Source organism: Phascolarctos cinereus, unplaced genomic scaffold (genome assembly GCF_003287225.1).
Source record: "Phascolarctos cinereus isolate Bilbo 61053 unplaced genomic scaffold, phaCin_HiC Scaffold_1;HRSCAF=81, whole genome shotgun sequence".
NCBI lineage: Eukaryota > Metazoa > Chordata > Mammalia > Diprotodontia > Phascolarctidae > Phascolarctos > Phascolarctos cinereus.
In genome coordinates, this window is record NW_027555514.1 from 42,999,300 (window position 1) to 43,287,657 (window position 288,358).

At 41.3% G+C, this 288,358-nt stretch overlaps 4 protein-coding genes and 1 pseudogene across 7 annotated transcripts; 2 read left to right on the forward strand and 3 right to left on the reverse strand.

Moving 5' to 3' along the window:
• Nucleotides 1-33,897: 33,897 nt before the first annotated feature.
• Nucleotides 33,898-35,274, reverse strand: LOC110208994 (kelch-like protein 20). Its single transcript, XM_078149574.1, is given in 1 exon segment — nucleotides 33,898-35,274. A coding segment is annotated over 1 exon segment (1,371 nt). The 5' UTR covers nucleotides 35,269-35,274.
• A 5,116-nt stretch (nucleotides 35,275-40,390) lies between these two features.
• Nucleotides 40,391-60,574, reverse strand: TMEM42 (transmembrane protein 42). Of its 4 annotated transcripts, none has more exons than XM_020987347.2 (3): nucleotides 60,207-60,574; nucleotides 44,235-44,381; nucleotides 40,391-42,582 (listed from the first exon to the last, which is right to left on the reverse strand). In XM_020987347.2, exons 1-3 carry the CDS (start codon nucleotides 60,549-60,551, stop codon nucleotides 42,442-42,444), a joined length of 633 nt encoding a protein of 210 aa, XP_020843006.1. In that variant the 5' UTR covers nucleotides 60,552-60,574; the 3' UTR covers nucleotides 40,391-42,441. The 4 variants fall into 4 exon arrangements, with proteins under 4 accessions (XP_020843006.1, XP_020843007.1, XP_020843008.1 ...); XM_020987348.2 differs by lacking the exon at nucleotides 60,207-60,574 and adding an exon at nucleotides 55,172-55,524; XM_020987349.2 differs by lacking the exon at nucleotides 60,207-60,574 and adding an exon at nucleotides 50,649-50,999.
• A 4,275-nt stretch (nucleotides 60,575-64,849) lies between these two features.
• Nucleotides 64,850-120,633, reverse strand: KIF15 (kinesin family member 15). The gene is given in 36 exon segments (XM_020987345.2): nucleotides 64,850-65,562; nucleotides 65,911-66,042; nucleotides 66,325-66,490; nucleotides 68,393-68,430; nucleotides 70,218-70,293; nucleotides 70,904-71,013; nucleotides 76,164-76,196; nucleotides 76,198-76,329; nucleotides 77,018-77,119; nucleotides 77,638-77,784; nucleotides 78,166-78,288; nucleotides 79,032-79,136; nucleotides 81,006-81,092; nucleotides 81,475-81,544; nucleotides 82,041-82,126; nucleotides 84,249-84,399; nucleotides 87,434-87,599; nucleotides 91,078-91,183; nucleotides 91,560-91,667; nucleotides 93,118-93,315; nucleotides 94,316-94,457; nucleotides 95,045-95,186; nucleotides 96,800-96,977; nucleotides 98,488-98,697; nucleotides 98,945-99,021; nucleotides 101,688-101,796; nucleotides 105,477-105,599; nucleotides 105,761-105,886; nucleotides 107,142-107,351; nucleotides 110,579-110,758; nucleotides 111,653-111,750; nucleotides 113,251-113,288; nucleotides 114,494-114,570; nucleotides 117,388-117,574; nucleotides 118,207-118,249; nucleotides 120,422-120,633. Coding segments are annotated over 36 exon segments (4,182 nt in total). The 5' UTR covers nucleotides 120,441-120,633; the 3' UTR covers nucleotides 64,850-65,475.
• A 42-nt stretch (nucleotides 120,634-120,675) lies between these two features.
• KIAA1143 (KIAA1143 ortholog) lies at nucleotides 120,676-157,435 on the forward strand. The gene is made up of 3 exons (XM_020987351.2): nucleotides 120,676-120,879; nucleotides 128,582-128,723; nucleotides 156,180-157,435. Exons 1-3 carry the CDS (start codon nucleotides 120,772-120,774, stop codon nucleotides 156,392-156,394), a joined length of 465 nt encoding a protein of 154 aa, XP_020843010.1. The 5' UTR covers nucleotides 120,676-120,771; the 3' UTR covers nucleotides 156,395-157,435.
• A 115,818-nt stretch (nucleotides 157,436-273,253) lies between these two features.
• On the forward strand, nucleotides 273,254-273,752 carry LOC110209213 (ubiquitin-like protein FUBI pseudogene; annotated as a pseudogene).
• Nucleotides 273,753-288,358: the final 14,606 nt, after the last annotated feature.

Genomic DNA, 288,358 nt, shown 5'->3' on the forward strand with positions numbered 1-288,358 from the left:
CTTTCTAGTCTTTAATGGATCACAGAATATTTGGCATTTAAAAATCCCATCAGGCAAGACATCCCAGAAAAATGCAAAGACAGACATGAATTCATTCATACATGTTAGTATCGTTTATGTTTCGTTTGCAAAGAGGACCAGCGACTTCCTGGAGTGATGTCTTGACTCGTGAGTGAACTGGATTTAAGTGAGGCAAACTTGCGCAAAATCATCAGCCTCACTCAAGACATAATTCAAGACAGCTAGTGATGGTCCAGGATGCAGTGGAGGCCCTTGGCATCTTCAATGTCTGCCTAAGCTCCAAGCACTCCACAGCACCTGCCTCAGCCACCTTCATGGCTTTTGGAGCAAATTGTTCTCAGTGTATTTTTTTTTTTGTGAAGCAATCAGGGTTAAGTGACTCGCCCAGGGTCACACACCTAGTAAGTGTCAAGTGTCTGAGGCCAGATTTGAACTCAGGTCCTCCTGACTCCAAGGCCAGAGCTCTATTCACTGTGTCACCTGGCTGCCCCAACAAAATTGTTCTCGTTTGCCCATTCCACCAGGGGAAAGTCTTCACATGCTTGGGATTGATATCTCCTTAACTCACCAATGGATTTAAGGTTACCCTCAACCTGGTTCAGCCCATCTGCCCAAATGGTTTACCAGGGTATGGCTGTTGCACATGCTAGAGCTTCTTGGAACCACAGGTGAGAGCTGAGTGCCAGGTAGACACCAAAGGTGAATGAGCAGCCCTGAAAAGGGCTTGGCAGCCCTCACTCCAGAGGTGCTAGTGCTCCTGGAACACTCCATACACCCCTCATATATATTAAGCACCTCCTGCCTGTCACCGTGCAAGGCACAAGTGGAGATACAAAGTTTAGAGAAGGCACGATCCCTACTTTAATGGCTCTAAGAAAATATAGCACATACACCAATAACTCCTTTCACTCAGTCAACACTTATCGGTCATTATGAGTCAAGCATTGTCCAAGATGCTGGGAACACAACAGCAAAAATGAAACAGTTCCTGCCTTCAAGGAGTCTAACTTCTAATTATATCAATTATTCTCCAATTAGCACCAGATCAAAGGAGGTAAGGGGCTGACCTCCCTTTGAGTCAGTTCTGTTGAACTCCTCTCTCCCTCAGCACCCGAGTGGTGGGCTTCCCGCTGACATCATCAGCACCTGGCTCTGAATCTTGGGATCATTGTCTTTCTATCTTTACCTCCTCTGGGTAGATATACACCTTGCCTGCCCTTATGGTAAATAAGGTCAGGGAGCGCCACTTCCACCATGTTTGCACTCGTTATCCTTGAGCCAGAAGGAGAAATTGCCTTGTGGCCAAGTTGTCTTCCTAGGCATGACCCAGGCTGAGGTCTTTGCAGCATTCCCCCTCCCTGCCTCCCTTCCCATCACAGACTGGGGGGAAGCATCTTCAGTCCTCGTCTTGAATGCAGGATATAACAACTCTGGGGAATGAAAGATCCCTACTCTGCAGTCCCTGCCCACCTCAGGATCTCATCCTGCTCTTTCCAAGGATTATTTCATCAATCTTATTTCACATGATTGCTCCCCTGATGGTTCATCTTGCATGTTTCCAAGAAGAATCTCATTTTGTTATTTCCTGTCTGCCTTTCTAGCTCCCTCTCAGCCCCAACTTAACTTTTTTTTTCAAAAAATAAGTTTTTCAAAGGTTAGTAGGCTACCATGCTTGTTTTCTCTTGGACAGGCATTAAGCGCTTAATTTTGAGGATTTCAGTCATCTCCAAGACAAGGACAGCCATAAATTGTTTTTTTTTAAACAGAAGGGTAAAAACACCGCATTTATAAGCAAATCTGTAAAGATTTTTCCTTGACCCAATGAATAAACTTAATTTCTAAACCTTTTTTTTTCAAAAATAAGTTTTTTATTGATGTCTTTTTTTTTAACATCACCATAGTTTTCCCTAATATCCCTCTGCCTTCACCTCCTTGAGAGCCATCTCATGTAACAGTATTTTTAAGACAAAAAACAAAGAGGAAAAAAATCAGTATAATCAATACATTGAAAAATTCTAAAAAAACATGCAACATGCAAAACTTGTAGACCTCTTGCCTCTGCAAAGGGGTGGGTTGGGAGTATCTCTCTCTCTTTCTTTTAAGCCAAGCTTGTTCTTTCTACTTTTGCCAACAGTTGCTTTTGATTTGTGTGAGTATGCAGTTCTATTTACATGGGATTATTGTTGTGCATGTTGTTTTCTTGGCTCTGCTTGCTTCATTCTGTATCAGTTCGCATAACTCTTTCCATGTTTGTCTGTATTCATCACATATATAATTTCTTACAGCACAGTAGTATTCTATTACATTCAGGCACCACAACTGGTTTGGCCATTCCCCAATCAATGTGCATCTACTTTGTTTCAAATTTTTTACTGTCACAAGAAATGTTGCTATTAATATTTTGGTGTTACATGAGGTCTTTCTTCTTATCAATGGCCTCCTTGAGGTAGTCCAGTAATGGAATCTCTGGGTCAAAGATTATGGAAATGTTAGTTATTTTATTTGCATAATTCCAAATTGCTTTCCAAAATGTGCCCATCTGTAGCACTACCAATAATGCCCCAGTGTACCTATGCCTCTCCAGCATTAACTATTGCCATCTTTTTTCATCTTTGCTAATTTACAGGGTGTAAGGGAAACCCTTAGGATAGTTTTAATTCACATTTATCATTATTATTAATGATCTGAAGTATCCTTTCATGCAGTTGTTAGTACTTTGTAATTCTACTTATGAGAACTGTTTGTTTATGTCCTGCAACTATCTATTAAAGAATGGCCATTGGCCTGAGAGAGAGGGAAAGACAAAGAGAGAGAGACAGAAGCAGAAAAACACAAAGAGAGAGAGAGATTGATTATTGTGGGGGGAGGGAGGAAGCATTTATTAAGCACCTACTATGTGCCAGGCACTATGCCAAGCACTTTAAAAACATTCCATTTGAGCCTCACAACAACCCTGTGAGCCAGGTGTTATTATTATCCTCATTTTGAAGTTGAGAAAATTGAGGCAAACAGAAGTTAAGTGACTTGCCGAAGTTCACAAAACTAGGAAATGTCTGAGGTCAAATTTCCTTTCCTGAGATTGAGTTATTTAAGATCTCTATTTGATTTTCTGCCTCTTAGGGCAATTTACATTTTTTGAGGTATTTCTTTATTCTTTTGTATCCTCAGTTTTGTTAGCATGTAATTGTGTATAATATTTCTGATTATTATTTTTATTTCTTCTGGTTTTGTTGTGATTCATCCTTGCTCATTTGCTATTTTGTTGACCTGATTTTCTCTCCACTTCTTTTTAATTGGATTAGCTAATCAATTTTATTTGTCTTTTCTTTTTTTAAATTTTTTTTATATTTGTCTTTTCAAAGAGCTAGCTTTTAGTTTTGTTTATCATTTCTATAATAATATATAAATAAATATCCAGTTTATCTGTTTCCCCACTAAATAGATCCTCTCATGAGTTTATTTTAGGTTCATTTTTTGTTGGCTTTCTAATTTTTTAAATGCTTATTCAGTTCAGTAATTCTTTCTTTTTCTATTTCACTAATGCATATTTATAGGAATGTGATTTTCTCTCTGAAGACTACTTTACCTGCATCCCAGAAATTTGGTGTGGTGTTAAATCATTATCATTTTCTTTTACATAATTATCAATTGTTTTTATTATTTACTCTGTGTCACTCATTATTTAGAATTTTATTGTTAAATCTCAATTTATATCTGTTGTCTTTTGTTTGTGGTCCCTGGACATATTACTATTTTTGTTGTGTTATGGTCTATAAAGGATACATTTACTATTACTGCCTTTTTATATTCATTTGCAATACCTCTGTGCCCTAATACATGGTCAGTTTTTGTAAAAGTTCCACATGATGCTGAGAAATATTTATATTCTTTTGCAGTCCCATTTAGAAAACACCATGAATCTTTCAGCCCTACTTGCTCCAGCATTTTGGTCAGTTACACATTTCTTCCTTTTGTTTATCGTCCCATTAGACTTGTTCAAAACTAAAAGAGGGATATTGAAATCTCCTGTCATTATTGTTTGTCTGTGTATTTCTATAGTTCACTTAATGTTTCCTTTAGGAATTTAGATGCTAAGCAATTAGAGAAATGCATTTAATTTTTTTTCTTTTTGCTCTATGAACATTTTAATTTACAAACAGCAATTTCCATATGTTTAATATTGATATTTGTTTCTTGTGTTTTAGCACAATGTAGTTTCTTGGTTTATCCCTCTTTATGTTTTGAATGTTTGTTTTTGCTTAGTCTGATAGCATGATTACAACTCCTGCTTTTGGGGATCACTTAATGCAGAATAATTTTTTTCCTTGTCCTTCATTTTTATTTTGTGTATATGTTTGTTTTTAAAGTATGTTTTATGTAAGCAATAGATTTTAGGGTTTTGTTTTCTTATCCAATTTGTCACTCTTTTTCATTGTATTGGATTGTTGAATCCATTCACATTTTAAATTATGAGTTAGGTTTGTATTTTTCTCTATTTATCTCTAGAATTGGTTGTTGTTTTTTTTTCCAAATTACAATCATCCCCCCTCCTCCTTCTGCTGTAACATAGTACTGGAATTTTTTGTAATTTTAGCTTGATCTGTTTTACAGTGACCCTATTCCTATGAGTTCTCTTCCACTTGCCCTTGAGCCCCTCCCTCCTATTTGTGTCCTTTTCCCTTGCTCTTAGAGTTTTTCTTATTAGTTCCTTTTTCTTCCTTTTATCTTGTTATTTAATTCTTCTCCTCTTTTTGCACCCTCTCCATTAAGTAGTTAAGTAGTATCTCCCTTCCTGTCTTCTTCAACTTGTTTTGTTTATTTTTTAAAATTTCATTTTCTGTGCCTTTTTCTAAAGAAATTTCCTTCCCTTTTCCCTCTTTATTATTTATCTTCCTTTTCTGTCTGTTGTAGATGTTATTCTTTGATTCATGGCCCTTATATTTATTTAGTCTTTATCTATTCTCCATACTCCTCATGAAATTAAAATTCTTGAGGTACTTATGTTGTTTCTTTTTAGGGAGAGGTAAGGCAATTAGGGTTAAGTGACTTGCTTAGGGTTACACAGCTAGTATCAAGTGTCTGAGGTCAGATTTGAACTCAGGTCCTCCTGACTCCAGGGTCGGTGTTCTATCCACTGCACCACCTAGATGCCCCTTGAGTTTGTTTTTTTGTATGTATGTCCCCTTGAGTTTGTTTTTTTGTGTGTATGGCTTGCTGAGAATTTGCAAGTGTATAGAAATCTTTAATGATTGGGTTTTTTTACACCAGGACAAATTTAAGTCTGAGATGTAAATCCTGGAAAAGTTTTTCCTAGGCTGTGATTAGTAAAACTTGCTGTTTGGGGTAAAAGCTCGTAGGATTTTATTTTGAGTTGTCTGATGGGTCATAATCCATCGATAATCAATAATCCACCATCTGAGAGAAAGGCCACAAGCTACTCAGAGAAGGTGGGAAGTCAGCATTGGAAAAAGCTGAGAGGACAATTTTAGCCTCAGTCTAAGATGGGATCCTCCTGGCTCAGTTTCCCCATTATGTTCCTTTGAAAGGGAATGTTAACTACCTGGCTATTACTGAGTCTGGCTATGAGGTGGATTTGATACTGCATGGTTGGAAAACTGAATTATCTGAATTCAAACAGAGCTAAGGATGTTTTATCCTCTCAAAGTTGGGCCCTAAATCTAGTTCCTGCTTTATATCTGGGCCGTGCAGTTTCTTTTCTGTCAGAATTATCTTCCAGACTATGGGCCATTCAGTTGGTAGCAAACAGTGAGTACCAGTCAATGTCCCCACATTGTTCCCTGGATGCAGCCTGTGCTCAGTTCCAGTCAACCTCCTCTTTGGGACCCACTCAAGGCAGGGACAGCTCTATGCCCCTGGCCAGCAGGAAGCAGTTTCAGAAGCTGAGACCTTCGCCCCTTACACCAAAAGAATTTGGGTCCCATTTGTTTGAGGGGGGAATGATGGGGTTGGGATCTGGGCCCCAGAAAGGAAAAACCCTGGACTTTCCCACATGGCCAAATCTCTGGCATTTGCCTGAGGCTGTAATCCCATCAACTGGCCTTTCATTGTGGCTACACCCAATATCCCCTCTATTGTCTTACCTCCCTATGGCACCTGGCCATTTCCCACACTTAATCCTAGCTAGGCTCCCTTGTCCAGGTCCCAGGAGTTCTGTTAACCCCCTCTTACTGGCCACTCCTAGGTCCCTCCCGCAGTCTTTCTGTATATAAGGTCCATCTTGTCTCCATTAAGATGCTCAGATTCCTCTGATTCTTATAATATAGCCGCTGCTTACCCATGTTCAGACTCCTTAAGAGCCTGCCCAATATGATGGATGTTCTAATAAACCTTGTCCTTGGCTGAAAGAAGGCGTGGGTTGAATTCTTTCGGACAGGACCTGCGTGTTTTGATTTTGGGGTCCCAGCACCCCTGAGCCCCTAAACCTCATCAGTATGGTGCACACTCATTAGCTGGATTACTTTCAGATTCATTTAGTAACCCATGTCCAAATCAGTCCCACCTGGTTCTTCCTGTGAGCTCACAGCCAATTACTCCCCTCTTAGAGAGCCAGATAATTTTTCTGGGATTCAGCTCACCCTTTTCTTATGCTATTGTCTACTCCCAGAGCCTGGTGCACAGCAGACTCAAATGATAATGAGATAAGATAATCATTAAAGTATTAGTTGGGAAATTTTCTTCTTACACTAAATTAAATTCCTGTAAGCTAAAGGAAAGAGTATGTATCCCAGCAGTGAGTCATCTTGGAAAGAGCTTTGACTCTGGGGTCAGAAGACATCAGGTAAGTTCAAATCCCATGTCTGTCATTTACTGCCTATGTGATCTGAGGCAATATAACTTAGCCTTTCTGGGCTTCACTTTCCTCCTCTGAAAAATGAGGGTGAAGAGGGGATCTTGATCTTTCTCTGTGTCATGGATGGGCAGCCTAGCAAAACCTATGGACCTTTTCTCGGAATAGTATTTTCAAATGTGTAAGTAGGTAAGAATACAAAGGAAACCAATTATAGTGGAAAATAGTTATCAAACTATTTTTAAAGAAACAAGTTCATTGGGGCAGCTAGGTGGCGCAGCGGATAGAGCACCAGCCCTGGAGTCAGAAGGACCTGAGTTCAAATCAGACTTCAGACGCTTGACACTTCCTAGCTGTATGACCCTGGACAAGTCACTTAACCCCATTGCCTAACCAACCCCCCCCCCAAAAAAAAGCTGCTTTCTTCCTTCCTATGGGCTGGCTTTCTTCTAGCTGAATTTTGGGGCTACCAAAACAGTATACACAATTCTTCCAACAACTTCTCCTTGGTCTTGGGGATTTCAAGAATAACATAAACTTGAATCTTCACTGATTCATTCCAGATGATGAATATAATTCTCAGGTGAGACATATGGAGGGATTTTAAGCACTATGTGTAGGGGAATGAGCCATCAAAAAAGAAACATTGACCTGCAACCCAGAAAATGGAATTTTTTATCATAAAGAATGGCGACGGGTGAGTATGGAACCCAAGGACCCAGAGATTACACTGGTTGCTCTAGAAGACTTTCTTAATATTCACGAATTCTTTGGGGAAAACTTGGCACTGGGTATAGTTACATGTGGGAAATGATTCCCTGGAGCAGCTCTCAGAGTAGGAACATTTTTGTCAGTCATGTCTCACCCCCATCAACCCTCCCTTCCTGATTTTCATTAGACTACAAACCCCTGGAGGTCAGGAGCTATGTTGCTTTTTCATCTTTGTGATACCAGTACCTGGCATATAATGGGGCAGTGAAAAGAATGAAAGAATCTCCCAGTTGGCAGAGTCTTAGAAGCCTGGATAGTCTAACCAGGATCTGAACAAGCCATCTCTACAACTTATCAGCAAGTGGTCATCCAGACTTCACTTGAAGACCTCCAGGGAGGACAGAACCCACTACTGCTCGTCTGCTTTGGGATAGCTCTCATGGTCAGGGAGTCTTTGCCAATGTCAAGCTTCAGTTTGCCTTTTTGTAACTCCCTCTCTTTATCTAGTTACTGCTGTCATGCCTTCCTTTCCTCACTTCCACTTCTTGAAATTCTGAGTAGCCTTCAAAACTCAGTTCAAATGCCTTAACCTACACGAAGCCTTTCCTGACACTCCTCAGCCATTAATACCTTCTCTTCCCCCCAAAAAAATTCCTTGTGCTTATTTTGTATATACTTATATATGTAACTGTGGTTGGCCTGACATGCATAGATCAGTAAATATCACTTTGTAAAAGCTAATTGAAGGGCTAGAGCACCAGCCCTGGAGTCAGGAGGACCTGAGTTCAAATCCAGACTCAGATGCTTACTAGCCATATGACCCTGGGCAAGTCACTTAGCCCTATTACCTAAAAAAAAAAAAAAGATAATTGATCTTAGACAAATGGAACTGGAGCACTAATCATTGGTGGTTAACAGTGGGCAGCATACACTGGAATGGGGGTTTGGATTGATAGCATAAAGAAAAATTACCTGACCCTTCAGAGGTATCCCAAGAACCCAGAGAAGGAGATGCAGTCAGCACCTTTCTGGAGGAGTAAGACTTGCTACCTATTTTTGGTGCCAGAAAATCGCATTTTCCATGGAATGTAGATAATTTCTGCTAAGTCACATCACATCTATTGTAATAAAAGCTCCTAGTCTCCGGTGGGTAGTTACTCAGAGAGCATTATTTTCCAGGCTTGCTTAAAAGAGGCACAAATACCTTGTCCCAGATCTAACCAACACCTTCTCTTCCCTCAGTTTAGTCTTTTTCTACATCCCTATTTCCCCAGTGTTTTCAGGAACGTGTCTGATCACCAGAGTGCCTTAAGATGTTTGAAATGCTTGAATGATTCCCAAAGTTAAACACCCTAGGAGAATTTGTTCTTTTCCTATGGAAAGTAAGACCACAAGAGTGAAAGCAACAAGCCAGGGATTGCAGCACCTGGTGAATGGCGTCTGAGGTAGAGATAAGCTTAGGGGACTCTGAGGAAAGTGAGGGCTGGACAGCCGGGTCATCGCTGCCACCACTGCCTTTGAAATCCCACTCAGTAGCTATTGCTTAGGTTAGTGGGCCAGCCTGAGAAGCCACATGGCTAAATACAACATAAAGCCCCTAGTCCTAGGATCAAAGACGGAGAGAAGAAAGGGATCTTCATCCCATCCAACCCCCTCAGTTTGAAGTTGAGGAAACCAAGGCCCAGAGAGGTTAAATAACTTGACAAAGGTCTTCCAGGGAGAAAGTGGTAGAGTCAGGATTTGAACCAAGAACCTAACTCTAAATATAGGACTCTTTCTCCCATAGATCTCCAAGTACAGGTAAAAACAACTCCTGAAGACCAGAGACAAAGTAACTTAAAGGTGACCTCATTGACTTTCTTACCCAATGGAGTTACAGGTCAAAAAGAAATTTGGATTCAGGTGTGGACAAAGTGAAAGCATACTACTTGCACACTTCTACTCAGTATTTCTCCCTTCCCAAGGTTATGTGCCATATAGCCACAAGTAATTACTACAAAAAATAACAATAGTTAGCATTCTATAGTACCTACCACATGTCAAGCACTGTGCTAAGCATTTTATACATATCTCATTGATCTTTATAACAATCCTGGGAGGTAGATGCTAGTATGATCCCCATTTTACAATTGAGGAAACTGAGGCAAACAGAAGTCACGCAGCTAGTAACTTGTCTAAGACTGGATTTGAATTCAAGTCTTCCTGACTCCAGCCCCAGCGATCTCCCCACCACACCACCAAGTTGCCAAGAAATGCCATGGATTCTAGCAAGAGAACTGTGCAGAAGCATATTGGCAGGATACAGGAAGCTCTCAGTTCTGGTCACCTTCTCTGAATTTGTATTGGTCTGTGATGTCCTCCCATGCAATAGCCATGATGCTGATGTCTGCCCCAAAGGACTGCGTCCTCTCCAGAATCTGCCAGGTTTCCAGGTCAGCATTCATTTTCTTCTTCACCTCCCAATAGACTATGTCACCATTCACTTCCATGAAAACAAACTGATAACATAAGGCAGGAAGATGTCACCTTGGCAGATGGCTCTGAGCAAGGCTGGCCCATGCTGGGAGATACTAAACAGCAGCACAGGGAACATTAGTATCTTCCCTGGATGTCACCACACCCTCATTCTCTGAGCCTCATGGAATGCCAGAGTTTAGAAACAACCCTCACCATCATCTAATCCAAGCCCCTCATTTTTCTGATGAAAAAATTGAGGTTAAATGCCTTGTCTCAGATCACACAGTTCATTCTGCCCCATTCCACCAGAAAGAGTAACTTCCCAATAGCCACATCAGCATCAAAACCTTGGCATTTCTGCTCCTGGGTTCCACTTTTCTCTTGGCCATAGAGATGAGATGAGAAAATATAATTTCTTTCTTTGATTGGAGAGGTGGCAGCCTATGAATGTGAAATGTTGCTTAAGTTTCCAGACCTGGCTGATGGATGAGTTGGTTTTGTTTTGACCTGGGTTTTTTTTCCACCTTCATTACAAGAGAAAGCTGTAATGTAAAAGCAAAAGAAATCCGAAAAGCTATTTAAAGTATGAAAAATGCTCAAATCCCACAAATGACACCTACTATCTATGTGTAGGTCATTTTACATCCCTGGGCTTTAGCTTACTCATCTGTAAAAATGAAGGGATTGTGTGGATAGAGCACCGGCCCTGGATTCAGGAAGACCTGAGTTCAAATCTGGCCTCAGACACTTGACACTTACTAGTTGTGTGACCCTGGGCAAGTCACTTCACCCCATCGCCTTGCAAAAAAAAAAATGAAGGGGTTGAAATAGATGAGGTCTCTTCTAGTTTGGGATCTTTGATCCTATAATTTTTCCACTTAACTCATCTCATTAGCTGTAACCAAGCCACTGCACAATCCTACAGACTGATCTTCCTAAAGTGCTCACCCTCCATCCAACTTCAATAAACATCAGGGGCTTCCTATTACCTCCAGGATCAACTATAAAATCTTTTGTTTGGTTTTTAAAGTTCTTTACAAACTGGCCCCTTCCTGCCTATCTAGTCCTTTTGAGTCTTACTCCCTTCACATACTCTGTGATGGGGGTACACTGACCTCTTTGTGCTCCAAGCACAATACACTCCCTCTGCTAACTGAGTGTTTTCACCCGGACCCCCCATGCTTGGAATGCTCCCCTTCCTCATCTCTTCCTAGCTGCTCTGGCTTCCTTCAAGTCTCAGTTCAAATCCAACCTTCTGCAAGAAGCTCTCCCCAGTCCTTAACCTTAGAGCCTTCCCTTTGAGACCATCCCCAATTTATCCTGCATATATCTTTTGTATAGAGTTGTTGACATATTTCCCCCCCTCCCCCTTTACATTGTGAGCATCTTGAGAGCAGGGACTGTCTTTAATTTCATTTGTTTGTTTGTTTTGCCTTCTCTTGTATCCCCAGTGCTTTAGCACGGTGTTTGGTATTCGGTATTCACTGTAGGCACTTAATAAATGCTGGTTGACTGATTTCCTTCCTTTATTTTTTACCCTAGAGAAATACCTTTAGTGCAAGTAAACAGGTTCATTCTTTCTGTTCTCTACTCCAACTATGCCCTTCTCCTTGGAGGCCCCACTGTCCAGCTTCTTCAGAAGTGTCTCAGCCTGGCCACAGAACTGCCCAGGCAGCCCAATGCACTGAATTCCCTCTTTCCTTTGTGGAGGGAAGCTGAGTCCCAGGCTGGCAGTGTCATCGAGGGGGCTCACTCAGGGTAGCCATGGTTGCCATTCCCTGTCTAGCTGATGCTATGGGGAATTTTCCTCTGACCTACTTGGGAGGCAGGAGGTGGCCCTGGCATTCTTCCTGAAGCCCCTCCCACAGAACCTCTGTTTTCTCCTCTCCCCCGCAGACGTTAATCTGCTTGGTCCCAGCCTCCTGGCCAAAATGCTCCCCATTCCAGGTCTGATTATATGTGTGTACTAAATGTCATGGTGCCAACGAAGGAGCGCATAGCCCCGAGGCCCTTTCCACCGAGAGTCTGACTGCTGTTCCCTTGAGAGGTCACATTTGGGTTTTGGAATTAGACTTGGAATCCATTGAAACACTGTATTAGCCTAAACAAGTCCCTGGGTCTCAGTTTCCTCATTTGTCAAATGAAGGGGAACCTTTCTATCTGGCAAGTCTTTAACACTTAGATCACTTAAACATAGTTTTTAGCTTACTTTTTAAAAAGTCAAGTCAATAAGCATTAATTAAGCACCTACTATATGCCAGGCACTGTGCCAAACACTGGCAATAAGAAGAAAGGCTAAAACAGTCCCTGCCCTCAAAAAGCTCACCATCTAAAGAAGGAAATAACATACAAACAATGAAATACATACAGAATAAATTATGATAAGCTCAGAGGGAAGACACTAGCATTGAGTGGAACCAGGAAAGGTTTGTTGCAGAAGGCAGGATTTTAGCTGAAACTTGAAGGAAGCCACCAAAAAAAAAATACTGACAAAGAAACATACAATTGGACAGAAATATAGACAAATATCAGCTACAGAAAATGAATTCTCTAGATCCTCTCTAGGTTTGTCGAGAAGGCAATAGAATGGATTCTGAAAGATACTCCAATCACATGACCTTAGAAGATCTCCACCCTCCCCATTTCCACTCAATTAATCTCTTGGGTGGTCAGTGAGCTAGTGGGTCTTAGAAATTCTGAGAGTGTGAAAACAGTGGAAAAGTCTTGTCCATGAGCACTTGAAGATAATCTCAGAGCTGGACAGGTCCTTAGAGACCATTGATCTGGTCTGATGCCCTATTCGGTGCATGAATCCTTTCTGCACTATCCCCTATAAACCATTGTCTAGCCTCCATTTGAATTCCTGCAGTGCCTGGGAGCCTGCTACATTCCATTTTCAGACAGCTGTAGCTGATCATTTTTTTATCCTTAGGATTTCCATTGTGAAATCCTTAGATATGACCCTGCTCTTGGGTGTGGCTGAAAGCTGAGAGAATTCTTTAAAAATGTAGAGGCCTGAGATAAATCACAGCAAAATCTGACAAGGCCAAAGCCTGAGATGGTCAGCTGCATTCTCATCCTTAAGTCAGGTCCCAGTTGACTTTAGTCATGCATTTGCTTCGACCTACATTTTCTTAAAACACTCCCTCTTTCATTCATTTGGTCCCATGCTGCCCTCTTCTGGGAGAAGCTTCACGGACAATGGGCCCCAGCAAGCATTTAACAATAGCTTTACTGCGGTAGTCACTAGAAACTCAGAGTTGGAGGGGATTTTGAAGTACACCCTCCCTCCCCCAACTCAGGATCCCCAACATGCGATCAATCAGCCTTCCTCTGAAGACCTCCCATGAAGTAGAATGTACTACCTCTGAAAGTCACCTATTCCACTCTGGGACACTTTTAATAATTAGAAAGCTTTTACAGGGTCTTAGATTTAGAGCTTAGAGGAACCTAACAGTCTAACCCTCTCACTATACAGATAAGGAAACTGAGACCTAGGTCACAAAGTTAAAGACATGAACTGGGATTCGAACCCATCTTTGAATTCCAAAGTCAGTGCTTAATCCACAGCATATCCCCTCTTTGAAAAAAGGAGTTTAAAGCTATACCTCTGCAACAGGGGAGTACAACTAAGCTGTTCTCCATCATTTTTGGCAGCCATGTGGTATAGGAGAAAGAATGCTGAAGTTGGAGTCAGAGATTTGTTGTTCAGTCGTTTTAGTCTTGTCCAGCTCTGCATGACCCCATCTGGGGTTTTCTTGACAAAGATACTAGAGTGGTTTGCCATTTCCTTCTCCAGTTCATTTTATAGATGAGGAAACTGAAGCAAACAGAGCTAAGTGACTTGCCCAGGGTCACACAGCTAGTAAGTGTCTGAGGCCAAATTTGAACTCAGATCTTCCTGGTTCCAGGCTTGGCACTCTATCCACTGCACCACTTAGCTGCCTCAAATTCTGGCTCCATTGATTACTATATCTGTGATGCTGGGCAAGTCTCTTAATCTCTCTAGCACTCTGTTTCTTCATCTGCAAAATGAGGGGGTTGGAGATAGAGATAATCTCTAAGGTCCCTTCTGGTGCTAGAGCTATGAGCCTCTGATCTTACCCAGTGGTTGGCACACCTGGGACCAGGCAGTTACTTTTCAGGATTTAGGGCAATAATAGTTTTGTAAAGTTCGTATCTCTAGGTCCATGCATTTAATGCAAACATGCCCAGTGTGTGCAGATACAAAACATACTATATCTGGAGCAGCAGCACCTACAGAGCCTCTTGCTTCTCTGTGTCTCTCACCTGTAAAGCTGCGTGGGTAGAGACTGGAGTCAGAAAGACCTGAGTTCATATCTAGCCTCAGATTCTTACTAGCTGTGTGACCCCAGGCAAGTCACTTCACTCTATTTACTTCAGTTTCCTCATCTGTGAAATAAGCTGGAGAGAGAAATGGCAAATCATTCCAGCATCTCTGCCAAGAAAACCCCAAAGGGGATCATGAAGAGCTGAACACAACTGAACAATAACAACAGAAAAGCATACCAGGCTACCTCACTCTAGGTAGGCAAATAAACACATGGACTTGATCTACAAACCTACAGAATATCGGTGCTAGAGGCAACCTCTCCCTTTGCAAATGAGGCAAGGGAAGCTCAGAGACATGATGTGACTTGCCCAAGAGTACACAGGGTGGGCTGGGACTCAAGCCCAGTTCTGATGGTAAATCCATCTCCCACTGTGACACACCATTAGGGTTTTGCCTTACAAGGTAAAAAGCATCTGAAATGGAATGTCGCAAATGGTTAAAGAATAAGGTTAGCCCCAAAGAAGAGCATACACCTTCCTGAAGCCCTCCCTGCAGGGGTCTGGTGTCATGGGTGTGGAACACTACAAACAATGTCCAATTTTTTTTTCTTCTTGTCTTATTCAGTTTTGCTGATTCCCCTCTCTTCACCTCCTCCCACCCCAACTTGCCTTCTTCTACTTTAAAAAACAATTCTTTGTTAAGATGTGACTCTTTGGTGGGGGAAGGACTCCCAGGGAAATCTAGGTGATTAAAAACAAACAATATAAACAAAAATCTATTTAAAAAAAAAAAGAATGAGGAAAGTTAGATAGGTCTGTGTCAATTGTGAAAGTCAATCAATACATGTGTATTGTTGAAAAAAGAAAAGACAAAGGGTTGAGGTTTAGAGGTGCTGGGACCCCAAAATCACAACATACACGTCCCGCTAGAATGAATTCAACCTATGCCTTCTTTCAGGCAAAGACAAGGTTAATTATTAGAACATCAGCCATATTGGCCAGACTCTTAAGGAATCTGAATATTACTGAGCTATTGGCTAGATTATAAGAATCTGAGCACCTTAATGGAGGCAAGATGGACCTTATATACAGAAAGACTGTGAGAGGGATCCAGGAGTGGCCAAGTAGTCTGGAAGAGGGGTCTAAGGAGGATCTGGATGGGAGTGGTCAGTAAGTTGGGGTGAACAGAACATCAGGGACTGGGACCACATGGCCAAGGGAGAATGGGAGTCTAGCTGGGATTAAGGGTGGGAAGTGGCCAGGGGCAATCAGGAGGTAACAGAATTGGGAGATTGGGCATAGCCACAATGAAAGGTCAATTGAGTGGATTACAGCCTCAGGCCAATGCCAGGGATCTGAGAAAGTCCAAGGATTTTCCTTTTTGGGGTCCAGATCCCAAAGACACGGTCTTTTCCTTTTAGGGGTTCAGATCCTGTCCTCATCAGAAGCAATAAATAATTGGTGCAGCTTTCCAGGAAACCATTTCAAGATTAAATAAATCTATCACACAATTGAAAAAAAAATCAATCCACTGTACAAGTCCTTATATTTGTGGGTGGAACAACATGGCTCTGGAGGAGAAACACTAAGCATATAAGAATAATAATAACTATCATTTATATAGCACTTTAAGGTTTGCAAAGCATTGTAAACAGGACATTTCATCCAGTTCTCACAATGACCTCACCTACTAGGCTGTTATCCTCTTTGTACAGATGGGAACATTGAGGCTGAAAGAGGTTAAAAGTAACTTGCCCATGGTCCCACAGCTGATATCTGGGGCAGGATTTAAACTAGTTCTTCTTGATTTTAAGTCCAACACTCTATCCACTGTGTTACTTAGCAGTCTTTTTTTTTTAATTTAAAGAAAAGAAGAAAGAAAAAAAGAAGAAAGAAATGAAGGAAGGAAGAGAGAAAAAAAGAGAAAGGGAGAAAAGGGAGAGAGAGAGAAAAAAAAGAGAAAATTCTGCAGTACGATTGCCAGGTTGGGCTAGATGACCTCTGAGGTCCTCATTCTAAATTTATGGTTGTAGCATCCTAAATTAATTAGGTCCTCTGAGCTTCAGTTTCCTGATTTGTTAGATGAGAATAATATTTGTAACACCTACTTTACTGTGCCGTTAGGAGAAAAGTAGCGCTTATCTCATAGACACCAAAAATGAAACAAAACAAAGTATGACCCGATGAGGATGGGATCTGGACCCCAGAAAAGGAAAAACCCTGGACTTTCCCACATGGCCAAATCTCTGGCATTCACCTGAGACTATAATCCCATCAACTGGCCTTTCATTATCCCTGTTCCCTCCATCTTCTATCACCTCCAGATGGTCCCTGGCCACTTGCCACCCTTAATTCTATCTAGATTCCATTCTCCCTTGGCCATGTTGTCCCAGGTGTTCTGTTCACTCCAGTTTACTGGCCACTCCCATCCATATCTTCTTGAGCCCCCTCAGACTACTTGGCCAAACCTAGATCCCTCCCACAGTCTTTCTGTATATAAGGTCCATCTTGTTTTCATTAGAGTGCTCAGATTCTTAAAATCTAGCCACTGCTCTGATTCTTAAGAGTTAGTAATAATAAACTGTGAATGACTTAGCTATTCTCAGCAATACAGTGATCCAAAACAATTCCAAAGACTCATGATGGAAAATGCTATCTGCCTCCAAAGGAAGAACTGATACAGTCTGAATACATACTGAAGTATACTTTTTTGAACTTTATTTTTCTTGTTGTGTTTTGTCTGTGTCTTCTTTTAGAATGTGGCTGATGTGGAAATATATTTTGCATGACTGTACATGTACAGCCTAGGCAGCTAGGTGGCACAGTGGCTAGAGTTCATGGAGTCAGGAAAACCTGAGTTCAAATTCAGCCTCAGCCACTTAGTAGCTGTATGACCCTAGGCAAGTCACTTAACCCTGTTTGCTTCCATTTCTTTATCTGTACAATGGGCTGCAGAAGGAAATGGCAAACCATTCCAGTATCTTTGCAAGAAAACCCAAATGGGGTAATGAAGAGTTGGACATGACTGAAACAACTGAATAGCATGCATAATTTATATAAGATTGCTTGCCTTGGGGGGGATGTGGGAGGGGAAAGAGAGAAGGAGAGAATTAGGAACTCAAAATATTTTTTAAAAAACAAATGTTAAAAATTGTTTTTATATGTAATTTGAAAAAAAAAATTAAATAAAAGTAAAAGAAGCCCCTTGCTAAAGAAAGGGGAATCCAGAAACAGACATTTCCACAGCTACTCTGCCCTGGGCACAGGCCTTGCTACCTATCACCAACACCACTTGAGGTGATGTTCACTAAAGATCCTCCCAATTCAGAACAAACATTTGCTTTCAGAGCTGATGGCTTCATTTGCTAAATGACTTCCCCATCGCCTGCTGATGCTCTGTGAAGGATGCAGTGAGGGAGTGTTGTGCATCTGTCCTTGATTCTAACAAGCATTTCCTTCCCCATAGTCGTGTCCTCTGTCTGACCTGTTCTTTCTTTTTCTGAGAAATTGGTGGCATCATCCATCGATTTCTGAATTCTTAATTTTCTCCCCAGAGCTCTTCTCCCTCACATGCTGCCATGGTAATCCATCATCTTCTCTTGCTTAGAGGTTTCTCTGATTTGTTTTAAGGTGAAAGGAGGACACTGGACTGTTAAAGAAGCACCACTGGGTTTTTCCAATGCTATCCCTTAACCTGAAACTTCAAGCAGGGTGTACGAGGCAAAGCAGCAAAGGGGCCCTGCCTGCCTGGCTCACACCCAGAAGCCAGTGTGGTGAAGCAGAGAAGCTCTGGCTGTGGAACCAGAGGACCTGAGTTCTAGTCCTGAGTCTGCTACCTGTGTGACTTTAGGCAAGTTGCTGAACCTTTCAGGGCCTCAGTTTTCTCAGCTGTAAAATGAGGAGGTTGGATTTAAACGACATCCAAGTTTCCCTCCTACTCTAGCTCAATCATCAGTGGATGAGGAAGCAAAGACCTGGTGTGAGTCCTGGCTTTCCCTGTAATTACTTGTGTGAGCTGGGGGTAAGACAGAAGGGACCCCAGAAATAATTTGTTCCAACCCCTTCCTGAACAAAATCTCCTTTACAGCCTGACTGCTGAGTGGTCATTCCCCCTCTGCTCAAAGGCCTCCCGGGATGGGGAATGCGCAGCTCACTCCACCCTAATTGTTCAGAAGTTCTCCCTTGTATCAAGCCTAAGTCAGCCTCTCTGCCTAGTTCACATTCTGTGGCTGAGCAGAATGGGTCAAAGCCCTCCCACTTCTATACCATTTCTCTGACTCTCCAGTTTTTTCATTTGTAGAATGAAGCGATTGCAACAATTGACTTCTAAGGTCCCTTCCAGCTCTGGTGTTCTGGGCCTCAAGGACAGGGTATGAGATATTCTGTGCATCATTATTAAATAGTCTTTGGTAAATGCTTGGCTGAGCCCTGAACCAGACAAGCTGCTGCTCCAGTCTAGCTCTGCACACAATAGGAATTTTGGTGTTAATGGGGACCCAGAAATAGCTATGACGCACACAAGAACGTCATATAAGTGCGGTGGGAGGAAGGAAGTGGAGGAAGATTTGTTGTGTCCTGGACATAGCCAAATGAGGCAATATCACTGAAGGCTCCAGTAGGATAAATATCCTGCTAATTGACGTCATCAATTAACATTTATTAAGAAACTGCAGTAGGTTAGGTTCTTTGCTCTGAGAACACAGAGCCATACCTAGGGCTGCTAGGGCAATCAGGGGGTGGGATGGGGTGGTTTAGGGAAAAAAGCAGAATGGATGAAGTCTTAGAGTAGCCCACCTAGGGTGTGACTATAAGGTGGGGGAGAAATCACCATCCAATAGAGTCCTATTTCTTTAAATAGTATTTTATTTTTTTCTTAGTTATATGTAAAGACAATTTTTAATATTCATTTTTTTAAAAAAGCTTCAAGTTCCAAATTTTCTCTTGCCCTCTGTCTTCTTCTTCCTCCCTGAGAGTGTAAGCAATTTGACATAGATTATACATGTTCAATTGTGCAAAACATATTACCATATTAGTCATGCTGTGAAAGAAGACAGACTGAAAGGAAAAAGAAACATGAAAAAAATACAGAAAATGAAAAATAGCTTGCTTTGAGCTGCATTCAGACTCCAACCAATTCTTTCTCTGGAGGTGGATAGCATTTTTCATCATGAGTCCTTTGGAATTGTCTTGGACCATTGTATTGTTGAGAAGAGCTAAGTCATTCACAGATGATCATTGCACAATATTGCTGTTAATATTTACAGTATTCTCCTGATTCTGCTCACTTCGTTTTGCAGTAGTTCATTTAAATCTTTCCATGTGTTTTTTTTCCTTCTGAAATCGTCCTGCTAATCATTTCTTATAGCACAGTAATATTCCATTACAATCATATACAGCAACTTGTTCAGCCATTCCTCTACTGATGGGCATCCCCTCAATTTCCAATTCTTTGCCACCACAAAAAAAGCTGCTACAAATATTTTTATACAAATAGGTCCTTCCCCTCCTCTTTGTTCTTTTGGGATACAAACCTAGTAGTGGTTTTGCTGGACCAGAGGGTATGCACAGGTTTTGTTTCTTTATTTGCTTTTTGGTGAGGCAGGGTCACAGAGCTAAAGTATGCACAGTTTTATAACCTTTTGGGCATAGTTCCAAATTGCTCTCCAGAATGGTTAGATCAGTTCACAACTCCACCAACAATGCATTAGTGTCCCAATTTTCCCACATCCCCTCCAATATTTTTATTTTCCTTTTCTGTTATATTAGCCAATCTGATAGGTATGAGGTGGTACTTCAGAGCTGTTTTAGTTTGCATTTCTCTAATCAATAGTGATTTAGAGCATTTTTCCATATGACTATAGATAACTTTGATTTCTTCATCTGAAAACTGCCTGTTCATATCCCTTGCCCATTTATCAATTGGGGAATTAGTAACGTCCTATTTTAACTAATTATTCTTGCTAACTGAATATAATGATGCACAATTATTTCTAGGCTGTCAAAGGAGTGTAGCTGCTACCAGCACCCTCTGAATTCTAAGGCCCTGGTCACCTTTACCCTCGTGATTTCTCTACTTCACTGGGGTTTACAGTCTTGTTGGGGAGATGGGACAAGTACAATAACAGATGACATGACATAGACTGTGTCAGTTCAGAGGAGCATGGTATAGGGGGCACAGTGCTGAGCTTGGAGTTCATGGGACAAGAGTTCAAACCCCAGTTTTGCCACTTGATACCTGTGTGACCTTGGTCAAGTTGACCTTTCTGAACCTGTTTCTTCATCAGTAAAATACGGGTAAGAGTGTCTTTCCCACATCACTATTGTGAGGCCCAGTTGAGATGATGTCTACAAAGCACTTGGCAAACTTTACAATTTAAAGCATGATATGTGTCAGTTATTATTGCTATTATTATAATAACCACTGAAAAGAGCAAAATAGGAGAAGTGAGGTTGGTGAGAAACCATTACTCACAGACACACCTAAACAGACATAGCTCTGGACCAAGCCACTGGGTTTTTCCTGTTTTTGTTTTTGGTTTGTATTTTGTTTTGTTTTGTTTTGTTTTGTTTTGTTTTTGTTGTTCAAGTGAACTTCTATTCAGTAGAAACATGCAGATTTCCAAGATGCTCATCTCCAGCTAAATTGAGAAGAAGCAAAAGGGCTGATCAATGAAGAGTTTGCCTAGGCTTCCCAGCAGCTGTTTACTCAAAACACATCAGGTTTTCCCAGTTTTAAGGGCAATTTACCCATCCATCAGCTCTTTTGGGGAGCTCCTATAAGAGCTGCCCCATGCAATCGTCTGCTCAGAGATGATGGGAAATATCTGATGCTGGAGAAGAGAGTCTGTTAAGAGAGTTTGTCAATTCCTTGTCAATTTTTCAGAGGAAAGTCTAGGAGATTTTTTAAAAAAATCATTTCTCATCTTATTAATACAAAAGTGAGGCTCTGAGAGATCGAGTAATTGGTTCTAATCCTTGCAGAGTAACTTGCAGAGCCACTCATGGGTCCCAGGTCTCTACTCTCAGTTCTGGGTTCTCTTCACCAGAATGGAAAAGAACCTTAAAGCCATTATCAAGTCAGATTCACTTATTTATATGAAAGACGAAGCAGAGGGAGCCTCGGAGTTGAAAATGAGGTTTCTGCATTTTCAGATAATTCCAGCATCCAGGTTTTCTCTGTCCTCTAAAGAACACAGATCATTAAGAACTAGGGACCATTGTGGTTTTGCTTTTGAAAAGAACTTTGAAGAATGAGTAAGATTAGATCGAGGGAATAAAGGATAGGAACAGATGATGGACTGATTACATGACAAAGGTGAGAATAATAACAGTGAGACAGATAGGGAGCTGCATCTGCTAACCTTGGGTTTATTATTCTAGGGTTTATTAATATTAATATTAGTAAACCTTGGGTTTATTTTTTAACCAACTCCACACCACTCCTCTCCCCAATCCATTTCACAATTGAAAATCTAGAGAAAGAGAATGAAAAACTCTTGTAACAAGCAAGCATAGTCAGGCAAAATGAATCTGTACAGCGAATACATCTAAAAATTTCTGCCCCTGTATCAATTGCTGCTCTGACAAGAGTTGGGTAACACACCTTCATCATAGGTTTTCTTTTTTTTTCCCTTTGGCTAGGCAATGGGGTAAAGTGACTTGCCCAGGGTCACACAGCTAGTAAGTGTTTTGTGTCTGAGGCCGGATTTGAACTCAGGTCCTCCTGAATCCAGGGCCGGTGCTCTATCCACTGCACCACCTAGCTGCCCGTTATCACAGGTTTTCAAAACACATTGCTGGTCAGTGTATCAAAGTTCTTAAATCTTTAGAAGATGTTGGTTGGTTGTGGTGTTTTTTTAAACAATGTTGTTGGCCCTTGTATTGCCCACAACCAAATAGTACACTGAACAGAAAGGCACAAAGTAAGACGTGAAGATGTGGGCCAGGTGGAGCAGCAAAACTGACTCAGTTTATTCATCTGAGGGTACAGGATATATATATAAAAAATCCATCCTAACTTCAAAGAGTCTTCCCCGTGAGACACTACCCAAAACATCTGCTAAGGATGTGATAACATACATTTTCTCCTTATCAGAGTTCCTAGATAGGGTTGTAAATTCCAAGGCTTTTTCCTGGCACCTGTGAATATGTAAATCTAAGGTTCAAAGAGTGAGAAGGAATGTCTCAGGAGCCTCCTAGCAGGGAGAGATTTGGAGAGCCCTGCTTCTTAATTATTGAGCCCTTTGGGTTAAAGCCTAGGCAAAGGTCAAACTCTGTCCTGGATCTTAAACCCATATCAGACTCTTAAGAGCGGCCCTCAACAAGCTCCTCCCTTTTTGAATTAGCAAGCAGCTTGAGGTGGTAAACATCCATTCCCAACACTGCGATCCTTGATTTAGTTAAGGTAACAATACAAGGGATAATGAAACATAATATGATAAATAACACTGCCCAAGAAAATGCATGAAGTAACAAGGCAGGTAAATTCTTAAATATATTGATCGCACTTAATTTCTCTAAGATCTCTACAGCCAGATTTTTTGGGTTAGCCCCCAGGGAATGACTGTCTGCAATCTCCTGGGTGGTATTTAGAATTGTGCCAGGCCCCCAGTAGGCAGGCACTTGTGTTGTCTCATGAAATATTAAGATCTGAAGCATCATAGGGTAGCAGGATAATGTAAATATATGAATATCTATAATCACATTGCAATAGCAACCTTGTTTTCAAGGGTTTTAACTTATCTGCTAAATATAATACTGACTATTCTAATAAACTGACTTTATACAATGTATCAATAGCTTCTTGTGCATTAAGTACTAAACATATTTTTTGCTAAGTCATATACAAATTATGCAGTTTAGATTTCAGATTGTAGCACAATAGATGAAACAGTAGTAGATACAATAAAAGAAGCAACAATGATTAAACCAATAATAAGGAGACAATAAATTGTTTTGATTGACTTAAGGAGGAAGTAATAATTTGAAGAACATGTTCACCAGAATTCTGAAACTATTCATGTAAAACGTTGGTAGGGAAAATAGCAAATGATGATTGTTCTACCAAAAATACAATATAGTCATTATTATCAATACATTGTTTGAGAGTACAACTGACAGAAATAACGTACTATCCAAAAGTGTATTAGATTGAATAAAAGTTACATATCCATAGACAAACTGGTATTAAAAACTGATGTAACAAGGAAAAAACAGGATTCAATATTGTTGCTAAATTTTGAAAAACATATAGGTGTCCTGGATGCTAGAGATCTGAGGGTAATTGTAATCTTGACTTTATCCTGGAGATAGGGATCTTCTTGTCTTCCAAATATACAGCTGCTATTAGTATATGCATAGTCCCAATTTATCCATATATGTGACAGGTTGCATCCAGGGTGGAAAAGGAAAAATAAGTCAAGTGCTGAGCACTCTGTACATTACACACTTGAGCAGAAAGTAAAGCTACTATTACTAAAAATACAAGTTCAGGAGTCTTTAACACTTGATGAGAGGGAGCTTTCACTGGACCCCATGTGGGAAGGTGGCTTGTCACTGTAGGTTGGCTCCTTCTGTGCTTTCCCCAAATTCTCATACTCTGTATTCAAGCTGTGAGTTGTTATACACGCTCTGATATCTTTTTCCGGTATCCGGACAGGTTTATCAAAGTTTTCTGAAAAAATATAAGCACACCCTCATCTGGTAATGGATCCGGGCTTCTGGATGTTTTTAGGCTCGAGTGAACTCATCTTTGTTAATATTTAGAAAATTAATAGCCAATTATAAAAATTAGTAGCCAATTGTCAAAAATTAATAACCAATCAGCAATGAGGTATAGTAGCCCAGGTTCCCCCTCCCCCCTTTTTTTTGAAAAGAATAATTTTAATATCTTTGTTTTTAATTATACAAAATGTTTGTGATCAGAGAAATGTTATAAAAAGCATAAAAGGAAGAAAATGTTTTGCTAATGAAAGCTCCTCAGGAGCATTATCTGTTTTAATTCATTAAAGTACACTCATAACTGTGAAGGCTTGTAAAAGATGATTGATCACATATGTAATTGTACCACTTGTTTGTAAAGTGGCAAAAATGAAAGAAGAAAAAGTGTCCATTATAACATGAATATAAGAAAGCTTTTCAAAAGACGGCATACAGGTCACATCCAATTGTCAAATATGTTTGGGAGACAAGCCTCTTGATACATTTGAAACAGGCTGTTAATTAAAAAATAATCATTATTCTTTATACTATGTTTCTAATACTGTAGGAGTTTATTTATTCAAAAATAGTCACAAAATGTTTTCTTCTCTACAGTTAAGGTTGTTGTATTGGCAGAATATAGTTAATAAAAGGCTCAATAAAAGCTTAATAAAAGTTAAGTGGCAGCATTGTAGTTAAAGAATCAATAATGGCATTGCTTTCAGTATATAATTGTGTATTAGTAATATATTTTAACTTTGCAGTCTCTATATTTTGAGAGACATAAACAGATTACTTGTTATCAGAAACAACATTAATAGGCTCATAATATCCTGCTATACCTGTACTTAACCCATCGATGAATGTCATGGGTGCTGAAGGAATGGGGTTAAATCTAACAATCTTTTTGAAATACCTATGAATAATTAGTAAAAAAAAAGGTTAATATCTTAAGAAATGGTAAGTAATTATCAATATCAATACGACCAGAAAAAATAGTAATAGCAATTTGCCAATTCTTTAAGAAGAAACAAGAGTGTCTATTTGCCTTTTATTATAAGGTTAATTAATAACAGAAAGTAAATTTCCTGTAAGTTAAAAATTGTAGGGGACACTGGAGTACTAAGAATAGCACCTGGTACCTCTTCATTTAAAAAAATATGGGTGAGTTGAGCTTCAGGAATTTTTTTGTTTGACTAAATAAAGCTCCTTTTTTGCTTCAGGAGTTAATGTCCTAGGGGAATTTAGATTAGGATCTCCTCTAAATGTAAAAAAGAAATTAGCCAGTTGTTCTGTAGTAATTTGGAATGATGGTCAAAACTAATTAGTATCCTCTAAAAGTTTTTGAAAATCATTAAGTGCTTCACTGTTGTTTCGTGACAATATGACCTAGGTAGGAAAATGGAGATTTTTCTTAAACTTTTTCTTGGGCTATAATAAGCCCATATTCTTGTAAAGCTAATTGAGGCTGAGGAAATAAATGTGTGAGTTTTCAGTGGAACAGCTACAAAGTATGTCACTATATAGTGTATTATTTTTGCATTGAGAAATTTTTTCCTAATTGGTTGTATAGCTTTATTAACAAAATTTTGACACATTGTAGGGCTGTTTTTCATGCCTTGAGGAAGGACTTTCTATTGAAACCTGGTTGCAGGGTGTTCTGCATTAACACTGGGTATTGTAAAAGCAAAACAACATTTGTCAGCTTCTTGCAGTGGAATAGTAAACAAGCAGTCTTTTAAATGAATAACTATCAAAGGCTAGGAAACAGAATTCATAATGGGTGAAGGGAGACTTCATTAATAGCTCAGAGGTCATGAAGCATCCTCTATTTCGCTGACTTCATTTTAATAACAAAAACAGGTGAATTCCAAGGGTTTGTAAAGAATTCTATATGTCCTTTTAAAAGTCTTGTTCAACTAATTGCTTTACTGTAAAAAGCTTCCTTTTTGTCAAAAGCCACTGTTTCACCCAAACTAAATAACAGCTCCCCTTAGATGTAAAATATCTTGCCCCCACAAATTAAAGGGAATTAATTGAGTTTCAGCTGTCTATTATTCTACTTAATTTATATTCATCTTAAAATAATTGATTAGTGGTGATAACTAAACCTCTTTCTTTCACTATTTTCTTTAGTAATCTTAGGGAATAATCTCTATCTCTTTTTCCACTTTGTACCTGACCCATACGTTTGATCTTAAGGGCACCTCTTAAGACCGAAAGTATGTATGTGGGGCTTTCCAAAGTGACACTATTTCTTATGCTCTAAGTACCAAGCCTTTTTTCTGATCAGTTTCTTGTAATTTATAATCTCCCACTTAAGCCTGGTGGTTTTCCCCCTCTTAGCCCTAAAATTGCTAAGGGGTAATCTGTAATGACCCTCGTTCCCTTTACCTTGATTCCGCAGCGTCCAGCCACTAAGGACCTCGTTTCCTGGGGTAGTAGCCAGCAAGGATTTTTTCTCCAGAGTGAACAAGGGAACCGCCATTTCTCGGACTTTCAATATCGTTGTCACTGTTCCACGCGCCAAAGGTTGCCCCCAACCAGATAGTACACCGAACTGAAAGGCGTGAAGTAAGACGTGAAGAAGTGGGACAGGTGGAGCAGCAAAACTGACTCAGTTTATTTTTCTGAGGGCACAGGATATATATAGAGAAAATCTATCCTAACTTCAAAGAGTCCTCCCCATGAGACACTCCCCAAAACATCTGCTAAGGATGTGATAACATACATTTCCTCCTTATCAGAGTTCCTAGATAGGGTTGTAAATTCCAAGGCTTTTTCCTGGCACCTATATAGAGGAGTGAATATGTAAATCTAAGGTTCAAAGAGTGAGAAGAAATGTCTCAGGAGCCTCCTAGCAGGGAGAGTTTTGGAGAGCCCTGCTTCTTAATTATTGAGCCCTTTGGGTTAAGGCCTGGGCAAAGGTCAAACTCTGTCCTGGATCTTAAACCCATATCAGACTCTTTTTTTTTTTTTTTGAGAGTCTAGACTTCTTTTATTGACTTAACATTCCTTTTCGACTTTTAATGTTTAAAAACAAGAGTTGGTTGGTTTTTTTTTTTAAAGACTTTCAAGTCATGTGGAACTTCATATAAGTAAGAAGGCTGACTACTTAACGTATTTTGGATAACTATCTTCTGCAATTGTGATTCTTTTTTTTTTCAATTTTTTTTTCCATATGCTTTTGAGTTGAAAATTTTTTCTCCCTTTTTCTCCCCCCCCACCCTCCCCAAGATGGCACACAATCTGACATAGGCTTTACATTTACATACCCATTAAACATATTTTCACATTAGTGAAGTTGTAAGTAAAAATTAAAACCAATAGGAGGAACTATCAGAAAGATGAAACAAAATTCAACTGAAGGTAAAAATAAGTGAGAGCGATTCGACTTCCATAGTTCTTTCTTTGGATGTGGACAGCATTTTCCATCCCAAGGCCTCCGGAGATGTCTTAGATCCTCGTAATGCTGAGAAGGGTTCAGTTTAACATTCTTAGTCATTGCATAACGTGGCTGCTATTGTATACAAAGTCCTCTGGGTTCTGCTCACTTCACTCAGCATCAGACCATATAAGTCTTCCCAGGTTTTTCTGAAGTCAGCCTGTTCATCATTTCTTATAGAACACTAGTATTCCATTACATTCATATACCACAACTTGCTCAGCCATTCCCCAATTGATGGGCATCCTCTCAATTTCCAATTCTTTGCCACCACAAAAAGAGCTGCTATGAATATTTTTGTACATGTGGGTCCTTTTCCCATTTGTTTGATCTCTTTGGGATATAGCCCTAGAAGTGCTATTGCTGGATCAAAGGGTATGCACATTTTTGTAGCCCTTTGGGCATAGTTCCAAATTGTTCTCCAAAATGGTTGGATCATTTCACAACTCCACCAACAATGTATTAGTGTTCCAATTTTCCCACATCCTCTCCAACATTTATCATTTTCCTGTTTTGTCATGTTGGCCAATCTGATAGGTGTGATGTGGTACCTCAGAGTTGTTTTGATTTGCATTTCTCTAATCAATAATGATTTAGAGCATTTTTTCATATGACTATAGATGGCTTTAATTTCTTCATCTGAGAACTGTCTGTTCATATCCTTTGACCATTTATCAATTGGGGAATGGCTTGTGTTCTTATAAATTTGTCTTAATTCTCTATATATTTTAGAAATGAGGCCTTTATCAGAGAGACTGGTTGTAAAAATTCTTTCCCAATTTTCTACCTTCCTTCTAATCTTAGTTGCATTGGCTTTGTTTGTGCAAAAACTTTTCAATTTAATGTAATCAAAATTATCCATTTTGCTTTTCATAATGTTCTCTATCTCCTGTTTGGTCATGAATTCTTCTGTTCTCCATAGATCTGATAGGTAAACTATTCCTTTCTCCCAGTTTACTTATGGTATCAGCCTTTATATCTAAGTCCTGAACCCATTTTGACTTTATTTTGGTATATGGTGTGAGATTTGGGTCTATGCCTAGTTTCTGCCATACTCTTTTCCAGTTTTCCCAGCAGTTTTTTTCAAAGAGTGGGTTCTTATCCCAGAAGCTGGGGTCTTTGGGTTTATCAAATAATAGATTACTATAGTCATTGACTACTGTGTCTTGCATATTTAACCTATTCCACTGATCCACCTCCCTATTTCTTAGCCAGTACCAAGCAGTTTTGATGATTGCTGCTTTATAATACAATTTAAGATCTGGAATTGCTAGGCCACCTTCCCCTGCATTTCTTTTCATTAGTTCCTTTGATATTCTGGACCTTTTGTTTTTCCAAATGAATCTTGTTATTATTTTTTCTAACTCTATAAAATAATTTTTTGGTAGTTTGATTGGTATGGCACTGAATAAGTAAATTAGCTTAGGTAGGATTGTCATTTTTATTATATTAGCTCGGCCTACCCATGAGCAACTGATGTTTTTCCAATTATTTAGATCTGATTTTATTTGTGTGAAAAGTGTTTTGTAATTGTGTTCATAGAGTTCCTGGGTTTGTTTGGAGGTAGACTCCTAAATATTTTATAATGTCTACAGTAAGTTTAAATGGGATTTCTCTTTCTATCTCTTGCTGTTGGGCTTTGTTGGTAATATATAGAAATGCTGATGATTTATGTGGGTTTATTTTATAGCCTGCAACTTTGCTAAAGTTGTTTATTATTTCAAGTAGTTTTTTACTTGATTCTCTAGGATTCTCTAAGTATATCATCATGTCATCTGCAAAGAGTGATAGCTTTCTTCTTGCTATTTTGTACTTCTTTGCCTATTCTAATGCCTTCAATTTTTTTTCTTCTCTTATTGCTAAAGCTAAGGTTTCCAGTACAATATTGAATAACAGTGGTGATAATGGACATCCTTGTTTCACCCCGATCTTATTGGAAATGCTTCTAGCCTGTCCCCATTACATATAATGCTTGCTGAAGGTTTTAGATAGATGCTATTTATTATTTTAAGGAAGACTCCATTTATACCTATGCTTTCTAGTGTTTTTAATAGGAATGGGTGTTGTATTTTATCAAAAGCTTTTTCTGCATCTATTGAGATGATCATGTGGTTTCTGTTGGTTTTGTTGTTGATATGCTCAATGATGCTGATAGTTTTCCTAATATTGAACCAACCCTGCATTCCTGGTATAAATCCTACCTGGTCATAGTGTATTATTCTTGTGATAAGTTGCTGTAATCTACTTGCTATATTTTGTTTAAAATTTTTGCATCTATATTCATTAGAGAAATTGGTCTATAATTTTCTTTCTCTATTTTGACTCTTCCTGGTTTAGGTATCAACACCATATTTGTATCATAAAAAGAATTTGGTAAGACTCCTTCTTCACCTATTTTCCCAAATAGTCTATATAGTATTGGAATTAATTGTTCTTTAAATGTTTGATAGAATTCGCATGTAAATCCATCTGGCCCTGGAGATTTTTTCCTAGGGAGTTCATCAATGGCTTGTTCAATTTCTTTTTCTGAGATGGGGTTATTTAAGTATTTTACTTCCTCTTCGGTTAATCTGGGCAATTTATATTTTTGTAAATATGTATCCATTTCACTAAGATTGTCAAATTTGTTGGCATATAGTTGGGCAAAATAATTCCTAATTATTGTTTTAATTTCCTCTTCCTTGGTGGTAGCTTCGCCCTTTTCATTCTTGATACTAGTAATTTGGTTTTCTTCTTTCTTTTTTTTAATTAAATTAACCAAAGGCTTATCTATTTTATTGTTTTTTCATAAAACCAGCTCTTAGTTTTATTTATTAGTTCAATAGTTTTCTTAATTTCAATTTTATTAATTTTTCCTTTGGTTTTCAATATTTCTAATTTGGTGTTTAGTTGAGGATTTTTAATTTGTTCTTTTTCTAGTTTTTTTAGTTGTATGCCCAATTCATTAATCTCCTCTTTTTCTATTTTATTTATGTAAGCATTTAGAGATATAAAACTTCCCCTAAGAACTGCTTTCGCTGCATCCCATAGGTTTTGGTATGTTGTCTCATTATTGTCATTCTCTTGAATGAAATTATTGATTGTTTCTATGATTTGTTGTTTGACCCAATCATTTTTTAGGATTAGATTATTTAGTTTCCAATTATTTTTTAGTCTATCTTTCCATGGCCCTTTATTACATATAATTTTTATTGCATCATGATCTGAAAAGGATGCATTTAATATTTCTGCCTTTCTGCATTGGATTGTGAGGTTTTTATGCCCTAGTACATGGTCAATTTTTGTGTATGTGCCATGTACTGATGAGAAAAAAGTATATTCCTTTCTATCCCCATTCAGTTTTCTCCAGAGGTCTATCATACCTAACTTTTCTAATGTTCTATTCACCTCCTTAACTTTCTTGTTTATTTTGTGGTTAGACTTATCTAGTGCCGAGAGGGGGAGGTTCAGGTCCCCCACTAGTATAGTTTTGCTGTCTATTTCTTCCTGTAACTCCCTGAACTTCTCCTGTAAGAATTTGGGTGCTATACCATTTGGTGCATAAATATTTAGTAATGATATTACTTCATTGTCTATGGTGCCTTTTAGCAGGATGTAGTTTCCTTCCTTATCTCTTTTGATTAGATCTATTTTTGCTTTTGCTTTGTCTGAGATCAGGATTGCTACCCCTGCTTTTTTTACTTCAGCTGACGCATAATATATTCTGCTCCAGCCTTTTACCTTTACCCTGTATGTGTCACTCTTTTTCAAATGTGTTTCCTGTAAACAACATATTGTAGGATTATGGTTTTTAATCCATTCTGCAATCCGTTTCCGTTTTATGGGAGAGTTCATCCCATTCACATTCACAGTTATGATTACTATCTGTGTCTTTTTCTCCATCCTTTCCCCCCATTTATGCTTTTCTTTCTCCTTTTTCCTTTCTCCCCTTCACTAGTGTTTTGCTTTTGACCACCGCCTCCTTCAGTCCCTTCCCCCTTTTATTATCCCTTTCCCTTTTCTTCCCCTTTAGTCTTACTGCTGCTTCCCTCCCTTCTTTCCCCCCTCTTTTCTTTCCCCTCCTTTCTTTCCCTTTTCCCTCCTACTGCCTATAGGGCAAGTTAGATTTCTATACCTAACTGATTATATTATGCCCTTCTTGAGCCTAATCTGATGAGAGTAAGGTTCAAACAATGCCCTCCCCCTTTCCCTCTGCTGTAATAGGATTTTGTGTCTTTTCCTGTAATGTAATTTACCCTTGTCTGCCTCCTCCTTTCTCAGTACATTTTCTAAGATCAGATTGATCCACTTATTTGGATCCATTTAACTTGATTAGATTTTTTTTTATCATTACATCAAAGTCAACTAATATCCACCCTCTTTATGTATACTCCTTTAACAAGGTGTAATAACAATACAGTTCTCAAGGGTTGCAAGTCTCATATTCCCTTGTAGGGGTTTAAACAGCCCCCCCCTTATTAACAACATATTGTATCCTTCTGTCCCATTTACCTTTTTAAGTCCTTCTTGAGTCCTGTACTTGAAGATCAAATTTTTTGTTGAGCTCTGGTCTTTTTATCAGGAAAGTTTGGAAGTCTCCTATTTTGTTGAATATCCACCTCCTCCCTTGAAAAATGATGCTCATTTTTGCTGGGTAATTGATCCTTGGCTGCATTCCAAGCTCCTTTGCCTTACAATATCATGTTCCATGCCCTGCGGTCTTTTAATGTAGAAGCTGCAAGGTCCTGTGTAATCCTGACTGTGGTTCCATGATATTTAAATTCTTTCTTTCTGGCTGCTTGCAGCACCTTCTCTTTCATCTGGTAATTTTGGAATTTTGCTATTATATTTTTGGTTGTCAATTTGGGATCTCTTTCAGGTGGTGATCGGTGGATTCTTTCTATGGTTATTTTCCCTTCTGGTTCTAGGACTTCTGGGCAGTTTTCCTTTATGATTTCCTGAAAGATACTGTCCAGGCTCTTTTTTTCATCATGATTTTCAGGTAGTCCAATAATTTTTAAATTGTCTCTCCTGAGTCGATTTTCCAGGTCGGTTGTTTTACTGATGAGGTATTTTACATTTTCATCTATTTTTTCATTTTTTTGTTTCTGTTTGACTGATTCTTGCTCTCTCATAGAGACATTAGTTTCCATTTGTCCAATTCTAGTTTTTAACAGATTGTTTTCTTCTGTTAGTTTTTGTACTTCCTTCTTCAACTGGCCAATTGTGTTTTTTAGGGACTTGTTTCCTTCAGCATACTCTTCTGTTAGATTTTGTACTTCCTTCTTCAACTGGCCAATTGTGTTTTTTAGGGACTTGTTTTCTTCAGTGTACTCTTCTGTTAGTTTTTGTCCTTCCTTCTTCAATTGGCCAATTGTGTTTTTTAGGGACTTGTTTTCTTCAGTGTATTTTTTTTCCAACTGGCCAATTGTATTTTTGAAGGACTCTTTTACCTCTCTCATTTGACTATTAAAATCCTTCTTGAGCTCTTCTAAGAAGGCTTTTTGGGCTTCAGACCAGTTCATATTCCCTTTTGTTGTTGCAGATGTGGGTTTGTTGACAATGTTGTCCTCTTCAGAATTTCTGTCTTGATCTTCACTCTTCTCATAATATGAATCTATGGTACGTTTCTTTTTACTCATGGTGTTTCTTTATTCCCTGGCCTTTAAAGAGATTGAGCTCTCCTGCTGGGGAACAGAGGGTACTGACCCAAGCTTCTTGTGTTGGGAGCCTAGGTCTTGGTCACTGGCTTTGCGTTCTGGGGCCTCTTATGCTGGGAATTGGAGCTGTAGGTTTCTGGCAGCTTACCTTGTGTTGGGCTGGAATCAGCAAGGCTGGAACTTTCAGGCAATTCTAGGTTGCCTGCTTTTCCTTTCCTTTAGCTTTCTTCAGCTCCTTTTAGATGGCTGCTGCAGGATGTTTATCTGCCTGGGGCCCCCTGCAGTGTTGTCTCCCTCGGTTCTGCTAATGCACTGGGAGATTCCTTTGCAGCGGAGTGCCGAGGCTCCTGGTGGTTTTCTGAGCTGGTTTCCACCGGTTCCCCCACCCTCACTGAGGCACTCGGAGGTCCAGGTGTTGGTGTTTGCCTGCTCTACCACCTGGGCTTCAGGATCTCTTCACAATTGGGGGCTTCAGGGCTCCTACAGCTCACCTGGTGTTGGGTTGGAATCAGCAAGAGCTGGGCTTTAGGAAGCCTTTAGGTTGTTTTCTTCACCTCCTTTCAGATGAATGCCGCAGGGTACTTATCCGCCTGGGGCCCCTTGTTTTTGCTGAGGCACTGAGAGATCCGTTTGCTGGGCTACTGCACTGCTGATCCTTGTCTTTTTTCTAGTTCAGGTGTTCCAGGGTTTTTTTTTTTCCTGGGCTGATATTTTCTGGGTTTGCAGAGGTTGATAGGGGAGAGTGAGAGCGTCTTCCTTTTCACTCCGCCATCTTGGCTCCCGGAAGCGGAAGTCCCCAATTGTGATTCTTAGGAGCTAATCCATCATACATATAAAAACCCTCCTAATGCAGCCACTGCCACTCCGAGCCTCCTGGTAGCTACTCGAGTCCACTTATTCTCCTTTGGGTCATATCTCTCAACAATATTGAGACAAGAGACACCATCTTGTCCACCCACAGCAAACAGATAACCTCCAAGAACTGCTACTCCAACACTAGTCCTTCAGGTGCTGGTAGGGGTCACATTGCTGCTCCACTGATTTGTTTTTTGGTCATACCTTTCCACACTGTTGAGATAAGAAGATCCATTGTGGCCTCCCACTGCATACAAAAGGTCATCAAGAACACTGACTCCAACCCCACAGCATCGTTTGCTCATGGATGCTACCATTCTCCACTCGTTGGTCTGTGGGTCATATCGTTCCACACTAGAAATGGCATCCACACTACACCAGCCACCCACTGAAAATAGTACCTCTCCACATCGAATAGGCTTTCGTGGACGTGTCCTTGGTCCTTGCATCAGTGGTCGTTCTTGTGGCAGTAAGAGGTAATTTTTAGCTTCATCCACCAGGTCTCTGCATTCTTCATCACTTTTGATGAGGGGGTCAGAGCCTACTGTCCCCACCAGGAGCTTGGGACTAAGCAAAGGCAGACGAACATGCTGCAGCACCTGTGGAAGTTGGGGCCGTCTTTCTTGAATACTGTATTTAACCCAGGCCATCACAGCATAGAACACCTGTTCTTCACTTCGAACATTTAGTTCATCACTGGATATAATATCAATGAGTTGATTGGCTGGAAGCAGCATAAACTCCTCACTTTCCATTACCTCTTGAAAGTTGTGTTGGGTGAACTTGTCTGCAATCCTCAAAAGCTCACGACATGAATGAGGGTCTGCAAAAGCTCTGATGCCTAGGCAATTGGATGGGTCTAGCTGTCTCTTTAAGAATTCACAGCAGGCTTCCTGGATTTCTGCCAGCTGAAGGAGGCAAGCAGCCGGTAGAAGGGTCTGAACATTGCCCTCTTCCACTGTGATCTGGGAGGTGTATGCAAAGTCAATCAGTAGCTCCATGGCCCTTTCATCAATGTCTCTGATCACTACCTCAGTTTGATGGCTTTCTGCTAATTCTCCTGTAAACATGGCTCGAAAATAAGGACTACAGGCTGACAAAATGACTCGATGTGCATAAATCTTCTTAGCACCCACAACTAGTACCACATCACACAGTTCCTGGTGCTTCCGCAAAAGGTTCACTACTTCTAGGGTTTGCCGGGGATGCTTGTCGGAGATGTAGGACATGCGAGCAGGCTGGGGAACCCCTTCTGGAAGCTTGTTGGGGTCTCCAAAGGTACAGCAGCTTGTTACATCCATTCCAGTCCCTCCTGGTCGAGTGCTGGTATACCTGTGCATTGGCTTTCCGTCCGTGCACCATGAAGAGAATCCTTCTCTCCAAATTTTAAAGCTTAATCCAGCCACGCACCTGCCCGGCAGCCACTACTGCAGCCGTTGCCGCCTCCTCAGCAGCAGCCATATCAGACTCTTAAGAGCGGCCCTCAACACCCTTGTATATCTTGCTCCCCTGATTGCCTCGTTCAAAGTCAGTTCAAACTACCCAGGATTCCCTGAGAACATCATCTTCATCGTTTCTTACAGTACAATAATATTCCCCTACATTCATATGCTGTAATTTGTTCATTCCATAATTGTCCAAGAGGCAATCTAAGGCAGACCCCCACCTTAGATTTTATCCCTCTGCTCCCCTCCCCTCTCCTTCCATCTCCTCCCCTCTCTTCTCCTCTACTCTCCTCTTTTCTCCTTTCTTTTCCCCTCCTCTCTGAAGAGATTATTATATGATATATATAAATATCATGTCATATATACAAGTTGTGGCACATGATTGTAATGGAATATTATTGTGCTATAGAAATGATGAGAGATTCAGAAAAACCTGGAAAGTCTTATATGAACTGATTCAAAGTGAAGTGAGCAGAACCAGGATAACATTATATAAAGTAACAGCAATATTGTATGATGATCTCTCTCTCTCTCTCTCTCTCTCTCTCTCTCTCTCTCTCTCTCTCGCTCTCGCTCTCGCTGTCTCTCTCTCTCTTTAACCTCTGTTTATGGGGATTAAAACACACACACAAATGCGTACATACACTTGGAAACTGCTTTCTTTAGGCCTTTCCTAGATGTCTTGGTGGCTATTTAAGCTGCCAAGTTGCTGGGTTCAAATCTAGACCATCATGTTTTCAGATCTGATCCCTTTATTATTTTGATTCTGTGGGGCTAGTAAATGTACCAGCCATGGGATTGACCCTCAAGAAGAATTTTCTCCAGTCTTGAAATCCTTTCCCTGACTAAAGCCCTCCTTCCTGATGACCTATAGTTGTCATTTCTGGAAACAACCTCCCTCCCCTTCCCAACCTCCACACTGAGCCCTATCTTGTAACAAAGAAAAACAATTAAGAAAAACCACCAGACAGTGAACTTATCTGAAATGGTAGATGGCATTCTGTCCTAGCAGTCTACCTTTCCTGGTAGAAAGGAAAGGCAGAGACCTTTCCTGGTTACTTAAGGGTGAGTAAGTACCCTCTCTTCCCCAACCACATGGGCAATGGTGTCCAAACTTTGATGATTGGGTAACTTATCAGTAATTTCCTCCCCTGCTGTATATGTTGGTAGGGGTGTAGTGGGGGAAAGGCAGAGAACATTTTCTAGGTGATGGTTGGGGTTAGGTTATAGCTGCCCCAGTGGGCTGACCTCAGGGTCAGAAGTAGAAGAGCTGGGAGCTTGTGAAGCAGTAAGATGAGGTAGATCTGAGGGATGAGGTGCTGAGCTATAATGGGTGAAGGGTAGATGTGGTCGTGTTGGGAACAAAACCCTTGAATGGCTAGCATTAGCAGGACAGGATATGATCCGCTTGCCCACTCTGACTGCTTAGTCACACATCTCTTGAGGTTAAACCCCATCTCCCTTGGGATCATGCCCTAGTTAGCCCCCATTTTGGAGACAACTCTACCAGAGCCCCTTTCTCACACTCTGTTACTAATTATTTAAATATGGATACAAGTGTCTTTTCCTGAGGCATTTAAAAAAATATCGAGCACCTACTATACCCACTTGCTGAGCACTGTGGGGCAGAAGAGAGGCCAGTGGACAGGCACACAGGTTCCTAGCCCATGGGCCATGGAGGTGGTGCAAGGAGTATGGAATCCATATGCAACTCTTAAATAAGCAAACATATCTTCTGTATAATGAATAAATGGCATTTTCATGTACAAATATGTTAATTTTTCAAATATATATAGATGGTATTATTTGTTTCCTCCTTACCTCACTCCTTTTTTTTTGTTTTTGTTTTTGCTAGGCAACAGGGTTAAGTGACTTGCCCAGGGTCACACAGCTAGTAAGTGTCATATGTCCGAGGCCAGATTTGAACTCAGGTCCTCCTGACTCCAGGATGGGTGCTCCATCCACTGGGCCATCTAGCTGCCCCCCACACTCCCTTGTAATCCTTAGCCTTCTTCTAAGCTCACCTTGAGCACTACCATCTACACGAAGCCTCTTTGGACTCCCCGGCTGCTCGTGCCTCCTCATCACTTTACCAGAATTGTACTTCTTTATGTAAGAAGCACAGAGCTTCTCAGACAACATCTCCTCATGCAGGAGAGCCCGGGGTCTGCCTCCAAGGGAGTTATGGAAAGACCTCGGAGGGACTTGAAAATATGGAGGCCTTTGGTAACTGGTTCTGGACCGCTAAATACATGACTAGGAGAAGCCTTTTTGATTAGTTAGGTAGTGAAAACTGGGATTGACTTCAAAAGCCATCGCGAGCAAAACCTCCGTTATTCGTTCCGTCTGGCTGTTCTGTCTTTGGTTTGACTCCTTGATGTCTGGTGAGATAGAGTGATGGATGGGAAGAGGCCATCCCCAGCGATGGAAGGGAAGTTGAGCCCTCCCCACTGATGCCAAAAGATGGTCCCATTAAATGAGCCTTGGTCCTTACCCTTTGTGTTTGTTCTGTTTTTTTTTAAATTTATTCATTCATTCATTTGTTTATTTATTTATTTACTTGTTTATTTAATTAATTAAATTTTTGGGGGGTTAGGCAATGGGGTTAAGTGACTTGCCCAGGGTCACACAGCAAATAATTATCTAAGTCTGGATTTGAACTCAGGTCTTCTTGACTCCAGGCCAACCGTTCTGTCCCCTGCACCAATTAGTTGCCCTTCTAAAACTATCAGACTATATCAATAGCACCTTTAAACTTTTAAAAACATATTCAGGATCTGTGGGTCTCCCAGATCCTAACAAAGTACATTATACACAATAGATGCTTAATAAATGTTGGATTACCCTGTGCTGATTGGGGGAGAGAAGCATAGTGCTTGCCTTGGCTTGGTAGCCAACTGTTACTTGAATTCATTTTCAAAATGCTTTTATTTAAATCACTTTCATTTGTGATTTATTTCATGTGCTTAGTGAGCATTCCCTTGAAACAAAAGAAAAAAGAAAAAAAAAGAAAAAAGCAGCTCAGTAAAATTAATTTATTAAGCAAAAATTATGTATATATATGAATATTTTGAAACCCATAGGCCCCTCACTTTGAAATGAAAGGAGGGAAGTCCATTTTCTCAACTCTTCTCCAATGCTAAATTTCTTAGTCTTTATAATTATAGTGTTGGGTTTTTTTTCTCCCTTTCCTTTCCTTTCTTTTTCTTTCTTTCATTCTCTCCCTCTTTTCTTTCCACTTAAGTTGCTGTAATCATTGTGTATATTGACTTCCTGGTTCTGCATCAGTTCATAGAAGTCTTTCCATGCTTCTCTGGATTCTTCACATTTGTTATTTCTTACACCATAGGTTCTTACACCATCAGGTTCACATGCAACAACTTGTTTAGCTATTCCCCAAACGATGGACATCTGCTTTTTTTCCATTTCTTTGCTATAACAAAAAGTGCTGCCATGAATATTTTGCTACATATGGGACCTTTCTATCTAAGGCCTCTGGAATGTCTCATAGATCCCACCAACTCCTGTTGCAGGCCCACAGGCCCTGCTTTCCTACTCTTGTGCTCAAGCAAGTCTTGCTGCCCTCCCCTGCAATGGGGCCTGGTTATCTCTTGGGGGTTCTTAAAGCATCTGCTATCAGCACCTTTCCCCTTCTCTTTCCCCAAGAAGATGTTCTCAGATATAAAGCTGGATAGGATCTTGGGTCCTACACCCTCATTTTACGGGTGAGGTGACCAAGGCTCACAGAGCTTCAACCACTTGCCATCCCTGGGTTACTTTTAAAGCAAGGGTCTTAGCTTCCCCAATTTTTCATGCTTTGGGAACAATTCTACCACAGCTCAGTTGTGGGGCCATTCACTTTGGTATATATGTCCTGACTTCAATAACCACCTAAGTACACAGATAATGTGTTTTAGGAATTTGTTTCTCAGGCCCCAAGATGGTTTCTCCCAAGACATGGGCCAGACTAGAACCATGTTTGTGCTTTTTGAGGAAAGAGGAAGTTCAAGTTTTGCCCTCACTCCCACCTTCCGTGTCTCTTATTCCCTGCCATTTTCCTAAATAGAGTGCCTTAAGTTTTTAGTGTATTAATATTTAGTCAAGGCTCCAACAGAGCCAAGAAATAATCTTTGTAAAGCACTTAGACCTACTATGTGCCAGGCATTGTGCTATCTAAATGCTTATCCCCCCTCCCTTCCTCCCTCTCTCCCTCCTCTTCAAACGAGCCTCCCTGGGTTGACTAGGATTCCCAAAGACATGGCTGACCAGCCTGTACTCAGGCGTTGCACAGCGTATGGTTAGATGTCAGAATCCCATTGTTGGAAGGTGGATCAGAGGTCATCTAGTTCAATCCACACCTGTCCTCTACAATAAATAGCCCCAAGGGGTCATCTAGATATCACTAGAAGACTTGTGGTGCTTCCAGTTTCAGTGTTTTAGTGTGTGCCATTTCCCTGTGGTGGGAGTAGCCCCCACTTCCCTCTCCCCACACCAACGTTCACCATTTTGGTCCTTCGAAGTTCAGCTCATAAGGCTGTATCTTCCTTGAAGCTGCAAACCAGATGGAATCCCTCTTTCCTTCTAATGTTGTGACTGTTATGAGCTTGTATGTTCCAGACTATTATATTCTTCATTCCTTGTGACATCCTTGAGGGAGGCAGGGCCTACCTAAAATGAAGAAGTTCTTTTCATTTTGGAGTTGAGGAAATTCAGAGAAGTTAATTGACTTCTCAGTGTTAAGAATGTATCAGAGGCAGGACTGAAACTCTTGGCATTAACATCATGACTTGACAAGTTTTAACACTATAATAAATTATTCTAATCTCATACAAGGGGCATTCTTATATGTTTGTGTCATATGTTATATGAATGGGAATCATTTTTTTTGAAGTTTAGGCACAATATAATATAGCATTGAGACATATGAAATAATTTCTAAAAGTCTTTTGCTTTTGTTATAAACTTCCTTTTCCCAATGTGAACATTTTAGTTCTTGCTTTAAAAAAACCATGACAACTCTCTTTGCTTGCTAGATTTATTGAACTCTTACATGCTAGACACTATACTATACAAATACAAGCAAACGATTCAGTTCCTCCTCTCAAGGAGCTTACATCCTAATGCAGGAATACAACACATAAAGGGGGGCTGGGGGGGATTTGGGCAATCAAGCTGGGGTGAGGCTGCTAAGCAGGTGGGGCAGGTGGGAGAGAGAGCTGAACATGAAGCAAGCACAAGCCTGGTTGGGGCTCTTCAGGAAATGGGGATCCTGGCCAGGAACTCACCAGTGAGCTGCAAAGGCCCCATAGTGCTGTCAACTGTATGCTTATCAACTGCAGTTTTTTTCTAAAGAACTAAGTTTTACTGAACGTTTCAATTATTCTTTGAATATCCATTACAGTCACATGCCATCGTTCTCTGAACCATCTCCCTGCTTTTGTTTTCTTTCTTGGGATGACTTTGTTCTTTCAGAGCTGAAGACGAAGATGGCAGCCAGACTATGTAGACCTCCCTAGTATACTTCGGGGGTATTCAAATCAATCTCAGAACTGCAAGTGCTACAGAAGAATTAAGAGTAAATTTTGATTCTCCTGCGGAGGCTGTCGACCCTGGAAGTGGAGGAGTGATAGGGAGCCAAATCCCTAACTACTTTGTATAGATTTGTACTGAAGCACTTTATACAGTCTACAGTCATATCTATCTTTGTCTAACAAGTTGGGATGATTCATTTTTTGTCTTGGTATCGTCAATACTTAGCACTGTGCTTGGCACATAGTAGGAGCTTGATAAATAAATACTTGTGGCATTTTAGGGTCCTTGACAGGCTGGCTTCCACCTCTCTGTCTAGCCTTCATACCACCTTCTCCCATGAAGTCTACCCCCACATAAACTAGACAACCAGCTGCCCCTCACTCTCCTCTTCCATTTGCCAAGGCTCTTTTCTCTACCTACAACTCATTTCCTCCACATTTCTTCTTTCTGAAATCCTCTCTATGACCCAGCTCAGTAACCCCCTCCTTTGTGAAGGCTTCCCTGATCCTTCCCCAGCTGAGACTTCTTCCTTCTCAAATTTCTTATGGCACATTGTCTTAGACCAGGGGATCTTAACCTGGGCACCCTCCTTAAATTTCTTATGGCACATTGTCTTACATTAAGGGTTCTTAAACTGGGCATCCATGTATTTGTTTGTTTTTGATAACTGTATTCCAATTGGGTTTCCTTGGTAATCCTATGTATTTTGTTTTATTATTTTAAAAATCTTATTCTGAGAAGGGGTCCATTTCACCAGCCTGCCAAAGGGGCCCATGTCCCCAAAAAGGATAAGAGACCCTGGTCTTAGGTTTTCCCTTGGCTTTTATCCCTTCCTTCCTTTTTATCACTTTCTAACCAGTATCATTCTTCTTTGTCCCTTCTCAAACACACTGAGTATCCCTTGAGGGCAGGGAATGACATTGTCTCACTAGTTTGGTTTCCTGGGCCTTGTCTAGCCTAGGTGCTTAGTAATTGTTAATGGCACATATCAATACCAACTGACCGTAAATCCTCATTAAATTAAGATTTATGGTTTGTGATAAACATACTACTGGTGTCACTGGAGCTCCAGTGAGAGAGCAAGAAAGACTCAGGCCTAAGGTCAATCCCAAGGTCAGCCTTCTCTATTCTGTCTAGGATACCCCAAGGAGAAATGCTCACCAGAGGCAAAGCCTCTTCCTGGCATCTGTCCCCTGAGCCCAAGGAACAGATCGATCTGAACATCAGCTCCAGCAAGAACACTGCTTTCTTTCTCCCTGGGATTTCTAGACATCTAGCAGAGTGTCTCAGCTGAGTCAGAAGCACAAATCCACTTGCCAGGGGCCTAGTGACATGAGCATGCCCTGCCTGAAGAGATCTTTAAAGCATGAATCAATCAGATGGTGTCTAGCATTGGTTTCTTTCCTAGATAGGAATTTAAAAAAAAATAACAACAACAGGACAAAACTGCTCCCCCAGAACTCAGTGGCCTTTTCGAGGCCTGGGATTCCGAAGGGCTGACAACAGCACGAGGAACATTCGCTTTCGGGTCTGCCCCTACTGGTTCTTCTTTTCCTCGAGCTCCTCGTCGGCCGACGAGCTTATGTGCATCAGCGCCAGTCCATAGAGGATCAGGACGACCCCGGCCCACCACATCACCGCACAGTATTCTCCATACAACAGGTAACCCAGGAAGGCCTGAAGGGGCAGAGGACACAGAGGAGGGAAAATGTGAATGGAAAACACTTTGATTACTGGGCAGCCCAAATTGGTCTCAGTGCAGATGATTCCTTGTGAATCATGGAAATGGGCTTTGTTAACCCAAGGTGATTTCATATCCCGGGAGCCCTGAGGCTCCATCTTCCATCCCCAGTCTTTTCTGTTCTAACTCACCAGAAGACTCTTTGGGCAAACAGTACGCCCTCTCCTCGCTACTCACCACAGGCTGAGGCCTAGGAAACAGAAGATGCATGTTGCTTTATATGCAGCCCATAGTTGGCAAAGGTTTGCTTAGGTATTGGGTGTGATGCCAGGTAGCACTGGGAAATGGGGACACAGGATCACGGATCTAGAGCCCAAAGGGACTTCAGGTATTACTTAGTCTCACTGTTTCATTTTACAGATTAAGAGACTGAGGTCCAAGAAAAACTAAGTGACTCGCCCACAGTCACACAAGTAGTTAGTGGCGGAGCTGAGATTCAAACCCAGGTGCCGGGCCCTTTGTACTGCATGTGTGATTAAAGTTACTACCATAACTGCCTCAGTTTCCTCCTCTGCACCTTCAGTTTCATTCTGTCCCACTGAGAAGGAGCGATGGGTCAAACATGTGGTCAGTACTAGCACTTTCATACATGCTCCCAAGTCTCAGAAGCAGAATTCCCAATGATGCAGCTGTGTTCTCTGCCAGACCGTGCAATCAATGAAATGATTTAGCCACAATTTCATTCTATTTTTCAGGCCCCCTTGTGGGCAGCTGTGCTAACTGCTCCATCAGACCCTCTGGGCTCTCAAAGACCTGCTGGTTCTCCCAAGCTGGAAAGGAAGGTCACGTGAGCTCCCATCCAAGGACCAGCCTCACTAGGTCTGCAGAGCCTCTGCTCTGCTCTCATGTTAGTCACACAAACACCTCATCATGTGAGTAAGGCCTAAATGTAGCTGGCCACAAGACCAGGGTTTGTTTTCATAACAGTTCAAGCCAAGTCAAGAGGCATTTCTTGAGCACCTACTCCATGGTGCTAAGCACTTGGGATCCAAAGAAAGGCAAAACAAAACAAATGACCCCAAAACACCATTAGTCCCTGTTCTCAAGGAGCTCATGGAACAGCCTGCTAAAGGGAATAGGACTTAAGATATGCCTCAGTGGGCAGTATGCCCGCATTGATGGGTAGAAATCAGCAATCCTCAGGAAGTTGTAAAACCTTGTAAGTCTGATTGGATCTCAACAACCACGTATCATTTCTTTTTTTTCTTAATCCAAATCTGTGATTCCATTGGTATGGGAAAGTCTCAGTCTAGAAACTTCCTCTCCTGATGCTGAAACTGAGGTTAAATGATTTGCCCATGGTCACACAGCTAGTCCTACGACAAAGGGCAGGACCCGAATTTGCGATCTCCTACCAGCCCCTTCCCTTCCTTTCTCTTCTCTAGGTCTCCCTTGCTTCATAAAATGAGGAGGCTGGACTAAATGACCCTTACCATTCCTTCCACGTCTAAATACTTCCTGGCTCCAGGACTGGCCCTCTCGTTACCCCACGCCACCTCCTTGTTTTATATTTTATAGACCAAGAAATGGAGCTCAAGGAAATTAAGGGCATTGTACAGGCCCCACTCCATAGGTTCTGGTCACTTACTGAGGCAATGATGTTAGAAGCGGTCATTGTCAGCGACGCCGTGGCAGAAGATGAAGAAATACTTAGCGCTTTGGAAAAGAAGGCCCACATAAGGGAGTTGCTGACAATCATCAAGGAAAAGGCCATCAGCCGGAACATCAGGGTCAACTGCAGAGGAATGAAAGACAAAAGATGCCCAAAAGGTTCACTTCAAGGGGCAGAACGTGACAGGTGTTTTTAGAACATTTTCACCAATGAGACACTGATGTAAAATAAGGGGGTCTCTGAAGTCCCTCGTTCTGAGTGCCAGGGCCCTAAGAATGGGCACTTCTATTCAGACACTTACACGAGGTCCAGAGAACTCTTAGGTATCCAGCAGGACAGGATAGGCAAGATACACCACTGGGAAGCAAGGTATTAGTGCCCAGCCTCAGGGAGCTGAAGGCCTCGTGGGAGAATATGGCACAGACACAATACTATCACACAAATCAGAACTGCAAATGAGACAGTATAAGTATGTTGTTTCGAAAACCTTAAATGGCTATGTAAATATCCATAGTTATTATTCTACTGGTGGCAGGGACTACATCCCTTCCAAGTTTTCCTCAAGTCAGCCTGTTCATCATTTCTTAGAGCACAATAGTATTCCATTCCATTCATATACCACAACTTGTTCGGCCATTCCCCAATGGATGGGCATCCTCTCAATTGCCAATTCTTTTCCATGACAAAAAGAGCTGCTATATAAATATTTTTGTACATGTGGGTCCTTTTCCCATTTGTATGATCTTTTTGGGATATAGCCCTAGAAGTGCTATTGCTGGGTCAATACCATGATTCTACTGCAGAATCTTTGATCTTGGGAGGGAATGTAGTAAGGAGGAGCTGACATTCTATCTCAGACACAAGATTCTGCAGTAATTTGCATGGAGAAAGTCACCTTTCCTTCCGCAAACCTCTCCCCCACAAAAGTCCAGTTTTTCTGCTAGGAAGGGTTCAGAGTGATATGACTCCCACTCTCAACCATACTCCAAGGGGGAAATACGGAGGGATCGCCCCTCTACCCAGTCAGTTCTCCGAGGAAGCACTAGAGGGGCGTCAGCTCGGCTTCCTCCCCAGAAGCAATTCTGCTGGGAGGCTGGGTGGGGGGTGGTAGGGGTGGTGGTGGGGGCGGGCGGTTCCGTAGAGGGATCCGCCCAACCCCCATACAATTCTGCTAGGGCTTCAGACGTAGTCCCAGTTCTACTTGGATGCGGGCATGTACTGCAGAGGGCTCAGTCCCCGCCCCCTCCCCATCCAGCAATTCCATTCCGAAGGAGTGACGCAAAAGGGTTCGCCCCCGCCTCTTTTTCAGCGCAAAGAGTGATGCAAAAGGGTTCGCCCCCGCCTCTTCCTCAGCCGCAGACTCTGGGTCCGCTCCTATAGAGGGGTCCGATCCAGCCCCCTCTCCACCTTACAATCCCACTCCAACTGGGAGCTACAAAAGGGTTCGCCCCCGCCTCTTCCGCAGCCGCAGACTCTGGGTCCGCTCCTATAGAGGGGTCCGATCCAGCCCCCTCTCCACCTCACAATCCCACTGCAACTGGGAGCTACAAAAGGGTTCGCCCCCGCCTCTTCTTCAGCCGCAGAGGGTCCGCTCCTACAGAAGGGTCTGAGATCCAGCCCCCTCTCCACTTCACAAACCTGCTCCAATTTGGAACTACAAAAGGGTTAGCCCCTTCGCTCTAAAGGGGTTCGCCCCTGCCTCTTTTTCAGCCGCGGACCCCTCTTGTCTGACAACCTTGCGCCATAAGCCATCTGCTCTCCTCCCCCCTTCCCCCTCCCCTCCTGGGCAGCACCCTGGACAGCGGGAGCCCTTGCTCCCCACAGCCCAGCACTTCTAGGCGCCCACCCACCTCCCCGCCCTGCCTGCCTGCTGGCCCGGCTCTGGCTCTTACCCAGGCCTGCATGGCGGGCGGATAAGGGAGCCCCTGCTCCTCTTCCTCCGGGCCCCGGGACGTCGTCGGCTTCAGGGCCAGCTTGGCAAAGGCGGCCGCGAAGGCGCCCAAGCCTCCGGCCGCGATGGAGCAGAAGGCCGAGCCCCAGCGGAGCCGAGCCAGGGCACTGGGCCCCAGAATCGCCGCCATCGCCGCCGGCACGGGCACCGGGAGCGGGAGCGGGAGCGGGAGCGCCAGGGGGCCCGTTCCAGAGCCGGAGCTGGGAGCCGAGGCCAAGCCAGAGCCTTTGCCAGGGTCCCTCCAGGTGCTCCGCCTTCTGCGGCAAGCACGCCCCCGCGCCGCCATAGGCTGCCTGCTTCACGCGACTCCTGCTGCACAGTGAGGAGATCTGGTGAGCTCACCCTAACTAGGAGCCGGGGCTCCTCCTCCTTCCCTGCTCCGCCTACGCCCCGCCCCTGCGGCTCTGGGCCTGGGTGGAGGAGGAGGAGGAGCGAGGCTGCTCTTGTGGGCATCTCTGAGCATCTTGGGGATGCAGGAGGCGAGGCAGCCTAAGGGCTGGACCCAGGACCACTGACCTAGGGCTGGGGGGCTTAGGGTTCGTCTGGTCCAGTTCTCCTTCTGCCCAATGGGTTCCACTGACACTTTTTCTTTTGTCACAATTATTTTCTAAACCCCCCCTTTCTCCCTCTCCTCCATAACCAGGAAAGCTTTGCTGCTGACGCAGATTAAAAACAATCGCCATTTCTAGAAAAGCAACACTTCCTTGGCTCCTGGCCTAGAAGAAAGCAGGGAAGTACATCTTTCTTTTCCCCTCGGCCAAACATCACCATTATAATTACAAGGCTTTCAGGTTCCTTTCCTAACTTGGATTTTACATGGCTGTAATTATTCTATTCCCCCCCCCCCAGTTTTGCTTAATTCATTCCTCATCGATCACATATCTGCCTTTGTTTCTTTAACACTTCATCTTCTTTATTTCGTATAGCACAGTAATGTAGGTGTACAATACGATTAGCCCTTTTCTCATTAGTGCAATCTCCTTCATCCCTAAGCAAGAAACCTAAACTCAGACTAGGGAAGTGACTCATCAAAGGTTGTTCACTTAGCAAATTAGCCACTTTCCAATGGTGCAATGCAGGACTTCCTTCAGGTGTTAATTCTACCACAAAGGCTTTTCTGTTCAACATGGCTAAAAGTGAAGGTCATTAAAAAGGGTCATTAAACATTATATTCTCTCTCTCTCTCTCTTTCTCTCTCTCTCTCTCTCTCTCTCTCTCTCTCTCTCTCTCTCTCTCTCTCTCATACACACACACACACACATACACACACACACACACAGAGGCTGTGCTCCAGCCTACTTCCTATTCCCCACAAATGAGTTTGCATGCATTTCCACAGGCTAATGCCAATGACTGAATGTATTCCCTATTTGCATCTTAGAATGCATTTCTCCCTTAAAAGCTTAATTCAAGCACCAGCTCTTCCACAAGGCCTTTCTGGATTTCCCACAAGCTTTTAATCCTTCTGACACCTTACTTTGGCTCAGAGTAGGGTATTAATAAATTTTTGTTGCGTATATGAATGAATACTTTCGAGTGAATAAATGAAGAATTGGCCTGCCACTTTTGACAACTTGCCGACCCTTGTTGTGGAATATTGTGAAAATACGAAAGAGAAAACAGGATTAGAACAAAATCTACATCAGTGACTAGATAAACATTTATTAAGTGCTCACTATGTGACAAACTTTGGGTATCCCAAGACACAGATAGAAGTCTCTGACCTTAAGGGACCTCCCATTCCAAAGGGGAAGGTCACACATATGAAGTATCGTTATAGATTTAGAGCTAGAAAGGACTTTGGAGGAAACTGAATTCAATTTCCCCACTGTATAGAGGAGGAAATTGAGGCATAGAGTAGTTAAGACTCACATAGAGTCACATAGTGGTTGAGGTAGGATTGAAACTCAGGACTTTTTGATCCCAAATCTAGCCCTCAACAAACTCTGCAACTTCATAGCAACAACAACAAAAAGAAATGTGCTGTCCTCTGAAATCATATCTCTACCTCTCCCACACCAATTTAAGGATTTGGGTTTCCAAAGTATGAAAACAGCCACCCAAACCTATAGCCCTATGAAAAACAAACAACTCGGGTCACAGGAAAATCAGAAACTGGCAAAAGCCTCAATTAGAGGCTGCTGCCCTTCTATTCTAGGATTTAAATGATTCGGCATCAACAGTTACCTCCTGCTGCCCTGTGGAGAAGGGGCAGGACAGGTTTGGGAGAGGGCCAGTGGTAGGCAAAGGATCTTTGATTGCCAGTTACCACAAAACAGGGAAGAACACTACATGAGCACCTTTTTTGCTTTTTCTTCATCCTTCCTCTGACTCTTCATTCCCATTCTTCTTAATCCCAATCACTTCCCTACTCAGCAAACGCTAGTGGCTCCCAATCATCTAAAGGACCTAATAGAAAATCCTATTTGGCAGTCCAAGCTCTTCATTAGCTACCCTTTCCCTACTTTTCCAGTCTTCTCACACTTTACCTGCTCCCACATATTTTATGCAATGACATTGGCCTCATTGCTTTTCCGTACCACAGGCTATTCCACATCTAGACATTTTCACTGACTTGTCCCCATTTCTTTCTTTCTTTCTTTCTTTCTTTCTTTCTTTCTTTCTTTCTTTCTTTTTTCTTTCTTTCTTTCTTTCTTTCTTTCTTTCTTTCTTTCTTTCTTCTTTCTTTCTTTCTTTCTTTTCTCTCTCTCTCTCTCTCCCTCCCCCCTCTCTCTCTCCTCTCTCTCTCTCTCTCTCTCTCTCTCTCTCTCTCTCTCTCTCTCCCTCCCTCTCTCTCTCTCTCTCTCTCTCTCCCCCCTCTTTCTGTGTTTCTGTTTCCTCTCCTCCCCTTTCTTTGTCACCTAGCTTCCCTAAAATCCCAGCTAAAGTCCTACCTTATATAGGAAGGTTTTGCCAATCATCTTTAATTCTAGAGCCTTCCCACAGTTTATTATATCCAATTTGTCCTGTACATATCTTTTTGTTTTGTTTTGTTTTAGCTAGGCAATGGGCTTAAGTGACTTGCCCAGGTTCACACAGCTAGTAAGTATTACGTGTCTGAGGCCGCATTTGAACTCAGCTCCTCCTGAATCCACTGCGCCACCTAGCTGCCTCCTGTACTCATCTTTTTTGCATTGTTGTTTGCATGTTATCTCCCCCATTAAGAGCAAAGACTGTCTTTTAACTTATTCATTAACCGCCTACTAATGTGCCAGGCATTGTACTGAGTGCTGGGGATACAAAAGATGTTTGACTGACAGTTTCAGTAGATCCATGGAAACAAAGAAGAAGCAATAAAACCTGGGAACCCAGTATGAAATCCTGCTGGAGTAGAACTCTCCATTGGGAAGAAATCCTTCAGGATGTTCCTTGGCTCAAACAGACCCCCTTCCTGTTCCCCATCTCTATATCTTCAAGTTCATGCAACTGGTGTCTAAGTTAGAAAAGTCTGCAGACAGCATCCAATTTAACACAACTTAATAATGATTGTCTAACAGAACAAAGAACTCCTTGACAAGAAATCTTTCAGCCTTTTTTTTTTTTTGGAAAAGTTATAGAGATGAAGAATTACATAACGTCTGGGGTAATCTGCTCTACCTTGGGAAAGATCTGTTTGAAAATTTTTCCTTTTATCCAGATAAAATCTTTTTTTTTTAACCATCTATCCAGTGAGTCCAGAGAGTTCTGCTCTCTGAGGACAAATACAAATAAAAGCAGTCTAATCTCTCCTCTACTTGACATCCCCTCAGATGTTCCAAGCTAAATATTTCCCTTTCCTTAATCAGATTCTCATCTGATTGCTAGTGCCCCCATCCTGGTTGAGCCTTGGATTCCCTCCAGACTGTCGATGGTTTTTCCTAAAATATGGCCACCACTATAGTGCAGAGGCGTCTAAGATCCCTTCCTTCAGGACCTAACCGAGGATGGCAGGCACTACACCAAGCTGTCCTTATTCCCTTCTGTCATTTCCGTGGTTCTCCCCACCCCCAGTGCTGCTCCTACTGCGGCTTTTGCAGAGGGTGACATCCTCGCCACCGCTGCTCCCACCCCATCCCAGTGAGTTCTGCTCTGAGGGGGCGCTGCCGAGTCTCCTTTACTCCAGTTCCACTCCAAGGGGAAGCAGCAGAGGGGTCCACTCTCCTACCCGCTCAGTCCTCCGAGGGAGCACTGAAGAGGGTTCCTCCCCCCACACCCATCCCACTCTTGCAGTTCTGCTTGGAGGGCTTCCTCCCTGCTCACTCCCTGCAGTCCCACTCTGAGGTGGCGCTGTAGAGGGCTCTCCCTCCCTAGACTCCTTATACCATAAGCCATCTGCTCTGCAGGGGGAACCTCCGCCTTCCCCTCCCAGGCAGCACCCTGGACAGCGGGTGCCCGCGCTCCCCGCACAGCCCAGCACTTCCAGGCGCTCACCCGCCCGCTGGCTCGGCTCCGGCTCTTACCCAGGCCTGCATGGCGGGCGGGTAAGGGAGCCCCTGCTCCTCCTCCTCCGGGCCCCGGGACGTCGTCGGCTTCAGGGCCAGCTTGGCAAAGGCGGCCGCGAAGGCGCCCAAGCCTCCGGCTGCGATGGAGCAGAAGGCCGAGCCCCAGCGGAGCCGAGCCAGGGCGCTGGGCCCCAGAATCGCCGCCATTGCCGCTGGCACGGGCACCGGGAGCGGGAGCGCCAGGGGGCCTGTGCCAGAGCCGGAGCTGGGAGCCGAGGCCAAGCCAGAGCCTTTGCCCGGGTCCCTGCCGGTGCTCTGCCTTCTGCGGCAAGCACACCCCCGCGCCGCCATAGGCTGCCTGCTTCACGTGACTCCTGCTGCACAGTGAGGCGCTCTGGTGAGCTCACTCTCCTAGGAGCCGGGGCTCCTCCTCCTTCCCCGCCCCGTCTCGCCCCACCCCTTAATGGGAAGCTTTCCTCTGGTGAGGAGCTTGGCCCAATACAAGGCTCCTCCCACAAACCCTGAAGCACCGCATCCATCCATGGGAAAGTGATCTCCTGCCTTGGGGCACTGGGAAAAGCAAGGGTTTTGGCACCCCAGGCTGGGTAACCTTGGGATAAACCCTTACTCTCGGCCTCTCAGTATTCCCACATTTGAGGAGTGAGACCCGATAATTTCCAAGGTTCTTTGCAGCTCTAGTTTCTATGATTCTCAAAATGCCTTATAAGAGTTTGTCTGGACCTCTCCTTTGCCCCGTTATGTTGTCATCTCCAGGATTTGGGAGTTCCAAAGAAGAGAGTTGCAATTTTGTTCCTGCCCTCATCATGCTTGTAATCATTAGTGAAGGTAAGGGGATGCAAGATGTAAACACGTAGGCAACTCTCATACAGGCAGAATGTGGGAAGATAAAAGAGAGGTCATTACTGACATGGAGATGATACAATGAAACTCCAAAGGAGCTTTTCAGGACACCAGGGAAGTGAGGAGGCAGAGGGCTCATATTCTAGGTAGGGGGTACATCCAGCACACAGGCATTGGGTCTGGAGATGGCCTGCATGTGTGTGGGAAGAACATCAATACATCCAGTGTAGATGAACTGTATCATGTGTATGTGTGGATGTGAAGACACTGAAAAAAGACTGGAAAGGCGTTAGAGCCCTAAGATGGGAAGGAGTTTAAATGCTGACACGACGACTTCATAGCTAATCTTGAAGGTTAATAGATGTTACTGAGTAAGGAGTGGGGTGACACGGTCAGATGAAAGCTTTAGGAAAACCAGATTGTCAGCTAAGTGGAGTGTAGATGGGAGCTGGGAAAGACTTTCCCCAGTGAAATCAACGGGAAGCCTATTGAAATGGGCAAGATGAGAAGCTGTTTTATCTGAACTAGAGTGACAGTTGTGTGAGTAGGTGAAAAGGGATATAAACAAGAGATGTAATGAAGATCAAAAAGATAAGATTTCACAGCAGTTCAGACATATGGGGTAAGTGCTGTGAGGAGTTGTGGATGAGTTTGGGAGCCACTAAATGCCTTGCCCAGAGGCACCCAGGCAACACGGGGGAGAAGCAGGACTTGAACCCAGCTTCTCCTGCTTCCCAAACCAGCTCCCACACCTGTCTCAGTGAGTTACTTACCTTATTTATTTTTTATTGTTATTTATATCAGAGATTTCACTTGAAACTTCTCTAACTTATGTTAAGCAGCATGGAACTTGTTATGGCACTGAGAGGCAAATATGTTGCCCAGAGCCCCAGAGCTATCATGTGTCAAAAGCAGGACTTGAACCCAAATCTTCCTGACCTTGTAGCCTTCTCTCCACATACTAAATAATACAGTCTCCTAGCAGGATCACATAGATAGTCAACCTTGACTCTCCACTCTTCCTTATCCTGCAGGTCCAATCACCCAGTCTCATAAGTCCTACTTCCACAACCCCTCCTGTATCCATCCCATCTCTTCATTCACACAGCCACTGCCCTAGTCCATATCCTTATTGCTGCTCGCCCAGCAACAGTCTCCTAACTGGCCTGTAGTCCCTCCTCTCTCCAATTCATCCCCCACATGGCTGCCAAAGCAATATTCCTAAAAGACAGGTTGGATCAAGGAACTCCTATGCTGTAAAAGCTTCAGTGCCTCCCTATTGGTTCTAGGACAAAATACAAATTACTATTTGGCATTTAAAGTCCTTTACAATCTAACTCCAGTCTACCTTTCCAGGGTTATTACACATTGCATTCACACTCTACGTCCCAGGCTACTTTCTGTTCCCTGTACATGACAGTCCACCTCCTGTCTCCATGCATTTGAACTGCCTCTTATGCCATGCCTGGAAGGTATTCGTTCCTCAGCCTCTTTGAATTCTTCCTTACTTCCCAAGCTCAGTTCAACTGCTCCTTCAGACTTAAGGTTTTTCTGGATCCTACCAATTACTAGTGCTCTTATAAAAGTACTTTGGCCAGAGTAGGTGCTTAATTAATGCTTGTTGAATGAATACTCTTGGAATACAAAACTATACTGTGAATAAACGAATAACTGGCCTGCCCCTTCTGAGATGTTGCTAGGCATTGCTGTAGAATTCTATGAATCAAAAGAAGGGAATGGTGATTAGGATAAAATCCATATTAATCAGTCAATAAGCATTTATTAAGTTCCTATTATCTGACAGGCATTGAGTAGAGACAAAAAAACCAAAACAAAACCCAAAACAGTTCCTTTCTTCAAGGGCTTTACGTTCTAAAGTGAGAGGCAATATATACCAAAGATCATCATAGAGTTAGGGCTAGAAAAGGATTTGGATCTATTTTTATAAATCAGGATATTGAGGCATAAAGTAGTTAAGTGACTAGCTCAGCATTAAGAAAAGGGTAATTGAGGCAGGATTCCAGTTCAGATCTTCCTGTCTCAGATCCAGCATTCTAATTATTCTGCCACCTAGTAGCATCTTAAGAAAATGTTGTGCCCTTTGCTAATCATTATCTCGGCTACTGCATCATCAATTTGGGTTCCCAGGTTTCCAAATGTTATGTAGGAAAATAAACACGCAGAAATGGGGCTATAGCCCCATAAAAAACCAAGCAACTCTGATCATAGTAGCACCAGAACTTGGCACAAGCTCCTCCCAGAAGTTGTTGCCTTTTTATTCTAAGCTCCAAAATGATTCGTCATCCAGGCAGGAACCTCCTGCTCCAAAATCCAGGGTAGAAGGGAAGGACAGATCTGGGTATGGTTAAAGGGTCACTGGGTGTCAGTCAGGTCTAAGCAGGGGAGAACCTCAGCAAATCGTCTTTTGGCTTTACTAGTAACTGACTGTCCATCCTATTCCTGACACCTTTTAGCACAACCTTAAAAAACAAGAGGCAGCTACAAAGCCCAGGATGATCTCAATGTGAAAATCGGCCCAGGAGAAATCTTAACTGAGAACAGAGACTTTAGCATTCTCCAAGGCTCAAATAAATAGACCCTGGCCAGCTTCCCTACCTCCTTAGGTTCAAATAGCTTAAGGAACTGGAGTCAGAGCTACAAGGGTCTACTTACATCATCCCGTCTAACCTACAACTGAACAGCGTCCCCTCCAAAATGTCCTTGACAAAAGATCTTTCAGACTCTTTTTGAAAGACTCCAAAGAGGAGAGACACTTTATTTTAGAAGGCAACCAGTTCTACCTTGTTTGAAACATTTCCCATATCGCGATGAAATATTTTTTTTTCACCTTCTCCACAATGTCTTCCTACTCTTGCTCTCTGAGACCAAGCAAAAGTACTGAAACATCTTTCCCCCATCTGATAGCCCTTTAAATGCGTAGACACAGCGATTATGCCTCAGGTGCCCTTCCTTCCCTTTCCTAGTCTTTTCTCTAGGTTAAACATCCCCCTTCTTTAATCAGATTCTCATTTGGTTGCCAGTGCCCCCCTCTCGTTTAGCCTTGGATGTCCTCTAGGCTGGGGATGGTTCTTCTTAAACTAAGGCCACGATAATAGAGCGGAGGCATCTAATCTTCCTTCTTTCATGACCTCATTCTTAACGGCAGGGACTACAGCAAGTCCCTCTTCCCTTCTGCCATTTCTCAGGCTCCCCTTCCCGCCTCTCCCGCTCCTGCTTAGAAGCCGGGGGCGGGGGGGGGGGCGGAATGTGACTTTAGAGGGGTCCATTCTCTCCTCATCTGTCCTGCTCCGAAGACTACAGAGAGATCTGGCCCATTCCCCCTCATGCTCCCAGAAGGGTCTGCAGAAGGATCTGCCGCTCTCCCTGCGCTCCCCCGCCCCGCCCCCGTCAGTTTCTGCGCTGAAGTTACACTGCAGAGGGGTCCGCCCTTCCTCAATCCCTTCCCAGTCGCAGTCCTGCTCCGAAGGGGCGCTTGTAGAGGGCTCCCCCTCCCTAGACACCTTGAACCATAAGCCATCTGCTCTGCAGGGGGGCACTCCCCCTCCCCTCCCAGGCAGCACCCTGGACAGCGGGCGCCCCTGCTCCCCGCAGCCCAGCACTTCTAGGCGCCCACCCACCTCCCCGCCCTGCCTGCCTGCTGGCCCGGCTCCGGCTCTTACCCAGGCCTGCATGGCGGGCGGGTAAGGGAGCTCCTGCTCCTCTTCCTCCGGGCCCCGGGACATCGTCGGCTTCAGGGCCAGCTTGGCAAAGGCGGCCGCGAAGGCGCCCAAGCCTCCGGCCGCGATGGAGCAGAAGGCCGAGCCCCAGCGGAGCCGAGCCAGGGCACTGGGCCCCAGAATCGCCGCCATCGCCGCTGGCACGGGCACCGGGAGCGGGAGCGCCAGGGGGCCCGTTCCAGAGCCGGAGCTGGGAGCCGAGGCCAAGCCAGAGCCTTTGCCTGGGTCCCTGCCGGTGCTCCGCCTTCTGCGGCAAGCACGCCCCCGCGCCGCCATAGGCTGCCTGCTTCACGTGACTCCTGCTGCACAGTGAGGAGCTCTGGTGAGTTCACCCTCCTAGGAGCCGGGGTTCCTCCTCCTTCCCTGCTCCGCCCACACCCCGCCCCTGCGGCTCTGGGCCTGGGTGGGTGGGTGGAGGGAGCTGCTCTTGTGGGCATCTCTGAGCATCCTGGAGACGCAGGAGGCGAGGCAGCCTCAGAGCTGGACCCAGGACTACTGACCTAGGGCTGGGGGGCTTAGGTCTGGTCCAGTTCTGCTCTCTGGGTTCCACTGATTCTTTTTCTTTTGTCTCCATTCTTTTCTGAATCCTCTCTTCCCCTCTGTCCCCCCACCCCGAAACTCAGGGAAGCTTCAGTGTTCCCACAGATTTAACAACAACAAAGCCAGTCCAAGAAAAATGACGCATCATGGGCTCCTGGCTGCGCATCTACCTTTTCCACTCACAATCCTCCCCTTCTCTAAGGAAAGGTCTTTCTGTTTTCCTGAGGCCAAATGAAGGCCAGATGTGGGAGGTCACTGGTTCAAGGTTTTTGCTTTGAGAATTAGACCTTGTCCAATGGTGCAGGACTTCCATCACCCTTCCATCATAATGCCTCACCTAATCAACACAACTGAAAGTACACTTCCCCTTTCACGGGTGGAAAGGGCACGTTTTGGAAGAAGCCAGGAACTCAGACCCCAAATTTGCCATTTAATTGTTCTCTGTCCTTGGGTAAGTCATTTCCTCTCTCTTTCAATGTTCCCATATGGGAGATGATAGATCAGAGGACTTCTAATATCCATTCCAATTGTAAAATGTAGGATTCCCTAATTTCTATGTAGGACTTTCTGTGAACCTCTGGTTTTTCCCCTAGTAGACTGACATTCCAGGCCCTGGACTTACAAAGGATATGGCACAGGTGCTGTCTCTGAAGTTAACCAGCTTAATGCCACTAACAGCAAGTATGAAACATGGACACAGGTAGTTGTGAAACAGGCAGAATGCGGCAGGGTGAAGGGAGTCCTCTACTGGGGGGTAGCAGGTCAGGTAGGTCATTCACCGAGTCTTGAAAGAAATCCTTCGGGAGGCACAGACGAAGAGGGAGGACATTCTAGATATGGGGACCGTATGGCTAAATGTAGAGAATGTGTGAGAAACATCAAGTAGGCCAGTAAAGATGGCGAAAATGTAAGATGAATGGAAAAGTGCCCAAATTGTGAAGGACTTTAAATTTGATCCAGAAGTAACAGGGAGCCACTGAGATGTACAGAATGAGGGCAGAGTTGACATGCATAGATTTGACCTTCAGGGAAATCTCACTGGAAAATGGATTGGATACAGGAGACTTGAGCCAGGGAGAGCAATTAGAAGAATACTGAAATAGTCCATATGAGAGATGGTGAGGGTTTTAATTAGGGTTGTGGTTGTATGAATGGAGAAAAGGGGGTACAGAGAAGAGATGTGGCAAAAGTCAAAATGGCCTGATTTGACAGAGGCTGGATATGTGAGCTGAGTGCTCTTGAGGATGGCAGTGAAACAGTGAGCTATTAAGTTACTTACCCAGAAGCCCATTGAGCTCATGTCTTCCTGCCTCCATGACCAGTTCTGACTGCTGTATCAGTGTGTTACTTACCTTGCAATTTTTTTTGTTTAGACCTCAGATTTCATTTGTAACTCCTATGTAACTCATATAGTCTAAGAGTGTTTGTACTCTCTGTGGCACTGGAGGCCCACAGCTTGCCTAGAACCAAACAACTGGCATGTGTCGAAAGCAGGACGTGAGCCCAGATGTTCCTGGCCTCCACACACTAGGTAATACCACTTCTAGCGCTCATCCAGGTTCACAAGCCTCCACGGACTCTCCACTTTCCCCTCACTCTCAATGTCTAATTCCTTTCCAAGTCTTGTCAATCCTGCTTCCACAACCTCTCTTACATCCATGCCATCTCTCCATTACCACAGCCACTCCCCTAGTTCATATCCTTATTGCTGCTCACCCAGCAACAGCCTCCTAACCGATCTGGCCTCCAGTCCCTCCTCTCTCTAATTCATCCCCCACTTGGCTGCCAAAGCAATATTCCTGAGACAGGTTGGACCATGTAATTCTCTTGATGTTAAGACTTCAGTGCCTCCCTGTTGGCTCTAGGACAAAATATACATTACTATCTGGAATTTAAAAGCCCTTCACAGTCTAGCTACAGTCTACCTTTCCAGGGTTATTACACATTACATTCATACACTACATCCCAGGCTACTTTCTGTTCCCTATACATGACAGTCCACCTCCTGTCTCCATGCATTTGAACTGCCTCTTATGCCATGCCTGGAATGTATTTATTCCTCAGCCTCTTTGAATTCCTCCTCACCTACCAAGCTCAGTTCAACTACCCCCTCTGACTTCAGGGTTTTCTGGATCCTGCCAGCTACTAGTGCTTATAAAAGTACTTTGGCCAGAGTAGTTGCTTAATTAATGCTTGTTGAATGAATACTCTTGGAACACAAAACCCTACTGTGAATAAATGAATAACTGGAGGCATCGGCAATTGGAAAAAAATACATAACAATCAGTCAGTAAGCATTTATTAAGTTTCTATTATCTGACAGGCACTGAGTAGAGACAAAAAAGAAACAGTATCTTTCTTTAAGGGCCTCATATTCTAAAGGTGGTGGGGCAATATATACCAAGGATGGTTACAGATTTAGGGTAGAATGAGGCTTTAGATACCACGGAATCCAATCTACCTAAAAAAAAACAATCAAAGAAACTGAGGAATACAGAGGTTAGATGACTTGTCCAAGGTCACAAAGGTAATAGTGTTGGAGATGGGATTAAATTTCAGGTCTTCCTGACTATAAAGGAAGCATAATAAACACTATTCTGTCTAGTGGTGCCTCAAAAAAATCATACTGTCCAAAAAGACTCCTGTTCCACTCACACCAATTTAGGGTCTCAAATTTCCAAAGCCAAAATATGAAAAAAGGTCAACAATTCTATAGCTTCATGAAAAACAAACAACTCAGGGTACTGGCACAGACCCCTCTCAGAGGCGGTTGCCTTTCTAGTTAGTCAAGGATACAAAATGATTCGTCATCCAAATAGCCAACTTCTGCTGCAGAGCCCAGAGGTCTAGGGGAGGACCAATGGATGATAGAGAGTCATTGGGTGTCAATCAGCTCTAATTGGGGGAGAACCTTGGCAATACTGCATGGGCTTCCTCTTGCTCAAATGACTGAGTCTCCTCCCTAGCTCTGACTCGCCATTGTGGGAATTTCAGCAGAAGCTTAGAAAATGAAAGCCAGCAATGAAACCCAAGATATCAGTGCAAACCTTGATAAGACAAATCTCAACTGGGAATAAAAACCTTAGGATTCTCTGAGGCTCAAACTGATTTATTCTCCTCTATCTCTGTATCTTCAAGAAATTCAGGTAGCTGGGGTCTAAGTTAGAAAGGTCCTCAGAAATCACCCAGTTCAATCCACAATCTGAACACTACTGCCTTCTGAAACATCCCTCACAAGAGGTCATCTTATTGAAGGACTCTGGAGATGGGAAACTGTACTTAACAAGGCAACCAGTTCTACCTTAGGAAAGGTCTAATTGTTTGAAAACGTTCCCTTTTATTAGGATGAAATCGTTCTTTTTCGCCATCCCCACAGTGAGTCCTCCTATTTCTGTTCTCTCCAAGAAAAAAGGGTCTAATCGCTTCTCCACTGATATCCCTTCAAATGCTTCCCTGTGCCATTTGCACTCCTAGCCTTTTCTCTAGGCTAAACATTTTCCTTTTCTTAATCAGGTCCTCATTTGGTTGCCAGTGCCACCCCAGTTGAACCCTGGATGTCCACCAGGCTGTCGATGGCTCTTCCCTATGTATGGCCCCCACAATAGAGCAGAAACATCTAAGCGTCTTTATTTTACAATCTCACTCAGGATGGCTGGCACTGCACCACGACATCCGTCTTCCCTCTTGCCATTCCTCAGGCTCCACCCCTCTTAGCTCTGCAGAAAGGCCTGCGCCCCTCTCCACTCCAGTCCTGCTCCCTCGAGGGTGCTCTAGAGTGGCCCGTCCCCGCTCTGCCCCCACCCCAATCCCGCTCTGAGGGGGCTCTGCAGAGGGGCCGGCCTCGCCCCCGCATCCCCAGCCCTCAGTCCTACTCAGAGGGGAATACCGCAGAGGGCTCCTCCTTGCCCCAGCCCCCTCCCAAAGTCTCCCTCCAAGGAGGCTGCAGATGGGTCAGCCCCCCGCCCCTTCCCCACCCTGCAGTCACACTCTGCTCCCTCCAAGGGGGCCTGCAGAGGGGTCCTCCCTGGCCGCAGTCCTACTTGGAAGGCCCTGTAGAGGGCAGACCTATTCAGAGGCGGCTCTGTAGAGGGCCCCGCCCCCCGCCCCCTCTCCACCCCGTAGTCCCGCTCTGAGGGGCCCCCGCCCCCTCCCCACCCTGCAGTCCCACTCTGCTCCGAGGGGGCGCTGCAGATGGGCCCTCCCCAGTCCCTTCCCCATTCCGCAGTCCTACTGAGAAGGGGTGCTGCAGAGGGCTCCCGCTTCCCAGACACCTTGCAGCATTAGCCATCTGCTCTGCAGGGGCACCTCCTCCCTCCCCTCCCAGGCAGCACCCTGGACAGCGGGCGCCCCTGCTCCCCACAGCCCAGCACTTCTAGGCGCCCACCCACCCACCCGCTCTGCCTGCCTGCCTGCCCGCTGGCCCGGCTCCAGCTCTTACCCAGGCCTGCATGGCGGGCGGATAAGGGAGCTCCTGCTCCTCTTCCTCCGGGCCCCGGGACGTCGTCGGCTTCAGGGCCAGCTTGGCAAAGGCGGCCGCGAAGGCGCCCAAGCCTCCGCCGCGATGGAGCAGAAGGGCCGAGCCCCAGCGGAGCCGAGCCAGGGCACTGGGCCCCAGAATCGCCGCCATCGCCGCTGGCACGGGCACCGGGAGCGGGAGCGGGAGCGGGAGCGCCAGGGGGCCCGTTCCAGAGCCGGAGCTGGGAGCCGAGGCCAAGCCAGAGCCTTTGCCTGGGTCCCTGCCGGTGCTCCGCCTTCTGCGGCAAGCACGCCCCCGCGCCGCCATAGGCTGCCTACTTCACGTGACTCCTGCCGCGCAGTGAGGCGCTCTGGTGAGCTCACCCTCCTAGGAGCCGGGGCTCCGCCTCCTTCCACGCCCCGCCTACGCCCCGCCCCTGCGGCTCTGGGCCTGGGTGGGGGAGGAGGAGCGAGGCTGCTCTTGTGGGCATCTCTGAGCATCCTGGGGATGCAGGAAGCGAGGCAGCCTCGGGGCTGGACCCAGGACCACTGACCTAGGGCTGGGGGAAGCCTTAATCAAAAAACACTCCTGGCACTACGGCAGCAGGCTTCTATTTGGTTGTGAGTCTTAGTCCGACTAGACAGTCTTTTCCTCCTCATTCATCCTCTTTAGCTGCCCAAACCATATTGCTAAGACAGGTCTGAGCACTTAATTACCTGCAAATGCTTCACGGGCTCCTTGTTGCTCCTACAGCAAACTGGATGTTCTCCTTTAGTCCGGAATGTCCTTCACAACCTGACCTCTCCATGGTGCCTTTCTTGATCCCACCATCTACTACAGCGACTAATATACTGAATCGGCACATAGGTGATTACTTCATATGTGAATTAATAAATGTACAATTGCCATTTTAGAAACGTTGCCAACCCCTTTTGTGGACGTTAAGGGACTTGCTAAAAATCTGTTTCTGAGGAAGAATTTGAACCCTGAACTTTCTGTCTCTATGTGCAACATAATTTTGGGAAGGGTGGTAGTAGCAGTTGGCAGGGGAAGGGTGCAGAAAATCAGTAAGTGCTTCATTCAGGTGTTGCTTGGACAAAATCTTGACAGAAATCAGGGATTCTATGATGTGCAGGTGAAGCATTAAGATATTCTAGGCCTGTAGGACTTCCAATCCGAAGGCAAGGGTGGACATGGGGGCGTTGTCATATGTGAGGAAGTCAGTTCTGCCACACTTGTTTTGAAAAGACAAACACAGGCAATACATCAGAGTGCAATTTAAAAAATTTTTCATCTTAGTCATGTTGTAAAGAAGAATTAGAACCAATAGGAGGAACCATAGGAAAGAAGAAACAAAAGGGAAACAAAAGAGCAAACAGTATGCTCCAATCTGTATTCAAACTCCATAGTTCCTCCTCTGGGTGTGGATAGCATTTTCATCATGAGACTTTTGGAGATGTCTTAGATCCTTGCATTGCTGAGAAGAGCTAAGTCTATCAAAGTGATTCATCAAATAACGTGGCTTGTTACTGTGTACAACCTTCTCTTGGTTCTGCTCCCTTCACTCAGCATCAGTCCATACGAGTCTTTCCATGTTTTTCTGAAGTCAGCTTGCTCATCGTTTCTTATAGCACAATAGTATTCCGTTACATTCATGTACCACAACTTGCTCAGCCATTCCCCAATTGATGGGCAGCCCCTCAATTTCTAATTCTTGGCCCCCACAGAAAGAGCTGCTATCAATATTTTTGTACATGTGGGTCCTTTTTCCATTTGTATGATCTCTTTGGGGTACAGCCCTAGAAGTGCTATTGCTGGGTCAAAGGGCATGCACATTTCTGCAGCCCTTTGGGCATAGTTCCAAATTGCTCTCCGGAGTGGTTGGATCAGATCAGCCAACTCCACCAACAATGCATTCATGTTCCAACTTTCCCACATCTTCTCCAACGTTTATCATTTTCCTGTTTGGTCATGTTAGCCAATGTGATAGTGTGACATGGTTCCTCAGAGTTGTTTTGATTTGCATTTCTGTAATCAATAGTGATTTAGAGTATTTTTTCATATGACTATAAATAGCTTTAATATTTTCATCTGAAAATTGCCTGTTCATATCCTCTGACCATTTCTCAATTGGGGAATGACTTGTATTCTTATAAATTTGACATAGTTCTCTATATATTTTAGAAAGATCCCTTGCCTGCACTGAGGCACTTTGGGGTCCTCGTGTGCTGGCCTGCTCCACCACCCTGGGATTCAGGATCTCTCCTTGGTATGCTGAGGTGGGGCTTTATGCTAGCTTGCTGGGATGCCTCCCATTCTGTGCTGCTCCCCCTCCCCCACAGTGAGAGGCCTTTCCCTTGTTAATCCCCCAAGCTTCCTGGGCTACAAAACTGCTGCACCCCATCTTTCTGCTGGCTCAGCTTTTCTGGGGGTTTTCTTGGGATATTTTCTGGGCTTTTAGAGATCAATAAGGGAGGGTGAGAGTAACTTACTTCTTACTCCCCCATCTTCCATCAGAGCACAATCTGAGCATAACTCAAATTTCTAATTTACTCATGCAGTCAATAAATACCAGCACCTACTATGTGCTAGGCACCAACTTAAATGCTGGGGAATATAAAAAGAGGCAAACAAAATGACGAGCCACACCCATTCACAGCTGAGGTTACCCATAGCCTTCCTTCCACCACAGTAGCACAAGTTACAACCCCTCTGACACCACTTCACAAGCAAACTTCAGGTGTTTTTCAAGGTTAAGTGCCCTACTTATCGGGTATCTTCTGGTGAAGTGGAATTGTGGGTGGCAGAGGACCGGGCTGACCTTCCCCTCTCCCCTCCAAGGCATCCTGGAGTTGCAGCCCTAGTGAGGCTGTTCTCTCCTGTGTACACCAACTGTGCCCACTCAGGCCCTCTTAAGAACCAGGATGCAGGCCAAGCCTGTGACAGCCTCCCTACATATTATAAAATTCAGGTATTTCTTAACCATTTAACACATCTAAGACTGTGCTACTGCTTTTATTAGGTTCCTCCTTTTTATGTGTCACTCACAAAGTATTGGAACATGGTCCCTAACTCCACTTTTCCTTTAAGCTTAGTTTTCTATTGTGGAGTGTGATTTTTAGGAATGTCTATGTTGTTACAGCAGAACCGACTGTAATTTGTATTATGGCTGCAAATGTTGAAGCCAGGTTATGAAAAATCGTTGAATGTCAGGAATTTATATCTGATCCTAGAGGCAACAGGGAACAAATAGGGCTGTGACATGGCTGGATGTCTGCTTTAGGAAAATCACTTTGAAGAGCTATAGACCGAGGGAAGAGACCTAATGCAGGTAGACCAATCAGCTGATTGCTATTTGAAGAGAAAGGGAGGAATGCGAGAGATACCGAAGAGGAGGAAATGGAAAAATTGGCAAATGACTGGATACGTTGGGTGGGAGGGAGGCATCAAGGAAAGGGTGCTGCCTTGACAGAAACAGAAGGTTGGAAAAGGGGTGGGTTTGTAGTGGGGTAGGATGATTTCTCTTCTTAATATGCTGGGGGACTTCTAGTTTAGAACATTCAAAAGGGAGCTGATGTTCAGGTGCAAGGCGAGGGCAAGACACAGGTCCCTGTGAAATCACCTGGGCAGGGAGGACCCATTTGCTAAACATCGAGATTACAGCCATTTGTAATTATTCCCAGCCATGCAAACGGCGTGCGCTTGAGAAATAAGAAACCTAACAATGAAATCCTCACAAAATTCCTTGATACAAACTTTATTTTCAATTCTAACCTGAGATTCCAGAACAGTTATCAAATAAAAGACATAAAACAAACACAAATGAGGAATTCACTGGTATCCTTTAAAGAAATATTTCATCATTCTTTTCTTCAGGTGCTAAAGGCAGATACACTTGTCCTCGTGTTCTGTCTTTCCACTTATGGGCCAGTAGCTAAGTCTGGGGTCCATTTAGTCCTTCTCTGACGAGTCTGGCAAGAGCTACAAGGCCTGATCTGTGGAATTTCATTCAGCAAAGCTTAGGGATAAATAGGCTGAATCCTGAGGCACCGAATCTTTGGAACCAAGTCATGCTTGGTTTTGTCATGTATACATATTGCAGACCCACACAGCTGCCTAGGGCAGTCAGGCTAGGAAATTTCCAAGGGTCTGCTCCAGGCAAGAGGGAGCCCTGTAAGGCCCCAACCTGGAATGCACCATGCCTCTGAAGGCTCTATCTCCAGACAAGAGGTGGCAGGATGAATGTGTCTGTCACTCCAGATCTCTGATTATGTTTCACAGTTACCATATGAATCACAGAACTATATGAACGTGCACATTGCACACCCATCTTTATATAATGAGCCTCAATAAAGGACTATAATTGGAACACGCCAGAAAATCAAAGATGTTTTCCATTCAAAAGGAAAGATGACAGAATAATGTAAGAGAAGAAATGAAAGCTATTCTGCCTCAGGAAATTTATTTCAGCGTTAAAACCGAGTATCAATCAAGTGGTTCTAATTCATATGTGAGAAATCATGTCTTAAATGGCCGAAGTCTGGGTTTTGGGGGAGAATAGCACCTTCCCCCCGTTTTCTAAGCTGTTGTCAAATACCATCTTTCAAACAACTGACAAAAGTACAAACATTTCCAATATCTTATTTATTATGTTCGACCAAATATACTTTTCTAGTACATAGTGCTAGAACAAGTATTTTCTGCTCAGCAGACCATACAGTATTAAAAATCTTGTTAAATTTTACAATCATGGCAAATGAGCCCAGTAACACCAAAGGAGTCTCTCAAAACAGAATATGATGCTAAAAAAAGTAATTAGAAAAGCTGCTTTTGAACATTCATAGGACAAATACTATAGAAAAGAGCAGAGAAGAATAATGGCAAGAAATAAAGCTCAATAACACTGAGGCACACTGAAAGTGACTCCTTACAAGTTGCATACGGGAAGCCTCCAGGCAAAACGAAAAGCAATGGTAGCACCAGAATCCCCACGTAAACAACAGTTACAGGCCATGTTTTATTTTCAAAACAGAACACAACGAAACCACAAACATACAAACCAAATGAACGAACCATGTGTCTCTAGCATTTGCAGCGGGAAGGTCTTTTCCAAGAACCAAGTTGAGCTGTGGGAATTGGAATGGCATCAGAAGGCTGTTAATTATAGGGAGACAAATGCTCCATTACACTTTGAGCTGCCCACTTGCATTTTTTATGGCAAAGGAAACAGACTCCTAAACCACGATGACTTTTACGGGACTTGACCAGAATCTCGACCAATGTCATATTTTCTGCTTTCTTTTAAGAAGACATTTTCAACACGTAATTTTTCAGCTTCCTGCAAAGACGAGAACAAAAAATAAAGCTCTAATTTTCATAGAATTACATATGTTTCTGGCATCATTAAATTTAAAATATTAAATTAGGATCACCAAAACTTCTAGTTTCTTAAACTACTTGTTAGTACAACTAAAGTTAAATGCCTGATAGTTATGACACCTACATAACTTAGACAGGAGGCATATTTGTTGTACGGTATGGCAATAATAATAATAATAAAACTTACATATTTTTAAATGCCTTGAAGTGAATTTTTTTAGTCTATGTCAGTTCAATAACAGAATTCTGATCAATTTTAAACACTTATGCAAATCCGTGTATTAATCATCTCAACATTCAAACATACTTCAGTGAGTCGGGCATTGTCTTTCTTCAGTTTCACCAGGTACTGAATCTTCTGGTTTGGATTTGTATGACCTACTAATTTTCCATTTTCTTCTGCAAGAAATTCCACTTGCTTTCGCAGCATGTTAGTCTCCTGTAATGAAAGCAGCAAACATGAGAAGTGGTTTTTGTCCCGTCATTTCTGCTTCTAGAGTACTCTGAGTCTCATTTCACTGGAGGAAGACAGCAGAGCACATACACCTGATACACAAAATATGGGTGAGGTTCTCCTCTCCCATCAGGAGGCTTGCTTTAGTACAAGTGCTGCACCAATCTCTAAGCATAGAAAAATGAACATAATAAGCAGAGACTCTTGCCCAGATTAGTTCTACCAATACAAGTAGCCCAGACAACACTGAAGCAAACAAACCCAAACCTGCAAGATTCTGTCCTTTTCTTCATAGAGTTCTTCCAGCTTGGATCTCAGCTGCTCCTTCTCCTGGAAGGCTTTTGATTCCAGAGCTCTTGTTCGCTCCACTTCTTCCATCATTTTAAGCCAGTCTATCTCTCTGCCTGTAAGGACATCTTTGACTTCTTTTAATCTAAAAAGACATATGTAATTTTATGGGCAGGTGTGATGTTAGAAACATTAAACGGTCTTCACATGTGTGAGTTCCTCTTGAAGGTCTAAACCTCAAAGGGGCCTCTATTTTGAGCCAATCACAAGGAAGGTACGGGGAAAATCCTTGCTTACTTCAGGCATCTGGGATCTCATTGGTAACTCCTCTATATATAACTTAATAAAATATATTCATGAACTGTCATGGCTGAAAAAAACATCATGATGATAGTTCAAAGCTCTGCTGATGACCTGGACACATGCAGCTGGACTGGTCCTTAATCAGAGTTAATGACTAGGCCTAGATCTGACTGAGCTTTTAAGGCTTGGGAGAGTAAGCGAGAGCTTACAGTAGTCTACTGGAATATCCTCCAATAATCCACTATCACCTTCATGTGCACTGTAAGCACCTCACAAATGCTCACTCCATCAGTCCACACCAAGATAAGCAGGGCTTTATTAGTACAAGTGCATTTTTTAATAGCAAAAATCACCCCCGACCTGTAAAACATAAAATGTTTAGTGGCCACATTAACTTGTTCACCTGACCTCTGGGTTTATCCCTTGATGGACACAAGAGGATTTGTATTTGGCAACAGAAATCCATGTGGTGTCAGTCTAGTCAGAAACAACACAGAGCAGCAAAACCCCACCATTTCCACTGTTACAAGTGGTGCAACACTGTCAGTGCCCTGAATATGAAAAGGACAATTTCTATGAGGCAGACAAATTCAAAATGGGTCCTGGGGCAGGAGAAAGCTGGTCCACAGTTCTTTTAGGCTCTGCTGCTCACAGTAATTCTGTAAGCCACATAAAACAGAGCTGGACTTTCTCATGGGATGCATTCTAGTCTACAAAAGGACATTCTAGGGCCACTTGCTGAAGAAGTTCAGGCTTCTTCCCTCCCCCAAATTAATTTTATCCACAGCAGCCAGAAACGTCTTAGTACTGAGTGCTGGCCAGGATATAGAAAAACTGGAATTCTGTGAAACTATAATTGAAGATGATGAGAATTCACACACCACTGAGGACATGGGTGCTCTAGAGAAGGGGTGTCACACAGAAATGGGAGTCACCAGATCATACTTAAGGATCCCTTTGGGCTGTACATTGAAATTAGAAAACCACATATAAACATTATCTATGTTTAAATGTATTCTTTTACTTGGTTAAATATTCCCCAATTACATTTTCATCAGGTTCTGGTGTGGGCTGCATGTCTGACACCTCTGGTCTACAGGAAACCTTCCTAACAGTAACCTAATTTACAATGTAGTCTGAAGGCTCAGGAGCAGGTGAGGGGGCAGGAATGAAAAGGAGGTTAAGACACTAGGGCTATGGAAGGGCAATACATAGCTGACCAAAAGTGTTCCTTTAGAATCAAAAAATCACCTTTATTACCAACATTGATAAGTCAACCTTAGCAATAGTTTGACTTCAGTTTTTCTGAATACAAAAAAGTTAAGTGACTAGAATGAAAATACAACACTTCCTCAAGCTTTTAAAATCAACACTGATCAACAATTTTTCTGTTTTTGACTAATTGGATATTGAATTTGTAGTCTTTCTGACTAGTAAAGACAGAAAAAAAAAGCCCCACACACTGGTATATACCGCTATGGTATTACTGTACAAGAATATTACATAAAATATATATGTAACATAAATATGTAACTACCTATGTATAATTACACAATAATCCTCTTTAGTCATTTAGGAAGTAATTTTATGTTATAAAATCTGAGATTTTATTACACAAAAAAGTTGCAGTAGTGCCAAAGATTATTAATCTAACAAAGGCTTCCTCCTTCATGACTGGAGAATGAAAATAAGCCATGATTTAGAAGAATTAAAATTTAAAAACATGAAATAATATTTAACTTACTCTGCTTTTATTTTCAGCATTTCTTCCACTGCTTTATTCTGTAAAAGACCAAAATGGAAACATTACCTTGGTTAAGTTTCTAAAAATTTGTTTAAAATAAATTTTTGAAAAAAGATAGTCTAACTTGTCCCCAACAGTGAAAATGAAACCAACAGTCTCTGCTCCGTTACATGCTATCACATACTGAGGGCACGCTAAAATTAACAATGCTATTTACCTACAGGAAGATAAAAAAATAGCAAGTAATTTAATGATCATTTCCTTCTTCTCTTCCAGATCATGCCCTGGTTGCAACTTGTCTGCCCCATGAGAACAGGAGCTCCTGAAGGAAGTGGCTGGTCTTGCTTTTCTTTGCAGTCTCAGTGCTTAGCACAGGACCTTGCATGTATTAAGTACTTAAAATATATTTGATTCTTGAATGATTCCAAAAGAAATAGCAAATTTTTACTTCAAACACTTGGAACTCACAGAATGCAGAGCTGAAAGGGCTCTCTGCGGCTACCCAGTCCAACCCATACCTGAGAAAGAATCTCATGCAACATGTCCAACAACCCTCTTTTACTGTTGTGATCACTGTGAATGTTAGTGGCTTGTTTATAATCAAGACAATACTCAAATTTTAAATGGTCTGAAATTACTACTACATCATATCTAAAAAGTGGTACCCAGAAAAAGAAGACATTTTAATCATAACCATAAAATTATAGATAAGGAAAGGGAAATGGCTTCAAGCCTGCTAGCCCACCTCTTGGACAAATCATGAGTTGTGCCAATAATGACCTTCCCAACAAAAAGCCATCCGGGGCAGCTAGGTGGGTACAGAGCACCAGCACTGGATTCAGGAGAACCTGAGTTCAAATCAGCCTCAGACACATAACACTTACTAGCTGTGTGACCCTGGGCAAGTCACTTAACCCCATTGCCTAGCCAAAAAAAAAAAAAAAGAAAGAAAAAAAAGAAACCAAACAAATAAAGAAACAACAACAACAACAAAAAACAACCCAAAAAGCCATCCATTCAGCCTCGGTCTGAAGGCCTTCAGGGGTTATCACTCTGCTGCCCATGAGGTGGGCCATTTCATCTTGGGGCATCTCTAAGTAGGTTGAGACAGGTCTGTCCCTGGAATTTTTGCTCTTCTACACTGCGCTCTCTAGGACAAGAATCAGCTCTTTTACATGACGTCATTCAAATCCTTGAAGACTGCCACCATGCTCCACCTGCCCCTCCTTGTGCTTCTCTTCTCCAGGCTGAATATCTTTAGTTCCTTCAGCTGATCCTTGCATGATGGCATGGCTTCAAGTCCATATTCTAGCTGTCTTCCTCTGGATGCCCTCTACTTTATATGTGTCCCTTATGAAATGTGGCTTCCACAAGCAGACATAACATTCCCAGTGAGGTCATAGCAGAGTAGAATATGGCAGGATAATGCCCCACTTCATTCTGGATCCTACTGTCTACTACTAAAGTAATTTTATGTATCTATACTACTGCTGTTTAAGACCGGATTGGGTTTTATTCTACATCATGCCGTAAGGATTGTACTATGTAACATACTATTAGGATCCACTATGCTTTTTCCACAAGAAGTCATTTCTAGCTCTCTCTGCTATTGTCCCATATTTCTGCAGTTAATATTAGAGACCAGGTGTGCGTGGAATCAAAGTGAAGTTCATCACAGGCTTTTTTTTAAGAGCTAGCATTTGGTAGTTCATATGCAGGAAGAATAACTTTCTAACACTAAGTGAAAACAACAAACATGTTTACCTAAATAAGAAAGGAGATTTTGGATTTTTTTTCCCCTGTCTTAAAAAGACCAGGAACATACCTTAGCAAGTCGTTCTGCAGCAATTTCCTTTTCTTGTTCTTTTTTTAGTTGATGAATATCTGGATATTCTTGCTCACTATATAAAGAAAACAAAAAATACTGAAAAAAAATTTACAAAGTATAATTTTACATACTTCCCAAAATCAAAACTGCATGGCAGTCAATCATTAAGACCATCAGCAACAGTTTTATGGGTGGTGGGAGTGGGGGTGGGGGAGAGACGAAGTCTCAACCCACGATTCAGGTGGCGTGGGGATTTCTCTGGTATTCAAAATTCCTCATAAAGGCAGATGAACAACTCCTCTGTAACTGGCAGTCTAACCAAGTCGCCCAGCACACTGAGAGGTTAAGTGATTGGTCTATGGTCATCCAACATGTATACAAAGGAGAAGAACTGGAACTCATGTGCTGCTGACTCCAAAGCCAGCTCCTCTACTTAATACATCATACTGTCATATATTAATAATAATAACTACATTAAAAATTCATATTAACAGTAAATATGTTCCAATAATTTCCAAGTACCACCAAGAAAGTAGTCACCAAAATAATTTTGGAAATTGCTAAACCTTATCAACTACTGCTCATAGGCAAGAGAATGAAAACTTCCTATAAGAAACTTTCATTCTTTAAATAAGCACAGGCAGCAAGCAGGTAGACTAGAGGTTTTGTATACTGTTTCTTACCTGCCTTTCTTTTGCTTCTTAACATCATCAAGCTGGCTTTGCAGGCTTTGATTGGTCTCTGTTAATTGCTGAAGTTCTAAGCGTGTGTTTTCTAATTCACATAACTGCTCCTAGAGACACATAAACACACCTTTCAGGCAGAGCCAAGATGGCACGTTAGGTGTAGCCACCCAGAACTCTCCCAACAGTGATCTTCCAATAACTTTAAAATAATGCCTCAAATCAAATTTTGGAGTGGCAGAGCCAACAAAAAGTTGGGGTGAAATATTTTCATGGCCTGAAGAAACTGAAGAGGTAGGCAGGCAAGAGAAGTCTGTAACACCTGGGTGGAGGTCTGTCCAGAGCTTACACATGCGACTGAAGCAGCAGTAGCTTCAGAAGCTCTCAGCCCAGAGACAGTAGAGGGTCGGACGACTGATCAGAAAGAGATTACAAGGGATCCTTTGCTGGCACTGGGCACAACTGGCATTAATCGGTAACTACTGCCCATATGCAGTTCTAGGTTGCAGTTCCAGGGCAGAGGAGAGCTGATGGTCAGTTACAAGGCAGCAGTGGTCCTGCTTACAATGCCAAAGCTAAGAGAAGCACCAGCATGTGCAGATGCAGGAGACTAGGGACCCTTCCTTGGTAAAGGGCACAGCATGGAATACAAGAGCAGTGACCATACCTCTCCCAGGATCACACCATCTTGGAAGCACCAAAAACTTGCAGAACCCCAGCACAAACTCTGAAAACAGCAGCAAGAAAAAGCCTGACACTTGGGACAGTGTCTCCTATCCCCCAACAAGCACAACAACAACAAGCAGGGCCCAACTTTATAAAGTTCCGAATCAGGAAATAGGCTGGAAAATGATCAAGTAATTTAGAAAGAATTTGACCCTAAAAAGCCACTATGGTGGCAGGGAAGACCAAGATAGAAACTTAGAAGAAGACAACAGTGTGAAAACAGCTACCAAAAAACCTCAAAGAAAATTGCTAATTGGCCCAAGCCCAACAAGAATTCCTGGAAGAGTTAAAGAAAAGGCCAAGAGTGATAGAGGAAAAGTTGGGAAAAAACATGAGGGACGCAAGAAACTTAAGACAATTAACTGCTTGGTAAAAGAGGCACAAAAAGATCCCGAAGAAAATACCTTAAAAAACAAAACTAACCTAATGGCAAAAGAGGCATAAAAATTCAACAAAGAAAATAACTTTAAAAAGCAGAATACGTCAAATGGAAAAGGAGGTACAAAAATTCACTGAAGAAAATAATTCCTTAAAAATTAGAATTGGGCAAGTGGAAACTAATGACTCTATGAGACATCAAGAAACAATAAAACAGTCAAAAGAATGAAAAATTAGAAGAAAACATGAAATATCTCATCGGAAAAACAACTGACACGGAAAATAAATCAAGGAGAGATAATTTAAAAATTACTGAACTACTGGAAAGCTGTGACCAAAGAAAGAACCTAGACATCATATTTTGAGAAATCATCAAGGAAAACTACCACAATATCTTAGAGGGTAGAACAGAAATTGAAGGAATCCACTAATCACTTCCTGAAAGAGACCCCCCAAAATGAAAATTCCCAGGAATACTACAGCCATATTCCAGAGCTCCCAGGTCAAAGAGGAAATACTTCAACCAGCCTGAAAGGAACAATTCAAATGTTATGGAGCCACAGTCAGGATCACACTAGATTTAGCAGAGGGTTTAGAATATACTCTGGGAGGTAAAAGTGCTAAGATTAGAACCAAGAATAACTTAACAGCAAAACTAAATATAATCCTTCAGAGGAAAAAAAGTACTTAACGAAATAGAGGACTTCGAAGCATTCCTGGTGAAAAGACCGGAGCTGAAGAGAAAATCTGACTTTCAAATAGAAGACTCAAGAGAAGCATAAAAATGTAAACGTGAAAGAGTAATTGTAAGAGAGTTAAACTGTTTACCTTCTTACATGGGAAGATAACACATGTAACTCCTAAGAATTTTATCATTATTAGGGCAATTAAAGGGAGTTTACATAGACAGAGGGCATGGGTGTAAGCTGATTATGTTGGAATGATTGTCGATAAAAATGAAGGGGTGAGAAAGAGGGATGTACTGGGAGAAGGGAGAAGGGAGAGGCAGAATGGGGAAAATCTTTTCACACAAAAGAGGCACGCAAGGAACAACTTTTACAATGGAGGGGAGAATGGGGGAGTGGTGGTAGTGGTGGCAGGCAATGCTTAAACCTCACTTTTATTAGAATTGGTTCAAAGAGGGAAAACACTACACACATGTGCAAGTACATGCATGCACATGCGCGCATGCATACACACGTTTACAAGAGACACACTTGAAACACAAAGATTCATAGAGAGCTAAAATAAAGGGCTGGAGCAGAAGCTAATGAGCTTCCGCTGAAGTTAAAAAAAAAGGCAGGGGTAGCAATCATAATCTCAGATAAAGCAAAAGCAAAAACAGTCCTAATTAAAATAATCAGGGAAACTACATTTTGTTAAAAGGTACCATAGACAGTGAAGCAATATTAAAAATTTTTACAGCAAGTTTCTCTGATAAAGACTTCATTTCTCAGATATATACTGAGTATACAACTGTGTTAAATTCATAAAAATAAGAGCCATGTCCCAATTGATAAGTGATCAAAGGATATGAACAGGTAGTTTTTGGAAGAAGAAATCAAAACTATCTATATGCTCTAAGTCACTATTGATTAAAGGCAAAGTAAAAAAACTTTGAGGCACCACCTCACACCTATTAGAAATAACAAATGCTGGATGGGATGAGGGAAAATAGGTACACTAATGAACTGGTGGTGGAGTAGTGAACTGGGTCAACTATTCTGGAGAACAATTTGGAACTACGCCCAAGGGGCTATAAAACTGTGAATGCCTTTTTTACCTTTTGACCCAGCAATACCATGACTATCTGCATGCCAAGGAGATTAACGAAAAAGGAAAAGGACCTATACATACAAAAATATTTATAGCAGCTCTTCTTGTGGTGGCAAAAAATTGGAAATCAAGAGCAGGCGAATCAATTGGGGAATGGCTGAATGAATTGTAGCATATGATTGTGATGGAGTACTGTCCCACTTCATAAGAAATGAAGAGGGAGGTGGCTACAGAAAAATGTGGTAAGACCTGTATGAACTGATGCAAAAAGTGAAGTGAGGGGAACCAGGAGATCATGGTGCACAATAACAGCAGTGTGGCAGTGGTGATCAACTGTGACAGACTTGGCTACTCTGATCAGTACAATGATCCAAGACAATTCCAAAGGTCTCATGAAGGCATAATGCCATCCACCTCCAGAGAGAAAAATGATGTACTGTGAGTACATCCAAAACTGAGGTACACTTTTATCACTTTAAAAATTTTCCTTGCTTTTTTTTGGAAATATGTTTTGCATGATTTCAATGTGTAACTGTTATCATACTGCTGTCTTCTCAGTGGATGGGGGAGAGTGTGGGAGGTGGGGGAGAGCCTGGAACACAAAATTCAAGAAGAAAAAAATGTTAAAAATAAATGATAATAAAAAGAACCATGCCTTTCAGCACAGATTTTTACTTCTGCTTATAGGAACATATGATAAATTAATTAATAATCCATTCCTGGGAGCCAAATATGTAATTTTGAGCATCATGGGAAAATACAAAATAAGCATTAGATACATTCCCTGTTCTAGCTAGTTGAAACAACTTGAGAACAAAGCAACACTGAACAAGTGCATAAAGAATTACCTTCCCTTTTTTCTTTAGGCCTTACTTGTTATTTCACTGGGATAGGGAATTCCAACAAGGAAACCCTCTTTAGCAAGGCATATTGGCAACTGCTTTGCAATTTATAGTTCTAAAAAACTGCTGGGGGTACTGAGAGGTTACGTTTCAGAGGTGGGACTCCAAACCAAGTCATCATGACTCCAAGGCTGTCTTTTGTCCACATGCCCTGCTGCCCCTCACAGATAATTCATCATGACCCAAAGCACGGTCTCATGTAACTGCTCTCACTCATCTGCTTCGACTGTGAGCTCCTTAAGGGCAGGGATTCTGTTGTTTCTTGTCTTTTTATTCCCTAGAGTTAGCGCAGTGCCTTGCTCACAGGAGGCACTTAATAAATGTTCGTGGAACTGAAAAAAGTAACAAAAAGTACTATGGTATTCCACGTTTTCTCAAACCTATCATCCTCACCCCATCTTCAATTCTTTTTCGGGTAGGCAATGGGGTTAGGTGACTTGCCCAGGGTCACGTGGCTAGTAAGTGTCAAGTATCTGAGGCCACATTTGAACTCAGGTCCTCCTGACTCCAGGGCTGGTGCTCTATCTACTGTGCTACCTAGCTGCCCCTTCCCATCCTCAATTCTTAAGGGGTACCCAAATATGATAGCACAGACCACTAATACCATGAACTACTAGTCTCGATGTATTTTCATTTCTTATGAATATTTCATTATCAGTAGCCCAATAACCTTTTTTACTTTTAATTTTGACAAGCAGAATGCTACTGGACTGTTAGAGGAAGCCAAGGAACCCTCTGCACACCCAGCACCCATAAAGAACTTGGGCATTTATCACTGCTCAATAATCCTGTAAAATTTTTAGTCCAAACCTTTTAAGATCATCTCTCTTACTATATGATCTTGCCTATTTTATCAAAAGAAGCATCTAGCCCAAGCTCCCCTAACTCCCCTCTTCGCTATCTTAAAACTTTAGGCCTGTTCCCAATTCTTGCCACTTTCCCTCTCACTCCAGGGAATGAGTGTGTCTCCTCCTTGCCAAAGCTAAAATACTTGCTCCGACTGCCTCCCTTTGGCATCTTATTCAAACAACCACAACCAGACCCCCAACCACATCTTTAGTCTCTTCTAGTCCCTTGCCTACTAGGATGCTCAGGTCTCCAATATTCTAAAAACAAACCTTTTCTCTTGATCCAGTTAGCCCCTGGAGCTGGTATCCAGACTTTCCTAATTCACTACCCCCTCAACTTCTTGAAACCTGGCTTTTGCCTCCATTGTTCTATGGAAACTGCTCTCTGCAGAGTCACTGGATACCTCCACATTTCCCAATCATAAGGCCCTTTCTGAGTTCTCATCATCATAGCAGTCGATACAATCAGCACCCCATTCTTGACACAGGAAGAGCACCATCACCTTCTTGGGGTGATACTCAAACTTCCTCCCTCACAGGGTTGTAAATATGAAGCAGTATAGAAAATCAAGCTGTTCTTCTGCCCTCCAAGAATGGCCCATGTGCTGTTTAACAGGAAAGGACAAATACCTTCATTCGAAGGATTTCAATGTTTTTGACATCCCCTTTCTTCATTCAATTTTGTTACAAGATGCTGTAAGGTGATTGTGGAAGCTCTTCTGTCTTCTATTTCTTGTTCTTGTGTTTCTAGGAGCTTTGCCAGATTTGCTTGAAAATTAGGTGGAGTTTTAGGACTCTGCAAGATATAGCAGACTTTTAATTCTTAATTTTAGTGATTTAAACAAAAAATTAATTTTAACTACATTAGTACCACATATCTGAAAATGCTTATTGGTTATTGTCTTCCACTTAAAAAGCTAAAGAAGAGTTTGTTCTATCAGCCAAAAGGTACACACAGAAAGACTACCTCCATTACTAATGATATAGATTGTTTCAAAGTTTGTGAAACATTTTATAAACATTATTTATTTCATTTTAGCCTCATATCAACACTGCAAGGCAATTTCTACAGGTATTACTACTCTCATTTTACAGATGCAGAAACTGAGGGTGAAGGAGGTTAAGTGACTTTCCCAACAGCACTGTCAGGAAGCAGGATTTCATATTGAGGTTGCCTCTGAATACAGCACTTTTGTGTACTGTCTCTTAATTGTATGTAAACAATTTAAAAAGATATTTTCTAGCTATAATTTTTTTTTTTTTGGCTAGGGAACGGGGTTAAGTGACTTGCCCAGGGGCACACCAGCTAGTAAGTGTTATGTGTCTGAAGCCGCATTTGAACTCAGGTCCTCCTGAGTCCAGGGCCAGTGCTCTATGCACTGAGCTACCTAGCTGCCCCCTAGCTACAATTTTCAAATGGGCACTTTTGATATGTCTGAAGCTGCTATCTCTGCTTGGAAATAGGACTGTTGTTCTAAAAGTACCTGTGGAAATACAGAACCAGAATCCATCACACATTCTAGATGTCTCATTTTCAAACTATATGCATTCTTCTTCTGTTCCAATTCTTTAACTTTTTGGCTTAGCTATGAAAACAAAATAAAATATTAACTTTCAAAATAATACAGGATTCATGTCCACAAAGAAAATGCAAGGTTTTCAGAGGATGTGAAAATTCTTCTAGCTTGAACATTTCACAGTTTGAAATAGAACAAAATATCAAATACCCCACATTTTCCCTCAAAAGTCCAAAATCCTACTAGAGTTGCTGCTCCCACCACATGGCTTATTCCAATCACATTGTTAATTGAAATAATATTTTTTTCTTCCCCCCTTAACCTTGTAACCACCACTAAACCTTTTATCTATTCATTGAGGCATCTGACACATTTCTAATAACCTATTATTAGTGAGAACAAAGTTGTCTTTATATTAGAAGACAGCCATGTTCCCAAAGATCAAAATTCAACACTCCAATTTAGTTTAATAATTTTCTGCAAATTATCTAAAAGGCTAGCATGTCCCTGAGGCTTATGTGGATTAGCCAAATTTAAATTATTAGCTCATTTTAAATTCTTATAGCAATAGCGTCATCTAAGTCTACCTGTTCCTGAAGTTCTTGAATGAAGGCTTCTTTCTTGGCAAGCTCTTCCTGGGCAGACTGAAGCAACACAGAATGATTCTTAGAGGCTTCTGTTAATTTGTTTAGCTGGTCAGTGGCATGAGCCAGGTCTTCACACAACATGTCTCTCTGTTAGAATATAACAGCCCCCAACCCCAAATAAAAAATGCAATGTTATTTATGCTTATTTGGCCTATTGCCCCCTTTAAAAAAATTACTCAGCACCCCCCCTGGAAATCTTACAAACTAGGAAAGAGGTTTCAGATTAAGTGTACAATTGCACCCAAGGTTACTACCGCTCCCCTAGGGCAGTTCATTGTCCCCCCCCCCACCTTTGGGAACCACTGGTTTTGAGCCACGTAATTAAATGTGCAAGAAGAGACCGGGTCTTCTGATTCTGAGGCCAGATCTTTGCTCACTACGACATCTTGCTTTTCTTGTTTAAGATTATAAATTAACCATCAAGATATTCAATTCCTATGCAATCAAACACAACATATAAAAATTTACCTCCATATCATCAGACAATTTTCTCAAATTAAGGGCTTGTTTCAGTTCCATAATCTGTTCTTCTTGTTTCTTTAGATCTGCCTTACAGTCATCTTTTTCAATCAAGGTAGAGTTATATTTGCACTGAAGAACAAAATGTTATGATCAGAAAAGCTATTTATTTGAACACAATGTAAATTACAATGTTATTTTAGCACGTAATAAATCCCCAGCCTGATGACGTTAGATTACCATATATCTAGAAAACAGGGAAACTTTACAATTCACAGACAGGTGGTGAGAGAACAGGACATTCTGTATCGAAGGCAAGTGGGCAATGTGACACAAATCATCACAGGCACAAAGAGACCCCTGAAGAGTCAACGGAGGGGGAAATATGAGGCGAATGAAGGTGTAAACTTTTCCTGAGATCAGATTACAAAGGAGAGCTTTTACTGTACTTTAAATGCCAACACCTACATACTGTTATCTCGTCTGTTTTATCTTATATACCATTTACATCCCCCCCAGTGGGGCTGTTTCTCATTTTGACCATATGCCGGCTATGGCTATAGCTTTCTCCTAGCTTACCTTACTTGTTTGAGACACATAATATGGTAATCCTAATCTTAATTACAGATCTTTGTGAAGTTTAATTGTTAACCATGGATAAAACGTTTTGGTTACGACACAGGCAAGAAATCCAGAGGATGAGAAGACTGCTGGGAACAGAGGCTATAAGAATGAATGATGTTATAGAACTATCAAAGAAATATAAGGGAAATAATGGAAAATAATAAGTGGTAATTTTCTGTGCGTAGCATCATAGTAAAAAACCCCAATCCAACTTTACATAATGATAATATCTTGTTATCAATAGAACTTACTGTTATGTCCTCTAATTCTCTCGTTAACATATCTATACTTCCATTTTTCTGACTAACAGATGCTTTCAGGTCCTGGATCTGACTCATGAGATCAGTTACAGCTTCCTAAAAAGGACAGCAAAACATCATTTTATGAAAATGAATGCATCATTATTTGTTAATGGTAATGACCAGGAACTCCTAGTTCTGGTTTGCCTGTCCATTTTCATTTAAAAGGAGACAACTCTAATCTATACCTCACTTATGCTCCACACTATTGTGCCCTGCTGTGTACCGAGGGATCTGTAAAGTTTCATAGAAGTTCCTTAGACGTGAGAGACTGTACAGACCACCAAAGCCAGTGCATTTGTCTACTTCTCTCACTGACAACTTAATTATCAGTACAATTCAAGATGTTGATCCTTGGATGTAAAGAGAATAGCTGACCTTGGAAACTGCTTCCTCCGTCAGTCTCCCTGGGCTCTCACAACAACAGTGAAACTGGCTTAAAGGAGTAAAGCCATATGACCCGCACGTACTGGTTGGGAAACAGACTACTCTCAGGCCTCAAAACATAACACCTAGGGTGGCAGTTTCGACGAGACATAGAATATCTAATATTTTCTTCTGTCAATTAATTAATCAACAACCATTTATGAACTGCCTGTTATCTCTCAGGCGCAGGGGATACAAATACAATAAATAAAATAATTCTTACTCCCAAGCAGTGCATGTTTTAGCAGGGTTGACAAGTACATATGTATGCGTATCCAGAAAAACTATTACAAAGTAGAAATATGAGGTGGTTGGAAGGGGGGAGGATACTAGCAGTTGAAGGGCTGAGGAAAGGGTTCATTGGTAAAGCCATCCTGGGCTTTGCCTTAAAGGAAAAGAGGGATTCTTTGAGCGAGCATGTCCAAACATGCATGGGAGAAAGAGTGCTGTGTTCAAGGAGCAGAGAAGGCTAATGGGGCTGGAATTCACAGTGAAGGAGGGGAAGTAATTAACCACGAGGCTAGAAATGTTGCAAAAAGGCTGTGAAAAGTTTTAAAAACTAAACAGAAGTGTTCATATTTGATCCTAGAGCGAGAGGGAGACACTGGAATTTAAGGAGTAAGAGCGTGACATTTTTCAGCTCCACACTTACGGAAAGTCATTTTAGCAGCAGAATAAGAAATGGGCTGGAGTAAGGAGACCCTTGAGAAAAACAGACCAGTTTGGAGGCCATTGCTAGAACTAGAGAATTGCCTCAATAATCGAGATTTCCAGCAACTATATCCCTCAAGAACACATCACCAAATGCTGTGAAAATGACCTCTAATGATTGTAACAAGGCCCTCATACTTTATTCATTAAGATTAAATATGCTCTAAAGACCTATCTAAAAGAGAATTCTTAATAAGCTCAGTTGTATGTCTTCTCAGCATATAAAACAAGAAGCTGAAAGTCTGAACAAAATCAAGGTTGTTAGGGAAGGAGGTACATCCTGCCGTAGCTAATGAAAACACCAGGCTCTTTGGCCTGTGCTTTTCCTTCCTTCTCTGTTTTGGTTTCTTAGCTACTAAACTGTAGCTATTCAATACTTCACAAGTTAGGGAAGGTATCACATCCTCACTGTTAACAGCATATGAAGTGCCAGTTAGTCAACAAACATGTATTAAGTGCCTACTACTGCTAGGTGCTGTGCTGAGCGCTTGGGGATACAAAGAGGCAAAAGATAGTTCCTATCCTTAGAAGCTCACAGTCTGATGGTGAAGAGGACAAGCAAACAACTATGTTATTCGACATGATAAGTAGACAGAAGACACTGGATTCCTTCCATCCCCTTCTAAAGCCACTTCATGTCCCTGTTTTACTGAATACTAAATAAAGTAGCAGTGTTTCAATACTTGTCAAACTTTAGAAAAAGAGGAAATAGGGCCCTGGTTTGCATTTCACCAGGACACAAATTCACCTTCAACTTTCATGGAGTAAGAAAACCTTCCACCTTCTTACCTGGTCAGCGGCCTTCATCTTTTCCAGAGAGGCGATGGTCTTCTCAGCCGCCGACAAGCTCTGTTCTAGTTTCTCTATTTTTGCTGTCTGGGGAGTAAGTGAGAAAAGCTGGGCTCTTTTCAGAATTTAAATATTCCTCTGGAGACACAGTTTCATAACTGTATCTATTTTAAAAGTACAAACAATATTTTCTAGAACTCAGATCTATTCACAAAGTTAACTGAAAATAAAACAGTGAATATGGGTTCAGAGATCCAGCTGTGATCAGACAAATGTGCATAGAGGGGATTTCATCTAAGAGACCACAGCTACACATTACATAGTATCTCTCAATCACTGAAGGCAGAAAGCTAATTTAATATAGTAGAACAAATGACTAGAAATCTTATTTCCAAACTTCTAAAATGTCCTCCCAACAAACCTATTAAGAACTACAAAACTGCCAATATTGGTGCAATATGCTAGTTACCTGCTGCTCACACTTAGCAATCTCTTTCTGTTTCTCCTGTTGTACTGAATCCAGAACTTCTAAGAACTTCCTGAAACAGAAGAAATACATTTCATAGGCGACTCACTTCAAACAAATATTCTATGAATCTAAGCAATCAAGACTTAAAGAATTAATTTTAAGGTACATCCCCATTAACATAATGTGATATAATTTACATCAGGTCATATAAAGATGTGGGGTTAGAGACAGACATTTAAATAATGATTGTTTTTAATTTCCTAAAATTCAATTTTGATTACTTTTGAGAAGCTCAGAATACTTGAAAGCTAATTATTTATCCTGGTTACGGTTTCAAATTTTTAATTGCTTTTTAACAAAAGATAACAACAATGACTAAATGGCAAATATTTAACAAATTAAGTTTATTCAAACTTTAAATGTTTAACAAAAAGGACCTAATATTTATTTGGAAAACTTTTAAAAAGTTATTGTCTGCAATGTAATACCAGAAATAAAAATTTAATAAAGGTATTACATTTAAAATATTCTACAATTCTGAAGAAAAAATATTAAACAGTACTCACTTGGAATTATTTTCTTTGTCTTCTTCTAACTGTGATATCAACTTGTTATTACGTTCTTTTTCTGTTTCTAAAAGCTCCAACACATTCTAAAGGATGCAATTTGTAAAGCTTAATTACAGGCATACTAATACCAATAACACCTATTCAATTAATCTGCATTTTCTGGCGCCTGTCATGCATAAAGTAAAACGTTAGACGAGGAGGAAAACAGATATAAGATATTTTTAATTGAGTGGGACTTCAGATGGGCATTGAACACAGGCGAGGAATTCAGGTAAGTGGTGGAAGGTGGGAAGGAAGGACTTCCGGAGAGGAAGAAGATGGTGTGAGCAATACTATGCCCCATTTGAGAAACAATGAGTAGAGCAGTCTGGCTGCTGCTAAAAGAAGCTTTGCTGGCCTGAGAGTGGAGGCTCCAAACTGGCTAGTTACAGAAAACAGATACTATTTCATAAGCAACGGGCCACCATGGGGGGTGTCTAAGCCATGAGGGCCACTAATTTTCAAGCTAGGATATAAAATGATCAAAACAGTCACATGTTATATAAAATCTAGTCCCTCAGTTCAAGAAAATTTCAGTAACTTAAATTTAGATCTATATACCCAGCTACAGCATCTCCTAAACTCAGTCTTGTAGCATCGACTGCCTATTGGACACCTCCAACTGAAGCTCTGTAAGGCATCTCAAACTCACCATGCCAAACTAGAACTCCTCATCTTCTCCAACAAAAAGGCCCCTCTTCTTAACTGTCCTATTTCTGTTGAGGGTACCACCATCTTCCCAGTCAGCCAAGCCTGTGACTTTGGAGCAGGACTTGACTTTCCTTATCTTCAACTCTCCCCTCTAATCAGCTGCTAAGGCTCATCTCTGACTCTACTTGCCTGTCAACTCTCCCTTCCTTAATCCACTGTGCTCCACACAACTGTCAAACTGATATTCCCAATGCACAGTTCTGATTCTGTGGCTCAAGAAGCTCTCAGGGCTCCATAGTGTTTCCAGGATAGATGATAAACTCCCGTTTGGCTTTTAAAGCCCTAAATCAGCTGGCTCCAGCCACTTTTTCAAGCTCCCCTTCACATTCTCCATGTTAGAATTAAACAGGCTTTTTGGCAGCACACGACCAAACAGTCTGTCTTCTGCTTTGTGCCTTCACACTGGCTAATCCCAATGTGTGGAATGCGCTTCCTCCTCCCCTCCACTTTAGGACTCCAGAATTCCTTCAAAGCTCATCTAAAATGCTATTGCCTATAGGAAGTCTATTGCAAGTCCCAAAGGCACCAGTGCTTTCCTTTAGGAAACCACCTCGTATATAGTTTGTATTTTAATCCTTCATGGACATGTTTTACTATCAACAGACTCTCAGGTCTTTTAGGGCAAGGCCTCTCTCATTTCAATCTTTGTACCCCCAGGGCCTGACACATACTAGATCCCTAATAAACATTTGTTAAATTATAGTTATTAACAGACAAGTCTAACCCCTGTAAGCATGAAGACATAACAAAGACAATACATGTGTGCATGATGTTTTCCTTTCCTTGAAACCATCATCCAACCTTATTTAGAAGGCCATCTTAGGTCCATTTTCAACTCAGTCATCATGTTACCTTCTTAATGGCAGTTAAAAGTATACAATACAACTTGGCAAATCTTTTCCTATGTATGCCATACTTATTCATACAACAATAACAATTCTATTCATTTTCCAAGTCCCCCAAGGCAATTTTACACAGAATTTTACATTTGTTGTGAGAATTTAGTTTAAAAAAAAAACAAACAAACCCAACCAACCAAACAAAAAAACCCACCAAAACACAAAACCATGGCATTTGTGTGTATGGCAATGTATAATGACCCCTAAGTGAATATACTAGCTACCACTATCACTAGTGTCTAGAAGAGATCTCTAAGATGATTTACCCTTAAGAACCTTAGCACAAGGCAAGGCTCCAGCTTTGAACATTTTGGAGGGGATGCTTCAGTAAAACTGTAAGTTGACAAGACTTAACTTTAATAACACTCTTCATTTAATGAGTGCATTTTAAGAGTTTATGTGTCCATTCACATCAACCATAGCTGTCAAGTTAGTCTAAAAGCCAAACTGGCAATACCATTCAAGGACAAGGGAGGGGCGTGAATGGGGCTGAGTATTAAGAGATTGTGATCTTGTCTTCAGAGGCCTTAACGAAAAACAAAAGCACAAGCCTTACGCTGAGTTCGGCTTGCAGCGTCTCGTTTGCTTCTTGGCTGTCCTGGAGCTCCTTGGAAAGCTGATCCATCTCAAACTTCATCACTTCCTGGAGGTTATCATAGGAGTCCTGCAGGCAGGCTTTTGTTTCAAGCACCTTTTCATGCTCTAGTCTTCATTGTGAAAATATTTTGACAATGTTAAATAGGGACATTCAATGTATCTTAAGTTACTCAGATTATTTAGGGGTGTATTATTTGCAATTTAATTGCTCCACAGCAAACACAATTCAAATTGGAAGGCACCTAATAATTTCATTTGAATTACAATTTTAAAACTATCTCAACTCCATCCAATTACTCTGTGCCAGGAAGATTTGAGAGGACAGAGCTTGACTCATTTTGAGAGAAAGATATTTCCATTGCATCCCAGGAAGAGGATGAGCAAGGAGGTTATAGCTGAGAAAGCCAGCTTCTTCACTATCTCCCAGGCAGTCTCCAGTGTGGTTTCATTACAGGTAGGACTTGCTTTATAAAATAACTAGGTTTGTTAAAAAAAAAAATTCTGTTTTTAAAATTAAATCATTAAGCATATTAAGCCCACTACTTAAAAGAGAGTCCTGGGTGAAACAAAAGATTTTTTGTTACTCAAAATTAACATAATGGAACAATGGTTTCATTTACTCACTTATCAGGAGTTCCCTTAGCTTAAAATAGCCTTTGACCAACCAAGATAAAATCCCTAAAGTCTATACACTTTTCCACCACAGAGCCCTTCGCTTCTCATTCAGAACCTACTTGGATTGACTTTCTTCTGCTATATTTCCAATAAGGTTGTGGTTTGATTTTTTTTTTCCTGATTTATTCCAACAATGAACATTAGAAAGGAAAAAAAAAGGAGAGTTCTGCTAAAGAAAAACACATCGACAATAGCATGAAGTGACAACTGACAGGTAAATAGAGATGGTGATGAAAAAATTACAAAAAAAGCAGAAAAACAAAAAGCAGACGCCAATTTAAAAAGCACAACACCATGGGGTCATTTAACATAGGAGGGAAGAAGCTTGCCAACCAGAATAGGCCGTGAGGATACTACTGTGTTATGGCATAGTATCACAACTGATTTTCATAATACGACCCTGAGTCATCAAGCAAAGGTTGCTTTAAATTATACTCTGCTTAAGAATTACAGCAAGAAGACAGGTGATACTTAATCCAAATCATTAATACAATGTTTGTTTGATTTAAACCTAAGAGTAAGCTCCAGCATCCAATGCCCTCTTAAAGGAGAACCCATCTGCATTTAGGCTGATAAGATGGAACAGAAGTCACAGGTCACAGGATCACAGACTCAGAATTTGAAAGGACCTTGGAGGTCCACTGATCCTCATTTTACAGAAGAGGAAACCAAGGCCCAGAGAGGTTAGGGGCTTGCCCCAAGGCCACTCTGCAGGAAGTGGCAAAGTGAGCATTCATTCAGATATAGGTCTTCCAAATTCTGCATACTTTTTACTCTGCCAGCATAACAGGATCATAGATATGGAATAGGAAAGCACCTGAGCAACTGATTAGCTTAGCCCAACCCTTTTAGAGTCTTTTACAGAGCCAAGTTCACACTGGTATATTAGATGACAGAGACAGGACTCATCCCAGGGCCTCTGACATCAAATTCAGTACATGCAAGGAAGAAAGGATGGTGGTGGTTGGTGTCATCTTTAAATATTAGAAAAGTCCAAGGGATCTTCACCGTTCTTCAGCTTATGGATAGTGGAGATTATACACACTTTTTCATACTAAAAGTGTACAGGACTGAGAACCAGGACACCTGGGTTTGAGGAGTTCCACCTCTGACAGATACTCACTGAGTAAATTGGTACACATTGTCTAACCTCTCAGCATGTTTCCCAAACTGTAAAATGAGGATAAAACTTGCACTTTCTACCTCACTGGTTTGTTGTATGTGAACATTTTTTCAGGTTCTATTGGATTTCCAGGTAAGCGTCATCGTAAGAATGCTTTGATTTGAGTTATATGGGAACACACTGATTTACAATAGGCCTCTAACAGTGAATAGGACCCACTTTAAAAAGTGAAGCAAATTTTGCTTTAAGTGCATTAAATCCACTATGGTGGAAATAAACTAAAAATAACTTATATCTCTTAAAAAAAATCAGACCTGTTCCACTCAGTGATAAGCCCAGATTTACAGTTATCAAAATAAAATTCCCTTTATGTTTCTTTAAGCAAAATATGCACAATGAATAATGGGTACAAAAGGCCACAGAAGGTAGCCTGGTACTAGGGTTGATTTATATATACATGGCATCTGTGGGGGAGGGAAAAAACCAACCCAACAAAATGTGAAATGATCACAAATAAATTCTGCCCCATGATACATCTCCCGTCCTTTACCTTCTCTTTGCTCATAGAATCACCGCTCTAGTTTAGGTCTTCCACACGGACTATTGTAATGCCAAGTCTTACTGGGTCTTCCTGCTTCCAGTTTCTCCACTTTCCAATGGATCCTCCACACAGCTGCCAGAGTGACATCTTTCCCTAAAGCACAGCTTTGACCACATCACCCCCTGCTTAGGAAGCTCCAGCGACTCCCTTTTGCCTCTAGAATAAAACACACACTTCTCTGCTTGGCTTTTAAAGCCCTTCCCAGCCTGCTCCAGTCTGCCTTTCCAGGCCAAAGGTACCTACTCTCCTGTTGCCTCTACTCTTCAGGCACAGTAGCCAGAACAGAGGTGGTGAAAAGGAAGAGCTTGATGAACAAGAAACACACTCTTTGATTTACCCTGAGTACTCTGCCAAGTCAGAAATGCCACCTTATTCCAATGTCATGCAGTGAGAGTCTCCCCATTTCACAGAGGTCCCAAGGGTACCCAGGCAGGAAATGCACAAGCTGCAAATCGAAATCTAGGCCTTCATACTCTAAAACCAGGCATCTTTCCACCCCAAGTTGGCTCAAAGCATTGATACTTGTGTTATTCCTTCAAAGTAAGACAGACAGTGGATGCAAGAGACAATGACAAGACAGAGAAAACACTGCTTATGACAATAAGCCATGACATGAACAACTCGAAATTAATGTTCAAGTCATTTACAGACAGGACTCTATTCGATACACAATCTGTATGATAAACTCTGGATAATCAGTCATGTGAACTATCAGGCAACTTCATCTATAACAAGAATGCAGTACCTGACATGATCTAGCTGCAGCTGTACATCCATGTGTTTTTGGGAAAGTTGACTGAGCTCCTTTTCCTGATTTTCTCTTAATGAACTGTATTCCAATTTGACTGAAGACAGCTCCTTGTCTGCAGACTGAAGAACTATACGCAGGTCACGTATTTCACTTGTCATGACTGAAAAGCAATATTAATTTTGTTATGATAAGTGAATTTACCTCTACTAAAAAATCTATTTTGACACTACACCATGGCATGGATGTGACAGCCAATGGTCAATCAACATTTATTAAGTGTCTACTATGTGCCAGGCACTCATTAAGCCCTAGGGATATAGACAAAAACATGTAAACAACTACGTGCAAACGAGAAAAAAGCGAAGATAATTTCAGAGAAAAGGCTTCTTATAGAAAGAGGGATTTGAGCTGGATTTGAAGGAAACCAGGGGAAGTCAGGAGGCAGAGATTCCTGAATCAGGGCAAAGCAGAGATCCCTGAGAAAGTAGCTTTTAAAGACCAATGGATTCTCCAAGACAGTACCAGTGGAATGCAAGTTCATAAGGTCCTACACGAGCCTGACTGTGTGCCTATAATCTGAGAACTAAGCAGAATGTCAGGGGGGCTCATCGAAGGTGTGTCAACTACTACCACCTACTATGGTGTGAAGAGCTTTTGACCTCCTTTGGTAGAGGAAGCGTCCAAATGTCTCCCGTGAAAATCACATACTCTTGAAGTAATAAAATGAACTCAAATTTACTCATCATGTCACAAATCAGGATGTCAGCAAAGCAAAACAAAACCTCCTGTAAGTATGGTCTTTGCTGAATTTGAAGTCAAGAAATTGGATAATTAAGCCATTAATAACCTAGTACACTTGAGAATTCCAAATATTCCTCTTCCTCTACTTCTGGGCCTGTGATTTTATGTAGGATTTCTTTTGTAAACACTATTCATTTTTAAAGAGATAAAGCCTACCTGTTTTATTAGTATTTATTAAGAACTTACTATGTGCCACTGTGCTAAGCACTGGGACTACAAAGACCAAAAACAGTCCCTGCTCTCCAGAAGCTCACAGCCTGACAGGAGGGGCAGCAAGCAAACAGCTCTGTACAGATAAGGTATGGACAGGATAAACTGAGGATGGGCTCAGAAGGAAGGTGCTGAAATCAAGGGGGGTCAGGGAAGGTTTCTTATACAAAGCTGGATTTGAACTGAGACTTGAAGTCAAAAGGCAGAAACGAGAAGGGACAGCGTTCTAGAAATGAGGCCTAGCCTCGTGATAGGGAACTGGGAGATGGAGTTATCTTGTGAGAGAAATGGCAGGGAGGCCAAAATCTCTGGATCACAGAGTATGTGGAATGGAGTAATTAGAAAACAGCACGCATCCAATATTACTCATCTGGCCCTAACGCCAATCCTATGAGGGACACAGTATAAGCATCTGTTATCACTTTCTCTTGTAGAAACTGAGAATCAGAGAGGTTATGGACCTGACAGATGTCACAGTCACAGTAATGGATAAAATCCTGAATCAAACCCAGGTCTTCTGACTCCAAATCTATTGGTCTTCAGTCTCACCTCTCTGCCCACTCCAATACAAGCTGAGTTTCCTGAAGCCTGGTCTGGCCACGACAATCTGGAGCCCCGAGGACCACATGGGAATTGTTGCAGGCATCAGGTGATGTCCTTCACAATCTGGCTCCCACCCCTCACACACTCTTGAGATTTGACCAGCTCTGGGCCTTCCAAGTACCTCCTAAATGAGGGTCCACAACCACATAACAGACGAGTTCAGTCAAACTATCTGTACAGGAAAAACTAAGCTGAAAAAGAATGCCTACTGTCCAGACTAAGATGTGCATAAAGCTTGGAGAGATACTATAGATGGAAAATTAAGAAGGTTGGGATAGTTGACAAAAACTGGAAATAATGAAGCACTACAGGAGAGTACACACACTGATGCCCCACTGGTGGAACTGTGAACTGGTCTGGCTATTCTAGTGACCAGAGTTTCTAAACTGTGCATACCCTTCGATGCAGCAAGACCACTACTAGACCTGTGACCCAAAGAGATCAAAGAAAGAAGATAAGGTTCTATATGTACAAATGTATTTATAGCAGTTTCTTGTGACAAAGACGTGGGATGTCCATCAACTACAGAATGGCTGAACAATCTAAGGTATGTGACTGTAGGGCAGCCAGGCGGTGCAATGGATAGAGCATCCCGCCTGTAGTCAAGAAGACTCATGTTCCTGAGTTCAAATCCTGCCTTAGGTACTTATTAGCTGTTTGACACTGGGCAAGTCACTTAAGTATGTTTGCCTTAATTTCCTTATCTGTAAAATGAGCTAGAGAAGGAAATGGAAAACCACTCCAGTATCTTGACCCAAATGGGGTCATGAAGAGTTGGTGGACATGACTAAACAAAAATGACAATGTGAATATAATGAAATATTATTCTGTAAGAAATGATAAAAGACTTGAAAGATTTGTATGGAGTGATAAAGAGTGAACTGAGCAAAATCAGGAGAACAATTCATACTATAACATCAACACCAAAAATGAACAGTTATGTAGACTTAAGAGCTCTGACCAACACAGTGATCAAAATTTCAGAGGACCCATAATGAAGACTATGGACTAACATGCAGAAAGAGAAACAAATTTCTGAAAGTGTCCAATATAGGAATTTGTTTTGTTTGATACATATGTTTCTTGTAAGAGCTGGGCTTTTTTCCCCCTCCATGGGGAGGGAGAGACAGGAGGTGAAAATACAAAATGCTTGATGATTTTTTAAAAATTCAATTGAAAAATTAATTAGGCCTAGAAATGAAAAAGAGATAATGTGTTTGATTTGCATTTGGAAAATTTTAATAATTCCAAGCTTCTCCTTGAAACAAAGGTTCATCTTTTTTTTTCTTTTTTAAATATGGACCTTCTTTCAGTGATGCTGTATGGCTGTGAGTCATGGAATTACCCAGAACTAACCTTTGGATTGCCCAAAGAACAATGCAGAGGCACATGGCAGGAATAGGTAGGTTCTAACACATGACCAAAAAGGAACTGCACCAAAGAAATGGTGTAAAGGATATTATCAGGGAGATTTATAAACAGCAAAAGGGGTGAGACGGTTTTTTAGCAAAAATGAAGAGCAACTGATAAGTGCCCACTTGCTCTCCTGGTATCCATATCATGACAAGAGAGCTCAAGGGTGGCTGCCACCATGTTGGATGGAAGCCCTTCAAGACCCACAAGATAATGAGGACGAGTCATAGGACAAGAAAGCACAGATTGGTCACACCCTGTGCCACTGGAGGGAGTACTCACATTGATGATATTGCAGACGCAAGCCCAGGAAGAAAGAAGTAAAGAATTTACACACAATAGGCACTTTCCAAGGCAGCATAACCATTTTAAATTGTGACAATGTTATTTTTTCTAAGTGTTATAAATATTTGTGAAAACTGCTTCAAAGGATGTACTATGATTACTACACTTGCTACAATCAAAATATAAGTAATCCAGCCTCAGCAAAACCCACAAACAGACCATGAAAGGTATTATTCCCAGGAGCAAGAGACAAACACTCACAAGACTTGAATGACACCATATAAAAGAAGGCCAGCTTCACCAAGCACCAAATAACCGACACTCACACTCATTCTTGCCGTGAGCATCTTGAAGCTGTTTTTCAAGGGAACTCAGCTGTGCAAGATAGCCCTGCTGCTGTTTGTGCCAATCAGTTCTTTCTGAAGAGAAGAGCTTGGAAAAAAGGATCAAAGTCAAAAAGCGAAGAGAGGCGTATCAAACCACATCTAAGGTAATTCACTACTAAAAGAGTCATGTTTTAAGGTCTTCTGAGTAATAATAAAAAATCTGGATGTTAATTACATTTGAATTACCAATGAGTCACATTTTTCTTGTCTTGAATATTTATGGAAAAAAGACGGGGGGCAAAAATCATTAGCATTATCTGATAATTTGCAGTAAGTTAGAATTCATTCTAGTAGTCAGATAATTGTTTCATAAAATTTCAGATGTCTATTTCTTTGTTTTCTCCTTTAGTACCTAAGTCAGGCACGATGCTTTTTCTTACTTGACATTCTTATGTTAGAATCTGTTTTCTACACTGTTGTACCTCCTGCATTTGTGTGGAATGATGCTCTAATTTGTCAATATGCTGCTGAAGCTTCATGTTTTTACTTTCTTCTTCATCCAACTTTGTCTGAAGAACAGTCAGCTGTTCCTGAAAAAGTGACAAAAGGTCCACTCAGAGATGAAGGTATTTTTATAACGATCACAAATGGTGGCACTACTATGACCAGGTGGCTAGATGGCACAGAACACAGGGCCTAGAGTCAGGAAGCCTCCAGAGTTCAAATAGAGTCTCAGACATTTATTTACTAGCTGGGTGACCCTGGGCATGTGACTTCACTGCTGTCTGCCTCAGTTTCCTCAACTGTAAAATGGGGGTGATAACAGCAGCACCTACTTCTCAGTGTTGTTTAAGGACCAAATGAGGTAATATTTGTAAAGCACTTAGCACAGTGCCTGGCACACAGTAGGTGCTTAAGTGCTTGTTTTCTTCCTTCCTTCCTATTACCCTCTGCAAGAGCAGACCTGGAGGGATACCTATGAACTGCCCAGATCCCAAAGGGACACCCAAGGGCCCAACAGGTGCCAACACTACACGGAAGCCTTTCCCTCCCTAGTCTCCGCTGCTCAGCTCTCTCTGCCTGGATGCTGCCACCACCCCCTAGCTGTTCCTCACCAGAGGTAAACTCAGAGTTCCACTTAGCCAACCCCCACCCGCCCCTTTTTTGACTAGGCAATGGGGGTAAGTGACTTGCCCAGAGTCACACAGCTACTTTTATGTGTCTGAGGCCACATTTGAACTCAGGTCCTCCTGAATCCAGGGCTGGTGCTCTATCCACTGCACCACTGAGCTGCCCCTCTACTCCCCCTTTTCCATCGTTGCAGGGACCAACTAGCTAAGTAACGTGGCAGCCAAGGCCTTACCCTTAGCCTTGGTCCTCTGTGACTTATCACCTCTCCCTCAGCTGACCCTTTCTATACACGCTGTCACCCAAATTAGAGTGTGAGCTCCCCAAGAGCAGGGGTGGCCTTCCTTTTTCTATTAGTGCGCTGCTTGGAGCTCTGCACATGGTAGTAATAAATACTCCTTCATTGTGCCAGCCACAACCTTAAACGCCACAAAAATCTACTAAAAAGCCCAATGGAGGCAAAGGTCCACTTTGTGGCAGGAAAACTCCAGTGTGTTTCAGGATCACTGTTAGGCTTTTTCGGCATTTGTTAACTTGGCAAAGCATCAATTTGAAAAACTACTAATTAAAACTTTGGATTAATCTATAGAATTTTCTAGAAAGTTCCTTCTCTAGAACAGGAAGGGAACAACATCTAAAAGTTTCTGTGGCAATTTATTTTAGATTCAAGTTATTAGAGTATAAGCAAACAGATATCAGCAAGCCTCAAGTTTTTATTAAAGCTAAGAGCCAAAGCAATCCCTTTATGGGAAACTGCATAACCACTACCTTCTAAGTACACCACATTTAAGTTAACCTTTAAATACAAAATCGATTTTAATACTACAGGAAATTAAACAGCTAAGATTCAAGATAAATAAAGGACTAAAACAGGGAACAGCATTAATCTCCCTTCTTTTGGCAACAAGTTACCTGAACCACTTTGAGCTCCTCAGATATGGCTTCACAAGCTTGTTCATTCATCTCTGGAGGAACTGGCTCGTTGAATATATCAGCATCCATGGCATTTGTGTTCTGAGTGTCCTTGGAGCTAAAGTTCAAGATTTCAGGACTTAGTCGAGGTACTAATCGAGACCGAAGCTGATAAGCCTTCGTTGGAGTAGTTATGATCTGTTGCAAAAATGATTATGAAATGTAGCATTAGTACATTTACTATAATTATTTAAAAACCACGTGAAGAGAGAAGACGTATGTCTCACAGTGAGGTACATCAGATGAAGGCAAGAAATCATACTCTAAATTTCTTGGGCTAGAGTAGGCTCTAAGAAAAAAATCTTGATTTATAGACTGTGTGTGGTAAGTCTTGAAAATCATTGGCCTTTTATTCCTCCTTCTCGACCTCTTTGCAGTGACACTGTCAATCATCACCCACTTTGGGAGCCTGTCTTTTGTCTTAGGGTCTCTGTTTCCTTCTGTTTGTCCTCCCCTGTCTGACCAATCCTCCTTGGTCTTCTAAGGTGATCTCCTCTCCTCGACCCCTCCGGATAGGTGTCCCCAAAGTCTTTACCTTGAACCCTTCTTTTCTCTTCCCATGGCTTCGACGGCCAACTCTTACACGTGACCGATACCCATTGATGCTTGTGATCTCGATTTTCCTCTTGAGCTCAACATGCTCAAGACTTAACTCAATTCATGTTGTTTCTTTTTCCTTTACAATTTCTGTCTACGGCTACACTAGTCACTCACATCTCCCACATTCAAAACTTTACGGCTATCTTTAACACTTCCTATTTTAGAAAGACTTTAGCAAGGCCACTTTCTTGTGTGTAATGTGATGTGAATTGAATTCAATTCAAAAAGCATTCGACAAGGACCTACCAGGTGTCGTTAGCCACTGTGCTGGGCACCAAGAATTTAGACAAACAGGAACCGATGCCTGCCCTGAAGGAGCTTACGTTCTACTCAGGAACAATTAAAAATTAGTTTGAAATAATACTTGGTCTCTGGAAAGGCACACAACCAGAGTGAGTCAGTGCACTGACCAGGCTGGGATGAACGCATGCAGTGAGTGGTTGCAAATTAGCGACCTAGCCAGGAGGACGAGGCACTGAGTGACTAAGGATGAAAGGGTGACTTCGGCAGCCCCTGCTCTCCCCACCCTGTCCCCTACCTTCAGTGTCTCTGCATGGATCTTATTCAGTTGAGACACTTGCTGGCGCTTGGACACTTTGGTGGCCTCTAAGATGCTTTCCAGGCTCCGGTTTGCTTTGCGCAAAGATTGAAGCTCCGACTCCAGTTCCAGCTGCTTCTTCCTGTTTATATATCACCAAAACATTAATGTGTTTATTTTATTGTGGTTTATATGACCAACGAGAAGAAAAGAAATATAACTGGCTCTGTGCTAATTAATTTTTTTAGTCACAGTTTTCCTTCACAAAATGGAATTAGGTCCTAAGTCTGAAAATCTAGTTTCTATAATTGAAATGATTGAAAGTAATTGAAACAAGTTGATTTTAACATATAAATTCAACATTTTTTAAAAATTAAAAACATAACACTTTCACATAAATAGCATTTTAGGACCATATAAGGGTTTAAAATCTTAAATTCAAGAACAGTGTAATTGCTAATGCATTCATCAGACTTGTAAAAACTGGGCTGGCCTATTCTGTAGAGTAATAGTTGGAAATTAGTCAGTCCATTTATATTTGGTAAGACATAAAACTGTGGCCATGGTTGCTTGCTGGTGAACATGATTAACACTCAGATACACAATCGTAAATCCGAAGGAGTCAACATTAAAATTGCTGACATACATCAATATTAGAAGAAGGGGCTCCTTATTAAAAATCCATTGGTTGGAGGTGTGGCAAACGGTTTGTGTGGAGGTACCCCTTACTTGGTGAGCTCTTTGAATTCCTCATACTCTTGCTTTGAAGTACTCAATTCACCCTGTGTTTGTACCAGCTGTCTTCTTAGCTTCTCGACGAAGGCTGACGTGCTCGACTCTGAGGAAGTCATGGGAGGATGTCCTTGCTGACCTGAGTAACAACAGAGCAAAAGCACAGAAAATCTTAACTACCAAATTCTTGGTCAATATACAACATTTTCAAGACTTCTGTCGGCCATCCAGCCAACAAAACATGTAGATCACTCCCTAACTGTAGCATACCGGGCATTACATGTCCTATGCTGAAGGGGAAGCATGAGGGGGGAGAGGTAAAATCAGAAAGCACATTTCTGACTGAGGAGTTTATAATCTAATTGGAGGCCCAGGATATACCCAATGTGTTTAAAAGTAACAGAAAAAACAAGCTGAGATGACACAGGATGGGAAATATTTGGTCATGGCTAGATGACATTACCTCAGATAGGGAACAAAGAACATAGCTAAATAGGCATTCCTCTGAATGGAGAACTATTAACAAAATTTGTCACCCAGGGATCAGTATTGGAAGTACTTGGATTTCAAGTATGGGTCAAAAGTATTTATATGAGAGCTTCGAACAGGAGCTATGGGTTATTACATTCCCCAATTTGTCCAATGTGCTTCTGAGGCCAACAAAACACAGGGCAAGAAAGGTCACTGGAAACAAAACATTTACGAGGTTCACAAAAGTGCAGTTTGTATTTAGCTGAAGTACAAACTGTGTGATTTTGACCTGTACCTCAGGATGGATTTACAAAAGTCTACAGAGAGAACTTAAAATGATCAGGGATTTTGGAATATGATTAAAAATATCAGAATTTCTCATAGAATCTCATCATTAAAAAGTAAATTCAAGCTTCAGTCAAACTGTAGAACATTAAAGGATATCTTTTAAAGGTTGAAAGAAATAGTTTTAGTATAAATTACCACCATCCAGTGTGGAAATAAACTTATGGAACTTTTTATCTGAGGGGATGCTGCAAGCAAGAAAATACACACACAATTCAAAAAAAGCTTAAGCAATTTCATAGCAGATAGTTACTTAATAGGTTATTCTGAGGAGTGCCCAAAGGGGTTGGGCTGTTTTAAGCCTGACAACAAAAGGACACGTGCTGGGAAGGTCATGTCTGCACACTGTCATCCAGCTGACTGGCTCATCAGTCTAACCTTGGATGGTCTTCTTCCTGCACAAAAGTCTCCACCAGTGACCTTGGGTGTGCTGCAGAGCTGGCCCTGGGTTCTCAAAGGTTCTGCCAATAGAATACAAACTCTGGCAGGTTCTTGAGAACAGGAACTGTTTTCATGCTTGGTTTTTTTATGTACTCAGCACCTAGCACACAGTCTTACACAGAGTACGGCTTAATAAATGTTTGTTTGATGAACCGAACTTTTATGCCAAGCACTTTAAATTGAAACATTATCTAATATCAAAACGTTAGGTTGCATTATGTAAAACTATTTCCATTATGCTACATAATTCACTACTATGATTTTAAAGAAAATGTGTTTTAGTGTTTAAAAGAAAAACCAGGATGCACATAAGTGACAGTCATTTCCACATGCAGAGGACATGGTAGAGTAAGCACTTAAAACTAAAATTAGGACCAAAGATAGAAAAATATTACAAACACCATTTAGAAAACATGCCATTTTTACAAGACAAATTCCTATACATCTGATGCACATTATTTCTTAGCTCCTCTTGCCCCTCTATTTTGTTTTTACCTTTCTCATTTTTCTCTGTGCCAGACATTTCAAAGAAAGCTTGCTCTAATTCTGCGATGGTCTGTGCATCCACTTCTTGGACTCTCTTCACAGATTCTAAGGACCGCAGCTGCTTATTCTCCTCCCGGAGCGAGTGGTTTTCCATGGCATACTTCACAATCCGAGGGTGCTGCTCTACCTGGGAGACAGGGGGGTTTACAGATCTGGATTACATTCTTACTGTACAACACGATTTTCTAAATAAATGGCTCTGCTGAAATTCAATCTCCCAGACAGACCTAAGATGCCTTTGGAAACAAAATGCTACAATTCAATTAATCCTGCATGCGAGGAATCAATCAAGAGTAAAGGCCTACTTCTCCAGTTCCATTCATTCAAAGGAAATACACTAACCATCTTGACACCAGTCATTCTACATTTTAACTTTTCCTTACTATAATAGCTAGGCTACGCGTCTTCCACAGCTATGAAGTTACTGCCAAAAATACATTATTTTATTATTGCAATAAACTTCCTGCCTTCTATGAATCTTTTCATTTGATCCCTTGATTGACTAAGTGAGATATGACATAGAGTAAGAATTAACCTTTCTTTATTAAGAGTAATGTTAAGTGACTATGAGGCTGCCCTGATAAAGACTAGATCTTAATTATATGGTTAGTGGGTTCTACCAAACAGCATCTCATTTAGTTTATCCCCTCCAACCCCCACAGTGTTTCTCAATTCTGAGAAGTTCTTCCTTTCAGTATCTCTCCCCACTGGGAGACTATCACTGTCAGGGAAAATAAAATTTTCATTCTTTTGAAATCACAGCACTCAAACTGAGTCCATTTCTAGAAGTATTATCTCAAAGGTTTTTTTTCCTTAAATTCTTGAGTATGTCTAAAAGTAAACTGGCAAGTTACATAGCCTAGAGTAAATCACTTGTCATCACTGTCCTTAGCAGAAATGCTACTCCAGAAAACAGCCCATATGCTTTTAATTTTCCACTTAAAAATCATTTAAAAAAAAGTTAAACTATATCCTATTCCTTCCCCAAATTAGAAAGTTTTATAGCTATATAAAAGATTAACTTAGGTTACAGAAATGAAATCAGGGCCTTAACTGTATAAGTCAATAGACAGGATTAGAGCTTCAAAGTCCTCTGAAGCACTAAAAAAAACAGTCACATTGCATCACATGGTTTTTGAGAAATCCAGTATGACCCATTATGTACCACACGAAAGCTATACTTCTACCCAAGATTCATTTAAATTCTGAGCTTCCCCCTCCCCAAAATCCTGTTAAAGCCAAAAAGGGTTGATGGAGGGATATAAATGCAGCATAAAACAAAAACTGTTGAATGAACAAGTTATTGGAGAACATGGGAAACCCCAACGGCAAAACCTCTGTAGCCATCCCTGGAGGCTGCAGGCACATCTTTTTGGCCTGTCAGCTTTGGCTTCAATCCCAGCTGGAGGGCACAGTCTTACTGTACAACTTAACTCTTTCCATTTCAGACTGAGAGGGATGGAAGGAAATCAACTAATGGAATAACCACCTGAATTAAAAAGCTCAAGCGGCTTAACCAATAAGATTCACTAAAAAAGCAGTCATTTCATCAAATAGTACACCCGCCTGCCCCATCTTCACTCTGTGTTGATAAGGTTCTCCGCTGTCAGAAAGCTGCCCAAGTCACCTGTGCTCACCTGTTCTCGCAGAGTCTGTATCTCTTCTCTTAACTCACGGAACAGCTCTTCCTGTTCTTTGGGCAGAAAACGGCCCCTTGCTTCTCTCTGGAGTTTCTCTAAGCGTGTTATATGATCTTCCCGAAATTTAATGATCATTTTATTGGATTGAATGAACTTTTCCTTCTTGACACTGAGATCTTCCAACTGTGCAACTTTTTCTAATAAAAACTTAAGGAAGAGATAATTTGGTAAAATTAACAACAAATGAGCTTCTCTCAATATTTCTTAAGAATTCACAAAGCAGATGATAGAATCTGTAAATACCAGCTTCAAATTCAACCTTAATTCACATATTTTATATTCTTCCTGGTTTTTATCTTGACTGGTAAAAAGCTGCTTCAATTTTGAAAAGTTAAAAAAAAAAGGATGCTCTAAGTAGCTCTAATCCCACTATAGCAAAACTCAAGTTTTTTACCTTCTTTTCATGTTCTGCTTTCTTCAAGAATAACATTGCCTCTCGAAAACAGTTCATGTATTTAGTATTTTCTTCATCTAAAATAAAAAAAATGTCATTTCTCCCTCACAAAAATACTAATCAACAAACTTTTCAAAATCCCAACACAAAACAGCAATAAAATTTTCTTTTGCATGTAACAAGACTTTTCCAGTATGACAGAAAATCAGAATTTCAAGGCTGGAAACAATCTTAAAGCATCAGTTCAATCTCTCCCTTTACAGGGAAATGTATTTCTAGTACCTTTACTTATCATACTCAGTAGTTACTCAAAATGAAGAAAATTACGTTTTTCTTGCCCCAAGTAACAAAATTATATACATGTATAATGTCTACAAGAAATAATAGGTGTCAACATTTTACTAAGATCTTTTCTTATCATGGTTATCTGATTACATACAGGCAAACTAATTATTGTTTCTTAGCTGTATGATATGAATAGCAGTAGAAAGGGAGAGATGAGTGTGGGTAGAATATTTGTACTTAAATACAAGACAATAGAAAATGTATAAAAAAATAAGTCTCATCCTTTTAAGCATTGAAAGATAAGTAGGGACATAGGTATCACAACTTGGTTTATGAGCCAAAGCTGTACTAAAGAGAAATGAGCTAGAAGTCATATCAATCAATTATTTATCTAAAAATCTGTATGGGATTGCAAAGAGATGGGGGGATATAAAGAGATGAGTACTTAATAAATGTTTGTTGAATTGTACTGCTAAAAAGGATCTTTGGGAGAAGGACAGGCAATTGTATACATTTGAATTTGCTCTCAGATTTAATCCCAATATCCTTTAAGGGATAAGGAAAATACTACACCCAAATTTAATTTTACCGTGAAAATGCCATTAGAAGATCATACCAAAACATGTAAAAAACTATCAATTTCTGATTTAACTTTAGCACAATAGTAATCTATAGACTCAGGCAGCTAGAAGGTTTAGTGGATAGAGTACCGGGCCTGAAGTCAGGAAGATCCAAGTTCAAATCTGGCCTCAGCCATTTACTAGCTGTGTGACCTCGGGCAAGTCACTAAATCTGTTTGCCTTGATCCACTGGAGAAGGAAATGGTAAACCACTCTAGTGTCTTTACCAAGAAAACCTCATAGACAGTACAATCCATAGGGTCACAAAGAGTCAGACAGGACTGAACAACAACACATAGACTACAAACTTAAGAACTGGAGTCACGTGAAAGTTTTCCCAGACGTGATCTTGCAGCATTGCAAGGATGGGAAGCAAAAGAAGATGGCAGGTAAGAGACTTACTCCCAGAAGCCATTCACTCAGATACAAAGACTGCTACACATGAGAACAAGCTTCACCGCTCTCCCGGCTCAGTGCCTACCCCCTGGACCTCCCAGTGCTTCAGCTGCGTCTCACCATGTAGGCCATGGCTACCTTCCCCATCTTCCTTCACTTAAGTTTTCTGCCCTCCTTGACGGCAAAAGCCATCTTCTCTTTGGCTCAATGTATTTTCTCAGCACTTAGCATTCCACTTGCTGACTTAAGATGCAGCTGCTCAATTATTAAGGAAACCAAAGAAAACCACTTACAACAGCTGACCTCAATGTCAATTTCAAAGGTGGTTAGTTTGATTTCAATTCTAGACTGGGAGCATCATGGGGCTACAGAACTCCTGATGAGGAAATCCCCCTCTATCAATGCAGACAGGCCATCATTCTGCAGGCTATTAAGCAACTTTAGCAGATCGCACAGCCAGAATGAGTTAGAAGCAGGCCTTGAAGCCAAGTTTTCCTAACTCCTAGGCTGGCTACCAATCTACTCTTTCTGTTACTATCTTCCAGTGGTAATCGTGTGTATTTATAGAGGCTTATAAAATATTTTCCTCCCAACAATTCTACAAGGGACATATGAGAAACTGAGGCCTGAAAAGGACAAATGACATTAGTAAATGTTATAGCTAGGACTTTAGGCTGCCTACCTTAAGAAGGCTTGATGGAAGAGCTGGTCTTTAAAAGATGGGAGGGATAAAAGTGATGGCATATATGTATGTTAAATCCTGTGCTAATTACTTAGTGTGGAAAATGAAAAAAAAATGCTTTCTGATTTTTAGTTCCTTAGATTTATAAAATAGAAAAAATATCTGCATGCTGATGATGGAGGAATCATTTTTGGATTTGCACAGCAATAGGAATGGGAATGGTGATCAAGAAGCTGACCTTCCACCAGAGAAAGAGACACTATTTTAGCATTTGTTAAGCAGATTTGAGACAAAGGATGAGAATGAGCCAACGTGACTCCTGCAAAAGTCATTGGAATGAGGCAAGTCTACAAGGCTTTGCTGTATAAAAAAACCTTCCCAACGATTTTTGGTGTGACCTCTGCCATTTGGAGCTCAGCCACAATCCCCTCTGCGTGTCTCCTGCCTGGGCTGATTTGCTCGTTGGCCTGGAGTCTCGATCATCTACTGCTTCCGCTGGTCCCTTCTTCTGTGTTTCAGTGACTACTATCTTGTCACAGAGTTTGAGATCTGGTCATCCTGAGCCCCCTCTGCCATCTGATCTCTTTATCCTTTGCTTTGTAATTCTCGGCCTTTTGCTCCTTTAAAGGGATGCTGTTCCTCTACCTCATTCTAGACAGGAGCTCCTTGGTCATTTGCCTGGGGCAGCACTAAAATGCTCAGCTAAGTCCAAAGTACTTTGGAATAAGACAGAGGATGAGAAACACTCTGGCTGCCTCACCTGGGACAGCACTGGCACCTGTGGCCAGGTGAGCCAGCTGTTCTTTGAGCTTTTTCACTTCTGCTTGAAGCTGGCTCACATTTCCTTGCATGTCTTCATTTACCACAGCCTGACACAAAAAAAAAAAGGACAAAGATAACGAAAAATTATTTTGTTACATAGTTTCCCAAGTTAATTTTGCCACTGAACATCAAATATAATGATGAAGCTTATAAATATCGGGGAGGACAAGAGATTTGAAATGCTCCTAGAAAAAAAGAAGGGATTGGGAACATTTTGAAAGAAAATTAAGCCTTTTTTCATGCTGAAAGACTGCTGTTATGCACACATATGCATTTGATTTTTCATATTTTTAGAGGGGAAAATACAGCAGGCACCAGGATTCTTAATTAACCATTCACACTGCACAGTTTTACATTCAAATTTGTATATGATGTGGAATGACAAAAAGTCATACTATTCTACATACAAACAGTAACAAAATACCTAGAATAAAAAACGCAGAGACATCAAGGACCTTGAAGATCATTTAATCCCAATATCTCATGGTAAGGAAATGGAAGCCCATAAGAAGTGACTTGCCCAAAGTCACTAACTGTACTAGTGGAAGTGCAGGAACAAGAACTAAGTGGTCAGGGCAGATACTGATTTAGGACTCGAGGGCCAGTCCAGTGCGCCTTCTTTTATCAATCAGTGAAAAAGTATTTATTAAGTACCCTGGTGCTAGATACCATGATAGGTGTTGGAGCGACATATGCTAACAGTAACACAGTCCTTGCCCTCAGAGTGCTTACATCTTATCAAGAGGCTACATGTCCTACATTCACTTCTCTATGTTTATACAAAACACAAAGTGACTTGTGTATGTCTACAAATATAAATTAGGGGAATCAGGAAAGGTCTCTCTCTTGAAGAAGACAGCCCTTGGGCTAATCCTCGACAGAACCTAGGGGTTCTAAGAAGAGATGGGAGTGAGGATGGAGAGCAATTTAAGAACAGAAAACAGCCTGTGCCAAGTTAGAACTGGGTGATTCAGTGTCTCAACAAGCACTAGGAGCGACCCAGCCAGCCCGAGTCCAGCTCTGCAGGACAAAACTAACAAGGGACCTAAACACCACTTTTTGGTCCAGAGCTCTCAGAGAGATGAGAGCTCCAAGTGACGAGGCTGGCTGCTTAATCCAGATTTCCTGAGCCTCCTTTCAATTCTGATCTGGGATTCTTAGGTTCTTTGGGCAAATTCCCTCTTTTTCTCCTCTCTCAAGTTCTCCTGCTGCAGACAGGTTAAAAGTCATTTGGTGTTCCTGCCCCTGGTACATAGCCCTAGAGCAAGTCTGGGGCTGCAGGCTCCCTCAAGGAAACAGCTTTTTAAAAATAGGCTCCTCATCTCACTGGAGATCCTTTCCTCATAGCCTGCCTCCTGACAGGTTTTTCCCCATTCTAGTTACCCAATACAGCAAGTAAGGTCAGTCCCCCAATTTCCCTTCTGTCACAGTTCTGTTCTGCTAAGTTGGTCCTCTTTCTAGGGAACACACACTTGCTTCAGCACTTCAAGGATCATGATTTTGTCAGTGTGGGCACAATCTCTCCTCTGACGTAGACTGTACCCCTCAAGCACCTTATGTCCGATGGCTTTCAGCAGTTTCCCTGTCCTGCAGACGACCTTCCCTGCAAACTGCAGACGAAGCCTGTCACCAGGCCCAGGCTCACAGTCGTTCTGGCCGGGCAGGGGCTCCTATCCCTCTGGCTGAGGCTTTCAGACTCCAGTTACTTTTACTCCACACTGAGGTACTGGAGGTCTTTAGGGGAAAATTTTTGACACGCTTGTTAATCAAGGTGCATACTGTCCTCGTGGGAGTTGTGTGTGCTGACTGCAACTCTACCAGCACGGTAGTTTCCTCACGGTGAGTGGTCACTTACCTCTTACCTGATTAAGTTAACCTCTACTTTGCTTAGGAACTGGCAAAGGATCCCTCTCATAGGGAAGACAATTTGCACAGAAGGCTGCAAAGACAATAAGAGAGGAATACTCCTCTGGCCTTAAATGGTTCATACGGAAATAGTGACAGCATCCCGATGCTCTTGCTAAGTTCAAGACTAGACCAACACGAACCATATCACAGGATACTCAAAAACATGGAAAGGCACTACAGAATTGGATTGTTTAGAAATCTGCCAACTAAGCCAACAAGCTTGACTTGTTCCTAGTGAAATCCTGAACCATATTATTGAAGAGGAGGAAAGTAAAAAGAAACCTAGAAAAGGAAATGGTGGTTACAAAAGGCCAGTATAACTTGATCATGAACATGCCATGTCATATTAACCTAATTTCCTTTAAAAAAAAATCATTGCGGGGCAGCTAGGTGGCTCAGTGGATAGAGCACCGGCCCTGAATTCAGAAGGACCTGGGTTCAAATCTGGCCTCAGACACATAACACTTACTAGCTGTGTGACCCTGGGCAAGTCACTTAACCCCATTGCCTAGCAAAAAGAAAAAAAAAAAAGAAAAAAAATCATCGATTGAGATTAGAAATATGAATAATGCTGTGGATATAGTTTACCCAGACTACAGCAAAATATTTGGCAAAGTTCCTTGTGCTATTCTTATGAACAAGATGAAGAGATGCAGGTGTGTCAGATGTATTTAGAACTGACAACGTCCGGATCCCAGAAGGGCTGACTGATGGTTCTGTGTCAAGCCAGAAGTGGTTAGTGGGGTGTCCCTGGAATCTGCGCTTAGCCTTGCATTGTTTAACACTTTCATCAGTGGCTTGGATAAAGGTAGAGATGGCACGTCCATGTTATCTGCAGATGACACAAAGCTATCACAGTTCTAGTCTTCAAGCATGCAGAGGAACAATGAAGGCAGGAATCCCAGGCCAAAAGGGCCCCTGCGGTTGGGTTACTCAGAACCAGCCGAGTTTTCTAGCTGCCTGACAGTAGCTAAGTCCAGCCACAGTCTACTGGAGCTGCCAACCAGGGACAAGCCAACAGGAGTATAAGCACACCCAGACCTGGGTCAGAGACCTGCAGGACTCTGGGGAGCACTGATAGTTCGCAGGCTCCCAGCCTGAACTGTCCCCGAGATTCTGTCATAGCACAACACTTGATGGCCCAAGAACACAGCAGCAGGACAAGAAGTGTACCTGGCCCTAACATACAAAGCCTGAAGTCAGAACGTAGGCTAGAAAAATGAATAAACAAAATATCCCACCATAAAAAGTTATCCTGGTGACAGAGACATTCAAGCTATAAGCCCAGAAGAGAATGATTCCAAAATATCTACAAACAAAACTTCAAAGAAAAAACACAGCAGCTGGGCACAAATTCAACTAGAATTCAAATATGAGTTGGACTAGACAAATAGCCTCTGAGGTTCTTGATACCTCTGAGATAATGTAAGATAATTTAGGAAATTTAGCCTCAAAGTGTCAGTTATACTTAAGCTTAACTTCCTCCTGAAAGAGAAAACAAAACAATCTTCCTATAGCTACACCCCAAACCTTAAAAACTACTCAGGTAGAAAATGTGCTCTAAGGTTCAATTTTGACTGTTCCTTTTCATATGTGTCTTTCCCAATATAAGCTTTTTGAGGGCAGGAATGGTCTTTCTTTTTGCTTTTATTTGTATCCTCTGTGATTAGCACAGTGGCCTGGCACACTGTAAATGCTTAATAAACTACTTACTTGGTTTGACTATAAAATAAATGGCCAACATTCCATTTTTATGGCATTTCATGAAATAATTTTTATTTATTTTACTGGTAATAAAAAATACTCACAAAAAATTTACCTTGTTTTTAATCAGCTTAGCTCTCTGAGCGAAATTAAGAGTTGAGAGAGTTTCTCCAAAACACTTGGATCCTGGGTGGACATTTGCAATTATGGCTGTTTTGGCATTACCTCCAAGAGAATCCTGTTTAATAACATTAATTTTTAGTTAAAAAAAAATCAGACAACAATTTCCACCCCTAGCAAACATATAATTGGCAAACATAATAAGAAAGAGTTGTTTCCATGACGAGTTCATTTGGTGTGACTTTTAAAACAGTACGTTCAACAAATGTCCTACTTTACCCGAAGTAAGAAAGTAAGCTTGGAGTCCCGGTAGCACACATGTCTCTGTTTTCCATTACCAACGTCTACGAGGGCTGTAATCACTTGACCGAGGCAGCTTAATGACCGATTTATATTACCTGCTTCCTAAATCACCAGAGAAAAAGAGGAAATGCTTAGTTTAGCACAGGCTACTTGTTTTGTAACTAACAAAATCACAAATAGCAGTAGCTGAAACTCTGACCGGCAAATGACAAAGAACAACAGTAGTGGCAATGATTTTCTTAAAAACAACAACAAAAGACAGCGCTGACCACACTAATCTTTTCCTATGTTTACCTCTTGTGCAATTTTTAGTACTTAAAGGGAAGAAAAGAAGATTTTTGTTGTTCAGTCATTTCTTTAGTCGTGTCTGACTCTTTGTGACCCCATTTAGGGTTTTCTTGGCAAAGATACTGCAGTGGTTTGCCATTTCCTTCTCCAGCTGATCTTACAGATGAAGAAACTGAGGCAAACAGGGTTAAGTGACCTGGCTAGGGTCACACAGCTATTAAATGTCTCAGGCCAGATTTGAACTCAGGAAGATGAGTCTTTCTGACTCCAAGCCTGGCACTCTATCCACTGGGTCATCTAACTGCTCAAGGCAACATACTAGATTTAATTTTATAAAATATAGTGGACCCCTGTGTAATAACTGACTTTTGGAGCCAAAATGAATATATGCCTATTAGGTTTTTCTCTGTGAAGTTGTTTCAATAATTTGACTTGAGATAATAAGAGTTTTGAAAGAAATAAATCAGAAAGCAACAAATGTTGGGGCTGGCTACCTTTTGTTTGCATTGCTCTGTTATCAGTGGAAGTATGAACTTTAGGAGAAGGTGAGGAAGCAAATGAGAGGGTCCAGGTAGTGTAGATTATCACTTTTACTCAGTTCCTCCCTAATTTGGGCTCATTCTATCCATCCAAACTCTCTTCCCATTTCTCTCTAAAGTCAAGTCTCTATTCTAACCAGGGTGCATGATGGTCTTGTCATTTTCTGAAAATGCCATGCCCACTGTACCATTCATGTAGATGCCTTGATCTGGGATGAGCTTTCCTCTTATTTAAATCCTACCTATTCTTCAGATGTTGCCCAAGTTTACCTCCCTCCATCAAGCATCTCTCAACCATTCTTGGATGATCTGGTCTCTCCCTTTTCTAAACCACTTTTCAGCTACAGCACAAACTTTGGCACTTGATAAACTGAAACATCAAAGTGATAACTGATGTCTTGTCTGCCCAGTAAAAGAGTAAGCTCCTCAAAAGCATGTGCTGTACGTCATACTTTTCGGCCTTTAGCCCAGTACTACAGTAAGGGGTCAAATATTCAATGTTCACTGAAGATCCCATGCCAAATTCTTACCTTCAATCTCAAACCTTCTGTATGTGTATCTTTTTGTCTTTCAGATCCAGCTAAGTCTACCAGGTTGAGTTGGGAGGACCGAATATTGACAACATCATTGTTCTTCTCCATTGATTCTACTGTAATTGTAAAGACAGCATGAGACCTGGACGACTCTCTATTCATAGATGTAGCTGCCACACGTCTATTTCGCCATCCCCCAGATAATACCTGGGAAGAAAGAAAGAGAGCAAAACATCAGTAATAGGTACATCCAAGAAACAGAAACTGACATTGCTAACCAGGAGCTTGAGAACAATTTATAAGAAAATAAGGGATAGCTCCAAGAAAGTGTGTACATACGTACACACATTCTACGATACTATGGTGAGATCCTATTTTGTACCAATAGATGCAATAACACCACCTCTTTAATGTCATGAACATGATAAAAGGGTTACGTGACAGAAACTATATGACTGGTTTGAAGACTCTGGGCAAGACACTTCACCTCCTAAGCCTCAGTTTACTCAGCCACAAAATGAAAAGTTGGGCTAGATCATCTATATGGTTCCTGCCAGAGCTAAAAATCTATGACCCACAGCCTATCACAATACATTCATGAGGTGAATTAATGCTGAACAGTATAACCTTCAACTTGTCACGCCTAACAAGTGGTCAGGAAGCCTCTGCATAAAGATCTCCACTGACCACAACTTGCTACTTCCCATGGGAAAGCAAGCATTCCCCTGAGGATAACTTCTTGTCAGAAAGCAATTTCTAACAGAAACTCTCCTCACAGCAACTTCTGCCCACTGTTCTTACTTCTTCCCTCTGGGGGCAAAAAATCATCAAATTTGACTTCCTTCCAAATACCTGAATTCAGAGGCAACAATGCCTCCTCAAAAAAGTGGAGAATGAAACTGGTCTTGGACATTCTAAGCTGGGTTTTTGTGATGCTGATTTCTTTGTAGGGCCTTTTCTAAGTCTCTCTCTCTCTCTTTTTTTTTTTGGCTAGGCAATGGGGTTACGTGCCTTGCCCAGGGTCACACAGCTAGTAAGTGTTATGTGTCTGAGGTCGCATTTGAACTCAGGTCTTCCTGAATCCAGGGCTGGTGTTCTCTCCACTGCGCCACCTAGCTGCCCCCTCTAAGTCTCTTTTGCTGGTTCATCATCCGTGTCATGCCCCCTAATTGTGGGTATTTCCCAAGCCTCTATTCTTGGCCCTCTTCTCTTTTCTACCCTGTCAGTGACCTCACGAGTTACCATGATTCTAATCATCATCTTTACACAGATGATTTCCAAATCTATTCCAGGACCAGTCTCTCTCTCTCGCATTCCAATAACATTTCTCCAACTGTCTACTGTATATTTCAAACTCGGCACGTCCAAATTCATTATCTTTACCCCAAACCCATTCCTTTTCTGAATTTCCCTATTTCTGGGGAGGGTACCACCATCCTTCTGGTGAAATAATGGTAGTACCCTTCACTCCTTATTCTCTCTCACCCTACATATCCGATCAGTGACCAATCTTAGGATTTCTATCTCCACAACATCTCTCTCACTGGATCTCTTCTCTCTTTTTCACATAACCACCCTGCTAGGCTACACCTGCATTACCTCTTGCCTGAACTACTGCAAGAGCTTCCTAATTGAAAAGCATTGAACTTGGAGTCACAAAGTCCTGTTCAAATTGTGTATCACATACTAGTTATATGAACCTAGGCAATTCCTTTACCAGCTTCACATTTCCTCATCTGTAAAATGGGGATAATAATAGCTCTCAGGGTTGTTGTGAGGATCAAAGGAGACAACATTTGTAAAGTGCTCTGTAAAACTGAAAGCATTATATAATTGCTAGTTATTAATTGGCCTTCATGCCTCAAGTCTCCCCACAGCTGCCAAACAGGATGTACTAAAGTAGACGTCTGACTAGATCATTCCTCTACTCGATATATTTCAATGGTTTCCTAGTGCCTCTCTGTTCAAATATAAACCCTTCTGTCTTGCTTTTAAAGCCCTTCACAGCCCGGTCCCAACCTGTCTTTCTAACCTTATCATACATCACTCCCCTTTCTGCACTCTACAGTCCAGCCCAACTGGACTTCCTGTTTTCTTCCAACCCCTGTCTCTGCATCTTTGAATTCAACACAGAGGATGGTTCAACTGCAGGCCCGATGGAAAGGCCCAGCACTCCTCAGGCTGATCTTCAACATCTCCACTGATAAAACCACAACCATTTCTGATGCTGAACCAGCTGCCAGTAGCACAGACTTTGGTGGTGATAATTTCTATTCTGCCCTCAAGGAACTCACAGTCGAAGAAGGGAGAGACAACAGGCAAACAACTGTGTGGAAATAAAACTACACACGTGATGCAAACATGCAATACATCAAAGGCAGAAGAAAAAACGTTTTGAAAGGAGAAAGATAAGTATGATAGTTTAGGTAAAACATAGAGTATGTGAGGTGTAGTATCCAGCCAGATCAGTCTAGAAAGTCGGACTGATGTCAAATTGAGAGGGCCACTACAGGCCAAACAGGGCACTTGGCATTCCTCTCGGGGCTCTCACAATCAGTGTCTCTCTTATGGAAGCTCCGGCCTTCCTAAACCGTGGCACCCAGAATTAAAACAGAACACTGCAGGTGGTTAGTGCTCAGTGGCTCCACAGCCTCCCTGCTCCTTGACACTAGGACTCTGAATGTAGCATTAGCCTTTGTGGCTGCCCTGTCATACCACTCACATACACTGAGAGCCTGGAGTCCATTAAAATCCATAGTTTTTTCAGATTAACTAAAGTCTGGACATATTTCCCTTATTTTATGCTGGGAAACTGCATTTTACATTAATCTTTATTAAGTTTAATCTTATTAGATGGTCTAAGAGAAAACACGTAAGGAAATGCTTAAAAATGATTAATTCTTTTCGCCTTTTTTGGTGAGGCAGTTGGGGTTAAGTGACTTGCCCAGGGTCACATAGCTAGTAAGTGTCAAGTGTCTGAGGCTGTATTTGAACTCAGGTCCTCCTGATTCCAAGGCCTGAGTTCTATCTACTGCGCCACCTAGCTGCCCCTAAAATAATTACTTTTAAAAGAATGGTTTAAATAACCAAAGATGGTAATGTTAATCAAAAAGTTGAAAGAAGTATTTGCCAGGGTCAAACTACTATGAGTATAACTGAGTTTACTATGTGAGAATTTTGGCAGCCAGACTTCCCTGGCAATTAATAAGGACAAAAATACTCGATTTCACTACCAAAAATGTTTATTTCTTTATGTGAAGGTAAAACCTATGAAAAGTTATATTTTCCTTTTTTTTTTTTACATGTACATTCTCTATTACTCCTTTGCAAAGTGTTTATCAGTTTTATTTTGGACACTTTTACTTCTGCCACCAGTGTGTGCCTCCTCTACATGGGAATGCCGCCCAAACATCAAATAACACCAGACTAGTTACCTGATAGGCTTCAGCGGCAGACGTCACCACCTGTTCAACAGCCCCGACGACACAGACGCCCTTCTTGATATGTTCCCTTAATAACAGCCCAGTAGAGGCAGAATCCAATAGATCAAATATCTGCTCATTGTAAATTTCAATGAATGAGCACTTACAAAGGAAAGTCTTTCCAGCACCAGCCTGGAAAACAGCATTGTACATGGATGTATCATTTTCACAAAAGCACTTCTCCAGCACAGCTGCAATCATGATAATCCTATCTTACAATCACTTCATAAGGTCGACCTATCCTGTGTGATAGTTAACAAAATACAAAGAGCACAAGAGACTAGTGTTTTTTATTCCCCTCTTCCATATCTATGTTAGCTACACATTTTCTCTATTTATAAAACATATTATCTACTTTTCTAACAAATTTCTAATATATATTATCTGTAAACATACACATATCTCAACTACTACACAGTGCTTAGTTTAAGCGACAGTCAGGTGGCAGCTGCTGAACTGGACTGAGTACTACCTACCAAACATGAGGGGATAGAGCGACAGTCACAGGTTTAAAGTCCATGTTAAATGGGCACCACAACTTTTGATTCCCTAAAGTAGAATCCCCAAAGTAGAGAAGACACAGACTGAGAGTAAGGGCACCGGAAGGACATCCCTCACTGGAACTGTGGTAAGGAGGCCTGCTCAAAGGCAGGGTGGGAGGGGTGTCCATGCATGGCACATAACATGGGAAAGTGAGATTGGGCTCAGGGCAAATAAAAATATATTTTGAGAACATGATTTCTTTTGAGAAATGTGAGACTACAGTAATTATTTTCTCCTTTTTCACTGACTTGCAGTTAGAGTTTATTTTCACTAATAATCAAATTAAAGCCATATGTAATTATGATGAATCCAATTCCTTTCTCTTTCCCTGAGAACTGGGTTCTGTATATCACGCTACTAATATGTTTTTGCCCTTTTCTCCTCTCCTGTTTTCATCATGTCCTTATAAATAGCAACACTTTTACATTCTAATATGCTCAAAACCTTATGTCCTATGCCTCTTAACTCAAAAATAAAATTTACCTTCTCCTTTTCACGATCAATTAAAAAAAATAGATATTCAAAACTCCTAGGAATTACTCCTCTAAGGTTATGAGTGAAATTATCAGATTCAGATGGTCCTAAAGAAAATAAAATTTGAAAAGGTTCATAAAATCATCAAGTATTTGTTTTTATAGCACTAGAACTAGCTATTTCACAAAACTGAAAAACAATTAATACATTACTGAAAATAAAACAAAATTTAACTACAAATCTATTTTCTTATTTATGCTTTTGCATAAGGTTAACTTCAAAAATTTGTAGAAAATCTAAATTACAATCCAAAGCAACATTACCTGCAAAGCAAAGGTGCAAGAGTGGACGCATAGAGACCAATCTAAGTCATTACTTTAATAGTTTCAAAGATCTATCAATTTTTTGCTGTGAGTTCTATCTTCCAACAGTAACAGATCACCAACCAGTCAATTTTTTTCAATCCTAGCAAATGGATACCTCCTGGAAAACATGTGGGGAGGTGCTTCTCTTGACTGAATACCTACTCTATCACCATAAAACTTCTCCAGAAAGGCAGAACTCAGTAGAGCTTGCTGTCACTTTGCCAAAGCCTTCAAGATACCAGGGCTACCTCCACATCATGAAAAGGAATTGAACTACCACATTCCGGTGTTATTTTAACACAGAAAAAGAACCACAGGCATGGGATTGACAATTTACTAACTGCCCAGTCTGAAAACAAATGTACTTTATTTCAGACAAAACTTAGCTCTTCCAGGTAGTAAAAAAAAAATCAAGCAACTTGATCTCAAAAAGCTATGCAGAAGAGCAGAAATGGGTAAAGTGGGTATTTGCTCCCTGTTAAAGAGAGAAATATTGGAGATAAACAAAGTAAGATCTTTTTCTTCTTCTTCTTCTTCTTATTTTGGCAAGGCAATTGGAGTTAAGTGACTTGCCCAGAGTCACACAGTAAGTGTCAAGTGTCTGAAGTGGGATGTGAACTCAGGTCCTCCTGACTCCAAGGCCAGAGCTCTATCCACTGCACCACCTAGCTGCCCCTCAACGTAAGATCTTTAAGAGAAAATGATTTAAACTCTAAGATAACAGCCTCCAAATTAACAACAACAATCCAAAAAGAGCCCAAGAAGTCATCCTAGACATCGATCAATGTACCAGCAGTCAAAAAGGACAGACAAGACATTCAAGAAAGGGGAGAAGACGGACATAGCTATAATGTGAATCTTAACTTTTATTAAATGATGCCACTTGCAAGAGACAAATTTAAGATGAACTTTAAATATTACTTATACAGCAAGTGGAACATAAAACTAATGTAGTTCATTACCCCTCAAAAGCAGGCATAAGCTAGAAACTTTAAAAAAAATGTATAAAGGGTTTATTTTAATTCATGGATGACAAAAACCAAAAATGATTAAGAGAAAAATACTGCTATGTTCTTATCGTCTGAGGTTAATAATAAACTGCACCTTCCTAGAAAACATCCCTGGATGCCGTTCTCAAAAAAACCCCCCAAAACCCCCAAAACTAAACAACAAAAACACCAACTTGAGCTAGAGAAACCAGTCTGACCCAGTATAAACATTAAAAAATGTTTATTTACTTACCCATCATAGTAAATGTTTTTCCTGAGCCAGTTTGTCCACTAGAAAAGACAAAATTAAAAAAGAATATTTAAAAGACTACTTAGAAAGGGTGCCCATTTCCTTTTAATGATATCTACCAAATACGTAATTTTTTTCAGAGCTAAGTGTTCCTTACAATCAATCCACTAAATCCTCTCACATGAAAGACTTTGGAGCTTAGAGGCATATAAACACCTCTTTTGGTTCAGCTCTATTAAAGCTAACAGGAAACCAAGAATGGAGAAAAAAATGTCTACATATATGAACTTGACTCAGAGACAACCTTTTGCGAACTGACAACTCAATTCACTTAGAAATTCTAACAAGGGTACATGACAATATAATTCTTACATTTTTCCATCTTGATGAAAAAACTTTTTAGTGGTATAGCATGAATACTGGTTGCACTGTATCATAGTTTTTGAGTTTCCCGTAGCTGTAACATTCATTTTTCTGAGTTATTTGCATGAGGTACCACTGACAGCATTTGTTTTTAAAAAAGCCATTATATAATGTGCAAGCTAAGCATTACAATTAATGACTGCAATCTACAAGGATAATGGTCTTGAAAATAAAGTATTTCAAGCTACTATGTTTTTATTCAAAATTAATTTTTAAAAATTCCACCACCAAAAATATTTCCTAAAAATCATTACTCTGCTGGGAAAGCAATATTAGAAATGTATTATCTGCCTCATTGCCCAGGAAAGGAAATTTAATTCTCTTGAACAAATTACTTCACTTTTTATAGGAGAATGAGTGAATAGCAAAAGTGAATCTTCCCTGTACAACATATAAAATACGAGAACTGTTATTTTTCATGCTTTTTGTCTTTTTCTCATTGGGGCCATTTAGAGAATCGAAATAAAGACATAAATCCAAGAGACCTTAAAATATTATCTACAATTCATGACATTCTTGTTGCAATTTCCCCTGGTAGAATGAAAAAGTTTGTCAGATGCTGTAGAAAAAGTGTGGTGCTACTGAATGCTGAAAAACTACATATACATTTTATATACACTTCTAGAATAAATTACTTTGCAGCTGTGCTAACATTTACCTACAAAGTTATACTTTGTTAACGCTAATCCTATAAACTACTTGTCATTTCTGACATTAGGATTGCACGAGCCCATAATTCTCAAAATATTAAAAAAATCATCCTATAATTTCATTAATATTTCTAGTAACTTTTTACATCTTACATAAACAAAATTAAACTTACTATGCAAAAATGGTACCATTGTAACCATTCATGCAGGATTCGACAATGCCTTTGGCTACACTTGAGAATACCGATTCCTGTGAATTAAGTACCAAAATGTGTTGTTAAAATTTTATAATTAAAAAACATCCTAAACTATTTTATGCTGGATGAATTAAATTACAATTTAAGTAGGAGGATGAAACACAAATTCATAAAATTATAATGCACAGCATTCTGTAAGGGCATTTACAAAGCAAACATGTAAAGTTTGAGGAAAAATGCTGTTAACAACAGATCATTCTTGCACTATATTAATATTAATCAGTATATTAATAAAGAATTTGAATGAGTCTGTTCCCATGAATTAAACTTATTTATAGAAGAAGAGGGTGTTTCTATGGAGTTGTAACATTGCTGACAAATGCAGTCTATACGGAAAGTTTGTTTACAAATAAGAATGTCTCAACATCAAAATTCCAAAAACATAAAAAAACAGTCCTGCAGCTACACGGTCAGTTTTACAGGGTGACTATGCCTCTTTTTAGTGCTATGCACTCAGTGAAATGCTTTCAGTACAAGAGTGCTTAACCTTTTTTTGTGTCATGGACTTCTTTGGGAGTCTGGTTAAGAACTATGGACCCCTTCTCAGAATGCTTTTAAATGCACAAAACGAAATACACAGGATTATGAAGAAACTATACTGAAGTACAGCTATCAAAATACATTTTTTAAAAGTTCATAGGCTTCAGGTTAAAAACTCCTGTTTTATTACTAATAGCCTTTGTAAAAGACTCATGCCTATCCATGTAGTGGTTTGAATAGCAACATTTAAAGTTACTAGAAGTCTGAAGAATTTAATTTGGTGACCATGAGATGCTTTCCAACTCAGGTTCTATGATTTTTTTTTTTTTTGCTTTTTGGTGAGGCACTCGGGGTTAAGTGACTTGCCGAGGGTCACAGAGCTAGTAAGTGTCAAGTGTCTGAGGCTGCATTTGAACTCAGGCCCTCCTGACTCCATGGCCAGTGCTCTATCCACTGCGCCACCCAGCTGCCCCAAGTTATATGATTCTTAAACACATTATTTTGGTTTTAGATCCCTATAACAATTTATATTAAGCTACCTAATCACATAAAATTCAATTTATAAAGAGATATTACTCAGAAGTCATGGCAAAAGGAAATCACACCTTCATGAAACTTACATGAACTAGATTTGTTGCAGGAGGAATGAATATGGATATGTACATCAAAGCCAGAGTAAAGAGTTCATGGTCCTTACAGAAATTTACATTTTGGGGGGCAGCTAGGTGATGCAGTGGATAGGACACTGGCCCTGGATTCAGGAGGACCTGAGTTCAAATCTGACCTCAGACACATAACACTTACTAGCTGTGTAACCCTGGGCAAGTCACTTAACCCCCACTGCCCAACCAAAAAAAAAAAAGTTTATATTTTCATAAAAGCAGGAAAAAGGGAGGACGGGATATCAGGAAGGGGCATGACACAGGAGGGGAAACAATGCAGCAAAGGAGGGAAAAAATAATAGACAAGACCAACCCCCACGGGAAGAACCAAGCTGATGGCAAAAGCTGCATTCTTTCCCCCCCAGAACTGCTAGACCATGAAGATAGGAGGGTCTGCTTATCTGCAAAGGATCCCAGCTACACAGGCATTATCCCAGCCTGGCACAGACTGGCTGGTGCCTGTCTTGCCTCGCAAGGACACACAGGAGTCCAGGTTGGGGCACAACGACAAATTATGTCAGCTGCGGGGGAGGGGTGGTGGCGGCTTCATCCTTGACACATTCAGGGCCTCCTGCAAGCTCTGGGTCCAGTGTTTCTGGAAAATATGGCAACTCAAAAAGACAACTTCAGGGGACCCCTTAACAGTCACAATAACCAAATGTTGTCTATTGTCATTTATAGACAATGCAATTTATTCAGGAACTGCCTATTTTATAAATTACTATAAAATGTTAATTCTGATCCCTTTCAAATTTGGAATTTGCAAGATTTAGGTATAAGATTCTGAACCAATAACCGGAAAACTTTTTTATTTTCAGACCTACTCATGAGCTAGAAAATTCTTGCTTAAAACATTCATAGATCAAGGGCTCAAAATATTAAGGATGCCCTTAATGTCTGGGTTCAGAAATTATCATGTGTTATATTAATATAATTAATTATCATATAGTATATGTTTATGTAAGTCAATTGTGAATTATAATTTTCTCATTAACTTACAAAGTGATGTGGTAGATATAATGCTTGTGTCAAGACCTGGGTTCAAACTCTGTCTCCGACAAAACAGCTGTGTGACCACTGACAAATCATTTAACTCCCTGTGATCTATAAAATCAGGATAACACCTGTAGTAGCCACCTCATAGGGTTGTTGTAAGCCTCAAATAGTTAAATACTTTGCAGATTTTAAAAACAAAATTTCAGTTATTATTACTCCAATTCAGTTAATACTTATTTGTATTTTAATTCATCATATGTACATGGTAAGTAATAAAACAGCATTTATTTTAAAACAGCCCATAAATCAGTCTTTTCATTAAGCCAGACTAGATTTTCCCCCAAGCAGCATATTTGCCATTAAGCCCTTTTTGTTCTTCTTTCCCATTACTGACTTTTGGCAAGTAATTATGACAATCATCAGGTAGAAAAGTAAAGCAGACTAGGCAGTTTCAAGCAAAGAAGAGAATCACACTATTTATCAAAATTAGTCCTCTGCCTTACTTGTAAATTTAAAAAAAACTTTTCTGTTTCATACTACTTATGGTAACAGTGAGCAAAAGGTAATTACTAAAACCAATACCTCGAAAAACTCTATAAAATATGGAACCAAACTACTGGATCTTCATGCACATATAAAGGCTCTCCTTTTCATATCAAAAATCATACTTACCTGAGTGGTGTCCATATCTGCCACATGATCAAATGTGAAGATCTTAGGCTCGGGCTTAGAATGCAGACGGAGGGTATTGGAGGTGAGCACTGATAAGCACATGCCAGGATGTTCTCCGTTATTTAGTACAGGCCCCTCTGTAGGGGGACGGACTCTTATAAAAACTTTGATGACATCACCCTCATTACTAGGGGAAAACAAATATTTAAAGACCAAGTCTACTAAAGATGAGTTTCTAGTTAAAAGATACTTAAAAATATGAACTCTAATGTACCCAAAATTTCTCCATTTGGCAAATCAACCTCAACACCAATCTGTCTTACACATTCTCTGTCCCTATCCCATGCCTCTTAACTGTAAATTACACGGTATTCATTTCAAGAAGCTCCAAGTATTTCTCAGATCTCATTCTGGCATCACCTCAAGACAACAAATATCACATAACTGGCTCACAAAGATTTGTCCAAGGTTCCAGACAATCAAGGCAAAAAGAGCAAGGAACAGGAACAAGAGCTCACCATTCCACATTCATACGGCCCATCAGCTTTCCAGAATGCTTCCCTCATAAGAACCCTGTGCATACGTATACTTATTTATAAGTAGTATAAGCATCACTACTCTCTTTTATAATGAAGCAAAGGAGAGTCAGAGAAATTCAATGGCTTGCCTGTGGTCATTCAGCTAATAGGTGTTAGACCCAGGATACTGAGCAATGTCTCTTGACTCAAGCCTACTCCTTTCATTAAGGCCCTACTTCTTCTCCAGTCCATGCTGCCTTTTGAGAACACATTTCCACACCACCAAAGAAGTTTTTCTTACCTTACTTGGTTAGATTGTGATGGTGTTATGGCACGTAAACTGTCTAGAAAACAAGACAGGAAAATATCATTAAACAGGAATTAAACAGGCATCATAGTATTCTTTTATACTCTTACCTCCCCAACAGTTAACAGATGAAATAGTTAAAGTGATATGGTGAAAGAAAAAATGATCTTTACTTTTCAATTAAGGGAGTGACATATTCTCAATGAAAAGTGATTCCTGAAAGCAGAAAGTGCCATATAATGAAACCTCAGTTACCTCACAGCCGTACTTCTAGTAATCAAGCCGTAAGTATAGAGATAGCTCTACACTCCAGCATAGATTAAAAAAACAACAACAAAAAAACCCCCCAGTTTTTGACAGCTAAGTTGCACTTTCCGGGTTTTCTAAATAACAAAGAAGCATAGGATGGCTATGACTGCTCAAATCTAGAAAAAAAATCAGTCTTTTTACACAAGAAAAAAAAAAGTACAGGAGGGAAAATCACTTACACATTTCTTAGTGTATTCAATACCCATACCTATGAAGTCATAGATCTTTGCAATAGAGAAGAAACAAATTGTCCTATAACTGCAGTAGTGAGTTTGACAAACCTCTGTGACCACATTTAATTGATCTATATGAGCATTATAGAGACAGTGTGGCCAAGGGCATAGAGGCAGGAAGAAGTGAGTTCAAATGCTGCCCCTCAGGCACATACATAGTAAGTAGCCAGAGGTTAGATTTGCAAAAATATGTAAAACAATGCCACTCTTCCCACTAAACTTTTGTTTTGAAAAACACATTTTCATAAAACACATTTATGTTAATGTAATGGTCTTATTGTCACTTTAAATGAATTAATATTTAAAACATTTATCAATTTTAATTTCTAAATGGCAAATATTGATAGATATGATTCATATAAGCAAAAGCTCTTAGAGGTTCTCAGTAATTTTAAGGGGTATAAATGAGTCCTGAGACTAAAAAAATCTGAAAACCACTAGTCTAATAGAAAAAGCGGTGAACCAGTGAGTCAAGACACCTGACTTCGATTTTCCCACAGAAGACGGGTCCAATTCCTATTTTTCTTTGTGCTTCTAGCACCTAAAGCAGTGCCTTTTATCAGGCGCTCGATATACATGTGTTCAATTGAATTAGGTACCTTTGAACCTAGAACAGGTAGTTTACTGAATGAATAAAACACTTATTAAACTTAAAAACATTTTAAAATTCTACTTTGCCTCCGATTCCTCATTCCTAAAAGAGAAAACTAGTCCCACCAACCCAAGTAAGTTAAAGACTAAGTGTTAACAGCCCTTTTAAGATCACAAATTTAGAGTTGTAAGCGACCTAGTAGCTTCAACTCTGTCTTTTTTTTTTTTGTCAGAACATCATTTTTCAAATGAGGAAAGCAGAGTGTTTGAGATGAACAAAAGACTTGCTTAAGGTCATACACAAGGTGGTTTGGCAGCAGAGCTAGGACTCACACCCAGGACCCAACATCACAGATTTAAGGCTGGAAGGGACAACGGCACACCATCAAGGTTCAACCCCCCCCATTTCACAGGTGAGGAAACGAAAGCAAAGAAAGATTAAGACTAGTAATAATGATAACAGTTCAGTTTTATGTAGTAGTTTAAGATTTGCAAAGCACTGTAAGTACATTATGCATGTATATATACACATATGGATATATCTATAGCTTTCATTTGATTGTCGTTTAGTTGTGTCTGACTCTTCGTGACCCCATTTGGGGTTTTCTTGGCAGATACTGGAATGGTTTGCCATTTCATTCTTCAGCCAATTTTACAGATGAGGAAAACTGAGGCAAACAGGGTGACGTGACCAATCTGAACACAGGTCCTCCTGACTCTGGGCCTGGCCCCCCATCTACTGCATCACTTAGCTGCTCTGCATACATGCCTTACGTTATCACACGTTATGTACTACAGATTATACAATGCTATGCATTACGCAGTTTATTACATGTTATGTTAAATTTACGCATTATACAATTTCACTGCGTTAATTGCAATGTAATTAACGGGCCGGCCTCGGGTGGAGGGGCCCAGGAAGGTCCAGCCCCTCCCCCACACCTCCCTGCCAGCCCCGGGGGCTTCTGGTCCAGACCGGAGGGCCTAGGTGTCCAAGCGGGGGTCTGGGCCCCCTGGCAGCGCCAGCCCCCCCTCCCCCCAAACATACACACAGGCACTCACACACACTGACTCACCTTTGACACCAGGTGCCATGACGCTCCCGCTCCCAAAACGTAACCCCCCACCCCGGCCCCAAGAACGGCAACCCCAAGTACTTGCAAAATGGCGGTGTGTTTGAATTTGGCGCTAGACGGCCGGAAAAGGGCGAAGCCACAACGGGAACTACCATGGAAGGGGCGGAAGTCAGCGGAAAGACAGCGGACCCCTATCACGTGGAGAGGAAATGACGTCACAGATCAGGAGTCCTTAGACCCTCCCCGGCTACGGTAGCCGGGGTGGGAGGAGGCGTACTCCCGCTTCCGGGAGACAGGTAAGATCCGGGGCCCTTTTGCTTTTCTCCCGGCCTCTTCTTCTCAGAGAAACCATGAGCAAGCGGAATCAGGTGTCATACGTGCGTCCACCGGAGCCCGCGTTCCTGGCCCGCTTCAAGCAGAAGGTCGGCTATAAGGAGGGGCCCACCGTGGAAACCAAGGTGAGGGGGAACTTGTCCCTCCCCTCGAGTTGCTAAGGAAACCCCGCCCGGACCCCTTCACTTCCGGTTACTGCTGCGCTCTACGGGCCGCCGGCTGGGTCAGGCCAGGCCTTGTGGGCTACGGCGCTTCTCTATCCCCCGGTGAAGGGGAGCGCCCTGTCCCGGAGCGGGGGCAGCGGGTGGAGGGGGAGGCCTTGGAGAGTGAACCACGGGCAAAACTCGAGTTCAAATCCTACCTCCAACACTTACTGGCTGGATAACCCTGGGTAACTTCACCTGTGTCTGCTTCAGTTTCCTTATCTGTAAAACAGGACTATAACTGCAATCCCCTCCCCTCAGGGTGCAATTTTAGAAATGTTACGCGAACCTGAGCCATCGTTGCTGTTGTAAATCATTCTTGTCCGTGGGTTGGAGTAGGGCGGGGCCCTCACCTCTTAATAATAGTCACACGTTTATATGAAAGGCACTGTAAGGTTTGCGAAAGGCTTTACAATTATTATCTCATTTAAACCTCATCACCACCCTACAAGGGTCAGGTGCTGCTATTATTCCTATTCCACAGATAAGGAAACTGAGGCCAACTGCGAAAGGTGGAGTGACTTACCCGGAGTCACACATCAGAGGCTGGATTTGAACTCAAGTCTTTCAGACTCTTGTCCCATGGAACTCTTGGCTGCCCTTTTGGGGGGGAGGGTCCTTGGAAGGAAGGGGGAGCAATTTGGACCAACTATTGGCCTGTGTAGCTCAAAGTGTTTTTCTGGAGGAGCTGAGAAGCTAATTGACCTGCCCATGGTCGTGCAGCTGGTTTGTGTCAAATACAGAACTTTGTATTTGATACATGGGAGTCAGAGCTGTAACTAGTTTGTTTTGCTTGCAGGCCTGGCCAGCAGCAAAAATAAAAATTAAAAAAAAAATTACTCTCAAATTAACTTTTTCAGAAAAATTTAGGTAGGAAGTTGAGAGACTGGAACCCAGGACAAGGTTGGACTAGATGTCCTCTTAAGAGTGTTTTGGGCTCTAAATCTCAAGTCTTCTAACAGTGAAGCCATGGGGAAATGAAGTCAGGTGATGGGCTTTGGGGGGTTCAGTCTTTGAGGCCACCGGGTCTTGACCAGTGCAGTTCACACCAAAAGAGGTGACTGTTTCCTAAGCATAAATTTCATATAACCCTTCATTAACACCAGACCCTGACATTCAGTATGAGGAAAAAATGATAAAGAATTAGGTATTGCCTGAGCCTTCATGAAAGCAACTTCTCTAATGCTTTAAGGCATGGATGGGGTTTGGAACTTGAAGGCTAGAACTTAGCTGACCCTACGTAACCTGGGAAGGTTTTGAGCTCAGGCCTGGTCATGCTCTTGATTGATGGCCAGTTTAGCTAAATAGTGAGAGGCTTGTTACTGTCACGTTGGCTTCCAGTTGGTTGAATTCTGAGGACATGGTCACTAATGAACACTAGCTGCTAAGAAAGAAAAAGAGCTCACATACTCCAGTTAGCTCCATTTTACAGGGAAGAAAAAATGACTCTGCCCATATGTCCATGATCCCACAGCGCTGTGTCCCAGCTAACGCCAGCATTCATCTGCGTTCTACGGCCTCAGTCAGAGATGGGGTTGCATTGGTGAAGCTGGCCCTGCCATGCTTTCTGTGGTCTTCCACAGCACCCAGGGACTCAGCTTTCCTCATCCTGGTACTCAGTTCTGCAGGACACCACTGTGGCCTTATGCTTTGCTTTCATGTCATCCCTTGAAAATCTCCAGCTCTTGTCATGTCATCCCTTGAAAATCTCCAGCTATTGTAATATTCATTGAATACCTCCTGTATCTGCCCTCTGCTGCTAAGAGGTATGGGCACACTGAAGTATAAAACAGGCTTCCTGACTTCTCAGAGCTTACAGACTAGTCAGGGTGACAGTAACCTGTATGAAAGCATTATTCTGTATTTTAATGTGTTCTGGACCTGCCATTTCCTAGAGAGAGAGTCTTTGGTGAGGAAACGCTGTTGATACGGCTCAGCAGCTCACCTGTAACTTAGAGTCTTAGTCCTGAAAACTCAAGTGACTCGCCCATGGTCACACAGCCCCCATATGTAAGAGACAGGACTTTAAGCAGAGTCTTCCTGACTCCATCCTGGTCCTCTTTCCCTTGAGCCACACTGAGTTTCATCTAACTTTAGGAGACAATACAATTAAGAACAAATTCTTTTTTTTTTCTGGTTATTTTAAAAAATTTTTTTTTTAATTTAATTTATTTTTAATTTTCAGCAATTACTTCCATAAGCTTTTGAGTTTTAAATTTTCTCCCTCTCCCTCCTCCCCCCTGATGGCGTGCAATCTGATATAGGCTCTACATATACATTCCTATTAAACATATTTTCACATTAGTCATGTTGTGAAGAATTAGAACCAATAGGAGGAACCACAAGAAAGAAGAAACAAAACAAAACAGAAGGGGAAAAAAGAGCAAATAGTATGCTTCAATCTGCAAACTCCATAGTTCTTTCTCTAGATGTGGATAGCATTTTCCATCATGAGACTTTTGCTTAGATCCTTGCATTGCTGAGAAGAGCTAAGTCAATCAAAGCTAGTCATTACACAACGTGGTTGTTACTGTATACAACATTCTCCTGGTTCTGCTCACTTCACTCAGCATTAGTCCATACAAGTCTAAGAACTACATTCTTGACAGGGACTAGGTACTCACTAAGATTTGAACAGTCAAGGACAATTCCATGGAGGAAGCAGGATTAGAGGTGGGTCCTTGAAAGAGGTGAGAATTTTGGCTGTGGGGAAGAGGGGAAAGACGACTCTAGTCAAGGGCATAATACAAGCAAAGATGTAGAGGCCGAAATGAACATAGGATTTAAGGCGGTAATATTAGCGTTCTCCTAGTGATGCTGTATGACTAGGAATCTTGAAACTCCAGTATCTCCAAAGAATTGAATTTGTAAGTGACCCAAAGGGGAAGGGAGAGATGCACATGACACAAATAAGCTGCCTCTTTTTCTGGCTGCCTTCTTGGAAACCGTTCTGGACGATTCTGTGTTGGAAACCAAAGCTACATAGCCATAATAATTAAAATAATAATATTCACCATTAAGAGACTATTTTTCAAAGGCGTCTAAAGTCCAATAAGTATTCCACCTAAGGCTAAGGACCCTTTTAGCTTACAAACATGAGACTATTGTCCTACCATGAGTATAGTGTCATTTTGAGTTATTTTCTCAGTAGTGGTTTTGCATTCATCCGTTCACACCATTCCCAAATGTCTTAGTGGCCAAAGGCCCACCTTCTAGGATTGAAAGGAATCTGCCTCCAGATGACATCTCAAACCTCATTGGCTTACATGAGGATCTATCTAATACTCAACCTTGGCATTAGTATCAAAGAACTAACCATCTTCCCAAATACTCCACTATAGACTGACACAAAACGTCTGAGCTCAGCATCATCTCTTCATATGGTTCACTGTAAGCCACCCACTCACCCATGCTGGGGGGCAGATGTAATTCAATTTAAATGAAAATTCTTTTTTATAATAGCCCAAGCACTCTTAGAGTTAATTCATTTTTATACTTTTCAACTTAGCTTGAGTTTAGTATAGATTGTTAGAAATTAGAATCAATTTATAAATTTCTACTCCTTACTTCCCTGAAAATTCATCCAACTTAATAGAACTAATAAACATCTAATAACAGTAGAAGAAAACCACATAAATGTTGAGATTTAAAAGTATTGTTTTAAAGTTTTGTTACGTAAACCATCTAATGAGTATTTCTTCTTCCCTTCCCATATCATGACATAGAGTGCTGCCTGGCACCCAGAATTTTTGTTTACATAAATTTTTTTTTTTACAATTTAATTAAAGCCTCTGGAACTCTGGGGAATATCCCTGAGATACTTAGATTTTTTTCCTCCAGTTTTTAATTAAAAATTTGCTAGTAATAATAGAACGTAAGGCCAGCCAGCCAGCAGATGGAGTGCAAAATGTATTCTTCTAGGTATACATTGATAGAACTGATAACATTAAAATGATTTTTATTAAATGAACACTAAAAAAAGCACAGTGTTTATGTTGTAGAACTCTGTTAACTCAATAAAAAAGACTTTTTTTAGGGTCTTGGAGCCTGGTAGTATAAATGATATAAAAGAGAGAACACCCTATTATTTCAGGCTTCTGAGTTAACACAGCTTGGTGAGAGAGGATGCCTGAATCTGGCCGTGTAAACTAAGGAAGCAGTTTAGTAATGGCCTCTCCTTTCTTAGGAAATAAGAATATTGATTTGGAAATAGTTTTTGTTGCATGTGCTAGAAGAAATTATTAGTAGATAGGAGTGAGTTTAATAGCCATTATTGGGGCTGCCTTTTAAAAACCACTATGTTTTATGTTGGTAAGGTAGAGGAGTCTTTATAGGATATATTGTACATGAAGGTTCTCTGCACCCTTGCTTCCACTCCCACCTCATTTCACAGTAATGGCCTTAATAAAGTACAGAACTAAAACCTTGAATCTGCAAAATCCCACTGCCTTTGATAACTCTTCTTGTGACAGCTTGCTTCTGTAGAATGTTAGGCACGGTATGCCTGTATTCAGACTTTGAAACCATGACTGTTCTCCAACACCGCCTGGTTTTCAGTTATTGAAATGGGGAAAGATCACATTTTTGCAGTGAGCATGGCCATGATGTAGGCAAGTGGAAACAGCCTTTGTCCTTAAAAAAATCTCAAGACGTTCTACTAGTTTGAGATTCTTTTGTTTTAATAAACTTCCCATTTATATTCAGCCTCTGGAAACTTAAAACATTAGTGTGTCATACCTTGGTGTGAACATTTTAAAGCAGAGAAAATTGCTTTTTTTTTTTTTGGCGAGGCAATTGGGGTTAAGTGACTTGCTCAGGGTCACACAGCTAGTTAAGTATCAGGTCTGAGACCAGATTTGAAGTCAGGTCCTCCTGACTCCAGGGCCAGTGCTCTGTCCACTGCACCACCTAGCTGCCCCAAGATTGCTTCTTTTAAGAGAGAATTTCATTTGGAGAAAGCACAGAGGGAGAGGGTGAGGAGGGCCCGTTTTAGAGCTTGGTACTGCAGTTACGGAGAGAAATCCTGGCTGGTGGGCTGGAAACAGAGGTTCTGTGGAGGAAATCTAGAGGATCCTGGGTATGTGGGGGATAGAACAGTGAGGGAAAAGGGTAGAGAAGGGAAAAGAAGATATTACAAGGAATATAAGAAATTAATTAAAATCAACTTTGTCCATTTGACAATTTGGCCTCCAAGCCAAGTGTGGCACCCATAGTCTCAGAACTCATCCAGGACTTCAAAATGGTGGTGGTACCTTTGCAGCAGGCTGCATAACTGTTTATAAGGCTTTGATGAGATGGATGTCATTGACTAATCCTTCTGAGGAGATGGGGTACCAGCGAGCCTTACCACCATCTGCCCTGCCTCTGGCTGCTGAGGTCTGCCTGTCCTTACCATCTACCCAGCAGCTCAACTTTGTTTTGTAAATTGCCCAACTCAATTAGAGTATGAGTTCCTTGAGGGCAGAAAGCTTTTTCCATCTGTATCCTCAGTGCTTGGCACATAGTAAGCATGCAGTAAAAATGTTCTTTCAAATTCATTCATTCATTCATTCATTCATTCATTCATTCATTCATTCATTCATTCATTCCCAGCTACCTACCACATTTTAGCTTACTTTTCCAAGAACAGTAATAAAAGACATTTCATGTCCCTGGTAATCATTGTGATTGGTTCTAATTCCAGATCAATCCTTGTTTACGAATTTGACCTGGGGAATGAAGAGACTTGCTTTTGGAGAAGAACACTGTGTTCTTTTGTACTCCTCAGGCAGTAAGACTGAATTCTCATTCATCTTAGTAGCAGAATTGGCCCTGTTAACCGTTTTCCTGTGATTTGTGTACATGGAGGAGAGATACAGCACGAGGACAAATCATTCTGTAATTAAGGTTCTCAATGTACCTCACTAGGGTTTTTTGGAAACTAATTCAGAAAAGCTGAGCTCCTTCCCGGTGACTGCTCCTGCACTTGTTTAGAGACTTTTCCTTTTGTTTTTCAGCTAGTCATTTGAGCAAAAGGATTGATTAAAGGAGAACCAGAACATGCAGATCTCAGTCTCATCAATATCCTAAAGGATTTTATTTTCGTTTTTCATTTTATCCCTTCAGCGCATTTGTTCTATATCTAATTTACCTGTGCCACTGAATCAGGCACCTTTCATAGTCATCCAAATGAGACTCAGACCATGGTCAAGAAGGCAGACAGACACCTGACAGCCCCACAGTGTGAGAGCCAGGAGGGTCCTTAAAATCCATCTAGTCCCACTGTGTCATTTTACAGGTGATGAAACTGAGGCCCAGAGAAACTAGATGTTAATGATTTGCCCAAGGTTCCGTTGCTAGTATGTGGCCAATTGAGGCATGTAACCGTGGCTTCTGACTTCAGTCTCTACCACAAATAATAGGAGAAAATAAAGACGAACGAACAGACCAGACCGAATGGTAGATGTTATGTAGTAGGTCTGTCATGTACCACATCCACCGAAGTCCTGCTGTGATGCCTCTTTTTAGCATGGGCGTCATCCTGGGTTCTCTGGCTGTAGAGGGGAGGAAAAGCTGTCATTAGTGACACGGTCACTGGCGTGCGAGCCTTACGGTCAGGATGACCCGAGTCTAGGTGGTAACCCCAGCTAAGTCCCTCCTCTACTTCAGCCTCAGTCTTCTCATTTATAAAATGGGGATAATTACAGCACCTCTCTGCCGGGGTTGTTGTGAGGATTTAATGAGATGACATCTGTAAAGTGCTTTGCAAACTTAAAGTACTGTATAAAGGCTAGTTTTGTAGCTGTTGTTGTTATTACCACCAAACTGGAAAGGCTTTGAGTGTAGGCAGGCTAGGCCGGTCAGGTTTGCAGAGGCTCTTCATGAGCTCGGCCACAGTTTGGCTATAGTCGGTCATTGGGCATTTATTAAACACCTGCTGTGTGCCAGACAGTGCTAAGAGCTGAAGATAGAGAGGTGAAAGATGGCCCACGGGGCCGGCGGTCCAGTGGGAGAGACCAGAAAACCGGAGTTCTAAAGGGGTTATAATCTTCATTGGTGGAAAGCATTACTGGACCAGTGAAGTCACAAATTCCTGAAGTATCGGAGTTATTGGTATGGTACTCTCCAAGGATTAGTGCTTATTCTTGGTTGGAAGTGAGAAAAGAGAGACGTGGAGACTTTGAATGTACCCAGAGCAAGGCTCAAGAAAGATGTCACATCTCTTCTATACAGTATAGAAGGGGTGGTGAGAGGAATGATTATTCATAATTAGTTATTAATAATCATTTCTCTTCTTTCTTGGACTTTTCATTCATCTCAGTGGGATTATAAGAGTGACGAAATTCATACATGTTGGCAAACTGAGAAAATCCTCTAAAAGAAGGAAATGAACAAATGTCTTAAAAAGTGGAGGGAGTGAGGTAGGAGGGGTGAGGCATGGGGTATCTATTTGCCTTTCAGTCACTGGGAAATGCATTGGGAGCGCTATTTACTTAGTAAGGACATATTTATATGGTTATTTTATTTACTTAATAAGGTTCTATTTTCCCTTCATTTTGCAATTTCAGAGATATGGAGTTGGTTGAGATTAGTGATTTGCCTTGAGGCTGAGGTTAGTGATTTGCCTTGTGTGATTTTCTTCTAGAAAATTCAACCTGAAATCCCAGAGGGAGATGACAGGAGCGACAATGAAGACGAGCAGCCACAAGTTGTCGTGCTGAAAAAAGGAGATTTATCAGCAGAAGAAGTAATGAAAATTAAGCAGCAGATAAAGTCTTCCAAACCAGGTATATTCTAAGTCAGTTTCATTTTCCAGATGACAGCAATAACCTGAAACGTGGAATGAATTTGTTTATCATTTTCTTGAGATATTTAGTACTTATGGTAGCTACTGGCATTTTACCATGGTCCTAAGTCAACTTAGCTGAAAACTCCCTGAAAAAATAGAAGATTCAAGTGAGGGTTTCTGGTCATCATAGCACTTGGATAGATCTTTTAAAAATTCTTTCTTTCCCCCTCTCACCTAGCCACTTTTGATTTAAAAAGGAAAAAAAAAAGGAAAAACAAAACCCTTGCAACAAAAATATGCATAGTCGAGCAAAACAAATTCCCACATTGACCATGTCTAAAAATGTATGTTTCATTCTGCATCTTGAATTAATCACTCCTTTCTCTAGAGGTTGGTAGCATGCTTCATCAGTAGTCTTCTGGAATCATGGTTGGTCATTGCCTTGTTCTTGAGTTCTTAGAGTTTTCAAAGTTACTTATTTTTACAGTGTTTTTGTAATTATATAAATGGTTCTCCTGGTTCTGCTCACTTCACTCTGCACCAGTTTATACAGGTCTTCCCAGGCTTCTATGAATCCATCTCTTTCATCATTCCTGAATGCACCATAGTATTTCATGACGTCAGGAGAAACTGAGGGATGCTTCTAGCACTCTGGGTGGACTGCTGTGGCTTCCTGGAAGGGGGATATGGACAAGAAGTACATAGGATAGGCAGGCACAGCTGGATTGGGATCTGCATCTTTGGAGGGAATAGCCACATTGATAAGCTCCTAGGTCCATTTTTAATAGAAGGCCAGTACTGTTTACAAGTCAGGTGCAGAATTTTACATTTTATTTTATTACAGACATATTACATTATTTATGTTGATTAAATATTACATTCACATTTACTAATAGCCCCCAAATCAGTATTTGCCGCTTTTTACCTTTCTCCTGATAGCTTTGTTAATAACCCCAGTTTTTCCTCTAGTTCTCATAAGAAGGGCTTTTTTTAAAAAAAAAAACTAGCTCTTCCCTTCAAAAATAATCAGCCATTAAAAAAAGCATACCTTTGTGCAATTCTGTCCAATTTTAATAAGATTTTGTATTTTAGTTATACCAGAAATTATAAATACAATGTATCTCTATTATAGGGATCGCCTCTTAGAGAGGGACTAAAGAAGTATTTTTGTCCTAGTCAAGAAGTCAAGTCAAATCAGGAAGCACTTAATGAGTGCCTACTGTGTGTCAGGTACTAGGGCTATGCCTTCTTGTTTTTTACTTTGAGTATTCCCTGTGCCTGGAATTCCCTCCCTCCCTGTCTTCATCACTCAAAGACCAACTCTAATGCCTCTTCCTTGTGGAAGCCCAGGTCAGTCCCTTGGGTTGGTTTTGATTTTTCCACTCAAGAATTGCTTAGCTAACCACCGGCATTTATGTAGCGTATTAAAACTTGCAAAATGCTTTCTATACCTTATCTCATTGTAAGAACCTGAGGCTCAGAGTGACGTTAAGTGACCTACCCAGCTACAGGGTGTCCCGAAAGTGTTATTAATAACAGTCTTAAGGTATTAGAGCTTAATAAGCTCTCAGTGCATGTGTGTGTGTGTGTGTGTGTGTGTATACATGTATGTAATAACATGTATACGTATGTATATGTGGAAAGGTATATACACATTTGTGTATATGTAAACATACATATATGGAAGAATAGTAAAAAACAACAAAAACAAACAAGCAAAAAGCCCAGTGGTTTTAGTACAGCTGGCTAGGTAGTATTCTTGGACCTTTGGGCCAGGTTGAGTCTTGGACATCCTCAGTGAGACCTTCATCTATGTAGATGACTACAAGGACTGGTTTTTTTTTTTGGTTTTTGTTTTAAAGAATGTGCCCGACTTTGAGCCAAGCCACAAGGCTAAGAGAGTCATTTTGAATGCCTCGTTATATCAAAATAAAATATAGATCCTAACCTCCTTTGTACGGAATCTCACTGCTTCCCTCCCCATACTTCCCTAGAGCTAGGCCATCTACATCAATCCCCCAAAACCCTTTAAAACATTAAGTTTAAAATTATTGTTTAATTTAAAAGTATAGTTTGGCTTTGTTTAGTTTTCTTTCTCTAGTTCCCTCTCTTTTTTCTTACATTCTTTCATTTTTTAATTTAAAATTTTGTTGATATATTTTGTTATTACATTACCTCAAATTCCCTGCTAGATTGCCCTTTAAATAAGGAATGAAAATGGGAGGGAGGTGGGGGAGCATGGCTAACACATTTTTTAAAAAGTTTTTTTAAAAAAATAGTTGAAACTAAACAACATAGTCTGATTCCTTTTATTCAGATTTTGCAGTTTCACATCCCTTTCCCTGATGGTTACACTGAAAATAACCAATAATAAAACAGACAAAATTATCTGTATATAAGGAAATAAATGAAAATATTCTTTTAAAATTGTCTAATTTTTAAAAAATTATCAAGTGTTTAATCTATCATGTAGGTAACATATCAGGATTAAGTCAAATTTATGGGCAATAAAGTTGCCTTTTTTATGTACTATCTGTATATTTTATAATACACTGAGATTCCATGTATAACTGATTGATAGAATAAACTTTATAGGAATTCAAGTGTAATTTTACTTGCTTAAATAATTATAGAGGTTTCTATTTGTTGTATCTGCTTTTCTGTCATATTGTTGATCATAGCTGTGGTCTATATGATGTATAATTATTGGTCAGGAACTCAAACAGCCCTAAATTTTAATATTGCTCTTGTGGGAAAATACAATTTTCCATGGCCCCGTAGTTCAGGGACTGCCTGTCTTCCCGGTAGTCAGTGCTACCTTTGCACTCCTGCTTAGGCTTGAGGGGAGGCCCAAGAAATGTGACAGCCCCCTCATATGTCTTCCTTTGCCCTCTCATTTATGCAGAATGCAACTTAGCAACTAAAATTATCTTTAGAAAACCTCACAAATCCTATGCATAACTCTTCTTTATGGTTTAATCTCACATATAAATTTTCTTTATTTATGGAGGATGGACTGGGATTTGTTACAACAACTTGCTGTGGTTTTTATGGGATTTTGCTAGTTTCCTCAGAGAACTTTCTAAAACAAAGCAGTGTTGTTGGGTCCAAAGTTAGAGAGAGAGAGAGAGAGAGAGAGAGAGAGAGAGAGAGAGAGAGAGAGAGAGAGAGATCTCCTGAGAAATGAAGTAGCATAAAAGCCAAAATGGTAATTGGTACGAGACGTCCTTTCCCTGCAATTGTTATAATCTGTCAGGTTGATTTTTCTGCTGCTTTTCTGATTCATCTGGTTCATCTGGGCTCAGGGACTCTCTGCTATATGCAGATGACCCAAACTTGGCAGTGAGTGGTCTTCCTCATTCTAACTGTGTCAGTGTTATTCTGGTCCTGTTCATTTTGCTTGTGTAAAATGTGCCACCTGGAATCTTTGGGCCTTTCAAAGAGCTTCCCGTTGTCCTGGGGAAGTGAGCTAACTTAGCCATTTTAGCATTTGTATTCTTGTGCACTGTTTATCTGCCGCATTAGCCTGGACTTGCTCCATTTTCATACCCCAGCTTGAAACTTTCATCTTGGGTCATTGCCAGTCCCATTAAAAGTAACTTTCCAGCTTGTGTGGTGCAGGTTTGACTTTGGGATTTAGTGCCACACGCACATCATTTCATCTGTAATCAGCCTATGAGCTCTTTGTCCCTCTGCCCATCTTGTTTCTAGATCACATCAGCTCAGTTTTGTAAACCAAGAGCCTGTTTCTTCATTTAATCTGTAGTGCTGCACTTTTCATTTGGATTCAGGATACTATGTTAGATTTCCTAGCTCCTCTCATTATCACTTGTTCTAACCCCCTTGGACTTGGGCGCATCTTGGGAATGGCCACTCCATCTCCTCCCTGTTATGTTTCAGTGGAAAGAATCCAGTGAGAATCCCATGACCCCATGGACATACCCTCTGGGGAAGGTTGACTGGGCTCTTTGGGGTGCTCTTGTGAACTGTCTTAGATATGTCAAACACATAGTTACTGCTGCTGCTAACAATAATAATTCAGAACTGATATTGTGGACAGTTGAAATCCCATCTCAGATTCACTGCCTGCCTGTGTCGCCTTGGGCCCGTCACGTTTCCTCTTTGGGACTAGGTTTCCTTTTCTGTAACACAAGGGGCTGGCACTAGATGATCTCTGGGGTCCCTCCCAGCTCAAGTTCTACGTGTTATTAGATCTGATACCCACAGTGACCTTGTGAAGAATGGAGGTGCCTTGGGTTTTGTGATCTTGATGAGGGAAGTAGCTGCAAAGAGTTAGGCGCCTTGTCTGAAAGCATGGAGCTAGTAGGTGTATGAAGCAGTATTCAAACCCAGGTCTCTCCCTCCTCCAAGTCAGTCCAGCCCCCTCTCCCCCTGCCCCCCCGCCGTCCCATTCCCCCCCGTTATTGCCCCTAATGTTAAGTCTGTAGCATTGTACAGGGTACAGTAGGGGACCATAAAGGAGACTGCCTTCAGCAGCCAATGAGCCAGGAGCTCCCTGTCTAGATGGAAAGACAGGATATTATACATGGAAAAAAATGCTAAATCACAATACAAGGGTTAAATAAATTAGAGAAACAGTATGAAGTGTGCTATGCATCAGTCAGTACCTTATTAAGTAATCAATGAGGGGAACAAACAATATATGCTAGAGGAATTGGGAGGAAATTCCTGTGGGTGAGAGGGGTCAGGCAAGGCAGCATGAGGTTGGTGAGATTTGAAGTCTGGGTAAAATTAGGATAAACAGAAAGAGATAGAGCAGTGAGGGGAGGTGAGCAAAGGTGTGGAGGCAAATGATCGAGAGACAGTCTGGCTCGAGGAGAGGGTTATGCAGAACCCTTAAAAATGGATTAAAAATCTAGAGTAGATGCTTCATAGCATTTTAGAAAAGTAAGGAACCTTGGTCCCGCTCCCTAATTTTATAGTCAGTCAGTAAATATTTTTTAAGTGCCTACAGTGTGCCAGGTACTGTGCTAAGCACTGGGAATATAAAAAGAGGCAAAAGAGGCCCCTGCCTTCAAGGAGTTCACAGTCTAATTATATCTTACAGATAAGGAAACGTAAGTCACAGAGTAACCAATGCCTCACTAGTTATTAGTGGAGCCAGGATTGGAACCCAGGTCTTTTGATTGCTCACTGCTTTATCTTCCACACTGGGCCAAGGAGTTTGGCCTTTATCCAAATGGAAAGGATGTAAAGGTTTTTGAGAATGGGAGTGACTTGATGAAAGCAGTATTTCAGAAAAACTAATGCAGAAGTAATGTACAGGTTGGGTTAGAGCAGAGATGGAGAGAGGGAGATGAGTTAGGAGGCAATTGTGGTTATCCAGGCCTCAGATGACAACATTCTGGGCTAGGGTGGCAGCGTGGGAATCAAAAGCAAGAGAGAGAGGAGACAAACTTTGAAGAAATAGAGGAGACTTAGTGACTAATAGGATAAGGGGAGGTGGGCAGAGAAAAGAAAAAGTTTTTTAAGAAGACTGAAATTTCAAGCTAGCATGAACAGAAAAGTATTGTTAAATCTAATCTGCAGAGCTAATTAGATGTCTTCATCGTGTGTATGCTAGAATAGATTTCTTTTTGTTCTATTACTTAATATATAGCTTAATAAAGAAAAATTAAAACTTTCTTGAATATCTGTGACAAATCAGAGTAAGAAGCCATATGACTGTATCTCAAGTGAAAAAGGAATAGATTTCTCCCAGTATCTGTTTTACTTCTGATTGTAATTTAGGCAATTTTGGAAGAGGTGAATGATTTCTACAAAGCCCTAAGGTACTATCTAGCATAATATCTATATTTGGTTGCTTAGAAGCCTGAGTAATTAATATCACTTCGAAAGGTACCTAACTGGGATAATTTAGCTCAGCATCTATGATCTTGAAAGCAGTTTTTTCATAATATTTTTAAGTTGGTTAATGATTTTTAATAACTTTGGTTTTAGGGGGACATTAATGAAATTAAAGAAGAATATCAATTTGTAAATGGAATATGGACTAGATAATTTTTTTTTATTAATTTTTAGTTTTCAGCAATCACCTCCATAAGCTTTTGAGTTTTAAATTTTTCTCCCCCTCCTTCTCTATCTCCCTCCCCAAGAGGGCATGCAATCTGATATAGGCTCTACATATACATTCCTATTAAACATATTTTCACATTAGTTATGTCGTAAGGAAGAGTTAAAACCAATAGGAAGAACCACAAGAAAGAGAAAATAAAACAAAACAGAAGGGGGAAAAAGAGCAAATAGTATGCTTTGATCTGCATTCAAACTCCATAGTTCTTTCTCTGGATGTGGAGAACATTTTCCATCATGAGACTTTCAAAGATGTCTTAGATCCTTGCATTGCTGAGAAGAGCTAAGTCTATCAACATTAGTCTTCTGGACAGATACTGAATGAAGTGAGCAGAACCAGGAGAACATTGTATACAGTAACAGCCACATTGTACAATGACCAACTTTGATAGACTTACCTCTTCTCAGCAAGGCAAGGATCTTAGATAATTTTTTAAAATAAAAATTTTATTGACATCATTTGTTTTTGCATCAGCTCCATTTCTAATGTATCTGCCTCCCACCATATAGAACTGTTCCTTAGGATAACAAATCATTAGGATAACCACCACATTGAAGAGCACGGTGCCATGTTCACATCCCTGATCCACCATGTCTGTAAAGCAGCAGGGGCAGGCATGGCGCCTTCTCCTATCCCTTCTTTGGCTGTTATTTTGCAGCATTTATCTGGGCTGTTTTGTTGTCGTTCTTTCCATTCACATTGTTTTAGTGATTAAGTAGTTTGTTTAATTGTTTCTGCTTACTTCACTTCTCATCTACTCACGTAGGCCTTCCCGTGCTTCTCTGCATTCATCATAGTCATCATTTCCTAAAGTACAATAACATTTCATTACATTTCTGTGCCATATCATAGTTTGTTTGGCCATTCCTACTTGATGGATAACTACTTTCTTTGCAGGTCTTTGCTTAGCACAAAAAGTGCTGCTATAAATATTCTGGTGTATATTAGGCCTTCCTTTTTATCATTGACCTCCTTGTCTCTGGGTTGATCAGTGTCAACATTTTAGCCACTGTCGTTGATGGTCAGACCAGTTTACAGCTCCACCAACAATGCATTGGTGTTCCTCTCTCTCCACAAACCCTCCGACATTGATTCTTGATAAAAGTGTATGAAACTGTAAGATTACCTATTCAGATATTTCAATTCCTCTTTCTTTTTTGATCTTTCATATTTACTTCCCAATCACTACCTTCCAGCAATTTTTAAAAAAAACTCTTTTTAGCATTTGATCTAGAAATGCTGCTTTCCCTGATTTGTAGTCTCAGGTTTAGCTTTTATTCAGGCTTCAGTTTTGAGAACTACCAGAACCAAGATTGCATCTTTAATTTTATCTCTCTTGGGCTGCTGGAGGAAAGATTGTTATCAATTTCTAGAGGTTGTCCTTGCAAACTCAAAGAAGGTTAGCCTCATCTGTCTTCTTTTAATGTGAAAAGGTGAAATGTGCCTTACCAGTTTAAAGAAGGTATTGTAACAGGCATTAACAAATCCATATTTCTTTACTTCAGTATTTCAGATGAATGACACAGGGTCTTGATCATTCTGGGCTTATTCTTTCGTAGAGTGCTTGTTAAAGCTCTGCTCCTGCTGCTGTACCCCTCTGAGTGATGTATTTGCTGCCTGAAGTACCAATCCCCATTTCTGGGAGCAGAATTCTATAGCCGCCCAGAATGTGAGAAGTCCTTCTTCATTAATAGGCAGTGAAAGCTACAATGGCTTTGCAGCTTAAATCCCTGATCATCAGAGATTTATTTGTGTGCTCTAGGAATGATGTGAAGACTGATATTATATAAGCACTACAGTTTGGTTGCTAATGTTTGTACCATATTACTATACAATAATATAGTAATGTAACAAATAATATAATAATGCAGTATTACACATTGTATATTATATAATGTCATATAATATATAGTATATTATACAATGTTATAATAATGTAATAATACAAAATATCTTACTATATAATTTTTATTTTTATGATTTTTATAAATATATATATATATATATATATATATATATATATATATATTTTGTACAATAATAAAAAACTAGATAGCAGGTAGGTTAAATTGGTGTGTTTGGTTCATCTCAGACTGTAGAATCTGCCCTTATGCTCTGTTATAACCAGATGGGTAATCAGCAGTCAGAGGCTAAGCACCCATTTTCCACACTAACTGGGCCACAGTCTCACCTCCTTTCTGGGACCCTTGTGTACCTCGGTTTGTTTTTCTGGGAGCCTAGCTCCCACTGACCCTTACCACCCCACAGCTTTCATGCTGTTCTGCTCATCTTCAGTGCTGACCACTGAGTAGGATATGAAAACAACCCGGGCATATCCAGGTGAGACGGCATGTTTGGTAGACAGCAGCACCTGGTGTAATGGAGAAGCAGCATGGTGGAGTGGTCAGAGAACGGGTGTTGGAGTCGGGAAGACCGGGCTCCAGGCCTGGCTCGGGCATCTACTCCATGGGAGACCCTGGGCAAGTCTCTGGGGCTCTGAGTTACAGAGTGAGTGCTGACCAGCATTGGAAGAGAGAGCTCCCTGCCAGCCGGAAGCAGAAAGTCCCCTATGGGATCGATGCAGCTCTCTATGCCAATGAATTTCATAGGCCTTGTTGGAAAAAATAAAATAATTAGTGCCTCCATTCTTTGATGTGGACATGCCACCCGTGGAAAGATGTGACTCCCCTGGAAACCACACGCCCAGTACTACTTTACTGGCTTGTTGGTTGTATTCTCTTCAAGGTTGTCAGACACATAACTCTCTGCTATCCCATTTCACCTAAGTGGAAATTAATTTTCTTTTTATTGCCTTTCTGTGCGATGTGGCTGAGATAGCAGGATGTGAAATTGGATTAATGTGTGACGGCTTTATTATAATCCTGCCTCTCTCCTCGTCCTCTTTGAATAAGCTCAGGACTTGAAACTTTGAGCTTGATACTTAGCTAGTGAGTAGTATCTGTAGTGGTGAGAGACCATGGTCCTCCTTCTCTGCCCCTTTACACTGACATTGCAGTCTGGCTTGGCAGAATTCATGACAACCTTCCTCCTTCCAGTTATACTCTGCCTGGTGATCACCTCCCAGATGAGGAAGCTCCCTCTGCCTGTGCAGGTCAGCACCTTCTCTGCTACTTGGAGTCTTAGAGACTTGCTTAGAGCACAGAGGAGAGGTAAATTGGCTTACCCGGAGTCACCCAGCCAATATGTATCAAAGGCAGGACTCATTCCTGGGTTTTCTTGCCCCCGAGGCCAGCTCTTCATCCCCTGTGCTGTTCTCCTTTCTCCAAGAGACCCAGGATGAGTGGTTTAAAGTCAAGAGTAAAGAAACAGATGATGCTGGCACCTGCCTTTCCCTTTCCTGGTGCCATCTCAGGTTTCCTCAGTCAATATACTCCAGACTTAATAATTGGCCAGGCTAGAATTTTTCATCTGTTGTGTTTTCCTTGCCCCCTTCAACCCCACACCAGTTCCTAATAATAGGAAGCATTTATGTAGCACTTTAAAGTTTACAAAGTGCTTTACAAACATTGACTTTTTATATCCTTACAATAACCCTGGGAGGTAGGTGCTACTGTTATCCCCATTATACAGATGAGAAAACTGAGGCAGACAGAGGTTAAGGGACTTGCCCAGGATCACACAGCTAGTTAGGATCTGAGGCTGAATTTGAGCTCAGGACTTCCTGATTCTAGGTCCAGTGCTCTTATGGGACACACACACACACACACACACACACACACACACACACACCCTTCCTTTCTGGGATACTTAGCATTGCTTTGGGGATAACAAGCCAGAAGCCCAGTTGAGCATCGGTCAGGCCTCTTTGTAACTCCATAGCTAATCTGCCTTCTCCCTGGCCAAGGTCCCTGGTTCTTTGGCTAATGATTGATCAGCTTTATAAAGAGCTTCAAAAAATGAGATTTTGAAGCATGGATAAGTATCACTGGGCTCCCCTTAACTTTGGCTCATTCGGTTGTTCCCCGTCAGAAGCATTTAGTCAAGACTTGAAAATACTCGTTAACTCTGCGAGTACGTGAGGTTTAAGTATTAGAGTCAAGCCAGAGCTTTTGGTTTCTCATCTTCAGCAGGCAGAGGTCACCTATTTCATGTCCCACATCACGGTATCTAATGAATCTCATATTGGAACAATGATCCTGGGGAATGGCCTGCATTCATTGTCAGAGATGGAATTTTGACCACTGCCTCAAAAGTTGAATTTCTGCAAGATTTTCTGCCCCTGAGAAATTATTTCATTACCAAGTTAGCAGGCGCTAGAATGGAATCCCACAGCCAATTAGAGTGGCTGTTCAGGTCGAGCTTGACTTCCATGCTTTGTTTTCCCTCCTTTTACCAAAGGGCATCACTAATGTTTATGTTGTTTATAGAGTGATATGTTTCTAGGGAAGCAGCATGGCATAGTGGGTAGAGCCGAGTTGCCTTGGAGTCAGGGATCAATGAACAAGCAGTCCCTACTATGTGCCAGGCACAGGGCTAGAATACAAATATAGCACAGGAATAGAGAGATGAAAAAATGAAACAGTCTCTCTTGTTCATGATAAATGTGTGTGTATATTTATATATATGCATATATACACATGTACATAGCGGGAGAGAGACAGACAGAAAGGAACAAGTTCTTCTGTAGAGTCTCCTATGTGCCAGGCACTGTGGTGAGCACTTTTTACAAATATTGGTCTCCTTTCAACGACACTCAGGCTGATGCTATTATTATTCCCATTTTACAGTTGAGAAAATTGAGGGAAATAGAGATTAAGTGACCTTCCTAGAATCACACAGCTAGTAAGTATCTGAGTTCAGATTTGAACTCAGGGATTCCTAATTCCGGGCCTAGTGCTCTAACCACTGCACCACTGGCTATCTCTGTGTGTGTGTGTGTGTGTGTGTGTGTGTGTGTGTGTGTGTATGTGAGAGAGAGAGAGAGAGAGAGAGAGAGAGAGAGAGAGAGAGAGAGAGAGAGAGATGGACGGACAAACAGAGACTGAAAAGATAGATTAGAGTAAGGGTGTGAAGGAATGTAAAAACCAAACAGAGGAGTCTCTTCTTTGTCTTAGAGGCAATACGGAGCCTCTGGAGTTTGAGGAGGGGGTATGGAGTCAGATATGCACTTAAGGAAAATTACTTTGTCAAAAAGACCTGAGTTCAAATCCAGCTCCTAATACATCCAGGCTGTATGACCCTAGATAAATTGCTTAATCTCTTAGGGACCCAGACAAGTCCCTAAGACTGTAAATTACAAAGAAGTTGTTTATTTCTTTGGTGGAGGGAGTTTCTATACCTGGAGTTCCTCACACCAGTGAAATCCCAGATATGCACCAAAAAATATATATGTATATATGTAAGTACATGTATAACACATACATACATGTATACATACATACATATATACATATGCATTTCCTGTCATTATTTCTTAAAGCAACTTTTAAAAAATAATAATCTTCCGCATAGATAATTCAGGAATTGGTGGTCAAAATCACAAGGAGTATGTGCCCCTTACATGATGGCAGGAAAGCAGCTGTGTGAGTTACAATTGGGGAGCTTTCCCCCATGGATAAAATGCAGTGTTGATCCCCTCAAATGAGTATTTGTGTCTCATCAGAGCTTTCAGGTTCTATTTAGTAACCATGGTTTCTTTGTTCCTCCCAGCTCCCATAATTCCCAGGCTTCATCATGCCCATGGATAATGAGCAGAGGTTGTCAGACTGCAGTGGCTCTCCCACTGGTGTGGGGGCTTGGGAAGAAGGGATCACTGTCATTTCAGTTGCCCCCACCTCTGTCTGGCATCTGTGCATTCAGAGGTTTGTATCGTTAATAATTTCATTGAAAGTACAGTTCATGATCTGATCATTTGATCATGCTGTTTTACAAAAACAACATTTTGACAGTTTTGCTAGGATGCTTCTCAGTAGATTCTGAAGTAATGTTTTAGACCAAGCCACTGATTTACAAAGGACAGAAACTATTTTGCGTAACCCTGTATTGATTAAAGAAAGAAAAAGTTTCCTTTCTATCTTTTTGTCATTTCCAAAGTATGTGTCAATGTAGAAAAACGGTTGGGCCGTTGGAAAGAGGCCACCTCCTTCCCCCCACACCACCCCCTTTGTCAGCTAGCCCACTTGTCCTGGAGATTGAAAACTGCAGGTCTTTCCTGAAAGCAGCGATGATTCTTCTGTGCCCCCCGAGCCCCAGGGAGCAGTTGGCAGTGGCAGAGAGATGCAGTCATCTCTCTCTTCTCTTCACTGTTGCCCTTGGGTTCTTGAGGAGGGACATTAGCAGTGGTGAGGTGAACTTCTGCTAAGGACTCCGTGGGCAATAAGGCTTCTTGTTTCTGGAGACTCTTGAGGAAGCGCTTCTTACTGTTGGTCAGAAACGCTCCGTGTGGGGTGCACCTGATACACAGGAGAATGGAAGATATACAGAAAAGAAGTTTTTGAGCATCTGTTTGGAGGAGCAGCGATGGCCTGAGGGAGCAGAAGTTAAGTCTTGCATTAATAAGTGGTGGGGCTTCTTGTCTCTTTTCCTCATTTTTTCATTAATCTTTGTCCTGGGAAAGAACCCAGGAGCAGTAGGAAGCTTCCTTCTGAATGTCCTAAGTCATTCAGATGATTAGGGAATGGTGTTTTTGGTTGTCAGGAATAACCAGTAGGGGTTGCTTCATGTCTGACTTTTGAACAGTGCAGCAGCATCCTTTCTGGTTGTGCGTCCAGTTTGCATCTTGAAAAGTCATATGGCTGCCTTTTAACGAAAAGCCCAGAATCCAAAATGAATTTTTTTTCTGAAGGAATTTTAAAAAATATTTACAATGTCAATAATGAATGTGACTTATTCCTATGCTCCACCCAAATCTGTATAAAATGTGTTTATATTTTCAGCTTGTTAGAATGTAAGCCTTTCAGGGTAAATGACTATGGTTGTCACGTTGAGGCCCTACTAGAAACACCATATACCCATAAGTGTAAACATTTGAAGGAAGACTTCACCTTTATTTTGAAATAGGAAAAGAAATGCATAATATTTTTCCAGCCTGATTTATATCATACTAAAAGCTCCAGTTGTCAATCTTCAGTCCCCTAAAAATAAAAATCAAAGGAATGGATTAATTATATGCAAAAGGGCGACCTCCTTAGAGATCAACTTTTCTTTTAATTTGTCATGTTAGATGGTGTTTTGCTGTGCTGTGCTAAAATGCTTCCTTCCTAATTTTGCTCAGTATCGTGCATACTTATCTCAGGAGCTGATTCAGGTTTGGGCTCCCAGCTAAAGCTTCCCCCAATTTGCCTCTGTAATTGTTTGGTTTTTTTCAGTATGAATACTTTCCCACTAACAACGAGATGAAACAAATCGGATCATTTCATATTGGCCAGCACAGACACATGAGATTTTAACCGTTTGGGGGCAGTGTTCTAGCACAGATTGGGCTCTGGGATGATAAAGCAATGTGGATCTCTTTGGGCCATCTGGTCCCTCAGTTTGATTGTGCTTTAGCGGACACGAAAGTATGATTTAGCATTCCAGTGTTTAAAGGAAAGATTTTTAAGATAGTGTGGTCCATAATTTAATTTAAAACGATGACAGCCCTCGTATTTTGGCAGGAGTTGTAGGGTACAGTTGGTGCACTGTTAGCTGACTCAACGTAAACATTTGCCTGATATTCTCCAAGCTGTGCTAATACTGTGTGTAAACACTGAATGCCTTTGGTGGGAGGGGCTTCGGTCATAAGGAACCTTGGAGTCTTGAATTGTTTGTCATGAAGATAGAAAAAAGCATTTAGAAACGGAGGGGTTGTAATTAAAGAAACATTTTATATTTATGTTGGGAAGTGACTAATTATTCTTAGAGAAAAAACTATCAAACATTTTCTACATGTTATTAATCATAAATGTAATATGTAATTATATATTATATTAATGTTATATAATAGTATATATTAAATGCATATTACAAATAAAATTATAATATGACAAAATCTCTTTAATGATCCTTTTAAAACAAATAACTCAAATGCTTTCATTACCATTCTTTTCATGTTAGTCCTTAATTTTATGTAGGTAAAAATTTTAAAATGTTCCTAAAACAAAAATATAAATAGAAAATACCAAAGTTGAAGTAAGAATATATAAATAATTCATCTCAAATAATACATTAAGTAAAATATACCATTCAGTAACATTGATTACTTGGTGATGAATTTTTTGACCATGACACCTCATGAAACAAACAAAACAAAAATGTCCCCAAGTCCTCTGTCCTCCTCTTCTGACATGTGCAGTGATGGTGGCAGAATGGTGGAAATGGGGTTCAGGGTGCTAAGAATCACACAGGTTTTAGGCCACCTATAATTTTAACTTGGCTCTTGATACTTCAAATGTGAGCTCCTTATCCTCTCACCAACAAGTGCATACCCAGCTGAATGACTTCAATCATGTTAAACTCGATATTTTGGCCATAAATGAAACTAGAGAAAGAAGGACATTGTTTTCAAATGGAAGGCTGGCTCTTATGCTGTTCTTTGGAAAGGTAAATAAGGGAATTAGAGGACTTGCTTTATCATGTGCTTCAGAGCAATGAGAAACATAGCATTCACAGAAGCTTTGCTCATCCCATTTTGCAAGGTCATGTATGACGTGTAGTTGCAAAAAGACAGTTACAAAAAATCGTTGTTTATGCGCCGGTACCTTCTGCAGCTGATGAGGTAGAGAAATTCTAGAAGGAACTTGATTTCTTCAAATTTGATACTTGGTAACTTCAGTGAAAAGGTGGAAATAGATGAATATTGTGAAAAATATATTGGAAAACTTGAATCATGAAGAAGGAATAAGAGAGGCCAAAGACTTCTGGAGTATACAGAAAACTCTTCTGAAAACAGAATCAGTAGCTAGATCCTCATTTTATAGATGAGGAAACTGAGCCTGAGAAAGGTTAGGTGACATGCCTAAGTCACCCAGTTAGGGAACGTCTGAAGCCTAAATCGAACTTGAGTCTTCCTGACTCCAAGTCCAGCCCTCTGTCCATTTTGCCACCTAGTATGCAGTTGAAGCAACCCAATCCTAACCTGTGCAAACAGAAGATGGACCTGGGGGGGCCTCCATGCCTCCATCTGGGTTATCCCTGCTAGGCCCTGTCAGCAGCCTGAGGGGGAGCTCTTGGCTCTGCAGGATTTTTGTTTTCTCATGGTCAGGCCCTGATTACATCTCCAGGACAGAATCAATACCTTTAAAAGAAGAAGTAGCTTAGGCGCTTAAATAGTGCTTCTCTCACACCTGGGGAGTGTCATGACCTGACTTAGTGTGTCATTCCATGGTCCATGGCCATGGTCATTCTAAGAGCTGTGGTTTTTCTACATTGGCAGAAGTTGAGAGGGAAGGTCTTCCTTGCTTGGTGGGGGCCTGGGAGCTGGGTGGGTGGGGCTGTCAGATAACTCTGGTACTTGTTCCAGACAGCTTAAATCTTACTCATGACCCCGTGGGGTGACAAGTTTTGTGAGACTGAGGAGTAACTCCTCACCTGCAGTGATATTCAGGATGACAGCAGAGAGTGGACAGTGAGGTGGGCTGGTGATTTAGCTCAACACACCAGCTAAATTAGCAAAAGCAGAGGAAAAAGTGGAGGGAGAGGCTGAAAGGTCAAGGAGGGGAAAGGAATCTTAAGACTACTTACAGGGTGAGGATAAGACATTCCAGTCACATGTGGCTCCAGGGCTGCAAAGGTCCTATGCTTGGTGATTAAAGTGGCAGGATTTAACTGTTTGATTAATTAAAAATCCTGTCAGATTTTGATGGTGAAGGGCCAAGCCCTGGTATGAAAGGAGTGCAGTTCCACACGTGGAACAGGGACATCCAGAAGGGCAGTTTCTGTTGAGTGGCCTCATTCAGGCCTCCCTGTCATTGCTTACAACACTGGCCCTGGTTATCAGTATCAGGCTTGTCCCACATGGCATAGCCCTCCTGGCCTTCCCCAGGGAGGGCTAGGGAATTTGCAATTTAAGGACAAGTAAAACAGTACTCAAGCTGAATCCTGGGATTTGGCTAAACAATTGAGACAAAGATCCAGCAAAACCTTGAGAGCTCTGGTTCCCATATGTAGAGAGCATTGTTCTCCATCAGTCTGAGCTTTGTAAAAGTAAAGGCTCCTAGAGCCTTTAGTCACGATACCTCCTATCTCATCGTTAAGACACACGTCCCTCTTGGCTCTGGCTTTTCTCTCAGGTAGATGGAGATTTTTTTTTTGGCAAGAATGCTGGTCTGTATTTGGGAACCACAGGAACATGTCAGACCGTAGTATTCATTCAGTGGAGGAGGACATACAGCATCTCAGAGAAAAGGAAATACTAGATTGGATATACACCAATGATGGCTGGTACTAGGTTCCCCAGCAGTAGAGTCCTCAAGCTGCCAAGGCTGGGTAAATTGCCACTTATCGCCTCTGTCAGGACTCTGTTGTAGAACCCTTCCGTGGAAGCTTGAAGGGAATCGTGCTTTCTGACCTCGGGATAAACAGCCACTCGATGTGCCTGTGAAGGGGTCACACGTCAAGAAAAACTAGAAAAAATCCTGGCCTAAGTGGAGAGAGCCTAGCGTGATTCCTTTGGCAAGGCGACCACCCTTCTCCTGTGAGCAGAGGAAGAGGAGGGCCCTCTGAAATGTCCTTCAGGAACATATGGCATTCCAAAGGAAAGGATACATGGCCAGCCTACAAAGTGGACAAGGGAATGATTTCATCTGGAAAAGGAGACAGGCCAGAGGAGGAGGAAGAAGATGCCTTTTTAGGAAATATCCTGGGATACTCAAGGGGGTGGGCAACGTCCTGCCCAGTTTTCTGTTCTACTGTTGGGCCCTGATTTCCACTAACTTTGCACCCTCAGCCAAAGGACTGGTGCCCTCACTAAGGGGTCCCTAGGAGCTGTGAGTGGTCCAACAAAGACCACTCCTCTCCCTACCTCCCTGAGTCAACAAATGTATACATACCTCAATAACTATCCCTTAGAGTAAGAGGAGCATTCAGGATTATGCTAGGCTTTTAGATCATCTCTGGGGATCCAGATTTATTCAGAGGAGGAAGGTACAGGGAAAATGTGGTAGAAGAAATAATAGAAGGAAATATGCCCTGCAAGGTTAGTAGCAGAAACAGGGGGCCTCTCCTCAAGACGGTTGTCATTTCTCCTCTCTCCATTAACATGATTGGCGTTGATACATTAGGTTAGCGGGACAACCCTTGTAGTGGAGTCCCAGACCATCAGGTTGAGGGTAAGGAGCTTGACAGAGCTCTGTAGTTCTCCCTTCCTCATCAGATTGCAGCTCTAAGGAGCACTACCTGTTAGGGGGACAGACTGACAAAGACTGACAGACACCTGGAGTCAGGGTGCCCTTGGCCTCTACTTTGAACTGAATGTGTCCCGGAACCATGGATTCGAGATTTGGACTGTCCCAAGCCCAGCTGGGTCATGACCTCTATTTCTCCTTCTTGTTCTGATGCCATTCCCCTCCTGAAGCAGCCAGGTACTGAACTAGGCCCCACAGGATGGATTTGGCTAAATTCGTTCTTTTCTATCCCTGTTCCCCTTAATTACCAAAAGCAGTTCTCATTTACTTAGCAGGGGCAGCAGCACGCCTTCACTGTCCTACCCCAGGGCTGCCTTCATTCTCCAGCACTTTATCATAGCTTGGTTAAAAGGGTTATAGATCATCCAGATCTGCTGATATCAGTCAGGCCCGCTGGGTAGTAGAAGCCATGCTGATTAAGCCAGCAGTAAGGATGGTGAATAATGCCTGCTAAGCCCTTGTGGCATACATGAGAGAGAGGATGGAGATTGAACCGTAGCAAATGCAGGGCATTAGCAGATAGGGGCCCAGTGGAGTGATGTATCTTGGTTAAGAAGTTGCATGTATGTGGTACCTCTTCACAAAGTGGGCACGATGGTTGATGGATTTATTGGGCTTCTAATGCCAACCTAGTGCCCCACTTGAACATTCTGCTTTGCCTAATTGGCCAGGCCACTAGGAAGACTAATACCTTTTGGGGTGGAGGGTACCCATCATTGAATCTCCTAATATCTTTAGGAAGCAATCCAAGCAGCTTTACCCCTAGGCCTTTATGTTTCTCTTGATCCAGTCACACTTGAGATCTTGATGGTAGGCATTTTGATGCCTCATGGAGCTTCTGGGAGGATCCTTTGGGGAAAGACAGAAGCATCCATTGGGCTTTTGGACATAGGAGTTACTGAGCAAAGCCACCAGTTCCACTCCCCCCCCCCCCGGCTGCATTGGAAACCAGTTTGTGACATATTGCTGTATATTTCTCGATAGGTACTGAGAGACTTGCCATACACGTCCCCTTGTTGCCTTTTGGCCTGAACAGAGCTATAGTAATGTTGTATCTGCTTCCTATCCCATGAGGCCAACCAAGTGCAGTAGCGATCCATTATCAGAGAGAAATGGCACGTTTAGAACAATGCCAAGAGCAGGCCTTCTGCTCCTAGCCAAGAGTGCAAGCCAGTTTTATGAGTGCCGCATCCTGAGGTCCCAACTACATAAAAACAGACTCTGTTATCTCATTAGCATCTTAAGTATTAACCTATATAAGCACTTCCTTCCCGACTAATGGAAGTTCATTGGGTTCTTTACCAGCAGTGCCCAATGTAAGGGGTCATGGTAGAGTTGTACTGTAACTACCATTCAGCCAGTGATCAATAATTAAAGGCAGTTTATCTGGCCATCCATCAGGCCCACTTGGACAGTTAGGCCCACTTATCTTGTCACCAACAGCTTAGATGAATGGTCTGGCCCATGAGCTGCAAGTTAATGGCAAATACAAGGAAGAGACACTGGTGGGGCTGGAGATGTACAAGCTATTGATAGCTCAGCATCCTAACTCCCAGACGCCAGCACCTACCAGGCACCTGATATGACACTGAATTTAACAGAGACACCTACATAACCAGATGGGCCTGTGATAAGGAAGCTATTTGGATTGTGAGTTCACCTATGCTTGGGCATAGCAACATGGCCTTTCCTCTAGGAAAGATGAGTTGTTGCCTGCAGTGATCTCACTGCCGGTAGGTTCATCCATCTCTTAACCATGGGCTGTAACTATCCCAAGAAGAGGCTGCTTCCTAGTGGGGAATGGGACCAGTGCCTCTATGGCACTTGCCATTCAAGATCTGACTTTGCATTCTCTGCCTGCATGGCCAGGGCTGCCTTCACAAGGAAAGAGCTCACCATTTGCATCCTCTAACTGCGTGGTTTGCTTATAAAATTGCAGACATAAAAGATCAAATGATCCCTGGGCTGCCTTCTCTCTGGAGCTCCAGTGGCTCTACCTTTCTGTCTTTGGCCTGACAAGTACCTTGTTTTGGCCTGCTCGTGGAAGCGCCTTTCTTGGATCACTTCCAACATCTGGTGCTCATCCAGCAGACTAATACAGATGAGCTTTGATATTACATACAAATTATGATCGAACACATTGCTTGATGCAATCACAAATTTTGATTGTCCTTGATGGAAGTGAATTGTCCCCAGGTATTACTACCTTTCCAATTTAAAGAGTCACTTTATTTTCACTGGATGTGCATGGAGTAGGGAGTGAGGGAATGGATATATTCAGAAGTGAATATGATATAAAAACAGAAAGCACCAATTAAAATAATTTTGAAATACAATAAAGGCAGTTTACTCAATTGACCGTTCATTAGAATGTGAGCCTTGGTAAGACAGAGGTTCCTTTTGCCTTTCTTTGTATCCCTAGCACTCTGCACAATACCCAGCATATAGTAGGTGCATAATAAGTGCTTGTTGACTGATCTTTTCATGCTTAGTAACATTTTAAAAATAAATACGTATACCTTATGTACAGGATATCTGTACATTATGGTGTAGGAAGGCCTGGGTCTATTTAGGACATAGGCTCTTACAGTTAAAAGGAAAGGTCATCTAATCTGATCTGATTTCTTAGATGAGGAAAATAAGACCCATAGAAACTGTAATTTGTCCAGGATTATATGCCTAATGCGTATCAGAACAACAGTTCTCAAAGTCAGGACCCAAACTCAGGTTGCTCAACTCCAGATCGATGTTCTTTCTACTCCTGTTGGAAAAAGAAAATTCTTATCGGAATCATTTGTGCCTTGTAAGAATAGGTAAGAAATTGATTGGATAAAAAGGAATTGAGCTGAGTCCTCATCCCTTACATGCTGCTGCTAATGAGGAAGCATGGATAACCAAGCCTTAGGGACCAACCCCTAGGTGAAGAGGTTCCAGATAGAGGTTTGTTGTTGGGGAGAGATTACTGGTGATAACCCTCAGGAGAAGGAATGGAAGAGCAAGGGAAGGGGCCCATGGTCTGGCTCTCTTGTCAGTATTAGCCACTTCCTCTGTCTTTCTCTCCTTCACCAGCCTCAGTGGTTCTAACTGCACTGTTTCTCTTTCTCTCTCTCTCTGTCTCTGTCTCTCTCTCTCTCTCCCATCTCTCTCCCCTCATTTTTGTTAGCTTTAGAACATTAATACAGAAATAATAACAGCCTGGATTTAAGCTAAGATTTTGCCCCATATGCTGTGTATCTCAGATGAACTTAGGGGAATCAAGTGAGCTGACCAAAAGACATTGGGAGACTGAGTCAGGAGGACAGATCCAGAGTGAATGTGTATGGGCAAAAGGCCAGCAGTAGAATGTGTCCAAGGAGTGGATAAAGACTCAGGGATCTCTCTGTCCCCAAATGGAAATCAGATCGGAATCTGAAGAGTGGACAGGAGGCCAAGGAAGCCTGTCTAGCTCACAAGAGCTGGTACAGGGAGGAAGCAGCATGTCCCTATCGTACTTTTTTTTAAAGAGCACGTACAGTCATAGCTATTTAGGCTTATATAATCCGTCGGCCCAGATTAATTGAGTGGCACATTTTTCCTTAGCTTTCTGGTGACATCTAAAAACCAGACTCATTTCTGATCTCTGGAAATTGTCATAAGTATTAGGTTCTTTTCCTTAGAAAGGAAATTAGGAATTAGGGAGAGGGGCATAGACTAGAAGCTAGAAAGGCAGTGAAAAAATTACTATTTTCAGCTAGAGCTCCTCACCCAAGCACCTTAATGGTTGCTGTGACTCTGGCCAAACCCAGCCTTTCTCCACCTTGGAGTTCATTTAAAAAATATTCACCATTTATTTCAGTGCTGCCACTGATTCCTTTGCCTAGAGTCATTTGTAATAAATATAGTGATAATACTGTTAGGAGGGCACAGTATATGTTATTAAATTGGAATCAATAAGCCCCAGACTAGTCAGACACTGCTATTCTGTCATCTGGAAGCTTCTATTACATGACTGACCTTTTTTTTTTAATTTCTTTTTTAAAAAATGTTTTTTATGCAGTTAAGAAAAATGTGTTGTCCAGTGAAGCTGTGATTCTTAAATGTTCTGTCACCTATAAATTCTCTAAATGGTAACCTGCTAGAAAACCAGACTCTGGGCTTTGATTCATGCTTCTGGTTTTTACATTTACCAAAATTGTTCAGAAATGAAGCCTGCTCGTGATACTGCCTCTATCTTTTCATCATTCCAGCTGATATTTGTATGGTGCCTCTAGGTTTGCAAAGTGTTTTCCATACATTAATTAGCTTATTTGATCTTCAGTATACCAGAGGTTATTAATCCCATTTTGCAGATGAGGAAACTATGACTGAAGGAGCGTTATTTGATTGCCCAAGTAAGTGTCAGAGGCAGGAATAAAACCCAGGTCTCTCTGGACTCCATTTCATGCTGTTTCCACTACACTGTGGTGAGGTCTTGCTTTCAAGAACAGACCCAACCTCCTGTTCTTCCTGTCTGAATTCAAGCTCAGGTCTTGATTTCTGTAGGTTTAATTAGAGTGAAGGACACTGAGTCAATAGAATTTCAGTTTTCCCCATTAAGCATAACAGTTGAGTTTCTATATATGTGAAATGTCCTAAAAGGACATTTAAGATTTTTTAAAATGAAGGAATGTATTTAAAAAATTTTAAACAGTTATTTAAATAAACTAGGAAGACATTAATGCACCTAGGATAGGAAGGGAAGTGGTCAAATGGGGGGGAACCATTGTTTCAAACTTCTCTGATAAGAGTTTGGTATCTAAGATACATACACACACACACACACACACACACACACACGTATATGTATGTGAGTTTGTGTGTAACTAATAGCCATACCCAAATAAATAAGTGGTCAAAGGATATGAACAGTTTTCAAAAGGACTACATAGCATTCACATCCAGACAAAAAAAAGTTCTACATCACTAATAATAAGAGAAATGTAAATTAAATCAACTCAGATTTTATCTCATATCCTGCAAATTTACAAAAATGATAAGAAATGACAAGCAGGATGATTTCAGAAAAACCTGGAAAGGAATACATGAACTGATGCAAAGCTAAATGAGCAGAACCAGGAGAATATCGTACACTGTGAAAGCAAGATTGTATGATGGTCAACTGTGAATGACTTAGCTGTTCTCAGCAATACAGTGATCTAAGACAATTCCAAAGGACTCATGATGAAAAATGCTGTCTACCTCCAGAGAAAGAACTGATAGAGTCTGAATGCAGATTGAAGCATACTATCTGTCATTTTCTTTATTTTTCATGTTTTTTTGGTCTGTTTTCCTTCACAACATGATTAATATGGAACTAAAATGTCCACACTCATTGAACCAGAGATGCCAATCCTGGGCTTATACCCTAAAGAAGCCAGTGATATAGAAGAAAGTCCCCATATACTCCAGCAATTATTGAGATAGCTAAGAATTGGAAACAAAGTAGATGCCCATCAGTTGGGGGATGGCTAAACAAATTGTGGTACGGGAATGTAATGTAATATTACTGTGTTGTAAGAAATGGTGTGTGCAGTGGATACAGAGAAGCATGGGAAGATCTGTATGAACTGACGCAAAGTGAAACGAGCAGAGCCAAGAAAGCAGTGTCCACAGTAACCACTGCAACGTAAATGGAAAGAGCAACACTCCAAAAAATCAGAAGCAAATATAAGAAAATTCTAAAACTCAAGCAGGACTCACATGAAGAACCTTGGTGGAGGTGGAGGGCCACAGGGCTTACACATTGCCCGTGTTTTTGGACTTTTTCCAGTGTATTGATCAGTTGTGCCAACTTGTTTTTTTTTCTCTCCAAAAAACATTGTCATATTGGGATGGTTCTCTGGGAGAGGTAGGGGAAGATATGGTGATGTAAGAAACAAAATATCAATAAAAACTTTTTAAAAATTGGATAAACCAGGAAGGTTTCTGTCAATAAAGTATGGCTGTGCTTCCAAAGTGACCTGAGCCTCCCTATCTTTCTAAACCATTCTTGGCTTATTCCTATGTTGTAAAAAAACTGCTTCCCACAATAAATATAGTAATGAAACTGATGCTCTGAGAATTTTTTTCTCCTAAAAGGGAAATTATTGTCTTTTAAAAATTTGGCCATTTCTAAAGGAAGCTAGCAGATAGTAGATTTCAAACAAAAGGATTGTATTTTTACCCCCCTTTCCTCCCCCCCCAAAAAAATCATAAGAGCATAGATTTCGAGCTGGAAGGGACCTTAAAGCCATCTAGTTTAATCTGTTTTAAAGTTGAGGAATGAGAAGCCCGGAGATGTCATAACTTGCCCAAGGTAACATAGATATTGAATGAGTGGTAGAGTCAGGATTTGAACCCAGATATCTTACCCCCAGATCCTGTGTTCCTTCCAGTGGGTAGAGCACTGGTATTGGAGTCAGGAAGACCTGAATTCAAATCCAGCCTGAGGAATTTACTAGCTGTGTGACCCTGGGCAAGTCACTTAACCCTGTTTGCCTCAGTTTCCTCATCTGTAAGATAAGCTGGAAAAGGAAATGGCAAGCCATTCCAGTATCTTTGCCAAGAAAACCCTAAATGGAGGGGCAGCTAGGTGGTGTGGTGGATAGAGCTTGGAGTCAGGAGGACCTGAGTTCAAATCCAGACTCAGACAGTTGACACTTTTTAGCTGTGTGACCCTGGGCAAGTCACTTAACCTGGATTGCCTCACCAAAAAGCAAAACCACAACCCTAAATGGGGTCACAAAGAATCAGACACAACTGAACAACAGCACAAGTCATCTTTGAAGCTCAAGGTCAAAAATGCTTCCTGCCCTAATTTTGTCCTCTTAGTCTTCTCCTCTGCCCACAGCCTATGGTTTTGCCAGATATTATTCTCAAATAAAAGGAGAAAACCTGGAGCGCTGTTATAAATAATCTGAAGAAACCAAAGGAAGGATTTATTTGGATCATCAGGTGTTTCTTAGACCCAGGTAATCTTTATTTAACACACATGATGTGGGCTCTTTCCTTTGCTGAAAACAGATTGCAAGCCCATCTTCATTTACTAGGAAAAAAACAACATCAGGAAACCACAGAATTCAAAATGTAATGCACCTGCCCTGCCAAATCAGGGGTGGGACTTTTTTCATTGTGACTGGACTTTTGGAGAATTTGTTAGTGCCTGGAGAAGTATCATCCCAAATATATAAAATTCATAGTTTCATAATTTATTCTTAAAAACACCAGACTACATTTAAAAAAAAATTAACATTACTTTTTAAAAAATATTGATGCCTTTTGTCTTCCTAGCTTTAAGTTTCTGGAGGTATTCCCCTCACCCACCCCAAACCACAGAATTTAATCCAAACATCTGGTAGTGACCACTTCAGATAATGTATACAACATTCTGCCCTGGTAGTAGGGCAGCTAAATAGTTTAGTAGATAGAGCACTGGACCTGAAGTGAAGACGACCTCAATTCAAGTATGGCTTCAGGCACTCTCTAGCTGTGGGGTCCTGGGCAAGTCAACCTCCTCAGTTTTCCTCATCTGTAAAAATAAAAATAATAACACTTCCCAGGGTTGTTTTGAGGATAAAATGAGTCAATATTTGTAAACTGTTTTTCAAACTTTAAAGCACAAAATAAATACCAGCTACTATTAGTAGTCAGTTTCCCTCTCTGCTTTGAAGGAGGCATATTTCCTTTTCTGTTTTCTGGTACCGTTGTTATTATTTTTTGAAGTACTTAGAATTTAGCTTCCAGTTTATGTTTCACTTATGTTATTGTAGTCATTTTATAGATTACTCTTTTGGTTCTGTTTATTTTTCTCCATCTCAGTTCATAGAGATATCTTCATTTTCCTCTAAATTTCCCCTATTTGTCATTTCTTAGTGTACAATAATATTTCATTACATTGATGTTTCATAGTTTCTTCATCCATTCTCCAATTGATGGGCACCCACTTTGTTTCCAGTTCTTTGTTGACCCAAAACATGCTGCCATTTGAGTGGACCTTTGTTTCTGTCTTTGACTTCCTTGGGCTATTTACTTAGTGGAACAGATAGAACAGTAAGGTGATACCTAGAATAGTTGGAGCAATTTACACTTCTACCAGTAGCATATTAATGTGGCTGTCCTCCCACAGCCTCATCCAAATTGACTTTTCCTATTTTTTTGGTCGCTTGCCAATTTATAGGTTGTAAAGTGAAACCTCAGAGTTGTTTTAACTTACATTTTCTTTAGAAGTGACTTGGAATATGTTTTCAAATGACAGTTTATAATTCTTTTGGTAATTTTGTATCCTTTGACCACTTGTCCATGTCATTTACTTTTTAATTTCCTTTTCCCTCCATTTTGGACAAAAATGACAAATTATACAATAAAACCTAGATTAACCAGCATACTAAGGAAATGGGGCTATTCTGGTGGATTAAATTTTATGTTAACTGGAAATTCCTTTTTGTTTGGAGTCTGCTTTGGTAAGTTCAATATTGTGAACATAGACAAATCCTTCTTAAAGATGAATGATCTTCAAGAATCATCATTCTTTCAGAAGTAAATACTTCTGAGGAGGGACAGGGTCAAAAGAAAGAATAGAATAAATGGGAGGGCAGGATAGGATTAAGGGAAATAGAGTTAGTTTTTCACATGTCTACTATGGACGTGCTGCATGTGTACAACGTATATTGAGTTGCTTGCCTTTTCAGTGAGGGTGGGTGGGGAGGGAGGAAGAGAGAAAATTTGAAACCTAAAGTTTTAGAAACATATGTTTAAAAAAATGTTTTCACATGCTACTGGGAAATAAGAAATACAGGAAATGGGGTACAGAAATCTATCCTGCCCTACAGGAAAATAGAAGGGGAAGGGGATAAGAGAAGGGGGGAGAGATAGAAGAGAGGGCAGACTAGGGGAAGGGGTATTCAGAATGCATGCCATCTTGGGGAGGGGGGAGATGGGGAACTCACAAACTTGTGGAAGTGAATGTTGAGAACTAAAAATAAATTAATTTATATATATAAAAAAGGAATCATCATTCTCTAAGCATCAGTTCTCTGAACTCCTTTTGTTCTTTACCTCAGAATACCCAAGAAATGATTGAATTAAAGAAATACTTTTTCTTATTGCAGATGCAAAATTATAGAGAGGTAAAACATTAATAGTAGTATCCAAGAACATCTTCCCCAGTCCCTTCCTCTGCTATTCCCTATAATGTAGAGGAGCTTTTGGAGGGGAGTGGTGGGTAGGGAAGAGGGCATGCATTTTTTAATGACAATGTAATAGGCATAATTTAAATAATATAATTAATACCATATGTCTGATACATAAGTAATGGGCTTTTGTGAGTTGCTCTGGAAAACTTAACTACTATGTGGAAAATTACTTCTATGGGACAATTCATTCTGAGTTCCTGCTGGTTTAAAACCGAAGTTTTGGAGCATAAATTTAAAATGGGAGGCAACTTTAGTCAAAAAGCCTTGGCTTCAAGTGCTCCTTTCATGTGTACTGGCTGTGTGATCTTGGGCAAGTCACATGAGCACTCTTATTGCTCCCAGACCGGAAATAACGGAGCAGTTGAATTTTTGAACTGGAAGACAGAGGATGTTTCCCCACCAGGGAGACCTCCTGCACCAATGAAATCATTGGTCTAGCCACACACCAAAAAAAAAACAAAACAAAAAAACCCCCCAAAACACCCCACTACCCTTTTCACAAGTTGGAATTCCCTGTGCTATAGATAATGAAGTTACAGGAAACGAGTCAAAATCTGACTCCAGGACATCCCCTGGAAGTCATTTTTTTAAATTGTCGCTCTTAGGCTGTTTTCTTGCCATGTGTTTTCTTCTCCTTGAAGTGGAGTGTTGGGGGAGAGTCATGATTTGAGAATGTCTTGAACATAGCTTACTTTGTTGGGACCCCTAGTTTTTTTTTGGAAATGAACTTTGATGTTCATTCCTTAACTATGCAAAGCTTACCCAGAAGAGGAGAAAATGCTAGTGTGGAATAACTTGAAAGAAGTTTTTAACTTTGTTCTTTACTGTAGATGAAGAACCGGCTCCAGCTGATGGAAAAATTATGTTCAGAAAACCAGCCAAGAGATCCTCTGATGAGAAGTATTTGGGTTTGACAGCAAACTCCAGAAAGAAGAGAAAAGATGAAGAAAAAAAAAAGGAAGACTTGGTTCCAAAAAACAATCAGAAACAAATAAAAAATAGTAACCTGCTTTCTTTTGATGATGCAGAGGAAGAAGTTGAATAATTGTACATATTTTGAACTTTTGTATTCTCTCCTTCGAGAGCATTTGGGGGGTGTTCCTTAAACATTTTCTTACGGACTTTTTTCATTTTTTAAAGAGTGGCCTATGTTGGTGATGTGGAGTATGTTTGAACTCTATTTGGTGTAATTGAAATATTTCAGCAAACATAATCAAAATTGCTTAAGGAGCTAGATCTAGAATACGTGACCCAGGTATACTTGGCACCACCTCCTCCCTCCTTTGTAATGTCTCTAACATAACTCCCATGACCATTTAGGTTAAAGACAAGAAGTCTATGTATCCGTTTAAAACTATTGATTACAGCTAAAGACCAGGATCTTATGTGATTTACTCAATGACCTTGAGGAAGCTGCCCTGTTTTCCCTATCTGTAAGTGCATGATTCAGTTAATTACCTTGAATTATCATGAACATCATGCTAATGCAAAATACTTTTTTACTTTAGTGCCTACAACTTCCTCAGACATTAAAACATCTTTTAGCTTGCTTGATATAAGTATTTAAAGCCTGTGCTTTGTTAATGTTTTGAGACTTTTTGCCATTTTAATTATATTCCACCTTTCAATCTTAGGAATTTCCATGTAAGTTTATGAATGACTGACTCCTTTGTAGCATATATATTTTTTAAAAAAAAGAAGATTCGAGATTTAGGATAATGTGCCATTTCAACAAAAGGAATGAGGTGGATTCTCAACCCCATTTAGCCATCTAAAAGAATCTATTGTGTTCCAATTAAAACACCACCAAGAATTTATGGTAGCTTGGCCCAGACTCTCTTGGTATGAGAAAACATCCTGAATCTAGTTTCTTATTTTGCTGCAAAAGAAGTAAAATTAATGGGGATTGTAAAGCTTTGTGAAGGAACTGATTGGAAATTGCCGTTTTGCAGCTGTTTGAGGTTTAACTGTTAATGTTTTAATGTAGCTCATGAGAATGTAATAAAAGCAGAAAATGTAAATAAATAAAACCGATCCTTAGACATGTTTCTACATGTAGCTAAGGCCAAGATCTATAAAGACAAAATGGAGATCCTGTGTGGATGATTTTGCCAACCTAAGCCAGTGGTTAATTGTTTTAAAATGATTTGTTTCTTTCCTTTCTGCTACATCAGCATTTTAGATAGATTCCAGCAGTGATTCTCAAACAATCTTGGTACCCCTTTACATTCTTCAAAATTGTTAAGGACCTCCCAAGAGCTTTTGTTTGTTTGGGTTATACCTATAGATATTTACTGCATTTGAAATTAAAACATCTTAGTATTATTATGAAAATAGTTTTGACCTAAAGGATCCCCTGAAAAGATCTGTTGACCATACTTTGAGAAATGGTGATCTATAGTAATTGCTTCTGGATGGGGATGTTCTGTTACTCTGCAATAATCCTTTTGACTTCTTGACCAGACCTCTGCCTAAAAAGTAACAGAGGGAGAGTTTGGGAAATAGGTTAAAAGCTGAACAAGATGGCAGCAAATTCCTCAAGGCAAGAAATAAAAATTTAATTAAACTTTAATTTTCATTCAGTGGTGCTGCTACCTATTGCTCAAGGTTGTCAGTTATATCCCAGGAATTTGGGCCAGCTCATTCCAGCCAAACTCATGAAAATTGCCAAAGGGCTTTTAATTTCCATGTAGAGTTTGCCAGTCCTTGGGGGTTTTAGATTTATTAGAAAGCCTTATGCCTACAGTGCTGGATCTCCCTTGCTGTTATTAATAATAATGAATATTCAACTGATGGCTCACGGTCTACATAACTTGCCTTGTAAACTAAACTTAGGTAAATCTTCATCTCCTATCTGTGATTTTTACCAGTCCCCCAAATTTTTACCAGCTCCAGCTTTTAAGTCATCAGTAATTTATCTAATGATGGTGAAGTTAAATGACCTGGAAAAAAAAATGGTAGCCAGCAGAGTGGGTAACATTTAAAAAATTTTTAATTGTAATTCTTGGTTGCTTGAAGTCACCTTTTAGTTCTAGTACAGTTGTTTCAGGCTGTGGGCCTGAGATAATTGTTAAAAACTTACATGCAAAAGACTTTGGAGTTGAGCTGATAATCAGTTTCAGAGAGTTGCTTGCAAAAATTTGTCAGCACTGAAAATAATAATGATTTTTTTTGAAAACCCCTGTGCAAGTAGCCATCTCCGTAAGAAATAGGAGACAGAGGTAAGTTGAATGGTTTCAGGTTCAAATATGTTTAAAAAAATCTAGAACAGCCTGTTTTCAGCTTTGCTTCCCAACTCTTGGTGTGAGCTGAGGTAGGGAAGTGTTCTTCAGCTCCCCACTCTCCTGCTGCAAATGTGGAAAGGGATATTGATTGGTGCATGTTAAACAGGGGTAGTCTATAGTAGCTAGCCAGAGGGTTGGACTTGGAGGGAGGAGAACCCAAGTTCAAATGTCACTTCAAATGCTTTCATACTGTCTAACCCTAAGTAAAGGTCATCACTCTTGTATCTAATTTCCTTATCTGTAAAATCAGGGGGTTGGACTTGATGGCACCTTCCACCTCTAAATTTATGGTCCTATGGCATCCATCCTCCTTATGAGTTAGATCGAGAAGTGTTACATCCTCAATGGGCACTACATGATCTGGAAATAGATGAGTGTTTTCAGAATGACGATCAGAATCAAGCGACCATCATTTTCTTTGGCATTTTATTGACTTTCTAACTTTGGAACATTTTCCTTTATGAGCAAAGGGAAAAAAGGCATGGGCAACTTGGCATTCAGTGAAAACCCTCCAAGATTCTTGTATTTTCAAGAAAATAGTATTCAAAGGCGTCCAAAATGCCAATGAATTTGTGAAGGAAACTTCCTTGGAAACTATTCAAAATAAGGTAGAAAACTTCCACTTATGTTTGGTGAAGTTCTTCATGAAATGGGGGAGGGAAGCTGATCTCTTGAGGTTCTTTGCAGTCTTAATGTTTGATTTTCAGATACAGGTTATTACTCATACTTCCTGACTGGGAAGAAGTTTTTGGACATGTCCCTAAGGTAGAACAACAGAAATGTATTAATCAGTGCTATTTGTGGTGGTGTTTAGTCGTTTTTCAGCCATGTCAGACTCTTCGTGACCTCTTTTGGGTTTTCTTGGCAAAAATACTGGAATGGTTTGCCATTTCCTTCTCTAGCTCATTTTACAGATGAGGAAATTGAGGTAAATAAGGGTTAAGTGACTAGGTCACACGGCTTGTTAAGTGTCTGGGGCCAGATTTGAACTGACAAAGAAGAGTCTTCCTGACTCTAGGGCTAACGCTGTGCCACCTAGCTGTCCTGGAAGAAATAAATTTGGCACTAGAATGGAGGTCTCTTGAAGCAGAGTTTCATAATTAAAATTATTTTACTGGTTACTAGCCATTCTTAGGACTCATTTTAAAATTGAACTTTATCCCAAATTATAAAAGTTACATGTTGTATAGAAGGTATAATATAGTATTTCTACATTGTAATTTTAAGATATTTTTTAAATGCTATGGAGGCATCGTAGTATTATGCCATGTTATAATTTAAAGATACATTTTAAAGATTTTAATTTTTTTTTAGATTTAATGTGTATGGCTAGGTAAAAATTAAAAATGAAATTGTAGGAAAAGAAAGTTCACTTTGATTTTAGGACTTTAAACAAAATGATGAGTTAATTGTGATGCAGAAATAATACAAATGTACAGTTAGTTAAATTGATCACTAGCTGGAAGAGTGTTTCCTCTCTGCTCTGTAATTTAATATGAAAGCCTTTTGATCTGTCCTATTTTCTAATTAAAATTGTACTGCATTTTTTAAAATGAGAAACTTGAAATCTTTTTAAAGTCCATAAGTTATTAAAATAGAGAGCGGATCTGTTTTTTCTCTTATATTTAATGCTTGTCTTTGGCATTTCATTTGTCTCTGATAATGGAATTAGACTAGTGAAGGCTTTACTTTTGTCCTAATCGCTTTTACTGCTGATCCCCAGGTTGCACAGTGTTACTAAATGCTAGGAGAACTTACACAATATGGGCATGTGTAAGTTTTTTTTAAAGGTCCAGAAAATATTTTTTCACATGTTGTCAATATTTGCAGCAATTTCTCGATGAATTTTATCTGTAGCCTTGATGAAGATAGCTTTCTGGTTTTTCATGTTGGGATTACTCTGGTGCTATCATTATAGGCTCACAGTAAAATCTGAGTCTACTTTTTTTTACCTCTCTTTATTATAAAATCTATGTTCTGTCAAATGCTAACAGTGATGCTATGCTACTTTTTAAAAAAATACCAATGACTCTCAAAGCATTATGCAAGATGTCTTTTAAAAATTCTGAGTATATACATGCCAAAGAACACAAAAAGAGGTAGTATATGAAATTATGAATCTATTTCATACTGCTTGCTTTTTAAAAAAGCAAATAATAATTTCATATGATACTTTCAAAACTGTCCTGCTTGTGCTTGCTTCTGAACTTCTGTTTTCTTCAGTGTTTAAAAAAAAAGTTTCAATGGTCCTCTCTCTGTTTCTGTCTCTGTCTCTCTCTTTCTTTATGGCATCTCTATTGCAGTCTCTCCCCCCCCCCCATGCTCCCAATTAAAAACTGAGAAAACACCCTTGTAATGAAAACTTTTCAACAATTAAATTTGCATTTAATCATCTTAAATTTATTGTTTGTAATGTTTTGAAAAAAATAGTATCGTGTAATGCTGGATAAAACAATTTGAAGAGAAAATTCTTTGGTGCAGGTGGAATAAATACAGGCAAAGACAGCAGAGGCAGGTAAAGTAGTGGAAACACAGAAAAACAAAGTAAAAAGCCCAAATTCAGAAAATACAACTCATTACCTTTTTCATTGGATTTCATAAGTACTCACTGATGAAGAGGAAAGACCTCTGTTTGCTTTATTTAAATGCTTTAGCTGCAGGAAGCATGAAATCTAATCAATTGAAAGGGTGTCTTGGAAAGTGTACTTGCAGAATATATTGAAAAGACAATTTTTCCAGAGAAAATTAGATACAAAAAAAAGACGTTAAAAAGCCATTACTGTGTCATCAGAAAGATTGCTTGCATCATCTAAGGTTGCTTACTAAGAGTAATTGCTAAGAGTAAAATTGCTTCATTCAATATGAGAAACATTTGTTCTACCTACAGTTTTTGATAATGAAGTGATGCTTGGTGAATCATATAGAAAGCCTTTTCACATGGTTCCATTTGCAAGTAATATGGTAGGACGAATTGCCCATATGTCTGAAGACTTCTGTGAAGACATAATTGGGGATCTGAAATCTTCTTATATTGTATTGCAAGATAGATAAAGCATTTATCAAGCCCTTACTATGTGCCAGGCACTGTGTTAAGTGCTCCAATTGCAAACTAAAAGAAAAACGATGCCTGCCCTGCAAGAGCTTGCATTCTAATGAAGGAAGACAACACATAAAAGGGAGATAAGGGGGTAGGTGAATAGGGCAAGATGGAGAAGTCAAGAACAGAGCCATAGATGAAGCAGCAGATATGAAAGATGCTCATTTGATTATGTGTAGTACATTTTGGAACCAATGTTAGGAAAGACTTACTTTGTAAGCTTATTGATGGCAATGCCACATCTAAAGAAATTTCAATGTAATTTGTACATACATACACACACACACACACACATATATATATATAGATGTATAGATATACATATATAGTGAAAATGGTATAATTTGGAAGAACTATCAGATTCTGCACTGATAGAGGCCAGTTGGATTAGGGAACCCATTTTCCATGGACAAATATTGTTCATTTAGATTTATTCCAATTGGACAAGAACAGTTAGTAGACTTACCTTGTGATAGGGTAGGAATGGGGACTGGAGCTATGATTTGTTTATCAGATTGGACTGAGGAGGAAAGTCCTTATGCTAATACAGGTCAGTACCTTCTCTGACTCACACTGTCAGAGAATTGCTTACACAGCCCTGAAAGATTAAGTAACTTGTCCAGGGACCTACAACCATTATGAGTTAGAAGAAGGACTTGAACCCAGGATCCAAGGCCAGCCCTCTATCCATTACATTACTTTACCTCACATCTTCAAACAAGTGTTTGAATCTGAAAATATTTTAAGACTACAGGTTGCTGGCTTATCAAACAAAATAAAAATTTTACTATCATTTGTAAGATCTTATTTGTGCAAATTGGAGTTTTGCTACTAGGGCTATTATGAAGACAGCAAATCATCCTTACTATGGTTGAAAAAGAATTACATGTAGCAATAACAATGTCTACATTCTGAGAAACTTTATGCCAAAAAAAGCCCCTCCATTACATTAATGATATTGTTATGGTTATTATTTTCATGGTTAGACATATAAAAATTGTAAAAGAATTCTTTATTTAAATATCTGCATTTCTTGGGTTGCAAACATGTTTAACATGTTTGTGATTTATAAAATTATAAATTTATAGTAATTTTTAATTTAATGATATTTATTAATATTTATAATTCATGGCCTTAATTTATGTCTCTTTGAATAAAATATAAACTAAGAAATTTATTTGTGTAGATTGCATTATAAAAGGAGACAGGGCAATTTAAAAATTAATAATAATAATAATTTAATTAATTAAAATAATTAAATTAATAATTTTTAAATTAAAAAAACTGAGGTGTATCACTACAGAAAATTAGATCACTGCTCTATTTGATTACTATTTCCTTATCCTTTCATTTCCATCCAACAGTGTAGATGACAGTCTTTCCATGTTTTTGTAGGGAGGGACATAAGATTGGAGAATATTACTACTATCTGTCACTGGTAAAGGCTTCGTTTCTCAAATATGTAAGAGAACGGAATCAAATTTATAAGAATACAAGTAATTCCCCAATTTATAAATGGTCAAAGGATAGGGACAGGCAGTTTTCAGATGAAGAAATCAAAACTATCTATCATCATATGAAAAAGTGCTATAAATTACTATTGATTAGAGAAATGCAAATTAAATGACTCTGAGGTACTACCTCATACTGATTGGCTAATATGACAAAAAAAAAAAGGAAATGATAAATGTTGGAGAGAATGTGAGAAAGCTGTGACACATACATTGTTGGTAGAGTTCAGTACTGATCCAACCATTCCAGAAAGCAATTTGGAACTATGCCCAAAGGCCATCAAATTGCATACCCTTTGATCCAGCAATACACTGCTAGGTCTGTATCCCAAAAAGGTCGTAAAAAAGGGGAAATGGGGAAAGATCTATTTACACAAAAATATTTATAGCAGTTCTTTTTTGGGGTGGCAAAGAATTGGAAATTGAGGGGATGCCCATCAAATGGAAAATGGCTGAACAAGTAGTATATGATTGAGATAGAATTACTATTGTGCTGTAAAAAATGAACAGGCTGATTTTTTTTTTAGGCAATTGGGGTTAAGTGACTTGCCCAGGGTCACACAGCTAGTAAGTGTCAAGTGTTTCATCTGAGTCTGAGACCGAATTTGAACTTGGGTCCTCCTGACTTCAGGGCCAGTGCTCTATCCACTGCACCACCTAACTGCCCCAAACAGGCTGATTTAAAAAACAAAAACAAAAACAAAACAACATGTGGAACTGATGCAAATTGAAGTGAGCAGAACCAGGAGAACATTGTACACTATAACATCAATATTGTACAATGATCATCTGTGAATGACTTACCTATTCTCAGCAATACAGTGATCCAAGACAATTCCAAAGGACTCATGCTGAAAAATGCTATCAGTCTCCAGAGAAAGAACCAATGATGCTTGTTGGGTTTTTTTGTTGTTGTTTTTTTTATTTTTTATTTTTCTGATGGAGTTTGAATGCAGAGCGAAGCATACTATTTTTTACTTTATTGTTTTTGTGTTTTTTTTCTTTTAGTCTGTTTCTTCTTTCACAACATGACTAATGAAAATTTATTTTATGTGATTGAACATATATAACTTATATCAAACTGCTTACCATCATAGGGAAAGGGGAGGTGAGAAAGGAATAAATTTGGAAGTCAAAATTTAAAAAAATGAATGTTAAAATTTGTCTTTACATGTAATTAGGGAAAAAAATGCCATTTTTTAAAAAAGGAATATTACTAGTTTCCCTTACTGCAGACCAGAAAGAGATTAACTTGTCTCAGCTGGTATGCTGGCCATTGGCAGAGCCAAATATTTGAGCCTGCTACTTAATGAAAAGAAGAATGTTTGACATTTTTATTATAGGAAATTTGATTATAAAGCAGCAGGCCATTCCACTAAATCAGTAACCAGTGTTCTGATTTTATTTCTCTTGATTGTTCTACTGGGTTGTAGCAGCTTGGCAAAGTCATCCAGTGCTTCACCCTGCTTAATCGGATCAGCCTGGGATTTTTCCCTTCCCAAGGTCACTTTGAGTTTTAATAATATGTGTTTGCTTTTTGTAGTTTTTAATATGTATTTTAAGCCCAGAGCGTTCTTGGTAAAAATTTTTATCCTAGATTAGTAGACGAAGAAATGGGGAAGCCAACGTCGTCCATTGGGTTGATTCAAGTTCACATTGTATCAGGGTCAATGCTAAATCGAGTTTACTTCAAGTTCACATTGTATCAAGGTCAATGCTAAATCGAGTTTACTTCAAGTTCACATTATATCAGGGTCAATGCTAAATCAAATGCTTCTGTTACCCAACCATAGTCCTAATTAATAAGCACATTATGGTAATTTCTCCAAAAAGGAACTAGATGTCAAGTAGAGCATGGGGGTATTCAGTAGATCTTTTCTATTTGTGATGGCAACTAGCTTCTATGTTCATCAGTAGGTTTACTGATTTCTCAGCTTCTAAATTGTAATTTATCTATCACCCAGTGATTTCCAGCAAACATTAATTATGGAAAAAGTGACGCATATGAGGTTGTGTTGTTCTTGGTAGCAAGGAGACCCAAATGTTGTTGTTGTTTTTGGTCTTTCGTTCTTGAAGAGGACCAGTGATGAGACCCAAATGTATAGGGCAGCAGAAGGCTAACTTCAAATCCTGCCAGGTCCTAGAAGGAAGTTTATCTTAAAGCAACCATGTGGCCTAGAGCATGATTTATCCTCTTGTACCAGAGAGATTTCTCATTTTTCAATGAACTAGATAGTTAATTGTTTAACCAACAGTTTAGGAGAGGTATGTGCATTAGTTCCCCAGAGAGTCCATTTAAAATTTTAAAAAACTGTTTCAGAGGATTTCAGAGTCTTAAGTGTTAGAAGAGATCTACCTCAGAGGTCATCTAATCAAGCCTTTATGTGACCAGGAATCCCCTCTAAAATATGTCTGATAAGTGGTTAATCAGACCCACCTAGAATAACTCCATGACAGACCCACTGAGGCAGCCCGTTCCTTAGTTAGCTCCAATTATTGAGAATGGTTTTCTTATATTGAGCCAAAATATTCCTCTTTGCTGCTTTCTGCTAGGTGTTCTAGTTCTCCTCCCTGGGGTTAAGCAGATAAGCCTGATCTTTCTCCTACACAGTAGCCCCTCTAATACCTAGGATCATGGGAGTTGGAAGGAACTTGAGGTCACTTAGTCCAACCTCCTCCTTTTATTTTATTTTGTTAAATTATTATTTATTTTAAACTTTTTTTTTCTTTTTAAATTGAGTCCCAAATTCTCTCCCTCCCAAATGAAGCCAAAGGAATTGGAGTCTATTCTCCACAGAGATCTTTGCAATGGTGACTTAAACTTCTCCATATCGATTGCCAATTTAGTTCTGATCAATGGAAAATTACTTATGGTAGTAATACAAATGTTACCATCTCCAGTGCTGACATGGCATCCCACAGCACCTTTCTGTGGCAGAAGTGTAAAGTGCTTTTGTGAACTTTCTCATTTTCTTTACAACTTCTCAAAGTAGGGTTACATTGACAATGAAGGAAGTGGTTTGTTTACTGGGAAAGGACACAGGGGTAGGGAACCTGTAGCCTTGAGGCCACATGTGGCCCTCTAGGTCCTCAAGTGCCTCAGGGACTTACTTGAGGACCTAGACAGCCACTTGTGGCCTCAAGGCTATAGGTTCCCGGCCCCTGGATTAGGAGGAAGCATGGACTCTTGGGGCAGGAAGGAGCCTTAATTAGTCACTGTTTGTCCCCTTTACCTTCAGACAGAACTTTAGTTAAACTTCAGATGGGCACAGTCAGTCTCACAAAGATAATTCTATGACATACAAGTCAAACAGCCCTGAGGACTACTCTCAAGCAGGTAGCCCAGGCTGTCCACTCCTTAGAGGGTAGATGTATGCTGGCAAAAGGTCTCTGGCACATTGGGTGGACCCAAGGAGAACTTATAAGGAGAATTTATATGAGGACATGTCCGAGAGTCTATAGGATGTACTGGCATGGATGGGCTACAGTTTGCTTCATTGGAAAGGATTTCTAAATTCAAGGCAGCTTGGTGATACAAGCAGATGGAACACTGGGCTTGGGTTAAGAAGATCTGAGTTCAAGTCTGGCCTCAGACACTTACTATTTGTGGGACCATGGACAAGTCACTTAACCTCTGTTTGCCTCAGTTTCCTCAACTGTAAAATAGAGATAATAATAATAATGCCTACCTCCTCGGGTTGTTCTGTTTGCCTCAGGTTCCTAGACTATAAAAATACTGATAACAGTAACACCTGCCTCCCAGGGTTGTTGTGAGGATACAATGAGACAATATTTGTAAAGTGTTTAGCACAGTGGTAGCACATAGTAGGCTGCCTGGTACATAACAGGCATTTAAATGTTTGTTTCCTGCCTTTCTTTCTTCCAAATTGATGAGATCTCAGAACCATTTGAGTATTTCAGCATAGGTGTCCCCAAAGTCTTAGTGCAAACCTTTACACTTCTCCTCCCTTAAAATGTGAAGTCCTTGAGGGTAGAGATTGTTTCATTCTCTGTATTCCCAATGCCAAACACATAATAAGTGCTTGTTGATCAGTTTGGCATCAGCATTTATTTGGTGCCCATGGGGAGCAGGATTCTCTTGCTGTAGTTCCCGCTCCTGACTCTAGTCTGTGATCCAGTTGAAGATAAAATAAAACTTAAATGTTTACTGCAAAGTAATTTTAGGCTTTGGAAAGTCAATGTTGTATGAAGGGGATAGGATTAGACCAGAGCAGACATGGGTTTCAGTCCGGTATGCCTCCTATGTCTTCCATCTTCCTCTATCCTGGTTGTCCCATCAGAATAATATGAAACTAGTTATGTATATATAAACATAATACTGGTTTGAACCAGCAGAACTCCTCACCAGGAAAGTGTGACCGGTGGTTCCTGCCATAATCATTCAAGCCATTTTGAAGAACAGTGTGGTGCTTTATCAGTTACAAAGCACTGTGCATACAGCATTTCATTTGATCCGCCACAACTCTACGGGGATAGGTGGTACACCTATTATTATTATAATTCCTATTTTACTGATGAAGAAACCTAACCTAGGCTTACAGAGGTTAAATAATGACTTGCCCATGGTCACACAGAAAATCCAGGACTAGAATCCCAATCTCATGTGATTCCAAATCCAGGACACTCTCTACCATATAGATATCTATGTCCTACATGTGCCTAATGGTTCTTAAGCTTCTCTACATTGACTGCCAATCTAGTTGTGTTCAGTAGAAAATTGCTTGTGATAGTAGTAACAATACCATATACACATATACACACATTTGTGTGTGTGTGTATAGTTGTATTCTAGCTATGTGATCTGGGGCAAGTCAATTTGCTTCTATCTGCCTCAGTTTCCTCATCTGTAAAATAGGGATAATAACATCACCTACCTAACCCAGGGTTTTTGTAAAGATCAACCATTGTAAAGTACTTAGCACACTGCCTGGTATATAGTTAGTGCTATAAAAATGTTGCCTGTTATTCTTTTTATTATTGAAGCTATGTGGTATAGTGGAGGGCAGCGAGGTGGTTCAATGGATAGAGTGCAGGGCCTGAAGTAAGGAATACTCCTCTTCCTGAGTTCAAATCTTGTCTCTGACACTTACTGGCTGGGTGACCCTGGGCAAGTTACTTAACCATGTTTGCCTCAGTTTCCTCATCTGTCAAATGATTTAGAGAAGGAAATGACATACCACTCCAGTATCTTTGCCAGACGAGGTCACAAAGAGTTGGACGTGACTGAAATGATTCAACAACAACAACAACATGGTTAGGACCTGGGTCAGCTCTCCATCCCTTTACCTACTACCTGTGTGGTCACTTTGCTTCTCCGTAAAAAGGAGGTGCTTGGGTGAGGTGATGGCTGGAGGCTTCCTGCTATATATCTGTAATCCTATAACTCTCACCCTGTCGGGTAAGGTGCTTTGTCCAAAGCAGGCACTATTTGGTTCTGCCCTCAGTAGAAATGAGGGAAGTGATGTGTTCAAATGTATTCATCATCATGAGGTGGAAAGCATTGAAAGCACCTGTAGTGAGGTCATGAGAAGTGATGGGGATGCACATCTCACCAGCCTCCAATGAGTGGAGTGATGGGATGCCTCTCCCTTCATCTTCTCAAGGGCAAGGGCTCTCCTGCCCTAGATCAGTTATTAAGGATGGACTTGCTCAGTCATATGTCTCTCCAGTCCCTTGTCACTGAGTGAGCCCTTCCCAGCCCCTTTGCAACATAACCCACCAAGAAAAAAGTCCCAGGTGTCTGATGGCTTGCCTGATCTAAGCCTCCGGGCACATGGGATAGAGATAAGCAGTTTAGACTAAGTGAAACTGCAAGAACATTCTTCTCAAGGAATTAGGAGCCACGAAATAGATTAAAGTCTTGTGGAGAGAACTGATTGAGCCACTTGATCCTTCCAAATACTGTCTGAGTCAGGTAAGTAAATCTTATTTTATAATCGGATAGGAAAGAGCGGTTAGAAGTCTTGGGTGATTTTGCCCAGAAGTGACTCAAATGGTAACAAGGAACCTTTCAGGTATGAGCAGCCCAGTCCCAACTTGGGAAGCTCTTGAAATAATGCTGGAGAAGGGCAGTGGCCCTTGATATAAGGAGAGCAATGCTCTGTGCCCTACTGCGCTTCTTCCCAGAACAAAATGCTGATGATTTGATAGGAAGGAGGGAGAGAGACTGAGAACCCTCCTCTAATCACTTTTAAAATAGCCAGATTGTTATTCCAATCTGAGAGCCTGGTGTCAAGAAGTCTTCTCTGCCCAGGGCTCGTTCCTTAGCTCCATTGGCTGCTTTCACCCGGTTATTGATCCTTGATGTGCATGTTTGGAACTTGTAACCTCAATAGCCCTCAAGCTTGGCACTGCAGCGCTCCTGGAAAACCTCACCTCTCCCTTAAACGAAGACCCCTTCTCCCATAGGCCTGTGATCTCTTCTATTTATTTCCAAATTACAAAGCACTTTCACGTACAGCTAGATCCTCAGTAAATCACCCAACAAGAGAATCCCAGTCTCTCTTGAGCAACCTTGAAACTACTGTAGGCATGTGGTTTTAAATCCTGTGTTAAGGCAAGAAGAGGTCAGCTGTTGGACTTCATTCCCTTAGCACCCTCAAACCCTCCTCACCTCGTGCTAAGGGGAGGGAAGGAACCTTTTCTTGGGGTCAGAATATATTAATGGATATATATATTTTTTAACATTCAGAAAGTAAACTGAAAAAAAAAACCACAGCAGATAGAAGATAGCCTTCTTCTAATGGGGATTTCTAACATTGCATGGTTCTTAACCATATAAAATTGCTTTGAGTTTTTTTAGATAGCATTTATACATATGTGTGTGTGTGTGTGTGTGTGTGTGTGTGTATATATGTATATGTGTATATATATATATATATATATATATATATATATATATATATGGCAACATAGTATAATAGAATTGGGCTTGGAATAAGCCTGTGTTCAAAACCTGCCTGTGATATTTCTTTGTTGGAAGAACCCCAGCAAGTCACTTGATCTCTGTATGTCTCATATTATGCCCTAGGACTTATCTACTCAATCGTGGAAGGGCTGACTGTGTTGACGGCAGAATTCTCACGTGGGAAATGGCCCCTGCTAAGGAAATCATTGATCCTTACTTGAGTTCTATGTGAATTTAAAAAAAAACTTACTATTTTATTCAATTGGCTGCAATAACTACATGCCTTTCATGAATGTTGCAATGCTGTTTCCTTTTTAATTTTGAAGAGGCTTCATTCTAGTTTTGGTCTTACCTTAAATTATTCCCCCCATATTCCTATATATCCCATCTATTTAAATTTCTGGCTGCACCTGACTTGGGTCCATTATGGAGTTATAGCTCATGGGCATAGAAGGGACCTCAAGAGATTAGAGATAGACCTCTCAGGAAATATCAGTCATTTTCCATGGAGGGCTTTAGGGACCAAAATCCACCCTGGTAGAGAGTCATGCCCTGATGGCTATCATGAAGTTTACAACGTTGATGGCCCATCGGGAGATGGTAGCATAGTAATCCCACCTCTCAAACTATGTGAGTGACATTGCGTAAGTCACTTAGTATCTCTCAGTGTCAGTTTCTTTAAATATAAAATGAAGTGGTTGGACCAGATGGCTTCTGAAATCTGCCTTCCACCCTTATAGTTTAAATCTGTGATTATATGATCCCGATAGGTAGAAATCTCCCACATATGATACAGTAAAACCCATTTATCTTTAAGTAGTGTTTGTTTCTCTTTTTTCTTTTAGTGTTTATTTCTTAAATATCAACCTTAATACATAGGTATGTATGTAACTTAAATTCCCCTGTTGCCAAGTGTGGCCCTTTAGGAGTTCCCTTCTGGTTCAAGACCCTCTTGTATCAGTGTCAGTGGAAAACCACAGACTGCTAGCCCCCACCTATTGCTTCCCCCCTTCCCCTGTCCCAGATTAAACCAAAGGCCACACTGACTTAAAGCAAAGGCATTTAATTAAGCAGAATAAAAGCATGGTATTAATCTGTGGCTTATAGCTGGGGGAAAGTAGGACAAAGTTTGTCACCTTTTTTAGGCCACTCTAGTAAGCCCAGCTTTTTTTTATTTTCATAGACTATATTGTTATAGGGAAGGTTAAACATAATTTCTCTACCACAGGATCATTCAACTTAGTTTCTGTTTGAGGAAGCAGAGTTCTCCACATATTTGCCTAGCTGGAGTGGGAGAGCAGATGTGATAAGGACTAAGAACGAAAATGGGTTTTGATCATAAATCGTATGAGTTGAACCAAGGAATTTAGAAAAGAGAATAGTTCAGAGGAGAAGAATTGAAATAAAAATGAAAAGAATGTCACTGATCTTTACCTAAGCCTTTTTTTTTTTTAACCTTCTATGAGCAGCCTGGCTGAAGGTGGGATGGAAAACATGGGCTAAAAATGCTGGCTAAGGAAAAGCTATAATCCTTGCTGTAGGAGAGAGGCTTACTAACCATAGCACTCACCCACCAATGGATGGAGAATAGAGTAGCAGGTAACCCTGGAGATTGCACCTCAACTGAATATTATAGCTGGGGCACATTGGGAATCTAAAAAAATTGGCTGAAAGAGTTGTAGCCTTTTTCAGAAGGAAGAGGCTTGCTAACCAGAGCATCATTAGATGTTGGATATAGATGTTGGACTCTGAAGATAGAGAAATAGTTGAAGAGTAGATAAAGTAAAGACATTATGCCTGGAAGTCAGAATTCAAGAGCAGTGCTTGGTGCAGAGCAAGTTTAGCAGAATGATGCTATTTCTGGAAGACATTGGCAGCTCTGTAGCATCAGATATGAGATACCCTTTTATATATGTGCTCTGGTCATATGTGTTTTCTAGACATGTAAAACTTCATATCAAAGCCCTGGCTTCACGTATTCCCTGCATGTGCACTCCTCTTTGCAGGTGCCTGGCAAGTATCTCCTATACAGGTCCACTTTTCCTACTGAGGGTATATGTATTTGTGGGAATAATATTCTGTTGTTGTTTTTCTTATAAGGCTATTTCAGCTGCTTTGAACTGATTACATTCTCTGGTTGATTCATAAAAGCAAATACCATCTGTGGTGCTTGTTAGTTATTATTTGAGATTATGACCCACAAAGCACACAGGACCTAGGGTAGCTTTCTGGGGGCCATAGATGAGAGGGGCTTGCATGTTACAATACTAAGTAACCAACAAAGGAAAACCCTTCCAATTTACACAGTATCCCATTCCATTGGTAGGAGAGGGAATATGCATAAGGAACGTTCAGAGAACAGACAATTCATGCTCCTAGAACTAGCTTCTGGGTGGAACTATGCCTCCAAAGCTGCTACTTATGGCTTCTTCAGAAGAACTGCTAATGTCATCTGTTGGTCTCCTTGTTTTTAATCCTGGACTGTCTTCCCTATGGTACTGCCAATATGGTGGTTTTCTGATGAGCTTCTATTGCCATCTACTGGTTCTCCACTGAATTGCAGCTACTGCTTTTTTGCTGATTCTCTCCTGAATTGCTGCTACTGTACTGCCATCTACTGGTTCTCCACTGAGCTACTACTGCCATCTTCTGAGTCTTTGTTGCATTGCAGCTTCTAGTCAGTGTCTTCACAAAGGAGTGTTGACAAAGCCTGCAATCGTGGGGCTATTTTATCTCTTTTGTGAGTCAGGTCTCAGCCACAAACAAAGCCTAGCAACAGTCCTTCTGAGCCAAAAATGTCTTTTTAACTGCTTTGATTCTGCCTTAGGGTCAACTATCCCAAAGCTGCCAGCCATTTGGATGGGGTGAATAATTTCCTTTCAATTCCCATCATGCCCTTAAGGGTAAACACTAGGGTTTGGTGGATTACCTTGGAACCTCATTTAGTAAGATTACAGGGAGTGAGGTCAGATTGATTACCTTGGTTCTACATTCTTGCACCTGTACCCAAACCCCTGCCCTCCCTCCATATAGTACTTCTCATTTATGTCTGCATAAATATAGGCTGTTTATACCAAGGCTGCTTGACTGAATTGATTCCTCCCTCCCAATTCATCCCCATTAAGTTGTCCCGTGGATGTGGGACATATTTGGACCATAATTTGGAACATAAATAAGAACATTTATATGTCTTCTTATTCAAATGGGAGTCGAATCTGGATTTGCAGTTTGTGCCATCGTCTGTGCTAGTTACTATCCAAGTTGAATGGGAAATTTTGTGAATCATGGCTTCACCATCAACCAGTGAACAAGTACTCGTTAAGTATCTATTATGGGTCAAGTACTGGTGGCCCTGGGGATAAGTACAAAGAATGAGTAGTTTCTATTTGAGATTCATTTACATTCTAGTGGGGAAGACAAGCACATATACAAATGTGTGCAGCATAAACTCAAAATTAATAAGTATAAATGTATACAAAGTAGTAGTTTAGGAGCAAAAGCACTAATAGGTTGGGGGATAGAGAAAGGCTTCATGAAAAAGATGGTACCTGAGCTGCATTTTAAAGAAGAGAGGGCCTCTGAGTTGGAAGTTAGGAAGAAGCACATTCCTGGTATGGGGGATGGCCAGAGGAGATAAGAGATGGAGTGCCCTGTGTGAAGAATGAGGGAGAAAGTCATTTGGGGTATACTGATGGGTGTAGGAGGTAGAGGAAAGAATGAAGCTGGAAGATAGGTTTGGACCAAGTTTTGCAGGGCTTTAAAAGTTACACAGAGGAGTTTATATTTTATCATAAAGGCAATAGGAAGTTACTGGAGTCAATTGAGTAGAGCAGTCATATGATCAGACTTAAGTTACTTTGGCAGTATTGTGTTGGATGAACCAGGCTAGGGATAGACTTGAGACAAGGAAATTAATTAGGAGGCTGTTGCAATAATCTAGATGAGCGGTGATGAAATCCTGAACTTAGGTGGTAGCTGTGTGAGTAAAGAGAAGCAGTCAGCTATGGAAGATGTTATAAAGGTAGAAATGGAAGGATTTGATTGGCTGTGTGAAGTGAGGGAAAGTTAAGAGTCTAGGATAATGCCTAGTTTACAAAATTGAGACACTGGAAGGATGGTGGTGCCTTTGACAGAAATGGGGAAGTTTGGAAGAGTGAAGAGTCTAGGAGAAAAAATAATGAGTTCAGTTTTAGACATGCTGAGTAAGATATCTCTAGGACATCTGGTCCAAAATGTCCAAAAGGCAATTTGGTAACACAGGACTGAAGCTCAGGATGGATAGAGATAAAGGGATCAAGAAAGAAGAGAGAATGAGGATGGATATATTGAGATAGGAGTCATCTTCATAGGGCTGGTGAGAGAGAGTATAGAGAAAAGAAGGTAAAGGAAGGGAAGAGAAGAGAAAGAAAAGGAAGAGGAGGGAAGGGAAGGGTGAAAAGGGGAGTGAAGGGAAGAGTGAGAAGGGAAGAGTTTTTATTATCTCTTTTCCAAATTTGTCCCTTTTACTTTTTTGATAGTAGTAATAAAGATAATTTTTTGATAATAGTAATAATAATAAGGCTAATAATAGCTAGCATTTATATGGTGTCTACTATGTGACAGGCACCATACTAAGCACTTTGTAAATTTTCTTAATCTTCATGACAATCCTGAAAAGTGGGTGCTATTATTATCCCCATTTCACAGCTGGGGAAACTGAGGCAAATGGAGATTAAGTTATTTGCCCAAGGTTACACAGGTCACAGAACTACTAAGTGATTGGGAGTGGATATGAATTCAGGTCTGCCTGACTCCAGGACCAGGACTATCCATTGTACCACCCAGCTTCCTACAATGAATTGCTGTACTTTGTTTAGACATAAAAGACGCTTCCCCAGAAACACCAAAACAATTCTGCCTACAAAATACATTGCCTATAAACAGTTTATAAACGGCTAACAGAAAGAAGGGATATCAGACACCCCAGTCTTTCTATAAAATGGAGAGACTCCTTTTAATTGTGGATTACTTTAAGGAGACAATTAAAATTATTCTAAAACATTGGGTAAATACTGACTGCTTTGGAAATGTATGTTGTTAACCATAATAAAAGTGAACAGCAACAGCATGAGAAGTGACAACTATGTTATTTTCTTTCTCTTTGGTTTTTTTTTTTGAGAGCAAAACAATTAGAGGAGTTTTATGCAATTCAAATAAATCCATTATTAGATTCTGAGCAAATGAGTTACAATTGTTATTACATGGCAATTCACTGGTGAATCTCTCATTCTTTTGCTGTTCCTGAATGGCAGAGAATGGTATCAGAGGTGGAAGTAAAGGGAATCGTGATTTGCATCATTCCAATTTATGGGAACTAACAAGAAGCATAACCTTCATTTTGTTCTTACATGCTCTTGCGTTGGTATACCTAGTGATCTGCAAGAGAGCAGATTAAAGCTCTGATCTATACTGCTGTGGAGTCATCCTGATTTTAGAACTTGGTGAAGACATCGACTTTATAGAGCACAGGACAGAATTTAAATCAATTTTATGATTTTAATAAATTATTACAGATAGACAGAATGGGTGTGGAAAGCCAACAGTCTTCAAGCTGTTTATCTAGTTGACTGCCAAATAAAACCCTTCAGATAAAAGCTGCCACAGAAATTGAAGCAAAGCTATAAACATTTCCAATGAAAGGAAGAATCAATTCTGACCAATATTGAAGCCAGGCAAAGTTACAGGCTGAGGTCATCCTAGGCTTGGTGCAGAAAGCGACTTGACTAAGATGGATTTTTCAGTGCTCCATGTTTCACTAGAGCTTTGGAGATTTTTCATATCTAGTAGATTATTACAACACACAGCTGGATTTGCAGGATTTATTTATATTACGAAGCCAAAGATCATTCATTTTTCAGTGTTTACTGAGAGCAATGCTTCCTTCTTAATGGAGATCATTTAGACTCATGATTGCAAATGCATCCATCATACACATCTATCATCCTAATGGGTTCTTAATCCTATTTGTACCTTGGCAAAATATGCTGATACAATTTTGAAGCACAACTTTGAAGCTCAATTCCTTGAGCCTATGACCAAGAGTGGGTTTTGGCTTCCTTGATTTCTTCAGGGACCTTTTCTCTCTTGTGTAAAAGGAAATTCACTTGTTAAGGACAACCCAAGCAGAGCATTTGACTTATCTCATCTAGAAAGCAATGATCCCAAGCAATGATAGAAAAAAAATATCAATGACAATGCTGCCCTTGTCACATCTCCAAGTGGTACTTCGTGTGGTTCTAGGATGGATAAGAGGTAGTGTGGTGCAGTGAATTGTTCTGGGTTCAGCAGACTAATTTTCAAAGATTGGAGTAGTGAGCAGTTTTTCCAATATATTTCCTACCATTTAGTAGCAAATGCTTTCTAAATGGATGGTTATGGAGCAAACCTTCCAGCATTAAGATTTTGTCTATCCTCCCCCAAAAACGTCTCCACTCTTCCACAAAAAAAAAAGCCCTTTACATTTTGTAACAAGTATGGAGCACATTTGGATTTGCCATTCCTGGTGGATCATGCAGAGCATATACAGGTATTCCCTGACTGGTTCCAGTTTGTGACTCGGTCCTTTAACTGGTTATTCAACCAGAGGAGATGGTAATTCAGAAGTTTTTTTTTATCTTTTAATTAACAAGCATTTGTTTTCGATTTCACCCCATCCCTAATTTAAAAGAAAAGAAAAATAAACCCTTGTAACAAATATGCACAGTCAAGCAAAACAAATTTCTGCATTGACCATGTCAAAAAACTACACACACACACACACACACACACACACACACACAACACGCGCGCGCGCGCCTTATTCTGCGCTCTTAGTCTGTGACCTCTCCACCAGGAAGTGGGTAGCCTAGTTCATTATTGGTCCTCTAGAATCATGGTAGTTCATTATACTGATCAGAGTTCTTTAGTGTATGAAAGTTGTTGTCTTTACAATGTTGTTATTGTAAATTGTTCTTCTGGTTCTGCTCATTTCATGTTTCATCTGTTCATGCAAGTCTTCCCAGGTTTCTTGGGAACCATCCTTTTTGTCATTTATTATAGCATAACAGAATTCCATCATAGTTATATACAGTAACATAATTTGTTCAATTCCCCAGTTGATACTTACCCTCTTAATTCCCAGTTCTTTGTCATTTTAAAAAGTTGCTATGAATTTTTTTTGGGTACATGTTAGTCCTTTTTCTCTTTCTTTGATCTCCTTGGACTATAGGCCTAGGTGAGTTATCTCTGGGCCAAAAGGTATTTATAGTTTAGTGACTTTGGGGTCAGAGTTTCAAATTACCCTCCAGAATGAATGAATCAATTCACAACACCAACAATATATTAATGTACCTGTTTTCCTGGAGTCTTTCCAATATTTGTCATTTTTCTTTTTTTGTCATCTGTACCTCTCTGATGGGTGTGAGGCAGAGTCTCTATGTTGCTTTAATTTGTATTTCTCCAATTATTAGTGATTGGGCACTTAAAAAAAAGTATGGCTGTTGATAACTTAGATGCCTTCCTTTGAAAACTGCCTGTTAATATCTTTTGACCATGTATCAATTGAGAAATGGCTTTTGTTTTTATAAATTTGAATAAATTAGTTATATATCTTAGAAATGAGACCCTTTATTAGAGAAATTCGCTGCACAGATTTTTTTTTCCTACTTAACCATTTCCTTTATAATTTTGAACGCATTGGTTTTGTTTGTGCAAAACCTTTTCAATCTCAGAATTGTCCATCTTATCTTCTGCCATTTTCTCTTTCACTTGTTTGGCCAAGAACTTTTCCTCTATCCATAAATTTGAGAGATAATTTCTTCCTTGCTCCTCTAATTTGTTTGTGATGTGATTTTATGTATATAGTGCTTTTAGGTTTGCAAAGTGCTTTACAAATCTCTCATTTTATCACTTATTATCTCATTTTATATCTCAGTCATATATCCATTCAGATCTAATCTTGGTATGTGGTGTGAGTTGTTGGCCTAAGCCCAGTTTCTGCCATATTGCTTTCCTGTCTTCCTGGCAGTTTTTGTCTAACAGTGAATCCTTACCCTAGTAGCTGAAGTCTTTGGCTTTATTGAACATTAGGATACTGTGTTCATTTACTTCTGCATGCTGTATACCTAATCTGTTCCACTGATCAGTTTCTCTGTATTTTAACCAGTACAAAATTGTCCTGATTAATTTTGAATTGTTTTGATCATTATTGATTACTGCTAAGATAGTTTGAGATCTGATACTATTGAGCCCCCTTCCTTCCCGCTTTTTTCCCCCCATCATTTCCCTTGAGACTCCTGACCTTTTTGTTTCTCCACATGAATTTCATTATATTTTTCCTAGCTTTAAAAGTCTTTGGCTATTTTTATTATTCAGGCACTGAAAAAACAAATGGATTCAGGGAATATTATCATTTTTGTTATATTAGCTTAGCTTACCCATAAGCAATTAATAATTACTGAATGTGAACTGGATATGTACATGTACTTGAATCCACCAAAGCCATTCTGAGAGATTTGGTCATGCCAAGGAGAGTTATCTCAGAGCCAGAAAGAGACTTTCAGTGTGTGAGAGCAGAAAGGAAAGAGTGGGAGGCATACCTCTCACTAAACTGGAAACAGCTAAATTGGAAAGAACTGGCAGACCAGGGACAATATGTGAAAGGAGAAAGAGAAGGTGGGGCTAAACTGTGGCAGACATCTGAGTAGAAGACTCTGGCTGATGCCACCAGTTTTATTCAAGGACAGAAGGAAATTCCAAGAAAAATATCTTCTCTTTTTCCAACTTCTTTTTCCAATGCCTGTCTATTTACAGACACTGTAATATGATCTGATGCTTCATTACCCAAATATTTCTGGCAACTTAAATCTTGCCTCAACCACAAAGAGGCCAACATCTTACTAGAAATAAATATAAATGTAAATTAAGGCAGAGAGCCAAACCTCTGCCAAAATGTTATGAATTTTCCTGACTGAGGGCTTGGAGTGGTTATGATTGTACTTATAACTTTCTGTTTAAAATAAACACTCTAAAGCCGCAAAGAAAGGAACCTCATGGACCTTAGGGGGGCATTATATTGTCTTTAAGCTTAAAAGGAGTCACTTATTATAAAAAATGTTACATAAATCTTAAATATATCTTGATAGATTTATTCCTAGATGTTTTATGTATTTTGTAAGTTATTTTAAATGGGATTTCTCCTACTATTATTTCCTCCCAATTTTATTACCATACAGAAATTATGATTTTTAAAAATTTATTTTATATCCTGCTACCTTACTGAAGCTATTAGTAGTCTTAATTAGCTTCATCGCTGATTCTCTATTCTCTGGGATTTTCTAAGTAAATTATCATTCTGTCTACAAATCAGGATAATTTTGTCTATTTCCCTGTGTTTATGCCCTAAATTTAATTTTCTTATATTAGCAAATATTTCTGGAACAATATCAAATAACACTGGGGAAAGGCAATATACTTGCTTAACAAGTGTATATAGTGGGACAGTTTCCAGAATTTATTAATTATAAATAATGCCAGCTTTCAATTTTTAAATATATTTTTCTTATGTTAAAAATAACCCTTTCTGTGCCTATATCTTTGGGGTTTTTTTTTAACATAAACGAGTTTTGTATTTTGTCGAAGACCATTTCTACATTTGTTGATGTAATGTTGTCTTTTTATTGTTCTTATTTTATTTTATCTTTTGCTGAGGCAATTGGGGTTAAGTGACTTGCCCGGGGTCACACAGCAAGTGAGTGTTATGTATCTGAGTCTGGATTTGAACTCAGGTCCTCCTGACTCCAGGGCCGGTGCTCTATCCACTGCGCCACCTTGCTGCCCCTTTTGTTTTTATTTCTTAATAATTAGTCATGCCGATTATTTTTCCTATTGTTGATTCACCCTTGTATCACTGATATAAATCTGACTTGGTCAGTGTGAAGGTTTGGTTGATCTTCACAGCTCCCTTTGGTATTAGTTAATGGTCATTATATTTAAATAATGCTTTAAGGTTTTCAAAGAGCTTTTACATACCTTACCACATTTTGATTCTCACAACCATCCTGTAAGATGGGTTCTATGCTTATCCTCATTTTACAGATGAAGAAATTAAGACTCAGAGAGGTTAAGTAACTCACCATTAGTCACACAGCCAATCAGTATGGGAGATGGGTTTCAAACTCAGGTCTCTTCTGACTCCAAGCCTAATGTTCTTTGCCTGCACCATGAAGTCCTCTGCATATATATTATAGCTACAGGAGGCATGATATAATGAATAGAATGATGTACTTGAATTCGGGAAGACCTGGGTTCAAGTCACTTCTCAAAAACTTACTAGCTATAAGATCCTAGGCAAGTAATTTCATCACTCTTGGCCTCAGTTTCCTCCTCTGTGAAATGGGAACAATAATAGCACTTTTCTCACAGAGACTGATACGAGCAGAAAATGAGATAATATATTTAGCATTGATCTTCATTATTCATGGATTTCATATTTATAAATTCACCTGCTTGCTAAAATGTGTTCATAACCCTCCAATCGGTGCTCATTTGCAGACACACAGCACAGTAGTGAAAGATGCGAGTCACCCAATGTGCATCTTCCCAGCTGAGGTTGAACATAGGTACTCTCTGCCTTCTTGTTTCAGCTCCCATACTGTAAACAAGTGTCCTTTTCACAGTCTATTTAGTGTGTTTTTTTTTCAGCTTGTGCTTTTTATTGTGGTCTTGCTGTTTAAAATGTCCCTCTCCAGTGTTCCTAAGCTCAAGAAGGCTGTGATGTGTCTTCTGGAGGAAATAAATAAATAAAATAAGCCTCAGTCAGGCACGAGTGATAGTGCCGTTGGTCACGGGTTCAGTGTTAATGAACCAACAATTTGGTGCATCCAGAAAAAAGAACAGGACATTTGCTGATCTGTATATGAAGCTGCTTCAGGAAATGCTGAAGTAAGTGTTGTGATCGGAAACTCACAGAAACCTGACCCTGGATTTCCCCTAGGAGCGATGCCTCAGTATTCACTAATTCAGTGTTCTTTATGGACGTGACTTTATGGAACTTTATAACTACTATGAATTATGAGAATTGACTATACTTTACAAACTCCAAATGTATATGAATTATTATTATTGTCTTCTACAATAGTAATCGAGATTTAGAATGATAACCTGAACACAGACAAAATAATGAATTACTCAAAAATATCAATGTTCAGTATTCAACCTAGCAAACACTAATTCAGCACCTGCTTTGTGCAGGACACCACGTAAGGTGCCATACATACAAAGACAAAAATGAAACAGGCTTTGTGCTCAAAGAGCTTAATTCTGCTGAGAAGACGCATGTCCACAGATAGATCACAGTCTAAGATTTCTGTGGAAATGTGATCTCCTCAGCTTGATTTGGAAGCTCCTTCCATTCTCTGACAACGCAGATCACAAATCTCACATGCCTGCCCAGAGCGTGACACTTGTTCATGTCATTCCAGTGATTCACCAGAGGGGGTCCACCCCAAATGCTTTCCTTGTCTTCATTTAGCATTGAGTGGATACCAGAATCATGTGATGGCTGGCCTCTGGTCAACCCTTGCTCTTGGAATATAATTCACAAGCAACATTTCCAGAAGATCTTTGGTCTTAACAAGATGGGCTTTTGTCTCAGGGAGAAGCTGGGGTCATTAAAAGAAATAAGCAGTTTTCAAAGGCAATCCAATCCATTCTCCTCCTTCTATTCAATTCTCAATCCAGATCACTGTTCACTTTTAGGGTCTGGTCGGGGATGCATATTGTTGTTCAGTTATGTCCAGTTCTTTGTGACCCCATTTTCAGGGTATTCTAGTCAAAGATACTGGGCTGGTTTGCTATTTCCTTCTCCAGTTCATTTTACAGATGAGGAAACTGAGGCAAACAGAGTTAAATGACTTGCCCAAGGTCACCCAGCTAAGTATCTCAGGCCGTATTTGAACTCAGGGAGATGAGTCTTCCAGATTCCAAGCCCGGTGTTGTATCCACTGTGCCACCTAGCTGCCCCACTGGAAGCTTTAAGAAATGTTCATACAAATTTATTTCATAGTTTGGATATAAGCATTCTTCTTTCGCTTGGTTTTATATATGTCAGGCCAAACTTTTAAAAGTGATTGTGGATTTCATTTGGGAAACTCTGAGATGTTCTGGGATGCAATCAACACAATGCCATCTATAAAAGGGAGTTTGAAGAAGATTAAATTATCTGTTCCCTAGGCAGTTTGAGCACTGGGCCTGGAATCAGCATGACCTGAGTTCAAATGCAGCCTTATAAAATGTATGACCCTGGGCAAATCACTTAACCTCTGTCTGCCTCATTTTCCTCAACTATAAAATGGGGATCATAATAGTACCTGTCTCCCAGGGTTGTTGTGAGAATCAAATGAAATAATATGTTGTTATTTGTCTTCATTCATCTAGCCATCTATTCATTTATTTTTCTATCTATCCATTCATTTATCTATCTATCCATTCATCTATTCATTCATTTGTTTGGTTATTTATTTGAGTCTGGGTTTCCCTATCTTGCCCAGGCTGGAAGTGCAGGGGCCACTCGTGGACTTAATCCCAATAATGATCACATGGAAGCTTTAATCTACTCTATTTTTCCAGTCTGGACTGGTTCATTCCTCCTTCTTCCCCTCTTTAGACAGTCTGGTTGTCTTCTGCTCTACATATATTATGTAGGAACTGCAGTTATTCTAAACCTACTCTCTTGGGCAGTATGGGGGAGACTGTGTTGGGAGCAAAAGTTTATACTTCTGTTCTAGCTGTATCTTCAGAGTAAATATCCTTTTGTAAAAGCTATTGAAGTTAATTGGTTAAGTGGAACTGGAACACTAACCACTGGTGATGAACAGTGTATGTGCATGGGAAAACACACTGGAATTGGAGCATAAGGAAATAGCCTTAGAAAAAGATACCTCTAAACCCTCAAGGGTACCCTAGAATCCTGAGGGAGAAATGCAGTTGGCCTCACTCTGAGAGAGTGAATTCAGTGCGTTGCTACACATAAATGACCTATTTGTTGTGTGTATACTTAATATTGATACTATTTTATTATCTATCACACCTTTATGCATAATGTAATTTTCCTGCTTATTTCTTTTTACTGTCTATTTTGACTGTTGCTTTTTTTTCCTCCTGAAATCATGATTGCCATTCATGCTTTTTTGGATTCAGCTAAGGCACAACAAATTCTACTCCAATCCAAGACTATTAAGGTTATGTGAACTTTTATATTTTATATAGTATGTTTCTTATAAACAACAAATTGTCTTTAATGTTCCCAGCTTAAGTCACTGCTGTAGACACAGCTTATCTACCCACAGTTTAAAGCTTTGCCATTATTGTAGGCCAGGCCTGACTCAGGACAGTCTGTTGCTTCTGCTTTGAATTTAAAACAAAAATAAGGCATATTATAAAATAATGTATTATTTTATATATTATAAATATATATATTTATATATTAAATATATAAATAATATAATATAAAATAAGGCAAAAATAAGGTGGTTCAGTAAATAGAGCAGTGGGCCCTGAGTCAGGAAGACAAATTTGGCCTCAGGTGATAACTAGATGTGTGACCCTAAGCAAGTCACTTAACCTCTAATTGCCTCAGTTTACTCAACTGTAGAATGAGGATAACAATAGCACCTATATCCCAGGGTTGTTGTGAGAAGCAAATGAGATGAAACCTGTAAATTGCTTAGCACAGTGTCTGGCATACAGTAGGTGCTATGTAAATGTTAGCTGCTATTACTACTACTACTACTCTACTTCTATTCATAGATCATAGAAAGTTAAGAAAAGGGAGGTTAAACAGAGCCCCTGACTCTGTGTTGGCCATGCTGGTATCCTGGCCAACCCTGAGAAAGAGCCACTCCTGTCTCCTTGTGGGCTGGCTTTTGTATTTACACCACCAAGAAGCTAAGACTGAACCATAGTCCTCTGAGTCAAATAAGATTTTGTGATCATTCCAAGGCCTTTTAAGAAAAACTAGCCTAGCCTATATGCAGATGCTGCTTCTTCCACAACCCTGAGCTGTAAGCTACATGTAATCTCTCCTGCCCCTGAGCTGTTTACACTTCTCTCATTACACTTTCATATTTTACTTAGTATTATAGTTGTAAGAGGAGAAAGAGTCAGAAGTACATCCCAATGGTGGTCGGGTGCTGAGAAAGCCTTGCCACATGTTTATTTATGTACATATCTTATTTCCCCTACTAGACTATAAGTCCCATAGATGCAGAGACCATCTCATCTTCTTTGTATTCCTCTCAAAACCTAGCAAAATGATTTGCACATAGTGGGTGGCCAATAAATATTTTTAGAATGATAAATCAATTAGCAAATGAATGAATGAATGAATGTGCCTAAGGAAAGCTTATTGCTTCACAATGTATCTTCTTTGACCAAGTATATGCCGAAGGAATCTTTTGTTGTTGCAAAAGCGAGCTGTTACATCTTTGCTTTTGTTTGTTTAAAATGGATCCTTAATAATCTTTCTGATTTTTTTTTTTTGCAACTCATTTATTCCAAAAGAGATCAGCGTCCTTTCCTAAATCCTCATGAATTCGGCAGCACACTGCGCCTCTCTCACTCATTTCAGCGGTTTCTCTCCAGCTCCAGTTCTCCATCCCTGCAGTGTGTGTGGTGTTTTAGCCCAATCTCACTTTCAAATCGAGCTCACCCATCTGATGCTCTCGGCCCATCGCCTCCCTCACTCTCCATCCCCTCCACATTCCTCCCGCTGTTTTCCTGCATGTGCGTCCTTTCGTTCCCGGCGATATCTTTCACTTTGGCGGCCCCTTTGCAGTTTTCCCTTCACGCTATGCCTCGGGTCCACACTTCAGCTCAGCAGTTTAGCAGCTGGACCCTGGCCAATTCTCACCGAAAGCCGCCTCTCAGCGTCGCCTGGGCAGCTGGCGTCCTCTCCAGCACGTCGCTGCAAGTGACACGTTGTCGCGTTTTCCGAACAAATGCCAGCACTGGCTGGAAACTCTCTACTGTGCATTTTGGTAAATAGAAAAACACGATTTTTTAAAAATGAACTTGACCAACGTGAGCATTTTCTTACACAGGAAACAGAAAAAGAGGACAGTGACTCATTATTATGTACAGCTTATTTTTAAAGCATATTTCTGATTTAATAGTTCTAACTCTGCCTTTGCTTGTCTGAATCTCTTTATGAGTTTCCTTCTGCTCTTTTCTGTATGTTTTTTAAAAATGATTCATTGACAAGCTTTTCCTTCTTTTCTTCTTCCCCCGTCCCTTTTTTTAGCATCATGAAAACACCACCACTTTTTAGAATCTTCTGTCTATGCCCTAGTCCTCTGATCCAGTCTAAAAAAACAAAAGCCATCACAATTCAGCCAGTAATAATAATAATGGCTAGCTAGCATTTATGTAACATTTACTATGTGCCAAGCATTTTACAATTACTATCTCTTAATCCTCACTAAAACTCTGCCACATAGGTGCTATTATTATTATGATTAATAACACTAATCATAATAATTAACATTTATATAACTCCTACTATGTGCCAGGTACTGTATTAAGTGCTTCATAATTATTGTTTCATTTGATCCTTACAACAACCTGTCAGGTAGGGGCTATTATTATTAATAATATTCATAATAGCTAACATTTATATAACTCCTACTATGTGCCAGGTACTGTATTAAGTGCTTCATAATTATTATTTCATTTGATCCTTACAACAACCTGTCAGGTAGGGGCTATTATTATTAATAATATTCATAATAGCTAACATTTATATAACTCCTACTATGTGCCAGGCACTGTACTGAGTGCTTTACAATTATTATCTCATTTGATCCTTACAATAACCTGTCAGGTGGAGGCTATTATTATTAATAATAATCATAACAGCTAACATTTATGTAACTCCTACTATGTGCCAGATACTGTACTGAGTGCTTTGTAATTGTTATTTCATTTGATCTTTACAACAACCTGTTAGGTAGGTGTTATATTGTTATTATTAATATTAACTAATGTTTATATAGCTCCTACTATGTGCCAGGCACCGTATTAAGGGATTTACAATTATTATCTCATTTTTGCCTCACAACAATCCTGTCAAGTAGGGGTTATCATTGTTATTGTTAATAATAACTAATACTTATTTAGCTCCTACTATGTGCCAAATAGGCATTTTTGTCATCTTTGTATAATTTCAAATGATTTGTTACATCTTCTAGGTTCTATCAAATCCTATAGGATTCTATCAATTCCTATAGGTTCTAGTGAAATAATAATTTAAAGACAGTTGAAACATCATGTTCAAAATACGTGCCGTAGTGGAAAGAACATCGGTCATGGTACCAGATGACTAGGTTCAGGACACCAACATTTAGTGTGTGACCTTGGGCAAATCATTACATTTCCCTGGGTCTCAGTTTCCTTATCTATTAAAAAAACAAAAGCTTTCAAGCAGGGATGGACCTAATTGATCTTTAAGGCTCTATCCTAGCTCCAATATTCTATTGTTCTACCCCCCCCATTTCCAGAATTCTCTCTGTTATATATTGCACTATTTTCCTCTCTCGATAGGTGTAAATTTTTCCGAAGTAGAAATTAGCTTAGCCTCTGACAGGATTGAATATTCTGAAGATGGAAATGATATTGCTATTCATACTGAAAAATAATCAATAGGATGACAAGAGAATAAACATATTTTAAACCAAGCATGCGACTTGTCCACATTTTATTTCCCTTTCCTAAGAAACCCACCTTCATATTGATCGGCATATTTTCTCTTGTTTTTAAAAGCTGTCTGCTCATAGAAAAATGTATATATGATATGTCTGCCTCTATTTTTTCAAAAAAGTTTCTACATTTTCATACCGTTTGATTGAGGATCGCAGATGCTAAGTGCTTTATTCAAATTCAAAATGAAGGCCTCTCGGATTCCCTGTTTTCTTGGTTCTTTCTCTTTTGTTCTGTTATGAGCTGACAATACTTTTGGTGTAATTTTGTATTAGGGTGAGGGATATAGCTTGTGTATGTCTCTCCTTCATAAACAAAAAAGAATTTATTGCCTGTGGAGTTGGCATCATTTCGATATGGCACAAAGATGCATGTTTTCATTTTTAAAAAAAATCCATGGAGGCTGCTCTGTCCATTATAGGAAACTCAGTTGGTAATATATCTTCATTAAAGTAATAGAAGGTTGGAAACTAGAATCAGGTGCCACGTTTTCCAATATAATCAACACAAACCTGATGTGAGAACTAAACAATTATTACTCTCCAAATTGGTCCTAGATTACCCAAAATGCAATTAGACTCAGAGAAGTAACACAGTGGGGTGTCACGTTCATTCTCTCTCAGTCATTTTCTACATCAGATTTTCGTGCTGCACGAGAAAAAGGCCACATCACAGTCTTTTGTCGTTCCCTTTGTTGAACAGCACTTATATTCCACTTGAGACTAGAGAATAAGGCCACCTTCTGGATCAGACAATCCTTTGGGGAGAGATCTGATGTTCATAGTGCCTTGGCACGTAGTAGGTACTACTAAGTGCTTGCTGAATGAGTGAATGAAATCACATGCTTGAATGCACCTTAAAAGGGTCATACATTGTATCTTCCAGGGTCTATGTAGCATAGTGTAGGCCCTAAATAATTTTGTTGGATAAATGGATGGATGGATATATGGATGGATGGGTGTAGGAATACATTGAAAACCATTCCACATTGGAAAGACTTCTGGATTTGGAGATCGAGAACCTGCCTTGATTCCTTGCTTTGCTTCTTAGTATCTATATGACTTTGGGTAAACTACTTCTCCGGGCTTCAGTTTCCTCATCTCTAAAATGAAAGAAGTGGAGGGTTGGACTACTTAGCCTTGGAGATCTCTTCTGACTCTAAACCTTGATCCTATATGAGTCTAGCCTTTTCCTTAAAAAAAAAAAGGTAAGTATAACATACCTGGGTTTCAGTGAAGCATTTGACAAAGTCTATCATTTTATCCATGTGGACAAGATAGAGAGATGGTGGCTAGGTGATAATAAATCTAGTTAAGTAGATTTGGAGTTGACCTAAAGAATACTCATTGCAATGACCAGCTGTGATTCCAGAATACTCATGGTGAAGAATGCCACCCATTTCTCCACACAGAACAGAAGGAGACACATATGGCCAATGTGAGAATTTATTTTGCTTGACTATGCATATTGATTATGAGGGTACCCAGAGATTTCTCCTTGGCCCTGTACCTTGGATAATGGCGTAGGTGGCAAACTGAATAAATTTGCATATGACACAAAGCAATAGTCAGGATCCAAAAAGACTTTGTCTCTTGTTGGTCCCTTTTCCTGATGCTCAGTACCATCTGACTGTACAGGAGAACTAATGGGGAGGAGGAAAGGAAGGAGGGAGAAAAAGAAGGAAAGAAAGGAGGGATGGAGGGAAGGAAAGAAATGGGAAAGAAAGGAGGAAGGAGGGAAGAAAAGGAGAGAGGGAGAAAGGAAGAAAGGAAGGGAGAGAAGAAAGAAAGAAGGGAGGAAGAAAGGAAAGAAGGAAAAAAGGGAAGAAAAGGGAGGGAGGGAGAAAGGAAGAAAGGAAGGAAGAGAGGAAGGAAAGAAGGGAGGAAGGAAGGAAAGGAGGAAGAAAGGAAGGAAGAGAGGGAGGAAGGAAAAAAGAAGGGAGGAAAGAAGGAAGAAAAGGAAGAGGAATATCTTATTTGATTTGATAGAAGAAAACAGACAGAACACGAGGCTGCGAGGCACCTGTCCCAGGCTCTCCACTAACTTTCTTTTTGTGACCTGGGATAAAGCCCTCTGCCCTTATGGATCTCAGGTTCCTCACCTGGAAAATAAGGTGTGGGGTTAGAAGATCTCTAAGACTCTTTCCAGTTCAAATAGCCTAGGATTCTAGGTAGTGCCCTTTGAGATAAGAAAAGAAAGCTCAGAATTTAAAAAGGACAATTCCTTAACTTAGGCCACATAACTCCTTTTTTTCCCCCTTTTGAACCACAGAGTTGTGTCTTTTCTTATTCTGGTGAAACTTATGACTTGGATGACAGAAGAGAACCAAGTGAGTGGTTTGCTGGTCTCTGGTCTTATCTGCCATGAGTGGGGAGGGGAGGGCACTGTTTTGCATTAGATTCAACATGAATCATTTGTAAGGCTCCTTGCCAAGCCATGGCCTGCCAAAGGTCACTGATCCTTAATTGCCAGCCTTGTGATTTTTCAGTCACAGTCAATTGGGAAGTATCTAGTGATGGGTAATTACTGTTGTCATGTTTATAGAGTAAGACTGGGGAGAGGGACTAGGGAGGGGTGAAAGGAGGAAGGAGTGGGAAAGGTGGGGTGTGTGGGCCATGTGCCTGGAAACCCTGGGACCCTCATGGGCTTTGCAAAAGCCTGACTGAAGGTAATGCCTTTGGAATGGGTAGGGGGAGATTGGCCTTCTAATCTGTGAAGTCCAGAGGCTCCTTTCCTTCTGGCTCTGTGGATCTGAGGATTACAGATAGGCAAACCCAGTCCAATCCAATCCAATCTGTTCCTCACATACAACATCCATTTCCCCTCTCCACACCTTAGGACTCGCTGCTCTCCATGGCTCTACTCAATACCTATATATAAATACTGCTCAAATTCTACATGAAGGCCTCCCCATCCTTCCGACTCCCAACTCTGCCTCTCCCTAAAATTGCATCATCTATGTAACCAGGGTCTGCTGCATATGAAGACTCCATCACCTTGTTCAGGTGGTGCAACCTCTCCACCCAGAGGAGGCTAGGGAGATTACTTCTCCAAGAGTCACGATGACTTAGAAGGGAAGTGCCTTGGAGAGGCCATGGGGAACATTCTCTAACTGGATCCTGCCATGGGCTCTTCGATTTACTAAAAAGCTATTCAAAATGGCCTGCCAGCTTTGGCTGCCTCCTCTTTGCTTCACTTACTTCTGGGAGGAGCTTGGTGACTGTTATAAGGAGAGAGGCCTTGGGGCCTTCTCCCCTCTGTGGTTCTTTGCCTCTCCGTTTGTCCTTTTCCCTTATAGGTGAAAGGAATAGATCCTCTGTGAGCTTGTGAGTTTGAAGGGTCCGGAGAGTACCTCAGTACCCTAGAGTTCCAGAGTCTGGAACAAGGAGAAACCTTCTGGACCCAGGCTGGTGGAAGGTGGATGAGAACACATTCAGCAGTCCTCATACTGCATCTGAACATGAACTTGGTGGGACCAATGTTGCATAGGAGCTGAACTAAATTTTAAGCTTAATGCTTCTTCCATCCAGACCCCGGTAGCTGGGGAGAGTAGGCCCAAGACATTGGGGAAGTGTTTGGGCTTTGCTTTTGCTATAGCTTCAGTTATTATCGCCCTTTATAAAAGCCGATCGATGTTGTTAGTCACTGGCACCCTAACGATGGGGAGAACAGAGCTGGTGGAGATGAGCTCATGGCAGCAGAGAAGAGATACCCCAGCCCCTTAGGGCTAGTTCTGGAAGAAAGGGACAGAGCATGAGCACCACACGTTTATTCTGTTTCATCTTTACTTATAGGTGTATGTGTTGTTTCCTCTGGTGAGACTGTAAACTCCATGAGATCAGGGACTGTCTTTGGGTCTCCTGTGCCTGGTACATGCTTGACACATAGTAGGTGTTCAATAAAGCTTGCTTGATTTCCATTTGAGTAATCTTTGACTAGGTCTGTGGATTTCATATGACTCAACATAACATAGAGTTCTTTCCTCCTGTTCTCCGTAGCTGTTATCTCAGAACTGATTCCTTCTTGTCTCCTTTGATGAATGCCGGGGTACAAAGCAGTGGGGGCGGTGGTATTATCCTTTCTCTTCCATTGCTGTGCATTTGGGCAGCGACCCCTCATCCCTGGGGAGGCTATGATTCCCCCCACCCCCCAGGTACCAGGGACTTCCCTTCCAAGGTCACCTTGCCGGGGTAGGTAAGCAGAGCCTGTTTAAGGTTGGTCCTGGCTGGGGTTGGGCTAGTCTCCAGTACTTGTGCCCCCCCTCCGGCTTCCTCCCCAATTGTCCTGTAGGTGGCAGCAGCGCCTCAATTAGGACCCTGCAGAATTCCTGGCCCCTTGACTTGGGCGGGCTCCCTCCATACTGCAGAGCCCCAAAAGTTCTCCCATGCAGCAGGCAGGCACAAAGCAGTGCAGCTAGGTGAAATTTGTTTTTAAATGGATGATATTTGGGTTTCTTTTGTGAATGCTCCTAACATCTGGCATTCAAAGAAAATAATCCATCTAGACTATCAGGGCTGATACCGGTTTGCATTAAATTTTGGCGTGCCTTCCCAGTTAAAATACCATCTTGCTTCCAAGCCCTTCTCCCTCCTCCCTCCATCCCTTCCTCCCCACTCCCTTCCTTCTCTTCTGACCTTTTATCTCAGCAGGGGGCCTGACAAGAAAGAGGGTTCTGGAAATGTGGTGTGTTTTTTATTAGGTTTTTCAGCATAAAAGTCACATGGCACAGGGCTGAAGGGTTTTTTCCCTTCCCTTTTCCCCTCCCTTAGTATCTACAAAAACACCTGCTACTTGGGCTTTCTTTAATTTGAGACGGATGACCACACATCAAAGTCTTGTTTGGCAATAAGCTAAATAATAATAGTAATAATAATAATACAAATAGTGATAGTGATAATCAAGTTTCTCTGAAGGTGGATTTGTTTTGTTAGACTATTTCCTGCCTGAAATTTCTAGTGCACCCTACATCCTTGATCCTGAGATCATTTCCCAACCCCTCCCCATATTCTTTTTCTGGTTCTCCCTCCTCATTTCTTTGCATCTGTTCTAGAACTTCAGACTAGGGAGGGGAAGGTTCTGGTGTGGAGCTGGAGTTAGTCACTTGACTCCCAGGGCAGTGCCAGGCCAAGCTGCTTGAAATGCACCTTCAGCTGGAATTTGCAAGATGGTGTTGAGGGTGGGGTGGGGGTGGGAGAAGAAGACCCCAGGACCCTGCCCTGTCAGGGGAGGCCGAGCAGCCTAGGATGCTGGTCCCTGTGGACTAAGACCTTAGGACAGTGGGAGGCTGTGGCGGAATGATATTGAAATCTCTTCATAACCTGAGTCCAGCACTGCAGTTTTCTTTGTACCTTTGCATTAGCCAGCCCCCATCTCAGGGAACGCCCTCTTTCCTTACCTTGGTCACTTGGAGTCTGTAGTTTTCTTTGACACTCCCTCAAATACCTCCTTCTATACAGTCCTGCTGTAATCTCCCCAGGTTCTAGAGCCTTCTCTTCCAAGGCTACCTCGTATCTGTTTTTATAAATATCTGTAGATGTACATGTTTTCTCCCCTAGTACAATGTAAGCTCCTTGATCATTTCACTTTTGTCTCTATATCCCTAGCCCCTAGTATAGTACCTGGCACATGGTAGGTTGTCTTAATAACTTTTTGATTGATTGATTGTGGGGGACATATGAAGAAATAGTTGTCAGTGAAGTACCCTTATTTTCTATTTTAACTAATTCTCCTTGCCACTATGGTGATGCTGATGAAGGAGTGTAAGTATCATCATGGCCCTCTAAATTTTAGCATCCCTGGGATAAAGCCCCCACTGCCTCACCCTAGTTGTGGCTTTGGGTATAGAAGAGATAGTAAGCAGGGGTATTAGCTACCTGTCTTATAGAGGGAGGTAAAGAGTGGCCCCTGGATGCCAAAGATTTTTCCAGAAAGTGACAGTAAAGATCCAACCAGTTCCAGAGAGAGGGCCAGGGAAGGTCAGGGAGTTTTTGAACCTCTTGCCCCTATAGTGTTTGCCAGAGGCCAAATGTTAAGTGCCTCCCCCTGTGAGCCAGAGAGCTCTGTGGCTTATGAGTCATCGGGAAGAGGGAAGAAGCCTGGTACAGTGGGATCTGGGGGAGGCATGAGAATGAGAAAGGAAGTTCAGTGTGACAGACCTAGGGAACAGGAGAGCAGTCCAAATAAAAGCGACTGCCAGACCAGGGAGGTTCTGTTTATTCCCCAGCACCCCCTTCTTCACATCATCTCAACAAAAGCATGCTCTGCTTGCCTGGGCCCTGCATTGTCACTGGGGTACTCAAAGGCCTGGGCCAAATGTGTTAGTCCCCGTCCAGCCGGTGTCCCCAGATAGGCAAATGCTCCCTCTTCCTTTGCATTTGCATACACAAATGGAAAATCAGCCTGTATAAATGACCCTTTGCCAATGTAATTACAATAATAGCACCTTGCACGGATAAGGGGGCCCTTTCTCCTGCAGGATTCATATTATGCTTTTCAGGCAAAGTTCCCTTATTTCTACAGTCTGTCTGTGGAGTGGAGGGGCAGGGAGCCCAGTATTAAATCTCTGTTTTGCCAATGAGAAAACCAAGAGGATTTGTTTTTGTTTGTAGGTCTTGGTGATGCAGAGCCAAGCCAGATGTAAATAAGGCAAAGTTGAGGAATGGAGGTTTCTGAGCCCGGTTCTTGGTCCAGTAGGTCATTCTGGCTGCACAAGTAACCCAGTAGACATCCACAAACACTAACTGTGGTTGACGGATTATCGGCATCTTCCTCTAGCCATAGCTTATTGACCATCCATTCACCCAACACACAAAATCAGCTTGATGGCAGTCTAGTTATGTTCCTATCTCTGGTGCCACGTGCATGGTCCCGAATGTGAAGTCTTTGAGTCTGTCTGTAGAGCTCCATGCACAGGCCTTTGGATTGTTTGGGTCTGAATGTAGGGGTTTTGGGTCACCATACTATAGTGCGTCAGCTCCTTAATGATGTATAAGATGGCTGCCAAGATTTTTATGCACTTAGGGCTGGAAGAAACTTTAGAAGTGATCATCTAGTTCAACTTCCCTCATTTTTGTTATTCAGTCACTTTTCACTCCTGTTTGATTCTTCATGACCCCATTTGGGGTTTTCTTGGTGGAGATACTGGAGTGGTTGGCCATTTTCTTCTCCAGCTTATTTTACAGATGAGAAAACTGAGGCAAACAGGGTTAAGTGAGTTGCCCAGGGTCACACTGCTAGTAAGTGTCTGAGGCTGGATTTGAACTCACAAAGATGAGTCTTCCTGACTCCAGGCATGGCATTCCATCCACTGCACCACCCAGCTGCCTTCATTTTACAGATGAGGAAACTGAGGCCTAGAAATATGAAATGACTTGCTCAAAGTCACAAGTGGCATCATGCCTGAGTTTGGACGTGAAGATATTTGTCTAAATTCAGGGCTTTCCCCCCCACTAAACCATACTGCCCCCCTTAACCTGATTTTCTGTTGGTTTTCCTTCATCCTTTCATTTTCCTAATATGTTTCTCACCATCTCCAGAATACACAGATGACAGTACCAGTGGATTAACCCCTGAACACAGATTTCAGAAAAGTTCCAATACCTTTGTTAGCTGAGAATTAATCAGGTTTCCATTCCTGACTCCTCTTCCTTCTGTTATTTAGGGTGGGATTTTGAGAGAAAAAGGAAGCGGTCCGCAGAGTCCCCAGTAGGCTAGAGTCACGAATGGAGTAATTGATCTCCAGAAGTAAGAACTTCCTGCAATTTCAGCTGGAGTGGGCACTGCATGTAAATGTAGTGTTTTTGTTTTTTCAAGAGCCTTCCTCAGAGGGTTTTTGAATGATCAGAACTGTGTAGGTTGTTTCTGTCTGGTCCTTCTCCTGAGGCTGCTTTAACATCTGGGCCATCCAGTCTTGCGAGGGTTGTTTGGTCTTTGCCTTTGCTCTTGGCCCAGACCAAGAACCTTCTACAACATATTTTGTTCACAGTAATATGTAATGATATATTATTATAGCAACCATTGAATGTAATTCAGTTTTCCTGAGTTGAACCTTGATTCAACATTCAATTATTTAGTCTAACAATTGCTTATAGAGCAGATGGGTGTTCCTGTTCAGTCATGTCCAACTCTTCATGGCCCCATTTGGGGTTTTCTTGGTAGAGATACTGGAGTGGTTTGCCATTTCCTTCTCTAGCTCATTTTTCAGATGAGGAAATTGAGGCAAACAGGATGAAGTGACTTATCCAGAATCACACCAGCTAGTATGTATCTGAGGCTGATTTGAACTCAGGGAGATGAACCTGTCTGACTCCAGGCCCCACACTCTATCCATCTATCTATGTCTTGGTTTATCCATATGGGATCAGAGACTCATCTTACAATGTTATATTGGGGAAAAGATAAAGATAAAAAAAAAGGATGGGATGGCTGCTCAGGGGATGAGATAATTATGGACAACAGAGACAAGAGATAACTACTCAGTTCATTCTGCTTTTGTTTTCTTAGACAAGTAGAATAATATCTGGACTAGAAAGGACAGAACTAATAGGAAGCTGATATCCAATGGGCATGCGACTACAGTAAGAGTGCACGTACCTGCCTTTGATGAGTTCCTAAAAAGGGACCAAATGAACCACATCCCAAGTCAGGGACTAAAGGAATTGGAAGAAGTGATTACCAAACCATTGTCAATGATCTCTGAGTGTGGAGAATTGGAGGGATGCCACAGGCCTGGGATGTAAATTTTGTCTTGATTGCAGACTATAGGATGGTAAACTTGACCTTAGCTCCAGGCAAAATTCTACAATGCACAATTTAAAGGAAGATGAATGAATATGTAGAGAAAGAAGTGATGGTCACAAAGCTCAAGCTTGAATGACTTGAAGAATGGCTCACGCTAGACTAACTTTCTTTGCTTTCTGATTATAATTATTGGACTGGAAATCAGGAGGATACTGTAGAAATAGTGTACCTAGATTTCAGCAAGACATTTGTAGTAGCAAGGAACTGGGGATCATTGAAAGGACAGTGCAAATTTCCAAATTCAATCTAGTTCAATTTTCAATGCCTCATCATGATATGGAGCCTGTCTTAGGCTTGGAGGACACAACACAGAGTGTCTTGTGCTACTCTTTTGGACAAGATGGAGAGATGGTGAACTAGGTGAAGACAGAACCCATAGGTAGGCAGCTTTGGAACTTGCTGAAGAGCTTGATGTAAAGAGTAATCATTACTATCTTGGTGTCATTTTGGAAGGAAGTCTCTACTGCTTTTCTCCAAGGATCTGGGTTTGGTTGCATGATGTTTAACATTTTAATCAAGTACTTTGTTAAGTCATAGATAGCAGGCAAATTTGCAGATGACAGAAACTTGGAGGGATAGCTAACTTGTTAGATAACAAAGTCAGAATTCAAAAAGCTCAACATGTTGGAATGTTGGGCTTATTCTAATAAAATGAAATTTAATGAAGATAAATGTAAAGACCTATACATGGGATCAAAAAATCAACTTCATAAGTATAAGATTTGAGAGGTGTTGCTAGACAGCAGTTTGTCTAAAAGAAGATATGGGAGTTTTTACAATGAACTATAAGTTACAACATTTTATCAATGGTGACTTGTTTCTGAAAAGTAGCAAGAGCTACTTAGAGGCAGTGTGGTATGATACAGAGTCCTGGATGTGGAGTCAGGACACAGCTGGGTTTGCTTTTTTGTTAACATTAATGATAGCTAACATTCATATAACACTTAAAAATTTACAAAGTGCTTTACATGAATTATTTCATTTGGCCTTCTCATCAACTCTCTGAGGTAGGTGCTATTAATTATCTCCATTTTATACTTATTATCTGTGTGAGCCTAGTCAAGTTTGTATCATAGATTTAAAGCTTCGGGGGATTCCAGAGGCCAGCTTGTCCAAGCCCCTCTCCATCTTACTGATGAGGAAACTGACAGCCTAAGGAGATCAAGGTCACATAGGTAAGTGTCAAGACAGGATTTGAACACAATTCCTCTGGCTTCAGAGATAGTGTTTATACAGCTTCCTCTCAGAGCCGGGATTTGAACACAGGTCCTCTCACTCCAAATCCAGCACTTCCCACCAAACTACCCTGCCTCCAAGTCATTTAGCCTCTCTGAGCCTCAGCTTCCGCATCTATAAACTGGGGATAATGATATTTGCACAAAGTTATTGTGGGAAAAGCCCTTTGTAAGCCTTAAAGTTCTATCTGCACATCCTGGAGGGTAGTTGTGACGGGAAAAGGAAGTAATCTAGTCTTGTAGGAAGAATGAGAGATGACAGATAGAGATCCCATGTATTATACTGATAACCTTCTCTGATATATTAGAAGCAGCAGCAGCAGATGTTTTATTTTAGAGTTAATAGGGTTAAGTGACTTGCCCAGGGTCACACAGCTAGTAAGTGTCAGAGGCCAGATTTGGACTCAGGTCATCTTGACTGCAGGCCCAGAGCTCTATTCACTGCACAACTTAGCTGCCCTTGGAATATCTTAAGAGTTTTAGACAGGTCCTTGAAGGAAGGCATAGACAGAATCCTACAGCACAAGAATCAATCAATCAATCAATCAGTCAATCACTATTTGTCAAGCCACCAGGCACTATGCTAGCCACCTGGGATATAAAACCAAAAATCTTTGCCTTTAAATGGCTTATATTCTAGCGAGGAAGACAACATACACATATATATGAGTATAACCAGGATCCAGAGTGTGGCTGCATAGACAAATTGGACTTGTAATTAAGAGGGACCACCTGAGTTTCTCTTGCTTGTAGGGAAAGGATGGTAAGCTCTGAGCTAAGTGTGGCTGTGGAAGCATGAGTTTATGAATTAAGGCTAAGGCAGAGCAAGATATAATGATGTGGAGGGTAGAACACCGGCAGCAGTTGGTGCCTTTTTCCATTGGGGTGGACAGGGCATCTGCAATCCCAGCATTAAGAGTCCTTTATCATTGGTGTGATCGTTGGTGAACTTTCCCAGACAGCCTTCCTCTTCCTATTTTTCTTCCTTCCTCTTCATCCTTTTCTATCTGAGAGGACAAGTATAAAAGCCAGAGTTTTCTATTCTTTAAATTGGTTTTATTTGCTATTTTAAGTGGTACTTTAAAAAGTCGATCCACTATTGATGAAATCCGACCTATTTTATTGGTTTTGGTTTGTGTGTCTTTATTTGAATATAAAGGGATTGAACTGGAGATAGCCAGTGCATAATTGAGAATACACAGAACTAAAAAAGACAGAGGTCTGAACCTTGATTAGGGTCAGAGTTTTCCCTAATGGAGGACTCTGAGCAAAGGACAGAAAATTTCAGTGATTTCGAGTCATGATTTTTTAAAATAAATTTCCTGAAAGGCAGAACTAAATTGGATCTGAGACTTTCCCTGCCTTTGCCCTAGAATAAAATGAGTTGTTGAATACCATTTTTGTTTTCTAGATCAGGTCTAGGATTGTTGGGTCATTCCTATCCCCTGACCCTATTCTCCAGTATCTGCAGAGGTGAATTGAGAGGTGTAGATGGCACTGGGCTTGGAGGGAAGAAGACTCGGGTTCAAAATCCTCATCAGACATTTATTAGCTATGTGACAATGGACACTTAATTTCTCTGTGCCTTAGTTTCCTCATAATTAAAACAAAAGAGTTGGCCTCTAGGTTCTTTAGAGCTCTAAATCCATGATCCTATGAGTAGGAACTACCTGGTGGAAGGAGAAATAAGTGTATCTGGGCCTGGCTGTTTCTCTTACATAGCCAAACCTTGCCAGACAGCACCACCTGGTGGTCACATAAGGACAGAGAAGTTGTGGAAAGGCTACAACTTGCATTTGTAGAGACATTGTCTACACTTGGACCCAGGTCTGAATCACCAAGGTACCAAAGTTGGGGTTTTTTCTATGCATAACTTGTATTCCTTAGACCAGAGGCTTCGGGAGGGCAGATACCTCGGTTTTTATTGGTTGCATACAGTTCCCACAACAATGTGTCAGCTACAGTGTATCAACAGGGATGAACCCCATTACTCTTTCCTAGACAGGTAGCACAGTGAATAGACTACTGGGCCTATAATCAAGAAGACCTGAGTTCAGATTTGACCTCAGGCACTTACTAGCTGTGTGACCCTGGGCAAATCACTTAACCTCTGTTGTCCTCAGTTTCCTTATCTGTTAAATGGGAATAATAATAGCACCTACCTCCCAGAGTTGTTGTGAGGATCAAATGGGATAATATTTGTAACAAGTGCTTATTACAGTGCCTGGCACACAGTAGGCACACAATAAATGCTAGCTATTATTATCATTTTTTCCCCCAGGACCTAATGGCTTTGTGGTTCATCACTACCTGTTCTGTACTATAACACACTGCCTCTACTTGCCTCTTATAGACTCCTGTGCTGGAAAGAAGGAAGGAGACAAGCATTTATTGAGCTCCTACTGTGTGTCCAGCACTTTACAAATATACTATCATTTGATCCTCATCACAGCCCCGGGAGGTGGATGGCCAGTGGGCTTGATTATACTGCTGGAAGGAGAGACATTCCCCCCCCACTATAAATGTAGATGGAGTTAAGTGTTCTTCCATTCCATCTAAATACTCTGTAATGGAAACAAAGAAGCACAATAAAACAAAATCTCACAATATATCACAAATAGCTGTGGATTGAAAATCAATTCATCAATACTTGTGAAATTACAAAGTTAAATTGGCTACCACCAGAAGCTTTATAAAGGAAAATATATTCTGGCTGCCCAGTTGTGTGCCTTTGCGAAGGCCTCAACAAGAAGCATAAAACAGGGAAGAGGGACCCGAGAAATTCAATTTCAGAAGCATTCGTTTATCAGGGCTTTGGTGCCAGTTCATATATCAAGTGGTGTATGTAAATCTAAATAGGAACACAAAGTGGGCACTAATTGCCTTGGGCTGATGGGATTGGAGTTGCCGCCATCTTGGTGCTGGTTTGTGTGCAAGCTTGGGGAATAGTCTGTGATGGGAGGCATTTGATTGTCTCTTTTGTCACCTGGTTAGGTCACTGTTTCACCAGGCTTATTCTTCCCTAAGTCACTTCTCTCTGAGCATCAACTTCTTCATCTATAAAATGGGGATAATTATACTTCATTACCTTCTTCACAAGAGTGCTGGAAATAAACCTTTTTTTAAAAAAAATGAACTTTAGGTATTTTATAAACCTTAAAGTGCTCTAGTAAGGTGAATTATTATAAAGATAGGGTCAGGATATTTGTGTTCAGATCTCAGAGGTGACACTAGCATATAGGGTACCTGGTATAGAAGAAGCACATTTAAGTTAGGTAAAAGGTGTCTGAGCCTCAGTTTCCTCATCTATAAAATGGGAGTAGTAATAGTTATTACTTACCTTATAAGGCTGTTGTGAGTTCAGCCCTATATAAATGGAATTGTTATCATTGCCTCCCCAACTAAACCATGAGCTTCCAAATGGTAGAAATCACTCTTACACTTCTTTTGCTCTGTAAGTATTGACATGGCCATTGGTTAAAACCAAGAAAATTCTGATCTACTCTTCTTGCATGTGCCATGGGTCCTGCTACTTGTGTGATCATAGAAAAGTTACTTAATTTTTCAAAACCTCAGTTTCCCCATCTATGAAATGGGAATAATATTTGTATTACCTGCTTCATTTGTGAGGAAAATGCTTTAAACCATAAAATACTGCAGTGTTCCCTGGGGCAGCACTCAGGAGACAAGGGAGAAATTCATTCAATGGAGGATCGTAAGAGATAAGCATTACCCATTTGGACCTGCCATCTTCTCCTTGTTCTGGCCTCTGAAATGTTCATTTTGTATAAGTTATAATCTGAAGAAGTCAGAAACCCACTAAAGTCATTATGAGAGGGCTTTCAACCTACAAAAAAATTGGACTTATGGGGTCAACCATCCGCTGAATTTATACCTATTGCATGATAGATACCATAGGCATAACTTATGTAGAGGGACCACATGCTGGTGCTGACCAGAATGCCAAAATAAAAGCTGTACAATTTTTGTTCCTGGTATTTGGAACAGGGGCAGAGGTGCAATTGTTCTTCTGGCTTCACATAGCCCTTTGCCACCCCCCCCCCCAAGTTTATTTGCATGTCAATCAGGAAGCAATGCCCTAGCACCACACATGTTCAGTAAGGTTTTGTAGGAATATCCCTGTAATGGGTTTTGGAGACATAGCTGACCATCAATTAAAGATTTATTAGGAGTTAAAAAGAAATTTTCTAAACCCAAGGTGGATAGTTAAGGTGGCCCAGGGATTTTGATCTAGTAGCAAAAGAAAAACTATCAAAAGATCAGTACACTTAATCTTAGCTCAGGACACTCTATTGCCTTTTGATGGCTACCTTGGATGTTGCTTCAGACTGCTTTCAGTTATGCAAAAAGGACCTGAAGCCTCTCTTGCCAGGGAGAGGCTTGCTAGTCACTACTCCATAACATGGTAGTGGAGATCAGTACATTGTATTGAAGAAGATGAGAGTCAACAAAAACTAACAGAGATGCCCAACAAAGAGTGGAGATACCATGCCCAGGAAAGAGGAGCAGAGAGCAATGTTATTCACAAAGGGTTCTTTGACTCTGTGGCATTAGAGGTATGCATGTGCCCTGGACACATGTGCTCTCCATATGTGTGAATGTTCTCTGGTCACATATGTTCTCTACATGAGTATGCTTCCCCCTCCTCCCCACCCCAACCATGTGGTATGATAACCTGTAGGAGAAAGTCCCTCGTGTGAGCATGGAGAGCTCTTGCTTCTCATTTATCTTGCTATGCTATTCAACTAAATGTCTTTTTCTTTAAACTAACACGTCCTTTCTGACTTCTTAGTGAAAATAAACACACAGGTGGGGGCTCACGAATTGTGGCTTTGAGTGGACACTGAACCACACCTACAATGTCCCTCAAACCTAGAGTAGCAGTGTTGGGGTCCCAAGTACTACACATAGAATGAGAAGATCTCAGGACCAGAACTTTAAACATCCTGATTTAAATTGTAAATCCTCACTCACATTTCTATAGCATTTTACAGTTTGCAAAGCACTTTCCTCACCAAATCCTTTGAGGCTGATAAAGCAAGTACTAGTGTCCCCATTATGTATATAGGAAAACTGAGGCTCACAGATCATTTGATTTAGAGCTAGAAGGTAAGTTAGCCACCATTCAGACCATTTTACAGATGAGGAAACAAGCCCAGAGAAGTTAAGGGATTTACTCAAGTTATCACAGAGATTGTACTAAGTAGTAGAGCTCAGATTTAAGCCTAAATCTTTCAACTCCAAATTCAACATCCTTTCTACTGCTTCTTGGAAGAAAAAATCTGAAGGTATTTCCAAGATACTACCTTGTTACTACTCAGAACACAGTCAGCTGTGAGTTTTCCAGAAAACAGGCAAATTCTGTACTAGTTGTAACTATGGAGCAATGAGACAAATTTCTATGAATCAAACCTACCCAAAATGATAGCCAGCTCCTTACTTCTTATTATCCCACATAGGTTAGGCCCACAGGAAGATGCTGGACTGGGGCTGAGATCTGTTTTTCTGATTCCAAGACATGCGTATAAAGCAAATTAATTGCTAAAAGGGGTAAATTGAGTTTTAGATGAGAAAATAATAACTGGATTTGGAGTATAGAGTTATTAGGATTTAGAGCTATACAGGCCTTCAAAAATCATGAAATCCAGGGCAGCTAGGTGGCACACTGGATAGAACACCGGCCCTGAGGTCAGGAGTATCTGAGTTCAAATCCGGCCTCAGACCGAACACTTGACACTTACTAGGTGTGTGATCCTGGGCAAGTCACTTAACCCCAACTGCCTAAAAAAAAAAATCATGAAATCCAACCCTCTTAAGTCAGTTCAACAAACAGTTATTGAATATCCACAAATATACCTTCATTACTTTCCCACCAAAATACCCTTTTATTTTATTATTTTTATAAATTTATTATATTATATAATATTATTAATTCATTATAATTATGTATATACATATATGTATATGGTTGGAGTGGGAAGGAGGGGCAAGTGTACTCATGTAGAGGACATATGTGACCAGAGAACATTCACATATATGGAGAGCACGTGTGTCCAGGGTACACTCATACCTCTAATGCCACAAAGTCAAAGAACCCTTTGTGAATCACATTGCTCTCTGCTTCTCTTTCTTGGGCATGGTATCTCCACTTTTTGTTGGGCATCTCTGTTAGTTAGTTATACGTATATCATGTATTATTATTTATAAGTATATAGTATAATTAATAATCATAAAATATTATATATTATAATTAATAATTAAGTTGTATATTATATTCTATCTGTGATTTTATTTATTTATTTTGTATGTATTTTGTTATAGATTTATTTTACATATTTATAATGAGTAAATAACAAAAATGCATACAAAATAAATAAAATATAATGTATAAAATATAATAAAAACAACATTTTATATATATATATATTTATGATGTTCACTGGAAGATGAAATGTTAAAGCTGAGGCTTAAATACTTTGGCCACATAACGAGAAGATGGGACTCATTGGAAAAGACCCTGATGATGGGAAAAATTGAAGGCAAAAGGAAAAGGGGGTGTCAGAGGATGAGATGGATAGATGGTGTCATGGAAAGGATGAATATGAACTTGGATGGACTTTAAGAGATAGTGGAAGATAGAAGGACCTGGGGTACTGTGGTTCATGGGGTCATGAAGAGTTGGACACAAGTGAATGACTGAACAACAATAACAAAATATTTATAATGATAGCTAGCATTTATAAAGTACTTTTTAAGGTTTACCAAGCACTTTACATATGTTATCCCACTTGGTCCTCATAACCTTGAGAGGTAGGTGCTATTTGATTATCCCCATTTTACAGATAAGGAAACTGAGGCTGAGACTTGCTCAGGGTCACACAACTGCTAGGTATCTGAGCCAGGATTCTACTAAATCTTCTAGACTCCATGTCTAACGCTCTAGCCAACGTGGTGCCTATGTGGGCATATTGTCCCTCCTGTTGGATGTGAGCTCCTGGAGGTCAGGGACTGTTTTGTTTATGTCTTCACCTGGCATAGAGTAGGAGTTTAATGAACGCTTGTTGATTGATTTTTAGAAATAAAGAAACGTAGGCCTAGAGAGAGTTGTAGTTCCTTTTGCTCAAAGTCACGGGTCGTAAGAGCCAGTTTTCATGGCCAATCAGAGCCTCAGCAGAAGAGAGGCCCCAGCATCGATCAAGGAGACCTTTGGGAGATCAATTATTTGTGCTTTCACAATCTCAGTGGCTTCTTCTGACTTAGAATCCAGTGTTCTTTCTACTACCAGGCTTCTGTGAACAGAATTATTAAGAGATGCTTAAGGCTGAGTTGAAATATGGATCGTCTCCGAATACACCCAAAGTTTTCTTTTAAAAAAAGAACTTTTTAGCTATAGAAAGAGACTCAAATAAAGGGAAAAGGGAAAACTACGGAATGGATATAGCTGGAGTGATGCCAAGACCAGCCAGTCTCCCACATTCCATGAGAACCTGGCTTGACAAAAGATAACGCCAAACACTTCTTCTGATCTTACATCCATTAGAGATGAAGACAACTTAATTGATGGCTTAGTTCCATCTAGAGGTACCAGAAGAGGAACCAGATAAGAGAGGGAAGAAGGAGAATGGCAAGGTGAAAGGATTTGAAGAATTAATCAGGAGTCTAATGCTGTTGGAGACAGGACTCAAGCTGACATACATCAGTAATTTATTAGTGCCCCATTCCCATTTAAAGTCCACAGTCTCCTGTGTTGGTTTTTTTTAGAAAAAGGTGGAAATTCAAAATCCTATGCTACCTTTCAACAACAACAAAAAAAGGCTAGTAGGCAGTACTCACCCACTGATGACCAAAATCTGAATTTTTTTCCAAGATGGCGCAAAACACTAGCTTTAGACAGACGTGCCCAGGAGCCGTTATTTCTCTAGATTGTCGTCTCTTTGTCGTAGACTATATTTCCAAAAAAAGAACGAAAGAATGAAGGAATAAAGGAAGGAAAGAAAGGGAAAAAGGGAGAGAAGAAAAGAAGCAAAGAAAGCAACTCAAATTGTCAAGCTCTCTTTTCCGTTCCTTTCCTCTTGCTCAGAGTCAATACATCAAGGGTCTGTGACTTCATAAATGGAATACTGAAACAAGCCCATTTCAATTCATATTAAAATTTAACTGCCTGAGACTCAGTTGTGATTTAGGGTCATAAAGATTGTGTCAGAGGTATAATAATAACAATAAAAATAATGTGATAATGATGGTGATAATAATGATAACTAGTATTGACTAGAAGGACCAGAATATAAGAATACCTCAAAGCACCACGCTGTATCAACTGATGCAATGCATTTTTTAAAACCCATAAGGCAAAGAAAATAGATAGGATGAAAATTTTTATTTCAAAGTAAAAATAAAATACTGTCTTGTTATTATTTGTATTTAAAGTAGATTTGTACAGATAGGAGAAATTATAGTAAAATTATTTTAAAAAAATTTATGTCAATGGATGTGGTAAGGTTTGCAAAATGCTTTGTAAGTACTACCTCATGTTATACTTAAATATAACATATAATATTATACGTATAATATTATATATTACATACTTATATATACATATATGTGTATGTATGTATGTGTGTGTGTGGGGGGTATATATATTTATAACCCTGGGAAACCACTTTACAAATGAGGAACCTAAAGCAAACAGAGGTTAAGTGACTTGCCCAGGGTCATACACTTAGTAAGTGTCTGAGACTGGATTTGAACACCAGGACTGGTGCAGTATTCACCACGCCTCTTATCTGCCTGAAGGATTAAAACCCAGGCCTTTCTAATATTGTCTAACATTCTATCTGTTCTATTATAGCATCTCTCTTCACCAGGGTGATTCCGCCTTAAGTGGAAGCTTCTTGCCACCATATCACAGTTAGTACCTTTGTCTAAAAACAAAAGCTATCTAGAAAGTAAGGTCCTTAAAGGCAGGAATTTTTAAAAAAATGAAAACAAAAGCAAGTTTCCTTCAAGGCTTAGGTCAGGTGCCACCTTTTCTATGAAGCCTTCCCAGATTCCCCCATTTGTTAATATTCTCCCATTTCTTAATTTTCTTCATACTGTCCTTAGCTTCATATTTTTATATCCTTCCCCTCTACAGAGTATAAGCTCTATGAGGGCATGGAATATTTCATTTTTGTCTTTTTAATCCCATCCCTGTCCTTAGTTCTTAACACAGACCTTTGCATATAGAATCAGGAGGGGCCTTGATGGTCATTGAGTCTAAGCCCTTTATCTTCCATGTAAGGAAAATGAAACCTGCAGAGTTGAAACTGGCCCAGGTGAGGATCGAATCCAGCTCTCTCTGACTTCAAGCCCAGGTCGTTAGCTCCTGCGCCATGATGCCTCTCAATAATAAATCTTATATCCTCTATATGTAAAATTAATGTCACATACTATTTTAAAGAAGTATGGAAAACACTATCTTCTATGCAGCCTTAATGGATTTTTGTTGAATTAAACTGAATTGTGCATAAAAAAGAAGGGAATAGAAGGAAGAAAGTCCTGTCCTACTTCCTTGGACAGACGTATCCAGGAGCCAACATTTCTTCCTTTTGTCAGTGTCTAATTATTCCCCAAAGAATGTCAAATTGTCATGTCCTCTCCTCCTCGCCTTAATAATCCTAACTTTGAGTGGGAGCATTTATATTGAGAAAATAAGCATCTAACTTTTTTCTTTAAAAAAAAAAAGAAATAGGCTAGTTTGTAATTAAATGTTAATTTAGGGGATCTGTTCAGCTGTGGATCTCTGGGCTTTTAATGAATGTTGATGATAGGCTAACGAGTGTGTTGTGGAAATAGAGACCCTTCCTATGAATATAATATGGCATGTTCTTACATTGCTTGTAATTGGCTCTGCTTGCAAATCACTTCTTTGCTCTTGCTAATGTAGTTCCCAATCATTTTCTAACTGTGGATTGCATTGTGTACTCCCGTATTAAGGGTGCAAATTCTTAATCATAAACTCCTGGCTGATTTATCTCTATGTGTTTACAAGAAAACCGCCAGCCAAACAGACAGCTAGAGCCTTGTACTTTCTGTTGATGGTGTGGAGACAGTGTTGAAGAGGGAGAGAGAACCTCGTCCTGTGTTTCTGCTCAGCATTTTCTGAGGGGTTCCACTTACATTAACTACTTGGCACCCAGCGATATGGCCATATGCTGAGAAAACTGCAGGTGTGCGTGGGAAGGAGGAGAGAAACCGGTGTTCCTACTGGGGCCAGAGGGTTTCATGCCAGTTTCTCCCATCAGGCTGTGGGGTGTTCATGCATCGAAATGCCAGAATCCAGGCAGCTCCAGGGTCCCCAAGGACGTGTTTGGAGCAGGTCTAGGGAGGCTGGCTTGTTTTTTTTTTCTCTAGGTGTTCTTCTGGAGGTGAGGGCTTTTACAGAATTGGAAACTATCAGACCTGCAAAGGAACATAGGGAGTATCTTGTCCGACTCCCCTAATTTTACACACAAGGAGACTGAGAATCAGAGAGGCTACGTTATGTGTCTACACTTACCCAGTTAATAAGAATCAGGACTGAGTTCATTGTATTATAGATTTAGGACTAGAAAGCACCTCAGAGATCACTTTATCCAGCTCCCAGATTTTTTTGGTTTGTTTTTGGTGAGGCAATAGGGGTTGAGTGACTTGCCCCAGGGTCACACAACTATTAAGTATCATGTGTCTGAGGTTGGATTTGAACTCAGGTCCTCCTGACTCCAGGGTCGGTGCTCTACCTACTGTGCCACCTAGCTACCCCCTCTCAGTCTTAAAGATGAGGAAACTGAGATGTTACATCAGAGATGTTAAATAATTTGCTCAGGGTCCTCTGGCTAATAGTCATTAGAATTGATGAGTAGGGGGACAGTTAGGTGGGTACGGTGGATAGAGCTTCCTACATATTGTATCTTCCTGAGTTCAAATATGGCTTCAGACACTTACTAGCTGTGTGACCCTGCACAAGTCACTTAACCCCTATTTGCCTCAGTTCCTCATCTGTAAAATGGGGACACACTGGAGAAGGAAATGGCAAAGCCCTCCAGTGTCTTTGCCAAGAAAACCCCAAGGACAAAATCCAAGGGGTCACTTAGAGTTGGATGTGACTGAACAACAGATAGATGAGTAAGTTCATTGGGCTGGAAGGGACCTTACAATAGAAATCATATAGTGCAAGTACCTCATTTAATAGATAAAGAAACTGAGGCGCAGAGAAGGAAAATGATTTGTCTGAAGTCAGTCAGGGAGTAAATGACCAGCTACAATTTCCATGCCTGGAAGACACTCCTTCCTCCTACCTCTGCCTCACAGGACCCCTCTCTTCTTTCAAGATTCAGTTCAAACATCCCCTTTTACATGGAGCTGTTCCGGATTCCTCCAACCACTCGTGCCCTTCTTCCCAAACTAGCTTGTATTCCACTTTGTGGTGGTTGTTATTGTTGCTGAGTTGTTTCAGCCATCTCTGGCTCTCTGACCCCATTGGGTTTTCTTGGCAAAGATACTGGAGCGGTTTGCCATTTCCTTCTCCAGTTCATTTTACAGATGAAGAAACTGAGGCACACAGGGTTTGCAAGCCCTAGTCAGGGTTAAGTGACTTGCCCAGGGCCACACAGCTAGTAAATGTCTCAGGCTGGATTTGGACTCAGGAAGAAGGGTCTTCCAGATTCCTAGCCCAGCGCTCTATGTACTATGGCACCACCTAGCTGCCCTCATCTGTGTATTCAACTACTTTGCATTTACTTGTATTTATTCTCTGTGTACATGTGTGTGTGTGTATGGCAAAGTCCTTGAAAGTAGAGATTGTTTCATTCTCTGTACTTCCATTCCGAGTGCCTAGAACAGTGCCTACCACATAAATGGATTCATTGACCCCGATTCCCTTCTCCCTATTTCCCCCTGCTAGCTGAACCAAGACTAGGAAGAGACAAATATTCAGCTGCCTCATGGACAATACACAAGGGGTCATGATGGGCCACACATATTAAATATTCCTTTTTTTCCCCACAAAGATACATATTTTAATGCTCGAAAATTCTACCTTCCTTGGCAGGGAGGGATTTATTTATTTATTTTTTGCAACTCAGGTTGCTTATGTAACAGTAAAGGTTGAACTCCTTTGGTGAATAAGAGAACGCAGGGGCCACGGGAAGGTCTTGGCATGATTCTGCCTGCTCTGAACCCACTGTCTCCTTTCTCCTGCCCCTCTACCTAGAATTGGATAGGAACTCAAGAGCTGATCTGAGGACTAACAGAGTGTGCGGGCAGGCTCCAGAAGCAGACAGGCTGGGGCCCAGTTCTTATGTACTTGTTGTACTGTGCTGAGTAGATGGTGGACACTGAGCAAGAGATAGCAACATCAACCACCAGAACTTAATGGGACCTGGGTGCCCATCTGTTGCTAAGCCAGATAGCCAAGTTGCCTAATTTGTTTATAAATAATTGAATAAATAAAGCAATTAACTCATAGAATCAAAAGCCTGATTGCTTATGTAGATGCCATCCGACAATATTCAACAAACATTTATTTGGCGCCTACCTGCATAAGGCACGATCTTAAGTGATGGGGATTATACAAAGATGGAGAAATTGAGATTGGACAAGATCCTCTTTATGGTGCTTTCCTCTTTCCTCCCCCTCCCCCCTCCCCTAAAATGAATTCCCTCCTCATCTTAGGACTCAGAATTCTTGACTTCCTTCAAGGTTCAGTTCAGGTGCCTTTGCCTGTGGGAAACCTTCCCCAATTCCCCTAGTTGTTAGTGCTGTCCCACTACACATCATTTCTATTTACTTTCCTGTTTAAATGTGCTCTTCTCTTCACCTCCCTCCCCAATGCAAGTTCCTTTAGGGCAGATGCTATTTCTCATTTTTGACTTTGTGATCCCTGCCCTCAACACAGGACCAGGTATGTGTTGCTCAGTCATTTTTCAGTCACGTCTGACTCTTCATGATCCTATTTGGGGTTTTCTTGGCAAAGCTACTGGAGTGGTTTGCCACTTCCTTCTCCAGTTCATTTTACAGATGAGGAAACTGAGGCAAATAGGGTTAAGTGAGAAAAATAGGGTCCCAGCCCTTAAGGATCTCACCACCACTAAGTGATAAATGCTTTGGCAAGGATAGGAATTTTGTCGCTGTTACTGAGGGCAAGCTAGGAGGCAGATGACCCCACCATATGCTACTTTCCAAGAAACTGAGTATAGTAAGTTATGCAAACTTTCAGACCTTTCTATGACCCAAATAACAGGCTTTCAGCCTAACAAGCCTCCTTGAAATCTGTCCAGTTTTCTCACTCCTGCGTCTAATTTAGCCCCTGCTCTTTGCATCTGGTCTCTTCCTGAGCATCCGTATCCCCATGAAGCTGACTTTGATTTCGCATGACCAGCAAGTCTGACCCCTTGTTAAGTGGGAAACTTCTGGCTATACAATTTTCCTCTCTTGACCTTGACCTTGGATTTGGCAGGAAGGAAAAGTTTTTACATTTGGAGTTTTATCTTGGTAGATGGTGTGAGGTCTCAGTCTAAACCTAATTTCTGCCAGACTGCTTTCTCATCTTCCCAGCAGTTTTTGTCAAATGGTGAGTCCGTATTAGTTGGGCTCTTCGGGCTTATCAAACACAAAGTTTAGGTTCATTTGCTTCTGTATGTTGTGTAACTAATTTCTTTCACTTATTGACTAGAGAGATTAAGTAGTCCTCTCATCTCATTGTACGGATGAGGAGCGAAGCCCAGAGAGGTTAGGTGATTTGCTAAGGTCACACAGGTAATTAAGTAGCAGAGATGGCATTAAAATCTAAGTCCTCTGTCTCCAAATCCAGTGCTTTTTTCCAGCACCTCCTGCTGCCTCTAATCCCAACAGGAAATAAACAAACAGAATTTCAAACTTCATTAGAAGCACACAGACAAAAGCTAAGTGTTGGCCAAATTGAATACTTTTAAAAATCTAAATTGGAAAAAAACTTAGTCATAGATTTATAGAATCTCCAAGTTGGAAAGGGCTCCAGAGGCCATCTAGTCCAGTTTATTCCTGAACAATGAATGTCCTCTATGTCCTACCCAATAAGTGGTCATTAGCTTATTCTGGAAGTCCTCCAGCTTGACAAGCTTTGGGAGGAATTGCATATGGTTGGAAGGTGTGGGAATAGGGGATGCCAATCCTGGAAGATGCGTATGAAATTGATCACTGAGCTTTGACTGCACCTGAGAAGGAAATTGGAAAGAGACCGATTGACAAGGACATTTGGGGCACCGCGAGCTAGATTTCCCTGGAGTTTTTGTTTCCAGCCCCATAATTCCTGCCTAGGGGCATCTGTCCCTGCAGAGGGACCTCATGTCTTTGTGCAGAGAGGAGCAACCTCACACATAATCCAGTTCCCAGATGCTGATGCAATTACCCAATTAGCCACTTTAGTCATGGTGTCTGCGAGGGGAAAGAAACCTTGTAAGGGGCTGAGTCCAGAGTCTTTGGGGGCCGGAGAGATTGTGCAAAAGGAGAGGATGTCTGCTTTTCACCAAGGACAGAAGTGTAAGTAGAAATTCTCTCACCTGGGACAAAAAGAGTTGAGTGTGAGAATGGAGGATGGAGGACAGAATGAGGTCTAGGAGAGGGGCGGTGATCATGGTCTCTGAATTTCCCAAGGAGGAGGAATGAACCCCACCCTGATGTTTGTTTCTCCTCAAATAGGAACCTTGCCCTTGGATAGAATAAATGGGCAGGACACACTTCCACTTGTTACTTTTGCCTGACCATCAGCCTAAGAAGAATGAATGCCCTTGAGGGCAGGGATTGTTTTTTGTCTTTTTGTATCCCCAGAGCTTAGCACAGTGCCTGGAACATAGTAGACACTTAATAAATATTGATTGATTGAATGAATGAAAAAAACATTTATTAAGCATTTATATATGTGCCAAACATTGTGCTAGTGCTGGAGGTACAAAAACAAAACAACAAAGCAAGACAGTTCCTGCTCGCAGGGATCTTACATTCTAATACAGGGAGGTAACACACAGAGAAGGCTTTAGCAGCAAATCCAGTGGCAGGCTCTCATGGTGCTTAAGGTCTCAGAGGCCAAGCAGACAGTAATACCTCTTCTTTAATGTTCCTTCCACTAATCTATCCCCATTACTCACATTGAGCCAACTGGCTATGCCAAGGACTTTGATCTAGGAAACTTTCTTCCCTGGGTCTTCAGTAGCTGTGCCCGTAGCAGCGGCCAGTCTGCATTCTCTCTAGCATTGAATCCCTGGATGATGGCTGTGGAGGCTGGGCTGGAAATAGGTCTAAAGGCCTATGGAGACCTGGAACTCTTGGACTCAGGGTCCTCAGCAAAGTGGGAAGAGAATGAGATGTAGCAATTAGAGTTGGCATTTAGATGGCTCTTTAAAGTGAGCAAATCACTTTACAAACATCTCATTTGAGTTCCCACAATAACCTTAGGTGGTGGGTGCTACTATAATCGTTAGCTCCATTTTACAGAAGAGAAAGCTGAATCTCAGAGAGGTGTGACTTGCCTATGGTCACACAGCTAGTGCTGAAGATGGTATTCAAACTCAGCTTTTCCAGACGCTGAGTCTGGAACTATCGATTACACCATCCTGCCTTTCTCACTTAAAGCCCACCAAGTAGCAAGGTTTCATTCCAATTCTAGAGGAAAGATCCTGAATCTGAAATGGAAGAAAATCACATTTAAGGAGACTTGGGCTCCATACTTGTGCAATAGGGTAGGTGCTTCCCTGAGCAAACTGTGGGGCAGGAGCCCTGCTTCCCTTAAAGAAGAGGGCTAGCTTTCTTTCACAACTTTTCTTCGAACTCATCTGTCCTCTTTCCCCTCCCCGACACTGCCTAGACATAACCTAGTTGAGAAAGAAAAAAGAAGAATACGGCTGTGTGGAATGGGGGGAGAACAGCTGTTTGGGGAGGAAGCACTGAGGGCTCAGTGGCACCCTCCCCACGAGATGAGAATCAGGAAGATGGAGGAGGAACTCTGGAACCAAATGGAGATTTCCTTTCGTATCATTCAGACTTCTTGGTGTTTTTGTTTGTTTGTTTTTAACACCAGGATATAAAGCCAGAGCTGACCTTAATGAGCTCTGAATAAGGCAAAGGATAAGGGGAGAGGATGGATAATTCTTACTTCAGGCCAAAACCCCTTATAATTAATGATATTACATCCCTGTGTAATAAAACGTACAAGCCCTAATCCGTGGTCCACTTATTTCAAGCAATCCAATCAACAAATATTTACTGAACTCTTCTTTTTTTGTTAGATGCTGAGCCGCAGAGCAGTTGCTAAGAATTTTTGAGCCTGGGGCAGGTACCATAAATTACCTCCAGGAGGTGTGTGTTGGGGAAAGGATACAAGCCCATGGTGGGGTGACAGTCAGCAAGCATTTATTTGTTAAGCAGTTACTGTGTGCCAGGCACTGTGCTAAGCCCTCAAGGGAGTCATATTCTCATTGGGAGAAAACATGTAAATAACTATGGACATCCAAGAAAAAGTAGGTAATTTCAAACAGAAAGCATGAGCTGCTAGGGACAGGAAAGGTCCCCCAGAAGGCAGGACAAATTGAGGTGAATCTCAAAGGAAGCCAGAGAAGCCAGGACGTGGAGGTGAGGAAGGGGAATTTTTTAGGCATGAGTGATAGCCAGGGCCAAGACATAGAATGTTACATGAGAGGAATAAAAAGGTAGCTAATATTTCCATAAATAAATGAAATATTTCTATACATAAAATAGCTGATATTTACATGGTACTTGAAGATTTTCAAAGTGTTTATGAATATTATTTCATTTCACGATCACAACCACCCCAGGAGGAAACTGAGGCACAGAGGTTAAGTGACTTTCCCAGGGTCACACAGGTCCACGTCCTGCCTCCATGTCCAAGGCTCTCTCCATTATACCACCTTGCTACCTAATGAGTATAGTTGGGTCAGTCAATTAATAAGCATTTATTAGGATCCTATTATCTGCCAGGCTCTGGGGATGCAAGAACAAAGAATAAAGAAGTACCTACTTTCAAAGAGCTTGTATTCTAATGCATCACAGAGTTTGTGGAGAGTAGTCAAATGTAGGAAAACAGCAAAGGCACAAAGAGATCAGACTGCTGGAAAGATTTCAGTTGGTGATTTGGAATTATAGCTCAGGATACACATGCTTGAGGCAGGGACACTTAAATCTCTGCAAAGCCTAAACATCACCTGATGTGCACTTGGCACCCAATAAATACTTGTTGAAATAGGATTTGGGAGGTTGCTATCTTTTTGGAGTCACTAGTGCCCAGCACGAGTTAACATGTTTGTGGAATTGAAATATTTAAGTAAAAGTAATCAAGCCTCTCTAAGCACTTAAATTAGTCCCAAAGGGTAATTTAGGATTTGGAGAGAGTTTGGTCCTAGATCTAGTACAGTGTTAGCCTATCAAGGAAGGCAGGGCAGCTGTGCTGTGGGGGCAGCAAGACAACAAGTGTGGGTAATATCCTTAAGAAGCACACTCTTACACATTGAGGATGCCTCCAGTTACTTCATGAAAGCAGGGAGAAGTAGGGGTTCCGTGGTGATATTCAAGAATAGTCTTTTTTTTCTTTTTAAAATTAATTTATTTTGATTTATCAACAATCACTTCCATAAGCTTTTGAGTTTTAAATTTTTCTCCCCCTCCCTCCCCACCTCCCTCCCTAAGATGGTGCATAATCTGATATAGGCTATATATACATATACAAAGAATAATCTTAACCATAATGCATATACAGAACCATACAGGACAAGAGAAAGGAGAGAGGAGCCTCATGGGACTTCACTGAAGCAAAGCACCTTGGCTGCTGTTTGGGTGTTCATATGTGCTTTGGGGGGTATTTTGCCTCTGTTGTGGGGAGTCTCGTGTGCTGAGCCTTGCTGCCAAGATCCTCTGGGTCTGAGACTCAAACAACATTAAGGGGATCGACAGTTGAGAATCTGTGTGCCCAGAGGACCCAGCAAAGGCCAAGAAGGAGGCTGTTTGTAGGAGGCTGTGCTGTTTCTCAGTCTTCCAACTGTTTTAATTCTTCTCCTTAACTTGTAGCTCGTGTGTCTACATGACCCAGATATTAAAGGTCTTGATTCTCCTGCTGTGATTGGTCAAGCCCCAATGTTTACCTTGACCATAATGCTTAATTTCTATTGGGACGTTCTTTGCTTAGTACTGTGAACTGACTGGTGGGTTTGTGTTGTCACGCTGTTTATTATATGAAAAGCCTCTACCTGCCTTTGTCCATCATTTTTCCAGCATGGAGAAGAGGTTCCAAACAATGTCTGTGCCCTTGCTGGGTGGTGAATTTCCCAGTGACAGCTGTATTTCTTCCCTATCTCTGAGTCTGAGCTTCTGGGACCTTTATACAATGACTTCTCAGCAGAAATAGCTTATGTTCTTTCCCAAATCTTTTGCCCAATAAATAGCCAAAATTTTATCTGTTAGCAAGTGTGTCAGTATATTCCTTGACTCAGCTCAGCTCTCTGAGAACATGTAAGTTCAACAAATGAGGTGAGAAGCAGCTTCATCATGGACAGTACTCTGTGAGTTAGTCATTTCTTCTTCTGCTGGATGTGTCTGTGTCAGAGGAGAGGGGGACCTGACAGCCAGAGGTCATGGGACCCCAGCACTGAGGAGGCATAGAAACAGTATAGAAACAGATCATGAGTATAATCCACCGCCACCTTTGAAACAAAGCAACACAATTCAAATAATTTCAGATGGCACTCGATAAATATTTGATGCCAGTGGTGAGGAGCATCGTGTAAACAATGCACTATCGAGAGAGAGAGAGAGAGAGAGAGAGAGAGAGAGAGAGAGAGAGAGAGAGAGAGAGAGAGAGAGAGATTGATCCATCCTTGAGGACCCTCAAAAGAGGCACTTGGGGAAATCTCAGCTGAGAGGCTCGGTTAGAAAAAGGGCTAGGAGTAACTTAAGAACTTTGGGATATGAAAACCATCCTGTTTCCTTAGGAAGAATGACAGACTGCTCTGGACTCTGTTAATTTACTCACCCGAGTATTGGGACTCCCTCCTTCCCAGCACATTGTTTTGAAAAAAAAAAATCCGAGGGTTGTTTCTTCAAAATCTCCTTTGATTCCACTGTGGTACCTCTCCATCACTACAAACAGGCAGCTGGGGTGAGAACTGAAGGCAGCCCGCCGTGCCTGATAGCTTAAATGCTCATAAATCCCATGTGCTGTAGCAATCACAAAGTGAATAACAACCACAAGGTATGAAAAATCCTCTTACAGTTTACTTACCAGCCACATAACAGGGGTGGGAAGGCGTGGGGGTGAGTGGAGGAAGCCTCATAGAAATAATCCTCTAGCATTTCCAGACTAAGAGCAGATATGGGAAGGTGCAGGACAACACTCAGCCCAAGGTCCACAGCTTTTGGACAAAACAGCTGTTGACAATAAATTAAAAGCTGATGTGTGTATGTGCTGGGGAGAGGGGAAGGGGAGAAGGGGAAGAGAAAAGGAAGAGGAGGAATGTAGAAATTACCCATGCCAGTCCCCTAAGGCTCATAGTCATTTCATATTCAGATTATCACTATGACACTCCTTTCAGCAAACAATAACAATATTATGGGGACAATAATAATAATGATAATGAAAAAATATGATTCTTATTATGATGATACTGTCCGCTAGAGGATTTTATGGGGCTCCATGCGTGGCAGCTCGTTAAACCTCATCATCCCCCAGTGAGGTCGGCAGACAGCATTCTGGACATCTGTGAGTGGGGGGATAGGAGGATGCAGATACAGGGAAGGGCAGGGAGGGAGTGCAGATGGGCCTTTGAGTCAGGGGCAGGACTAAGACCCCTGCCTCGGGTCATGATTTGTGCTTCAGGAAAATTGTTTTGGCAGCTGGGTAGAGGATGAATTGTAGAGGGGCGAGACTCTAAGAAACGAAGATCTAGTTACACAGGTGCTAAAGAGATTAATAATAATAAATAAAGTAAAAATGATTTTTTTTAAAAAAAAGGCTGCCTTTTCTTTAAAAATAAAACATATGTTTTTTTTTCCTTGTGGGGAAGGCTTCTTGGAATAGTTTTAATTGGGGGGGGTCATGGTTTAGTCTAAGAGGCAAGGAGAGACTGAGATGTGTTTTGGGTGTCGGAGCTGGGCTGTTGGGGAGGCAGAGGCTGGAGAATCTCTTAAACTAGAGATCTGAAAGCTTCGGTGGGCTAGGTCAACTGGGGATCTGTACTTATTCCAACATCAATGTGGTGAAACCCCAGTAACTAGTGGAGGGAACTGGGAGGCCTGAGGTTCCACCAGGTTGCCTAAGGAGAGCCCAGGTGACCCAGGTTAGAGATAGAGCAGGTCCAAACTCCCAGTTAATCAGTGGAGGGATCAGGCCTGTGAGTGGTCCGTGTACTTCCAGTGTGGGTAAAGAAATGCAAAATTTAAAAGAGATTGGTAAGAAGGCTTGCTGAGATAGAGTAGAGGCAGTCTGGGAGATGAAGGCAGTTAGGGAAGGGCAAGGGGGATCGGGGCAAGTGATAGAAGGTAATAAAGCCAGAGTTTTCTTGTGATTAATGTGGCAAGTGGGAGACATTATAGGGTTCTGAGGAAGAGAGTGGCAAAATCAGATCAATGGCTGAGGAAATTGATGCTTGGGGCTATGAGCCAGAGAGATTGGAGCCTGGGAGCCTGAACAGAGGGGCTGTAACAAGTGGGGAGCGACTGGGCCTGGACTGGGGTTCTGACCCAGGAGAGATCTGAAACGGAGGCTTTCTCCATGGGATTGCCATCTGGGGTGGTAGACGGTGGTCCCCCCATAGGAAGGAAATTAACAAAGCACAACAGTAGGGAGGAAGTAGACCTCTAACCCATCTTAGTTCCCTACGGGGATTAATTGCACCCTCCTCTTCCAGGCCACTGCCTTTGTTGGCCCACTTTGATTCACCGTCCCACGGGTACAAGTGCATCTCACCAGAGAAGATTGCTCATACACTGCCTGGCCGGGGACTCACACCTTTTACGGAGTCAGGGATTCGTCCTTGGCAAGAATACATACACCTCCCTAGTATGTCCCAGGGTTTCAAATGAATTTTCTCCATGTGTCTGGCTTCCCAGTTATGGCTTTACATGGAAGTATTAATAAAAGAAGACTTCATATGATGCAGTAATTAACCAGGGTCAGAGGTGAGGTTTATTAGGGTGTTTGCCATTCAACTTGATAAGTTTACAATGGGGAGCCTTAATCTGGCACTTCTGAAACCACCTCTCATGACACCTTGTTAAGATAATCATACCATCAATAACAGCCAACATTTAAATGGCTTTTATACAAGTTCACAAAATGCTTCACAAATATCTCATTTGACTCTCACAACAACTCTGGGAGGTAGGTACTATTATTAATGCCCCCATTTTTACAGATGAGGAAACTGAGGCACACAGTGACTTGCCCAGGGACACACAGGGAGGATGTGAACTCGGATCTTGATGACTCTAAGTCCAACATTCTCTCCACTGCCTTAAGAAGCCAAGGATAACTCTTGGTGACGTCTCAGTGACAGGGGCTGCCCCAAGGTGATTTGGCCGGCCAGAAATCTTGTAAGGATAGGTTTTTGTCAGAGTAAGAGCTCCTGCGTGTCAGCATAGCAAAGAGACCTGTGGTGGACTCTCTTTGTGCCTCCGGTTTGGAGGAGGGACCAGAGTATAGCAGAGTTCTGTGGTTGGGGGAAAAGTTCAAGCATGCGCCCAGTCTCTCCTTTTAGACAGAGTCATGACTTCCTTGGTGCAGAAGCTCATGGGCGTTATATATGCTCGCCCGTGGCTTTCTTAGCACAGGCCAAAGGCTGGAGACTTACAAGTGGATTTCTTAGTTCAAGAGATGGCAACCGTGGCAATAGTAGCAGTGTGACAAGAAAGCGTGTGACAAAAGTCGACATGCACTTAGCACAGTGCCGGGCACAATGTTTGATTGATTGATGTGGCCTGAGACAGAAGTTCATGGATTGTGTTCCTAGAAACCCCATGTTCTGTGTGGAGGAAGAAAGAGCTTGATTTCCTAGGAAGCATGGGATTTTCCAGCCAGAGAAGAGAGATTTCTTGGGCAGCACTGGCTTTAGGGGTTGTCTCATGAGATAGCTCAAGTTTCAGAGTTTGGATACATGGCACTCTAGGGAAAGGAGCATTCTCTTTTTCCAAACTTTTATTCATCCATCCATCCATCCACCCATCCACCCATCCATCCATCCATCCATCCATCCATCCATCCATCCATCCATCCATCCATGCATCCGTCTATCTATCTATCTATCTATCTATCTATCTATCTATCTATCTATCTATCTATCTATCTATCTATCTATCATCTATCTATCTATCTATCTATCTATTACATTCATTTAAAATTTTTTGAGCTCCAGATTCTCTCCCTCCCTCCACCCTTCCCCCATCCACTGAGAAGGCAACCAATGTGATATCAATTACACATATGAAGTCATGTAAAACATATTTTCATATTAGCCATGTTGCAAAAAATAGCAAGAAAAATAAAGTGAAAAAAGTATGCTTCAATCTGCACTCAGAGTTCATCAGTTTTCTCTTTGGCGGCGGACAGTCCTTAAGCAGCAAGCCTCTTGGAGAGAGAAAAGGAGCAATCCTGAGCACATCATCACTGGAGGAGGGATTAGGGATTAAGGACACGTCATGGAGAAGAAGACCTGCACCTTGTTCTCTGCTGTGCTGTGATAGTAAGACACTACAGTTTCCAAGGGGGAAGAAGGCTGATTCTCCAGCAGTACCAAAGTATGTTTCTTTTTTTTTGTGACAGACTGAACCATAAGGTGGAACTACTAGTTTGGGTGACTCAGAGAAAGGCATTTTCTTGAATGTCAACATATTGCCCTCCTGACAATCCCAAAGTCAGTTCCCTTCTGAGGGATGTTTATGTATTCCTCTGAGTTCTTTCACTTTCTGAGGGATGAAATAAAGACTGTCCTCTACCTGATATGCATTTGTTAACTCAGAATGCTTGTATGGGAATTGGGTATCCTGTCTACATTTCTGGAAACCTAGACTCAAGCTTTATTCAGAGACTTTCCTAGAATAAACTCTAAGTGGAGGCAATGAGCCAAAAGGCGGGTTGATACTTTGCGTTAGCTCTCAAGATAAAACCTAGTTTGTGAGAGCACAGTTTAGGGGTAGGATGGGACCTAAGTCACAGATTACCAAGGGGTGTGTGTGTGTGTGTGTGTGTGCGCACGTGTGTGTGTGTGTGTGTACAAAACCTGGATTCATGGATTCAAATATCTGTGGTCCTCTCTTACCAACACTGTTGAACTGCGTCCTGTCCAGTGTTGCCTCAGCCTGCTCTGTGGCACTGTGGCCCATCCTTGTAACTACCAAGACCAAAATTCCCTTCCCTGGTCACTACTAGTATCCCCCTTAATTGCAAGGACCATCTTTTGTGTTTGTTTCTCCAGTCCTAGGAAAATGCCCAGCACATAGTAAGTGCCCAATAAATACTTGCTGATTAATGTGGGGAAAACCTACAACTAAAACACATTTGTGTACCCTTTGGTGCAGAGAACTGTGCTATATATGCAGTTTAAATATGACCAATCTCCCCCTTCCCTCAAAGGGGTCTACGGTCTAATACTGTACAGAAGGCCTCCCTGATTGAGCCAATCAGATGCTGCAAATTGCTAAAGAGAAATTACAATCTAATGGATGGTCTCCCTTGGAGTAAAAGAGGAAAGGAAAGTGGATTCATCCAATCATTCAGCATGGTCTCATTAAGCCCCTACTATGTGTACAACACTAAAAAGAGATTAAGTAAATATCACACGTTAGGCCAGGTAACCAAATAGCCTTCTTTCTCTAGTGGGTATCATTGCCTGTCACTCTTAATGGAGGCCTAAAGGAATGAGATAGGATTTTATAACATCCCTCCCCTGGGGGCCCTGAGTTGTCAAAGGGCACTTGGGGAAGTGGGTGGAACTGATAACCAGAGCCAGGAAACCCTGGTGAGGCACTGAGCTCTCAGCATTTGTCAGCTCAACTCTGCAAATGAGCTGAGACCCAGGCTTGGCCCTCATACAAGAAAAGTAGCAGGTCTTGAATACCCTTTGGGGTCCAGGCTTTGACTCAGAAAAGATCTGCCTCTGGCTGTCTGGAATAGCTGATGGAAGGCATATAGGCCCCAGGAAAAGATGGTGGTCACCAGCAAGGCTAGTTGGCCAATGGGGACCTTGAGCACAGATGACGCTAACTCAATAAAGATAGTCCTTCCCCATCATCTCTTTGGAGCTTCATGAGAATCCTTTCAGGGAAGTGGGTCAAATACTCCATTGATACCATTTTACAGATATGGAAGCTGAAACCCACAGGGCTTAAGTATGACTAATAAATGGGAAAAAAACCTCCAAAGTCAATCAATGCTCATTCTATTGAGCTCAGCAGGTGAAGAAGCCACGCTTTACTGAAGGGTAAAATGCTGAGGAGTATACTTCAGGAACACGAGACAAGTCAGAGGGAATTGGGCAGTAGGTCATAAAAAACATTTAGGAGACACGAAGAAGAAATGGGAAGGCCAATGCAGCTCATACTTCTATAGGTTTGCATATAATATAACATTTTATATGTATAATCATATAATAGCTCATATTTCTGTAAGTTTACAAGGTGCTTCTCTCTAACCTACTCTGCAGTGGCAGAGACACTGGAGTGGTTTGTCATTTCCTTCTTCAGATCATTTTACAGATGAGGAAACTGAGGCAAACAGGGTGAAGTGACTTGCCCATGGTCACACAGCTATTAAGTCTGAGGCTGGATTTGAACTCAGGAAGATGAGTCCTCCTGACTGCAGGCCTAGTGCTTTGTGCACTGTGGTGCCACCTAGCTGCCTATGAGGTAGGTAGTGCAAATTTTATTATACCCAGTTTGCAGATGAGAAGAAAATGACTTGCTTATGATTCCACAGCTATGGTCAGTTAGGATTCATGCCCAGGACTGCTGATTCCTAGTCCAGGGCTCTTTCCTCTAGATAACACAGCCCTTCACAAGATGATCTCACATAGAGGAGACAATACAGCCTGATAGGAATGTTCCATTTTTATGGGATTGGGGAGGGGGAGGAGAGACCAGGGGACTCAGAGCAGAAATGCAGCAGAAACTAGAGCCAGAGGAGATGGCCTGCAGGCCCACACATAGAGATGAGCCCAGGAAGCAGGTTCTGAAGGGGGTCTGGGGATCTGATGCCAGACTACAGCTCCCTCAGGCTCCAGGTCTGAATATCTCATTTAGCATCCAGCATCCAGCCTATTTCAGAAGCCTGCTGTCAGCAGATGTCCTCCTCGTTTGGAATTCCATCCACTTCGTGGGGACGTCCACCTGTTCAGCACTTAATTCTGTTTACAAGTGCCTAGGATCTCCAAGTTGGAAGGGACCAGAGAGGCCATCTCTTCCTATCTATACCTGAACAAGAATTCTCTCTATAGACTAGTGGTCATCCAGCTTGCTCTTTGATAAGAAGGAACCATCTCCCAAGGCAGCTTATTCTATTTAAGGAGAGCTTGAATCGTTAGGAAGATTTTTTTTTCCCATCAAGCCTAACTGTGCCTCTGAAATTTCCACCCAGTCCCTCCTTGTTCTGCTCTCTGGGGTCAAGCAGAATCCATCGCATCACTCTTTCTCCTTTCACATTCTGGTCCTTTAGATACCTGGGGACAGCTCTGGTGTCCTACCTAAATCTTCTCAATATCCCCAGTTCTCTCACCTGGACCTTATAGGATATGATCTTCAATTTGTTAGTAAAATCACCTTTTTTTTTGCATTTTTAAGTCACTCATGGGTATGTCAAAGGGATTTAATAAGCATTTAGGACAGTACAGGCATGCCAAGTATTGTATTTCTACTGCTCATAAATGGAGGAAGTGGTAGCAATTGGGAAGATCAAGTGGGAGTGTGCTGGTAAATGTTTAACAGCCAGCTCTCTAGGGAGGGGGGCAAAAAAAAAAGTACACCTGATATCATTTTAAGTTTAATCTGAATTATTTTATTACTTAATTAATTACTTTATTAATCACTTTCTTAAGCCTGATGATGACCCAACAATAAATCAAGCCCTAATTTGTAGCATTTGCCGGCTTGCAAGGCATAAATACTCAGGCTGAAAATGTAATGCAGTAATTGCATTTAAAATTTTAAAATTAATTACCTTTAAAACTGAGGGCTGACTTTGGCTGGAAGGTGCCTTAGAAGTCATCTAATCCATCATCCCTCTCTACCTATTTTATACGTAAGGAAAATAAAGTCCAAAGAGGTGACTTCTCAAGTTGCACAGGTAATATGAAACAGAGCTGGGATTCAAACATTTACCTTTTGACTCTTATTCTAATGCTTTTTTATTTCCCATGATCCTCTCTGTCCTTCCACTGGTTGGGGCCTGAGATAGGACTGACCAATGGCTGGGCTGAGGCTTTTGGGGAGCAGTGAAAGGCCACAGGGGAAGATCCTTATTCAGTTTTCAGACACCAGTAGTATCAGGCTGGTAATTAATATAGTCCGGCTTCCATGACCAGAGATGCCAAATTGAAGGGCTAGGTGGAGGAGTTGGGGGCTGGATCAGAACTATGAGCTGGTATCAGCATCACCATCTCTTGGGGTTGTTGTCAGCAGATGCCCTAATGTGGGGTGCAGCACCCTTATATGGCACAAATGTAGTGGGGCCACAAAGAGTGGTGGTGTCTTTATATGTTCTATCCTCCTAGCAGAATGTAAGCACCCTGAAGGCAGGAATTGCCTTTTCTTTTTCCTTGCATACTCAGAGCTTAGCCCAGGGCCTGGCACATAGTAATTCCTTCATCAGTGCTTGTTGACTGGATGAGGGCAGGGAATCATTTTTTCATTTTGTCTTTAAACTCCTAATGCTAATCACCCATAGGATGTGTTTAATTAATGCTTATTAGATTTGCTTGTAGTCAGGTAGAGGATCCTGTTCTGGGCAGATAGGAAGGTTTAAAGTTTAGCCCAGAGTACAAGATGATTTATCCTTGTTTGGTGTCTTGCATGGGTAGATGGGAAGTCATCCCACTTCCTTTGAATCAAGGTCAAGGGAACCAACTACTCTTTGATAACACTAACATCAGTATTGGAGGAACCAATGTGGCAGTAAACATAACCTTCAGGAGTACTTAATTTAGGGCTGGAAGGGACCACAGGGTTCAACCCCTTTATTTTACAGGTTAAGCAACTGAGGCCAGAAAGGAGGAAATGACTTTCCTAAGGCCTTCAAAGACAGGATTTGAACTTGGGTCCTCTGACTCCAAATCTAGCCTTCTTTCCTTCTCATAGCGTGCATAGGTGATGACTGAGATGTAAATCTTATTAAAGAAATAGTGGAGGAAATTTCCTCACCCCTTTTGTGAAGCCATGGAAGGGTATAGGAAAGCTGGCAGCTATCAGAGCCTTGGAAAATAGGGAAGCAGAATGTGCAGGAAAAGGAGCTCTGGGAAAGGACCTGGACTTTTAGGCGTCTTTTTGGGAAATGAGCTTCTGAGCTCCATAGGCTTTGAGCACCCCCAGCAGGCACCAAGCAGGAGAAGAACTTGTAGGTACCTTGTCCATTATAAGATGGAGTGTGGCACTCAAAGTTGGGTGGAGCCCCTCAGTGAGCGATTCAAAAAGTTTTGTCACTCAGTATTCAGGACTCGTTTTTAAGTGAGATATAAAAGGAATGAGTCTATGGCTTTAAAAATAAAAGCAAAGGTGAACATGGGTAAAGGTAAAGCCCTGAGGGACTGATGCCCTGGGAGGAGTTGGGGTCATTTTTTATTTGCTAATTAATTATCCTTTACTTGTATATCGGAGAGCATTCTGCTTTGCCCTGTGCCTCATTGCACGTCCAGAGGGGAATCATTAATCAGCCTGACTTCCAGGCCTGCCTAGTCTGATTGTCTTAATTAAGACTCTCCAGTAATTCACTGGAGATTAATATCTCTCTCCAAGGAGCTCAAGTTTCTACAATTTGGTGCAATGAAGTACCAAGATATGAGTCATACAGAACTATACACTCTGAAGGGCAGAGGGATGGACTAGATGACTTTGCAAGTTTCCCCTCAGACCCCAAACTCCCCACTGTTGCCTTGGGCAACCTCTGCCCTGAAATGGAAAAGTCATATTGAGTTCTAAGGTTTCATTAAAGCTTCCCTTATCTTTTGGGTTCCCTCCCTTTCCCACACTCCATTTTAGGGATGGCATTTTCTCTTCCTTCCTTCCTTCTTTCCTTCCTTTCTTCCTTTCTTCTCCCTTCTGTCTTCCTTCCATCCTTCCTTCCTTCCTTTCTTTCTGTCTTCCTTCCTTCCCTTTTTTCTGTCTTCCTTCCTTCCTTCCTTCCTTCCTTCCTTCCTTCCTTCCTTCCTTCCTTCCTTCCTGTCTTCCTTCCCTTTTTTCTGTCTTCCTTCCTTCCTTCCTTCCTTCTTCCTTCTTCCTTCCTTCCTTCCTTCCTTCCTTCCTTCCTTCCTTCCTTCCTTCCTTTTCTTCTTCTTTCCTGTCTTCCTTCCTTCCTTCCTTCCTTCCTTTCTTTCTTTCTTTTTCTTTCTTTCTTTCTTTCTTTCTTTCTTTCTTTCTTTCTTTCTTTCTTTCTTTCCTTCTCTCTTTCCTTCTCTCTCTCTTTCTTTCCTTCTCTCTCTCTCTCTCTTTCTTTCTTTCTTTCTTTCTTTTTTCTTTCTTTCTTTCTTTCTTTCTTTCTTTCTTTCTGTCTGTCTTCCTTCCCTTTCTTCTGTCTTCCTTCCTTTTTTCCTTCCTTCCTCTTTTCTTTTTTCTTTCTTTTTTTTCTTTTACATCACCATAGTGTGCCATATATCCCTTTCCCATCCCCTCCCAGAGGGAGGGATGGCATTTCTTAACCTTTCCTTTTGTCTTCTTTGAAAACAATGTGACCATAGACATCCCCACCCCTGATTTCTTGGTGTTGTTGAGTTTCATTTTTTTGGCTCATGTCCAACGTAGGTCTTTGCTGGCTTAGCTAAAAGGGCCTACGAGATTGGTCTTTGTCTGATGTAAGTTTGAGAAGATTAAATCCCAGTGTTTCTGTTCTGTATCCTCTGACTTCCTTTCAGTGAGCAATGTCCAGCCTCTTCAGGTGACCAGTTTTACTTCCTAGGCTTCACTGCTCTGAGGCCTGCTCTTCTCTGATAGCCAGTCCAGCTTTCCTTCCTGCCTTTGGTACTTCAGTGACTCTTTGATCCCACCTCTGCGATGATTCCAATTGTAGTTCATCCCTGTCTGCCCATCCTACATGACTATTATATTTCCATTCCATAAATCCGGAATGGAGGGGCCACCTAAGAGTTGGAGGCTCTCTTAGAGATCTCTCGATATCATGTGGATGCCAATGGAATGTGTGGCTTGTCCATCTGTTTGTTACTCTGCTCTCACTAGATGATCAGCCTGTATTTCCCCCCAGTAAAGCCTTTCTCATTCTCCTCTTGAAGAAAGGATGAAGATTCTGAATAATTAGTCAAGCAATCAACAATTGTTAAGCACCTGTTATGTCCCTGGCCCTGGGCTAACTGTTAAAGATACAAAGAAAAGCAAAAATCGTTCCTGCCCTCAAGGAGCTTACATTCTAATAGGCAAATAATCTATGAATTCTTTCATTATTCAAATATGAACCATGTATTCTACATATTTTTCACTGCCCCCTGAATCCACCTTCACACTGAAGTCATTAAATAGGAAGGTAGACATTGACTTGGTTTGGAAGATCTTACTCAGTTTTTCATAGGATTTTTCCTTTTTAATGGATAACACAACGCACATGAGTTGTAGTCATTTTCACGGTGGATTTCTTGCTTATGCTTATCATGATTACTGCAAAGACGGTGATGATGAGTCTATTTCACTATTGCCTTGTATCCCTAGAACTTAGCATAGATTCTGGAATACAGTAGGCACTTAATAAATGCTTGTTGAACAATTCTTGGTGGATCAAATGATATACTTTATGGAAAGTACTTTGTAAACCATAAAATGCGATATAAATATCAGTTATTATCATACCATATGATTAGAATTGGAAGGCCTGTTGATGACCATCTAGCTCTATTTTTTTTTAGCAACAAGAGGTTAAAAAAATATGTGAAAAATGTCCTAGTGGCAAATGTATTCGGCAGTTGCTCATTGGGCAGCTAGGTGGCACAGTGGATAGACTGCTGAGCCTGGAGTCAGGAAGACTTATCTTTGTGAGTTCAAATCTGGCCTCAGACTCTTACTGGGCAAGTCACTTAACCCTGTTTGCCTCAGTTCCTCACCTATAAAATGAGATGGAGAAGGAAATGACAAACCACTCCAGTATCTTTGCCAGGAAGGCCCTACAGACCATATTGGCATGCTATGGACCCAATTGGATGACTGAACAACAATAAAAAAAGGAGCATAGGGGTGAGAAAAAGCATGAATTCATTGAGCAAAGCAGTACAGGTTTGGATAGTCAAAATTATTGGGATTGAGAAAGTATGAGGAGGTGGGTGTTTGCTAATCATTGAGGAATGAGTTCTGTAGTTTATCAACTTCCATAGGGGTTTGGCCTCACGACAGAGTCTTCTCATGGTGTTAGGCAGCAATGTATAGCTGAAAGAGGCAAGGGACATTCCCATGTAGAAATAGGCTCAGATGGACTAGGACTCCTGGACAGGCAGACCAGGCCAGGAGACTGGTGGACAGAGTGTGGTAGAAAGGCTTTTTAAATTCTCCTAAGGTATACAGGCCAGGTGAGGCCGGAAGACCAGGGAAGGAACTCAATGGACTGACATTTCTGTCCTCAGTAAGATAATTAAGCAGTAGGTAATAATGCTACTTTTGTGAATATTTCAAGAATCTGTGTTACCCTCCATATGGGGTCCTCCTTCCAGTTACAGATGGTCTTTTGAGTTGCTATGGCCAAAAAAAAAAAAATCATCACCTGGTGGCTGACCTTCTGGTGAAGAGTCTCTCCAAGCTTAGCGAGGCTGGTTTTTGGATGACAGATGTACCGTCTGTGGCTGGGCTCATACACAAAATCTTTCCAGGTGGTGGGACTTCTTAGAGCTTATGTTTCACTGGCATAGTCTTCACCAGTACCTTGGGCTATTTGAATTTAGAAATAAACTGAATTTATCAATTTAAACAATTTTTAAATGGCTCAAAAAAAAGGGACATATGATAAACTCATGTATGTTGAGGGAACTTACCTGAGTTTGATAATTTCCTCTAAGAAATTAATTTCTTGGTAGTGAGGGCTTCAATACTTTAGTGGGTGCATGAGCCTATTAATTTCCATTGGAGGTAGACTGAAAACTACAGATGCTTCTTCAACCTGTAGGTTTCTCGTCCATCGCCTTTCATTAAATCCACCGCAGAGGGTAGAAGTTGACAACAGGAAGATTTACACCTGGTGGAAGGTTGGTGAGTGTGCCACCAACGCTGATGAGCACACTCAGAGGAACCCTCCTGTATGTGAGAGAACTGGAGAGAGTGATTGATTTGAAAGAGAATCAGAATAATGGTGGTGGAATGGTGGCACCCCTCACCCCCTACACACACACACACACACACACACACACACACACACACATGTCCCTGTCATACCATTTTCTTTCAGAAGGACTTTGGTAGATGAGCAGCACCATCTCCTGGTAGAGAAACCCAAAAGACTTTGTTCCAGTTCTGAAAACGCAGAGGTGTAGACTGACACCTCAACGTGATCTTAAGTGAGAGAACCTAGAAAAAGATGAGACAGAAGGTCACAGAGCAGGGCTTCTTAAGCTTTTTTGCATCATGGATCCTTCTGGCAAACTTGTGAAGGCTATAGACTTCTCAGAACGATGCTTTTAAATAATTAAAGGAAATTATAAGTTTCAGTAAGAGGTTAGTGAAAATTAAAGATGTAATTTTTTCCCGTCCAAGTGCATAGTCCCCAAAACTCCAGATAAAGAATCCTTGACTGAGGGGCACATAATGACACCTAGTAGTGCACCTTTTCCTCTGCCATTGTGGATATTAGATTTATAAGAGTCAAGCAGTCAAGGAAGCAGAGCCTCTGGAGAATTTTATTAGCACTTTATTTCAGTGCTAGGTTTGTACAGTCAAATTCCAGATCCTGAGTATTCCTGAGACACTGTAATTGGTATCCTCCTGTCCCTCTATAACTATAACCATGAGAAACACTCAAGTGTCTACAGCATTTGCTAGACCCCTTGTGAATTAACCACATGTATTTAGCTCCAATTTTACTAGGAGGCAGGATATTTATGACAGATACAGATTCCCATCATCCTATGACCTAGACAAAGCTCAACACAGGAGGGCAAGGAAATGGATATCCAACAGAATGGTTTTCCTGCTTGAGGGATTAGTGTGAAGATCAGGTGAAAGTCACAGTTAAAGCTCTGCTATGAATCAGCTTATGCTTTACTTTGCCACTTAAAATTAAGTGCTTTCTTAAAACAGTGAACTTGGCAAAGTAATAACCTCAGGTAGCTAGGTGGAGCAGTGGATAGAGCACCAGGCCTGGAGTCAGGAAGACCTGTGTTCAAATCCAAGCCCAGACACTTACTAGCTGTGTGACCCTGGGCAAGTCATTTAACCTCTGCCTCAGTTTCCTTTTCTGCAAAATGGAGATAATAACAGAACCTACCTCCCAGGGTTATTGTGAGGATCAAATTAAATGATATTTACAAGGCACTTTTAGACCTTAAAACTCTATATAGGAGCAGCTAGTTGGCACAGTGGATAGAGCACCAGCCCTGGATTCAGGAAGAACTGAGTTCAAATCTGGCCTCAGACACTTGACACTTAACTAACTGTGTGACCCTGGGTAAGTCACTTCACCCCATTGCCTCACAAAAAAAGAACAAAACCAAACAACTCTATATAAATATATAGTTGTAGTAGCAGTAGTGATGGTGCTTTTGGTGGTGGTAGTGGTAGTAGGTAGGAGTAGTAGTAGTAGCAGTAATAGTGGTGGTAGTGGTAGTAACAGTAGCAGTAATAGTAGTAGTAGTGATAGTAGTAGTAGTAGTAATAGCGGCAGCAGCAGCAGTAGTAGTAAAAGTAGTAGTAATTTAGTGTAGTAGTAGAGTGATTTAATGAGAAATAAAAGCAAATGGCTAGTTGGTGGGGGCTAAAGCCAACACACAGTCATACTCTCTAGACATAGGCATCATAACCTGGTGTACCTTATAAAGAAACATGGCTAAACATTTAGAGCTAAAGAATGACTGATAACATGCTGCCCTAAGAGACCTGAGAGGATCAGGCAGCTCAAGTGATGCCCACAGAACCTTCTGATGTTGGGTGGTGGTCATTAATCACATAAGGAAAACCTTCCTATTGAAAAGTAAACTGGACCCCCTGAGGTCCTCCTGACCTGAGGCCTTCAGACAATGGCTGGATGGCCCCTTGCGGGTGCTGTTGTAGATGGGACTCTTTCTTAGGTATGGATTAGACTAAATGGCCTCTGAGTGTTACATGAACCCTTCCAACTTTGAGATTTTATGAGTCCGTGATAGAACATAGGATCGTAGCATAGAAATCATCTAAGTCTAACTTCTGTTACAGGAAACTGAGGACCTGAGAGAGAAAGTGATTAGTTTAAGGTCACACAAGCGGCCATTGGCAGAGCTGGGATGTACACCCCAAATCCAATACTCTTTCTGCTATACCATACTGCCTCTTCAGATTACCAACTGCCCTGTAGAATTATGTTCCCTGTTGCCTTTGGGTGTATAATGAAACCAACAATGACTTGTGTGACCCTGGAAAAGCAATTTTTTTCTGGGCCTCAGTTTCCTTATCTGTAAAATGAAAGGCTGGGGCTAAATGATGTCTAAGTTTCCTTTGAGCTCTAAACCTATGATCCTGTGAATCCCACCAAGCAGTTCTCCTATGAACTATCAATAACTGTAACATCCTTTTGTCTTTTCATGTCATTTATAGCGAACTTAGCTAGTTATATGGATGTGGTTCGGTATCTCCTGTAGTTTATCAACCCTTTCAGTTATTGGACAAAGCTTTCATAATCAGAGTGCCAAATCAATAATTAACCATGATTCTTAGTGCCCTCTTCTGCTACTGTGTCCTCATCAGAGCAGAAGAAGAATGGGACAATACATGATGGGGTGCCATGGCCAGAGAATTCATCTCATAGCCAGTCTTCTGGTGATGAGGCTCTCCATCTCTTAGCCAGGTTGGTCTGTAGCTGAGAGAATCTGTGGCCAGACTGATCTTCCAAGGTTTTCTAGCTTGGAAAAACTTGCTAGAAGGCAAACTTTATTTCCTTTAAGAACCTGGGTCTGGGGAGGGAGGGAGAGGCAGACTGACAGAGAGACAGAACAGACAGAGACAGAATGAGAGGCAGAGAGACAGAGACAGATACAAAGAGTGACAAAGACAGAGAAAGGGAAATACACAGAGAGACAGGGACAGAGAAGGTGAAAAGGAGAAGAGAGGACATGGGAGGGGAAGAGAGAAGATGGAAGGGGAGGGAAGAGAGGGAAGAAGAGAAGAGAAAAGAAGAGAAGTGTGAGAAAGAATAAAGCAGTTACACCATGTAGGTGGCTACCTACTTTGCTTATGTGTAGGGCTTACCTCTGTTTCCAAGATTAGTACACTTGGAGTCAATTTCTAAAACACTACCCTGGAAAGGCATACCTCAAGGTGTTTCCCAAATGTGCTTTGTGGAAATTCAGGGTGAGGTTCAAGAGTGCCAGCAGGAGATCTCCATATGGAATCTCTGAAATCATCTCTAAAAATATGCCTCACCCACACAGCAAGGCCAGGCAGAGGTTAACATTTATGCTAAATGGCTGAGTGCACAGATGTTGGTAATTGGCATTCTGTCAAAGAAGAGGGACAGCAGGAGAGTTTTATTTTTGTTTGTTGTGTTTTTGGCATTTGCTTGAGGTGACTCAGAACAATTTTTAATGCTTTTCTCCTGCTTGCAGATGTAACTGCACTGTAATGTATTCCTGTGTCTTGTCCAAATATTAATAATGACACTTTTCACACACATAGCTATGGGTGTGTTTCTAGAGGGCTTAGGAGCTTTGAAAGACCCCTGCTGGGGTGGGGGTGTGTGACTCAATCTCTGCAGGACAGAAAGCTCTATCTATGCATTGTACATAGCATCCTCCAGCTGAGGATTGCAGGACCATTCACCCTGATGTGAGTATTCTCTTTCCCTCTTCTATAATGGACAGGTCTTCTCAAGGTTGCACAGTGGGGATGGAAACAAGAATTCATGACCCCGAAGGCTCTACTATTGTCTTGCAAATGAAAACACACTCACCCAGAACTGCCCTTGCCTTAATCATTATACGCCAAGTATTTTTTTCCTTTAAAATGTCCTATTGATGTTCTTTTTCCTCTTTTTAAATGTCACCATCATTTCTGATGAGTCCCTGGCCTCACACAATAGAACCCTCTCTTATAGAAGATAAGTATAGTCAAACAAAACAAATCAAAACGTTGGCCAGGTGAGAAGAGGAATAACTGATTCGGTACCTGTAGTCCACCACCTCTCTGCATAGAGGTCGAAGGCATGGTTCATTATTGGTCCCCAGAAGTCCCTACTGATCACTGATCATTGGTCTAAGTTGGGAAATCTTTTAACATTTTCTTCCTTTACGTTATTGTCATCATGTAAACTGTCCTTTTGTTCCTGCTCACTTCACTCCGTAGCAGTTCATACAAGTCTTTTCAAGTTTCTTTGCATTCTTCATAGTCTTACAGCAGTGATATTCCATTACATTTATAAGCTATAGATTGTTTACCTGTTCCCAAATCACCTGATACCCATTTTCTTTTTAGTGCTACCACAAAAAGTGCTGCTACAAATTTATATGTGTATATGTGTGTGTGTGTGTATATATGTATATATATATATGTAAAGTTTCCTTTTGTCTTTGACTACTCTTTCAAGATATATTTTTATTGATATTTCTTGTTTTTTACATCTCCAGAATTTCTCCCAGAATCACTTCTTTTTCCTCTTTCTCAGAGAGCTATTTTATATATAAAATATTATTTTTTAAAAATAAAAAAGGAAGACAACCCCCAAAGTCAGCAAAAATTATCAATATGTTGAAAAAGTCTGAAAATATATGTATTGTGCCACAGTCGTGGGCCTCTTGACTCAACAAAGGAATTGGAGTGAAGCTGTTTTCTCATATCTCTGCTTTTAGAACCTTTCTTGTTCTAGTAAATTTTTGATATTAACTTTTTTTGTGATTGTCTTTTCCATTTACACTGCTGTAGTCATCATGTATATTCTTTTCTTAGTTCTGCCTACTTCATTTTGCATCAGATCTTTCCATGCTCTTCTGTATTCATTTATTTGTCATTTCTAATAGGACAGCAATATTCCATTACATTCATCTATCACAATTTGTGGGGCCATTCTTCAATCAATGAGCATCTATTTTGCTACCAATTCTTTGCTACCACAAAAAATGCTGCTATAAATATTTTGGTATCTATGGGGACTTTCCGTTAATCAATACCCCCTTTGAGGTACAAGCTTACTGTAGAATCTCTGGGCCAAAGAGTCTGGATAATTTAGTTACTTTAATTTGCATAATTCCAAACTGCTTTTGAAAGTAGTTGAACTGATTCACAGCTCCACCAACAATGCACTAGTGTGTATATCATCCCCACAGGCGCTCCTCCCCACCCCCGCCAACAATGACTATTCCCATCTTTTATCTTTGTAAATTGCAGGGTATGAAGTGAAATTTCAAGTTGTTTAGATCTTCACTTCTCATATTATTAGTGATTTGGAACATTCTTTTATATGACTGTTAATTGTTTATAATTATTTTTTGAGAACTTTTTGTTGATATCCTTTGAGCACTATATAGTGGGGAATGGTTTTTACGTATCTCTGTTAATTATCTACAAATCTTGGATACCAAACCCTTATTAGGGAAATTTGATAACAAAGATTTTTTCCCATGTGACCATTTCCCTTCTTAACATAGGCATATTAATTTTGTTTGTACAGAACCTTTTCAGTTTCATGTAATCAAAGTTATTTAGGTAGTTAGATGGCACAGTGGGCCTGGAGTCAGGAAGACCTGATTTCAAATCTGGCCTCAGATACTTATGAGATGTGTAATCTTGGACAAGTCACTTAAGCTCTGTTTGTTTCCTCATCTGTAAGATGGGGCTAAATTATAGCACCTACCTCTAAGGGTTGTTGTGAGGATCAAATGAGATAATCTGTCTAGGCATAGGAAATGACCTCTAAACTTGCACCTCCAGTGTCTCATACAATGCCTGGCCCATAGTAGCTATTAATAAATACTTGTTGATTGATGCCTGTAAGGATGAAGTAGCATGGGATAGCAGAAAGAATACAGAACTTGGGAGTTTTACAGGACTTGTATTCAAAGTCTAGCCATATCATTTCCTACCTATGTGACCCTGAGTAAGTCAGTTTAATGCTCTGGACCTCTGTCCTCTTTTGTAAAAGGAAGGGGTTGGATTAGATGACTTCTAAAGTCCCTTTCCAGTTCTAAATCTTTGGTCCTATGATGACTCAAGACTAGAAGGGGTCATTGAGAGGTAGGAGGGGGTGTTGAACAAAGAAAGGAAGGAAGGAAGGAAGGATGGAAGGAAGGAAAGAAGGAAGGAAGGAAGAAAGAAAGAAAGAAAGAAAGAAAGAAAGAAAGAAAGAAAGAAAGAAAGAAAGAAAGAAAGAAAGAAAAAGAAAGAAAGAGAAATCTTCTATTTCTGAAGATTTAAAAGAGAGAGATAGTAAAACTATCTTGAGTATTTTAGGCATTCATCTCTCTGGAGTCAGGGGACTAACCTGCTTTTTACCTTTTGAGATATTTTCCAGAGCTATGATTTTGCTTCTAGTCACCATACTCTGAAGTACATTTAATTCACCACAATATAAAATCCAGGGGCATTCTCCACCTGGTGCCATCTTTTACTGTAACCATTGTACTTATGTAGAGAATTTCTGAAATGGTTCTAATCTCATTTCCGTTTTCAGAGCTACATTTCAGACACTGACAAATAGCATTTTTCCCATTTCAGATGTCCTGGGTCTGTTCTCTTGTTCACATCTGGCAGCCCCATACTAGGCTTTCTGAGCTGCAGAGGTCTCCTTTTACAAGTGCAGTCAGAGGGCAGGGAGGCATGTCTTTTGCATTATGTCAGCTATCACTGGCCCAGCAAGGTCTGCTGCCACATCAGTGGCCTGTCTGGGGAAAGGCAGGTTTGGAATTTCACCGAGTGTCCTTGAGCCTAAATTAAGTTGGTGCAATTGAGGTTTCTTTTCAACACCTTGATATCACTACACAGAATTGACTAAAGAGATGCCCGAGGCCATGTACAATTAGTAAGAGCTCCTGATGCAATGGGGCATCAAAACACTCATCCCAGCCTTCCTGAGAGGTATACTCATTAAACAGTAGGGTCAGAGTCTCAGTAACATCCAAGGGTACAAGATGCTTCCATTGGCCCCTTTTTGGGTAGAAACTACCAGTCTCTGGAGAAATACCTCTTGGATAATGGACATTGCCATTGGTAACCCCCAAAATATTAACTTTACAGTAACTGTAAACATATTAAAAATATTTATTGCCATCTTTTGTTTTTGCACCCCCTTCATTTCTGAATATATTTCTTGTACTACCCAACCTAGTAAGCAATCCCTACTTTTCCCTCTCTTTCTTGGAACAACAAAAAAAAGGGAAAAACACAATTCAGCAAAATTAATCAACACATTACCTGAATGTGAGAGTGCATGTGATATTCCTTACCTGTAGACTTCCATCTCTGCAAAGAACAGAAGGAAATGTATTTTCCTACTCTCCTCTAGAGACAGGTTTTGTTATTATCATTTCATGACATTTAGTTTCCTTTTTTTTGATTCTCTCTATATTAATATAGTCACTGTGTATATTGTTTGACTAATTCTGCTTTCTTCCCTTTGTGTCAATTCATGTAAGTCTTCCTAGGCACCTTGTTAAGAGGACAAAGGCAATCAATTGCTTCTAGTCATTGTAAACTAATCCTTAATTGTCTTTGCTCTCTTAAGTTGCCATTAGAACTGCCCCATTTTACAGGGGAATGGGTACCCTCATTAAAATGACTGGGTAACCACCCCAACCATAACTTGCCTTACATAAGGATCTAGAAGGAAAAAAAGTGAGAAGTCAGTTTCTGGCTTGTTATTAAAAAGTCAATGAATTGCATGAGGTCCAAGTAGCTGACCCATGTAAGCCTGACGTATTGTAAAGAACTAGAGGAGTCAGTGTCCTGACACCTTTGCTAAACAGAGCTTTGACCTTTGGTTCTAGGTATGTGTGTGAGGATAGAATAAAGGCAGTTCCTTTGTATTTTAGAATTATGGTCCAAAACAGGAGCTAAAAGCTGAAACAGTGGATGGCATTCACAGTTCAATGAAGAACTCATCTTGCTGAGCATGGCTTAGCTTTACCCAGCAGCATCGTTGTTCCTGATCTCCATATGGCCAAGTTGTTCCCTACAGAAAATCCTTTGCCAGCCTCTCCTTTTTTCTTAAACAAAATTCCAATGGATGGATCTCCCATGTGAAGTTACCTGCCATGCTTCGGCCATTTTTCTTATGGCAGGGACTCTTCAGGCTTCACTAGACCCTAATGGGGTCAACAACACTCAAAGAAGCTTAAGAACCCCTGCCTCATAACTTTACTCCTATGTAGTAGTTGGGAGGAAAGAAGGAGGGGCAGGAGCAGAAGTCAGGTGAGTAAAGAAAACATAGGATTCCTGTCCTATGTGGATCTTGTCATGTTGTAGCCATCAGTCTTTGTAGAAAGCCACACTCAGGGTGGGGGAAGAGAGGGAGAGAGAGAGAGAGAGAGAGAGAGAGAGAGAGAGAGAGAGAGAGAGAGAGAGAGAGAGAGACAGAGACAGAGAGAGAGAGACAAAGAGACAGACACAGAGAGGGAGAGAGACAGAGACAGAGAGAGACAGAGAGAGACAGAGAGAGACAGAGAGAGAGATGGGGGAAGTGGTTGGGGCAAAATTGTCTTCTGTTATCTGTTTCCTCCCCGGTAGTAAAGACAAAGTCAGCACAACTATATGGAATTGTATATTGTCTTACCCATGAATGTAAGTACTGGTTTGAGAGGCTAAATCAGGTTAAATCAATATTTATTTAACCCTTCGCAGGCATGAGGCACTATAGAGGATTCATAGAATTGTAAAATCTAGTCATGGAATGTAGTTGAGGGGGAGAAGATCTATATAAGTTAAAACAATAATTATCAATAATTAAATGTGTTCTTAAATCTGTGATCTCATCAAGGTGGATACTTCCTCCAGTCAACTAATCAGGAAGTATTTATTAAGTGTCTACTGTGTGCCGGGTGCTGAAGGTACAAAGACAAAAGTGACAACATCCTTGTTCTCAGGAAGCTTACGGGGGAGACAATAATTCCATATGTAGATTTATGTAAAATAGATACAACATGATTTGGTAAAGAAGGTAAAAGCAGATGCTAGAACAGGAAAGACCTCGTAACAGTGGGGACTTCTGTGCTCCCCAAGTATGGAACAAGAGCCCTTTGAGGCTTCCTGTCCTAGGCAGTTCTCTCATGGTCTTCCCATAACTTTTCCAAAAGGAAGTCCCCATCATGCCGAAGGCCTCCTTCCAGGTATTTTACAAATCTGTGGGTACCTGGGCAGCACTTGGGCTCTGTGCTCTTCTTCATACTCCCTGTAACACCAAATTCCTCCCTTCTCAATCACACATTTCCCGACCACTATCTTTCTGACTTCTTCCCGAGTAATCCTTAGCAATATGTTACAGCTTATCCATGTCTGTATCTCTCCATTACCCTTGGGGTTACCTCAAATGGAGATTCTTCAGTGTTTCCATGATCTGTAGCCCCACTGCATCATTCATGGGAAGAGTATTGGAACAAGAAAGGTGGGTTTTGGCATCATCGAAAGTGCCGCGTGATTTCCCTATTTCAATTAGATATTTATTACTGGGGTTAAAAGACAAAAACAATGAAAGAGTCCCTTTCCTAAAGGAGTCTCCATTTTATTGAGGGGATCCAAAACATATAAAGATAAGCTAAGTATATACAAAGTATATACAACATTATACAAGGTGATTTCAAGGGATGGAGAACATTGAAACTGAGGGATCGGGGAGAGCTAAGTGCTTTACAAATATCCCATTTGCTGTTCATAACAACCCTGGGAGGGATCATCTCTATTTTACAGATGAGGAAACTGAGGCAGACAGAGGTTAAGTGACTTGTCCAAGGTTGAATTTGAACTCAGGTCTTCCTGACTCTGGGCTCAGTGCTTTATCTAGGTTAGGTATGCCACTTAGCTGCTTCACTAGAAGAACTAACAGTTAAAGTGACCCCAAATAGAATAGACCATATGAGGCAATGAGTTCTCCCATCACTGGAGATATTCAAGCAGGGACTTGTTAATCACGGTTAGGGATGCTGTAGGGGTCATTTATCCATCAGACAATGAGTTGGCCCAGAGGACCTCACAGACCCATTTAAACTCTATGATTCTATGTGAGTATACTTATCCAAGTACCTTGACTGACCTTCCTAGGATGTGGTGGGGGGAATAGGTTTCCCAAAGAGAGGATGACACTGTATATAGCTGACTCCTGTTTTTTGGATATGATGAATTCCCATGGATGGTATCTGAAAGTAGATTGTTTATAAGGCAGGCTCCTGAATGTCTTTATCTGACTTGACGAGAGCAGAGAGAATCCAATGAGAGGAGAAAGGAGATAAGAAGTCAGGAAGAGACAGTGGTGTGTTGAAACCCACTCAAACAGGGTTACGGAGAACTGGCTGTCAAATTTCCAGTATGATTCTTTATATCTAGGAAAGCAACAAACTACACATTTAAGGCTTGATTTATTTTATTGTCTAGTAAAAAAAAAGTGATGGAGAAAATGTTAACACTGAATATTAAACTTAAAAGTGCGCCCTAAACACACTTTCCCTCCAGAGAGCCAGTTGTTAAATATTTACCAGCATATCCCTAAACAGCTCTTCATTGGGCAACCCTGGCTCAACAGAATGCCAGGATGCAAAGTGGTGAAAAATGGGGCAGCCTGCGTATGAGCCACTTGTCAACCTCGGTGACTTGAGTTCTCTTTATGTGTTAGGAAAAGGAGAGGGAAGCAAAGGGCTCATCAGCTTCTCTGCCCATTGGCTAAGCATCCCAAACCTTCCCCTTACCCCAGTAGAGCAAGAGTGGGTAGTTTTCTATGGAGATGGCCCTTGGCACTTCTCCCTGGTTTCCAAGTACTGGGCTTTATCCAAAGCCCATCTCAACAGAGAGCAATGCTGGGCTAACTGCATTTCTGACTTTGAAATTTTCATGCTCCAGATGTTTTTCCCTCCCTATAATTACTTAGCAGGAAAAAGATGCAGTTTTCTCTATCAGTGATATCCTTCCCTCCCCCTGCATGAGGGCTTGTATACAGGCTAACAGGACTACAAACTACTTCCCATTTCTATCTGGTTAATCTGCTTTTTACAATGAATCCCTCTGACTTTGGAGTTCACTGGAGCTTTGCAGCAAACAGAGAAAAGGAGGTCATTTAGAGATGTTTTGAATCCTGTTGTCTTTGGGAGCAATTACTGTGATTTCTGGTTTCAGTGAAAGCTAGCATAGACAATCTGTCTTATTTTATTTGTGCCACCAAAAGCTCATTGGATTTTTTGGTTCCTTGTTTTTCTCTGTTCAACCCACCACAGGGAAACATTGGAAGGACATTGGATGCTGCAGAGGAGATGATCTCACTGGCATCTTTGTGCGACCCAGCTGGTTTGGGAAAAAGGAATGTAGATACAAACCTTACTCCAAATTCAGCTGGGAAGAGTAGAACTGGCTCTATGCAAAACTCTCTCTCTCTCTCCCCATCCTTCCTTTTTCCTTTCCTTTCTTTTCTTCCTTCCTTCCTTCCTTCCTTCCTTCCTTCCTTCCTTCCTTCCTTCCTTCCTTCCTTCCTTCTTCCTTCCTTCCTTCCTTCTTTCTCTTCCTCCCTCTCTCTCTCTCTCTCTCTCTCTCTCTCTCTCTCTCTCACTCTGTCTGTCTCTCTCTCTCTCTCCCTCTCTCTCCTCTCTGTCTTTGAGTGCTACTTCATTCAACTTCAGGCATTCAGGCCCTTAATGCTGTCCCAGTGCCTGGCATACAGTAAGTGCTTAATAAATGCTTATTTCCTTTTTTCTTTCCCACTGAGCATCCCACAAAAACTTGTTGTAGCCCCATATTCTGGCCACTTTTCTAACTTCTCTCCTGGCTCCTCAACTGACCAATGAGCATATATTATTATGAGTACTGTGCTAGGCAGTGTCAAACTTCTCTGTTCCATGCTCCATTTTTTAGGGCACCATTCTTATAGGTATCAGGAATTAATCTGGTAAACTAATGAACTGGAATGTTGATTGCTATTGGTGTTATCTCTCCTAGATAATATATTATATTATACATTATAATATTATTATCTTTATATAATTATAAATTTACATTTATAACTTATTATATTATAAATGCCAGTATTTTAACAGAGGCCTGGCTGTGTCTTAACCTAAAGGGAACTCTGACATGGAGCCTTCAGGCATCCTGATGGGGGAAGGGGAGATATTTTTGGACTCAGGATCCTTCCAGTGTCCTTCAAATCATGTTATCTAGGCCATCCCCCTCCCCTTCTCTGCTCATGAGTAAGGCTGACCCTTGTCAGGAAGCTGCTGAGGAATTACAGTCCTGACAGTTTCTCTGACAGAATTCAGGTTGCCAGCTCTGGTGGGTCAGGTTGATAGCATCATTAATAGTCCTCTATTGGAGAACTTGGAGAGGACAGGCTGATGCTGTCCTCCAGGTCAAAGGGACATTCTTTTTAGGAACAATCATTGTCCCAAAGAATCTAGGGAGGAGATGGTGTTGGCAGAGACAATAAAAATTCAGGGAGTTCCAGGAACTCTTGAAGAAGATGCTGTATGTGGTCAAAGGGAGTTTAGCTCCTTAGAGAAAGTGGTTTGGGGATAATTACCAGCTAAGGGGAAGGAAAATCAGGATGAGGAGGATAGGAGGAGGAGGAGTGAATGAGTAAGTGAGTGAGTGAGTGTGTGTGTGTGTGTGTGTGTGTGTTGAAGACAGGAAGAGGAGGAGTTATGGAAAAGCACAGATCTGAGTGGGAATCTGGGATTGAAACATTTAGAGCTGGTCAAGAATTTAGAGCCATTCACTCCTTTATTTTACAGATGACAAAACTGAGTGGAGAGGAGATGTCTAGTGATTTGCCCAAAGGCATCCTGCTAGTAAGTGGCAGAGCTAAAATTCAAATTGAGGTCTTCTCCCTCCAAATGCAGGGCTCTCCCCACTGCACCGCTCTGCCTCCTCCTAGACAGAAGAAGTTTTGCTGTGCTGTAGAGCACTGGAAGGATGAGAGCTGATTTGGAGGCTCCTTACACACGGCATCGGAGCTGACTGCAGAGCTCCTCTTTCCTGTAGTTGTTCTTGAGTTCCCGTCCCTAGATGGCTCATGGACACAGAACAATCCAATTTCTCAGCAAACCCAGATGAGGTTGAAAGGCAGAGAAAGGGTAATTGTTTGCATTGGAATCTGACCACCTCATTGGCAAAGGGACTCTGCCATTGTCCAAATAATTCCCCTTCTATGTCATGTGTGTGCATGAATGTGTGCGTGCACTAAGCTCTCTGGGCCTCAGTTTCCTCATATGCAAAATAGCCATGATAACTCTGACCCTAGTTACTTACTTCACAGAATTATTCTAGGGTCAGCTCTTTGTAAACTTCAAAATGCTATATAAAGGAAAGCCATCATCATCCTTCTTGCCATCAGAAAGTTGGTTTTTCCTTCCAAGCTTATTTATATATGAGATATGCATGACATGTATCTCTTAAATATTGGAAATCTGCTGGTTTTCCTCCTCTCCATCCCCCAAGGATCTCTCTGCCCTGATGCAACAGCACAGCATCAGAGTGGATAATGGATATAACGTGGGGTCAGGAGAAGAGATTCAAATCTTGTCTCAGATATTTGCTAGTTATATGCCTGGAGCCTCAGTTTCCCTGTCTATACAATCTGGATAAAAATATTATCTACATCACAGGGCTGTTGGAAGGAAAGTACTTTGAAAATCTTTAAAGCACAATAGTAGTGTCGGTGATATGAAGGTAGTTTTTCCTGACATCAAATCTAATTTTGCCTCTTTGTCATTTTCATTCACTGCTCCTGGTCAATAAATGAAACAGAATGGGTCTAATCCTTTCTTCACAATGCAGCCATTCAAATATTTCTAGAAGAGTGAGAATGATTATTACAATCACAATCTAACTTATTAGGTTTCTGTTGCCTTCTAACATTCTTCTTCTTCTTCTCCTTCTTCTTCTCCTTCTTCTCCTTCTCCCTGTCTTCCTCCTCCTCCTCTTCCTTCTTCCTATCACTACTACTGTTAGGGCCATTTTGGCATAACTGGGGCTAAAGGTCAGAATTGCTTCATTTTTGTCTTTGTACCCTCCCACTTGTAGCACAGTTCCTGGTAGACACTTATAAATGCTTGTTGATTGATGGATTAATTGGTTTTATTCTATCTTTGCCATCATGGGTCTATACGCCTAATGGTGGGATCACTGAGTCATAAGGGGGGGATGAAGAGTTTAGTGATTTGAAAAGCATTTATCTTAGATGGAAAGCAATAAAGGCAAACCAGAAAACTCAATGTCACCTTCCGTACTTCTCAGTCATTCATCATTCATTCTTCCACAAAAATGCAGCAGGTGGCTTTCCCATAATAACCTTTCCTATTCGTTTTTCTTCTTCTTCTTCCTACAGATGCATAACATAAGGGAGAAAATGAAAGAAATCTACATCTTTGGCATTCTAAAAAGCCAGTGTAGCATATGGCTGGCCACTTCACCAAGATTAATGTGCCCAAAGCTGGATCTCTAGGCTGGATGGCATGGGCTCAGGTGACCCACCTGTCATGGTGGAAGAAACATGATGGCAGCAAAATGATTCTTAGTAATATAGGGAAGCTGGCCCCTTAGCCAAGAATACTAGTTTTCCAACTTAAGGAGGCCAACTCCATCAACTTCCTAAATAGTCATTATTTCCCAGAAGGCTAAAGATCATAAATTTAAAATCAAAAGGAATTTTGAAGATCCTTTCTTTCATTTTATAGATTAGGAAATTCAAAGGTGGTGACTTGCCCATGATTGCCCTAGGATTTGAGCCCATACCCAATGCTCTTTCTACCATACCAACTGCGTCTTTCTATGCAAACTATCTCTTGTTCCCTAAACTCACAAGATTAATTATATTATTGCAATTTCAAAAGCTCAGCAGAATCCCAATGCACAAAACTGGGGCTGAGTGACTTCATTGACAGTTTCCTGATGGGCCCCATCCACAAGCCTCTGGTCCCAGGCACTTGACGTTTTGTCCCATCCAAGTGGTTAGCCACCTAATATCTTCTTCTCAGCCTGCCCCTTCAGGCAACTGGGGTTTTCCCCACCAATAAACCCAGGAACAATGTCCCACTACATCTTGAATTTATACTTTTTCCTTCTGAAAAACAAACAAGCAAGCAAATAAAACCTTTCCTAGATGCCCAAAGATTTTTCCATATGTCATCCAGAGTCACAAAATCTTTGGAAGGGAATAGGGGCAGATGTAGATTTCAAATTTCTCTTTTAATGATGAAGAAAAAAGGTTGGAAACCCAGATAAGTGTCACCCATGTCCCACAGGGGCCTTGTCTTATTCAAAGCAATGGCAAATACTTACCCCAGGGCCACATCCTCCTGTTGGTTAGGTGCAGAGCAGTAAAACTACTTCAGATTTTTACCTTTACCCCATAATGAGACATGAGAGGAAGACCTTCATTAAGGAATAATTAGATCACCACTGCTGAGGCAGAGAGTGAGAGGACCTGGGCTCAAATCCTGCCCCAGCTGACATCGCTACCGGTGTGACTTTGGGCAGGTCACTTCCCCTCTCTAAGGCCTCAGTTTGCTCATCTGTAAAATGAAGAATCTGTTCTAAAAGGTCCCTCTAAGGTCCCTTCTAGCTTAAGATCTATGACATTATGATTCTGGGTAATAAGCTAACTTCCTATGGGGAAATGTCACCAGCACTGGGTTTGACTTCTTTGGTTCTACATTCAATTAAAAGTTTAACTATGCAAAGAGCATTGGGGGGGGGGATTTGAAAAAAAAATGGAGCATACCCCCAAAGAGGTGATAGTCTAGTATGAAATAATATATGAAAGAGAATCATCTGCAATCTTAACACAATTCAAATCAATATATAATTCAATTTCATTTCATATGAGACTCAGTTAAGGATTTTACTTGGAGGTCTGAAAAGTATGGAAGTGACCCACCTGTCATGGTAGAAGAAACATGATGGCAGCAAAATGATTCTCAGTTATATAGGGAAGCTGGCCCCTTAGCCAAGAATACTAGTTTTCCATGTTAAGGAGGCCTAAAAGATGCTGGGAACAAAGAAGAAAATGCATACAGTGCTTTTCAAGGCAGCATTTAATACTATTTAGGACTAACTAAGTGCCTTTTTTACATTTTATACCAGTTATCTTCCAATCAAGTTCCCCCATTAGAAGTCTCCCTTGAAACAAAGAAAAAACAGTTAAGCAAAATGAATGAAACAATCACATGTGACCACATAGACAACAATCTGCATCCAGAGTCCTTTACAACACTCTTTAGGAGGGAAATATGTTCTCCTAGATCAAGAATGGTCATTTCAATTGATCTGAGTTCATCTGTTTAAAAATTTTGTGCTCAGATACATCCTTACAATTTATCCTGCCTGTAGCTTGTTTGCAAAATTTTTCAGGTTGTCCTGTCTATTAGACTGTGAGCTCCTTGAGAATGGAAACTGTTGTTTGCCTATTCTTTGAATCTCTAGATCTTACCACACTGCCTGGCACATAGTAGGTGCTTAATAAATGCTTATTGACTTGCTGATTCACCAGGCTGGCACTTCATAATTTGGGGCTTTGGTCACCAGGTGAACTTCCTGTAGGAGCGTGACATTGCAGCATAAGATGATGGCTTTGGAGCTAGAAGGGACCCCAGAGGTCATCTAGTTCAACCTCTTCATTTTAAGGATGAGGAAGCTGGGGCCTGGATAGCTTGTGACTTGCCCAAGGTCACACAGGAAGTCATTCAAATAGTTTACTTTTGAACCCAGATTCTCTGGCTCCAAATCCAGACTCTGGACCTTTTGTTGAGTCATTTCAGTTATGTCCAACTCTCCATGTCCCTGCTTGGGGTTTTCTTGGCAGAGATGCTGGAGTGGTTCGCCATTTCCTTCTTCAGCTCATTTTACAGATGAGAAAACTGAAGCCAACAGGCTTCTGCCTTTATTTTGCTTGTTTGCTGGCAAACAAACAAACAAACAAACAAAAAACAACAACAAAAATCCAGCACCACCTCTTGAAAAACAGCTAAGAAATTCAAGATCTACAACTTCTCTGTATGCTTGAAACAATGCTTTCAAAAATACCCCAGAACTAAAGATGCAGAATCAGAAATACATTTTCAGACCCGGCCAATGTATTCCTTTGTTTTGTTTGACTATGGCTATTCATTACTAGAAAGTGCAGATTTTTTTTTTTTTTGGTTATGGAGGATGTTAGAGGGGGGAAATTAATGGGGAGTGAGATGCATAAAAGAGAGAACATTGCTAGGGCAGTAAAAAGCATATAGAAGAAATGAAAAGTTCAGAAAAAAACAAACAGGGCAATCTTGTTACTATCTTGCTAGAAAGAATAGGGACTTCCCCTGTGGTTTCCAGCTAAGAAACTCCTTCTACCAATACAGGACAGTTACTTAGTTGCCTAGATGAGAAGTGTGCAACACAGCAGTGCTGGGGAACGAGATTAAAGTGTAGCTGGGAAATATTTAACAAAATAAAGAAAAGTAAAATAGAACGTAGATAATGCTAGTATGTGGTTTTCTAAGTTACATTGCAGCCAACAGAGATCCTCATGTATGATTTAGTATCCCCATTTCTCTTTGAATCTGTCACCACTAGTCTAGAACACTGAGAGGTTAACAGACTTTCAATAAAAATAAAATGTTGATATTTTTTGTTTCTTATTTTGCCATAGAATCCCATGTATCACTCTCCCACATCTCCTAGAGAGCCATCCCATATGACAAATAGGATTTTTTGGAAAGGAAAAAAAAAGTCAGCGCAACTGGTCAATACACTGAAAAAGTCTGAAAACATGCTCAGTGTGTGACACCTGTGCACCTCAACTACCAAGGGGTAGTTGAGAATGTCTTCTAATAAGCCTTCATTTGAGTCCCCCTTGATCTTTGTAATTTTGTTACATTGGCTTTTGTTTTTGTGTGTGTCCCCCGTTGTCTTTTTCTATTTACGTTGCTGTAGTCATTGTGTTTTCTTGGCTTTGCTTACTTCACCCTACATCAGTTCAGGTAGCTCTTTTCATGCTTCTCTATGTTCATCACACCCATCATTTCCTTTAGCACAGTAATGTTCCATTCCATTTACGTACCACATTTTGTTCAGCTATTCCCCAACTGATAGGCATCAGCTTTGCTTCCAATTCTTAGCTATCACAGAAAGGACTACCATAAATATTTTGGAGTCTATGGGGACTTCCCCCCCCCTCCTTATTAATGGGGTATGAGCTCAGCAATGGAGTCTCTGGTTCAAAGGGTATTGACATTTTGATCACTTTATTTGCGTAATTCCAAATTGCTTTCCAAGATGGCTAGACATTTCAGAGCTTCCCCACAAGGTATTAGTATGTCTATTTTTCCACAACTCCGTTTATTTTTGTTATTGCCAAACATTTTGCTATTGCCAAAAATTGTTGCCATTTAAAAAAATTGTGTCCATTTGTGGGGTGTGAGGCAAAACCTCAGAGTTGTTTTGATTTGCATTTCTCTTATTCCACATATATACTTTTAAAAAACAAAATGTATGCAGTAGGCAGTTCATGGTTACAGATTCAATCTTCTTTGTTCTTTGTATAATGAAAAACTTTTTGTTGATGCTTGTTAAATTATGATTAAAAAATAAAAAATTTTTAAAAATAAGGAAAAATAAAGAAATAAAATAAAAAATAAAGAAAATGCTCTAGAAATGAGGGAAAGCAATTACCAGAGGGAAGAATTGCTGCGAGATGCACCTAGTATAGGATATCCCTGGTGTAGAAAGAGAGCATATCTGTAAAGGGCAGACAGACCTCTCCTTCCTAGTAAGTGGTTTGTATCACGTTGAGGGAAAGGAAGGGGAAGAAAGAGATAAAAGGAAAGGGAGCAAGCACTTATTAAGCACCTACTAAGTGCCAGGCACTGTGCTAAGTGCTTCATAAATACTGTCTCACTTGATCTTCACAACAACCTTGAAAGGTAGGTACTATTATGATCTCTGCTTTACCGAGGGGAACTGAGGAAGACAGAGGTTAATAATAATGGCAAACACTTACATAGGACCTGCTATGTGCCAGGTGCTTTTACAATTATTATCTCATTTGATGTTCAGAACAACCCTGGGAGGTGGGCGCTATTATTATCCCCATTTTACAGAAGAGGGCACTGAGTCAAACAGAGGTTTAGTGACTGGCCCAGGGTCACACAGCCAGTAAGTATCTAAAGTTGTATTTGAACTCAGGGCTTCCTGGCTCCAGGTCCAGGGCTCTATACACTGGAGCATTTAGATTTGCTTCCCTCTTCCAAATCCTTGAACAACATTAGGTCTATGGCATGAAGCAGTAGAGAGAATGTTGGCTTCAAATCTTCTCTTCCACTAAATCTGTGTGACCTTGGGCAGTCCCTCAGTTTCCTCATCTGTGAAACGAGGAATTTGGATTTGATTTTCTGTAAGCTTTCCCTAAATCTACAAACCCATGATGTGAGCATTTGTAATCATTTCTACTTTCTCTGGTCTTCCTAAAACTGGCATGGAGCAACAGTCTAGAAAGCTGTTTTGGATTGAGAGCCCAAGCAAACAGAAACCTCCTGCCACCTTCATTTTTATTAAGGATTTACTGTCCCTGCTTGCCTCTTGTGCTTGGACTTGACCCCAGATACAGAAAGTCTTCTGCACAGGGGGTTATTTCTGAGCCTTTAGCAAGAAAACTAAACACAGCTCCAGGGAAAAGCAGGCTGGGGGAATGAGACGCTGTCTTCCCTGTCCTGTTCCCTGCTAATGTGCTCCTTCCTCTAAGTGGCTAGGTACCATGGTGATAGATTGAATGCAGGCGAGGGAGAGCTCATGTAATATTAGGGTCCTGGATTGTATGTTGACAATCATGTTGTTAATGGAAATTCTTGCTAGACCTTTTTTTTTCTTGGCAGGGAAATTAAGTGGAAAGAGCTCTTAGCCGGCAGGAGATGGACTGCTTTCGCCCCCTTCCTCAGCTGCAGCTTCCTAAAGCTGCAATCTCTCTGGCCAGCTATTGAGATAGCAACTCGTGGGTTCTTTCAATGGTCTGAACAAAAATGCCCTATTTGTTTTGCCCCTTTCCTTCCTGCTAAATGGGACTTTCTCAGAACCAGTGTACAGATTCCGAGAACAGGCGATCTCTAACCGTTTGCCTTACTCTTGTACTTCCCACGTCCTTCCTTCCATCCTTCCTTCCTTCCTTCCTTCCTTCCTTCCTTCCTTCGGCCACCTGGCTCAGTACCTTCCTCGGCTCTGAGTCTGCAGCATTCTTCCTCGGTACCCAGGCCACTGGCCAGACCTGCGAGCCGGGAAAGGGTTAAAGCCAGTCCCAACACAGTTAATCCACATAAAGCTTATGGATTTCTCTGCAGCGATCTTTGTGGCTGTCATTTGCATTTTTTTTCTCCCCTTTTGTGAAATCTTTTCTTCTTGCCTCTCACCCTCGGATGCAGGCAGAAATTAGCATATCGTAGCGAGAGCGGGTGGATGGAAGCAGCCGGCCCCCCGCTGGGCGGCGGATTGTGCAATCTGCGGGGGGCATCAATTTTTCAGCAGTTTTCTCATTTCTCATTACAGTCAGCTCTCCCGTACAGCTCTCCCTCCCTTCTCCCTCCCACCCCCCATTCAACCTGGGTCCCGAGTGGTCCTGCAGACAAGCATATGGGCTGTCAGCTATCCAGGCCCGGTTTCCTCAGCCAGTTGGAGAGCCCTGTTTGTGGTGGTGCTGTAATTAATCATGGTATTAACATGGGCGAGACCCAGAGCTTCGCCAGCTCTCTGTGGCCAATACACTCCCCCACCGGATGCTTGACAGCAATTCACCGTACTGGAAAGATGCCCATTAACCCAGCATCCAGCCAGGCCTGGTGGGCCCCCTGTCCCTGATCCCCCACCTTGGTCTAACTAACCACATGAATGTGTGTGTGTGTATTTTTTTCCCCTAATGGGCAAAAGGATGGAAGAACGGATATGGATATAGGGAATGGTCAGATTCACTGTAAATTGTAATCTCTTTTTAATAACTAAATATTACAACACAATAAAGTTATTCTTAGGAGCCAAACTGTGTGGTTGTCATAGAGACAGTGTGCATTATTAAGAGGGTGTTGTTCAGCCCGCCAGCTAATCTTATAATGAGGCCAGCTCATTATCAGATTGAGCAGGGGTTTTCTCTGCCTTTACATTTTTTTAATGGAGCTGGACTGTGGGTGGTGACCCCCTTTCCCTCCTACGCAAGTACATGCACACACATGTACACATGCTCTCAGCCTCTCACCATTCTCTCCTGCCCCAGTTTTCCAACCTTAACTTCTCAGCGTACAGATCCAGGAAAATCCAGGAAGCCTGTCCCACTGGTATATGCTCACTGTACCAGTCGTGGGTTGGGTTGTTTGGTCAGAATCCCTGTGGGGAGAGAGATTTTGTGTGTGTGTGTGTGTGTGTGTGTGTGTGTGTGTGTGTGTGTGGCGCACCACACTGAAAAGCATCAGAGATGCTTTCCTGTATCTGATCCTTGGGCCCCCATGTTCATTAAAATTGTAAATTAGCCTTTAAAACAAGCCTTTCCTCAGGCTTCACTTTTGCCCCTGTTTCTGTTGCCAGTCAGTCCATTCCCAGGGACCATCCCATTGGCACCGGACACCTGCTTGGGAAGAAGGGCTGTCATTCGCCTATGGCTACCTTGCGTGTTTACATAACTCGTCGCAGATGTCCGGCACAGGCCCTGGCACACAGTAGGCATTTGCTAAACATTTTTGGATGAATAAATGTCCTCCTTGTCTCAGGCCTGGGTGCTTTTGTGCTCAGTGGTTCTTTTATTTTATTACCAGATGTCATGTTCACTTAATTTTAATTCTGTTCTGAGATTGCTCACAATTGCTTTCTTTGTCCTCTTCATCTTGGGTTTTCTTAGTTTGTTACAAAGGAAGCCATTCGGTTCACTTTAAGATTTCACGTTGCCTGTGATTTTTTTTCTTTTAAAAATTAAGCAACTCTTTTTTTTTGTTTTGTTTGTGTTTGTTTGTTTTTTGGCTTGACATTTAAGGAAAGGAAAATCAACTCAGAAAAGGAAGAACCCTCCCTTCCTCCAGTCCTCCTCCATATACTCCCCACCCCCAGCACCAATTTACCCTGGCCAGGTATGAAGCATTAGAACCTAAAATTGTTTAGAGTAAAAGAAAACCTTCGTATCTTATTTAGTAAGACTTTTTCCATGAGGCAGAGACGCATGAGACTTCTGTGATTTGCAACAGCTTCTAGCATTAACCTTTCCCAGAAAAGAGCTGGTTACAGATCCTTCAGTCTGGCCCAAGCTCCATCTCTACTGCTGTGTTCTGATGTTCCCTTGTGTTCTGATGCAGCCCACTGAACTGTTATTATTTTATCAGCTTTAAACAGAAATAATATCTTTTCTGGATAGCACATATTCTCCCCCAAACACAGCATGCTTTATAGACATGAGCTCATTAATCCGCAGCCTCCCTAGGAGATGAGAAAGAGAATAGAGGTAGGGCAGCCAAAGTCCCAAGGGTTTTGTCTTACATGCCAGAAATTCTCTAGACCTTGGATTTCCAAATCCTTGTACCATATTTGATATCAGGTCAATGTGTTGTAGAGGTCAGTACCTGGGCACAGTTCTGGTTTTCTGTCCTTCAAAAGCTGCCCCTAACCTCATGCTAGTGGCATGACCATCAATTTCTGTGGAAAGAAAAAACAGTTTAAAGGAATATGCCAATATCCAGACACCAGAGTGAACCCAGTGGTGTCATCTGTCAATGACAGAAAGGTGTTATGGTATAAAAGGAAACATCCTCGGGTGCAAGGTCAGGAAAACTGGATTCAAATGCTGGTTTGTGAGCTAAGTGACTCTGTGGCCCCAGACAAATTGCAAATTGCCTCACACACATGAGCCTTCTTTTTTTTTTTTCAACAAGGATAATAATATCACAGAGCATGGCACAGTGGAGTCATAGGAGCTGGGTTCATACCCTGCACTTGCCACTTAATACCTCTGCAGACAAGTCATCTAACCTCACTGGGGGAAGGGGGAAGAAGAAGAGGAAAAAGGAGGAGAGGAGAATAAGAATACGATGAATTTGACTATATAACCTCTAATGTCTCTTCTGACTTTAAATAAATGATCCTAAGTGACTTGTCAAAGATTATGCAGGAGACAGCTGAATGAAGATTGAACCCGGGTACTCTATTGCATCCCCCCTCTGTATCACACTGCTTCTCTTAACGTGGTTGTACAGAGTTTGAGTGAGATTCTTTTTCTCTTTATATTCCCAGTGCCTAGCACATAGTAGGACGTTATTAATGTTTACTGAATTGAGTTAACCTCCTCTACAACTGAACACATTTTGGGAGGCATTGCTGGGCAACTGAAGGATTATAGGATCATAGCAGCTGTTAGGGGCAAAGGGGACAGACACTGAGAGAAGTTTTTAAGTTTAGGACCTGTGATTTGGTGAGGGCCTTTGTTTTCCTCATAATTCTCTCTCTCCCTCTCCTTTCTTCTTCTTTTCCTCCTCTTCCTCCTTTCCTTCTCTCTTTCTTCCTCTCAGGTCAGCTGTTGCCCCAGTTCCACCCCCTTTTCCATGTGACATTCTCCATCACGTCACCACGGCAGCTAGTGAACCCTTCTATTGACAGAAAACATTTGGCCAGCTCCGAATTTGAAAGTTGAAAGAAGAGTCAGGAGTGCAGCCTGACCATGGTCTACTTCAGTACTTCTGCCCCTGGAAAATCTTGATAGTAGGGAAGGGGCCCAGGAATAGCACAATGTCACAAAAGACTGAGGATCAAAACTTGGATAGACAGAAGGAATGGCCGCCATACCATTAGAGATAGCAGAAGAAGTATACCAGGAGCATAGGAGCATTGGGGATGGAGAAAGGCAAATTGCTATAGAGGAAAGGGAAATGAAAAGGAAAAGGAAGGAGAAAACTCCCTGCTCTGACACTTGTTAGCTGAGCGACCTTGGGTAAATCACCTAACTTCTTGATACCTCATCTTCCTCAGTTTCCTATTTTCCACCCCTCAAGTGGAATGTAAGCTTCTTGAAGGCAGGTGCTGTTTTGGTTTTTCTCTTTGAATCTCCTGCCCCTAGCATGTAGTAGACTCTCACTGAATATCTGTCGAATTGAGTGGAATCCAGAAGATGAGAAGAAGGGATGGAATAGATGATGTTTAAGATCCCTTCCAATTTTAGGGTCACAGATATAGACCTAGAAGTAGCCACCCAAGACAACCTCTTCTTTTACAGATGAAGAAACTGAGGTTAAGGAACTTGCTGATGCTTACCTAGTTAGCATCTGAGGCAGAATTTGAATTCAGATCTTTATATCTCCAAGTCCACCAGTCCATCCGCTGCACTATCTATCTGCCTCTTCCAGCTGTATATTCTTAACTGCTATGACTGTACATTCAAGAGCAGGAGCCAGGCCAAGAACACAGGGCCAGCATGAGGCAAAGGATCAGGGAAACCAAGGAAACCCAAATCCAGTTGGGAGCAGAGCCATAAACTGATTGACAAATGGCTTGCTGAACTCAGCCAATGCTTAAGATTAGCCTAGTTCTTTTGTATCAGGCATGTTCTTCCCTTCCAATTTTGAAAGGAACAAATCTGTCAGGAGCTCAGACCTACATAAGATGAGCCAGACGTAGTCACCAGACTCCTCCGGTCTCATTGGGGACATGAAGACTCTGGATAAGCCCAAAATCTGTCCTAAGGTTGTGGATTTCCCATTAGACATGGACACCAAAAGTTCCTAGGTCAGTGAGAATATGGTTCCCTTCTAAAGGGATATTTTGCATCTTAAGGTTTGGTGCAGAGGTTCTTAATCTGAGGCCATGAATAGATTTCAGTGGGGGGGGAGGTCTGTGAACTTTGATGGGAAAATTTTGCATCTTTATTTTCATTAACCAATCCTATATATTTTATTTTAAGCATTTAAGACATTATTCTGAGAAGGGGCCTATAGGCTTCAACAGACTGTGAAAGGGGCCCATGATACAAATGGGGTTAAGAATCCCTGGTCTAAAGGTCTCTGCCCTAGGAGTGGGGACCTACCAGAAAATAACTTAGAAACTGTGAGCAGAAGAAGAATCACATCCCCAGATATAATGGATCAGTGTCAGGTTCAGGACCACTTGGGTTCAAGTCTGTCTAATACTGGTTGTGTGACCCTGGGTAAATCACTTAACCTCTCTGTGCCTGAGGTAACTCACTCAGGCTGTGGATTGTAGGACTTTTGCCTTCTAGATGGTTAGTGGGAGCTTCCTCACTGATGACATCACATCTTGGGACCAAAGTAGGTCAAAGCAAATTGTCCTCAGGCCACCACTGTAAGAGCAGGGAAGCCACTGAGAGCTGTCCTTGGTGCCTGGAGCTCAAGCCTACCTTGTCTCATTCATCCAGCTTGATTTCTACTTGCCTGACCTGACAATTGGGCTCTATCCACATTTCAGGCAACTATCCCTAACCCACCACTTTATCCCACGAATTCTCCCCTTACTGACAAGACTGCTGATGTCTTGCCTGGAAGTGAGCCTTCTCCATTGCCACCAGGAAATTCCAGGGCATTGACAGAGATTGCCGAAGTTATTTCCAGTTTGTGGTAATCTGGCTTGAGGTAGCATGGATGAAAAATACAATGTGTTCAGAACTAGAAAGCCTGGATAGCAATTCATTTTCTCTTCCTTAGACCTTGATTTTCTCATCTATAAAATGAAGGGATTAGATCAAAAGATTTGCAAGTTCCCATCCAGCTCTAAAAGAAGTTCTCTGACTTTTAATGCCATGATTCTATGACTTCATATACTGGTTTTTTAAAGTTCAAATCAGTCTTGGAAGACATGAAGGGCGGCACAGTACTGCAGAATGTCAGTTAGACAGCACTTGAACAGCAAGTTAGCGCAAGCCATATCTGAAACAAGAACCATCTCTATACTGAATTCAAGCCATGTCTACACTGGCCCCAAAGATCGCTGTATTTTTGTAGAATCCCAGTTGGGCATGTATGGACCTTAGCCTCCATATGGACGTTACTTCTTTCTCAATAGCATGACTTTTTCTCAGAGTCTCTCTGTCTTACCATTACCTTCAAGTGTGGTCTTTTTTCTTGGCAAGGGGTGGTGGGAAGAGGAAACAGCTTTACTGTAGCAAAGCACAGTAGGAAATTTTAAGAAATGCTCTGCATGACCTTCTGCAGCTAACCGGCACAGTGGAGAGAGTGCTGGACCTGGAATCAGGAAGACCTGAGTTCCAATGTGGCCTCAGACACTTACTAGCTGTGTGACCTCAAGCAAGTCTCTGAACTGCCGTGAAATAGAGATCATAATAACACTTGCCACCCAAGGTTTCTGTGAAGATCAAATGATGTAATATTGGTAAAGTACTTTGCACAGTGACTGGAACACACTAGGTGCTTAATAAATGCATATTTCCCTTCCATTCTTCCTTTCTGCTCTGTCTCAGATGCTAGCATCTTGGATCTTTCTCATTCTGAGGTACATTCAAAAGAAGAGCAAAATAGTGAGAAAATGATGAGACAAAAAAGGAAAACAAGAAATTTAGGGCTTGTGGGAAGAACCTAATAAATTGGGTTCAGGATAGGATTCAATGCGAGCTGAAGGTTCTGGTCAATTATTTCATTATCTGACCAGAATCCATTTTCTTCAGCTCTTAATTAGATCAAATATGAACAAGATGAAAATAATTTAGAGGTGTGAGAGCACAGGCCAGAGTTAGTATTGCCAATTCAGCAAATAACATGGTCCCTACGGTGCCGAAAAGAGCTTGGATTATCTCCTGCTTCTCCAAAAATGGATACATTGGATTCATTCTGCTATTGTGGATACAAACAGAAATATCTGGCAGAATTTAAAAATACCACTGGCATTATGTAGCCCTATTCTGTTACCTGACCCAGGATGTCTATTCTATTCTGTTTTGCCTGCCTACATGGCCTTCTCCTCCCTCCCTGTCCCAAATCCTCCCTCTTTCCAACTGGGAAGGAATATCCACAGCTGGTCCTTACTGAGGTTCCTCCCCCCATTCTCTCTCTGCCCTGATTTTTTTCTAGAAGTTGATGCAAAGACCAAGTAAATGGGGGAGGGGGTGGTTGTATCAGCAATGTGAACTTGTTGCAAACGACAGGATGCTACAGACATCTGACTTGGGTACCCTTAGCAAAAGCCACACCTACCAACCATTCAGTTAGAAGAGGTGCCTGTTAATCAGGAGAGAGGAGAGAGGGCACGAGGGCCAACATGCATGGAAAAGGGAAGGTTAACAAGCAGAAAGCGCAACTGAAGCCACCCTCCCCCACAGCCAGTCAGCGAGAGTCTATAAGAATGAGTGTAAGGTTCCTCATACGCTGGTCATCTCATTCTTGTTACCTTTCTCAACCCAGCTGAGTGAGGTTACAGCAAAGTGGAACTCTCTCATCACTTCACCATCAGGATGTTTGAACAGAATCTTATAAACCAGAGAATTCCCCTCTTTCAATGCCAGGCATCTTTCCCTTCCACTAGGATGCTGTGTGAATTTGTTGTATCTCTGGAGCTCTAGCTATCTCATTAGGGACTGGCAATCAATCAATCAACATTTGTTAAGTGCTTGCTAGGTGCGAGACATGCATTGCCTTATGGGAAGGCAGGGACCCCTAGGTAGAAAGGTTCTGCTGGACTATTTTTGAGTTGTGGGAAGAAACTGGAGAATTGACCTGAGCAGTCAGATTGTGAGGAAGTGATAAATGGTAATGAAGCTGATTTGGTTCTATGAGCATATCTCTCTGGCTCTTCATGTCTCTACTATTGAGCTGATACCCAGGAAAACAAACAGTATCTATGAAGGAGATAGAATTTGTAATGCCTTCACTTTCATAGGACCACTTGCACCGGTTCCATAAACTAAGACCATAAGTATCAAAGATATCTCCAATCTTATTGATCTTGTCAATAAGATCTTAGTCTTAGAGTCTTGTTTCTCAAACTAGCTGACAGCTATCTACACACGACCTTGTATCAAGAGAGTCTCTTATTTTCCCCTACCCTGTAGAGTCATTGTTGTCAGTGGCTGGGGCCACTCTAAGATCCCCCCCAGACCCCAGATCAATGCAACGGTAGTGATGCTATCTTGGTTGTTGAGGGCATACATAATCAGAGTCTCTTTCTAATTTATTTAGTAGCTTGAATTTAGAAGGGAGCATGGATTCAGTTGTCAGCAACGCATCTGTGCCTCTCTCTGCTGCAGTGGGGGGATGTTGTGACTGACTGGCCCCAGCTCTGTTGTTTGTCAGCTCATGCTGTTCCTGACATTTCCTCTGTTGTGAAGGAGAAGAAGAAATATGCTTGAGAAGTCTCATGGCCAGTCCTTTCACCCAGCTTGCAATTTCAGTCCATCCACTTGTATGTGTCCTAGCTGAAGCCCACTGCCCTAGATGGCGTACCGAGAATTACCAGTTGCTGGTTCCTGCCTCCTGGAGTCCTCTCTCTGCGTACACTGACTGCACAGTAGTAAAAGACAGTGTGGATGACACAATACAAGGTGGGCAGTGCAATAAAAGAAGTGCTAGAAACTTCCCTTTATATAGCACTCTGTGGTTACTAAGTGTTTTTTACATGAGCCTTTGATCCGCCCAGTGTGTCCTCTGGGGTAGATAGTGCACATATCTAGCCTGTGGAGCAGGGACTCAAACTAGGTCTTCTGATGACTCTAAGATCATGGTTCTTTCCACTACATTATGTTCTGACTCATAAACAATTTCAGGGCAAATTCCACTCAAGCAGTGTGGTGTGATACAGAAATAAGCCAACTGGCAGCATTTACTTTGAATAGAGTGAGGCGTGTACTTGAGCTCATAAACAACAGAGCACATAGGGGACCGGAGAAGTCATCTGGTCACAGGATCCCAGGATCAGAGATCACAGGACTAGAGATCCAGAGCTGGAAGGGACCTTAGAGGACAATGAGTCCAATCCCTTCATTTTACAAATGAAGAAACTGAGGCAGCCGGAGGCTAAGTGACTTGTTTATGATCACACAGCAAGGAAGTGTCTGAGGCAGGGTTTGAATTGGAAATTTCCTGAATTGCAATACAGCACCCTATCCTATGTCATCCTGCTTCTCAAAGTTTTTTTAATGAAATTTTATTTTTTTTCAATTACCAAAAATCTATTTTCTTTCCCTCACACTCCCTAGACCCCCCCAATTGGGAAAAAAAAGAAAAGTCTTCTAACAAATATGCAAAATAAGTTACTACATTGCCCATATTAACAAACCTATATCTCAATTTGCATCACCTTTCTATCTGGAGGTGGATCATATGCTTCATCTTTGTTGGTCACTTCATTGGTCAGAGTTCTTTCAAAGTTGTCTTTACAATGTTATTGAATAAATCAATCTCCTTATTCTGTTCACTGTGTATCAGTTCATACAAGTCTTCTCAGGTTTCTCTGAAACTGTACCTTGCAAAATTTCTTATGGTATACTATTACATTACTTTCATATGTTGTAATTTGCTTAGACATTCCTGATAGGCACTCCCTTATTTTCCACTTCTTTGCCACCCCCAAAAAAGAGTTTCTATAAGTATTTTTGTACCTATAGTTCCTTTTCCTTTTTTTTTTTTTTGGATCTTTGAGGTGTATACAGCTTTTCAGAAATTACCAACCAACATGGGGCAAGAACCTACAACCTTGGGATTAAAAGTCCCATAAACTACACACTGAGCTAGCGGGGCTCAGTCCATGGAGAATAATGAAGGCAGTGACAAGGGATGTTCTTCAGCTGAAGGGGATGCAGACATAATTGACTGAGGAGGGGGCAGCCATATTTATTCAGACACAAAAGAACAGATGTCTTTATTTAGCTCATACCCTGCTGCTCATCTGGTACAAGACTACCGCATCCTGAATAGTGGACCTCCCTAGACCTCAGTTTTCTCATCTTAATAAAGCCCAGGCTTTCTGGGCATATTTTGAGCATGCCCAGTTTATCTAACATGGAATCATGACTCCCCTACCACATGGGATGAGCTGCACATCAGACAAACTAGACATAATCAGAACATGCCCAGAAAAGTCCAGGCTACATGTAAAATGAGCCTGTTGGACCTTTGGGGCCAACTCTAAATTTAAAATCCTATGACTTTGCCTTTTTAAAAATATTTTTCTAATTACATGCAAAATAATTGTTAACATTTGTTTTTTTTTTAATTTTGAGTTTCAAATTCTCTCTCTCCCTCCTTCTCCTACCCCTTCTCTGAGACAGTAATTTGATCTATTTCTTATATGTGTGCAGTAATGCAAAACATACTTCCATATTAGTCATGCTATGAAAGAAAACACAGACCCCCCCAAAAAACCATGAAAAAAAATAAAGTGAAAAATAGTATTCTTTGATCTGCATTCAGACTCTCAGTTCTTTCTCTGGAGATGGATAGCATTTTTCACCATGAGTCTTGGATCACTGTATTTCTGAGAATAGCTAAGTTATTCACAGTTGCTCATTGTACAATATTATTGTTACTGTATACGATGTTCTCCCAGTTCTGCTCACTTCACTTTGCATCAGTTCACATATGTCCAGATTTTTCTGAAATCGTTCTTCTCACCATTTCTTATAGGACAGTAGTACTCCATTACAATCATATACCACACTCTGCAGAACCATTCCCCAGCTGATGGACTTCCCCTCAATTTCCAGTTCTTTGCCACCACAAGAAGAGCTGCTATGAATATTTTTGTACACATAAGTGCTTCCCCCCCTTTTTAGATCTCTCTGGGGGCACAGACCCATTAGTGGTATTGTTGGATAAAAGAGCATGTGCACAGTTCGGTAGCCTTTGGGTGTAGCTCCAAATTGCTCTCCAGACACAGCTCCACCAGCAGTGCATTAGGGTCTCAATTCTCCCACATCTTCAATATTTATCATTTTCTGTAACATTAATCAATCTGATTTGCATTTCTCTCATCAGTAGTGATTCAGAGCATTTTTTTCGCCATATAACATTGGATGGCTTTGACTTCTTCATCTGCCTCTTCGTATCCTTTGACCATTTGTCAGTTGGGGAATGACTTACATTCTTCTAAATCTGATTCAGTTCTCTCTATATTTGTGAAATATCAGAGACATTTGCTGTAAAATTCCCCTTCAGCTTAGTGCTTTCCTTCTGATTTTGGTTGCATTGGTTTTGTTTGTGCAAAAACTTTTTAATGCAATCAGATTATCCCTTTTACATCTCGTAATGCCCTCCACCTGACTTTGTCTTTCATTAATCCTGTCTCTGATCTCACTGTGGTTCTTGGTCTTAACTCTGCCTATACTTCAAGAAATTGCACCTTCCATCTCCATGTTTTCCCACTTTGTTACTTATCTGCTCAGTTCTTGCCCATGGCTTGTTTAAAATCACGATCCTGGCTTTTAGCAGAGGAAGAACCTCTCAGACAAAACTTCGAATATGGCTCCTATCCTGGAGATGGCATTGACATATCAGAGTAGGGTGGGGCAGGGAATGAATATCCTCTCCTGACTCTGCTTGGAAAGGTTGGGGGTCAGCGTTGGAAGGGAGAGAAAGCTTGTTTGGATAGTAGCACTGCGTCACCTCAAGCAGGTCACCTTGACCTCTCTTGTAATTCCTAATTCCATTCAAGGTTGAGTTCAAGGGTCTCTGCCTGCAGGGGATCTTTTTTAATTCTACTAAGTGTTAGTAGTCTCTCCAAACAGTAAAATTACTTTACATATATTCTATATTCCTTTATCTGTGTGCACATTGTAAGTTCCAGGAGGGCAAATGCTGTTTTCATTTTTGTCTTTCATTGTCTCTCATTCATTCAGTAATAATTTATTAATCAATTACTATGTGCCATGCCCTATGCTAGGCACTGTGGATACAAAGACAAACAAAGCAACCCCTGCCCTCAAGGAGCTTACATTCTTTTTCAAAAAAAAATTTTAGGCAATTGGGGTTGACTTGCCCAGGGTCACACAGCTAGTGTCAAGTATTTGGTCTGAGGCCGGATTTGAACTCAGGTCCTCCTGACTTCAGGGGTGGTGCTCTATCCAGTGCACCACCTAGCTGCCCCCAAGGAGCTTAAATTCTACAGGGGTGATATAACACATACCCAGATAAGTAGATACTCTGTGTGTATGTGTGTGTGTGTGTGTACACAAAACAAATATAACTTGGAGGTGACTGGGCACTAACAATGAGAAGAATCAAGGTAGGCTTCTTTTTTTTGTTGTTGTTGAGGCAATCAGGGTTAAGTGACTTGTCCAGGGTCACACAGCTAGTAAGTGTCAAATGTCTGAGGGTGGATTTGAACTCAGGTCCTCCTGACTCCAAGACCAGAGCTCTACCTACTGCACCACCAAACTGCCTCTTCAGGTAGGCTTCTTGTAGGAGGAGACACTTGGGGACCTTGAAGGGAGCCTGATGTTCTAAGAGGGTGAGATAAGGAGGGAGACATCAGTCAGTACCTGACAGATTTTAGGTGCTTAATTAATTGAATTGAATTCATTGAGCTCATTGAATTGAATTGCATTGAATCTGGTGGTGACCCGGGCTTCCACAAAGGGAGCAATACCCAGGCATTGTTTTATGATGTGAGACTTGCTACTTCTATTAGGGCAAATTAATGGTGATATACCCTGGACAGAAAAGTGGGCTCGGAGTCCTGAGTGGACCCCAGATCTGAGTTCAAGTCTGGCCTCAGACACGTACTAGCTGTGTGACTCTGGGCAAGTCACCTAACCCTGTTAGCCTCAGTTTTCTCATCTGTAAAATGGGCTGGAGTAGGAAATAGCAAACCACTCCTGATGAGGGCTGAGAGGTTGAGACCCCTCAAAAAGCAAAGTACAAAATGGGGTTGTCTGGAATGAATTCACAAACTCAAGCAATCTTTAAGTCAAGTTGCAAAAAGTTTATTCTTAACGCTTTTCAGCAGGCAAGGATTCTTAAGGAACCTGCAATCTTAAAAGAATATAGCTAAAGTTTTGCAATCTTAAAAGAGTATAGCTAAAGTTTATATAGTATAAAATATGATAAGACATGTGTCAAATAGGTGATTCAGGGCAGAATTAGGGAGTGGTTAAGGAGTGGTCAGTTCTTAAAGAAACATGCACTTCTTGTATCTAGTGTGCAGGCGTTTTACCCAGAGTTCACTGGGAAAAGCCCACAAGGGGGGCCACATGGAGGTGTGGTTTTAGGCCTGCTGCGTCACTAAGTCAACTAGAGTTCAGAGACAACTGAGAGTTGTCCAATCAACATCTTGCTTGACAAGATAGATGTAGGGAGTATACATATGTCTTAAGTCTAGAATACAGTTAATGAGGAGCCCAGGATGTAGATAATGAGGTAGGGCGGTAGTATAGATAGTTCAGTGGGTAAAATGTCTTTATGACCCAGTGCAAAGCCAGTTCAAACTAATAATTCCTTCAGGTGCTGTTTGTACCTGCACCAAGGAGAGAGATAAGGGGCTTGCTGGGGCCCACTCATGAGTAATTGCTAGGCACAGTGTCCTTGGGCTGGGGAGAAATTGTCAGAGACAGTGTTTCTGAGGCTAGGGAGAAATTGGGGTCCAAGCACAAGCACCCAAACACAGGCACCCAAGCACCCCATCACTATTTCTTTCCTTGGAGGAAAAAAAAGATCATTTGAAACCATTTTAAAAACCCTTAAATCAGGACCCAGTGATTTGTGAAACTGCTCACAACTGACCGCAGTCTGTGCCATTGTGGTGGGGCACGAAGGTGCTATTTTTAAATTGTGATAAACAGTTTCCTTTTAACTGTTTAGGGCCCTTCCATGTCTTCCTTCTTTTAACTCCCTCTTTGGGAGCCAATTGTACACACACACACACACACACACACACACACACACACACACCTCTCTAAGCTTTGTATGTGCTCAACATTCTACTACTTTTTTTGGAGCTGGTCAACCTGGCATATTCCTGGGCAGCTTATCACCCAAAGAGGCACTAGTGGCTTCTCAGCTGAGGGCATTTGGCACCCGCTCTCTACCAGAGACCTAACATGTCACCATGGACCAAGTACTCCCAGCTCCACAGGAGGGCCACATGAATTGAGTGGACACCATCATCCTGCCCAGAGATACCACCAACAGGGTGGCAAACCCGCAGGAAGCTTCCTTACTCAATTTTGATTGGGGCCCAGGATAGACACGGAGTCCCCAACTGCAACTTTGGTTCTCCAGAGGAACAAATGAGTAGCATATACGGAATAAAAAAATTATGAAAATTGGCAGGTGAGGAGCAGTGTGTTATAGTAGAAAGAGAGCATATGTGGGGTCAGGAGAGACCTAGGTTCAAATGTGGCTCTGGCATTTAGCAATCTCTGTAACTAAGGGCAAGTCATTGAGTCCGTGCTGAGTCTCAGTTTTCTCATCTTTAAAATGTGAATAATAATAGCTATTGTACCAGCCACACAGGGTTGCCATGGATATTTTTTAAAAATTGTTTTTTTGGTTATGTTTTAAATCCCAAACTGTCTCCCTACCCCCCCCACCAGAGAAGACTACCATTTGACACAAATATATAAATATGTATAAAACCATCCTATGCGTACTTTTATTTATCAGTTCTTTCTCTGGAGGTGGATAGCATCTTCCTTCACGGGTCCTTTGTAGTTGATTTGAGTGCCATCGGAATTAAAAGATATAATATATGTAAAGATCTTTGTAAATTTTAAAGTGCCATATATATCAGCAATAATAATGATAATAATGATTATTATTATTACCATATTGGCCTAGACCTGTGATTTCATTGATGAAGAGAACTCCTGGTATGTAAACTCCCTCTACTGACAGAGTATATCACCACTTACCTTGAAAAAGTCCTTTCCGAAGTGGTCAATGGTGTACTTAATTAGATTCTTCTTTCTCCTACTTTCTTCACCAAAGTGATAGACCAGATCTTTACACCCCTGAGATCCCACCGAAGACTGGTGAAAGCTTGAACAGAAGTCAGCCCAGTGCCAGCTGTGGAAGGAAGTGAGAAAAAGAGGAGGAAGAAGAAAGTTTCTTCAAGTTGTTATTTTGAATCTTTTCTTGAGTTTTTTTTTTTGGTTCTGTGGAAGAAAGATGACAAGGAGGGAACATGTGTGTTATTTATAGTTGAACTGATTCAAACTAATTGGGGAGAAAAGTCAAGCTGAACTGATGAAAAGCCCTTATTTGAAAAGGAATGATTTTTAGATTTTCAATGACATGTGGAAGAGTCAGGCGCCATCATTTCCATAAGATGGAGGGAGGTTAACTGACCCATAAAATGCAGAACTCGTGGTCCATGAGATGAGAAGTACAAGCTACTCATTTTGGACAAAGGTCTGGGCTGGGTTGTTTACCCTTGACTCTCTGCATCCTACCCTATCTTTTCACCCCCCCCATACTGCCCTCTATGGGAGAGTTCTGATCTCTCATTGATAGTGTTACTTGTGAGCCTTAATCCAGATCCCAAGCTATGAGCTGGCCTTCTCCCTTGGTTGCCCATTGCCGCTTTCACATCCTGTCTAGATAGACTACACTGACCCGGGATAGAGACTCTTCATTGGTTGCCATCTTCACCGCCTGGACTACGCTTCCCAGCTATCCCTCATGAAAAGACCTTCTGATTGGTGACCATCTTATCTTGTTGGTCAGGACATGTATAAGAACTCAAATGAGGCCAACAAAGGCTCACCTAATCTAAGATAATTAACTTGAGCTGGCTAACTAGTAATCGGTGGTTGGGGGCTCATGATCAACCTCCAAAAAAGTTGCCCCTAGAGTTACTCCTAGAATCCTAAGGGAGAAGTATTCAGCCATCTTCTTGGGATACAACTCACCAGTGCTAATGTGAAGTGGGAGAGTGAACCCAAAGTGGGGGATGGGGGGTGTTACATACCAATGATATTTAAAAAATTGGAGACAATAAGAGATGCCATAGAACTGGAGACAGGCCAAGGTCTGATTTTTTTTTAAACTACAGGCCAATGATCTTGCTTTTGATTCTTGTGAAATCCTAGAATGTGTTTTTAAAGAGATGGTCTATATGCCCTTAGAAAGGGAAGCAGTGATCATTACGAGCCAACAGGTGTTCACCAAGAAGTGGTTGAGCAAGATTGACTTCATTTATTTTTCTGGCACTTTTATAGTAACAAATTAGGAAAATTGTGTAGACTGTACACCTTAATTTCAGCAAGATATTTCACAGCCTAGTTAGACTGGGTCCTTTTCTCCAGGGGAGATATATAGGCAGAAAGAGCTAAAATGACTGATGAATCTGTTAAGTGCAGCCCCTAATGTAAAAGGAATTCTACCAACCACTGCATTTATCCTTAACTTGCCTTCTATGATTGGTAGATTCAAAGGAGGGTGGGATCTATATAACCAGGATGGGTTCCAGCTTCCTTTGGCAACTTTAGTAGCAATCCCATATAGACCTTACCCTCCCTTCCTCCAGAGGGATGGAGTGTAGTAGATAGAGCCCTGGGTCTGGAGTCAGATCCTGAGTTCAAAACTAGCCTCAGACACTTACTAGCTATGTGACCCTGGGCAAGTCACTTTACCTGTTTGCCTCAGTTTCTTTGGCTGTAAAATGGGGATAATAACAACACCTATCTCATATTTGTAAAAAGCACTTAGGACGGCACCTAGCACATAGTAAGCATTATATAAATGTTAACTATTATAATTATTAATATATAAATGCTTAATCCCCTACCTCCTAAGCCCCAAACCTCCCAGTACACACACACACACACACACACACACACACTCACTCAAAATTAATCTATAAAATTCTGAGAAGGGATAGTTGCCTGGGACTATATGTGTTTGCTGTTAAATTTCTTCAAATCAGAACCAATGTTGAGAATGTTACGGTAGTGATGTGGTGGGGGCACACGTTCTTTTCAGTCTGCTATGTCTATTAGACTATCTTGTATTATTGTCATTCCACATAAATGATCCAAGAATAAGGACCTTGAAATGCAGGGATGGACTAACTGAATGTAAGAAAGATCTGGAACGTTTAGTGGACTACATATTCCAGATGAGTCACTAGCATGATATGGTAACCAAAATTGCGAAGGTAATCTAAGGCCTCCATAGTAGAAACATAGCATGCAGGGTGAGGGAGGCGATGGTCCCACTTTAATTACACCACACCCAGAGTATTGTGTCTAATTCTGGGTGTCCTGAAAAACTAGAGCATGCCCAGAAGACAGTGACCAGAAGGACAAGAGAACTGGAAATCACACCAATACTCTGGCTCAGCATAATTCTTATTTTCAGCTATTTGAAGGGTTGTCACACAGAAGAGTAATAATAATAATAATAATAACTAATATTTATAGACTCCTTACTATGTGCCAGGCACCGTGCTAAGTGCTTCACAAATATTATCTCACTTGGTCCTCACAACAACTCTGGGGGTAGGTGTTATTATTATCCTTGTTTTACTGGTGCAAAACCTAAAGCAAACGGAAGTTAAGTAACTCACTCAGGGACACTGGGCAAGTGTTTGAGGCCACATTTGAACACAGGTCTTTCTAAATCTAGGCACAGTGCTCTAATCACTGTTGACACTGAGCTGTCCCAGATCAGAATTCTACTTAGTCCCAGAGGCCAGAACCTGGAGCTCTGGGTGGCAGTTTCAGAGAGGCAAATTTTGGCTTGATGTAGGGAAAATATGTTGGGGCAGCTAAGTGGGCAGTGAATAGAATGCCAGGCCGGGAGTCAGGAAGACTCATCTCCCTGAGTTCAATTCTGGCCTCAAACACTGCCTAGCTGTGTAACCCTGAACAAGTCACTCAGCCCTGTTTGCCTCAGTTTCCTTATCTGTAAAATGAGCTGGAGAAGGAAATGGCAAATCACTCTAGTATCTTTGTAGAGAAAACCCCAAATGAGGTCACAAAGAGTGACCTCATTATATGTCATCTTCATATATTCAGTTATATGACTGAATAACAAGGGAAAATATTCCAAATAGTAATAGGTATCACAAAATGCAAAAGGTTTCACAGGAAGGCAGGTAGTGAGTTTCTAGTGACTTGGAGCATCTAAACAAAGGCTGGCTGGCCATTTGTTAGAAATGCCACAGAAGGAATTCCTGTCCAGTGTGGACAAAACGAGGTCCCTTCCCATTCCGAGATGCTCAGATTCTCTGAGTGAGTTCTCACTTGCATTTCAAGCAGGTTCTCTGCATGCATGTTTCCATACTGCTCAGGAAAAAGGACTTGCTGACCCGAATCAAGCCTCCACCTCTCTCCCGCCTGAATGACCACAAAAACCCAAACAACAGAGGTGTCCAAGGGATGAACGGCTTACCTTATTTACTTTGCCTCTTACAACCACTGGCTCCAACAACAGAAGCATTCCTGGCAGGCTGGCTTTGTAGTGGGCTTGCTCTAGGGGGAGAATCAATATTGCAATCAGCTATTCAAAAATCATTATATCTTTTTTTTTTTAAGTGGAAACATGTGTTATGGCCTAGAGTGGGAAAGGCAGGGTACAATTTAACTTGTTAAACTTTGGAAAAAGCCAGAGGGAAGAGAAGAAACCCATCATTTCCAAGTAGGAGATGTTCATCCTCCCAAAGATACAGCAGCTTTTTACGCTTTCTCCATGTGCCTTCCCCCTCTCCACACACACACACACACACACACACACACACACACACACACACACACCCTTGGATCTCCACAGGGAGATTTTTTTGATTTAAATATAAGGAAGAAATGTATTCTTTTTTTTAAATGTTGCATTGCCATTATTTTTAATTACACTTCTATCTCTTTTCAATGACTTTCCCTCTGCTTCCACTCCCTCCCTTATAACAGTTAAGAAAAATAAAGCGACATATTTAACAGTACATGCTTCATTTTGTACTCATAGGCCACCACCCTTTGGAATTTGACCAAGTCTCTCATTTCCTTATGGGCAAGATGAATAAACCCATAGAATCATATATTTAGGGCTGGAAGGGACCTTACAGGCCACTCTATCATTTTATAGATGAGGAACTTCAGGCTGAGAAAAGTTAATTTACTCCCCCAGGATCACATAACTAGTAAGTGTCTGAGGTAGGATTTGAACCCAGATCTCAACTCCAAAGCTAGCATTCTATCACCTATACCATGAAAATACAGTGAGATGGATTTATAGATGATTGAATGTCCAGGCTGGTCAAATTAGGCTTCTCTTTCAGAGGAAGGGAGAAGCATGGGGGAGGTGGGAGGTGAGATGCACAAGGCAGAATCAAATAGAATGTGGGAGACAAGGAGAAAATATATTCTCAACATGAAAAATAATGGAGGCTCTTATCCAAAGCAGTCACCAGGTCCAGGTGTGACCTAATGACAGGAACTGCATTGTGTGAATCTAGGGCATGAGCTGTATTAATAATGGAGTGTAAGGGGGCACAGAAACCACTTTGCTTAGGAAGTCTAAGCATGTACTGCGTGAGAGAGATGGGTAGACAGGCCATTGGTAAAAGAGTCACAAAAACAAGAAGGATTAGTTTCTGGCAGAGCTTCAGGAGAGCAGGGATGGAGGTCACTGACTCCCTCTTGGTGCTGTCCCCTCTCGGGTCTTGGCCTGGCCAGCATCAGGAGGGCCACACCTCAGTTCCTGCAGCTTGGCTTCCCTCTTCCTTTCTCCCAAAATAGAGCTTTTCTTCAAGAATGCCAAAATAATAATAATAATAATAATAATAATAATAATAAATAACAATGATAAGACCATACCTGCTGCTTTAGATAGCAAGGCAAGAGCAGCAGTTTTAACTGAAGGGGAACCGGTGACTGCCTGGGAAATGACCACGCTATCCTCTGCATGGACATAGCGGGCCCAGCTGACCACCACAGCTAATATAACATAACTGGTCAAGACACAACAAGCAATTTCCAAAGAACAAAGTTGGCTGAGAAATGAAACCCGATGTGACTGTGGGCGTCTGGCCCCGGCACAACCAACAGGGAATTTAGCTCTAAGATGTGCATGGCAGAAATAAAGACTCTTTGAAATAAAGATTGAATGGTGCAGCTAGTAAAAGGAAACCAAATGTGATTTGTTTTCTTCTCCCTTCTCTCCCTCCTGCTCCTCTTTCCACATGGTTTCCATGTGGCGCATGGAAGTCATTAACCATTATTGTTGAATACTGTATTTGTTTGGCAATAGTGATGTATGTGTATTTGTGCGATGCCTGGGTGAGCAAATAAGAAAGTCCCTGCCCTCAGGTAGACTGTGTAAAGGCATAAACAAGACCATGGGAAACTGAATGGGGAGGGACCCTTGGCCCTAGCTAGGGGGCCTGTTTTATAGAAGGGTAAGTTAGGGGAAGGGGATCTCTGATATGCTTTTAGGGTTTCAGGTATGGGGGAAATAGGATGGAGAAAGGGATGGAAGGATGGGAAATAGCAGGAAAAGGCAGGAGAGAGTGGGGAGGAGGAAGGAAGCCCAAGGCTGGGGTCAGAACCCAAGGAGCTTGGATGCAGGCTGGGGTGGGAGGGGTTAGTCAGCCACAGGGGAAAAAAAACAACCAGCAAGAAAGCTTGGCTCGTAGGAGATGCCCAAAGAACCAATTGTGGCTGAAGGCAGGGGAAGAAGAGACTTGTTGTTGGGCTTTTGAGTGGAAAAAAGAGTGCCAGACTGGAGGTGGGAGATGTGAGTTCAAATCCCCTATGCGATCTCCGGCAAAATCCCTTAATGTCTCTGGGACTTGGTTTCCCTACCAATATGAAGAGGGGGTCCGCCTAGAGAGACGATCTCTATATTTCTTTCCAGCTCTGAAATTCTATGACTGTAACCTTGTTAAAAGGGGCTTATAATTTATTTTTACTTGGATTTTATCTACATTGCTGGTCATTTTTTTCTTTTCTTTTTTCTTTTCTTCAGACTGGATAGGAGATTTCAGTGGTAGGGAGCTCCCATGGAGAGATAGATATCCTCTACCAATAGAGACTGACTTAACTTCTTTAATTTATGGTCTTAGAGACTTGCTTGGAGCACTAGGAGGGACCAGGGTCACAAAGCCAGGACATGGCAATCCGGGTTTGGCTGAGTCCAGTGTCTGTTCTCTCTCTGCTCATTCCACCTTGGTGCCTCACTGGGTCCACCGAGTAGGACCACACGCAGTCATAATGCATAATGCGATAATGCAGTGTGGTTTGTCAGTGTTGAGAAATTCTTCCACCAATTCAGTGCTGTAATTTATCATCTCAGCTGCCTGAGATTCAAAGTCAATGACTTGCCAACAGTCAGTCACACAGAGAGTATCATAGGCAGAATTCGCACCCAAGTCTTCCTAATTCCAAGTCTAGCACTTTTACCGCTGGCCATATATATAGGAAGAATCTCATATTATCCACCCAGTTCTGTCTCACTCTCCTTAACAGCATTAGGAAGTGATTCTAACATCCTTCTTAAGGCGATGCTTTTAAGGAAGCCAAAAATATAACTAGTCACTCAGCATTTCAAAGTTGGAAAATTCATCCCATGCTTTAGGTCGGTATTCTCCAGGCTAAATGTCAACCACATCTTAGATTTCCAATATTGAGCACTGTTTTCCTCGGATATTAAGCATTAAGGACCAAAAATGGTTCAGTGAATGTAGAAAATAGGACTGGACCTCACTCATCCTCGCTGGCGCCCGGGCCCGTCTGGGCCGGCCATCATCCAGAACGAAGCCAAGAACCTGGGATTAATGTCCCTATCTCCTCCCCTATGGAAACTGCTGCCACATTTAAAGCTGCCTGAGAGGTTTGTGTTCACCAGTGGAAATAAATGAACCAAGCTGGGGAAAGAACATGGGAGATAGCAGATATGGCTTTGGAGAGAGGGATGGATAATTTTAGAAACCCAGTAACACAAGGAGGGACAGTGCCACAGCGGTTCACAGATTTGGTAAAATGTGAGGATTGACGATTTGGGATGAAGCGACTGGGAGCCCTGAAAACCCAGTCAAACCAAAATGATAGCTTACTGTTTTGGTAACCAAATGACTCAAGTAACTGAAGCAGTAAATGGGAAGGAAAAACAGGAGAGTGAGAGAGAGAGAGACAGACAGACAGAGAGAGAGAGAGACAGAGACAAAGAGAGCGAGAGAGAGACACACAGAGTGAAAGAGAGAGAGAGAGACAGAGAGACAGAGACAGAGAGAGCGAGAGAGAGAGAAACAGAGCGAGAGAGAGAGAGACACACACACAGAGAGAGAGAGACAGACAGACATAGGGAGAAACAGAGAGGGAAACATTAGCAAAACAAGACACACACACATACACACACACAGAAAGAGACAGAGTAGGGAGGGAGGGAGACATACAGATAGAGACATAGTGAGACACAGAGAGATAGAAAGACATAGAGAACGTTGAAGGTAGGCAGGCAGGTAGGTAGCCAGCTGTCTTACAAGCCCTGGAGTTTCTAGTCCTGGAATACTCCAGCTAAACATAGAGGTGATGGAATAAATAGACCCCTTCCTCCTGCACAGGTTTGTTGAATGCTTTCCTCCCTAGGAATAGCACTGTGCCCAGCTGGCTGCCAGGGAGAGGCGGTCCACGAGCTTGATTCCAGCTGGCTGGCCCCCGGTGCTGTCACAGCGCCCTGGGAGCTCAGCAGGAGAGAATGTCACTATGGCCTCAGGGGTGGCTTTGGACTCCATGCTGTGCTGTGGTTCAGGGGAAAGAAATCAGCCTTTGCAAACTGAAGGCTAGAACCTCAGCTCAGAGGAGACGAGTGATTAAGAGACATGAGGTGTGGTTATCTGAGATTTGGAATGGTTGTAGGCTGAGTAGGGGATGGGGAATGCAAATGTGGAAACCCCTCCCTTCTCGGTCCAATTTTCAGCAGCAGAGAATTTAGAACTGAAAGGAGCCTTAGCTATGATAGACTTCGGCCTTGGGAAGAGATCTGAGAGGTCACTTACATTTTACAGATAAGGAAACTGAGGCCTGGAAGGCCAAGTGATCCGCCCAAAGTCACACAGCTACAGGGTGCCCATGTGAAAACTTGGGACATTGTGTCCTGAATTGGAAACACTTTCCCTAGGTGGGGGTGATTCTCCCAAAGACTATGAGTGGATCCTGACAATGATCTGGGGTAATTTCTGGCCTGAGGGGAGGCTGCCAATTGCTTTCTCTGAGCTTTTCTTTCAAGATGGAACAGGTTCATATGAGCAGTGAACTGGGAGATCCAGAAAGCTGGGTTCCATTCTTAATTCTGCCTCTTTGGAGCTGTGTGACCTGGCTATCTGCCCTGCCTACCCCAGAGGGCTGTTTTAAGGCTCTGGTAAGATAAAGCCAAGTAGAAAGTGCCTCATCGTCCAATCCCTAATATGGTCTGTGTTATTATTAAGGTGGTGATATTATTAAAGTCTGACCTGAAGCAGAGAGGAAGGGTAGGCTGAATGAAATTACTGTACTCAGACATAATCAGGGTCTAACTTTCAGCCAATCCTTACTCTTCTCCCTTCCCCTATTCCTCAGCTGAGGTCTAGGCTTCTCCCTGGCTGCCTCAATGATGTGTAATTTTTAAAAACATTTATTTAAAAAAAATTTTGAGCCCCCAATTCTCTCCCTGCCTGCCTCCCCTTGAGAAAGCAAGCAATTTGATATAAATTATACATGTGAAATCATGCAAAACATATTTCCACATTGCAAAAGAAAATGCAGACCCAAAACAAACATGAAAAACAAAGAAAAGTTAAAAAGTATGCTACCATCTGAATCCAGGCTCCATCAGTTCTTTCTCTGGAGGTGGATAGAATTTTTCATCATGAATCCTTTGGAATTGTCTTGGATCATTGTGTTGTTGAAAATAGCTAAATCATTCACAGTTTATCATTGTACAATATTGCTGTTACTGTGTACAATATTCTCCTGGTTCTGCCCGCTTTACTTTGCATCAGTTCATGTAAGTCTTTCCAGGTTTTTCTGAAACCATCCTCATGTCTCCTAACATAACAGTATTCCATCACAATCATATGTCACACCTTGTTCAGCCATTCCCCAACTGAAGGGCATCCCCTTAATTTTCAGTTCTTTGCCCACACACAAAAGAGCTGCCATCAATGTTTTTTTTTTTGTACAAATAGATCATTTTACCTTTTTAAAAAAAAATTCTCTTTGGGATACAGACCTAGTAGTGGTATTTCTGGGTCAAAGGGTATGAACAGTTTCCTGGCCCTTTGGGCATAGTTCCAAACTGCTGTCTAAAATGGTTGGATCAGTTCACACCTCCACCAATAGTGTATTAGTGTCCCAATTTTTCCACATCCTCTCCAATATTTATTATTTTCCTTTTCTGTCATATTAGCCAATCTGATTAAGTGTGAAGTGGTACTCCAGAGTTGTTTTAATTTTCATTTCTGTAATCAGTAGTAGTAATTTCTAGCATTTTTTCATATGACTACAGATAGCTTTGATTTCTTCATCTGAAAACTGCCTGTTCAATCCATTGCCCACTTATCAATTGCGGAATGGATCTTATTTTCTATGAATTTGACTCAGATCTCTAGATAATTTGAGAAACGAGGCCTTTATCAGAGAAACTTCCTGTACAATTTTTTCCCCAGTGTTTTTCTTTCCTTCAAATCTTGTTTACATTGTTTGTGTAAAACCTTTTTAATTCCATGTCATCACAATTATCCATTTTATATCCCATAATGCTTTCTATCTCATTTGGTCGTAAGTTCTTCCTTTATCCATAGATCTTACAGGTCAAATTTCCCATGCTCCCCTAATTTGCTTAATGTGTCACCCTTTATGTCTAAATCGTGTACCCAGCTAGCGTGTCCGAGGCGCTACCATGCAGCTGTTTGTCCATGCGCAGGCTCTGCACACCCTCGAGGTGACCGGACAGGAGACCTTCACCCAGATCAAGGCCCATGTGGCATCCCTGGAGGGCATCGCTCCCGAGGACCAGGTCCTGCTTCTAGGTGGCTGCCTGCTGGAGAATGAAGCCATTTTGGGGCAGTGCAAGATGGAGCCTCTGGCCACTCTGGAAGTGGCTGCTCGGATGCTAGGAGGTAAAGTCCATGGCTCTTTGGCCCGAGCTGGAAAAGTGAGGGGTCAGCCTCCCAAGGTGGCCAAGCAGGAGAAGAAGAAGAAGAAGAAGACTGGGTGTACTAAGAGGAGGATGCAGTACAACTGATGCTTTGTCAATGTAGTGCCCACCTTTGGCAAGAAGAAGGGCCCCAATGCCAACTCCTAATCCCCTGGTACTTTCTGTCTGTCCCCAGTAAAGCCGCTACGACTCTAAAAAAAATAAAATAAAATAAATCATGTACCCATATTCATCTTATATGGGGATTTGGTGTGATTGTTGGTCTATATGTAGTTTCTGCCAAAATGCTTTCCAGTTTTCCCAGCAATTTTTGTCAAATAGTGATTTCTTATCCCCAAATCTTGGGGCTTTGGGCTTATCAAACACTAGATTACTATGATCATTTATTGTATTGTGTACCTAAGATAATTTCTGGTAGTTTGATTGGTATGGCACTGAATAAGCAAATTAATTTAGGTAGAATTGTCATTTTTTATTATATTGGCTTAGCCTACTCATAAGCAATTAATATTTCTCCCACTGTTTGGACCTGCCTTTACTTCTGTGAAATGTTTTGTGATTGTGTTCATATAGTTCCTGGATTTGTCTTGGCAGGCAGACTCCCAAGTATTTTATATTGTCTGCTGTTATTTTAAATGGAATTTCTTTCTCTCTCTTCCTGCTAGACTTTGTTGGTAATATGCAGAAATGCTGATGATTTATGTGTATTTATTTTATATCCTGCAACTTTGCTGAAGTTGTTAATTATTTCAACTATTTTTTAGTTGATTCTCTAGGATTTTCTAAGTATACCATTATATCATCTGCAAAGAGTGATAATTTTATTTCCTCATTGCCTTCTAATTCATTCAATTTCTTTTTTTTTTTTTATTGCTCTAGCTAGCATGTCTCATGCAATCTTAAATAATAGAGGTGATAATGGACATCCTTGCTTCACCCCTGATTGATCTTTTTGGAAAGGTTTCTAGCTTGTCCCCATTACAGAGAATGCTTGCTAATAGTTTTAGATACTACTTACCATTTTATTTTATTTTAAAAAATTTTTTATATTTTTACTTTTAGGCAATTGGGGTTAAGTGACTTGCCCAGGGTCATACAGCTAGTAAGTGTTAAGTGTTTGGTCTGAGGCCGGATTTGAACTCAGGTCCTCCTGACTTCAGGGCCGGTGCTCTATCCATTGTGCCATCTAGCTGCCTCCATCCATTTTAAGAAAAGCTCCATTAATTTCTATACTTCTTAATGTTTTTGGTAGGAATTAATGTTGTATTTTGTCAAAAAGCTTTTTCTGCATCTATTGAGATAATCATATGATTTTTGTTGCTTTTGTTATTGATGTGGTCAATTATACTCAGTTTTCCTAACATTGAACAAGTCCTACATTCCTGGTATAAATCCCACCTGGTAATACGGTATGATCTTTCTGGTATGTTGTTGTAATCTCCTGCCTAGTATTTTATTTAAAAATTTTGCAGCTATTTGTGTCATATAAGGAATATGGTAGGACTCCTTCTTAGTCTGTTTTTCCAAACAGTTGATATAATGTTGGAATTAATTACTTTTTAAATTAATTACTTTAAAAATTACTTTTAAAAAGTGGCAGAATTCATTTGTGAATCCACCTGGTCCTGGGGATTTTTTCTTATGGAGCTCATTTATGGCTTATTCAATTTCTTTTTCTAAGATAGGTTATTTAAGAATTCTATTTCCTCTCTGTTAATACAAGCAGTTTATGTTTTTGTAAACATTTATCCATTTCACTTAGATTATCTGATTTATTGGCATATAATTATGCAAAATTGCTCCTAATAATTGCTTTAATTTCAACTTCATTTGTAATGACTTTACCCTTTTCATTTTTAAAATAATTAATTAATTTATTTTTAATTTTCAACATTCACTTCCATAAGATTTTGGCTTTGAATTTTTTTCCCCACCCTCACCTCCCCCCTCCCAAAGACAGCGTGTAATCTGATATAGGATTTACTTATACATTCATATTAAACGTATTTTCACATTAGTTATGATGTAAAGAAGAATTAGAACTGATAGGAGGAACCATGAGAAAGAAGAAACAAAAGAAAACAACAAAAGAAAAGGAGATAGTCTGCTTCCATCTGCATTCAGACTCCAAAGTTCTTTCTCTGGATGTGGAGAGCATCTTCCATTGTGAGTCTTTTGGAGATGTCTTAGATCCTTGCATAGCTGAGAAGAGCTAAGTCTATCAAGGTCGGTCCTCACACGGTATGGCTGTTACTGTGTGCAACCTTCTCCTGGTTTGGCTCATTTCACTCAGCATCAGTCCATGTAAGTCTTTCCAGGCTTTTCTGAAATCTGCCTGTATGATTTAATTAGAAGTGTTGTCACTACTCTCTTGGCCTGGGCGCTGGTCTTTCTTTATCTCTCTTGTAGCCACAGGTGCTGGCACTCCTCTTGGCCCTGGGATTAAGGCCAGTTTCCCTGCTTTCCTACGGCCACGAGTGCCAGCGCTTCTCTCTCCCTTGGACCTGACACCAGGGTCCTTGCTTCCCTGTGGGTGCTCACAAGCATCCTTTTCCTCCACAGAGCTGTGACCAGAGCCCCTGCTCCCCTGTAGCTTCGAGTGCTAGTGCGCTAGTGTTCCTGTTCGCTCGAGAACTGCATACGGGCAATACAGCAGGGTTGGCACCTGGTGCTGCCAAAGAGTTCCTCTGCAATCTCTTTCTGACCAGTTGTCCAACACCCCCATCATCTGTAGGCTGAGAGGTCCCAGTACTGCTGCTGCCACCAGGACCCTTTGCTGGCTCCGGTTCTGCCCTGTGCTCCAGGCCCGAACACCGCCCCAGACCCTTTCTGATGACTTCCTAAGTTGTCTTGGGCTGGAAAATTGTTTCACTCTGACCCTTTGTTGGCGCTGCTGCTCCAGAACTCTATTTGAGGCATTATTTTAAAATTGTTTGGATGGGAATTGGGAGAGTTTAGGTGAATTCCTGCATCTAATCTGCCATCTCTTCCTCTTTCCCCTTCACTGTTTCTTATAGTACAGTAGTACTCCATCACAATCATATACCACAGCTTGTTCAGCCATCCCCCAACTGATGGGGGGGCATCCCCTCAATTCCCAATTCTCTGCCATGAATATTTTTGTACTTACAGGCCCTTTTTTTTCTCTTTCTTTGATATCTTTGGACCCCCTCTATTTTTAACAGTCACTGCTTTCTGCCTTGGAAAATACAGTCTTATTTCTACAGTTGACATAGTCGTGATATACTAGAATCAACAATGAATCTAAAACCAGAGGACCTGGGTTCAAGTCCTGATTCTGCCACTTGCTGCCCATGTGACCCAGAGAATCCCCTTTTTGGCCTCAGTTTCTTCATCTCTAAAACAAAGGGATTAGACAAGGTGATCTCTAAGATCACTTCCAGCTCTAAATCTCATGATTTTTTTTTTCATAAAACATTTTTGTCTTACATGAAAACTTCTCAACTCAGTCTTTCTTTCCAGGGAGCTTCTTCATTGGGTTTCAATTCCCTTTTAAATAAAATACTTTTATCCTGGAAATATTTCTCTGCAGGTTTTTTCAATACACAGGTATATTCTCTGCATCCCTAATAAATAAAACTGAGTGGCATTTAACTCATTCCTACAACAGCAAAGAAAGGAGTGCTGCATTGTTCTTTAAAAACCCTGAAGCTGGTGCCTCAAGTCCAGCCTGGGAAATCTCAGTGGTCATTAAACACAAAGATCAACCATGAACCTCGGTGGAAAAAACCTGCTCCCTGTTGCCTGAAGGGCAAAACACAAAACTCCTTGGCTTGGCGTTTCAAGCCCTTCGAGGTCTGGCCCCTGCCTCCCTCTCTCTTCTTCCTTCCCATTATTCCCCTTGACGCCCTGTACGTTCCAGCCAAACTGGACTCGTTACTGCTTCCTGTCCCTGACCTTTCATCTTCTGTCTCCATGTCTTTGTGTGTACTGATTCCCACACCTGGAATGCACTTCCTTCTTACCTTTACCTTTCAGAAGCCTAAGTTTCCTTTAAGGCTCATCTCATGGGGGCACCTGACAATCCTTTACCAGTCCCCCTAGTTTTGGGTTCTCTCTTTTCAAATGACCTTATTTTCATTTGTGTGTGTAGCCCCTGGGGGTATCCACCCCCCCTGCAAAGTGAGTAGTCACATAAGGCTATCCCAAGTTCAGGGTGCTCTTTGGGTCTTCAGCTCCTCAAAACCATAGCTCATGATCCCCCACTGCTGTATTTGCTTTTACTAATCAGAGGACACAGCTCAAAGCAAAGGCATTTTGTATAATAACGTAGTAAGAAAAGTAGAAGTAGAATCTTCCCTACTTTCCCTCCCCGCCATACACCTAGGACACATTCACCTATACATATGCGTCCTACCCAGAGTGGGATGAGTGGACACAGGTAGAGAGGTGCACGAATAAAGAAGTCGTATGCTTGGGACTGTGTATGGAGGGGCATAGATATAGGGAATGTATGTGCCTTAGGCACATGGGAAAGGGCACACAGGAAGGGAACACGTGTGGCTGGGATGCATGTGTGGAGGGACAATTGACACATCTGCTGCTGTGGGGCCGCCAGCGTCTTCTGGTGACGTCAGTGAACTGCTCCTACCTGGCCTGCCTCTCTCTGGTCCCCCCCAAACAGTCTGTCTTCATTGGACCCACAGTCTACACTGGACGGTGTTCTGCTGGAATGAGCGCTGCTAGGTACAGGCCCACCGGACCCATAGCTGTAAGGCTTCTCTTTGCTTCCCACTTTTGGCTTCAGACGAAGCCCTTGGCTATAGCACGGCCTATTCCTCGTGAGAAGAGTGGGCACCATCGTGGTCTTTCAGTTCAAAATTAGTAAACTCTTCAGCTCTTTTGGAAAAGTAGCAGCCTTGGCCATAGTCCCCCTGGATTCTTCCCTACAGAGAAGAAACAAAGACAAGGATTCTCACTTCCCCCAAGCTGGCCAACTACTCAGGCTAAAGTCAATCACGAGAAAATAAAAAGTGACCATTGTGAAGCGTTTGCATTTTCAAAGAAACTTTAAATAAAGACATTTTCTTCCTCTCCCAATTGAATGGTTAATAACCCATATACTTAATCAAATTTTAGTATCTTAAGAGAGAAGGCACCACTGTGTCACTGATAGGCCAACTCTGGCCTTACTCCATTTTGGGTCTGCACAGCATATCTGATATATCTCTAGACCTGCTGTCTCCACTCAAACCATCACTTCCTATCACCTCCTATCACCTCCACTCTTTCCCTGCTAGAAAACTGGACTGCACATCTGGAGCCATCCTGGGCTTTGGTAGGCCAGCTTTGGCCTCATCTTGTTTGGTTCCAGGCTTTCTCAACAAATCAAAGCATCTCAAGCCATGTCACTATGTGTAACGCCCCCTTCCAGCTCCCCTTTATGTTTGTCTTCCCTCATTAGAATGTAAGCTCCTTGGGGACAGGGACTATCTAGCATGCATCCCCAGTGCCTATCAGAGCATCTGGCATATAGTAAACACTTAATAGATGCTCTATTTCTCTTAGGGCAGCTAGGTGGTGCAGTGGATAGAGTACTGGGCCTGGAGTCAGGAAGACCTGAATTCAAATTTGACCTCGGACACTAACTAGTTGTGTGACTCTGGGCAAGTCACTTAACCCTGTTTCCCTCATTTTCCTCATCTGCAAAAGAAGCTGGAAAAGTAAATGGCAAACCACTCCAGTATCTTTGCCAAGAACACCCCAAATGGGGTTGACTGAAATGACTGAACAACAACAAATCTGTTTATCAATCTATCAATTTATCATCCGTCTACCTACCTATCTATCTATCTATCTATCTATCTATCTATCTATCTATCTATCTATCTATCTGTCTGTCTGTCTGTCTGTCTGCCTCTCTATCACCAGACAGAAAGTGAAGCAATACCCACATTCTAGTTTGCTTGATCAATGTAGGTAGCCAGTCTAGATGGCAGACACCCCAAAGTGGACCACAGGGGTCATGAAGTTAGACTTCCAAGGTCATCTAGTTCAACCCCTTCATTTTACAGATGATGAAACTGAGGCCCAGAGAGGTTCAATGACATGCTCAAAGTCACATAGCTAATAAATGTCAGAACCAGGACTTGAACCCAGGTCTCCTTAAGGCCTGTTCCATGCTCTTTCCCAACCATGTTCTATGGTTAAAAGAACACCAGAGGTGCCCCCTTTTCCAAATATGGGTGACACAGGTACTCTGTGGCAGAGGGAAGAAGCCGCAACTCTTCATTCTTGACTTTGGGACAAGGATCTATAAGAAGGAGAAAGTATGTGAATCAATTAAGATACAATTAAGATCCTCCTCAGCAGACTCCCTTTTATCTCCCCTCATCCTCATTATCTCAGATCCCTTTCTCCTGGCTGCTAGAATGACAGTGGTATAGAATGCTGATGAGTTCATGTGGGCCCCAACCTTAGGACCAGCAAAATCTGAGTAATTAATTTTGATCTCAACTGCTCTAGCCAGCCCTTGATTTGCCTGTGATCCAGAAGATTGCGGGGACTTGATTTCTCCCAGGTATTTGGGGGCATTTGGAGGTCACCCATCACTTGGTGCTTGTCTACCTAAAGTCTGTCATAAAGCAAATTTTGAAAAAAATGTATGAAAAATTGAGTTATTCCAATAGACTCAGATCACTCCTGGGATACTTGGTATTGCTGTGAAGTTTTTCTCCTTTTCATTGAAGGGAGCCAGCCACACAGAAATACCTTCCCTTATTCCCATTCTAATATAATAATCACTTAGCATCTACCTTTGTTGGCATGAGTTTCCCACAGAAATAAGGTGAACTAGGAAAATGAAAAATATAATTTTGCAGGGCAATTTAGGCTTGTAGTAGCTCTGGGCCCCAGAAACAGACCATGTACTTTTTCACCGTGATCCTTGCCTTTTCCTTCTATTCTTCCTACCCAGAGCCTATCTATACTTCAAGGTCCAGCCTTCTCTGGACACTGCCCACCCCATCTAGAAGCAATTTTCCCCCTCTCCGAATTCCTAGCAATTAGTAGCAATTATTGTCTGCACTATTCATTTGAAACATAGCACATTCAGCTTCCTGTTTTCAATTGTTTAGTTAATATTTGGTCACAGCTCCTTCTCATCTCTGCCTCTGAGAATGCATGGTTTTCTTCAAAGCTCAACTTGAGTGTTACTGCCCTGGAGCCTTTCCTGATGCCCTCCCAACTAGTGCTCTCCCATTTTTCTAAACTTTGTGTAGTTTTAAACAGGATGCCCCAAAAGTCTTAGTTCAGTTTTAAGTACTAAGGCTTTGAGGACATCTTGGTTGTCTCCTCTGATAAAATCTATGTTCCCTGAAGGAAGGAACTGTTTCTCGCTTGTCTTTGTAACCCCATTGCTTAACATGGTGCCTGGGACATAATAGATGTTTAATACAAAATTGTTGATTGATCTGATTGATTAAATTGTTAAGAATTTGATAGAGGCAGCATGGCTAGTGGATAGAACAGAGAAGGCTTGGGTCCAAATCCCATTTCTGATCATGACTAGCTGTCCCCTGAGCGAGTCACTCTGAGCCCCTAGCAAAATATCTTTCCTTCTTCCCTTCGCTCAGAACATAGACAGTTCCTCCTATAGTGAATGAACGGGGAAAAAATTAAGTGCTAACTTTGCAACAGACTAAACCTAGGGTTACAAATAAAAAGACTAGACAGTGTTGCCCTACAGCTCCTCGTGTTCTAATGGAGGAGACCTATAGGGAGTGGAGGCCAGGGAAGGGAGCCTTGGTCTGCTGAGAGGTTCTGGAGATGTAGTTTGGAAGGTAGAGTAGCAGCAGTTAGTGGTGAAGAAGTTTCTCCACAGGGAGTTCCCTGTGATAATGAAAATAGCCCTTGCTTATTGTTCGTTACATGTGCCATGTGTATGTTTTGTCTCATTGACTCCTGGGAGGTAGAAATCAGACCTTATACTCCTTTGTCTCTCCCCTGATTCCTAGCAAAATGTCTTGCTCAATATACATTTCTTAATTGTTTGATACTGATTGGAAATCAACCCCCTTACCCAAACTCTGCCTGTTTTGGTGAGTTACAGGCACTTAGTAGAAAGAGAACAGAAATTTTGGGGGGCTGCCCAGAGGACACAATACTCTTCCCCATCAGTGTAGTCCAATATGGCTGACTTGAACCCAGGGGAAGATAAGATCACTGCTTTTTTGACCTGGGGCAAGGATTAAGATAGAGTAAGGAAAAAGCTCATAAATCAACTCAGAAGCAATAACATCTCACATTTCTGGGATGCTTTAAGGTTAATAAAGTACTTTCCTCGTGACAGCCCTGAGGTAGGACACAGGTTACTAGTTCCCTTCCCCCCTCCACCATTTTGCAGGTAAGTAAACTGCAGCTCCAGTGATTATTTTATAATATGGTTATATTGATTGATATGATTGATATATTACTGATATTATTTTTGTAACTGTATTTCAGTATAATTGATTTTCTTCATAATCCTATGTTTTATTTTATTCATTTAAAAATGTTATTCTTAGAAAGAGTCTATAAACTTCACTGGAGTGCCAAGAGTGGGGGGTGGTCCATGACACAAAAAGGGTGAACAATCCCTGCTCTATGGGAAACCAAGATGTAGAAATGACAAATCCCCTGGTCTCATTCCCCAGAGTCCAAAAGCAGGGGATGCATGAATGGAAACTGCTTTTGTTTGGGCCATGGGTGGTTTGGCACTCCCAGAACCCATGTCTGAGGTCCCTGGGAAAAAGCTATCCTCTGGGCTGTCATCCCCTCTGACTGCAGTCAGATAGCTTCAGTGTGTGTGTGTGTGTGTGTGTGTGTGTGTGTGTGTGTGTGTGTGTGTGTGTGTGCCCGCGTGAGCGAGCGAGAGAGAGAGAGAGAGAGAGAGAGAGAGAAGAGAGAGAGAAGGGGGAGGGAGAGAGAAACAGAGGAAAGAGGAGAAAAAGAAGACAGAGGAGAAAAAAGTAGAGAAAACACAGAAAGAGAGGAGAGAGAAAAGGAGAAAGGAAACAGGAGAGAAATAGAGAAGGAGAGAGAAAGAGAAGAGAGGAAGAGAGAGAAGGAAAGAGAGAAGACAGAAAAAGAGAGAAACAGAGAGAGGAGAGGAGCGGAGTGAGAAGCAGGGAGAAACAGAGACAGTCAAAGAGACAGAGAAAGAGGCAGAGATAAATATAGAAACAGACAGACAGAGACAGAGAGACAGAAAGACAGAGACAGAGAGAGAAAAAAAGAGACAGAGAAGAGAAAGAAAGAGAGAGCGCGCCATCAGCCCTGTAACGCACCCAGCTGGCATCTCTTCCCCAGTGCAGCCTGCCCTTCCCCTACCCCCACCTCCCCTTTTCTTCCCTCCCTTCCCCAGACTTTTCTGCATCTACCACAAAGGTCAGAAAAACAAATCAATGAAGAGAAGGACCCAATAATCCTTTAGACCTAACTCAGGGAAGTGGGGGGAAGGGGAGGAGGAGGGACAGCGCTCAATAAAATGAAAGAGAATTTAAAAATTCACCGAACAAGGCGCAGCAGGGGGTGCAGATCAAATAGGGACTGAAGCTTCAGACACACAGGGCTGGATGCTCTGAGTCAGGGAGACAGACGGGTCTTTGTGAGGGCTTCTTTCCACCCCAGACATGAAACGCCCGCCTTCCCCCAGCCTGCCTGCTCACCCCAACACCTACCTTCTGGGGAGGCCCACACTACAGACAGAAAATGCTGATAATGGATTTCAGGGGGGACTTGGGGGCAAGGGAAAGGAAGCTTTGTCTCAAGGGGAGCTGGCAAATAGGGAGCTTGAGAAAATAAACTCAGCGCGTCAACCCAACTCTCCTCGGAAATAAGCAGATTTTCCAGGAGTCTGGCGGCCCATCCTCCTCCAGCCATCAGAGCAATCATGACCTTCCCCTCACCATGGCCCTGAACTTGATGGGAATCGAGGAGTAAGAAGGGGAAAGGCCGTTCAGGCCGGCTTTTATCCACAATTTGTTCACCCATTCCTGAATTAACGGATGCCCACTTTGTTTTCTGTTCTTTGTGGCCACAAAAAAGTATCGCGATGAATATTTTGGTGTATGTGGGGCCTTTCTGGCCCTACCCTCCTTTGGGCAGATGCCGACAGTGGGAGCTTTCGGTCAAAGAACATGAATGGTTTAGCCGTTGTTTCCCTCATGTAATTCCAAACTGTTTCCCAAAATGGTTGGATCAAGTCGCAGTGATAGGTAGTATGGCCAGAAGGTGCCAGTTAAACTGAGTAATGTGCTTTTTGATTTTTTTTTTTACCAGTATGCCTGTTTTCCTGCAGCTGCTCCCAAATTGACTGATTTCCATCCCCCCCCTTTTTTGGTCATGTTTCTCCCCCCCGTTTGATGGCTTGCGTGTAAAATTTCACTCTTGTTTTAATTTGTACTTCTTTTGTTATCAGTGATTTGGAGCGATCTTTCATATGCTTGTTAACAGTCTGTCACTTTAAAAATATCTCTTCGTTCATATGCTTTGACTTTCTATTAAGGAATGGCTCTTGGTCTAAAAATTTGTTTTCATGACCACGTCTTAATGAAGCTAGTGTTAATAATCACTGCTTCCCTTTTCAAATGCAGCCCCTCATGATGCATCCTGAGCCATCCCCTTTTATTAAAATGTTCTGGATTCTTTCTAAGAAACAAATTCAAGCTCAGGATCCGCAGCCAGAGGCTGGCTGAATGAGGCCCACAGGCCGTGGTTTATGGACCCCAGTACATAGTCTGCAGACTCAGTCTGTCCTCTTTTCTTTTTCGAAAACAGTAACAGCATTTGGCCTCTGAAAGTCCCGCAGCACCTTCCCTGTTCTCCGTCTTTTAAAGATGACGGATGTTGGCTCACCAACTCCATCCTCAGGTTGTTTCAGGACCCTGGGGTCCAGTTCACCTGGGTCTGGTGATTTGAATTCATTCAGGGCAGCTAGATGCTCTCTTGCCATCTTCCCACTTAGGTGGGGTTTCAATTCTCCCCATTAACCATTTTTGCTCTCTCCTTCCTAGAATGAACGGCATTTTCCTTAGCAGAGAAAAGGCAAGAATATAAAAATTGAGTGGTTCTCCCTTCCCTCTGTCATCTTTTATCTTCACTCTATCCAGTCCGAACAGCTGTCCTTTCTCTTTGATCTTCTTTCCCCCCATATAGCTAAAAACAAGAAGGATGCTTTTTGTCACCCTTAGCTTTCCTTGCCTGGCTCATAGTAGGAGTTTAATAAATGTTTGTTGATGGATTGGCTCAGATTGAGCTTTGTCACGTTCAGTCATTTTTCAGTCGTATCTGACTCTTCATGACCCTAGTTGGGCTTTTCTTGGCAGAGATACAGGAGCGGTTTGCCATTTCCTTCTCCAGCTTATTTTACGGATGAGGCAACCAAGGTGAATAGGGTTAAATGACCTTCCCAGGGTCACAGAGCTAGGAATTGTCTGAGGCCAGATTTGAACTCAGGTCTTCCTGACTCCAGGGCCAGTGCTCTATTCACTGTGCCAACCAGCTGCCTACAAGATGGAACTTGTAGTCCAGTAAAACTTCCAGCCAGAATCCAGAGCAGGCACTTAAGAAAAGCTTACTGAATGGCCGACTGATCGACAATTTTCAAATTGCTACTTAAGCCATATTTCCACCATCTTGTACTGGTTAAGTTGATTTTTTGAACCTAAGAGTAAGATTTCACATTTATCGCTATTAGATTTCATCTTATTAGAGGCAGCTTGAAATTCTAGACTTAACAAGTAATGAGGCTGATGAAAAAAAGAAAACCCAAACAAACAGAAGTTCTGCATCCAAACTGAGGCTGTATGCTTCCAAATAATCATACTAGGAAGCCCCATACTTATTCCTCTAGTAATAATAGCTAGCATTTATATAGCTCTTTGACGTTTGCAACATGCTTTATATGTGGTATCTCATTTGATACTCATTATTACCCCATTTTACAGAAGGGGAAACTGAGGGAAAGAAATTAAATGATTTGTGCCTAGTCATATAGCTAGGTAAGTGTCCCAGGCAGGATTTGAACTCAGGTATTCCTGGATCCAACTCCAATATTTATGCCACTTTTCAAGTCAGTTTTAAAACAAACTTAACTTCTGTTTGGGAAAGGCCTTTAGAGCCTGTGGGATATTCTTTCAGTGTCCTCGATGTCAGTCTGTCTTCATCCACTGAGGATGGATTTTATTTTTGGAAAATAGCCAGAAGCTATTTGGTGCCAAGTCAGATGGATAAGGTACCTATTAAGCTGAGTAATGCTCCTTTTGATTTTTTCTTTTAAATGAGGTGTGACTACTATGAAATAATAAGATTGCTTTTCTTGTGTGGCTTCTAATCTGGCTCTGAAGGCCATCCCCAAAGAGGCATTCCGGCATTGTTTTAAGTAATGAATGACAGCATCACTAGAATAAATGAAAAGTCCCTTCTTCCCCAAGGTTCCAGCTAAGGTGAGCAATGCTCACTCTCAGTAACCGGAGGGATAGTGGAAAGAGCTGGGGTTGGAGTCAAAAGACCAGGGCCTGAAACCTTGCTCTGAATCTTAACTAGCTGGGTAGCCCTGGGCAAGTGATATTCTGAGCCTCAGTCTACTCATCTTTAAATGGGAATGATGATAATGCTGGTTGTGAGGGTGATACTGTGCAAACATTACTGTGCTACATAAATATTAGTAACTATTATTTTAAATATTATATTAGATCAGCTATGTTGGCTGAAAATAATTTTCTATATACCAATGGTATAAAGCCGGGGTTGGGGGGGGGGAGGGAGAAAGAAAAAGAGAGAGAGAGAATAGTGGGGGTGGTCAGGTTACCCATCGTTTTGCTGTACTGGGGTAGCTCCCATAGAACTGGACATATGCTTTGGCTGCTTCCTGTGGGATATGGATTCTGATCCCTTCTATGGAAGTTTGCTAGACTAGTAAATCAGGGAATTCTCCTGATCACCCCACAACATATACCTACACGTACAAACTCACGCACATGTATGCACAGTGACATCTCCTCTCTCTAGAACTCAGCTATCTGGCAGGCACACCTCTGCAGAACATAGCCCAGCACTAGGAAATAAACATAAAAGACTTCTGTGCCAGCAAAAGACTTCTCATAAAATCCACACACTGAAGCTTATGCATTTTGCTCATGGAAGAGCCCCTCAGATTCTCACAGAAAACCTGCTTGCTATTGTCTTACGCATTGCTCTAGCAAGCCTGTTTATCTGGTTTCCAAACCCAAAGCAGATTAGAAGCATCAAATTAGGCAGGTGGAGAGGGGCTGCGGGAGGGAGGCATGGAGAGTGGGACAAGTGACTGCAGACAGCCTAACAGCAAGGGAGGAGAGTGGAAAACGGGAGCAAGCAGGCACATTCAGAGGTATAGCTTTTAATGATTAAATTATTTAAATTTGAAATGCATAGTAATTTGATAATTAAATTTAAATGAAATTATTTAATTTTAAATAATTAAATAATTTTTTTTCAAAACTCAATTCAATAAATATTTATTACTTTGTGCAAGTCACTGTTGGGCACCTGGAAACACAAAGACAAAAACCAAAGCCCTCCCAGCCTTGTAAAGAGCTTGCATTCTGCTGGGAGGTGGTGGGTGGGACGCAGATAATGAAGATAATTTGAGACAGGAGTAAGAATTAAAGCAAGGGAGAGGGGAAGGGAACACTAAGGCATCTGTGGCTAGATTTCAGATGACCTATGAACCTGGAAGGGAAGAAAATTTCGTCTTTATTTCAATATAATTGGTTTCATTCATAATCCTATGTATTTTATTTTATGCATTTAAAAACATTATTGTGAGAAGGGGTCTATGGGTTTTACCAGACTGCCAAAGGGGCCAATGATATAACAAAAGCTTAAGCACCTTGAATCTGAACCTGGGGGATCAGGGAAGACATCCCAGAAGAAGTGGTCCCTGAGCTGAGCCTCGAAGGAAGAGAATGATTCTGAGTTCTTCATGGAAGAACTTTGAAATTCTTTGCTTGTAAGTCAATGAAATGGTGGCATTGCCTGTGGTGACAGGAATGTTGTATTTGAATGATCAGAAGCTTCAGGAAGCTGTCTGTACATTCCTGTTATGTTTGTCTTCTTCCCATGCCTACTGAGTTAGCTGTGATATCAAAATCCTGATTTCTCTATAAAATTTTTTAAAACATTTATGACATTTCCCACTATTCCTCTCAATAGAATCCTTTCTCACAACAAAGAGATCCAGCTAAACTGAACAAACCTACATACTGAGTCCACCACTTCTCTGCCAAGAGGGGAGGCAAATATTTTATAATCAGTCCTCTAGGGTTCAGATGGCTCATTCCATTGCATGTTAAGTCATTTTTCAGTCATTTCTGATTCTTCAGGAGCACATTTGGGGTTTTCTTGGCAAAGATACTGGAGTGGTTTGCCATTTCCTTCTCCAGATAATTTTACATAGAGGAAACTGAGGCAAACAGGGTTGAGTGACTTGTCCAGGGTCACACAGCTAGTAAGTATCTGAGGCCAGATTTGAATAGTTCAACAGTTCCCATGGCATGGATTTGAACTCATGAAAAAGAGTTCCTGACTCTAGAGCTCTATCCACTGCGCCACCTAGCTGTGCTCATTAACACTGCATAGTAAGTGCTTAATAAATAAATGACTTTTGGCTAACTGAATTCTGACATCTTTGACTGTCATTACTTTACAATATTGTGGCTGTTGTGTGCATTGGTCTCTTGCTTCTGCACACTTTGCTTTGTATCAGTTCATACAAGTCCTCCTATGTTTTTCCTCATTCCTTTCTCTTTGTATGTGAATATGACCATTTCA

Bases quoted from the DNA above. Each gene is read 5' to 3' on its own strand.
- KIAA1143 (XM_020987351.2), top strand. From the start codon at position 120,772: ATGAGCAAGCGGAATCAGGTGTCATACGTGCGTCCACCGGAGCCCGCG. The intron at 120,880-128,581 runs GTGAGGGGGAAC...ATTTTCTTCTAG, and splicing joins GGCCCACCGTGGAAACCAAG to AAAATTCAACCTGAAATCCC. The intron at 128,724-156,179 runs GTATATTCTAAG...TCTTTACTGTAG, and splicing joins GATAAAGTCTTCCAAACCAG to ATGAAGAACCGGCTCCAGCT.
- TMEM42 (XM_020987347.2), bottom strand. From the start codon at position 60,551: ATGGCGGCGCGGGGGCGTGCTTGCCGCAGAAGGCGGAGCACCGGCAGG. The intron at 44,382-60,206 runs GTAAGAGCTGGA...ATTCCTCTGCAG, and splicing joins CGCCCGCCATGCAGGCCTGG to TTGACCCTGATGTTCCGGCT. The intron at 42,583-44,234 runs GTAAGTGACCAG...CTGCCCCTTCAG, and splicing joins CTTCTAACATCATTGCCTCA to GCCTTCCTGGGTTACCTGTT.